Source organism: Pan paniscus, chromosome 23 (assembly GCF_029289425.2).
Source record: "Pan paniscus chromosome 23, NHGRI_mPanPan1-v2.0_pri, whole genome shotgun sequence".
In the NCBI taxonomy this organism is placed as follows: Eukaryota; Metazoa; Chordata; class Mammalia; order Primates; family Hominidae; genus Pan; species Pan paniscus.
The window spans coordinates 34,583,927-34,827,719 of record NC_085927.1 but is presented as its reverse complement, the minus strand read 5'-3'; the positions used below and the strand labels follow the sequence as shown (position 1 = coordinate 34,827,719).

Below are 243,793 nucleotides of genomic sequence, written 5' to 3'. Positions count from 1 at the left end.
GAGTGAGAACCAGCGATGTTGGGGGAAATGAACTCGTTGTCTTTGGGAGCATCAGAGGTGAGAAATGAGCTAGCTCAGCACTCGGGATTCAGGGAAGTGTTAATTTAGAGCTATGCTCTCATGTCAAATGGCTGACTGGGAACCCCTCTTGTGCACTGGACCTTTGAGAATGTGGTAGACTCTTCGCAAAAATGGCCTCAATTATCTCCCAGCCTGGGTCCATGCTCCTTTTCTTTTTTTGAGACAGGATTTTGCATTGTCACCCAGGCTGAGGCACAGTGGCATGACCACGTCTCACTGCAGCCTCTATCTCCTGGGCTCAAGCGATCCTCCCACTTCAGCCTCCTGAGTAGCTGGGACCACAGACACACGCTACCACATCCAGCTAATTTTAATTTTTTTTTTTTTTTTGGAGAGACAGAGTCTCATTATGTTGCCCAGGCTGATCTTGAACTCTTGGCCTCAAGTGATCCTCCTGCTTTGGCCTCCCAAAGTGCTGGGATTACAGGGGTAAGCCACTGTGCCTGGCCCATGCTCCTTTTCAGTGTCACTTTCCAAAGATTCTCATCAGGAAGTACAGTCTATTTCCCTACCCTATGAAGCTGGGCTGAGTCATGTGACTTACTCTGACCAACAGAATGTGGCAGAAATGACTTTATGCCACAGAAGCTGAGACCAAGAGACAGTGTGTGTTTCTGCTTACCTTCTGGGATCTGCTATCATAGCCATGTAAACAAGCCTAAGCTAGCCTGCTGGAGGATGCGAGATGCAGAACCCAGTTTCCCCCACTGCCCTAGTCAACAGCCAGAAAACCATCAGAAGCAGAGTTGCCTATCTGGACGTCAGCTGACCACAGACACATGAAGAAGTCTGAGAACAGAAGAACCTCCCAGCTGAACCTAGCCTGGGATGCTGACCCACAGAATTATGAGGTAAATACATGGCTGTTTTAAACCACTACTTTTTGGGTCATTTGTAATGCAGCACGACTTGTGGTAAGAGCCAGCTAATACAAGAGGTCAGAAGTGATTCACCTTTTCTGGGAAAAGGCCAGGCAGCTATTACAAAAATCTGACCCTATAGGGTCACTGGGGTGTGAGTGGGAGGACACAGTCCTCAGAAGCAAGCATTTTTTTCTTTCAAATTAAAAAAAAAAAGACAAAAAAACCAGATTCACATATTTCTCTGTTTATATATATTTTCTCTATATATAGACACAACTCTTCAGCAAACATTTACAAGATATGTGGGCCACACTGAAAAAAAGAGTGCACTCCGCGGACAGAACGAGTCCCACGCATCCAATTCCAGGACACAGAAACACACACAACATACAGAGATCTGAATAGGCAGAGTAAACCAAATAAATACGACTTATTCCAAATCACAACCACAGATGCTCTCTGGAACGTCACAAGAGAAGGCAGAGAAGAGATTTTGTGCTGTACTTTGAGACTAGTCTGTTAAAAAAATAAATAGGAATCAGAAGGTCTAGGACCTGGGTCTCACTAAAATAACATCCTCTGTAAAGAACAGCTGAACGGCAAAATACAGTTTTCTCCGGAGGGGCCTTTTGCACATTTCTTCCTGTCTTGGGAAGCTGGGGGACGTAGGGGAGGGAGACATAAGTCTAATGGCAGCCAGAACGTTGCCGTCTCCCGTTTCTGCTTTGGTGGGGTTAGGGTAGGAGCTGGGAGCCGGGAAGCTACTGTAGCCTCGAGTTTCCCACAGAGCTCTCTTCAGGAAGTAAGGGCTGGCTAGACCTCTATCCACCCTGCACCAGAGGCTGGGCAGAGGTTGGAGGTTCGGGTGCAGTTGAAGTTGCTATACCAAGGGAAAGAAGCCTTTACAAGCACACAAGGCAAGGATGCATCCCCGTCCTGGTGTGCTCAGGGTGGGAGGACTAATACACCCCTCCGCAAATGCTTCAATACGCTGCTTTACCTATCCTCTCCCCTCTCCAAAATCCCAGCTGCTATTCTCTGACCACCCTAGAGGCGGCAGGTCTCCCGGGAAGAGCCTTTCTCTCTGCTGCTTGCTGGGTTTCCCCCATTCCGGGTGCATTCTCAGAACAGAAGAGCAGGCAAGACTGCTCTATTGAAAGGACAGGTAGGCAGAGTAAACTAGTTCACTTTGGGTCTGTCTGTGGATTGGTGATACTCTGCGTGAAGACCTGGAGAGGATTGTTCCCAGACCTAGCACGGCCCTGGACCCAGTTCATCAGCAGATGTTTCCCAAGGAAAACACACATCACCCTCTACCCTGGCTAACCTCTGCCTTCCTTTTCCTCCTTTGTCCTGAGTGAGTAACTGCACTTAGAGAAAAGCTGCACCCCACCACCATTAAGTGGCTTTCACCAAACACACACCTTTCCAAGACCCAATACTTGGAAGGAGAGGTGGTTTTCCCTTGCAAGATGGCAGCAGGATACAGACTCTGCCCTACCTGGGGCACTCTGAGCAGGACCCCAAAGAGCTCTGACCATCTCATGCCTACACTTTTTGGGTCCACCGCCTATGTGGGGAGATACTTTTCTTGAAAAAAAGAAAACAAGTATCTTCTGGCATCAGACAGAGGAGAAAAAAGGAGAAAATACAACAGATGGAATCCCAGACTCCAAGAGAGATGTGTGAGGGACTCTTGTGTGCCTTTTCTTTTTTTTTCTGAGATGGAGTCTTGCACTGTCACCCGGGCTGGAGTGCAGTGGCGTGATCTCAACTCACTGCAACCTCCACCTCCCAGGTTCAAGTGATTCTCCTGCCTCAGCCTCCCAAGTAGCTGGGATTACAGGCGCCCGCCACCACACCCAGCTAATTTTTGTATTTTCAGTAGAGATGGGGTTTCACTATGTTGGCCAGGCTGGTCTCAAAACTCCTGACCTTGTGATCCACCCACCTTAGCCTCCCAAAGTGCTGGGATTACAGGTGTGAGCCACCATGCCCGGCCTCCTGTATGCCTTTTCTAAGTGAGGGGAGGCGCCAGGACCAGGGTGGCTTAGCATCCAAAGAATGGGGGAGGAAGTACATTTGTAGTCCCTTCTCCAAGCCAGTGGTTCTCAAATGGGGGCAATTTTGCCCTGCAGGGAACATTTCGCAATGTCTAGAGACATTTTTGGGGGCTGTCACAACCAGGGGTATGGTTGGGGGATGGCACTACTGGCATCTGGTGAGGCCCGGGATGCTGCTCAGCATCCTACAATGCAGGGGACAGTCCCCTCAAAAAGAATCACCTGGCCCCAAATGTCAGTAATGTCGAGGTGGAGGGTCAATCTCTAAGTCAATCTTTAACCATGTCCAGAACATCGCCAAAGGCCCCTTTCAGAGGAGCATAGAGGTAGCCCCACACACCACTTCTACACCAATTTCCAAAAAGAAGTTCCCTCCCCAGGTCTCATCTTACAAGACAGTTTGGGGGGATAGGGAAAGAAGAAGAGGAGACCATTCCGGGCACCAGCAAACAAAGATGGCTCCTCCTCCACCAACAACCTCCACCTCCTGCAAGGGAGGAACGCCAGACTTGGGCAATCTTTGGTCAAACAGGAAAATGTAAGGCTGAATTGAAGGGGTACTCCCTCCACCCCATCTGCCCAGAAGTAAAAGTCAGGGTAGTTTCTTTGCGCACTGAACTCCACGCTTGTGAACAGACACCAGGACCCCGCTCCCGGGGTGCCCATCCAGCCAGGAGGAAAAGTAAGCAGAGGAGCGGGGTGGGGGCAGCTTGACTGAGGCTGCCGGGGTGAGGTGCCCCTCACTTGTTCTCAATCAGAGTCTGCACCTTGTACACGAGGTCCCGCGCCAGCTTCAGGACTTGCTTGGTGTTGTGTCGCTCAGCCATTTCTGAAAGAGCAGAAAGAAAAATCTCATGAGCCTCCTTCTGTGTCCAGTCTTAGGGTACAATTCCAGCCCCTGGAGGCTTCTCTGGGGGCATCTCCATCACAGATTGACTCAGGAAGCAGAGGCCCTGGAGAAGGCCTCTACCTCTGGACCTCAGTTTCCTCATCTGTAAAATGGGGATTGGAACAGCAGCCACCTCACCAAGTTACTGTGCGGATTGAATGGGATAATGCTGGTTCACAGGATGTGCTATAAAAAGGTGAGGTCGGCCGGGCATGGTGGCTCATGGCTGTAATCCCAGCACCTTGGGAGGCCGAGGCAGGTGGATCACCTGAGGTCGGGAGTTTGAGACCAGCCTGACTAACATGGAGAAACCCTGTCTCTACTAAAAATACAAAATTAGTCGGGTGTGGTGGCGCATGCCTGTAATCCCAGCTACTCAGGAGGCTGAGGCAGAAGAATCGCTTGAACCCGGGAGGCAGAGCTTGTGGTGAGCAGAGATTGCACCACTGCACTCCAGCCTGGGCAACAAGAGCGAAACTCCGTCTCAAAAAAAATAAAAATAAAAATGAAAAGGTGAAGTCCTTCCACCCCTCTCCTATAAACAGAATGACTGAAAGCAGTGCTGGGCACACAGTAGACGCTGAAAGATATGAAAAGGAGGAAGCAACAGAGGGAGGAAAGATGGAGAAGAGGAGAGAGGGACAAAAAAAGCAAAGAAAAAAATAATTTTATCAAGAGCCACACAATGTGGTCAGACTTCTAAGCCAAATAATCCTAAACTTAGACATTTATCATAAATAAACCATTTAGTAGAAAGAAAAAAAAAAAAAAACAACACTAAAACTAAGACATGGTTCCCAAACTGGGTACCAAGGTACCCCAGCGTGTCATAGTGAACTTACAGGGGCACTGTGGAGTATTTGGGTATTTCGAGGGAAGCGTGGGAATACTCCATCTAAGTTGAGCACCATGTCAACTGTTAGCTGGAGTGAGTTCACAAATTTCACTACACTCCCATCAATAACTTTTTTTTTTTTTCTTTTGAGACAAGGTCTCACTCTGTTGCCCAGGGTGGAGTGTGGTGTGGTGTGATCTCGACTCACTATAACCTCCCAAGCTCAAGTGATTCTCATGCCTCCTGTAATCCCAGCCTCCTGAGTAGCTGGGATTACAGGTGTGCACCACCATGCTGGGCTAATTTTTGTATTTTTAGTAGAGACAAAGTTTTGCCATGTTGACCAGAATGGTCTGGAACTCCTGACCTCAAGTAATCCACCCGCCTTGGCCTCCCCAAGTGCTGAGATTATAGGCGTAAGCCATTGTACCCAGGGTCCCATCAATGACTTTGTCTTTGCAAAGCTAGGTTTTCAGCAGCTGCTGCAACAGAAAGTAAGTGCCATGGGCCAGGCCCGGTGGCTCACGCCTGTAATCCCAGAACTTTGGGAGGCCGAGGCTGGTGGATCATGAGGTCAGGAGATCGAGACCATCCTGGCTAACATGGTGAAACCCCGTCTCTACTAAAAATACAAAAAAATTAGCTGGGTGTGGTGGTGGGTGCCTGTAGTCCCAGCTACTCGGGAGGCTAAGGCAGGAGAATGGCATGAACCTGGGAGGCAGAGCTTGCAGTGAGTCGAGATCGCGCCACTGCACTCCAGCCTGGGTGACAGAGCAAGACTCCGTCTCAAAAAAAAAAAAAAAAAAAAAAAAAAAAGCCGGGCACGGTGGCTCATGCCTGTAATCCCAGGAGGCCGAGGTGGGCGGATCACGAGGTCAAGAGATCGAGACCATCCTGGCTAACACGGTGAAACCCCATCTCTACTAAAAATACAAAAAATTAGCCAGGTGTGGTGGCGGGTGCCTGCAGTTGCAGCTATTCAGGAGGCTGAGGCAGGAGAATGGCGTGAATCCCAGAGGCGGAGCTTGCAGTGAGCTGGATTGGCTACTGCACTCCAACGTGGGTGACAGAGCGAGACTCCATCACAAAAAAAAAAAAAAAAAGAAAGAAAGTAAGTGCCATGTGAAAATCAATATGGAATAGAAAACAAAAGAGGTGGTGTCCAATCTGATTCCAAGGCTTGAGAAGGTATGCAAAGCCCAGTGGGTGCACACACCCCATTAGCAATTGTGCTTATTCGGGAATGATGTAAAAATGTTATTTTCTTTAGATATATATGTATTATTGGCTAGGCACGGTGGTTCACACCTGTAATCCCAGTACTTTGGGAAGCTGAGGTGGGCAGATCACCTGAGGTTGGGAGTCTGAGACCAGCCTGACCAACATGGAGAAACCCTGTCTCTACTAAAAAAATACAAAATTAGTATTTTGTGGTTGTGCGTGCCTGTAATCCCAGCTACTCAGGAGGCTGAGGCAGGAGAATCACTTGAACCCAGGAGGCGGAGGTTGTAGTGAGCCGAGATCATGCCATTGTACTCCAGCCTGGGCAACAAGAGTGAAACTCCATCTCAAAAAAAAAAAAAAAGATACATATGTATTAGTTTTTCAATGGCTTCTAAATTGTTAGGATATAAATACTTATTAAGCGGTTTGGACTTAACTACTTACTAAATGAAACTTTTGGCCTGGGGTGCTGTTATAATTTTACAGAGACACTAGGGATGCATGAATTGAGAAAATTTGGGAATCTTTATGCTAACAGATGAATTGCTTTGGACTCTCAATCACACCTTCAAACTGAAAATAACCTACATGCTAATGATAAGAAATGGTTCAGTAAGTTATAGAATAGTCACTTGAGATATATTTTGTAGTTTTAAAAAATGACTGGCTGGGCACAGTGGCTCACACCTATAATCCCAGCACTTTGGGAGGCCAAGGCAGACGGATCGCCTGAGGTCAGGAGTTCTAGACTAGCCTGGCCAACATGGCAAAACTCTGTCTCTACTAAAAATACAAAAATTAGCTGGGCGTGGTGGTGCATGTCTGTAATCCCAGCTACTCAGGAGGCTGAGGCGGGAGAATCACTTGAACCTGGGAGGCGGAGGTTGCAGTGAGCTGAGATCGCGCCACTTCACTCCAGCGCGGGTAACAGAGTGAGACTCTGTCTCAAAAAAAAAAAAAAAAGATTATATGAAAGACAATAGTTGAAATATTAAGTGAAAAAAGGCATATACAAGTGGATTCTGATTATGTAAAAACATAAAAATAAACATGACTGTGGTTTCCTGGATTAGACCCTAGAACAGAAAAAGGATACTAGTGAAAAACCAGGTGAAATCCAAATAAAGCCTGTAGTTTAGTAGATGGTAATGTGCCAATAATGATAATTTCTTAGTTTTGGCAAATGTACCAGGGTTATGTAAATGCTAACAGTAGGCAAAGCGAGGCCAAGGTATCCTGCATTCTCTGTACATCTAAATCTAAAACAGTTCTCAATCTACAATTTTAGTAGACAACTAAAATGCAAAATTATTCCCCCAAAAAGTTTGCTTAAATTAAGAACCCTAATAATGTTTCAAAAGTGAGGTCACAGTTGGCTTTTTTCTTTTGTTTTTTTCCAGAACTTTCTTTCATTAAAAACATTTTAAAATAGTGATAACAGTGGCAATAGCTTTTGTTTATTGGGTCCCTCCTATGAGCCAGGTACCACGTGCTGGGATTTAACCATGTTGTCTCCTGTAATCCTCTGGACCTCCCTGTGAGGGAGGGAGTGTTAGTACCATTTTATCCCTGAAGAATCCGAGGCCTAGAAACATGAAGTCACTTGGACAAAGTCACACAGCTCCCAGGAGCCTGGATCAGAATTCGCATCTGTCTGATTTCAAAGGCTGTGTCTTTTTCGTGTTACTCAAATTGCTGCCCTGGGCCTGCTTTTCCTATGCATGTCAACCCTCCAAAGCAGACACTGCTAGCCCATTTCACAGATGAGGAAGTGGATGTTTAGAGAGAGGGGAAGTGACTTGACCATGGATGGGCACAGCTGGTCAGCGATAGAACCAGACTTTGCCCCTGAGCTGATTTCAACATCTGTGGTCCCCCTGCCAGATCCCTGAGAAAAATGCACCCTCAGCATTACAAGATGTGAACTCGTCCTTTTGGAAATAGCCAAAAGAAGTGTGCAGAGCCCTCTTTATCCCCTTCACCATGCATCCATCTCAGCCCATCTTCGTTCCTCCTGAGATGCCCAAAAGGGGCCTCCAGAAGCCTGCACCACTGTCATGAGGCCCCAGTCATGTGGGTACCATTAAAGAATTTGATGATGTCTGTGAAGTCCATGTTGTTCTCCAAAATGATGTCACGGTAGACTTCCACCAGAGCCAGCGCAATGAACAGGACGTAGTGCGCAGAGGAGACGTGTTTGGCTGCCCAGATGGTCTCCCAGACCAAGAAGACGTCATCATAGACGAGTTCTGCCGAGACACCAACACACATGGGGAGAGAATTGGTGACTGGGCTCACAGTGTTGCCCTGCCTTGGGAAGCCCCCCAAGGTGGGAAAATCCCGGGCAAGTTTTGCCTTATGCCTGTGCCCTGGTGCAGTGGGTAGAACTCAGGTCAGAAGGCAGGAGACCTGGGCTCTATCATTTGACCACCAGAAACCTCAGTTTTCCCCATCTGTAGGATGGGCTGTGTAAGTCAGGTGAGTTCTAAGTTCCTTCCAGCTCTGACATTCTGTAAGTGGCAGAACCAGGCACGTGCAGGTATGAATTACATGGATCTGTCCTTGCCCTGCCCTTTGACAAGCAACACCGGCTATCCCTGCACCTCCATCTCCATTAGCACCCATAGAGGCCTCTCTTCTTTCCCCCCACACACTGGCAGAGCCGGCTGTGGCCTCTGAGTCTAGTGAAGAGAAAGAATAGAGCAATGGTTCAAAGCAAGCCTTTGGCTGGGCGTGGTGGCTCACGACTGTAATCCCCGCACTTTGGGAGGCTGAGGCGGGTGGATCACGAGGTCAGGAGTTCAAGATCAGCCTGGCCAACATGGTGAAACCCCCATCTCGACTAAAAACACACAAAAAATTAGTCAGGCATGGTGGTGGGTGCCTGTAATCCCAGCTACTCAAGAGGCTGAGGCAGGGAATTGCTTGAACCCAGGAAGTGGAGGTTGCAGTAAGCCGAGATTGCACCACTGCACTCCAGCCTGGGTGACAGAGCCAGACTTCGTCTCAAAAAAAAAAAAAAAAAAAAAAAAAGGCCGGGTGTGGTGGCTCACACCTGTAATCCCAACACTTTGGGAGGCTGAGGTGGGTGGATCACCTGAGGTCAGGAGTTTGAGACCAGCCTGGCCAAATATGGTGAAACCTGCCTCTACTAAAAATATAAAATAATTAGCCAGGTATGGAGGCAGGTGCCTGTAATCCCAGCTCCCAGCTACTCGGGAGGCTGAGGCAGGAGAATCATTTGAACCTGGGAGGCGGAGGTTGCAGTGAGCCAAGATCGCGCCATTGCTCTCCAGCTTGGGCAAAAAGAGTAAGACTCCGTCTCCAAAAAAAAAAAAAAAAAAAAGCAAGCCTTCCTATGTCCGATAAACTTGGTATGAATCCTTCCTTCCTCCATCACTTGCTGGCAAGGGGAGCCTGGTAGTTACTTCTTCATGAGCCTGTCTCTTTCCTCATCTGTAAGTGGGCTGAAGCTGATAACAGAAAAAGACTAAAGAGATAATACATACAAATGACTCAGCACAGTGCGTGGCACTAAAACACTCCATACGTGTCAGATTTTTTTTTTTTTTTTTGAGATGGAGTCTTGCTCTGTCACCCAGGCTAGAGTGCAATGGTGTTATCTCGGCTCACTGCAACCTCCGCCTCCCAGGATTCAAGCGATTCTCCTGCCTCAGCCTCCTGAGTAGCTGAAACTATAGGCATGTGCCACCATGCCCGGCTAATTTTTTGTATTTTTAGTAGAGACAGGTTTTCACCATGTTAGGTCTCAATCTCCTGACCTCATGATCTGACCGCCTTGGCCTCCTAAAGTACTAGGATTACGGGCATGAGCCACTGCACCCGGCCCATGTCAGATATTATAATTATTAACATCACCCCAAATCTGAACAATAGCAACAAGGTACTGTGTTATACATCACTTTTATGTCATGTTGGAAACGTGCATGAAATAGTCCCTGCTTCATGGGTTTTAGAGTTCTTGGGCTCTGAAAAGCAGCACAGCAGAATGAAAGAGATGGGTTCAAGTCCTGGCTGTACTCACCCTAGCCCTGAAGTTAACTCTCCCTAGCTCTGAACTTAACCCTTCTCAGCCTCGGTTTCCTCACTGGTAAGATGAAGATCTTAACAGTACCTACTGCAGAGTGTCAGTGCAAGATAAGGCAGGTGAAACGGTAGTCTGGACTCCATAAACATGTGCTTCTCTCCTCTGCTGCCTCTGCTGCCAACCCCTCAACCTCACCTCCATGGGATCTTTTCCCCTGAAAGTTCTGCTACAAAGCGTCTGCACACAGGTCCCCAATTTAAAGTCTGTACCTCGCTTGAAATCCAGCAGGAACCAGCGGTAGCAGAAGTAGAAGTGAGTATAGTCCCCGTTCTGATGCATCAGCTCAAACAGCTCTGAGTCCAGGATCTGTCAAGGAAGGAAAGGCAGCATCAGCCTCCTGGGAAAAGGTTGGAGCAGAGGAAACAGCTGAATAAATGGTGGTACATCCACACACCAGACACCATACAGTCCTTAACAGCCAGTTACAGTTTAAAAAATGGGAAAAGATCTGAATAGACATTTGTCCAAAGAAGATTCACAAATGGCCAAGAGGCATATGAAAGATGCTCAGCATCCTTAATCCTTAGGAAAATGCAATTCAAAACCACAACAAGATACCAATTCACACGCACTAGGATAGTTAAAATTAAAAATGACAGACAATAACAAGTGTTGGCGAGGATGCAGAGAAACTGGAACCCCCATACACTGCTCCTGAGAATGTAAAATGGTGTGTGCTGTGGAAAACAGTGTGGTAGTTCCTCAAAAACTTAAATACATCATTTCCATATGATGCAGCAATTCCACTCTTAGGTATATACCCAAGAAGAATGAAAACATCTGTTGGTCAGGTGTGGTGGCTCAGCACTTTGCGAGGCCAAGGCAAGAGGATCACTTGAAGCCAGGAGTTTGAGACCAGCCTGGGCAACATAGCAAGACCCTGTCTCTAAAAAAAAAAAAAAAAAAAAAAGAATTTTTTATTAGCCTGGCATGGTGGCCTGGGCATGTAGTCCCAGCTACTCAGGAGGCTAAAGTGGGAGGATCACTTGAGCCCAGGAGTTCAAGGCTGCAATGAACTATGATTACACCACTGAACTCCAGCCTGGGTGACAGAGTGAGACCCTATCTAAAAAAACAAAATGAAAACAAAAACATATCCACATAAAAATCTGTACATGAATGAATGTATGTAATGTGTTATTCATAATAGCCAACAATGGGAAACAACTCAAATGTCCATCAAGACGTGAATGGATAAATAAAAAGTGGCCTATCCATACAATCTAATTTAATATTATCTGGTAATAAAAACAAATTTTTTTTTTTTTGAGACTGAGTCTCACTCTATTGCCCAGGCTGAAGTGCAGTGGTGCAATTTCAGCTCACTGCAACCTCTGCCTCCCAGGTTCAAGCGATTCTCATGCCTCAGCCTCCCAAGTAGCTGGGATTACAGGCGCCCGCCACCAGGCCTGGCTAATTTTTGTTATTTTTAATAGAGACGGACGGGGTTTCACCATGTTGGCCAGGCTGGTCTTGAACTCCTGGCTTCAGATGATCCACCCGCCTTGGCCTCCCAAAGTGCTGGGATTACAGGAGTGAGCCACCGTGCCTGGCCTCGAACTAAGTTTTGATACATGCTACAATGCATCATACATACATGATAAACCTTGACATCGTTATGCTAGGTAAAAGAAGCCAGTCACAAAAGGCCACATATTGTATGATTCCATTTACATAAAATGTTTAGAAAAGGCAAATCCACGGAAACAGAAAGTAGCTCCTTGGTTTTCAGGGGCTGGGGAGATGGAGGGGATGGGGAGTGGTTGTTAGTGAAGAATTTCTTTCTGGGGTGATGAAAATGTTCTGAAATTGGTGTTGTTGCATAACTCTGTGAATAAACAAAAAGCCACTGAATCGTACACTTCAAAAGGGTAAATTTTATGTATCTAAATTATATTTTAACAAAACTCTTATAAAAAAACAGATGGTGGACGAATACCTCCAGCTATTGGATATGCTATTCAGTGGGAAAAAAACATGTTTGAAAAATAATGTACAGAAAGAAAAGTATGTACAAAATGACTCTAATTATGGAAAACATGTACATAGAAAATGGGCAAAGCATATGAATAGGCACTTCACAATCCAAATGAACCAAAAACTAGAAGATATTCAATTTCACTGTCAATCAAGACAATGCAAACAAAATCACAATGAAAAAAACTGAATGAAGAGGACATACTATTTGATCGCACAGCAGGGTAACTATGGTCAATAATAATTTCACTGTACATTTAAAAATAACTAAAAGTGTATAATTGGATTGTTTGGAGCACAAAGGATAAATGCTTGAGGGACTGGAAACTATATTTTCCACAAACTCTATTTTCTTATTTCACATTGCATGCCTGTCTCAAAACAACTCATGTACTCCACATATATATACACCTATTATGTACCCACAAAAATTAAAAATAAAAAAAATTATAAATCACAATGGGATGCTCGATCATATCCAAGAGATTGGCAAAAATATATAAGTGTGACAATATCAAGTGAGGATGGTGTGTGCTGAAATCCTTACCATACTGCCCTGGAGCATTAAGAAACTAGTACAATCACTTTAAGAGTGATTCGGTTGTGCCTGATAAAACTGAGGATGTGCATTCTCTCTGCTCCAGCAATTGCACTCTGAGTAGATGCCCAAGCAAAGTTGTTGCGTGCATGCAGCAGGGATGCACACAAGAATTTCAGTGCAGCGCTGTTTGTTTATTTATTTATTTATTTATTTATTTTGAGACGGAGTCTCGCTCTGTCGCCCAGGCTGGAGTCCAGTGGCGCGATCTCGGCTCACTGCAAGCTCCGCCTCCCAGGTTCACACCATTCTCCTGTCTCAGCCTCCGGAGTAGCTAGGACTACAGGCGCCCGCCACCACGCCCAGCTAATTTCTTCGTATTTTTAGGAGAGACGGGGTTTCACCGTGTTAGCCATGATGGTCTCAATCTCCTGACCTCGTGATCCGCCCGCCTCAGCCTCCCAAAGTGCTGGGATTACAGGCGTGAGACACCGCGCCCGGCCGCAGCACTGTTTATAAAGGCCAAAAACAAAACCCCAAATTCCCCAAAGCAAAAGCAAAACCAAACCAAATAAAAACAACCTAAATGACCACCAACAGGAAAATGGATCCAAATCAAATGTGATAGAATGCGTTGTACTCCTAACACAAAAGACTGTATTCCGGGAAAGAGGAATCAACTGCCCCGTGGTTGACGAGCCTCTCAAACTCGTTACTGAGTATAAAGACGAGCTGCACAAGAGTTCATACCATTTGAAATATTTATGTAAAGTGGGGAGTAAAGAAACAGAGTTGTATGCTGTTTAGGAATATATGCATATATTGTAAAAGAATTTTAAAAAATGCATTATAATGGTGAACATAGGAATCTGCAAAGTGCTTACCACTGGGAGGACAGGAGTGATGGGGAAAAGCCATCAAGAAGGGGTACACGAATAATGAAAAATCTATGGTTAATTTTTTTTTGGGGGGGGACAGAGTCTCGTTCTGTCACCCAGGTTGGTGTGCAATGGGGTATCTCGGCTCATTGCAATCTCCACCTACCGGGTTCAAGCGATTCTCCTACCTCAGCCTCCTGAGTAGCTGTAGCTGGGATTATAGGTGTGCGCCACCACGGACCTGGCTAATTTTTGTATCTTTTTTTTTTTTTTTTTTTTTTTTTTTTGAGACGGAGTCTTGCTCTGTCGCCCAGGCTGGAGTGCAGTGGCGCCATCTCAGCTCACTGCAAGCTCTGCCTCCCGGGTTCACACCATTCTCCTGCCTCAGCCTCCTGAGTAGCTGGGACTTTAGGCACCCGCCACCACGCCTGGCTAATTTTTTTTATTTTTTTAGTAGAGACAGGGTTTCACCGTGTTAGCCTGACCTCGTGATCCGCCCGCCTCAGCCTCCCAAAGTGCTGAGATTACAGGCTTGAGTCACTGCACCCGGCCAATTTTTTGTATTTTTAGTAGAGATGGTGTTTCACCATGTTAACCAGGATGGTCTCGATCTCCTGACCTCGTGATCCACCCACCTCAGCCTCCCAAAGTGTTGGGATTACAGGCATAAGCCACCGCACCCGGCCAATTTTTGTATTTTTAGTTAGAGATGGGGTTTCACCATGTTGGCCAGGCTGGTCTCAAACTCCTGACCTCAAGTGATCCGCCCACCTCTGCCTCCCAAAGTGCTGGGATCACTGGCGTGAACCACCACCCCAGGCCTGTGGTTAATGTGTTATTTCTTGGGGAGGTGGGGGTGGAAACATGGGTGTTCATTCTATTACTCTTTTACCTTTCTTATGTCCAAAATACTTTGTAGTATTTTAAAGTTCCACTAAAGAAGAAATCAGAGCTAACTGTAGCCCCACTGCTAGTGTGTAGATAATAAAGCATCCCTAATATTTACTCAAGTTAACACATTTGCATTCCTTCTAATCAAAGGGTTGAGTGTCTTAATTCCTCTGGGGAGTAGATATACTAATCGCTATGAATGCCAAAGAGCTAGCATTTATTACAATACTTCTCAAAATCGAGCTTGCACCAGAATTACCTGGAGAGCTTCATATGGCACAGACTCCTGGGCCCAACTCAGAGATTTTTATTCGGTGGAGGAAAGGTGCCCAGTAATTTGCACTTCTTTTTTTTTTTTGAGATGGAGTCTTGCTCTGTCGCCCAGGCTGGAGTGCAGTGGCTCGATCTCGGCTCACTGCAAGCTCTGCCTCCCAGGTTCACGCCATTCTCCTGCCTCAGCCTCCAGAGTAGCTGGGACTACAGGCGCCCGCCACCATGCCCTGCTAATTGTTTTGTATTTTTAGTAGAGATGGGGTTTCACCGTGTTAGTAATTTGCACTTCTAACAAGTTGCCAGGTGAGGCTGATGTTGCCAGCCTGTGGACTATGCTCTGAGAGGCACTGACATGGACTGTGCTAAGCACTATAAAATCATTAGTTTACTTCATTTCCATGATAATTCTAATAATTATTGGGACTCATATAAGTGAGAAAACCTATTTCCCAGATGAGAAAACTGAGGCCCACAGAGATAAGAGTATATGCTGAGTTTGTATGGCAGAAATACAAACCTGGATTCCGATCCAGGTGGGCTCTAAATAGCTCACTCTGGAGCCACTAAGCTTTACTAACTGTTTCCCAAAAAAGTCCAAAGCAAGACTGGATGCTGGGTCATACCTGGATCAACGATCTCATGTTTGCAAAGTGCGTGTCCATGGCGCCTCCGTGGGGGAAGTTCTGGTTCATCCTCTTCATGAGCTCCGTGAAGCAGCTGAAGGCAAGGGCCTCTGAGAAAGCATCACAGAACAGTCAGATGCCCCGCTGCCCAAGTGATATGGTTCGGATGTTTGTCCTCTCCAAATCTCATGTTGAAATATGACCTCCAATGTTGGGGGTGGACCTTTTTCGTATTTTTAGTAGAGACGGGGTTTCACCGTGTTAGCCAGGATGGTCTCGATCTCCTGACCTCATGATCTGCCTGCCTTGGCCTCCCAAAGTACTGGGATTACAGGCCTGAGCCACTGCACCTGGCCAAAAGGCTTTATTTTTCAGAAAAGTTTTGATTTACAGAAAAACTGAGAAGACAGTAAAGACTTCTCATATACCCCACACGTGGTTTCCTCTATTATTAATATCTGGACATTAGCATGGTACATTTGTTGAACCAATACGGACACATTATGAATTAAAGTCCATATTGTATTCAGATTTCCTTAGTGTGTACTGAATGTCATTTTTCTGTTCCAAGCTCTCATCCAGAAAAGCACATTACATCAATCGGTCATGTTCCCTTAAGCTCCTCTTGGCCGTCGCAGTTTCTCAGGCTTTTCTTGTTTTTGATGACCTTGATAGTATTTTTTTTTTCCTTTTTTTAAGACAGAGTCTCACTCTGTCGCCCAGGCTGGAGTACAGTGGCGCAATCTTGGCTCACTGCAAGCTCCGCCTCCCAGGTTCATGCCATTCTCCTGCCTCAGCCTCCCAAGTAGCTGGGACTACAGGTGCCCGCCACCATGCCCGACTAATTTTTTTGTCTTTTTAGTAGAGATGGGGTTTCACTGTGTTAGCCAGAATGGCCTCGATCTCCTGACCTTGTGACCTGCCTGCCTCAGCCTCTCAAAGTGCTGGGATTACAGGCATGAGCCACCGTGCCCAGAGACCTTGATAGTTTTGAGGTGTACGGGTCAGGTATTTTTGCAGGATGCTGCACTATTAGTAATGGAATTTATCTGATGCCTTTCTCATGGTAAGACTGGGCTATGGGTTATCGAGAGGAAAACCACAGAGGTAAAGGGCCAGTTTAATCACATCATAAGGGTATATACTATCACCATGATTTATGACTGCTGATGTTGGCCATGGTCACCTGGCTGAGGTCGTGTTTGTCAGGTTTCTCATCCCATCACTGCCTTCCATACTGCACTTTTTGGAAACAAGTCGCTATGTGCAGTCCGTGTCTAAAGTGTAGGTAGTTGGCCAGGCATGGTAGTTCATGCCTGTAATCCCAGCTACTTGGGAGGCTGAGGGAGGAGAATTGCTTGAACCTGGGAGGCGGAGATTGCAGTGAGCTGAGATGGCACCATTGCACTCCAGCCTGGGCAACAAGAGTGAAACTCCGTCTCAAAAAAAAAAAAAAAAAAAGTGGGGAATTATGCTCCCCATTTATTATGTATTTATTTATTTAATTAATTTTTGAGACAGGGTCTCATTCTGCCACCCAGGCTGGAGTGCAGTGGCACAATCACGGCTCACTGCAGCCTCGACCTTGGCAGCCTCAAGTGATCCTCCTGCTTCAGCCTCCTGAGTAGCTGGGACCACAGGTGTCTGCCAACACACCTGGCTAATTTTTCTATTTTTTGTAGAGGTGACGTTTCACCATGTTGCCCAGGCTAGTCACAATCTGCCCACCTCGACCTCCCAAAGTGCTGAGGTTACAGGCTGAGCCACCACGCCTTGCCTATTTATTTTATTTTATTTATTTATTTTGAGACAGAGTCTTGCTGTGTCACCAAGGCTGGAGTGCAGTGGCACGATCTTGGCTCACTGCAACCTCTGTCTCCCGGGTTCAAGTGTTTCTCCTGCTGCAGCCTCCTGTGTAGCTGGAATTACAAGTCCCCACCACAATGCCTGGCTAACTTTTGTATTTTTAGTAGAAATGGGGTTTCAACATGTTGGCCAGGCTGGTTTCCAACTCCTGACCTCAAGTGATCCACCTGCCTCGGCCTTCCAAAGTGCTGGGATTACAGGTGTGAGCTACTGGGCCTGGACTTATTTATTACATTTTAGAGACAGAGTCTTGCTGTCCCCCAGGCTTGGAATGCAGTGGCATGATCATAGCTCACTGCAACCTCCAACTCCTGGGCTCAAGCAATCCTCTTGTCTTAGCCTCCTGAGTAGCTGGGACTGCAGGTGTGCACCACCACGTCCAGCTAATTTTTAAATTTTTATAGAGATGGAGTCTCACTATGTTGCTCAGGCTGGTCTCGAACTCCTGATCTCAAGCAATCCTCCTGCCTCGGCCTCCCAAAGTGCTAGGATTATAGGTGTGAGCCATTGCACCCAGCCCCTATTTTTTTTAACAGGTTTATTGAGATTCTCATATAAAATTCACCCTTTAAATGTACCATTTAGTGGTTTTAGTACATTCACAATGTTGTGCAATCACCACTATTAGTTCCAGAACATTTCTTCACCCCCGCAACCCCAAAATCCCTATATCAATGAAGCAGCAACTTCACATCTCTCTCTCCCCCAAGTCCCTGTCAACAACTAGTCTTTCAGTCTCTATGGATTTGTCTATTCTGGACATTTCATATAAATGGAATCACAACATTTGTGCTCTTTTGTGTCTGGCTTCTTTCACTTAGCATTATGTTTTCAAGGTTCATCCACATTGTAGTTTGCATCAGAACATCATCCTTTTTTTGCCAAATAATATTCCATTGTATGGATATACCACATTTTGTTTATGCATTCATAATTTGATGGACATTTGGACTGTTTCCACTTTTTTGGGTATTATGAATAATGCTATTATGAACATATATGTACAGGTATTTGTATGCACATATATTTTCAATTCTCTTAGGCATATATCTATGGATGAAATTGCTGGGTCATATAGATAACTCTATGTTTATTACTATGAGAAACTGCCAGACTGTTTTTTAAAGTGGCCAAACCAGCCGGGCATGGTCGCTCACGCCTGTAATCCCAGCACTTTGGGAGGCCAAGGTGGGTGGATCACCTGAGGTCAGGAGTTCGAGACCAGCATGGCCAGCATGGTGAAATCCCGTCTCTACTAAAAATACAAAAATTAGCCAGATGTGGTGGTGGGCGCCTGTAATCCCAGCTACTTGGGAGGCTGAGGCAGGAGAACTGCTTGAACCCAGGAGGTAGAGGTTGCAGTGAGCTGAGGTGGTGCCATTGCACTCCAGCCTGGGTGACAGGATGAGACTCCATCTGAAAATAATAATAATAATAATAATAAATAAATAAATAATAAAGTGGCCAAACCATTTTACAATTCCACCAGCAATGTCCAAAGCTTCCAATTTCTCCATATTCTTATCAACCCGTGATTTTCTATTGTTTTGATTCTAGCCATCCCAGTGCATATGAAGTGGTATCTCACTGTGGTTTTGATTTCCATTTTCCTAATGAGTAATGATGTAGAACAGCAGTCCTCAACTTTTTTGTTACCAGACACCAGTTTCCTGGAAGACAATTTTTCCATGGACAGGGAGTGGAGTCGGGGGGATGGTTTCTGGATGAAACTGTTCCACCTCAGATCATCAGGCATTAGATATTCAGAAGGAGTGCACAACCTAGACCCCTCACATGCACAATTCACAATAGGGTTCACGCTCCTATGAGAACTTAATGCCACCGCTGATATGACAGGAGGAGGGAGGTGGAGCTCAGGCTGTAATGCTCACTAGCCTACTGCTCACCTCCTGCTGTGCGGCAAGGTTCCTGTCTGTGGCACAGGGCTTGGGGACCCGATGTAGAGCATCCCTTAATGTGCTTATTGGCCATTTGCATATTGTCCATTTGCATATCTTCAATTCTATTGAGAAATGTCTATTCAAATCCCTCACCCACTTTAATCAGGTTGTCTTTCTTTTTTTTTTTTTTTTGAGATGGAGTCCCGCTCTGTCGCCCAGGCTGGAGTGCAGTGGCGCGATCTCGGCTCACTGCAAGCTCCGCCTCCTGGGTTCACGCCATTCTCCTGCCTCAGCCTCCCGAGTAGCTGGGACTACAGGCGCCCGCCACCACGCCCAGCTAATTTTTTGTATTTTTAGTAGAGACAGGGTTTCACCATGTTAGCCAGGATGGTCTCGATCTTCTGACCTCGTGATCTGCCCGCCTCGGCCTCCCAAAGTGCTGGGATTACAGGCGTCAGCCACTGCGCCTGGCCAGGTTGTCTTTTTATTGTTGAATTGTAAGAGTTGTTTATATATTTTGGTTACAAGTCCTTTATCATGCATATGACTTGCAAATATTTTCTTCTAGTCTTTGGGTTCTTTCACTTTCTTGATGGTGTTCTTTGAAGTACAAAAGTTTTTAATTTTGATGAAGTCTAATTTGCCTATTTTTTCTTTCTTTATGTTTTTGGTGTCATATCTAAAAAAAATTCCCTAGCCCAAGGTGACAAAGATTTACTCCTGTTTTAAATTTTACAGTTTTAGTTCTTACATTTAGGTCTATGATCCATTTTGAGTTAGTTTGTTGTATGTGGTGTGAGGTAAGGGTTCAACTTCAATCTTTTGCATACGTCTGTCCAGTAGTTCTTGCACCATAAGTTGAGAAGACTGTTTTTCCTCGCTGAGTTGAATTGTCTTAGTATCTCTGTCAAAATCAATTGACCATCAATGTAAGGGCTTACTTATGGGCTCTCAATTCTATTCCATTGATCTACATGTTGATCCTTACAGAAATATCACTATCTTAAGTATCTTTGTAGTAGGTTTTGAAATCAGGTACTGTGAGTCCTGCAACATCTTCTTTTTTTTTTTTTTTTTTTTTTTGAGATGGCGTCTTGCTCTGTCACCTAGGCTGGAGTGCAGTGGCGCAATCTCAGTTCATTGCAAGCTCCGCCTCCCGGGTTCATGCCATTCTCCTGCCTCAGCCTCCTGAGTAGCTGGAACTACAGGTTCCTGCCACTGCGCCCAGCTAATTTTTTGCATTTTTAGTAGAGATGGGGTTTCACCATGGTCTCGATCTCCTGACCTCGTGATCTGCCCACCTCAGCCTCCCAAAGTGCTGGGATTACAGGCGTGAGACACTGCGCCCGGCCAACATATCCTTTTAAAAATTGTTTTGGCTATTCTAAATCCCTTGAATTTCCATATCAATTTTAGGGTCAGCTTGTTAATTTTTGCAAAAAAAACAAAAAAACAAAAAAACAACAACAAAAAACAAAGGCAGCTGGGATTTTTGACAGAGATTGCACTGACTTTACAGATCATTGGAGAGCATTGCTACCTTAACAACACTAAGTCTTCCAATCCATGAATATGAGATATCTTTCCATTTATTTTGGTTTTTAAAATTTATTTCAACAATGCCTTGTAGTTTTCAATGTACAAATCTTGCATTTCTGTTAAGTTTACTCATAAGTATTGTATTCTTTTATTTATTTATTTATTTATTTATTTATTTATTTGAGATGGAGTTTTGCTCTTGTCACCCAGGCTGGAGTATAATGGCGCAATCTCAGCTCACTGCAACCTCCACCTCCCAGGTTCAAGCAATTCTCCTGCCCCAGCCTCCCAAGTAGCTGGGATTACAGGCACCCGCCACGATGCCGGGCTAATTTTTGTATTTTTAGTAGAGACGGGGTTTCACCATGTTGGCCAGGCTGGTCTCGGACTCCTGACCTCAGGTGATCCACCCACCGAGGCTCCCAAAGTGATGGGATTACAGGTGTGATCCACCATGCCCGGCCTATTTATTTATTTATTTATTTACTTTTTGAGATGGAGTCTCACTCTGTTGCCCAGGCTGGAGTGCAGTGGTGCAATCTCAGCTCACTGCAACCTCTGCCTCCCAGGTTCAAGCAATTCTCCTGCCTCAGCCTCCCAAGTAACTGGAATTAGAGGCATGCGCCACCACGCCTGGCTATTTTTGTTTACTTTTTTTTATGTTTTATTTTTAGTAGAGACTGGGTTTCACCTTGTTGGTCAGGCTGGTCTCAAACTCCTGACCTCTGGTGATCCACCTGCCTTGGCCTCCCGAAACGCTGGGAATACAGGCATGAGCCACTGCACCCAGCCAGTACTGTATTCTTCTAGATGCTATTGCAAATAAAATTGTTTTCCTAATTTCATTTTGGGATTGTTCATTTCAAGTGTATGGAAATACAAGAGACTCTTGTTGATTGATCTTATATCCTGCAACCTTGATACACTTATCAGTTCTAATTTTTTTATTCCTTAAGATCTTCTATACGCAAAATCACATCATCTGTGAACAAAGATAGTTTTACTTTCTTTCCAATCTGAATTACTTTTATTTCTTTTTCTTTCTTAATTGCCCTGGCTAGAACCTTTGGTGGCAAAAATAGACATACTTGTCCTGTTCCTGCTCTTAGGGAGGAAGTGTTCAGTTTTTCACCATTGAGTATGATGATATTTGTGAGGTTTCCATAAATGCCCTCTATCGTGTTTAGTTTCCTTCTATTCCTAGTTTGTTGAATGTTTTTATTATGAAAGGGTGTTGGATTTTGTTGTGTTTTTCTGTGTCAATTGATATGATTGTGTGGGTTTTTCCCTTTATTTTAGTAATGTAGTGAATTAAATTGATTGATTTTTGCATGTCAAACCATCCTTGCATTCTGGAGATAAGCCCTACTTGGTCATGGTGTATAAGCTTTTTTATATCTTGGTGAATTAAGTTTATTGGTGTTTTGTTGAGGATTTCTGCATTTGTATTATTGAAGGATATTGGCGTGTAGTTTTCTTGTTATGTCTTTGTCTGTTATTGGTATCTGGGTGCCAATGAGACACCCAGTCCTCATATGAGGTCTGGCTTTATTGAATGAGTTAAGAAGCATTCCTTCCTTTTCTACGTTTTTGAAGAGTTCACGAAGAATTGGCATTAATTCTTCTTTTCTTTTTTTTTTTTTTTTTTTGAGACAGAGTCTCGCTCTGTCTCCCAGGCTGGAGTACAGTGGTGTGATATCGGTTCACTGCAAGCTCCACCTCCCGGGTTCACGCCATTCTCCTGCCTCAGCCTCCTGAGTAGCTGGGACTACAGGTGCCTGCCACCACGCCTGGCTAATTTTTTTTTAATTTTTAGTAGAGACAGGGTTTCACTGTGTTCACCAGGATGGTCTCGATCTCCTGACCTTGTGATCCGCCCGCCTCAGCCTCCCAAAGTGCTGGGATTACAGGTGTGAGCCACTGTGCCCGGCTGGCATTAATTCTTCTTTAAATGTTTGATAGAACTCACCAGTGAAGCCGTCTGGGTTTGTTTTTTGTTTTGTTTGTCTGTTCTCATTCATATTCATATAATCAGTGGTTAGCAAAGGCCTGTCTGGGTGTTGAGTATGGGGCACCATGGAATATAAGGACTTTTTTATTTCACTAGGATCTTGATGTGTTCACCAGACAGGCCTTCAGAGCACCTGGCTGGAGCCACATTCTACAGAGTCACAAAGTGAGATTAAGCCTTCTGCCATGCAGTGGAAAGGAAATGCACCCTCAGCCCTAGGGCAGTAAAGACACACTCACCATCATCCAGAATGACCAGCAGTGGAGCCAGAAGATCACACATGCCCTGGACATAGCCGATCTCAATGTGCTGCCAGATGTAGCTAGAAGAGACACAAGGGGCCAATGATGGCAGCCGTGGCCTGCCTCTCCAACCCACTCCACCTTCTGTTCCTCCTGCTTCGGTCCCCAATCCCTCACCTGGACCCCTCCCTCAGCCTCCTGCCTGCATCTCCATCCCCGATCTCTCTCTTCAAACATCCTATATGCAGCCACCAGGATGACCTCCCTAAAGGCCAACTCAGGAGGCCTCTTCAGGCTCAAAACTTGCACAAGCACCCTGCTGTCTGATGGGATGTTATCCAAACTCCTTTACTGGGGGTACAAGGAGTAATGGCCTCCTCTCAACTCATCTTCACAGCCTCAAACATCGCTTCCCACTGTCTTCCTCTCCAGCAACATTGACGTATTCACTTTGCACAAAAAAATCACAAATTTATGTTTCTGTATCTTTGCCCTACGGCTCCCTTTGTCAGGAATTGCAATCTGTCCCTTACTAATAACAGCTTATATTTATTGAGCGCTTACTGTATACTCAACCCACTATTTTCTTTTTCTTTCTTTTTTTTTTTTTTGAGATGGAGTCTCACTGTTGCTCAGGCTGGAGTGCAGTGGCGTGATCTCTGCTCACTGCAGGCTCCGCCCCCTGGGTTCACGCCATTCTCCTGCCTCAGCCTCCCGAGTAGCTGGGACTACAGGTGCCCGCCACCTCGCCCAGCTAATTTTTTGTATTTTTAGTAGAGATGGGGTTTCACCATGTTAGCCAGGATGGTCTCGATCTCCTGACCTCATGACCCGCCCGTCTCAGTCTCCCAAAGTGCTGGGATTACAGGCATGAGACACCGCGCCCGGCCTCTCAACCCACTATTTTCAAAATAGTCATGTGAAACATGGACTATCCCATTTCACAGGCATAAGCCATTGCACCCAGCCTGAATGTACACATTTTTTAAATGTACATTTAAAAAATGTCCATGGATTATCCCATTTCACAGATGAGGGGACTGAAGCATAGACAGGTAAATGACATGTCCCAAATCATACACTTAATAATAAGTGGCAGAGGCAGTACTTGAACCTAGGAGGCCTTACTCAAGGATATATGATCTTAGCCTCTATGCTAAATGGTTTCTTTAGTTTTCTTTTTCTTTTTCCTTTTTTTTTTTTTTTTGTTGAGACAGAGTTTTGCTCTTGTTGCCCGTGCTGGAGTGCAATGGTGCAATCTTGGCTCACTGCAACCTCCACTTCCCCGGTTCAAGCAATTCCCCTGCCTCAGCCTCCTGAGTAGCTGGGATTACAGGTGTGTGCCACCACACCTGGCTAATTTTTGTATTTTTAGTAGAGACAGGGTTTCGCCATGTTGGCCAGGCTGGTCTCGAACTCCTGACCTCAGGTGATCTGGCCGCCTCGACCTCCCATGAGCCGCCGTGCCCAGCCTATGGTTTCTTTAGTTTTCTTAATGTTGTCAAAATCCATCTCAAAAGGTCATCACCACTGTGAAGTCTTCCATGATTTCTCCCTATGCCTTAACCAGGGAGGAGTCAGTTTATTTTCACTTCTTCCCAGAATTTTTTTCATTTTAATGTAACACTTATGAGACTATATCATAGTTTAAAACATTTAAAAAATATGTACATTCAGGCTGGGTGCGATGGCTCATGACTGTAATCCTAGCACTTGGGAGGCCAAGGCAGGTGGATTGCCTGAGCTCAGGAGTTCAAGACCAGCCTGGGCAACATGGTGAAACCCCATCTCTACTACAATACAAAAAATTAGCCGGGCCTGGCAGCGTGTGCCTACAGTCCCAGCTACTCGGGAGGCTGAGGTAGGAGAATTGCTTGAACCCAGGAGGCGGAGGTTGCAGTGAGCCGAGATCGCACCACTGTACTCCAGCCTGGGCAACAGAGCGAGACTCCATCTCCATTAAAAAAAAAAAAGTACATTCATATTATGTTATACAATATACAATCAATTAGATATTACTAAATTGTTAGTAGTCATTAATTCTGGGTGAGTGGCACTGCCGGGCAGAGATGAAGGGAGAAGTTTCTCTTTCTATCTTATGAACTTCTAATTTCTTTGATTTAGATTTTTGTTTTGTTTTGAGACAGGGTCTCATTCTGTTGCCTGGGCTGGAGTGCAGTTGTGTGATCACAGTTCATTGTTGCCTCAACCTCCCAGGTTCAAGCCATCCTGCTGCCTCAGCCTCCCAAAGTAGCTATGACTATAGGCGTATACAATCATGCCTGGCTAATTTATTAAAACTTTTGTAGAGATGGGGTCTTGTTATGTTGCCCAGACTGGGTCTTAAACTCTTGGCCTCAAGCAATCCTCCTGCCTTGGCCTCCCAAAGTGCTGGGATTAGAGTTGTCAGTGATTTAGATTTTTAACAAGCATGGGTTACTTTCATATTTTAAGAAATATCAATAATAATTTTTATTATTTTTATTACTTTTTAAGAGATGGGGTCTTACTCTGTCACCCAGGCTGGAGTACAATGGTGTAATCATAGCTCACTGCAACCCTCTAACCTCTAGGCTCAAGCTATCCTCCTGCCTCCACCTCCCAAGTATGCAGGACTACAAGTGCATGCCACTATGTCCAGCTAAATGTTGAGTTAAAAAAAATTATTTTGTAGTGATAGGGTCTCACTATGTTGCCAGGCCAGTCTCTACTTTTTTGAAGTCTGTGAAGAACTCAAGTGGCCTCAAGTGATCCTCCCATGTCAGCTTCCCAAAGTGCTGGGATTACAGGAATAATATCTTTTTAGTGAACAGTAATAACCAGTCTTAGATCTTGGCTTAAAGAAAAACAGAAAAAGGACAGATTCTACAGCCAGAGACATGGCTATGAGTTCCCGCTCAGCCACTGCCCGATGCCCACTCAGCAATGAGGCTCTTCCTGGAGCCTCCACATCGTCACCTATAAAAGGGGTTAATACCTCGTCGGGTTGAGGAATAAGTGAGCGATGATAGTACAGGCCTCAGGACAGTGGCTGGTATACAGTAAGTGCTTAATAAATGTTCTATATTATTGTTGTTAAATTTTCACTGTGGGCTAAGTAAGATTCCAGGTGAGTATGATGCCAGCTTCAGAAGCTGAAATAACTTCTAGGCGGGCCCCCTACATCCCCCATCCCACCCACCCGCCATCCCCATCCCCTAGATCCCCTCGCTGTCCCCAGCCACCTGCACATGATGTTACGCAGCTTCTCCAAGTTGGCGGGCGTGAAGTACCAGTAGTTGCGGTCGCACCTCTGCACATCCTTCTCGATGCGGTGCAGGTTCACCGTGTACAGATCCAGCAGCTCTGGCTATAGGCCATCGGGGCAGGGGGTAGGGGGAAGAAATGAAAAATTACATCTAAGTCCCCACTGGAAAGCAGCAATCCTATCTCCTCTTCCTAACCCTCTCCTGTTGTCACTGAAAATACATCTCCCACCTGGACCAGCCAGGTGTTTGATTTTGTTTGTTTGTTTTCTGGGAGGGTGTGGTTAATTTGCAGGATGAAAATTCTCCCTCAGAGAGTTACAACTATAGCTGGAAGTGAACCTCTCTCTGCTGAAAACTGGACAAGGAGAATGAAGAACTGCACAGAGGTCAAATTCTGGTAACGTACTGGCCTGGCTGCTTGAACAAGTACCTTAATTTCAAAATGGCTCAATGATATGGCAAGAAAATAAGAAATATTTAAGGACCAAAAACTAACCCAGAAAGGTGAGAAAACACCAAAGCTGGCCTTTGCCTTAAGGAAAGCTGCCAAAGTGGGAAAATTTAAGCTTAGATTTGATTGTTTTTTGCTCCCCTACTCAAGTTGAAGATCTAATAAGAGACTTTCCTACAGGAAGGTAGGGCCCTAAAGAGTCACACCCTCAGAAAGGGAAAACTAGAAAAACCCACTAATATCTTGGGATCTCAAAACAATTGCCTGCCCACAGTGACAGCAATATTTTTCATCCACAGTTCACCTCATGAATGTTGTCACTTTGGGTCTGAGTGAAACAGTTACAATACCTGACTGATTATACCTTGAACATAGTTATTAAATTAAATGTAAATGTTATCTCCCTGCATAATTAAGAGCCACAAATCAGGTTTGTAACTCATGCGGTTTATAACCCAAACTCCCATTACCTGGGTGGTCTGAAAGATCAGAGAATGTAGTTGTCATCTCATATTTGTTATTTCCCTGGCACTAGAAAGAAGCAGAAGAAAACCCCTCTCTTGAGGAATCTACCTTCCACCTGGGTCTTAAATAGTACAGCAGATAATATCCCAAGAAATATGAGCTCATGTTCAAAAATCATGAAACACTCAGAGAAAGAAGGTGCCAGGAGTGATGGTTGGCATAAATACAAGAAAACAGAATCAGAGCCATCAGGGCCTCAGTTGTTAGAAGTATCAGAAACAGATCATAAAATAAGTATGTTTACTGTATTTAAAGAAATAAGGCGGGGCACCGTGGCTCATGCCTGTAATCCCAGCACTTTGGGAGGCCGAGGCGGGCGGATCACTTGAGGTCGAGAGTTTGAGACCAGCCTGACCAACATGGAGAAAACCCATCTCTACTAAAAATACAAAATCAGCCGGGCATGGGTGCGTGCTTGTAATCCCAGCTACTCGGGAGGCTGAGGCAGGAGAATCGCTTGAACCCGGGAGGCGGAGGTTGCGGTGAGTCGAGATCACGCCATTGCATTCCAGCCTGGGCAACAAGAGCAAAACTCTATCTCAAATATAAATAAATAAATAAATAAATAAGAGGTTAACAATAAGAACAAAAGCTGGGGTGCACTGGTTCATGCCTGTCATTCCAACACTCTGGGAGGTCACAGCGGGTAGATCACTTGAGGCCAGTTCAAGACCAGCCTGAGCAACATGGCAAAACCCCATCTCTATAAAAAATACAAAAAATTAGCCAGGCATGGTGGTACAGCCCTGTAGTCCCAGCTACTCGTGGGGCTGAGGTGGCAGGAAGGATTGCTTGAGCCCAGGAGGTGAAGGCTGCAGTGATTGCACCACTGCCCTCCAAACCACGCACAGAAGGAGACTATTTCAAAAAAAAAAAAAAAAAAAGAGCAAGAGACTATAAAATAATCAAGTAAGTCATTTTATAGCATATTTGAAGAAAGGCCAAATAAAATGTTAAAAATATATTAAACACTAGAGATAGGTGACAGAAAATAAAACATTCTGGAAGAGAGAATTACTGAATTGAAAGGAGATCTGAAGAACGATCCAGAATTCAGCACAGAAGGACAAAGAAATGATAAAAAAGATAAGCAAGCTAGGTGCGGAGGCTCACACCTGTAATCCCAGCACTTTGGGAGGCCAAGGCGGGCAGATCACGAAGTCAGCAGATCGAGACCATCTGGCCAACCCGGTGAAACCCTATCTCTACTAAAAACACAAAAAATTAGCCGGGCGTGGTGGCGGGCGCCTGTAGTCCTGCTACTTGGGAGGCTGAGGCAAGAGAATGGCATGAATTCAGGGCGCAGAGGTTGCAGTGAGCCGAGATCACGCCACTGCGCTCCAGCCTAGGTGACAGAGCGAGACCCTGTCTCAATTAAAAAAAAAAAAAGAAAAGCAAAGCAAAAAATGTGGAAGCCACTGAGGTATGTGCTTCATCTAAATAAGAGAGTAGACTAAGAAAGAGGAAAACATGAGTGACACAAAAGGAAGCTCAAGATCAGGACAAGGAAGATCGTGAATGATAATGACACATCAGGTGCAGTGGAGTGGAGGGCGTCAGTAGGCTTTTGGGGAGAAGTCCTTGGACATACAGAACAAATGAAAAACATGATATGTCTAAATGTTTGAAAAGAGATTTAGGAAAGTGGCAAAGACTTCTGGGGGTGAACTGACTTTAAATATGCAGCAAACTAAGAAAAAGAAAACAGGAAAATGAAAACACATCTAGGAAAAACAAATTTTTTTTACAGGAAAGACAAAAATTAGGACAGTTTACTACATGGCTTACATATTACTCTTAAAATAATGCAAGCACTGACATTTACAGTAGATGCATAAAATATTATAACACTGTACACTTTTTTTTTTTTTTGAGACGGAGTCTTGCTCTGTTGTCCAGGCTGGAATGCAGTGGTGCGATCTCAGCTCACTGCAAGCTCTGCCTCCCGGGTTCACGCCATTCTCTTGCCTCAGCCTCCCAAGTAGCTGGTACTACAGGTGCCTGCCACCACGCCCGGCTAATTTTTTGTACTTTTAGTAGAGACAGGGTTTCACCATGTTAGCCAGGATGGTCTCGATCTTCTGACTTCGTGATCCACCCGCCTCAGCCTCCCAAAGTGCTGGGATTACAGGTGTGAGCCACAGTGCCCAGCCTCCCTTTTTAAATGCTACGTTATCTTCTTTCCCAAATGGGTTTCTACAGTGAATCCTCCATGACGGAAAAAATGCAACGAACCAGAGGTCTGACTCTGGGGTCATTCTGGCTAACAGGCTTGTAGTACATCCCACCCTCCTGCAGCTGGAAAGAAGGAAATGGAACGGAGGGTCCTGGTGACTTACAGAGTAGGTGACACCGCTGGAAGACACAGGGGACACCTCGTTGGTAGAAGTAGTCACAGCCAGAGAAGCCAGGGCAGGGAAGAGACTTTCCATCTCAGGCTCCTCCGAGAGGTTGTCCTCACTGTCCGCCTGGCCATGTTTCTCTGCCTCGCTGCTCCTCCAGCCCTCCATCACAACATCGTCCTTTTCAGGCAGGGCCATGTCCAGGCTGCCCGTGATGGACATGAACTCGTCCATGCTCTCGTTGGCCAGGAGGTCGCTCTCCAGGCTGTCCTGCACAGCCAGCTCCTCCCGGGGAGCCTCATCCTGAGATGTGGTGGCCTCGCTGCACTGCCTGTCATCCACGCTGCCATCCCTAGGTCGCAGCACCGGGGGGGTGTTCCGCTGGGCATCCAAGACACTGTCTTCTGTGCTCAGACTGGGCTCTGAGTGCTCTGAGAGGCCCGAGGAGAAGTTATGGGAGGAAGGATGACCCGAGTCTGGGGAACAAGTGCCGTTCACTAGGTTCCCATTGGGGATCTTGGGCTGTTTCTCCTCCAATCTGCCTTCAGCCTCCACCTGCTCCACCTCATCCACAGACTCAAACACCTGAGGACAAGGTGCACAAAAACAGATGGACCGGCATGTCGACTGCAGCATTACTTACATCAGCAACCTAAACATCCAACAACAGGTGATCGGCTTAAATATGGATCAAGCATGCAGTGGAATACCATACAGTCAGTGAAAAGAACGAGGCAAAACAAGGTGTAATATACGCTCCCATTTGTGACAAATAAGAAAGTGATCTAGGCTGGGCATGGTGGCTCACGCCTGCAATCCCAGAACTTTGGGAGGCCAAGGCAGGTGGACTGCTTGAACCCAAGAGTTTGACACCAGCCTGGGCAACATGGTGAAACCTGGTCTCTGCAAAAAATACAAAAAATTAGCCTGGTATGGTGGCACACACATGTGGTCTCAGCTACTTGGGGGGCTGAGGTGGGAGAATCACCCAAGCCTGGGGAGTCAAGGCTTCAGTGAGCTGTGACCATCATGCCACTGCACTCCAGCCTGGGTGATGGGAGTGAGACTCTGTCTCAAACAGCAATAAAAAAGTGATCTATGTGCTTGTGTATGCATAAAATAATCCACAAAGAGACAAAAAAGTACTGCAGTTGACTCTGTTTTGTCTTGTTTTCTGAGATGGAGTTTCTCTCTTGTTGCCCAGGCTGGAGTGCAGTGGCACAATCTTGGCTCACTGCAACCTCCACCTCCCGGGATCAAGTGATTCTCCTGCCTCAGCCTCCCGAGTAGCTGGGATTACAGGCACTCGCCACCACGCCTGGCTGATTTTTGCATTTTTATTAGAGATGGGGTTTCACCATGTTGGCCAGGCTGGTCTCGAACTCCTGACCTCAGGTGATCTGCCCACTTCGGCCTCCCAGAGTGCTGTGATTACAGGCGTGAGCCACCACGCCCCGCCTGCAGTTGACTCTGAGAAGGGGGTACTAGGGAATCAAAATAAGGGGAGACAATAACTTTTCATCATATAGACTTTTACCATGTGTACATAATTTTATTTTTATGTATGTATTTATTTATTTAAGATGGAGTCTCGCTCTGTTGCCCAGGCTGGAGTGAAGTGGCACGATCTTGGCTCACCGCAACCTCCGCCTCCCGGGTTCAAGCAATTTTCCTGCCCCAGCCTCCCAAGTAGCTTGGATTACAGGCATGTGCCACCATGCCCAGCTAGTTTTTGTATTTTTAGTAGAGTCAGGGTTTCACCATGCTGGCCAGGCTGGTCTCGAACTGCTGATCTCAGGTCATTCACCTGCCTCGGCCTCCCAAAGTGCTGGGATTACAGGCATGAGCCACCGTGCCCAGCCTCATGTATACATAATTTTTCTCATTCAAAAAATTAGTTAACACATGGAAAAGGCCAAAAAAAAAACCAAAAAACAAAAAATAAAAAACCCTATTACTTTTACACCCATGTGGTTGACTATTATGAATCAATTTTTCAAGTTAGATATACATGAAATACTATGAAAAAAACTCCAGAATACATTTTAGAGATTTTTTTGTGACTCTTTGTGTTCTTGGATCATATCAAGGGTACACAGTTAAAGATCATGTTCCAAAGTCACCTGAAATATTTCTTCCCTGTGTGGTTATGTCACCAACTTGATTTATGGTTAGTTTCATGTGTTTCTGTGTTTTCAAAAACTTCTTTTTGATTCAATTGATTTTAATTATGTAAAAAGTTTACCTAGCTTCAGAGTCAAAACCAGAGTTTTTTTTTTTTTTACTCCAAAATCAAAATTAGGAAGCAAGGCATATTCAAGGAAATGTAGCTTCTGTCTCTGCCCCCTCCTCTCTCGGTAATCATTCTGATTCGTTTCTGGTTTCTCCTCATACCATTCTCAAAAATGGAGGCAAATATATACAGATATTAATATTGCCTCTTCTTACACAAAAGGTGACAACACTCTATGCATGTTTTTGCACTTGGCTTTGTGTGTGCGTGTGTGAGACAGGGTTTCACTCTGTCACCCAGGCTGGAGTGCAGTGGCGTGATCATGGCTCACTGCAGCCTCAACCTCCTGGGCCCTGGTGATTCTCCCACCTTAGCCTCCGGAGTAGCTGGGACTACAGGCACGCACCACCATGCCCAACTGATTTTTTTTCGTATTTTTTGTAGAGACAGGGTTTTGCCATGTTGCCCAGACTGGGTTTAAGCTCCTGGGCTTAAGCTATCTGCCTACCTTGGCCTCCCAAAGTGCTGGGATTACAAGTGTGAACTACCATGACCAGCCAGCTTTTTTCTTTAAAAACGGAGTGAGATTGAGTTACCTCTTTTCACCGATTGAAATGGAAAGTTGTTGAACAACATATATTGTGGCATTTATGTACACATTTAAAAAACAACTACCAAACATTGCTATAGATTATATATTTCTGTGTATGCATATGCATACAGAAGGTTTTGAAAGGAACACAGCAAACTGATGATAGTGGTGTTATTTCAAGGGAGGGCAGGCAGAGATTAAGGACGATCAAAGCAGACTTTGACTTTCTCTACAATGTTTTAGTTTTTTGCAGGGGTGATAGATCCATATATTTCTTGCATTACTAAAAAAAAAAACAAAAAACAATGTTTAATGCTAATATAAAAAGCTAAAACAAATAAAGCAAAAAGTGACCTACAGATGACGGACACCCAACCCCCATGACCCCAGGCGGAAGGGAGAGGAGTGGGTGGGAGGGGGTGAGGCCTCCACAAGGTCACCTGTGTGCTGCTGCTGGAGTCGCTGTGCAGGCGGATGTTCTGGCGGCCCGAACTGCAGCTCTGGGAGGACTGAGAGAAGAAAGAGCAGGAGGGAGGGAGGGTGAGGCTGCACCCTGGCCCAGAGCAGGAAGGACTGCTGGGCTGGGAGCCAGGAAGTCTAGTTTCATCTCTATTCCTAACTTGCACAAGTCCTCTCTCAGAGCATCAGTTTCCTAGCTGTAAAATGAAAGGGGGGCACCACTCCCTGCTTCTTGGAGCCTGTTCAGAGACCGCTTTGACCTCTGGGTTCCCACCTCTGCAACTAGAGCACCCCACCTTTAACTGCTCTGTAATTGAGACTTCTGGCCAATATTTCAGTTCAACTCACAGAGTAACTGGTTCTATTAATGGCTCCCCTTTTTTTTTTTTCCATGATCCCTGTATACATGCTTCTGCCCTATAACCTCATAGTCCTTGCCTACTCTGACACTAGACTTGGCCATGTGGCTTGCTTTTGTCAATGGGATGTTAACAAACTTGACTCAGCAGAGGCTTAGAACACCCTTGTGCATTTCCGCTTTCTCTCTGTGGCATCTGCTTTCACCGTGAGAGCACGTCCAGGTTAACTTGCTGGGCAGTGAGGCACGTGGAGCACAGCTGAGTCACCCCAGACAAATACGAGAGCCCAACCAAGATAAACAAATGTTTTAGTTGACCAGTTACGGACAGCTGGTGCCAGAATAAGCCTCACCTAGCCCAGTTAAGAACAGAACTTCCCAGCTGACCCAGAGTTGTGAGCAAAAATAAACGGTGACTGTTGGAAGTCATTGATTTTTGGTGGTTGTTTGTTACACACTGTTATTGTGGCAATTGATGACTGATATCATCACTGCTGAAGAAAATTAACTTTTTTTTGAGAGGGAGTTTCGCTCTTGTTGCCCAGGCTGGAGTGCAGTGATGCAATCTTGGCTCGCTGCAACTTCCGCCTTCCGGGTTTAACTGATTCTCCTGCCTCGGCCTCCCAAGTAGCTGGGATTACAGGCGCTTGGCTAATTTTTGTATTTTTAGCAGAGATGGGGTTTCACCATGTTGGCCAAGGCTGGTCTTGAACTCCTGACCTCAGGTGATCCACCCCCCTTGGCCTCCCAAAGTACTGGGATTACAGGCGTGAGCCACCACCCTCAGTCAAGGGTGGTGAGATCCTACTTTTTACTGAGATCCTACTTTGGGCTATTAAACTGGAAGTTCTGGGAGGACAGACCAGTCTGTCCGGGTCACTGGAACATTCCTGATATCCCAGGATATTCCTGATCGTACCTGCACATAGTAGATACTCAATAAGCATTTGTTGAATCAATGAAAGTCAGGCAGTGTGCCAGGCACTTTATATACATTGTCTTGTTTGGACTGTACACAAACCTCCTCTACACCTGATTATTCCCATTTTACAGATGCAGAAAACTGAGGCCCAGAAGAAAAGGTACTGGTAGGGAACCCCAGAACTACTAAATGGTGGGACTAGAGTTTGAATTCAGGTCTGATTCCAAAGTCACCCCACACTCTTAAAGAAAAAACCAGGGGTGAGACTGTCACCAGGCCCCAGACACCCAGTCTTCACCACTCTTAGAACAGCCCAATGAAGCAGACCCTGACCTTCCCCAGCCCCCGTGCTCCCCGAGGCCAGCCGCCCATCACCTCATTGCTGATGGTTGAGTCCCTGTGCAACATCCGGTGCAGGTGGCTGTCCAAGCTGGCCCCGGATGAGCATTTGGCCAGGGCGGCCGCATGGGACTCCCGCTCCCTCTGCCGCACGATCGCCTCGCAGCCCAGCCACTCAGCCATGGTCTGTGTGTAGCAGGCATGAATCTGCTCGTCTACCTGCCAGGGCAGATGCAATGTCACCCGAGGTGTCAACAAAGGGGCGCCTGGGGAGGGCCAGACCAACGTGGAAGAGAGTGGCTCTGATCCATCCAACATTCATGCAGTTAACATCCAGCAGATATTAACTGAGCACCTACTATGCTATGCCTAGCACTGGTTAGGCTCTGAAGACACAAAGGGAGCAAGGCTACTTCTTTATTTCCCTCCTTCCTTTATTCATTCATGCATACATATATAAATTTCAACTATTCATTGAGTCCTTACTATGTGCTAGATAGTACACAGGCCCTGGGGATACAAAAGTGAGAAGACTGTTTCTATATTTCTTTCCCTCCCCCCCTCCCTCCCTCCCTCCCTCCCTCCCTTCCTTCCTTCCTTTCTTTCCTTCTTGACAGAGTATTGCTCTGTCACCAGGCTGGAGCGAGGTAGCACGATCTTGACTCACTGCAGCCTCCCAGGTTCAAGCGATTCTCCTGCCTCAGCCTCCTAAGTAGCTGGGACTACAGGCGTGCGCCACCATGCCCAGCTAATTTTTGTATTTTTTTTTTTTTTTTAGTAGAGATGGGGTTTCACCTTGTTGGCCAGGATGGTCTTGATCTCTTGACCTCGTGATCTGCCCGCCTCAGCCTGCCAAAGTGCTGGGATTACAGACGTGAGCCACTGCGCCCGGCCAAAAGTGAGAAGACTGCTGCTTTCTTTTTTACTACCTTCCCTCTCTCTTTCCTCATTCATTCATCCATTCATTCACTCACTCAATTTGATAAGTACCTATTACATACCAGGCACCAAACTAGCCATACGGAATACAAGATGAGCAAGATGCTGACCTTCCCCCACCCATCCACTCAATCAAAGCATGACCTGAGGGCCTCCCATGTACCCCACATGGGCTACAGGTGCTGAGGATACAATACAAATAAAACCAACCCGCTTCCTTTCCTTACAGCAATGGCCTTACAGAAGGGCCACATATTTCCAGCTTTTTCCTTGTGGGATTCAGCAAAGAGGTGGGGAGCTTCCATTGTCCCTGAGTAACACAGCCCAGGTAACAGGCTCTGCGTCTGCCAGACCTCTGGGCACCACGGGGATGGATTGGCTGATCTAGGTAAGGAGAGCCAGGATGGGAAAAGAAAGGGTGGGAAGCTCGACCCTCTCCTATGGCTACTCAGGACTTCGGGAGGGGGACCGAGGGTCCATCCTGCCCAAGGGCCTCGCCTGAGCCACTCCCTCCTGCTCACCTCCCTGAGACTCCTCCAAGCCCTGCCCACCTCCCAATTCCCACTGCCATCCTAGGCCAGGGTTACACCACTTTCACCTAGATGCATGGCCCCAGCAGCCTCCATCCAGGTCTCTGTTGCAGCCTGACCACCCCGCCCCCCGATCCACGCACCACTTAGCAGTCGTGATCCTTGTTTCCTCTCCAGCCTCCCCTCTCACTGCTGTCTCCACCGTCCTACTCCTTCATGTCTCAGCAACTCACACCCACCATGCCCTTCCTGCCCCTCCCTAAACCCATGCGGACACACACACCACACCACGCTGGTCTCCCCTCCAGACTTCTGCCTGTGCTGTCTTCTCTTCCCTTCTTCACCCTCTTGGCCTGAAAAGTAATTCCTTCTGAGAATTTAGGAACAACCAGCTCCTCCAGGAGTCTTCTCTGACTGCCTTCACCCCTGCCCATCTTAGGTGCTTCCCATATGCTCCTGCAGCCCTCGGGGTTGCCTCAATCCCACCAGTGACCACCACAACCCCCATGAAACTGGGAAGGACCTCACCTAATGTGCTTCTGTATCCCCAGCTCTGAACACGGGGCTCTGTACATCAGAGTTGTCAGTTACTGACTCCCCAGGAAGCCACCCGGCATGGGTGAAGTGTGGAGGGGCCTCACACTAGTACTGAGATGAACTTCAGACATTTCACTAGCATGGGTCCTTATAATACAGAACTACAGAAACTTTCTGCTTTCTCCTCTCCTTCAACTTTTCTGATTACCCCAGGGAGAAAGGGCCAGTCTGGTGCTCCTATGCTTCCCACACTTCTCGATACTTTGTCATCTCCCCTCCATCCTTTATATTTTTTTAGACAGGGTCTTACTTTGTCACCCAAGCTGAAATGCAGTGGCACAGTCATAGCTCGCTGCAGCCTCCAACTCTTGGGCTCAAGCAATCCTCCCATCTCAGCCTCCTGAGTAGCTAGGACTATAAGCACACGCTACCATGCCCAGCTAGTTTTTAAATTTTTTGTAGAGATGGGGGTCACGCTATGTTGCTCAGGCTGGTCTTGAACTCCTGGCCTCAAGCAATCCTCTTGCCTTGGCCTCCCAAACATAATCTCCCTTTTTAACAAAGAGACGGCAGGCCTTAGGCAGGCTATAACATCTAGTTAGAACAGAATTATACCATTTAATCTCACTCTATTTTTATAGTTTCCTTCTATTCACGACAAGTTATACTGGCTTCTCGTTTATGGCAGGGATATAAAATATCTTTTAAAATAAGTTGTATAAATCTTAAGTGAGTCAATTTAAATCAAATGTTAAATAAATAATAGTACAAGTGATATACGAATATAGAGTGTAAAATACCACCAGATTTTAGGCCGGAGGCAGTTGGCTCACGCCTGTAATCCCAGGACTTTGGGAGTCCGAGGCGGGCAGATCACAAAGTCAGGAGTTCAAGACCAGCCTGGCCAACCTAGTGAAACCCCGCCTCTATTAAAAACACACAAAAAATTAGCCGGACGTGGTGGCAGGTGCCTGTAGTCCCAGCTACTTGGGAGGCTGAGGCAGGAGAATCGCTTGAACCCAGGAGGCGGAGGTTGCAGTGAGCTGAGATCGCACCACTGCACTCCAGCCTGGGCAACAGAGCGAGACTCCATCTCAAAAAAATAATAAAAGAAAAAAACATACACAAGCAGATGCAAAATCTGGTGAAATCCTAGTTAAGGCCTGCAGTCTAGCTAGTTGTATTGTGTCAGTGTTAACGCTCTGGTTTTGACAGTGTACTTTAGTTACATAAACTGTTACCACTGGGGAAAGCTGGGTGATGGGTACCTGGGACCTCTTACTTTTGCAGCTTCTTGTGAACTTATAATTACAAATGCTTCTCGACTTATGATGGAGTTATGTCCCAATAAATGCATCATAAGTTGAAAATATCTTAAGTCAAAAATCCATTTAAGGCCGGGCGCGGTGGCTCATGCCTGTAATCCCAGCACTTTGGGAGGCTGAGGCGGGCAGATCACGAGGTCAGGAGATCGAGACCATCCTATCTAACACGGTAAAACCCTGTCTCTGCTAAAAATACAAAAAATTAGCCAGGCGTGGTGGCGGGCGCCTGCAGTCCCAGCTACTTGGGAGGTTGAGGCAGGGGAATGGAGTGAACCTGGCAGGCAGAGCTTGCAGTGAGCTGAGATCGCGCCACTGCACTCCAGCCTGGGCAACAGAGCAAGACTCCGTCTCAAAAAAAAAAAATCCATTTAAGGCCGGGCGTGGTGGCTCATGCCTGTAATCCCAGCACTTTGGGAGGCTGAGGCGGGCAGATCACGAGGTCAGGAGATCGAGACCATCCTATCTAACACGGTAAAACCCTGTCTCTGCTAAAAATACAAAAAATTAGCCAGGCGTGGTGGCGGGCGCCTGCAGTCCCAGCTACTTGGGAGGTTGAGGCAGGGGAATGGAGTGAACCTGGCAGGCAGAGCTTGCAGTGAGCTGAGATCGCGCCACTGCACTCCAGCCTGGGCAACAGAGCAAGACTCCGTCTCAAAAAAAAAAAATCAATTTAAGGCCAGGCCCGGTGGCTCACGCCTATAATCCCAGCACTTTGGGAGGCCAAAGTGGGTGGATCACTTGAGGTCAGGAGTTCAAGACCAGCCCGGCCAACATGGTGAAACCTCGTCTCTACTAAAAATACAAAAAATTAGCCAGGCATGGTGGCGGGCACCTGTAGTCCCAGCTATTTGGGAGGCTGAGGCAGGAGAATGGTGTGAACTCGGCAGGCAGAGCTTGCAGTGAGCCGAGATCGCGCCACTGCATTCCAGCCTGGGCGACACAGCAAGACTCTATCTCAAAAAAAAAAAAAATCAATTTAAGGCCAGGCCCGGTGGCTCACGCCTATAATCCAACATGGTGAAACCTCGTCTCTACTAAAAATACGAAAATTAGCCAGGTGTGGTGGCGCATGCCTATAATCCCAGCTACTTGGGAGGCCCAGGCAGGGTAATTGCTTGAGCCTGGGAGACGGAGGTTGCAGTGAGCCAAGATCACACCACTGCACTGCAGCCTGGGCAACAGAGTGAGACTCTGCCTCAAAAAAAAAAAAAAAGAAATACATTTAATAACATGATAAAGCCATCATGAAGTCAAAAAATTGTAAGACCAACCGTTGGAAGTTGGGGACCATTTATATTTCAAAATAAGAAGCTCAAAAATATGAATTGCATCTGTTTCTTTTTACTTTTAAAATGTGACTATGAGGGCCGGGCACGGTGGCGCACGCCTGTAATCCCAGCACTTTGGGAGGCCGAGGCGGGCGGATCACGAGGTCAGCAGTTTAGGACCAGCCTGGCCAACATGGTGAAACCCTGTCTCTACTAAAAATACAAAAAGTAGCTTGGCGTGGTGTCGGGCGCCTGTAGTCCCAGCTACTGGGGAGGCTGAGGCAGGAGAATCACTTGAACCTGGGAGGTGGAGGTTGTAGTAAGCCGAGATTGCACCACTGCACTCTAGCCTGGGCGACAGAGCAAGACTCTGACAGACAGACATTCTGTCTCAAAAAAAAAAAAAAAAAAAAAGGTGACTACGAAAACATTTAAAATTACACATGTGTTACAATAATCAAGACAGAGTGGTACTGGCAGAAGGACAGATTTATAGATCACCGGAACAGAAGAACCCAGAAACAGACCTACAAGTATGTTCCCAACTGTCTTTTTGTTGTTGTTTTGTTTTTTTGAGATGGAGTCTTGCTCTATTGCCCATGCTGGACTGCAGTGGCATGACTTCGGCTCACTGCAACCTCCACCTCCCAGGTTCAAGCGATTCTTCTGCCTCAGCCTCCTGAGTAGCTGGGACTACAGGCGCCCGCCACCATGCCCAGCTGATTTTTGTTTTTGTTTTGTATTTTTAGTAGAGATGGGGTTTTGCTATGTTGGTCAGGCTGGTCTTGAACTCCTGACCTCAGGTGATCCACCTGCCTCGGCCTCCCAAAGTGCTGGGATTATAGACGTGAGCCACCGTGCCCGGCCCCAGCTGTTTTTTAACAGTGCAAGAGCAATTCAATGGAGGAAGGACATCTTTTCAACAAATGATGCTGGAGCAATTGAACACCAAAAAACGAAAAATGAACTTTGACCTAAATGACACACTGTATATAAGAAAAAAAAACTCAAAAGATTTTACCTTAAATGTAAACTAGAAAATTTTTAGGATAAATCGTAGGAGAAGATCTTCAGGACCTAGGGCTAGGCAAAATTTTCTTAGACTTGACACCAAAAGCACAATTCATAAAAGGAAAAATTGATAAACTGAGTTTCATTAAAAATTTAAAAATTTGTTTTGCAGAAAACCCTGCTTACAAGATGAAAAGTTACAGACTTGGAGGAAATATTTGCCAATCACGTATCTGAACAAAGGACAGTTATCAGAGTATATAAAGGACTCTCCAACTCCACAGGAAAAAAAAACAAACAATCCAATTAGAAGGTGGACAAAAGACGTTAGCAGACATTTCACCAGAGAAGATACACAATGGCAAATAAACACATGAAAAGACCTTCAACTTCATTAGCTGTTTAGGAAATGCAAATTAAAACAAGGAAATATCAATTATCCATGTCAGGTGGCTGAAATAAAAAATAGTGACAAGACAAAACTCTGGTGAAGATGCAAATGTGGATCACTCATATTTTGCTGGTGGACACAGAAAATGATACAGTCACTGCAGAAGTGTGGTAGTTTATTTTCTCCCCTTAGAGACAGGGTCTCCCGATGTTGCCCAGGCTGCACCTGAACTCATGAGCTCAAGCGAACCTCTTGCTGAGACTAAAGGCATGTGCTACTGTGAAAGTTTGCCAGTTTCATATAAAACTGAACATGCGACTACTATATGACCCAGCAATTACATTCTTACTCATTTATCCCAGATAAATGACAAGTTATGCTCATACAAAAACTGTACACGAATGTTCATTACAGCTTGATTTGTAACAGCCAAAAAACCAGAAACAACTCAGCTGTCTAGCAACAGGTGCTACAGCCACATCATGGAATACTACTCAACCATCAAAAGGAATCAACTCTTGATACTCTCAACAACTTGGATGAGGTTTTATGCTGAGTGAAAAAAAGTCAATCCCAAAACATTACACACTGTATCATTCCATTTATATAACATTCTTGAAATGACAAAATTATAGAAATGAAGAACATATGATTAGTGGTTGCCAGGAATTAGGGCCAGGGTGTGGGTATGGGGGAGGTGAGTCTGGCTATAAAAGGACAACGTGGGGGTCCTTATAGCATTAAAAATGTACTGTATGTTGGCCGTGGTGATGGACACAGATCTACACATGTGAGAAAACTGCAGAGAAAACACACACACACACACACACACACACACACACAAATAAGTACAAGTAAAACTGGGAAAGTCTGATTAAGATGAGTATATTATACCATGTCAATCTTCTGGTTCCGATATTTTACTACCTTACAGTTTTGCAAGATATTACCATCAGAAAAAAACTGGGTAAAAGATGCACATAGTTCTCCACATTCATTTCTTACAACTGCATAATCTACACTTAGTCCAAAATTTAAAAACGTCAAAATTGCCTATGTGGCTTGCATTGTGTTTCTATCGGACAGCGCCGCCTTCGGGTTCCCATCTTCCCCGTTATCTCCCTCCCCTTCCTTGGTCCAGCGTGGAACCAGAGCTCCCCAGCCCCACAGTATCTGGCTCCTTTTGTTGTGTTTCTATCGGACAGCGCCGCCTTCAGGTTCCCATCTTCCCCGTATCTCCCTCCCCTTCCTTGGTCCAGCGTGGAACCAGAGCTCCCCAGCCCCACAGTATCTGGCTCCTTTTGTTGCCAAAGACCCCAGTGCCCATGGCAGGTAACCGACCTCTTTCCTTTCTGTTTCCGTCATCCCGAACTGGTAGTGGCCCAGGAGGAAGGGCCACACGGCCTTGCGGATCTCAGGCTGGATGCCTCCGTAGTAGATGAGGCGCAGCAGCTCCTGCTCCTCATAACTCTGTGGTGTGTGGGGAGGAGCAAAGAGTTTAGTCAACAGAAAACCAGGGGGTGGTTTTAGTAGGGATGGGGTTTCACCATGTTGGCCAGATTGGTCTTGAACTCCTGACCTCCAGTGATCTGCCCACTTTGGCCTCCCAAAGTGCTGGGATTACAGGCGTGAGCCACTGCACCCAGCCACCCTGAGCTATCTTCTTCTCTTTTTTTTGAGACAGAGTTGCTCTGTCACCCAGGCTGTAGTGCAGTGGTGTGATCTTGGCTCACTGCAACCTCCGCCTCCCAGTTTCAAGTGATTCTCCTGCCTCAGCCTCCCGAGTAGCTGGGATTACCAGTGCTTGCCACCACATCCAGCTAATTTTTGTATTTTTAGTAGAGACGGGGTTTCACCATGTTGGCCAGGCTGGTCTCGAACTCCTGACCCCAGGGTGGTCTCGGACTCCTGATCTCAGGTGATCCGCCCTCCTTGGCCTCCCAAAGTGCTGGGATTACAGGTGTGAGCCACTGCGCCTGGCCACCCTGAGCTATCTTCTCACCAATATTCCTCAATTTCTGTGCACCTATCCTTCTAGAATACTAATTGGCAACACCCTAACTGTATCATTATGATCTACTTCCATGATCTACTTGGAGGCATGATCTACTTCTATGATCTACTTCCGTGGTCCAGCAGTCCTGCTTCTTGGACCTAGCCCTCAGATATCCTGGCGTGAATAAGGAAAGTCACATGTACTTGGATATCTGTCGTGGCATCATATGAAAAAGCCAAACTCAGGTAACTCTCCAACTGCCCATCAATGAGTGAACATGCGTCCCTACACAGGTACGCAACACAGAGATGTAAAAGAGCGAGGGATACATCTATGGGGACCCACATAAAAAGGTGTTCAGCTGGGCGTGGTGGCTCACGCCTGTAATCCCAGCACTTTGGGAGACCGAGGCAGGCGGATCACGAGGTCAGGAGTTCCAGACCAGCCTGGCCAACATGGTGAAACCTCGTCTCTAAAAATACAAAAATTAGCTGGGCACAGTGGTGCCCAACTACTTGGGAGGCTGAAGCAGAAGAATCGCTTGAACCCGGGAAGCGGAGCTTGCAGTGAGCCGAGATTGTGCCACTGCACTCCAGCCCGGGTGACAGAGCGAGACTCCATCTCAAAAAAAAAAAAAAAAAAAAAAAAAGGTGCTCAATGTGTATCGCTAATCGAAAAAAAAAATAAGTTGTAAAACTATGTAGTATGAGTCAGTTTATGTAAAAAGAGAAAGGGCAGGCTATAATGAATTAATATTTTAATTAATTTTAAGCCCATTTTTGCCTTATGCTTATTTGAAAATATTATCTTGCAATTATTAATCTTGACTCAGCTCTAGGAAAATTTCTTGGCTGGGCGCAGCGGCTCACGCCTGTAATCCCAGCACTTTGGGAGGCTGAGGTGGGCAGACCACCTGAGGTCGGGAGTTTGAGACCAGCCTGACCAACATGGAGAAACCCCGTCTCTACTTAAAATACAAAATTGGCCAGGCATGGTGGCGCATGCCTGTAATCCCAGCTACTTGGAGGCTGAGGCAGGAGAATTGCCTGAACCCAGGAGGCGGAGGTTGCGGTGAGCCTAGATCATGCCATTGCACTCCAGCCTGGGCAACAAGAGCAAAACTCCATCTCAAAAAAAAAAAAAAATTATCTAAAGCAAATTAATCAAAAGCGAACAATTCTAGCTGCTACCTCATACACTAATATCTTTTGTGCACACTAGGATGACTTTAACAGGTATGTGATGTATGGTGGGGTTGAGTTTGTCTGTTTTCTTTTTAAAATTTCATTTTCAGGCAAAGGTTTTGCAGTTACAATTAGTCAAGCTGTGGGGCCAGCAGGTCCTAACTGTACATGCGCTGTGGGAAGTGATGGTGTTGGAAGGCTGCCCTGAAGGGCCCTGGGGCCTCTTCCCCCTCACCTATTCACATTCTGATATTAAAAGCCTATTTCACTTTAGTCTTAGGTGTACTCAACCACAATGGCAAGCTAATTTTTCTATTTTTAGTAGAGATGGGGTTTCACCGTGTTTGCCAGGCTGGTCTTGAACTCCTGACCTCAAGTGATCCACCCTCCTCAGCCTCCCAAAGTGCTGGGATTACAGGCGTGAGCCACCGTGCCCATCCCAGCTGATGCTTAATAATAAATGCTACAGACTGATTTGTTCTTTACTCCTTCCAGGTGAGCATATGTTTTACCTCCCATTCAATCTCCACACTGATGGGCAGAAGTGAGCTGTAGGTCTTGGAACTCTCAAGGAGAAGGGGAACTCCAATTTGCATATGCAGAATCCAAGCACGTCAGCTCAAGTCCCCACAAGCAGGTGGGCTTATTTCTCAGATAATAAGATGACCCCCCTGCAGCCTCTGCATCACTGCAGACCAAGCCCGGCTAAGCCTTACTGTGCTGTTGTGAAGGTACTGCTCCCAGATCCTGGCTGTCAGCCCCTGTCCAGCATCGCAGGGCAAGTCTGGAGACACGATCATGTGATTGACCAGGGCTGATAGGTGAGTCCTCACGGTGGACAGGTGTCTGCAGTAGGCCAGCCCTGTTGAGGGAGGGAGGGAAAGTGTCATCATCCACCACTGAAGCCCCTCACTTTGTCTCATGGGACTTCCCAAGTGCTGTCCCACCTCAAATTTTTTAAAATTTTTGTTTTGAGACAGAGTCTTGCTCTATTATTTATTATTATCATGGCTCACTGCAGCCTCAACCTCCCAGGCTGATGCGATCCTCTCACCACAGCCTCTCGAGTACCTGGGACCAGAGGCACACGCCAGCATGTCTGGCTAATTTTTAATTTTTTGTAGAGACGAGGTTTCACCATCTTGCCCAGGCTGGCCTCGAATTCCTGGACTCAAGTGATCCTCCTGCTTCAGCCTCCCAAAGTGCTGGGATTACAAGCACAAACCACTGCACCTGGCCCACTCCTGATCTTACTAAACGCCATGACTCAGTGAATTCTTGTCAACTTCCCCTTTTCCAGACAAGGAAGACAGAGCTTTATGCACTTGCTGGCTGGACTGCTAAATAGCTCTATAACCCTAGGGAAGTCTTATCACCTTTCTCAGCCTCAGTCAGGGTGATGGCACCCTTCTCTGCTCTAAGCCAAAGCATTTAATTCATAGGCTAGAGGCAGAGAAGGGGGGAGAAAGGAAGGTGGCCAGTGACTCTGTGGGCTTGCTGTGCCTCTGTCTGCCTCTAATCCATACAGCAAGAAAGAGAATGTGAAACGTGGACAACTCCTGTTCAAATTGCAGCTGAATATTTATCCAAAAGAAAGGAAATCAAAGATATATCTGCACCCCCATGTTTACTGCAACACCATTCATGATAGCCAACATACAAAATCAACCTAAATGTCCATCAGTGAATGAATGGATAAAGAAACCGTGGTGGCCGGGCGCAATGGCTCATGCCTGTAATCCCAACACTTTGGGAGGCCGAGGCGGGCGGATCACGAGGTCAGGAGATTGAGAACATCCTGACTAACACGGTGAGACCCCGTCTCTACTAAAAAAAAAAAAATACAAAAAAATTAGCGCATGGTGGCCGGCACCTGTAGTCCCAGCTTCTCCGGAGGCTGAGGCAGGAGAATGGGGAGAACCCAGGAGGCGGAGCTTGCAGTGAGCTGAGATCGCGCCACTGCACTCCAGCCTGGGCGACAGAGTGAGACTCTGTCTCAAAAAAAAAGAAAGAAAGAAAGAAAAAAAAGAAACCGTGGTATACAAATGTGATGGAATATTATTCAGCCATAAAAAGAATGAAATCCTGTCATGCGCAGCAGCATGGATGGAGCTGGAGGTTATGTTAAGCAAAAAAACGCGAGGCACAGAAAGACAAATATCACGTGTTCTTACTTATAATGGGATCTAAAAAAGTAGTTTTCATGGAGGTGGAGAGTGGACTGGTGGTTACCAGGGGCTAGGAAGGGAAGGAGGTAGAAGGATGCAGAGACGTTGGTTAATGGTACAAAAATACAGTTAGATGGAATACGTTCTTGTATTGGATGGTATAGTAGGGAAATTATAGTTAATAATTTATTGTATATTTCAAAATAGCTATTATAGAAGAACCGTAACGTTCTCCAAATGAAGATAAATGTTTGAAGTGATGAATTTCACAATTACCTGGACTTGATCAATACACAATGGATACATCTATCAAAATATCCTATGTACCCCTAAAATATGTAGAACCACAATATATCTATCAAAAAATAAATAAAAAACAGGGCGGGGCACAGTGGCTCAAGCCTGTAGTCCCTGCACTTTGGGAAGCCTAGGTGGGCAGATCTGTTGAGCCCAGGAGTTCAAGACCAGCCTAGGCAACATAGTGAGACCACATCTCTACAAAAAAATACAAAAAATTAGCCAGGCATATTGGCACCTGCCTGTAGTTCCAGCTACTCATGCTTGTAGTTCCAGCTACTCAGGAGGCTGAGGTGGGAGAATCGCTTCAGCCAGGGAGGTAGAGGGTGCAGTGAACCATAATTGCGTCTAGCCGGGGTGACAAGGCGAGACCCTGTCTCAAAAAACTAAAATAAAAGTAGAAATTTTAAATTTAAATTAAAAAAAATACAAAAATTGAAGCTGGATTAAAAAGGCCCCCCCAAGTCAGTAACCAGGGAGATGCTGACAGGGCATCAAGTTTGCTTTCAAAGATGGCCCTGCCTTCTTAAAGCATATCCACCAACGTGCCACCCCTTATCTGGCCCACACTGGCACCTGGAGGGTGTTAGGTAAAGTGCCTCAGCAAATGGCAGCCTGTGCTGTTTGCTCTGGCTGTGCCCCTTCCTTCTGGCTCTCCAAGACTATTTCATCCTCAGTTCTCAGAGAGAACCCTGGACCTTCTGGAGACTGCAGACTAAACTTTAACAAAAGAGACAGTCATAGTGATGATGATGATGAGGAGGAGGATGATGATGATGACGATGATATAATAGCTAACACTTACACAACACACGCTGCATGGCAAGGAACTGTTCCCAGAGTTGCATAACTATTTTTGTTGTTGTTGCTGTTTTTTGTTTGTTTGTTTGTTTTTGAGACGGAGTCTCGCTCTGTCACCCAGGCTGGAGTGCAGTGGCGCGATCTCAGCTCACTGCAAGCTCCGCATCCCAGGTTCACGCCATTCTCCTGCCTCAGCCTCCCGAGTAGCTGGGACTACAGGCGCCCGCCACCACGCCTGACTAATTTTTTGTATTTTTAGTAGAGACGGGGTTTCACCATGTTAGCCAGGATGGTTTCAATCTCCTGACCTCGTGATCCGCCCACCTCGGCCTCCCAAAGTGCTGGGATTTCAGGCATGAGCCACCACGCCTGGCCCAGAGTTGCATAACTTAACTCATCCCATTCTCCCCACAACCCTAGGAATTAGTTACTATTATTATCTCCATGTTTTTTTTTTTTTTTTTTTTTTTTTGAGATGGAGTCTTGCTTTGTCACCCAGGCTGGAGTGCAATGGCGCGATCTTGGCTCACTGCAACCTCTGCCTCCTGGGTTGAAGCGATTCTCCTGCCTCAGCCTCCCAAGTAGCTGAGACTACAGGTGTGTGCCACCATGCCCGGCCAATTTTTTTTGTATTTTTAGTAGAGACGGGGTTTCACCATGTTGACCAGGCTGGTCTCGAACTCCTGACCTCAGGCAATCCACCCACCTTGGCCTCCCAAAGTGCTGGGATTATAGGCGCGAGCCACCGCGCCTGCCCATTATTTCCATCTTACAGATGGGGTAAACTGAGGTAAAAACCGGTTATGTCACTTGCCCAAGTCGCATCGCTGGGATCTGAAACCAGGTCACCCCGCTCCAGAACTCAGGTTCTCAGTCACCATTAGGGATGAGCCACATTGTCCAAAGACATTGCTCCAGACCCATCTCGACCCCCCCCACCCCTTCCTGCTTCCATTTGGGTCCAATAAATACTTGCCCAATGCCTGCTTCATGCCAGGTCCTGCATTAGGCACTGCGGATGGGTGGCAACAGAACAGATAAAACCCCTGTCCTAGTGAAGTTACACTCTCCCTGCCTCTCCAGGCACTCAGGATGTGAGCTCCACTGCTGTTTCACAGACCCATGCAGGTTGTATTAAGATGTTTCTAGAATTCCTGAAAATACACACACATTTTATCTTCCCCATCTAGGCTGTCAGGCTGGGGAAATAAAACTGAAAAATCAAGGTGGCAGAGACAGATGTGGTGGCTCATGCCTGTAATCCCAGCACTTTGGGAGCCTGAGGTGGGTGGATCACCGGAGGTCAGGAGTTCGAGACCAGCCTGGCCAACATGGTGAAACCCGTCTCTACTAAAAACAGAAAAATTAGCTGGGTGTGGTGGCGGGTGCCTGTAATCCCAGCTACTCAAGAGGCTCAGGCAGGAGAATGGCGTGAACCCAGGAGGTGGAGCTTGCAGTGAGCCGAGATCAAGCCACTGCACTCCAGCCTGGGTGACAGAGCGAGACTCTGTCTCAAAAAAAAAAGACAGCAGAGAGGAAAACACAAAGCTTTTGGAGTCAGACATGCCAGGGTTTGAGTCTCAGCTCTACTGCTTGTTAGCTGTGTGACCTTAGGCAAGTCATCTTGCCTCTCTGTGCCTTAGTGTCTTCATCTGTTAAACAGGAATAATCATAATACAAGTATTATGAATTTAATATTTAAGTTTTGGGGGAGGGATAAGGTCACCTTACTCTTTCTGCTGCTTCTGCCCACGAGAGAAGGAAACTGACATTTATTGAGCACCTACAGCATGCAATACTAGGTGCTGGGGCTTTCTACATGGTCCTCATTCAATCCTGAAAACAAATCCTCCACTGTAGCACCTGGGGATGCAGTGGTGATTAAACCAAATCTCTGTCCCCAGGGGACCCCACTGTCCACTGTCCTCTCTCAGGACCCAGGGGTAAAATTTATCCCGTCAGTAGACAAGAAAACTGAGGCTCAGAGAAGTTCATGTAACGTCACTGAAACCAGACATCTAGGGAATAGAGGAGGAGAGGTTCAAACTCCAGAGCCAGTATCTTTTGATATTGCTGGCATACAGCAGGCACCAATAGCTGCTCCACGGAGACACACTGGCAATGGAGCCCTATACGTACATCCATAGAAGGCTCTGGAGAGGATCTGGTACTTCATATTGTCACAGAGAAGTTTCAGGGGAGCCCTGCAGGTGGAGAAAGAGGGAGATGCTTAGAATAGATCCAAACACAGCCCAGATTTTCTGGAGAGGATAACCATGTGTTATCTCTAAAGGGCAGATTAAAATCAGCCAGTCAGAGAGACTGTAGGGAGGGCTGCTATTACCTCTACCTGTACAGCATCATTGCCTCTTCTGCTACCAGCCCCCTGATTTTCCCTTGAGAAATCACGCTCTCCACAACTGTCTGTGTGGTTTGTATGTGGATGACTCTGCCCACTACAGGACTCAGGTTGGAGTCACAGTGACTGGGGCAGAGATGGTCATGTGACCCAACCTGAGCCAATGAGAATTAGCCCTGGGACTTTTGTTGGAATTACTAGGTAACAGACACTTTTCTGAATGGGTTTCTAAGCCAGTGGGATATAGGGCAGTGGCTGCTGGGAGCCATCTTTGCCACTGCATAGGAAGCACCTGTCTGAGGATGGAACCATCATAGAGGCAAGCAGAGCCAAGAGCTGAAGAAACAGAGATTCCTATTTCGATCATCTGTATCCAGCCATGCCTGAAGCCACTGTGCCTCTAAGCTTCTCAGTTACACCAACAAATTTCCTTTTGTACTTGAACCAGTTTGAAGTGGGTTTCTATCACTTGCAGAAAGAGTTCTGATTTGTAAAGTGATCCAGCTGAACCAAGCTGAGCCAAAGTGGGATTCAGAGTCTGGCTGATTGCTAAGCAGGTGATGCCTCAAAGCTTCTCCTTGCATGGGAATTTTTGGGAACTTTTTCGGCTGAAAGAGGTGAGAGGAGTCAGATTCTAGCATTGTTGGAGAAATCCAGGACTGCTGAAAGGAGTGTTGTACACTCTCGTAGAGGATAGAATGGAAGAATATCTGCATATTTGTTCTCAGGACATCCCAGGAGACATCCAGAAAAACAGGTAGACTGGGGCAGGGCAGAAGGAGCATAGCTGAAGTCCTCCACTTAGGCACATTGAGACAGTTAGGAACATTAAACAGTAAAGAGTTCCCCTTTGTGCCCTCAGGTTGATGAGGCTCAGACTTGCTCACATTACATCAGAATAGGATCACATCAACAGCTTTCCCACTGTAGACTTCGCTTTCTGCAAGGTAGTGAGCTCTCCATCACTCCAGGTGTGTAAGCAGATGCTACAACAGGGGAGGGGGCAATGGGTTATAGCAGCCTTTCTCACTGGTCCACGGACCATCAGCCCAAGAGTTACTTGGAGTTTCTCCAACATGTGGATTCCTGGGTCCTGCACATACCTACTCAGTCAGGACCTCTAGGAAGTAGTCCAGGAACTGATATGTTTTGCCACCTAGCCCAGGTGATTCTAATGCATGATAAGAGAATCTCCAGGCGGGGCACGGTGGCTCATGCTTGTAATCCCAGCACTTTGGGAGGCCAAGGCGGGCGGATCACTTGAGGTCAGGGGTTCGAGAGCAGACTGGCCAACATAGTGAAACCCCATCTCTACTAAAAACACAAAAACTAGCCAGGAATGGTGGCCCATGCCTGTAGTCCCAGCTACTCGGGAGGCTGAGGCAGGAGAATTGCTTAAACCCGGGAGGCGGAGGTTGAAGTGAGCCGAGATCACGCCATTGCACTCCAGCCTGGGCGACAGAAAGAGACTCAGTCTCAAAAAAAAAAAAAAAAAAAAAAAGAATCTCCAGTAATATTAGCACTTCTCAAACTTTAAAGTATACGCATGGTCTTGAAACCATGTTAAATACAGGTTCTGATTCAGCAAGTTTGGGATGAGAGACTCAGAATTTGCCCAGGTGCTGATGCTGGTTCACGGACCACACCCTGAGGAACTAGGGGATTGGATGACTTCAAAAATTTGATGCCGGCCCCCATCCCTTATATCCTATGGCTGATGACTGGACCACCCACTAGGACAGAAGCCCCGCAAGGACAAAAGGGTTCTATTTTCTCAGGCCAGGCCAGGTTGCACCAGGGGAAAACAAAACCAGTCTCATGAGTTGGCTGAACAGTTTCAAAGAGACAAAGGATCTATGGGCAAACAGAAGATGAGCTTGAGATTTAACTTTATATAATAAAACAGTAAGTGTCATTTACTGAACAGTACCATGTGCAGGTGCCACATTCTGGCCACTTTAAACCATTACCTGAGCTGGTCCTTACCACAGCCATATAAAGTTAAGAACTGGAATTTCCACTGTGTGGAGGTGCAAACTGAGATGTGGTTGTCGTTAAATAATATTTCTGGGATTATTTTGCCTTCTAGGTGTATGGTAGGGCTGCACTTACTGTCCCCTTGTGGATGGGGCCAATGGGCTGTGAGTGGATATGACATGTGCTGCTTTTGGGCAGAGCCTTTTTATCGTAGGTTCCAACCTCTGCAGAGCTACCTTTCCCTGTCATTGTAACTGGCAACATTCAAGATGGTAGCTGCTCCATCACCCAGGCCCTTTAGTGTGGAAAAAACAGCCACCAGCTGACCCATGATAGAAACACAGCACGCATGATAAATAAACTTTTGTTGTAAAAAAGCCACTGAGGTTTTAGGACTGTTTGTTACTGCAGCATAACCTTGTTTATCCTGACTATTACATGTAACCTCTAACAGCTAGGATTTCATGGCCAGGATTTAACCTATATCTGCCTGAGTCCGCAGGTTATGCTCACTCTGAATTCAGTGCAGGGTAAGACATGGGCATCTACAGATCTCTGGTACATCCTTCAGCTCCCTCCATCTGCAGCTCAAGCCCCTCATACCTCTCATGGTTGCAGCCATTGGTCGAGCTACCATCAGCCGAGCCACTCTGTGAACAGGATGAACAGGAGGACTTCCGGGGACTGGGCTGCCACAGGGATGGGAGGTTGCTTACAGAGACGTCCATCAGATCCTGGGGCACTGTGGTGGATAGAAGGAGAGGCAGAAGAATCACCCTGGTTAAACCTATGTGGGTCACAGAAATCTCACCCTAGAGCAAGCAGCTCACCCGCCCCAGCCAGCACAGAGATAGGAAAAGACCCTGAAGATGACAGTAGGAAACAGCAGCCCTAATCATCCTTGAGTCTGCCTGATCCAATGAAAGCCACCACCAAAATCTGGGGCAGAGCTGATGACAGCCAAAGAGAAGAAGAGGACACAGAGAGCTAAGAGCCAAGAAACCAGGCCCAATCCCAGAACAGGAGGCCAAGCCTCGCCATGTTGTCACTTAGTCATGTTCACAGGATGCTGCAGGAGGGAAGGGGAGCCTGCTGGATGATTCTGGAGAAGAGACAGGCCTCATGGCTGAGATGGAAGGGAGCCTGACTCAATAGACGAGGCAGGGCACCCAAGTGCCAGAGACCCAGTGAAGCCCCTGCTGATGAAGAGGGCACCTGCGCTGTCCATGGTACTGAGGCTAAAGCTGCTCCAGCAAGTGGGTCTCAAACATATTAGCGACTCCCTAAAATCACGTGGGAAGCTTGTTAAAAAGCAATATGCCTGCCCCACACTCCTGGCCTACTCAACTAAATCCTAGAGACAGAGCTCTCAAATCTGTATTTCTAAAGCAATTTTGATACAGCAGGTACATTCGACAGACTCTGATTTCCTAACTTTTGGACACTGGTGATTCCTGACCAGCCACTCTCAGGATACAGCAACTCATAGCTTCCTTTATTTATTTTTCTTTCTCAGCTTCATAAGAACTGGAGAGTCTACAAAACCACGTAACAAACATACTGGGGACATATGCATTACCATTTCTATAGTCAACTTCCTGGCCTCTTGGTAGTCCTAGACAGGTGCAAAAGCTTTATTTTCTTTTTCTTTTTCTTTTTTCTTTCTTTCTTTCTTTTCTTTTTTTTTTTTTTTTGAGACGGAGTCTCGCTTTATTGCCCAGGCTGGAGTGCAGTGGCATGGTCTCAGCTCACTGCAAGCTCCGCCTCCTGGGTTCACGCCATTCTTTTATTTTCTTTAAAACAGGGATCCATAAAAACTTTTTCTGTAAAGGGACAGCTAGTAAATATTTTAGTGTTTGTAAGCCATTTGGCCTCTGTCATAAGCACCTGATTCTGTCGTTCTAGTGCAAAAGTAACCATAAACAAAATGTAAAAAAGGAAGCATGCACCTGTTCTAATAAAATAAACTTTATTTATAAATACTGAAATGTGAATGTCGTATCATTTTCATGTCACAAAATATTACTCTCCTTTTGGCTTTTTTGGATCATTTAAAAATTGAAAAAACATTCTTAGCCCATAGGCTGGTACAGAATGGGGGTGAATTCAGCCCATGAATCTTAGTTTTCTAATCCCTGCTGTAGGAAGTGAAGAGAGTTGCACACTTTTTTTCCCATATGTCATGGTCCCCACAGGACAACTGGTAATACCCCTCTTCCTTGGGCCCCAAGGTAAGGGAGAGTTGTGGAACTGGTCCTCTTGCCATCAGAGCTCCGTAGCTGACAAGGTCAGCCCCTACCCACTGACAGAAGAGGAAGCTGCCTATACGATGTAATTCTTGCAGCCACCAAATGTGGCTTGTTACACTATTCTTCCCCATGTAGACTCACCCATGAGCTAGCCAAGATCAGTAAGCCCCTGTAAAATGTTCTAGAAAAAAAGCCCCAGTTCTTAGCCAATCTCAGGGATGCACTGACCAGTTTAGCCCAAGCATGGCAACCATACCTTCCTCCATCTCAGCCTCTCACACCCACATCCATGCAGACATCACCAATTGATCCCTTCGCTACTGAACCTACAACACTGCAAGCTGCCTTCCATAGGGTGGAGGCTGGACAGCAGGAGGGCATCAATCCCTCTGCCTCCATCTCCCTTCCTGCCTCCATCTCCCTTGGGACCAGAACTCAAATGACAACATGGCAGAGGTGGCTGGCACCCAGCCCCTGGGGAAGGGGAGATCCCAGACATTACTGGGGGGCTGCTCCTTCGGGCTTGGCGTGGGGAGAGTAGTGTCCCATCTGGATGGCTCCCACTGACTCCCTCTGGCCACCACCAGCATGGACCGGCCTGCAGGAACCATCATCCAGGCAGGGCCCACAGAGACGGAGGAAGTGCTGCCCAAGAGGTCGGGGGCAACTTGAGACACAAAACAGAAAGAACCAGTGAGGTGGGGGTTCTGCGGTGGGCAGGACACTGAGACAGCTGGAAGAGCCCGTTTCTGGGGGCTCCAACCCTCCCCATTCCCGGCTCCACACAGCTCCCACATTCACTGTGTTCAATTAGAAGAAAGAATGCTGATTTTTATAAAGTGCCAACTATGCGCTGAGTGTCAGGCTAGGAAGTTTACGACCTGAGCAAACCTAAGGAAACCAGTTACTGTTCTTCGCGACCCTGTGAGGGATGCATCCTCCCTCTTCTATTTTGCAGAAGAAGAAACTGAGGCTCAGAATGATGGCATGACTTAATCACCCAAAGCCCTGCCAGGCAGTAACAGACGTATCTAGTCTTTTTGATTGAAGTCCCTCTCCTCTTTCCACTAACAACTGCTGTCCCTACTGAGTACAGTACTATCATTAACCCCTTTTACAGATTAGAAAACTGAGGCATGGAGAGTTTAAGCAACATGCCCAAAACCACCTAGCTAATGAGGAGAGGAGCCAAGATCCTAACCCAGGGGATTTGACTTTTTTTTTTTTTTTCTGAGGCAGGGTCTTGTTTTGTCATCCAGGCTGATGTACAGTGGCACAAACGTGGCTCACTGCAGCCCTGATCTCCCAGGCTCAAGTGATCCTCCATCCTCAGTCTCCTGAGTAGCTGGGACTACAGGCACGTGCCAGCATGGACAGCTAATGTTTTAAAATTTTTTGTAGAGTTGGGGTTTTACCATGTTGCCCAGGCTGATCTCGAATTCCTGGGCTCAAGCCATCCTCCCGCCTCAGCCTCCCAAAGTGCTGGGATTATAGGCATGAGCCACTGTGCCTGGCCTGAGGACTTGACTCTGAGCCTACTCTTTCTCCCTCAGCTGTTTCTCATAGGCACTTGTCTCTCCACACCATCTGTTCTCAAAACAGGGCAATCCTGTTGATGCTTGGAGACACTTTGGGTTTTCACGCCTTGGGGATTAATTAGGTGCTACTGTCATCTAGTAGCTGGAGGCCAGGGATGCTGCTCAACATCGTAGAATACACAAGGCAACCCCCACACAAGGAATTATTCAGCCCTAAATGTCAACAGTGCTGAGGCTGAGAAACCCCACGGTAGACCAGCATTATCCAATAGAAACACAATCAAGAGGCTGGGAGGTGGCTCACGCCTGCAATCCCAGGACTTTGGGAGCCCGAGGCGGATGAATTGCTTGAGCCCAGGAGTTCCAAGTCCAGCCTGGGCAACATGGCAAAACCCCATCTCTACAAAAAATCCAAAAAAAGTAGCCAGGTATGGTGGCTTGTGCCTGTGATTCCAGCTACCCAGGAGGCTGAGGTGGAAGGATCGACTGAGCCCAGGAGGTTGAGGCTGCAGTGAGCCATGATTGCACCACCGCACTCCAGCCTGGGCAACAGAGCAAGACCCTGCCAAAAAAAAAAAAAAATTACAATTGAGCCACATATGTAATTAAAAAAAATTTCTTTTTTTTTTGAGATGGAGTCTCGCTCTGTTGCCCAGGCTGGAGCGCAATGGCACAATCTCGGCTCACCAAAACCTCCGCCTCCTGGGTTCAAGCAATTCTCCTGACTCAGCCTCCCGAGTAGCTGGGACTACAGACATGTGCCACCACGCCCGGCTAGTTTTTTGTATTTTTAGTAGAGATGGGGTTTCACCGTGTTAGCCAGGATGGTCTCAAATCTCCTGACCTCGTGATCTGCCTGCCTCGGCCCCGCAAAGTGCTGGGATTACAGGCGTGGGCCACTGGGCCTGGCATAATTTAAAAATTTTTGTAGCCACATTAAAAGGTTAAAAGAACAGGTGAAATCAATTCCAACAATATATTTTGTCTAACCTAATCTATCCAAAATGTTACTATTTTAACATCTAATCAATATAAAATTATTGAGACTTTTTTTTTTAACAAAGTCTCAAAATCCAGTGTGTATCTTACACTTCCAGCACATCCCCATTTGCCCTGGAGACGTTTCAGGAGCCCAGTAGCCACATGTAGCCCATGGCTACCCTGCTAGACAGTACAGAGACAATCTCAGAAGCAGAGGGGTCTGAAAATGCCCTTATCTGATGTGAACCTGTCCACATATTTTGGAACTTGTCCTTGCCTCCCCAGAGCACAGGGGCAGGCAAAGAACCCAGTGGAGACAGGGCTGATGAGACACTGAGAGGCAGCTTAGAAACATCTGTGGTCACATCTCCCCTCCCACAGGGTGAAATCCTTTATATTTAAGGCATATATCTGCAAATTTCTTCTGTTAAGAGCCTGACAGTAAATACTTTCAACTTTGTGGGCCATATGACCTCTGTCACAACGATTCACCTCTGCTGCTGTGGCATGAAAACAGCCATAAATGATATATAAATGAATGGATGTGGCTGTGTTCCAATAAAACTTTATTTACAAAAACAGGTGAGTGGGCCGAAATTGGCCCATGAAAAGGGGTTTGTTGACTTCTGATTTAGGCATTCTTTCAGATAGAACTTCTTACCTCTTACAGATGGAAACCTCTCACAAATGGAAACCACAGGATGACTGTTTTTCTTAAGCCTGTGCGGCTCAAGCCCCAGAAAATCAACCAAGGATGCAGTTGCCATTTCCATGTGGGTTGAAGTTGACCTTGAGACTGAAGGGAGTGAAACCACAATGCCCTCTCCCTGCCAGTCAAAACGATGTGCATGGAGTGGTGGTTAGAGGCACAGGCTCTGGAGCCAGACCCCCAGCGTTCAAATCCCAGCCATGACAAGAATTAGTTGTGTGATCCTGGACTAGTTGCTTAACCCTTCTGTGCATCAGTTTCCCCTTGCAAAATGGGGGATGGTGATGACAACCTGGGAGGGCTAATGGTGAGGATGGAATGAGTTAAGATAGGGACAGTGGGACAGCAGACAGAAGTGGGCCTGGCACACAGTGGCACTCAAGACACCATACCTACTATTGCTTACTGAGCGTCTGCCAAGCATCAGGCCCCATGTCAGGTCACCAGGTGTTTTAGAAATGATCTTGCTGATTCCTCAGAATATGCTGCTGGTGGGGACTGCTGTTACCCCATTCTACAGAGAAGGAAGTGAGGCCTGCGGAGGACAGGTCACTTAACCACACCGCAGTGGCAGAGCTGAATACAGTGATGCCTTCTTTTCTCTAAACCAACGATTCTCAAGCAGAGACAATTTTGCCACCCTCCAGAGGACACCTGGCAATGTCTAGAGACATATCTGGTTGTCACAACTTAGAGCAAAGTAAGTTTGCTACTTGGCATCTAGTGGGTGCTCAACATCCCACAATGCACAGGACCACCTCCTACAACAAAGAATTATTCCATCCCAAATGACAGTAACGCTAAGGTTCAGATGTCCAATTCTAGGTAAACTGAATTAGTTGGGAGTTTCCTCAAGGGCAGACAAGGATCCAAGTACAAGTTCCAAAGGCACATCAGTAAGGGAGAGGCAAATTGAGACAAAGAAAAGGGGAGGGAGTAAAGGGTTAGTTGCCAAGCAAGTTACCAGTAGAGGTAACTGTGCTCAATCTCCCATGGAAGCTCTGGGAGACTGTGCAGAACATGTATGTCAGAGTTTGCCTCACAAAGGGAGAGGGAGCTGGGACATTGATACACTAACTCCTATCAGCCATGAGCTGAGGGCTGCTCCAGGGAGGCACTGGTTCCCCGATGCTTCCAATATGCCCCATCCCTGGCCAGAAGGGACTCTTGTGGCCAGAGAAAACCCTCAGGCAAAGAGATACTGAGGCAGGGAGCTGCAGCTGGTAGCTGAACAGCATGTACAGAATGGGAAATGCTGAGGATGTGGGTGAGCACAGCCAGTGTCCTCACTGTTCCACTGGCCTTCATCAAGCCACAGGAGGATGACATGGAGAATCTCCAAATAAATTAAACACCCAGCACTCTGCCTAGCTCCCAGCGGGAGTGTACACATTGCCTGTTGGATGAGAAGCTGTGGAGTTTCCTGGGAAGGCAACTATAGGGGATCTGGCCCTCTCTGACAACTGGCTCTCGAGTAGAACTCTTAATGAATGTTGGTCTTCACAGGGGTGGGAAGCCCAAGTTCAGGGGCAACAGAACAGACGCTGGCTCGGCATCCCAGGGGATTTCACCCTCATACATGGAGCCCTTTCAGCCCTGGGGCCCATAACAGCCTTGGTGTCCAGCCAGGATAGTGGGCGCCTGGTTCCATGGAGTGGCTGGGAGGCCCTGATCCAGGGCAGGAATAGACATGGTCATGAACACTTCAGGACACTGTAGCACTTAAGGGGTTCCAGCCTTGTCCAGGAGGACATCTGCTCTCAAAAGAGCCTCTCACTGCCCAGCACGTGGCTGCTTCAGCAAAGGGAGGCTCAGAGCCATTATCCTCGGATGGGAACATGAGGGCCGCTCCATGTTAAATAAAATGAAGTGAACAGAAAGAACCTACCACTCAATACTGATTTGTTTAACAGACACCCATACAATGCTTCATAAACACCGGGCCCTCTTCTAAGTACTTTGCGAATCTTAATTCACTGAATCCTCACCATAGCCCCACAATGGTGATGCGCTTACTAGTAAGAACTTCCATTTGCTGCGCGTCTGTGTCACGGCAGGCACCGTGCAACCTGCTTGAATTCAACCCCATCTCATGTGCCAGTGCCTGGTGCTCTGCTTCGCCTCTACAGGTGTAAAGTTTGACTACAACTTACTGAGGGCCTGCTGTGTGCAAGGCCTTACTCCATGGGCTCTACAATGAATATCTCATCATCTCATTGAATCTTTATAATAAGGGGAAGTAGAATATTAACAACAACAGCAACATTTGAGTGTTCTGTATGTGTGAAATGCCTTATCTCATTTAAAAAATATTTTAATTTGCATTTATTTTGAGACAGGCCTTCACTTTGTTGCCCAGGCTGGAGTGCAATGACACTATCACAGCTTACTGCAGCCTCGACCTCCCCAGGCTCAGGTGATCCTCCCACCTCAGCCTCCCAAATAGCTGGGACCACAGATGCATGCCACCACACCTGGCTAATTTTTGTATTTTTTGTAGAGACAGGGTTTCGCCATGTTGCCCAGGCTGGTCTTAAACTCCTGGGCTCAGGCAATCCAAAGTGCTCCCTCCCAAATTTCAGCCTCCCAAAGTGCCAGGATTACGGGTGTGAGCCACCATGCCCGGCCGCCTTACCTTGTTTAATCCCCAGAATGACTATGAAACTGGTGCTATGAACATGCCCATTTTACAGATGAGGAAACTGAGGCACAGAGGGCTGAGATGACTTGCCCAAGTTCAGCCAGGATTCCAGAGCCTATGCCATTGCCACTACCCCAGGCCACCTCTCCTAGTGGCAACTTTATTAGACAAGTAGAGGGTGGTTATTGTTCTTATTTGGGGGGAAACTGAGGCTGCCAAGAAACCGACTTTCTGTTTCCAGATCCTCCTGTTAGCCCCAGAATCCAGACCTGTCATCTTCTAGTTTCAAACACCTGGAGTCATTTTCAGGATCAGTTAGCAGGTGACTCCCCGGGGCCCGGGACAGGGCAGCTCACCGAATTCCGACTGCATGCCAGGGTAGATGATCCTGAACACATAATCCGTGGCCTCGTCATCATCTTTGTCTGAAGATGTGGACTCGGCAGAACCCTGAGGGCTTCGCTTGCGCAGTTTAGGAAACACTTTGCCCTGCAAAAACATGTCCCAAAATGAGGTCCTTGGGACACACCTGTCCCCACAACTTGCTTAGTCTGAGGGTATCAGTGGGGAGCGCATGAGGCCACATAGCCACATAAGGGCACACAGGCAAAAACAACCACCCTCTGTGACCAGCCTCCACCCCAGCCTCCCTGGGTCCCGATGATCACTCACCTTACCCCTCTGGGACCACAGTGGCGGGTCCAACTGCCCATGTGGGAGCAGCCCATTCTCCAGGCACGAGAGGAACTGCAGGAGGTGCCCGCCCTTGGGGAAGCGGAAGGGCGGCCTCTGGATCCCGTCCTGGCTGACCAATACCACTGTCCCGCCGCTGTCAACTGCCGCCACCACCAGCCAGAGAAGACCCAGTGGAAGTCACTATGAGGCACGGTGACAGCCCCTTCCTGCAAGCACATCCCCCAGGGGTGCCAAGCCAGACCCAGGGATCCTGCTCTGAGGCTCTGGGAAAGGCCTGGGCAAAGGTCAGGAGCAGTTTTTACCTCCCCTGAGTCTCTCTCATCTCATCCACCATCCACCTCTGACGGGACTACAGGACAAAGTCAAGAAGAACCGAGTTGACCTCCCTGACATTAACCACCAGAGGAAAAAGACGCCCCCTAGAACCCTACGCTCCTCAGGAATCCTTTACAAGTCTACCTGACCTATTTTTGTATGGAGGCCTTCAGACTTCCCCTGTCTCGGGGCAGTAGCTGACTCTGGCTAGCGTGTATTGAGCACTTACTAAATACAAGCACAGCATGTTAGAGGCACTGTCTTATTGAAATACTCACAATATCCCTAAGAGTCCTATCTATTATTGCCTATTTTACAAATAGTAAAACCAAAGCTCAGAGAGGTTAAGTAACTTCTCCAAGGTCACACAGCTGATCAATGGCAGAGTCTGGGTCTGAATCCAGGTCTGTCTCATGTAAAAGGCTTAAATCACCGTGTTTTGTTCCTTGGTGAGGCATGGACCATTTGCTTTCTAAAGCAGGATGGCCCTCTGCTTACTCTGACTGTACTTTCTTCTGGCTTTAAAGAAGTACTGCAGTTATTGATCCCAATCTTCAGAGCACTGACTTTAGAGTCACAGAAAGCTGGGTCCAGTCCCGGCTCTGGAGCTTCCAGACTGTGTGCCCTTATACTAAGCTGCTTCCTCTCCTCCAAAATGGAAATGATGTCACCCTGTCAGTGGGTGGCTGTGATGACTGAATAACGGGCATGTGAGTGCTCAGAACTGTGCTTAGCACATTATCACTGCTTGGTAAGTGTCAGCAGCTAACGCCATAGCCATAAGTGGATTTCATGCTGAGCCCTTAACATACATCACTTCATCTTCACAACTACCCCATGAGAGGGTCCTGTTATAATTCCCATGTTACAGATGGGGAAACTGAGGCACAGAGCGGTGAGGTCGCTTGCCTAAGGTCGCACAGGTAATATGGGGTGTCCACCATATCATTCGCTCATGATGCTAATGAATAGGCAGGGATGGAGACAGGCAGGGGATCCAAGAGGAATACGCAGACCCCTCCTGTCCCCACAGTCCCTACCTTGCTGGTGGCAGTGCAGGTAGACAATCTCCTCCAAGCGGATGGTCATGGCATAGTCCCAGTAGACGCTGGAAGCGGACGGAGGGTCAGGCTTGCAGGACTTCTGCCTACCCCACTGTGCGGAGGGGCTCAGAGGCCAGCAGACCACACCCAGGAGCTCCTCCACCCTTCCCATTAGGTCCCCAGCATCTGTGTCCCAGCCTGCCCAGACTCTATCTCCCCTTTTTCTGGTCTCAGAACCCCAATTTTCCGAGGTTACCATCCTCCCCACCCCCAGTCCATATGGGAGGTGAGGTCGACCCCACCCACTCTCCACCCTCGGACTCCAGGAATGGCCACCTGACCCAGGCCTGGCCAATCAACTTGTCCCACTGTTCCGGCCACAGTGTTCAGTGCAGGACTGACTCCTGACTCTGGCAGAACCAATGAGACTCAATTATTAGATTTCCATTTGAATGACTGGGAAAGAGATGCCCCATCCTGTCTGGAGAGTAGTGGTAAGGGCAGAAGTCTGAAGATGGAAGCGACTATGCCTGAGAATGGCATCAAAAGACAGGAAGACAGAGCAAAGAGATGGAAAGAATGCAGGTCCCTGTCATTCAAGTCCCTGGATCCATCCATGCCTGAAGCTACTGCCCCTGGAGTTTTCAGTTCATGTGGGCCAGTGCTTAAGTCAGCTTGAATTTCGTTTTCTCTAACTGGCATCTAGGAGTCTTGACTAACTCACATCCTAACTCCAGGCCGCTATGTGTCCACGCGCAGGAGTCAGGATAGCCTCTCAATAGCTTCACAGGTTCCCAGCAGTGTGACTCGAGGGTTTCTCTGAGCCTCAGTTTCCTCATCTATAAAATGGGGGCGAGAATAACACCCACCCCATTGTGTTGCTGTGAGAATTAAATAGAATCAAGTATTTGAAGGGCTCAACACAGAGCTGATACATTAAGAAGTGCGTACCTGGGAAGTGGTCCCTATGATTATTTAAGTGTTTCCATTTCCAGCTCAAAACCTTGCTGCTGTCCTGAAACAAATAGCTTTTCTCATCAGAACACACTGGGAGGTGGAGGCCACAGGAACTTGGGCTTTGTGGTGGCCATGGAAATGCACCACTCACATCTCCTTCAGAAGACCTTGCTGAGGGGAGCAGAGCGGATTAACTTCAGAGGCCACTCCCTGGATCTATCACCACATTTGCACCAAAGCCAGGCTTCCATTAGGCTGCTCCCAGCCAGGACCTAGCAGGCCGGGGTACTAGTGCCGCCCATTCCTGCGAGACAAGGAACTCTCTAACAGTCAACGGTCCACTGGAGACTTCCAACTGACCTGGCCAAATGTTCTTAGAGCCATGCTGTGTCTCAGACTCCTTCTGCCCAACCTTCCTTCCTTCCTTCTCTCCCTCCCCGCATGGCAGTCTGAAGGCTCTCCCTGTCTGCTCCTGCCCCTCCCTTAACCTGCACAGGTGTGTCCCCAATAAATCTCTGCTGGTTCAATCCTGTCTTGGTGTCTGCTTCTTGGAGGACTCAAACTAACATAGGCTTCAAGGTCAGGCAGCGTTCAAATCCCACTTCCACCAGAGACCTTAGCCAGTTCCTACCTCAGTTTCTGGCCCTCAGTTTCCCTAGCTGTGAAATGAGAAAAGTGGGATAGGCTCAGAGAAACCCTCAAGTCACACTGCTGGGGACCTTTTCTCTTTGAAAGCCCTTCCTGCCCTGGCCTGTACCAGAATCAGCCTCACCAGACTTCACGGAAGTAAATGTCCTTCGAGGACAGTCAAGAACACAAGGGCAGCAGCCTCTGTTGAGCCCCTCCCATACCCAGTCTAGCCAGGGTGTCTTCTCTGGGCTCCCACAGCCCTGTGTGCCCATCACGCTGGGTTGCAACCACCTGTCCTCTCCTCTGGTTCCTCAAAGGTGCTGAACACCTGCAGAACGGTTCTGCTTTGTTCACTTCTCTGTGATGCTCAGACAATGTTCACAGTGCATAGTGAATACTGAGCACTGGAATGCCCGGTGAACAAAGCTACCACCAGCCATCAGCAAGGAGGAGCTCTGTGGCCATAGTCTCTTTGGATCCATGAAAATGACACCAACAGCCCTCATGACTGAGAGCCCTGTCCAGGTGCCAGGCTCCCAGCTAAGGGTTTTCCATGCACTTCCGTTACATAAATTCTCCCTATATGCTTATTCAGTGGTTCCCTGACTACATTCCCATCTTACAGATAAATAATCTGAGGCTCAAGGAAGTGTAGTTGATTGTCTCAGGCCACAGAGCTAGGAAGGAGCAAGGGCTGTTTCTCATTTTCATTTGCGTGTTTTAGCAGCTTTACTGAGGTATAATTTACACACCATAGAATTTACTCATTGTAAGTGTACAGTTTGAAGAGTAAATGTACAGATTTGGGCAACCATCATCACAAGCCAGTTTTAGAACATTTTTACCACCCCCAAAAGATTCCTCTTGCCTGTTTGCGATCAGTCTTCCTTCCCACCCGCAGCCCTAGGCAACCAACAATAATCTGCTTTCTGACTCCACAGATGTGCCTTTTTCTGGACATTTCATCTAAATGGAATCCTACAACATGCACCCTTCGTGGCTGGCTTCTTTTGTGTGGTATAAGGCTTTTGAGGTTCATCCATGTTGTAATATCCACTGGTGATTTATCTCTTTTTATAGACAAGTAATATTCTGTTGCATGGATGGACCACAAATGTCTACATCCGTTCTTCAGTTGATGGGCATCTGGGTTGCTTCCGGTCTTGGAGTCTTGGGCTATTATGAATAATGCTGTTATAAGCATTTGTGTATAAGTTTTTGTGTGGGCTAAGTTTTCATTTCTCTTGGGTAGGACCCTATGAGCAGAATTGCTGGGTCACAAGGTAAGGGGATGTTACAAGAAACTGCCAAGTTGGTCTGTAAATTGGTTGTCCACCAGCAGGGTAGGAGGGTTCCACTGCTGCTCCACACAGTAGGGCTGAGATCGGAGGCAAGTCCAGCCTGACTTCAGAACCCCAATATCTAGCTTTTTCGTGACATTTTCTCTGTAACATTGGAATACCCAGCTAGTGAGTGAGGATCGTGGCTGTGCAAGAGTGAGGCTGGCTGTGAAAAGAAAAAAGAGCTCTGGCCAGGCACAGTGGCTCATGCCTGTAATCCCAACACTTTGAGAGGCTGAGGTGGATGGATCCCCTGAGGTCAGGAGTTTGAGACCAGCTTGACCAACATGGAGAAACCCCGTCTCTACTAAAAATACAAAATTAGTCAGGCGTGGTGGCACATGCCTGTAATCCCAGCTACTCGGGAGGCTGAGGCAGGAAAATCGCTTGAACCTGGGAGGTGGAGGTTGCAGTGAGCCGAGATCATGCCATTTCACTCCAGCCTGGACCACAAGAGCGAAACTCCATCTCAAAAAAAAAAAAAGAAAAAAAGAGCTCCTGCACAAGCTCAGACAAAAACCACCCCATTTCATTGCTTCTTGGTCCCCCAAGGGATGCTGGAGCTCCTGGGGCAAACCCCTTCCCCACATACCAACCCCCACATTTCTGACTCCTGCCATTTATCTTCCATTGAGCCTCAGGTTCTGGTGAGAATAACAACGATAGACAGGAGTTCATGGCCCAGGGCTAGAGATGCCCCAGCTCCTGGGCAGTGACCTTAGAAGTTCTGATTCAACCGAACTCAGTATCAAAGCGCCTACGATGGCCGGGCGCGGTGGCTCACGCCTGTAATCCCAGCACTTTGGGAGGCGGAGGCGGGTGGATCATGAGGTCAAGAGATCGAGACCATCCTGGCCAACATGGTGAAACCCCGTCTCTACTAAAAATAGAAAAGAATTAGCCAGGCGTAGTGGTGGGCGCCTGTAGTCCCAGCTACCCGGGAGGCTGAGGTAGGAGAATCACTTGAACCCAGGAGGCGGAGGTTGCAGTGAGCCGAGATTGTGCCACTGTACTCTAGTTTGGCGACAGAGCAAGACTCCATCTCAAGAAAACAAACAAACAAACAAACAAAAACAGTGCCTATGAGGTGCCTGTTCACCAACAGGGAAAGATGATGCAGAAACACGGGTCCCCAATTATCTGCGCTGGGGCGGGGCTTGGCAATCCTCGGATCCAATGCTTTTCCCAAAACATTAGCATCAGGTTTCTGGCCCACACAACCCTGGGCTCAAGTCCAAGCAACAAACAGGGTCCTCGCGCTGTTAAAGCTTTGACATTGGGTGCAAGACACTTCAGTGTTTGAGAAGCCCCTGCAGACCCCCTGGGAATGCCTTGAGTTCTAAGGAGACCATATCTCGTCCTACTTCCCCACTTGATAAAAAGGGAACCCTGAGGCTCATTGAGGTGGAGTGACATACCCCAGGTCACCCAGCAAGGTGACAGTGGAGCAAAGGCTTGGTTCCATAGCGTATGTCCATCCATCTCCTTGCTCGTTCATTGTCTTCCAGTAGAATGTAAGCTCTGAGAAGGTAAAGATTTTCCCCTCCTTTCCTTGCATCTGTCTCCCTTGCATCTAGCACAGTGGCTGGCACAGAGTAGGGGCTCAGTAAACATCCAGTGAATGAATCCAGGTCCTGACTTCCCTGCTTCATTTCACAAAGCTGATCTGAGCACCTACTATGTACTACAACCTGTGGCAGGTGCTGGGGATAAGAAGCGAACAAGACGGGACCCTTGCCTTTAAGGCACTGAGCTCTCGAGGGCAAGATGGTAGGTACACGGGCACAGATCGACTGTGTGACTACAATCTTCTAAATGCTACAATGGAGATTCAGGGCTTGTGTGATCTGGACTCAGCAGGAAGGTCAAAGAAGGCTTTAGACCAAGGTTTAAGATAAAGAGACCCAGAGCACCCCTGGGACCCCTCCCCTATTCTTCCATGATGGTCGCCTGATTAGAAACTCTAGACTCTGGGTGGCCGGGTGCGGTGGCTCACGCCTGTAATCCCAGCACTTTGGGAGGCCGAGACGGGTGGATCAGCTGAAGTTGGGAGTTCGAGACCAGCCTGACCAACATGGAGAAACCCTGTCTCTACTAAAAATACAAAAATTAGCATGGTGGCGCATGCCTGTAATCCCAGCTACTCGGGAGACTGAGGCAGGAGAATTGCTTGAACCTGGGAGGCGGAGGTTGTGGTGAGCCAAGATTGTGCCATTGCACTCCAGCCTGGGCAACAAGAGCAAAATTCTGTCTCAAAAAAAAAAAAAAAGAAAGAAAGAAACTCTAGACTCTGGGAAGCCAAGGTGGGAGACTCACTTGAAGCCAGAAGTTCAAGACCAGCCTGGGTGACAAAACGAGAAACCATCTCCATATAAAATAAAACAGAAATTAAAAAAAAATAAAAATAACCTTGAGAGGCGGCCGAGATGGGCAGATCATTTGAGGTCAGGAGTCGAGACCAGCCTGGCCAACACGATGAAACCCCGTATCTAACGAAAATACAAAAATTAGCTGGGTGTGGTGGCAAGTCCCTGTAATCCCAGCTACTCAGGAGGCTGAGGTGGGAGAATCGCTTGAACCCAGGAAGCAGAGGCTGCAGTGAGCTGAGTTCGCGCCACTGCATTCCAGCCTGGGTGACAGAGCGAGGCAGTGTCTCAAAAAAATGAATAAATAAATAAAATAAAATATAAATAAATAAAATTAAAATGTTTAAAAAGAGAGAGAGAGAGACTACAGGGTCTAGTTGGAGCTGAATTATTGTGCCCAGCACAGGACCAATTGTCCTGCCCACTGACCAGCTCTGAGGACAGATGGTGACTCCTGCACAGGAAGTAATCAGCTTAGAGAACACTTTTTTTTTTTTTTTTTGAGACAGAGTCTCGCTCTGTCATCCAGGCTGGAGTGCAGTGGCGCGATCTCGGCTCACTGCAACCTCTGCTCCCCAGGTTCAGGCAATTCTCTGCCTCAGCCTCCTGAGTAGCTGGGATTACAGGTGCCCGCCACCATGCCCAGCTAAGTTTTGTATTTTTAGTAGAGACAGGGTTTCACCATGTTGGCCAGGCTGGTCTTGAACTCCTGACCTCATGATCTACCCGCCTCAGCCTCCCAAAATGCTGGGATTACAGGCATGAGCCACCACGCCCAGCCTAGAGAACACTTTTCATCACTCCAAGGCCTGATGTTTCTTGAAAAGAGTCTTTATTTTTTTAGAGATACACATTAAAATATTTACAGATGAAATCATATCATGTCTGCATGTTGCTTCAGAATTATATATATATATATATATATATATATATATATATATATATATATATTTAAGACAGTCTCGCTCTGTCACCCAGGCTGGAGTGCAGCAGTATGATCTCAGCTCACTGCAACCTCTGCCTCCTGGGTACAAGCAATTCTCCTGCCTCACCCTCCCGAGTAGCTGGGACTACAGGTGTGTGCCACCATGCCCGGCAATTTTTGTATTTTTAGTAGAGATGGGGTTTCACCATGTTGGCCAGGCTGGTCTTGAACTCCTGACCTCATGATCCACCCGCCTCAGCCTCCCAAAGCACTGGGATTACAGGTGTGAGCCACCACACCCGGCCCAGAATAATATTATTGGGGAGAAGGGGATGGGTTCATGGCCACGAGGGCAGGGTGATGGGTACCTGAGTTCTGTCTATCTTTAGGTTAAAAATTCTTCATTGTAGAAAGTTTTTTAAGGAAAGCAATAAAATGTAAAATAAGATTCGATGTGGACTTGGAGCAGGAAAAACCACTGCTTCTCCTCCCCACCAGCAGCCAAGCCTCCTCAAGCTAAAATATTTGAACCAGCCACACCTCTGCACCATGGCTTTCTTTGTTCCTCCTAAAGTCTTCCCTAATTGGGCTGGAACCCAGGCATTGCAGCAGGAAATCCCCTGTCCCAGCATTTCTTTCAAGTGTGACTCAAAAGCCTTTGCTGGGTCTTATAAATCACAAGATTTCACGGCAGATGCAGCCCTGGACCAGATGCTCGCTAACACCTCCTGCCTTCCCTTTTTATTGAGTGATGGGAGAGGGAAGACAGAGACTGAAGAATATTTGCCATTTGCAGGCTTAGGAGATCTCTATAAAGATTTCTCCCTCTGGATGGTTTTGTCCAGGGCATTGCCAACTCCCATGCCCTAAGACTCTTCCAGTTGGTTTCCAGATCCTCTCGAGCCTTTGAGTTTCCTGGGAGGCCACAGCTGCAGGGAGGCTGAGCCAAGTGGCCCTAACAACCAGGCAGAGGAGGGGGCAGAAGCAGGGGCGGGATACAAACCTCCCCTCCCCTGGGGAGGAACTTCCTTGTGCCAAGGGGAGTGGAGGGACCCAAGGGATACGTATCAGACCCAGTGCCCTACCTCTTCTCATAGTCCAGGTCCCCCACAGACCCGTTCATCAGCTGGTTGGGTGTCCACTTCAAGGTCATGACGTCAGCTGTCTGGTGCAGGGACAGGTACCCTGGCACAGCCTCCATGTCGTCCCTCTGCAGAGAGAGGAGGACTCAGGTCTGGCCATGGTGCTGGAGTTGCTGTGGACATAGGTCCTGGCCCGTTTGATTCAAGAACACATAATCAGAACTAAGAGGTTGGGTTAATCCCTTCAAGGCCCTGGCCATGTGGAAGACTCTAAAGCCTCCTTCCAGATGGCCATGCTAAGCAAAGCCATTTGCAGCCAGCCTCCCAGATGGGTTCTACATCGTCCAGCTGTGAAAGCCTCCCACCCCCATCACTTTCACACTCTGACTTCCTCCTGAGCTCCAGGGTCCCTGACCCCAGGTTCCTTCAGAGCCAGGAAGGAGGCTCTGCCCCACTGAAAATCACGCTTTTCAAAACAGAAGGCATTTATCTTGGCTAGGCTTAAGGGAGAAAGAGATGGCAGTTGAGCTCTAGGGCCCTTCCTAGAGACAATACTCAGAGACCTCCTCCCAAAAACCCCCCCTACACTCCCTGTCCAGTAGCCGGTCCCTTTTCTCCCCTAGATTTACCTACAGGAATTCTCACCGGCTTTGTTTTATTCCAGGTGGGTGTGTGGGGAGGGTGATGTCACCACCCCTCCATCAAATTCACCCTAACATTTACTGAGCACCAAGTGTGTCCCAATCACGGCTCAGCCTTCACACGCACTGTCTTGATTTAACCACACGCACCTATAACCCCAAGGGAGGAGCAGTGCAGTATTTCATTGATCCAAAGACACACATCTTGATTGTTCACGTTTTTATGTACCTGAAATGGGGGCAGGTCTTCTAATCACAGCTGTGACGTGGCTGCCCTGCCTGGTCTCGCACAGACTCAGCCACAGCTGTTCAAAGCGTCGTCACTTCAATTAAGTTTTGGGCATGGTTGTTATTTCACATGTGAAATGTAGGTGCTATTTTACATGTCTTCAAAAAGATTTGACTGCGATTCAGCTTTGAATTGGAAACCTGCTGTGCACATAGGAAGGCTGGGAACAGAGCGGTAGAGTGCCTGTGAGATGCTGGCAAGGCAGGCACGTATTCATCCCTGCAGGGAAGCCCACGAGTCCAGATTGTCTTTCTTCTTCTTCTTTTTTTTTTTTTTTTTGAGATGGAGTCTCGCTCTGTTGCCAAGGCTGGAGGACAGTGGCGCGATCTCGGCTCACTGCAACGTCTGCTTCCGGGATTTAGGTGATTCTTCTGCCTCAACTTCCTGAGTAGTGGGGATTACAGGCACCTGCCACCATGCCTAGCTAATTTTTGTATTTTTTTTTAGTAAAGATAGGGTTTTAGTAGAGATAGGGTTTCGCCATGTTGGCCAGGCTAGTCTCAAACTCCTGATCTCAGGTAATCCACCCGCCTTGGCCTCCCAAAGTTCTAGGATTACAGGCATGAGCCACCGTGCCTGGCCAAGATTTTCTTGTAAAGCAACCAAATACTTTACAGGACTTAAGAACCATCACAGGCTGGGTGCAGTGGCTCACGCCTACAATCCCAGAGGTTTGGGAGGCTGAGGTGGGAGAATTACCTGAGCCCAGGAGTTTTAGATCAGCCTGGGCAACATAGCGAGACCCCATGTCAACAAAAAATAATTTAAAAATTAGCCAGGCATGGTGGTACACACCTGTAGTCCTAGCTACTCAGGAAGCTGAGGTGGGAGGATTGCTTGAGCCCAGGAGTTTGAGGCTGCAGTGAGCCATGATCACACCACTGCACTCCAGCCTGGGGACAGTGAGACCTTGTCTCCAAAAAAACAAAAAACAAAAAACATCCCCGAGATGAGAGTGGACATTCTTGCAAGAAATGCTGCACTTCCTGTGCTCCTGGATCAGGGACCACCAAAGATTTTGTGTAAAGGGACAAATAGGAAATATTGTTTGGTTTTGTAAGCTATACAAGCTCAGTTGCAACCACTCAACTCTGCCAGCAAGGCCTGAAAGCAGTCATAGGCTGTAGCTGTGTCCCAATAAAACTTTATTTGCAAAAACAAGTAGAGGCACAGATGATTGTTAACTCCTTCTCTTGATGGAACAGAAAACAATGTGTGGAAAAATGAGGGCACTGATGACTCTGAGTCAAAAAGTGATACAGAAGATGGAACTCTGAACTGGAAGAAGTTTGAAGAATATCTTAATTAATGTATTTCAATGATATTTTCCCTGTGTGTTACTTATAAAAGTGATATAGATTAAAAAACAAAACAAAACTACATCCACGTAAGTTTCAAAGACCTCTTTCAAAAAGCATAAGCTAAAATTTCTAAGTAGCAAATAAAACAAAACAAAACAAAACAAAAACACTGTATATAATCTAAATAGCTTTTTTTTTTTTTTTTTTTTTTTTTTTTTTTGAGACGGAGTCTTGCTCTGTTGCCTAGGCTGGAGTGCAGTGGTACGATCTCAGCTCACTGCAGCCTCCACCTCCTGGGTTCAAGCAGTTCTGCCTCAGCCTCCCGAGTAGCTGGGACTACAGGCACATGCCACCATGCCTGGCTATATATTTTTTTTTTTTGTATTTTTAGTAGAGACAGGGTTTCACCATATTGGCCAGGCTGGTCTTGGACTCCTGACCTTGTGATCCTCCTGCCTCAGCCTCCCAAAGTGCTGGGATTACAGGCATGAGCCACCACACTTGGTCCTCTAAATAACATTTTTTAATTTGTTTATATTACGTTAAGAAATGGTGTATCTTAGCTGGGCGCAGTGGCTCACGCCTATAATCCCAGCACTTTGGGAGGCCAAAGCGGGCAGATCACAAGGTCAGGAGATTGATACCATCCTGGCTAACATGGTGAAATCCCATCTCTACTAAAAATACAAAAAATTAGCTGGGCGTGGTGGTGGGCACCTGTAGTCCCAGTTACTTGGGAGGCTGAGGCAGGAGAATGGTGTGAACCTGGGAGGTGGAGCTTGCAGTGAGCTGAAATCGCACCCCTGCATGCCAGCCTGGGCAACAGAGCGAGACTCTGTCTCAGAAAAAAAAAAAAAAAAAAAGAAAAGAAACTGTATATCTTAAATTAATGGCTTCTTAGATTTGCGGCAATAGGGTTTTGTACCCATTGTGACGCAGATACGGAGGCTCAGAGGGAAAAGTGACTTGCTCAAAGTCAGTCAGTGATTAAAACTGTGATTGCAGAGATGGAGTGGCTGATGGTTTTCCCTTTGCTTCCTCCCGCTGAGGCCAAACACCACAATGACCATGCAACCAAATGGCCCTGGGGAGGGGACAGCGAAAGGAGACACTGCATGAAGGCAGGAACTGCATATGCCTCACCTACCACCCATCCCTGCAGCCTAGCCATGTGATGGGGCAGAGAAGGTGACTGAGTGATGGCACTGACTGTGGCACCAGCTGGCCTGAATTCAAATCGTAACTGTCTTTGCGCCTTACTTCACCTGTACAGCCCTCAGTATTACCATCTGATAATACTGAGGCCCGCAATAACAGTACCTGCCTCAAAGGGTCGTTGGGAGGTTTAAGAGTTAATACAGTTGAAAACATTTTGCACAGTGCCTGACACATAGGAAGCATCAAGAAATATTGGCCATGAGAATGAAGATCTTGCTACTATATGCACCTAGCACATAGCAGGTCCATGGAAATGTTTGCTGAATCAATGAGTGAGAACAAGAGCACACAGATGGATAGAAGCCTGGGTATGCAGGTGAGTGAAGAGATGGATGGGAAAATAAATGGACAAATGGATGGACGGATAGATGGAGGGATGGATGGATGGATGGATGGATAGATGTAAAGATGGGTGGATGCGTGAATGTAAAGATGGGTGGATGGGTGAATGTAAAGATGGTTGGATAGATGGATGTAAAGATGGGTGGATGGATGGATGGATGTGACAATGGGTGGATAGATGGATATAACAATGGGTGGATGGATGGATGTAAGGATGGGTGCGTGTAAATATAGATGGATGGATGAATGAGTGTTGGGCGGGTGGATGTGTGCATGGGTGAGTGCATAAATGGATGAATGGATTGGCAATCTGGAGCCAGAGAGACCTCTTCCTCTATAACCTGGAGTGAGACCCTCAGTGCAAGATCTAGGCCCAAGATAACCTCTCACCGGCTGAACAAGAACGTTGTTTTTGCCATAGAGAAGGGTGGCACGGGAGTTCTGATGCAGGGACTCCACGTAGTCGCGGGCAGAGAGGGATGGCCGGTCATCCATGCTGCCACTGGAATGCCTCTTCTGGATCTGGTAGAGAGTGAGGGGAGACAGAGGGATGAGGCCTGGGGTGATTTTCAGGGCTCCTACCCTGCTTCCTGCCCTCATGTAAGGTCCCTCCCACTGCCCCACTGTCCACCCCACTCACACAGAGGGCAGGACGCTTGGTGGGCGAGTCCTGCCGCACGTGGGAGCTGTGGATGCGGTGCCTCTGGACAAGTTCGTCAGCCGAGGGATCGGTCCAGAAGTGATCTGCAGTCTTCATCTTGGTGTACTCTAGGGCACAGGGCCCCACTGAGGGGCATGTGGGGGCTGGGAACCCACTGCCCCGGAAAGTCCTCCTGCATGTCTACCAGCAGATGGCCGCCCATCTCACTACCCTCCCCTCCAGCCAGCTAGAACAGTGCTGCATTTCCATGGGCAAGGCTGGACAGGGGTGAGAGAGTCCTGGAGAAGGTGCCCCTCAGACTCAAGACCACGGGTCTAGTTGAAACTCAGCACACAGGACAACTTACCCAACAAAGATGCAAGGATGGGGCCGTCCACAGGGTCCATCAGGAGAGCTTCCTTCTCATAGTATTTACTAGCAAGAGGAGAGAATATGCAGGTTTGGATGGAGACCAGCAGAGGACGCACAATCCACAGATGAGAGTTCAATCCCCAGTGTCACTCGGTTACCACCCAGAGCCTCAGCTGCCCCATCTGTAAAATGGGGATAATAATAATATAGCTCATAGGGCTGAAAAAAGGATTTCTTTTTTTTTTTTAAGATAAGGTCTTTCTCTGTCACACAGGCTGGAGTGCAGTGGCACAATCAAAGCGCACTGTAACCTCGAACTCCTGGGCTCAAGTGATCCTTCCACTTCAGCCTCCTAATTAGCTGGGGCTAGAGGCATGCGCCACCACTGGCTAATTTTCAAATTTTAAATTTTTGGTAGATACAGGGTCTCATTATGTTGCCTAGGCTGGTCTTGAATTCCTGGCCTCAAGTGATCCCACCACCTTGGCCTCCAAAGCACTGGGATTACAGGCATAAGCCACCTGTAAGCCCAGCCTGCTGGAAGGACTTTTGAAAGAACCAAAAATTAAAGGTATTTAGCGGAGTGCTCAGCATGTACCTCCTTAACACATGGTCATAATAGAGCCTTTATAATAGTAACAAGAATAATAATTAGCAGGTTGCGGAGGCCTGGCTGACTCTATCTGCCTCTACCACATCTCCCATTTGAGACAGCAAGTGACTTGGAGGCTCAGATGATGTCTGCCCTTCTATTACTGGGGCAACCAAATGCTGTTTAGCAGCAGTGCATACTGAAAGGCTGTGTAACAAGCTTTCCTGCCTTGATAACTAATATTGAGAGCACTGGCCTCAAATATGCTCAAAAATGCCCCCTGGGATCTGGCTCTGAAAAATAGCAAGTGATGCCATCTGACATGGTTTGGCTGTGTCCTCACCCAAATCCCAACTTGAATTGTATCTCCCAGAATTCCCACATATTTTGGGAGGGACCCAGGGGGAGGTAATTGAATCATGGGGGCTGGTATTTCCCATGCTATTCTTGTGATAGTGACTAAGTCTCACGAGATATGATGGGTTTATCAGGGGTTTCTGCTTTTGCATCTTCCTCATTTTTCTCTTGCCGCCGCCATGTAAGAAGTGCCTTTTGGCCAGGCGCAGTGGCTCACACCTGTAATCCTAGCACTTTGGGAGGCCGAGGCGGGCGGATCATGAGGTCAGGAGATCAAGACCATCCTGGCTAACACGGTGAAACCCCATACCTACTAAAAATACAAAAAAAAAAAAAAAAAAAAAAAAAAATTCACCAGGCGTGGTGGTGCCTGTAGTCCCAGCTACTCGGGAGGCTGAGGCAGGAGAATGGCGTGAACCTGGGAGGGGGAGCTTGCAGTGAGCCAAGATGGCGCCACTGCACTACAGCCCAGGCAACAGAGCAAGACTCCATCTCAAAACAAAAAAAGAAGTGCCTTTTGCCTCCTGCCATGATTCTGAGGCCTTCCCAGCCATGTGGAACTGTAAGTCCAATTAAACCTCTTTTTGTTCCCAGTTTTGGGTATATCTTTATCAGCAGCATGAAAACGAACTAATACACCATCAACACAATGTTTGTGCTGAATGTTTTTGGATTTGTTTGTTTGAGTTATTGTGTAGTGGTTTCTAATTCCTTGAAAACTCATACAGTCTAGAAACAATTTCAGGATTGAAAAGGACCTTGTTCTGACCTCCCAAGGGATCTCAGGCCCACAGAGGGTAAGTGATTTATTTGCTGGAGGCCACAGAGCAGGCCGATACAGGCTTGGGCTGAGCCCACATGGCTCAGCTCTTGCCAACATACAGAAGTAAGTAAAGGACACAGGATCTGGAGTGAGACAGAGTGGGTGGGAGCCCAGCTCTGCCTCTCCCTGCCTTGCTGTGTGTCACTGGGCAAGTGACACCCCTCTCTGAGCTTTGGTCCTCAGCTGTAAAATGGGAGGAAGTATAGAACTCAAATGCCTGGATTGTTGGAAGGATTAAATGACAACTTGCTTACATAGCACAGCACAGAGCCCAACATCAGGAAATTCTCACAAAATGGTGGCAACATCATCGTAATCTTACCCCCCAAGAATCTTCCATCAACTGGAATATTGTATGAGCCAGAATTGACATGCTCTGGACTTATTCAATATCAAGGCTGTACATTTTGGTGTCAAATATGAAGATAATACATCAAGACACTTTTCACTTTGCCATCACTCAGTTTCTAAAAATCAGCAGAATTATACGATCAAAAACCTTGAACATGCTGCCTCAAAAATTAGCAAGTAGGGGTCTCAAAATAAATAAAAAATGACCAGGCACAGTGGCTCATGCTTGTAATCCCAGCACTTTGGGAGGCCAAGGTGGGAGCATCACCTGAGGCCAGGAGTTCGAGACCAGTCTGCCCAATATGGTGAAACCCTGTTTCTACTAAAAATACTAAATTAGCCAGGAGTGGTAGTGCATGCCTGTAAAACCAGCTACTTGGGAGGCTGAGGCATGAGAATCGCCTGAACACGGGAGGCGGAGGTTGCAGTGAGTCAAGATTGCACCATTCTACTCCAACCTGGGCGACAGAGTGAGACTCCATCTCGAAAAATAAAAATAAATTTAAAAATTAGCAGGTAGAGTTGGAATTGAGGTGTGACTGTAAAAAGTAGCTGAAGGGAGTTTCTTTGGGGTGATGAGGTTTATTTTGGAATAATTCTGTATCCTGAGGGTGATGTGGGTTATATGAAACTACACATGCGTTAAAAGTTTCATAGAACTGTATAAAAAAATTCAGTAAATATACAAATTGATGAAATCCAAAAAAGTTTTGCAGTTAGTTAATAGTATTGTACCAACGTCAATTTCCTGGTTTTGATCATTGCACTATGGGTATGTAAAATGTTATCATTGGGGTTAGGCAATTAGTAATCTCTGTACTAATTCTGCAACTTCTATGTAAATGTAAATTAAAAATAAAAAGTTGAAATGGAAAAAAAGCAGGTTGACATTGCTTCTCAAATAAATTACTAATTCCCTTTGACCAACTTAATCAGCAGGTCACATGCTCAAGGTCATATGCCAAAGGCAATAATTAAAGAGGCCCAGAAACCTTCATGGGGCAGGAGGCAGAGACATGTTATTACTAGAAGGTAAATAGGGAACTGGAGATCCAGAGCTTGGATTTCTTGCAGTTTCTTTCCTGTCTCTAGGCCTCTGCACCTGCTATTCCCTCCACCAGAAACACTTTGTTCCCCATCCCATCACCTGGCTAATGCCTCCATGCTCTTCAAACAGAAGCTTAACTGTTGTGCCATCCAGGACACTTTCCCTGGCCACCGGGAGAAAATTATCAACACCACCACGCCCCCTTGGAACATCCATCAGGTATTATCAGCATGACTGTTGGCTGATTTTCCTTACAAGCATGTGAACTTCATGAGAAGGGGGACTTTTCTCTCCACTTTCATGCATATTTTCCTTGCAAAGGGGCAAAGAATGATAATAAAAACATCCACTGTGTGAAGATGTGGTTAAGCCAGCACTTACATATTCTGAAAGATGGAGAGATTCTGAGATATTTTTTTCTCTCTCTCTCTCTCCCTCTGTCTCTCTCTCTCCCTTCCTGCCACCTCTTGGGGGTTGGAGAGGCATGCTGGCCACAAGGAGTGTCAGATGATAAATTCTTCCATGGCTCCTCACTGCTCTTGCGATGATATACAAGCTCTGTGACATGAAAGGCATCACCACTGTATCCCTGACATCTAGGTTAATGCCAGTACACAGCAGGTCCTCATTTAAATATTTGCTGGATGAATGAATGCATGGATGAATGGTTACCCAAGAGGGCTCACACTATAAAACTTTCACATCAGATTAATCTAAGCTAGTGGAGAAAACGTTAAAAAGGCTCACCATGCATTTTCTTTTTTTTTTTTTTTTTGAGATGGAGTCTTGCTCTGTTGCCCAGACTGGAGTGCAGTGGCGCAATCTCGGCTCACTGCAAGCTCTACCTCCCGGGTTCACACCATTCTCCTGCCTCAGCCTCCTGAGTAGCTGGAGCTACAGACACCCGCCACCACGCCCGGCTAATTTTGTTTTTGTATTTTTAGTAGAGACGGGGTTTCACCGCATTAGTCAGGATGGTCTTGATCTCCTGACCTCGTGATCCACCTGCCTCGGCCTCCCAAAGTGCTGGGATTACAGGCGTGAGCCATTGTGCCCAGCCTCACCATGCATTTTCAAAATGCTGCATATTCACCAAATTCCCTTCTCACTTCTCTGGAGTATCGGGAATCCCCATGCCATTTACCAAAAGAGATAACGGGCACAGAGAGGCTAAGCGATTCTCTAGGGCCACACAGTTATTGAGTGGAGTAATCCACAGGAGAAGGAAGAAACCCAGGATCCCTATACTCCACCCTAAATCCGAAGACCTTGCACTGCCATTAAGCTCTTGAATCTACCCAAGTTTCCAAGCATTTAATCACTTTCAAATTTAGTGGCTGTCCAGGGGAAAAAGCAAGCAGCTTTGTGCCAGGGGGTGCAATTTCCACAACGGCCGGCAGGCGGGGGCAGAGCATGGCCAGGTGTCAGGTCTTTCCCTCTCACCTGCTGTTTTCCACAAGGTAATGCACAATTTTGTCCAGGACCTTCTCAAACAAGGCTGTGCGAATCCACAGATGCTTGATGGCAAGTGGGGACAAGTTGGGCAGCTTCGGCAGCTTCCGCACATTCTCCTGGAGGCCTTGGATCTGGTTTCTCCTTCAAGACCAATAAAAGAGGGGAATAGATACTCACAAGAGCAAATCTACACAGGACTAATTGGCAAATGGGAGAATGTTCAATCTCTCAGGAAAATGAAGGAATGGCAGCTAAACAAGAAGAGCCCATATTGCTGCTAGCAAGCTGGTCAGGAGTTGAAAAAATAGTAATACCCAGTGAGTGTGCAGATGTGGTTAAACAAGACACTTTCCTAGGGCAAGCCAGATTCTCATACTGATACCCCCCACCTCTCTCTCCTGGAAAGGAGTGCGGGCCAAGAAGAGCCTTGGAGTGTAGATCCTTCATTGGGTCCCCAGTGCCCTTGGGAAGCAAGCTCTTCAACAAGACCAGCAGAGAGCTCCAAGACCTTGTCCCACTCACCTCTCCAGCAATCTCCTTACCACTAACCCTTATGACTCCATGATCCAGCCAGACAGAGATACGTGCAGATGCCTGAGGCCACCAGAGTCTCATCTGAAGCCTTTCCCTGGGCTGCTGCTTCTTCCGGGTTCCCTCCCCACCCATTCCCAGGCTGATCCCTCTCACTCTGTAAGTCTCAGCGAGGGCATTGCCTCCTGCCTACAGGAAGCCCTCCTGGACCAACCAAAGCTGGTCTGTACTCTGTCAGCCTCTGGAGCTGAGCTCCCTGCTCACTTTTCTGTCTTCCCCTCCATGCTTTGATCTTGAGGATATGAAATCGGCAACTCATTTTTTTTGTTGTTTTTTTGAGATGGAGTTTCACTCTTGTTGCCCAGGCTGGAGTGCAATGGCACAATTCGGCTCACCACAACCTCTGCCTCCTGGGTTCAAGCGATTCTCCTGCCTCAGCCTCCCAAGTAGCTGGGATTACAGGCATGCACCACCACGCCCAGCTAATTTTGTATTTTTAGTAGAGACAGGGTTTCTCCATGTTGGTCAGGCTGGTCTTGAACTCCCGACCTCAGGTGATCTGCCCACCTTGGCCTCCCAAAGTGCTGGGACTACAGGCATGAGCCACCGCACCTGGCCGCAACTCATTTTTTTTTTTTTAATAAAATATTTACTGAGAGTCTACCATGTGGCAAGCATTGGCCCTCTTCATTTCTGTATCTCCAGGGCCCAGCACACTGGCTGACGTATAGAGGAGGCTTAGTAAATGTTTATGAATGAGTGATTGCATATATGAATAAATGCTTCTCCCTTACCACTTGCACAGGCATCTCTAACTCCTCCACTAGGAGGTCACTCCCAGTGTTGTGGAAGGCCCATGACAAATCTAATCCTTTAAGAAGTTATCTGCAAACACCTGGGAACTTAGCAGATGGACTGGAAGGTATACAAAGAACAGTTGGCTGAGAAGTCATTCCAAATGGGAGTTGACAGAGCCAAATCCTGAGCTCTGACCACCATACCGTTCTGGCCAGCAGCCCTGGGCAGGCAGGGCCTGAAATGCAAGGAAAGGGCCATTCTCATCCAGTGAAGTGGAGTGACCATCCACAGCAGAGACTGCAAACATAGGACATGCTTGTGTCTTCCCTGCCTTTGCCCTTGATAGACATGACCAATCAATCCATGTGCTTTTCCCCAGAACGCCCAATCACAGCTTCAGAATCACAGCACATTCCTCTGGGAAGCCACCAGCACCGAATTTGTTGCCAGGAGTTGAAACCAAATTGTCATTCCCTGACCAGGCTGTAGACTGGGGGTTTGGCTGTGCAGACAGGACCTCCCAGGGAGTGGCTCTGGCTGAAGGTGCTCACATGCACACATTCTGTCCATGAGCCTCCCCCAACACATACTACCAGTCACCAAGATGAGGGAGGGAAGCCACCTCCCCCATTCAAAGGTTACTTCAGTATGAGAGTTTTTTTTTAACTTCTAGTCAGTGTATTTGAATGTGTTATAATATGCCTATTGATATGAGGCCCTCGTGTCTGGTCCATGCAGACAGAGGCCATATTGGTTCTATCAAACTTTGGTTGCCTTGCATTTAGAACAGGCCGTGGGTCCTAGCAGGCACTCACTCAACAATTGTTTCTTGGGCATCTACCAGGTGCTAGACACTGGCCCGGATGCTTGAGACATAATGGGAGAAAACAGATCTAGTTGCCTGCTCTCATGAAGTTCTGCATCAAGTGAGATAGACAGACAACAAACAAACCTGACATGAATAACTATAGATGGCCAACCAATAACAACTGGGAGGGAAATAAACAGGGTGATATGGAAGAAAAGAGGGAGTGAGAGTTGGAATTTTCTGAGATAATGATAGGTCTGAATGATGACAAGCAAGCAGCTATGGACGATCAGATGGGTGAGTCTGGTGGAGGGTGAGGCACGTGCAAAGACCCTGGGGTGGGAAAGAGTCTGGTGGGTTTGAGAAGCAGGATGGAGACTGAAGAGAGTGCTAGGGGTTGCAGGCTCTCTTGGGACCCAGGGAGGACTGTGGACTATTCTCCGGGGAGCTGCTCCCACCTGTGCCCCATGCTTTGCACTCACGCGCTCTCGATCAGCTGCTCCAGGTCTTGCACCTTGCGGCTCAGATCCTCAGCCGGCGGGAAGTTCTTGCCCACTTTCATAAAGAGGGCTGCAATCTTATTGCTGCGTAGGAAGCCAGCCGCCCGCCGCCGAAGCCCGTGTAGAACGCAGGCCTCCACAGCCGCTGCAGGGACATGGCAGTCAGCAGACCCTGCCCTGCCCATGCACTCCAGCACCCAGCATGTCCCAGAGCTTCTGTCAGACACTGGAACCTTGGAGAGCCCTCTCAATCTTCTTACCTTCTGTCTTACCCCAGAGACAGGGAGCTCACACTTGTATAGGTGCATAATCAATGTTTATTGAAAAAGTGACTATATAAGAAGTACTCCTTATTAGGCATCTGCTGGGTGTCGGATAATTGTTAAGACTTACCTTTCCTAATTCTTGTGACAAAACTCATGAAGTAAGAGCTCTAAAGAGCAAACCAGCGCTCTCAGGGGGCATAGCTTGACCAAGGTTATGCTACGTGCAAGGAGAAATATTGAGAAGTTTTGGTCTCATCACCATGGTTTTTTGTTTGTTTTTGTTTTGTTTTGTTTTTTTGAGTTAGAAAACACTTTGTTTTGAATGAATGATCAAATATTGCCTAATCTCGGGCCAGGCGCAGCGGCTCACGTCTGTAATCCCAGCACTTTGGGAGGCCAAGGCGGGCAGATCTGGGACATGCTGGGTGCTGGAGAGCGAGGTCAGGAGATCGAGACCATCCTGGCTAACACAGTGAAACCCCGCCTCTACTAAAAATATAAGAAATTAGCCAGGCTTGGGGGCGGGCGCCTGTAGTCCCAGCTACTCGGGAGGCTGAGGCAGGAGAATGGCATGAACCTGGGAGGTGGAGCTTGCAGTGAGCTGAGATCGCGCCACTGCACTCCAGCCTGGGCGACAGAGCGAGACTCCGTCTCAAAAAAAAAAACCCCAAAAAACAAACAAACAAAAAAACAAATATTGCCTAATCTGCCCATAGATTTAAAATATTTGAGGAGATGATCTCTTAGATATCTTAATTTTAACTTACATATGCAGTACTTTTCATTTGCTTATGGCGATGTAAGTGAACTGACTATTCAGGCTTTGTAGACATAGTTTAATCCTTCCTGACAACAGCTTATAAGAAACAATGGACAAAAGAAACCTCGAGGAGATTCTTTAGGCTTCATTTACTGCCATCAAATTTCTCCCACCCAAATACTTTTGAGTAGAGCTACCGAATTATTATACTATTTTTATTACTTTTATTCCTCTAAGTTAATTGGTAGGTATGCTAGCAAGTCTTAAGATGGACATGCATATAATTTTATTTGGAAATAAAAATATTCAGGAACACATAAAAAACTGGGAATACATATATATGTATATATACACATACATATATGTATGTAATTATGTGCATGTGTGTATGTGTGTAGAGCTATATGTTTAAATAAACACATCCCACTTAAAAAAAAATAAGATCTTCATTTTGGGAAGCCAAGGAGAGAGGAATGCTTGAACCTAGGAATTCAAGACCAGCCCTGACAACATGGCAAGACTCCATCTTTACAGAAAAATTTAAAATTAGCCAGGTGTGGTGGCACATACTTGTGGTCCCAGCTACTCGGGAAGCTAAGGTGGGAGGTACGCTTGAACCCAGGAGGTTGAGGCTGCAGTGAGCTGTGATTGTGACACTGCACTCCAGCCTGGGTGACAGAGTGAGATCCTGCCTCAAAAAAAAAAAAAAAAAAAAAAAAAGAAAGAAAGAAAGAAAAGAAAAGAAAGATCTTGCCCAAAGTCAATTACAAGAAAGCGGCAGAGGTGGATCCAGGTCTGCCTGGCTGAAGAGAGGGTGAACTGAGGTCCTTGCCTCCCGGGTCACGGCGTGTGCTCAGCATGTTGTGGGCCCCGTGGGGTGGTGCCCCCAGCCATTTGGACGGCAGCTGATGGGCTGGCCAGCTCTCCCAGCTCAGGCCTCTCCACAGGACCAAGATCACGGGAGGGGAATTAGAACATGTCCTGCATTATGAGACACTCCAATTATTAAATTAAGACATTTTCAGGGAGACAGAAAGACTCCCACTTCTATGTACACACTGATTATCCTGACCTCAGAGACACTCAGACCCCATCTCTAGCCATTCTCAAAGTACAGCAAAAGCCTGGCCATGGGGTTATTTCCAGAAGCTTGTGAGCAGAGCTGGTTCAAGGAGACATGTCTGAGTCACGCTCTGAGCCCTTGGCCTGCCTTCTTTGCTGAGCCAGATGGACGCGATCCTTCAGGATGTGTCACGGGCTCTTAGTTCCCTTTTTTAAAAGTCCCCATCTACCCTCTCCCTTTACCTAGCAACAGCCACAGGCAGAGTGAGGGACAGGGAGCCCATTCCTCAGATGCAAGACTGTGTGTCACTTGGGGTGTGGTCGGTGTGAATGGTGCCTACAGGAAGACAATCAACCCCTCTGGTGTTAACCACACTGACCTCTTCATGGGGTACAGAAGTCATTTTTAATTGTTTCTCTACACTGTTCTGTATTTTCAAATTCTCCAATCGAGTCCCCCTCTGGAATCCAAAACTAACTTCAGAGTCATAAAGCAAAACAGTGGCTCCAAGACACCACTTCCCCGAGGCAGCCCACAGAGAAAGAAGCCACTTTCCCAGGTCACAGACTCACCACAGAAGGAGATGATGTGGCTGCTGTCTTCGTGGACAAACTTGCGTGTCACAGCCTCCTCCATGATCTGCTTCACCTGGAAGGCAAAGGTGACCGGAGGGGAAGAGGTCCAAGGTGACCAAGGTGACCTGGGTATAGGTGCCCCAAAAGGGCCGCATTGCTCCCCACAAGGCCTTTCAGGCTGTTTGGGATGTTTTGACACCTGCTTTCCTTCCCCCTCCTCGCCTTGTCTTTTGGAGGTCTGAGGCCTGTCACAGCTCCATGCTTCTCATTTTATCAATTATTTGTTCAGGTTCTTCACACAGCAGGCTGCTGCTTCTCTTAGGCATCTCACAAAACGTCATCTCCTTTCCTGACCACACTGTCTAAGGCAGACCCCTCCCCAGTCCCATCCCCTGTTTTAGTTCCTGTAGGGCACTCACCACTATTCTCATTCTTTTTTTTTTAGACGGAGTTTCGCTCTTGTTGCCCCGGCTGGAGTGCAATGGCACAATCTTGGCTCACCACAACCTCCGCCTCCCGGGTTCAAGCCATTCTCCTGCCTCTGCCTTCTGAGTAGCTGGGATTACAAGTGCCCACCACCACGTCTAGCTAACTTTTCTATTTTTAGTACAGACGGGGTTTCACTATGTTGTCTTGAACTCCTGACCTTAAGTGATCTGCCCGCCTCGGCCTCCAAAAGTGCTGGGATTACATGCGTGAGCCGCCGCGCCCGGTCTACCACTATTCCCATTCTATTTGTTGATTTGTTGACCGTCTATCTCTCTCTTCTAGAATTTAAGTTCCACAAGGGCAGAAACTTCATCTGCCTCATTCACTGCTGAATTTGCACAGCCTAGAACAGTGCCTGGCACAGGGCAGATGCTCAATCAACATTTTCTAAATGACTGGATGAATGAATGAATGAGTGTATGAATGAATGAATGAATGAATAAGATATATAAAGGAATCAAAAAAGTGCAGGGTAAAAAACCTGCCCTGGAATCAGGTAGACCTGAGTTCAAATCCCTGCTTGGAGACCTCCCAAGTGGGTTTCTGATCTTATTTTGGGAAATGGATGCTCAGCAAGATGAAAGCACTTACCCAGGGAGGCAGAGCTGGCTATCAGAGACAGGTTCCAGCTCGAGACAGACACCCAGGCTGTGTGCTCTTCCCAGCGCACTCCCTCGCTCAAGAATTCTCACCTGAGTGCCTCTAATGTGCCAGGCACAGGGACACAGTGCAAAAGGGCAGCTGTGCCTCTCTGCTCTTGGTGTTGATCCTCTGGCAGCCTGAATACCCTTCTGCTCCACTAGATTCTGGGCCTGATTCTGCCCAGAGTCATTGTGGGATTTAAGCAAAGTCCGTCTCCTCTCTGGACCTCAGTTACCCCACTTTGAGGTTGAGGAGGTTGGAAAACACAATCCAAAAGGCCTGTTCCAGCTCTATGTCACCCTGAGGATTCTGATGTTTGGGGTAAATAAAGCAAAGTTCTGAGTTACCCCCACCCAGTGGGTTCCCACAGCATTTCCCACTGTCCTGTGGCCCATCCAGACTCCACCAGGCCAGCACATCCATGCATCCATCTGAGAGCTGTCCCAGGCCCTCCCTGCCTGCTCTCCCTGCCTTCTGGTTACCTCCTGGAGATGAACACACAGTTCGGTGCATCCCTGTCCACCTTCTCTGCAGAAACACATGGCAGTGTCCCCCTAGAGCTGGCTCACCACCCCCACCCCACACAACCAAGTCAGCACCAGCGCTGTGAACAGCTCCTGATCTCAGTGCTCCACCAACTCCAAGCTGGGCATTGCCTGCAGCATTTCTAACCCTGAAAACTATCTAGGGAGGCCCATGAGAAGTTGGCTTCATTTTGCAGATGTCGAAACGGAGTCTCGTGGAGGCAAACTGGACCACTCAAGGTCACAGAGTAGGAAGGAGCAGAGTAGAAATTCAAACTTATCACTTTCTTTTTTTTTCTCCCATCATGGCTCCTGCTGCTGTACCCTGGCTCCTCCCACTATTAGCTGTGTTTCCTCAGGCAAATCATGTCACTTCTCTGAACCTTAGTTTTCTCCTTGGCTAAAAAGTTTATAGAAATAGCACCAGCTTCAAGGCACTTGGGAAGGCTGAACAAGATAATGATCATCATGTGCTGAGCACAGAACCTGGCACGCAATAAATGTCTGCAAAGTGTGCTGCAAATAAATGTCGGCTGCATGCAGGTCATCAGCTCTGCCTGAAACCTTACCTGGCCTCCCATCACCGTTGTTTTGGCCCTGGCTGGAATGTCGCTGGTTCAGGACATCAAATTCCCCTGCTTGGGTTCCTAGAGAAGCTGCTCTTGAAACACCCATCAGACGTGTAACATTTGGTCAGTACTTGTTTTCCCTGCCAGGCTCTGATCCCCATGAGGCCAACCATTCTGTGTTTCCTTGCTTTATGGCTATGGTGCCAACAACTACCTCGAGTTCCAGCACATGGTATGTGCTCAATAAAGTTCTCTTTGGAAAATGAATGGCTCAAAGAATCATGATTGACCTCAGGTTTTGGTAGAGTATTTTACTTGAAAAAATATATATATTTTCTTATAACCATAATTGTGGATAATAGAGCAGTAACATTATTATCCCTATTTGTCAGGGGAGGAAACAGAGGCCCAGAGAGGTGGAGTAATCTGTCTGGGGTCACACAGCTATGAGGACTGGATTTGGTGTCTGGACCCAGGTTTGTCTGACTCCAGGGGCTGAGCTCCTTCTGCAACATGTCATGAAGCCCAGGTGGTCTCAGAGCGTTTGCACACCTCTCTCCCCTCTGCAGGAATCTACCTCTTTCTTTCCTTTGCTCCTCTAAGGCAGGACACGGTGATGCTGAGAAACTGCTGGAAGGCAGTTGCCAAGCACCCAGACCCTGATGACATTTGGGAATGTAGCAACAGAGGGAGTGAGTCCAGGCTTAGTCGTAGATGGTAGAGGACTGTCAGGGAGACATTGGGGGTGGGGAGTCCAGGCAGCTGGGTCAGGAGCACTTTCATGAATGTACATGGTTAATTAAGAACTGAGAATTTGGGGACAGACAGACCTGGGTTCAAATCCTGGATGAGCCACTTATCACAACTTGGGCAAATTCCTTTACCCCCTTAGGACAACAGTACTTGGGAGGCAGAGGTTGCAGTAAGCCGAGATCGTGCCACTGCACTCCAGCCTGGCGATAGAGCGAGATTCCATCTCAAAAACAAAAAACAAACAAAAAACAGCACCAACTTCTAAAGATTCAGTCAAATATGTTGGTTGTACCTTCAAAATGTTCTCAGATTCCAACCGTTTCTCAGCCCCTCCACCACCACCTCCCAGTCCAAGTCACCATCACCTCTCCCCTGAATCAATGCTGTAGACTCTTACTGGTCTCCTTGCATCCACTTCTAAGAAGCTCATTTTAATACAGCCAGAAGGATCTCGTTAAAAGGTAAGTCAATAGAACAACCAGACAGAATATCAATAAGGAAACAGAGGCCTTGAGCTACACTATAAACCAACAACTGGACTTAACAGATATGTACAGAACACTCCACCTAATGATGGCAGGATGCCCACTTTTCTCAAGTGCACATGGAACATTCTCCAGGAGAGAGAATATCTTAGGATACAAAACTAGTCATCATACATTTTTTTAAAAAATGAGATCATACAAAGCATCTTTCTCATTCACAATGGAATGAAACAAGAAATCAACAGCAGAAGGAAAACTAGAAAACCCACAAATAAGAGTCATAAACAACGTACTCTTAAATAATAAATGTGCCAAAGAAGAAATCTCAAGGGAAATTAGAAAATATATTGAGATAAATAAAAACAAAAACACAGCAGGGCGCGGTGGCTCACGCCTGTAATACCAGCACTTTGGGAGGCCAAGGCGGGCGGATCACAAGGTCAGGAGATCGAGACCATCCTGGCTAACATGGTGAAACCCTGTCTCTACTAAAAATACAAAAAATTAGCCGGGCGTGGTGGTGGGCGCCTGTAGTCCCAGCTACTCGAGAGGCTGAGGCAAGAGAATGGTGTGAACCCGGGTGGCGGAGCTTGCAGTGAGCCGAGATAGCGCCACTGCAGTCCGGCCTGGGTGAAAGAGCGAGACTCCGTCTTAAAAAACAAAACAAAACAAAAACACAACATGGCCAATAAAAACAAAAACACAATATGGGCTGCTATAAAAGCAGTGCTAAGAAGGAACTTACAGCTGGAAATGCTTACATTAAAATAAGAAAGATCTCAAAGAAACAAGTTACCTGCACACCTTAAGGAACAAGAAAAAGAAGAACAAACTAAATCCAAAGCTAGCAGAAAGAAGGAAATAATAAAGATTAGGCTGGGCATGGTGGCTCACACCTGTAATCCCAGCACTTTGGGAGGCTGAGGTGGGCGGATTACCTGAGGTCAGGAGTTCAAGACCAGCCTGGCCAACATGGTGAAACCCTGTCTCTACTAAAATACAAAAATTAGCCGGACATGATGGTGGATGCCTGTAATCCCAGCTATTTGGGAGACTGAGGTGGGAGAATTGCTTGAACCCGGGAGGTGGAGGCTGCAGTGAGCCAAGAGCGCACTATTGCACTTCAGCTTGGGTGACAGAGTGAGACTCCCTCTCAAAATAAATACATAAAAATTAAAAATTAAAAAATTAAAAAATAAAGATTAGAGCAGCCATAAATGAAAGATAATTTAAAAACAGAGAAAACTAACAAAATCAAGACATGTTTTGCCCAGGCCGGGCGTGGTGGCTCACACCACTAATCCCAGCAATCTGGAAGGCTGACGCAGGCAGATCACGAGGTCAGGAGATCGAGACCATCCTGGCTAACACAGTGAAACCCTGTCTCTACTTAAAAAATACAAAAAATTAGCCGGGCGTAGTGGCGGGCACCTGTAGTCCCAGCTACTCGGGAGGCTGAGGCAGGAGAATGACGTGAACCCGGGAGGTGGAGCTTGCAGTGAGCTGAGATCGCGCCACTGCACTCCGGCACTCCAGCCTGGGTGACAGAGCAAGATATCATCTCAAAAAAAAAAAAAAAAGAGAGATGGTTTGTCCAAAAGATCAACAAAATTGACAAACCATTAGCAAGACTGACTAAGAAAAAAAAGAATTCTCAAAATTAAAATCAGAAATGAAAATGAGGACATTACAACTGATGCCACAGAAAAAACCATTATAAGAGAATACTATAAACAAATAAATGTATGCCAACAAATTGGATAACCTAGATAAGATGAATAAATTCTTAGAAACACACAATATACAAACTAAATCATGAAGAAATAGAAAATTTTAACAGATCTATCATAGCAGGGAGATGCTATCAGTAAGTTAAAACCTTCCAATAATGAGAAGCCCAGGACCACATGGCTTCACTGCTGAATTCTACCAAACATGAAAATGATTAAACTAATTCTTCTCAAATTCTTCCAAAAATATTAAAGAGGCAGGAACACTTCCAAACTCATTTTATAAGGTCAGGGCTACCTTGAAACCAAAGCCAGTCACAAAAAAACAACAGACCAATATCTATGATAAACATGCATACAAGAATCCTCAACAAAATACTAAAAACAGAATTCAACAGCATATTAAAAGAACATGGTCGGTCACTGTCCAGTGGCTCATGCCTATAATCCCAGCACTTTGGGAGGCTGAGGCAAAAGGATCACTTGGGCCTAGGAGTTTGAAACCAGTCTGGGCAACACAGTGAAACCCCACTTCTACAAAAAAATACAAAAATACAAAAACTAGCCAGGCATGGTGGCATGTGCCTGCAATCCAGCTACTTGAGAGGCTGAGGTGGGAGGATAGCTTGAGCCCAAGAGGTTGAGGCTGCAGGGAGCCATGATCACACCACTGTACTCCAGCTTGGACAAATGAACAAGACTCTATCTCAAAATAAAAACAAGACAAATAAATGGAAAAGCATCCTCTATTTATGGTTTCCAAGACTTCATACTCCTAAAATGTTGATATTACCAAAGTAATCGACAGATTTAATGAAATTTCTATCAAAATCCCAATGGTGCTTTTTTTTTTTTTTTTGCAGAAACATAAATATCTATCCTAAAATTAATATCAAGGAACATCTCATGGAACCCTGACTACCAAACAGTCTTGAAAAATATTCTTGAAAAATCTTCAACAAGAAGAATGAAGTTCGAGGTCTCATATTTCCTGATTTAAAAACTTATAACAAAACTACAGAAATCAAAACAATGTGGTACTGGCATTAAAAAAAAAAAAAAACACATTTAGACAAATGGAATAGAGAGCCCAGAACTAAAACCTCACATATATAATCAAATGATTTTTGTCAAGGGTGCCATGCCCATTCAAAGAAGAAAGTGAAACTGACCCAACTGACCCATAAACTGTCCTTTTTGATAAACATAGAAATTGACCCTTGTGGTCTTAAAAAGCTTGAAACTTGTATTTATCTGAGTTCCTTCCTCAGAGAAGGTCCTTCAGGCCTGTCAAAAAAAGTATCAAAGAACTGAAACTCACCAGATCACAGATGGGAGGGAACCCCCTCATTCACCATGATTGCTTCCTTGTCACTCCCTAGTTCTTGTTTTCTTACACATTGTTGCATTTCTTCCCGGCTATATAAACACCTAGTTTTAGTCAGTCAGGGAGATGGATTTGAGACTGAGCTCCCTTCTCTTCAGCTGCAGCACCTGATTAAAGCCTTCTTCCTTGGCAATACTTGTCATCTCAGTGATCGGCTTTCTGTTCAGTGAGCAGCAAGACCTAGACCTAACCCCTGGTGTTTTGGTAACAAAAGGATAGTCTTTAAAACAAATGGTGTTGGGAAAACTGGATAGCTACATACAAAAGAATAAAATTGGACCCTTACCTTATACCACATACAGAAATTAAAGTAAAATGGACCAAAGACTTCAACACAAGCTGAAACTATAAAAATCATATAAGAAAATGGGGAAAGCTTCATGACATTGTGTGGGCGGCAAGCCACCCAGGCACCGAGGCAAGAGACAGAGGACACGAGCTGTTCCAGTATAATAAAATATAAAACAAGAATAGTTATACCAGATATAGATCTTAGATATGATTATATATGAATATCATTAATCATTAGTTTGTAGCAGTTATTTTTTATTCCAATATTATGATAATCCTCGCTCTATAATCATAGCCTAGGAAAAACCAGGCCATACAGAGATAGGAGCTGAGGGGACATAGTGAGGTGTGACCAGAAGACAAGAGTGCAAGCCTTCTGTTATGCCCGGACAGGGCCACCAGAGGGCTCCTTGGTCTAGCGGTGACTCCAGCGTCTGGGAAGACGCCCGTTACCAGGTGGATCGTAGTCCAGCGGTAGCAAAAGGTGTCAAGGAACAACACCCACTACTTAGCAGACCGGGAAAGGGGGTGGTCTCCCTTTCCCCGGGGGAGTTTAGAGAAGACTCTGCTCCTCCACCTCTTGTGGAGGGCCTGACATCAGTCAGGCTCACCCGCAGTTATCCGGAGGCCTAACCGTCTCCCTGTGATACTGTGCTTCAGTGGTCACACTCCTAGTCTGCCTTCATGTTTCATCCTGTACACCTGGCTCTGCCTTCTAGATAGCAGTAGTAAATTAGTGAAAATATTAATAGTCCCTGATATGCAGAAATAATGGCATAAGCTATCTTTCTCTCTGTCTCCTCTCTCTCTCTGCCTCGGCTGCCAGGCAGGGAAGGGCCCCCTTTCCAGTGGACACGTGATCCACGTGACCTTACCTATCATTGGAGGTGACTCACATTCTTTACCCTGCCCCTTCTGCCTTGTATCCAATAAATAACAGCGCGGTCAGACATTCGGGGCCACTACTGGTCTCTGTGCATTGGTGGTAGTGGTCCCCTGGGCCCAGCTGCCTTTTCTCTTATCTCTTTGTCTTGTGTCTTTATTTCTACACTCTCTTGTTGCCACACACAGGGAGAGACCCACCGACCCTGTGGGGCTGGTCCCTACAACATTGGATTTGACAATGATTTCTTGGATATGACACCAAATGCATGAGCAACAAAATTAAAAATAGGTAAACTGGACAGCAAAGTTAAAACTTTTTGTGGATCAAAGGACAAAATAAACAGTGAAAATGGCAACCCGTGAAATAGAAGAAAATATCTGCAAATCATCTATGTGATAAAGGGTTAATGTCCAGAATATATGGAGAACTGCAACTCAACAACAAACAACTGAATTCAAAAATGGACAAAGGACTTGAATAGGCATTTCTCTGAAGAAGATATGCAAATGACGAACAAGCACATGGAAAGATGCTCAATGGGAAATGCAAATCAAAACCACAATGAGATACCACTCACACCTATTAGGATGGCTGCTATGAAAAAACAGAAAGTAAGTGTTGGTGGGGATGTGGAGAAACTGGAACCCTTGTGCAATGATCAGAAGGTAAAATGGTGCAGCTGCTATGGTAGACAGTATGGTGGTTCTTCAAAAGATTAACCATACAATTAGCATATCATCCAGTCATTCCACTTCTGGGCATACACCCAAAAGAACTGAAGGCAAAGTCTCAAAGTCATATTTGTATACCCATGTTCACATCACTATTATTCACAGTAGCCAAAAGGTGGAAACAACCCAAGTGTCCATCGATGGCTGAATGGATAGACAAAATGTGGTCTACACACACAATGGAATACTATCCAGCCTTAAAAAGGAAGGAAATTCTGACACATGCCAAAATACGAATGAACCTTGAGGACATTGTGCTAAGTGAAATAATCTAGACGCAAAATAACAAATGCTGCATGATTCCACTTATAAGAGGTACTTAGAGTAGTCAAATTTAAAGAGAAAGAAAGGAGAATGGTGGTTGCCAGGGGCTGGGGAGAGGAGAAATGGGGAGGTATTATTTAATGGGTATAGAGTTTATCTTTCGAAAAGAGATCTGGAGGTTGGCACACAAGAATGTAAATGTACTCAAGACTGAATTGTACACTTAAAAATGGTTAAGAAGGCACATTTTATATTATGTATATTTTACCATTTTAAAATGTGCATATGGTATATGTTCACATAGTATAAATAAATGAATATTTTTCAGTTAAAGAAAAGTTCTGTCAAACCACATCCCTCCTCTGCCCAGAACTCTTCCATGGCTCCCATCTCACCCAGAGTGACAACCCAAGTCCTCACCACCTCACACAAGGAGGCCCCTCTGCTGACCTCCCAAGCCCCTCTCCCCCATCCCGACACCTGCTCTACACACACAGGCCTCCTTGCTGCTTGCCCAGCTCCGTGGGCAGAGCCCATCTCATGTCCTTTGCAATTCCTGTTCCCTTTGCCTGGAATGCTGTTTTCCCAGCAATCTCAACTCTTTCTTCAAATGTCACCTCCCCTGATGATCCTATTTAAAATTGCAACTCCCCAACCTGCACCCCACTTGGTACCCAACATACCCCTTTTTCTGCCTTTTTTCTCTCCATAGTCCTTCACATGTCTGCCACGCTACATGATTTTCCTTATTTACCTTATTCCCTAACTCTCTGACGTAATGGCCTCTACGCTCTATGAGGTCAGGAATTCATCCTGCCATCTGGTGGTGCTCTACTCCCAAGACCCAGCAGAGGGCCTGGCACAGAGCATGCATTCAATATCTATCTGTTGAATGAATGGGGAGGTTTAGATGAGGCGACGCAGGTAAAGCATTTAGCATAGGGCTTGGTACACGGTGTGTGCTCAACAATCAGTAGCATTTGAATAATGATGACAGAGACACCCCTGCTGCCCTGGAACAAGTTACATCTCGTCTGTGCATCCCACCTCCCTGCATCAGGCATGTTTATGCAGGTAAAAATCAAGTTAAGAAGAAACAGCAAAATTAACTTTGCAGGGGGAAACATCATCACCAAGGGCAGTATGGAGCAGGTATGAAAAGAGTTTTGCCTAGGAGGAAAGGAGGGGGAGGAGGCAATAGGCAGGTTGAACGCAGAGAATAATGTATGCCTTGAGTGAGTCACAGTTTGCAAAGCTCTCTCCAGCCTACCTTGCCTCACAACATCAGGCAAATACAATCCCCGCTGGCAGAGGAGGCAATTGAGACTCAGAGGGCAGGGGACATTCCTCTAAATCTGCATAACCAGAAAGATCCAGGGCCAGGCCTGATATCTAAGACTTCAGACTCCAAAACAGAGGACCAGCCTGGGCAACAAGAGTGAAACTCGGTCTCAAAAAAAGAAAAGGAAATTTAGACGTATATACAAAGTGAAGATCATGTGAAGATCAGGGAGAAGATGGCCACCTATGAGCCAAGGAGGGAAACTTGGATCAGATCCTTCCCTCACGGAGTTCAGAAGGAAGTGGTCCTGTAGACACCTTGATCTTTGATTCCCATCTCCAGAGCTGTGAGAAAATCAGTTTATGTCGTTCAAACTGCCCATTCCATGTACCCGGCAAACTTTTTCTGTAAAGGTCTACAGAGTAAATAATTTCTGCTTTGTGGGTAATATGATCTCCATGTCAACTATTAAACTCTGCCCTTGTAGCATGAAAGCAGCCATAGATAATACATAAAAGAATGGGCATGGCTGTGTCCCAATAAAACTTTATTCACAAAAACCAGTGGAAGGCTGGATTTGGCCCGAGGGCCAACCCTGCACAAGAATGTTTGGCTCCAGCAGGCTGGTCTACTTCGCAGCTCCAGCCAAGGAAACTGCTCCTCTATCCTGAGTCATGGCCCAGACGGCCTACTTAGGTGGTCCGCAGTCGGGGACAGCTCTCAGGGTCAGTGCTGACGTGACTGACAACTCCCATACACAGTGGCTGGCCCTCTCTTAAGGTTGTAGCCATCCTGCCAACGTCCTGTTCCTTGGAGGCAACCATCTGCTGTCACCTCCAGAGAGGCTCTGATGCAGGAGCGCGGCCACCTGCCTGTGTCCTCCCTCATGGTGAGCAGAGGATACTAGGCCCCATCTGTTCTCTCCACAAAAGGAAGCCATGAGCTTGCTCAGGACATGTGGCAAACCCCTAGCTTTCTCCAGAGCACATGGTGAGAGGGTGGCAAGAGGAGCTGCCAACCTTGGAAAGTTCTAGCTCTGCCACCAACTAGCAGACGCCCTCAAGCAAGCACCACCCTTCAGGGTCTCCCCACTTATTCCTCTGGCCTCAAAGATGTGCCTACCTCCCACTGTCTAACATGCCTTCATCCTCCATTCCTTTCATCGTGCCTCTTCCACCCTCGGGAATCTCATCATGCAAAATGTCACCTCCCCCATTGCTATAGGCTTAACTGTGTTCCCTTCACCTCCATTTCATATGTGGAAATCTTTTTTTTTTTGAGACGGAGTCTCGCTCTGTCGCCAGGCTGGAGTGCAGTGGCACAATCTCAACTCACTGCAAGCTCCACCTCCCGGGTTCAAGTGATTCTCCTGCCTCAGCCTCCCAAGTAGCTGGGACTACAGGCACCCGCCACCACGCCCAGCTGATTTTTGTATTTTTAGTAGAGATGGGGTTTCACCATGTTGGCCAGGATGGTCTCGATCTCTTGACCTCTTGATCCACCTGCCTTAGCCTCCCAAAGTGCTGGGATTACAGGTGTGAGCCACCGCGCCTGGCCCACATGTGGAAATCTTAACCCTACTATCTCAGAATGTGCTGTCTTTGGAGATTGGATCTTGACAGAGATGACTAAGTTAAAATGAGGTCATTAGGGTGGGTCCTAATCCAATATGATTATAAGTGTCCTTATATGAAAAGGAAATTGGCCAGGCATGGTGGCTTACGTCTGTAATCCCAGCACTTTGGGAGGCCGAGGGGGGCAGATCACTTGAGGTCAGGAGTTCCAGACCAGCCTGGCCAACATGGTGAAACCCCGTCTCTATTAAAAATACAAAAATTAGCCGGGCGTAGTGGTGGATGCCTGTAATCCCAGCTACTCGGGAGGTTGAGGCAGGGGAATCGCTTGAACCCAGGAGGCGGAGGTTGCAGTGAGCCAAGATCGCGCCACTGGCTCCAGCCTGGGCAACAAGAATGAAACGCCGTCTGAAAAAAAAAAAAAAGAGGAAATTTAGACACAGCTACAAAGGGAAGATCATGTGAAGATCAGGGAGAAGATGGCCACCTATGAGCCAAGGAGGGAGGCTTGGATCTGATCCTTCCCTCACGGAGCTCAGAGGGAACTAGTCCTGCAGCCACCTTGATCTTGGATTTCCATCTCCAGAGCTGTGAGAAAATCAGTTTATATCATTCAAGCTGCCCATTCTGTGTACCGTTAGGGCAGCCCTAGTGAAGTAACAGATCCACTGATGGCACCACCATGACCATCATCTTCATCATCCTCATCATCTTCATCATCTCTCCCTCTGACCAAGCCCTTCTCGTGTGCCAGACTCAGCTAACAGATGGCATCTAGGTTTGATCTGTATTATTCGCTCATTATGCCCTCTCCACAGTGCTGTGAGGACAGTTTCTATTTCATACCTAGTTCTCAGATGATGAGACCGAGGGGCAGAAAGATTAAGGAAAGATTAAGTAACATGCCCAAGGTCATATAGTAAATAGTGGGCAGAAATGGAAGCTAAACCCATGCTCTTAACTGCACCTCTAGAAGCTTCAGCCAATGACTATCTCTGAAAATAACACTAACCCTCTTATCTATATGTGCCTGGCACTTGCCACACAGACATGGCGAGCGAACAGAATCCTCATAACATATGCCCCAGGGAGTTACTATCACTAAAGATCAGGAATGTTGGTTACTAGGTGCCCAAGATCATCAACAAATCTGAGGTTTAAACCCTGGTCAATCTGACTCTAAGGGAAGCCTCTTCCCACCACACACTGACCCAGATCTAGGGATCAGATGAACTAACTCATCAAATCTCCAAACCCCAGGACTGTGTTGGACAGCTGAGGGAGTGCCTGCCCCAAGACAGCCACGGGCTGAGCCAGGGAGCCAGGATTCCGGGGGGCCTCCCTGCAGACGGCTGCTGCCCTGACTCTCTGGGTGGGATGAATGATGCACCCAGCCAACCTAGGCCTCCTCTCCAGGACTCAGTGATACAACACAGAACAAACGGTCTCTTCCCCTTCCTCTTTCTAACCACTGCACCTGGAGGGTAACAACACTGATGTGTTGATTCTTCATTTCAGTGCACGCTAGGTTGGGGCGTTGGGGACTTTTACTTCTCTGTATTACAGGACGGCCTGGTTGAGAAAAATTAAGACGCACAGGCTGGCTGTTGGCAAAGCCATAGGCAGGTGTCTCCGCTGGGGGCCTGTGTGCTCAAAGGATATCAAGAGGGCTTTTTGTTTTGGAGTTGAGGAAGGAGTTGAGTTTGGGGTACAGGGGCCATGGGAACCAAGGATGGGAAGAAAGGGCAGAGGAGGGAGCGTGAGAAGGCCCTGACTGCCTCCAGGCTACTCGGCCAAATTTGGCTGATGAGGTAGTTGCTGCCTTGCACCACCCAGATCCCATCAGAACTGTCAAAGACCCTCAGCTGTCAGCCCCATGGGAGACAGGACATTGCCTTAGGTATCCAGAGAGCCTCCTCCAAGGTCTTGCTCCTTCCCGGGAGGTGCACATCCAATGACTGCTGCATGTGAGGTATAAACCTCCAGCCACTTTGCCCCAACTCAGGATAACTCAGACAGGCCATCCCAGCTCCCCTTGGAACTCCCCACAGGGCTGGCCGAGGCTTCCCCTGAGGCTGCATCGTGGCCCGACTTCTCCCTCTGCCTCTCCTGCTTGCTTCGCTCCACCTCCTGGTGTTGATCCTAAGAGCACCTCCTCCTAACCCGCCTGCGCTCCACCTCCTGGTGTTGATCCTAAGAGCACCTCCTCCTAACCCGCCTGCACGCTGACCTCCGTCTCCGTCAAGGACCACTAACCTGCAGCGTGAACCCGTCTGGGCCAAGTCAATAGAGACAAGCTGCAAATGGTGCAATGCCTGCAAATTCAGCCACACAGGATGCAGAAGCCTAGCCCCTCTAATCAGGGCTGTGATACTGGGTGCAAGGTGTGGAGAGCCTCAGGGAAGGAATCACAGCCCTGTCCGGGAGGGGCTTTTAGTGCAGTGAGCCAGAGGGTGAGATGAGATAAGAGGTTCAGAGAAAGTGCTATGAAGTAGGAGAGCTGCTCACTCATGGGCCAGCAGCATCAGCATCACCTAGGAACTGGCTGGAAATGCAAATGCTAATCCTAACCCCCTTCCCCAACTACTGGAGGCATTTACCAAGCCCTCCCGGTGATTCTCATGCACGCTCAAAGTTCATTAGAGTTCAAGCGAAAGGAAAAGCAGAGAGGGAGAGTGAAACAACAATGAAAAAAGGAAGATGGGAGTGGATATAAAACCAGCTACCTCAAGCTTCCTTAAGGAAGGAAGGGACTTGGCAGCCACAGCTCGTTTGGGGACCCTCTCCACACACTTAGCCCCCTTCGGGTAACCTCTCCCTCCCGCCTTTCAGACCCAGGGGTGGTGATGGTTCCTGGTTCCCAATGTTAACAGCCACAGGGCGCTACATCCTTCCTTGTGGACTCCCAGCATCCTTCCTCCCACCCACCTTAGTCAATAGCCCCTTTATTAAATTTGCCTTAACGTACTGGGTTTGGGGGAGCCATCTGTTTCCTGTTGCCCCCATGACAGTATTCACACACTGTCTCAAGTCCAAATGCTGCAGAGTGGAGAAGGTTGTCCACTTACAGCTGTGGATCTCAAAACTCAGAGAGGTTAAGCTCCTCTCCTGAGGTCACACAGCCAGGAAGCTGGCTGCAACCTTCTTACCCTGGGAATGGATCTGCACCTGGGTAAGGGTGCAGGTAGTTCTCAGCCTGAGGGACGGGCTCCAAGTGAAGACCTCTTCCACCTTTGCTACCCAGCTACTGGCTATATCTCCCAGGATAGTTTGATATCCCAGCTACAGGCTAGAATATCTTCCCGAGCTGACAGCCCGAGGCCAGGAGATGAAATTGAAAAGGCTGGTTAATTAGCAAGGAGGGTAACAGGTTATTACCCTTGAACACTGCAGAAGAGGGCATTGTCTCCATGCAGGAAGAAAGAGGAGGTCACACACTCCTCCGAACCCATCCCGGGGCACAGACCAGACTGTGGACAGGGGAAGAGGGCCAGGCAGCCCTGGAAGGAAGAGCTGGAATTCAGCTCACCCTCTCCCCATTCCAGGCTCTCAGACGTGGGCTTGGGCTTGATCCACTTTGAAGGCTGACAGATGCCAGGGAGTCTGGGGTGGTCCAGGGGTAGTGGTGGTCTGGGATCACTGTGGCCTGTGTGTTGGAACTTTATGGTGGTGAAGCTCATTATTCACTTTTTTTGGACACTCACTATGTTCCAGGAACTGTGTATAACCACAACAACCCAGATGATGTAAGTCCCCAAATTATTCCATTTTATAGATGGGGAAACTGAGGCACAGATTTTTTTCCCACATAATCTGTCCTAGGTTACTCAAAGGTGGCAGGAGTCAGATCCAGGGCCCTTGTTCTAGTGAATACCTTGTCTCACAGCAGAAGCTGGAGGCTATTTTGAACCAAATGATTAAGTAAGAGAATATTTACTTGAACATGTACTTTTAAAGAAAAAAACCCATTTTAAGTTCAAGGGTACATATACAGATGTCTTATATAGGTAAACTCATGTCACATGAGTTTGTTGTACAGATTATTTCATCATCCAGGTACTCAGTCTATTAGCCAAGTTATTTTTTCTGCTCCTCCCACCTTCCACCCTTCCATAGGCCTTGGTGTCTGTTGCTCCCCTCTTTGTGTCCATATGTTCTCATCATTTAGCTCTCATTTATAAGTGAAAACATGTGGTATTTGTTTTTCTGTTTTGCATTAGTTTGCTAAGGATAATGGCCTCCATCTCCACTCCTGTTCCTGCGAAGGATATGATCTCATTTTTTTTTTCTTTTGAGATGGAGCCTTGCTCTCTCGCCCAAGGTGGAGTGCAGTGGCACGATCTCGGCTCCCTGCAAGCTCCACCTCCCAGGTTCACACCATTCTCCTGCCTCAGCCTCCCGAGTAGCTAGGACTACAGGTGCCTGCCACCATGCCTGGCTAATTTTTTTGTATTTTTAATAGAGATGGGGTTTCACTGTGTTAGCCAGGATTGTCTCGATCTCCTAGCCTCATGTTCCACCTGCCTCAGCCTCCCAAAGTGCTGGGATTATAGGCGTGAGCCACTGTGCCCAACCAATCTCATTCTTTTTTGTGGCTGCATAATATTCTATGGTGCATATGTACCACATTTTCTTTATACAGTCTACCACTGATGGGCATTTAAGTTGATTCCATGCCTTTGCTATTGTGAATAGTGCTGCAGTGAACACTGGCGTGCATGTGTCTTCATAACAGAATGATTTATACTCCTTTGGTTATATAACCAGTAATGGGATTGCTGGATCGAATGCTATTTCTGTCTTTAGGTCTTTGAGGAATTGTTGCTGTCTTTCACAATGACTGAACTAATTTACACTCCCACCAAAAGTGTGTAAGCATTCCCTTTTCTCTGCAACCTTGGCCATTCTGACTGATGTGAGATGGTATCTCACTGTGGTTTGATTTGCATTTCTCTAATGATCAGTGATGTTGAGCTTTTTTTCATGTGCTTGTTGGCTGCATGTATGTCTTTTTTAGAGAAGTGTCTGTTCATGTCATTTGCCCACTTTTTAATGAGGTTTTTTTTTCTCTTGTAAAGTTCCTTACTTGAACATCCTCTACGTGCCACCAGGTGCTTTTATAGAATACTTATTTAATCCTCAAAAGAACATTATTATCCCCATTTTAAAGGTGCATAAACTGAGCCTCAGAAAGTTTATGCAATTTTTCCTCGGGGTCACACAGCCAGGAAAGGGCACTGCTGGAACTCGAACCTAGGTCTCTCTGGATGGCCTGCCTTAACGCCCTGCCTCCAGCCCCACCCAGTACTGGGTCATCTGAAAATCAAGGTGCTAGGAAACCCATGAGAAGGGATTCCTCAGCTTCTCCCAACTTGAGGACCAAAAGAAATACCACACTGGGAGTTAGGAGACCTGGGTTGCCTGCCAAGACTGCACCAATCACACCCAAAGGGGGCCTTTCAGGAGATAGGGGTCCACAAAGGTCCAGGTGGTCAGGAGGCTTTTATCCCTCCCCAGCATCCATTCTAAGGGGTCCTCCAACATCTGCTTGCATTCCTCCAATGATGGGGAGCTCATTCCTTTTGGAACCAGCAAATTAGCATAAAGGACAGGGCGTCAGGAGGCAGCTGAGAGAGAATAAGAGCCCAGAATGTGGAGTCACTGACTTGGAGTCGAATCCTCAGCTATTCACTCTATGTGTGATGTTGGGCAAGTTTCCAACATCATGTGGATATCTGTTAAGTGAGGTGGGTGGTAACCAGCACCCCTCCCTCTTAGGGGTAAGGTGAGGAGGCCTGAATGAGATCCTGGAGATGGTGCCTGACACACAGCAGGGATTCTTCAAATGACAGAGGTGCTTGAGATGACACGGACTACCCAGGAGGTGCTCATGGGCGTCAGGTGAACGGCCGGCTGCTGAGGCGTCCTTCAGCTCAGTGCCGCCTTCCCTGGGCTTCCTACCTGCTGGCTAGTTGGGACCTAGCTGGCCTCCAAGGCTGCAGCCCAGCCCTGTCCCTCCACGTCAGGCCTCTGAGCACCTGCCCCACCACGTCCAGCCACACCCTACAACCATTCAGAAACCAGCCCCACCCTCCCTCCCTCTCCCCACCTGCAAATATTTAAACAGCATAAAAAGAGAATTAATCTCAGGAGGGACTCAGGGCAAGTGAGTGCTAATTCCAGGCAGGGAAACCCAGGGCAATCCGTGAGGCAGGAAGGGGGATTCTGGGTCTCCTGGGCCTGCCCTGTCTTCTCCAGTCCTCTCACCTGCCACCTGCCCACACCCAGGCACCCTCCGCTGCCCACCTTGAGTCCTGCCAGGTTCCACATTAACTTGCTTCTCTTCCCTGCCTCCCCACACTGGGCTGGGTTTACTCCTCTGAAACCCAGATGAGACTCACATGCCCCAGGGTGCGGAACTGTCATAAAGATTGCAGAAAATAGAGGCAGAGAGCCTCAAACAGGACCCAGCACACAGCCGGTGCCAGATCAAGGGAGGCACTCTAAGGGAGTAAAAACATAAACAGGTCAGTCTCCAGCTCTGCCATTTGCTGGGTGACCTTGGGCCTCAGTTGCCTCATCTGTGTAACGGGGATGGTACCTGCATCACCTCATAGGGCTGCTGTGCGAGGATACCATGAGCAAAACATACACAGCACTTGAACAGGGCCGGGCACACCATGAGGGCTGGAGAAGGGGTAGCCCCCAGAAAGCCACGTCCTCACTCCATTCTGTGGTCAGCTCCAGTATCTTCCCCTCAGAGAGCCTCCCTGATCACCTTGTCTAAAACAGGGCCTCACACCTGCCATCGCTACCCTTTTCCTCTGCTGCGTACTCTTCCTTAGGACTCATGCACTTGACCTCTCTTTATACATCTCTGGGCTCATCTATTTAGCATCCATCTCTCCCATGAAGAGCTTGAGCCCCTAGGACAGTGCCTGGCCACACAGCAGGTGCTCGGTAAATGCTGACGATCAATCGGACTACATTAGTAACACTAACACCAGCAGCTAATGCTTACTGAGCTTGGTTCCAGGCAGTGTCCTAAGCCCCCTTGGCTCTAGATCCCATTGATACGTATTTAAAGCTGGGATCAGAAAACTTTTTCTCTAAAGGGCTGGGTAGCAAATGTTTTAGGGTTTGGGGTAGGACTGCCTGATCAATTACAGGGTGCCCAGTTAAATGTCAATTTCAGATAAACAAAGAATAATCTTTTGAGTATAGGTATGCTCCAAATATTACACGGATTATTGATTGATTCTCTGAAATTCAAATTTAAACAAGGCATTCTGAATTTTTATTTGCCAAATCTGGCAAATTATTTTTATTTGTTAAATTTCTATTTGCTAAAACTGGCAAACCTATTTTCAGGCACATACAATCTATCTCATAGTATCTTTTGCTTTTACAACCCTTAAAAAGTACAAATAGGTTGGATTTGGCCCACAGACACCCCTGGTTTAAAGCACCCAGCACAGTGCTTGTGACACACAGTAGGTCTAAATAAAAATCACCCGGGCCAGCTGTCCCCTGCTCCTCTGAGGCCTGCTGAATCAGAGCGCCCCACCTCTACTCCCCACCTGGGGTCTCTGGTGGTTGAGATGGAGTAAGTACCATGCAGGTGGTGTGAGGACCACTGAGCTAGCACTCAGTTATGACATGGGCTCCCTGACGCTTACCTCCGGAAGAAACTGGCAGTGGAGAGGATGGTTAAATTGGGATGCCTGGAGGGCCCTGCAGGGTGGCTTTAAAAATAACTCTCAGGCCCGCCACAGTGCCTCACGCCTGTAATCCCAGCACGTTGGGAGGCTGAGGCGGGTGGATCACCTGAGGTCAGGAGTTCGAGACCAGCCTGGCCAATACGGTAACACCCCGTCTCTACTAAAAATACAAAAATTAGCCAGGTGTGGAGGCACATGCCTGTAATCCCAGCTACTAGGGAGACTGAGACAGGAGAATCGTGTGAACCCAGGAGGCAGAGGTTGCAGTGAGCCGAGATCATGCCACTGCACTTCAGCCTGGGTGACAGAGTGAGACTCTGTCTCAAAAAATATAAAACATAAATAATAAAAATAACTTAGTATGTGAGCACAGTGGGGAGAAGACGGGGTGACTCAAGGGTCCCTCAACAACCACTGGAGCAACGGGAAGGAGCAGAGGGCAGGCTGTGTCACTCTGCTTCTCTGACAGGCACCTGGGACTCTCAGGATAAGTTGCATGGACCAACATCTCCAGCCCTACCTGGACCACTGACCCTCAGCCCTGGTCCCCAAAGGTGGCACTATGTGCTCACTTCCATACCATTGCTCACATGGTGCCTTCTGCCAGGTGCCCCTCTCCGAATGCTCCAGCTGGCTAGCTGCAACTCAGGCTTCAGCCAAGGTGTCACCTCCTCCTAGAAGCCTTCCTGGACTCCCCATCCCCTAAGCTGGGATAAGTGTGCCTCTTCCATGTCCCATTAACACCTCCTTCCCTGCACATATCACAGGAACCAAAACTGTCATTCATGCACTCAATATTTCTTGAGTGCTCCTGCGAGACAGGCACCGGGGAGCAAGCAGACATGGTCCCTGTCCTCGCCAGCCTTACAGTCCAGGGAGATGGAAAGATATAAATGGAATCACAAAATGGGTAAATCATTACAAAGTGAGACCAGTTCTTTGCACCTTGGTTCTAGGTGAATAACAAAGAAACCAAACCTGACAGGGTAGTGGGGAAGGTCAGGGAGGGCTTCCTGAAGGTGGTGATGGCTCAAGATCTGAAGAACAAATATAAGTTAACTCTCTGGATCTCAGTTTCTCCCACTGTAAAGGAGAGAACAAAATCGCCCCTGTGACTGCCCCCACATAGCCACCGTGGAGCTCAAAGGAAGGAACAGATGTAAGGACATTGTATCAGGGAGAAACAGCCTATGGAAAGAGCTGGCGGCTTTTAATTTTTAAATCTATTAGGGTGAGGCACACAGGAGGTGACAGTTGGGAGGGGTTGGAATGGGGCTGATGATGGTGATGGGGTGGGGACAGGAGTATTTTGGCACGCTCCAAAGCACAGACACCAACAGACTTGGGGTGTGGGGAAGGGGAGAGACGGTGCCACAGCCCTACAAGCTGTGCCTGGTTCTATGCTGTGGCCAATCCTTCCTTCCCTGCTAAATCCTGTCTCTTTCCCTTCCCACACCCTAGGCTCTGGTCACATGTGCCATTCCTTCTGTGTGACCCAGGTGACTCCCACCTCCTGGTCCTTGCCCATGCAGTCCCCTCCACTTGATATCCTCACCCATTCCTAGCTCTGTCTCCAGCTCTGGAAAAATCCCCCAGTCCTGCAGGGCCAAGTCACGTGCCCCTCTCCGCATTCCCTCCTGAACCCAGCACTCCATGCAGGTTGCCCATCTTCTGAGCTCCTAGAGTAACACCTGCTGCATCAGGCTCTGGAATCAGACTCCCAGAATCCCAATCTCAGCTTATCCATGCATGATCTTGGGTAAATCCTGTCCCTTCTCTGAACCTCAGCTTTCCCATCTGTGAAATGGGTGATATCAGCATCTGCCTCACTGGCGTAAGATAATACATTTATTTATTTAAATATATTTTTAGGGACAGAGTGTGTTGTTCAGGCTGGAGTACAGTGACGTGATCATGGCTCACGGCAGCCTCGAACTCCTGGGCTCAAACAATCCTCCTGCCTCAGCCTCCTGAGTAGCTGGGACTATAGGTACGCACCACCATGCCTAGTTAATTTTTTTTTTAATGTTGCCCAGGCTGGTCTTGAACTCCTGGCCTCAAGTGATCCACCCGCCTTGGCCTCCCAAAGTGCTGGGATTACAGGCATGAGCCACTGCGTCCAGCCAAGACAATACTTTTTTTAAATTTAATTTAATTTAATTTAATTTAATTTAATTTAATTTTATTTTATTTTATTTTTGAGACGGAGTCTCGCTCTGTTGCCCAGGCTGGAGTGCAGTGGCGCAATTTTGGCTCACTGCAAGCTCCGCCTCCCAGGTTCACGTCATTCTCCTGCCTCAGCCTCCTGAGTAGCTGGGACTACAGGCACCTGCCACCACGCCCAGCTAATTTTTTGTATTTTTATTAGAGACAGGGTTTCACCATGTTAGCCAGGATAGTCTCAACCTCCTGACCTCGTGATCTGCCCGCCTCAGCCTCCCAAAGTGCTGGGATTACAGGTGTGAGCCACCGCGCCTGGCAAAACAATACATTTAAAACATTTGGCACAGCAGCTGCTGCATGCTCAGTGCTTTATACATTTGTCTTAAGTCGTCATAGCCAGCATTTATTTATAAAATGTTGTTTACTGAGTGCCTGGCACCATGCCTTGGGGTATGATCTCATCTAATCTCCATAGTATTTCTGTGAAATGAGTACAATTACCCTCTTTACTTTACAGATGAGGAAACTGAGTTCCGGTCAGGTGAAATGACTTGCCCGAGAGCACAAGGCTTAGAAATGGCAGGGCAAGATTCAAATCCAGGACTGTCTTTCCTGCACTGAGCCTGGCACACAGTAGGTTTGTTCATTCATTCAAGAGACACCTATGGGTGTTTCTCTCAACTGGGTGCTTTACACACTTGAGCCCAAAGACTCACAACTACCATGCATTGTAGGTGTCATTGTTATTATTCCCATTTTCCCAATGAGGCAGCTGTCCTGGGAGAGGCAAACACCATCAGACCTGTGAGGAGGCTGGGACTTAAATCAAAGTCTCTTGCTCTGGAGCCCCATGTTGCAGTGGAGACCCCAGTGGCAGAGCGACCAATGCACCTGCTCCCTTAGCCCTCTGAAACCAAACATCACAGTCACAGCCAACTTGCTGCTCCCAGAGCCAGGGGACAGTGGCACCTGCCAGCTCCACCTCTGCCCTTGGCTATCATTTTTCACGGTACACCTCTCCCTGCATGCCCAGCACCACCTGGCTCCCTCTCTGCTCCACATCAGCTCCCCAAGAGGAATCGTGGTGATAAAAAGAAATGTCCTATCTTAAATGCCTTTTACTAAGTGAAAGAAGCCAATCTGAAAATGCAATTCCAACAATATGACATTCTGGAAGAGGCAAAACTATGCAGATGTGAAAAGATCAGGGGCTGCCAGGGGTTGGAAAGAAAAGAGAGATGAGACCAGGCGCGGTGGCTCACGCCTGTAATCCCAGAACTTTGGGAGGCCGAGGCGGGCAGATCAGGAGGTCAGGAGATCGAGACCATCCTGGCTAACTCAGTGAAACCCTGTCTCTACTAAAAATACAAAAAAAATTAGCCGGGCGTGGTGGCAGGCACCTGTAGTCCCAGCTACTCGGGAGGCTGAGGCAGGAGAATGGCGTGAACCTGGGAGGCGGAGGTTGCAGTGAGCCGAGATCATGCTACTGCACTCCAGCCCGGGCAACAGAGCGAGACTCTGTCTCAAAAAAAAAAAAAAAAAAAAAAAGAGAGAGATGAACAGGTAGAGCATGGGAGGTTTGCAGGGAAGTGGAAACACTCTCCTCATGATACTGTGATGGCGGATGCATGCCCTCAGACATTTGTCTAAGCCCACACAACGCACAGCACCAAGAGTGAACCCCGATGTCAACTGCAGACTCTGAGGGATAAGCGTCCATATGGGTTCATTAATCCTAACAAAGGTACCACTCTGGCCGAGGATGCTGACAGTGGGGGAGGCTGCACGTGTGGCGGGGTCGAGGATATGAGGGAAATCTCTGCACCTTCTGCTCAGCTTTTCTGAGAACCTATAACTGCTCTAATAAGACTTTAATAAGTCTTAAATACAGACTTTGGGGGGAAAAATAAAGCAATGTCCTTTCCTCACACTGTCAGTCATGGAAGATGTTAGCAGGGATCCCGACTTTCAGCAGACAGGCTAAGCGCCTCCTTCGCAATGGGATCCCCTGTGCCCGCAGCCCACCATGACTTGCAATGGACTTTGGAGCTTTTGTAGAGAAGGTGTCTGGTGGTGTCAGCTCAGAAACCTTCCCTGCCACCTCCCCAGGGGGACATTCAGGGGAACACTCTGTCCCTGGCCTGTCTCACATCTCTCTCCTCCTCACTTCCTGCTCCCTTGCCTTCCTCCAATGCTGCACGTTCCTCCCTGCCTCAGTGCTTTTGCTCCTGCCATTCCCTCTGCCATTCCTAGTTCTCTACACAGCCTCTTGTTTTCATCATCAAGATATCGGCTCAGGCTGGGCGCGATGGCTCACGCCTGTAATCCCAGCACTTTGGGAGGCCGAAGAGGGTGGATGACCTGAGGTCAGGATTTCGAGACCAGCCTGGCTAACATGGTCAAACCCCATCTCTACTAAAAATACAAAAATTAGCTGGGCATGATGGCGGGCGCCTGTAATCCTGGCTATTCGGGAGGCTGAGGCAGGAGAATCGCTTGAACCCAGGAGGTGGAGGTTGCAGTGAGTCGAGATCGCGCCATTGCGCTCCAGCCTGGGTGACAAGAGTGAAATTCCATCAAGAAAGGAAAAAGGAGAAAGCAAAAGAAAGGAAGAAAAAAAGATATGAGATCAAATGCCACCATCTCAGAGAGGCCTGCCATGACTGCCCAGGTAAGCTGCCACCTACCCAACTCATCCCAACCTCTCTCTCCCCACTGCATTGCTGTTTTCTCATCCATTTCTGAATTCATCGCATTTCTTCATCTGTTTGCACGGTCATTATCCACCTCTGCCCTCTAGGCTGAAGGCAGGTATCTCACCTGTTGTGCTCACTGTTGTCTCCGCCGTGCCCAGCACAGAGTCTGGCACACAGTAGGCGCTCAGCAAAGGCTGGTGAATGGATCAAAGTTTCCTGTCCTGGACTTCCTCCCACATGCAGTTTTAGGACAGACGTGCCTCCGCCACTCTTGCCCACACCCTTCCATCTTTCCTGTCACTTCCACACAGCGTAGGTAACAAAAACAAAGCCACACAGGCCATGGGATAGGTGGCAGTGGGGAGGGGGGAATGAAAAATGATAAGAGCCTGTGGACCTTTAGAGTATTAGAAAAATTCTTCCTTCAATTCCTCCCCGCATAACCTGCCCTAAACATGGTTACTGGGGCTTATGGGAGAAGCAAACACCGCTAACTTGGCTGCTGCCAGCCTGGCCCGAGTTAATCGTTCACTGGCTTGCTATAAATAGGCACCAGCACTGTCCTGTGACAGTGTGAGGGCCGGCCAACCTGCCATGACCTGGAAGGGGTGTTCTGGGGCTGGGGTTCCTACAAATGAGCCTCCCCTTATCACCCTGCCCAGGTTCCTCAGACACCCCTTGACCAGAAGGCTCCCCCGGGGCCTGATTCCAAGGCATTCTCTCGGGGACATTCTTGTATAAAGGTCCTTCAGGCTGCCACGCCCATGCACAGGAGAGGATGGAGCTGTGAAGATGCTCCCCAGCCTCCTTCCATCCCCAGAGAAGCCAGCCTGCACGTTTTCCATTCCCAGCCCACACCCTGGAGACTGGCCAGCCTCCTCCTGGGTGCCTGCCCACTGCTTGCGTCTGGCTTCCCTGGCAGCACCCCCATCTCCACAGACCCAGGGGCCTCATGGATGAGGAAGATACACGAAGACTTGGAGCCCACCCAAGATCCCTGGAAGACAGCCAAACTTGGGGGCGTGGAGGGGAAGGTGGTTTGGGCAGCTGCAGAAAACGGAAAAGGAAATTCCCAAATTATTGCTTACAACACACACAGGTACATCAGAAAGCACTTATCACCTTTCTAGATAAGGACTAACCACCTCCATCTGACCTTAGAAGAAGCAATCCAATAGTGTGTCTAACACTGGTTTCAAATCCTGTCTCCATCTCTTACCAGCTGTGTGACCTTGGGCAAGTCACTTCACTTCTCTGTGCTTCAATTTACAGTACTTATCTGTAAAATGGGATAATAAATAGAGGCAGAGGGCCTCAAACAGGACCCAGCACATAGCCGGTGCCAGATCAAGGGAGGCACTCTGGGTAAGTAAAAACATCAACAGGTCAATCTCCAGCTCTGCTATTTGCTGGGTGACCTCGGGCCTCAGTTTCCTCATCTATTCCCTCTGATGCTTCTTGGGTTTGCTTTCTTTTGACATTACATACACTAATGCATATAAAGTGCATAGCATACTGTCTGGAACAGGATAGGCTTTTTGAGAAATGCTCTATACCCGTGCTGTCCCATGTTATCATCAGCCATACGTGGCTACTGGGCACTTGAAATATGGCTAGTGTGACTGAGGAACTGCATTTTAAATTTAATTTAAGTTTAACTTGATTGAAATGCAGATATACACTTGTGACTTGCGGCTAACATAATGGGACAAGGCAGGCCTGGACAAAGTAGGTGCCCAATAAATACTAATTATAATTATTACTGGGGTTGTGATTATTGTTTTTTTTTTTTTTTTTGACAGAGTCTTGCTCTGTCGCCCAGGCTGGAGCGCTGTGGTGCAATCTCTGCTCACTGCAAGCTCTGCCTCCTGGGATCACGCCATTCTCCTGCCTCAGCCTCCCGAGTAGCTGGGACTACAGGCACACACCATCACGCCCAGCTAATTTTTTGTATTTTTAGTAGAGATGGGGTTTCATCATGTTAGCCAGGATTGTCTCGATCTCCTGACCTCATGATCCGCCCGCCTCGGCCTCCCAAAGTGCTGGGATTACAGGCATGAGCCACTACTCCCGGCCAATTATTGTTATTTTTATCGGAAAGCTATTATTATTGGAACTGGTTTAGAAACTAAGAGGTACCAGTTAATTTCTGGGCACACTGAGGACAGGAAACCGTATTGCAATCATCTCTGTATCACACCGTTCTGCAGGGAGTTACAGACCCAATGTTTTGGCATATCCCTCTAAAATTCATATTTTAACATCCTAATCCACGCCTGGGCGCGGTGGCTCACACCTGTAATCCCAGCACTCTGGGAGGCCGAGGCGGGTGGATCATCCGAGGTCAGAAGTTCAAGACCAGCCTGACCAACAAGGTGAAACCCCATCTCTACAAAAATACAAAAATTAGCCGGGTGTGGTGGCAGGCACCCGTAGTCCCAGCTACTCAGGAGGCTGAGGCAGGAGAATCGCTTGAACCCGGGAGGCAGAGGCTGCAGTGAGCCGAGATCGCACCACTGCACTCCAGCCTGGGCAATGGAGCAAGACTCTGTCTCTAAATAAATAAGTAAATAAATAGAATCCTAATCCCAAAGTGGTGGTATTAGGAGGAAGAGCTTCTGGGAGGTAATTAAGCCATGAGGATGACTCTTGGATGGGATTAGTACTGTTTTTTGTTTGTTTTTATTTTTATTTTTTTGAGACAGAGTCTTGCTCTGTTGCCCAGGCTGGAGTGCAGTGGCATGGTCTCAACTCACTGCTACCTCTGCCTCCCGGGTTCAAGCGATTCTCCTGCCTCAGCCTCCTGAGTAGCTGGGATTACAGGCGCCCACCACCACGCCCGGCTAATTTTTGTATTTTTAGTAGAGACAGGGTTTCATCATGTTGGCCAGGCTGGTATCGAACTCCTGACCTCAGGTGATCCACCCGCCTCGGCCTCCCAAAGTGCTGGGATTATAGGCGTGAGCCACTGCACCCGGTCGGGATTTGTGCTCTTATAAAAGAGACCCCAAAGACCTCTCACCCCCTTTCTGCCATGTGAGGACATGATTAAAAGTCTGCAGTGTGCAAAAAGGAAGAAGGCCCTCACCAGATCCCAACCATGCTGCCGCCCTGATCTCAGACTTCTAGTCACTAGAGAATTCCTGTTGTTTTGAAGCTACCCAGTCACGGTACTTTGTTACACCAGCCCCAAACAAGACACAGGGTGATGCTAAACCGTATTTGGGTATTTGGATTGTGGATTGCTTAGAGGTCCTGACGAAAGCTGAGGATACTCATGGTCGGGAGCGGTGGCTCACGCCTGTAATCCCAGCACTTGGGGAGGCTGAGGTGGGAAGATCACGAGGTCAGTAGTTCAAGACAAGCCTGACCAACATGGTGAAACCCAGTCTCTACTAAAAATACAAAAATTAGCCAGGCGTGGTGGCAGGCACCTGTAATCCCAGCTACTCAGGAGGCTGAGGCAGGAGAATCGCTTGAACCCAGGAGGCGGAGGTTGCAGGGAGCCGAGATGGCGCCACTGCACTCCAGCCTGGCGACAGAGTGAGACTCCGTCTCCAAAAAAAAAAGAAAAAAAAAAAGCTGAGGATCTGAGGATACTCTCTCCATACAGCAAGTACAAGGTGTTTCTACAACTTCAGGGATTTGCACACCCGTAGAATAGAAATCCTTGATCCAGTAATCACCTGGCACATAGTACATCCCCAGGCAGCACTCGGGACTGTAGGAAGGCACAGAGCACAGGAGCGTATACCTCCCGCATCACAGGCTGAGCTCCAAATGCAGGCGCCCTCAGCCCTTTGATGTGGACATCTGTGGTTTGTCTGCCTGCCTTCCATCTCCCTGTCTGGTGATTTCACTCTAACTCTCCTCTGGTGTCCCTTTCCTTACTCTCACAGGGCTAACTCCACCCCTCACCCCCCGTGACCAAGTGGAGCAATCCATCCCACTGTGACTGGCACAAAACAAGCAAGTGACCCACACTGGTCCAATGAGACCGAATCCCAAGACTTTGGCTAGAACCCTTAGGAAGGGGAGGTTTTCTTTTCTGCAGCAATGCCAAGCTGGCAGAATGTGCCTCTAGAGCTGCTGGGCAACACTCTACCTCCCCACAGAGAGGCTGAGCATAATGCCAAAACAGAAGAAGGCAATGCAGAGAGATGGCAAGAGACAGTGTCCTGATGACATCATTGGCGCCCCTGGATATAGGTGCACCTGAACTTCCCAAACACTTAAACCAAGAAATCAATTTTTCCCAGCACTTTGGGAGGCCAAGGCAGGCAGATCACAAGGTCAGGAGTTCGAGACCAGCCTGGCCAATATGGTGAAACCCTGTCAATACAAAAATTAGCCAGGCATGATGGTGCATGCCTGTATTCCCAGCTACTCAGGAGGCTGAGGCAGAAGAATCGCTTGAACCCAGGAGGCAGAGGTTGCAGTGAGCTGAGATCGTGCCATCTCAAAAAAAAAAAAAAAGAAAGAAAAAAAATCAATTTTTTAGCTTCACTTTCTCATTTTGTTTTTATGTTTATTATCATTCTAGCTAGTTTTATCAGGGTTTATCCGACTTGAAAAGGATGGAGGATGGAGCTGGCTAACAAACCCTGCTCTGCTGTTTCTCAGCTCTGTAGTCCTGGTTCAGTTTCTTAGCCTCTCTGAGTATGAATTTCCTTGTCAGTAAAAAGCAGTTGCTACTTGTACCTACTGTGTAGGAAGGTTGTTTTGTGGATTAAATGAGACAGCAAAGCACTTACAGCAATATTTGGTAAATGGTAGTTGCTACAATTCTAATTTACCAAGTAAGCATAATTTACCAAATAATAATAATTAAAAAGGAATTCATTCAATGCCCCAAGTATCACTGAAACTGGCCCAACTATCCCATAGAACTAATGTTTATGGTTTCTTTTGAATATACATAGAAACTGACCCTCCCAGTTTTAAAACTCCATAAAGTTACATTTGTCTTATCTGAGTTCCTTTCTCAGGAAACCAAACATCAGGCCTCCCCCAAGGAACTGAAACTTACCAGATCATTGCATCTGGACAGAGATGCAACACCCCTCACCCAGCATGACTGCCTAACCCACCACCTGCTTCCTGTTGACCAACTCCTTTTCCTTACCCCTCTCTAATTCCAGTTTGTTTGTTTTTTGAGACACAGTCTGGCTCTTTCACCCTCCAGTGGCGCCATCTCGTCTCACTGCCAAGCTCTGCTTCCCAGGTTCACACCATTCTCCTGCCTCAGCCTCCTGAGTAGCTGGGACTACAGGCGCCCGCCACCACGCCCGCCTAATTTTTTTGTATTTTTTTAGTAGAGACAGGGTTTCACCATGTTATCCAGGATGGTCCTGATCTCCTGAACTCGTGATCCGCCCGCCTCGGCCTCCCAAAGTGCTGGAATCACAGGCGTGAGCCACTGTGCCCAGCCCCTCTAATTCCAGTTTTCTTCCATGCACTTAAATTTTCTTCCTGCTATATAAACCTCTGAGTTTAGTTGGTCAGGAAGATAGATGTGAGCCTGATCTCCCATCTCTTCGGCTGCAGGACTCAACCAAAGACTTCTTCCCGGGCAATACTTATCTCAGTGATTGGCCTTCTGTGTGGCCAGCAGCAGGACCTACACCCACACCCTGGCATTTTGCTAACATCACCAAGTCTCTTGAACTCTCAGGGCCTCGGCTATCCATTTTCTCAATGAGGCCTTACTGCAAAAGGAACTGTTACCGTCCTTTGCAAATACCCACAATCTGAGTTCCTGCAAAATTGTGCAAAGAAAAAACATAGAAATCTATTTATCTCATCTTCTGTATCACTAAGTGAAAGAAAAATACACTGCCCCACATCTGAGTTTAGCATTCTTAGCCCCCTTGTCCAGGGGTGCACAGCAACCAAGTGCAGGGCCAGGAAAGTCACCAGGGACTCTGAGCTCCTTAGGCCGAGGGACTGTCTCCAGGAGCTGATGGGCAGCCAGCCTCAGAGGGAAGACCCAGCTGCCCTCCCCATGATGGCGATGCAGCCAGCCAAGACTCAGCCCATTAGAGGGCTTGTCCCTTTGGACCTCAAGAAATATCTCTTCTGACTCAATTCCACAGCACTGCCCTGGGGGCTGTAGCACCTCCAGGTCAGGGCTTACCTAGAGACAGCAAGATCCTGCGCTGAGGGCATCTTTAAGTTCAGATGTGACCAGAAAGGGCAGCAAAGTGTCCTTTTGGGACTGAGTCCATCTTACTCCCAAAAGGGTGAGCCACGCGGTGTGCCTGACCCCTCCATAAATACTGCCAACTGCCTGACAGTGATAGCATAGTGGTAATTGAGGCCCTTGCTGTTGTGGCCTTCTCCCTGACCCCACACTCTCGGTGGAGCTTGGAACCCTGTGTGGATTGCTGGCTTTAGCTCAAGAGTGATACAGAGGAGGATTGTGCAGCCAGACCCCTTGCTGTACCAACAACAATCTCTGAGACCTTAGGGCGAACTCCTTGCCATCTCTGTGCCTCGATTTCCTTATCCATAAAAGAGGGGATTTTATCTACTTCATGGGGGATCAATAATTAAATGAGGTCATCAATATGAAATGCCAGTATATGCTAGTTTTGTTTTTTTGTTTTGTTTTTTTTTTTTAATCTTTATCCCATTAGAATGACATTAGTTAAGCCCTGGTTTTCCTTGAGTGAACTGAAGGCACTCCAGAAGTCTTCCCAGCTACTTAGTTTTAATTAGTCTTAAATAAATACTTGGCAAATTCAGAGTGGAAAAAACAAAGACTTGGCTCTCAGAGAGTGACACTGGCCAAATTAGATGAGTTGAGGTTCTTGGAATCCTGGAGCTGTCCAACCTCGTCCACTTAGAAAGCAGGAAAGTGAGACCTCGAGAAGGGACCTGTTAGGAGCCACACGCATTGTTGGGGTCAGAACTGGAACAAGGACACAGGTCTCCTCACCTCCCATCCTGGGCTCTGCAGACAGCAACTGCGGGCCCTTAGGGGTGACCAAAATGCCCTTTCCTACCGGCCAGCCAGCAACAAATGCTACCACCAGCTCCTGGAGCACCTCATGAGGTGGCTGGGGGACACCCGGCCATATGGTACAAGAGACACAGCCAAGCAAGCCAGGGGCCCTCCTGCCAGCCTCGCCACATCGAACCAGGGTGCCTAAGCTGCCGCAGATGCTCATCACTAGCAAAAGCTCCCAGAAGCCAGGTTGCCAGAGACCTGAAAAAGCATCAAAACGCATCGGGTGGATATGGCTGCATTATTCATGAGGAGAGTTTCTGCCCTCTTAAGCCAGCAAACACGACACACGCAAGCTGATTTGAGTCAATCCTGCCAGCATCAGAGAGCCCCAAAATAGCCCACCTGGCATTCCTGCATTCATTCAAGCACATGCATTTTTGGAGTCTCTCCTTGGCACAGTGGGGCGAGTAGTGGGTGGGGGGCTGTGATTCCAGCCCAAGAATGGAAAAGCTTAGCAAAGGCAGACGTTTCCTGTCTTATCTGATGATCTGGTGTCTTTGCTTCCTCTCAACTTGTCCCCAAAACTTGCCTGTTCCTCCCCTGCTCAGAATACTCCCATGGCTCCTCTCTCACCCAGAGTCAAAGCCAAAGCCTTCGATGCCTTCGATGGACAAGGTCTTGAACAATCAGCCTCCCGCTCTCTCAAACCTCATCTCTACTCTTGTTTACTTCACTCCAGCCTCACTGGCCTCCCAGCTGGTCTGTTCCCAACTCACAGCCTCTGCATACGCTATTCCCTCTGCCAGGTACACACTTCCTGTAGATGTTGACACCACTCCCTTCCTTCCTTCAGGTCTCTGCTCAAACACCATCCCATCAGTGAGGCCATCGCTGACCACCTCCTCTGGCAAGCCTTTCCCATCTCTTCCAGCCGTTATTTTCCTTGGAGCTCTTGTTACCTTTAATACATATTTATCGTTTTCTCTATATGCCCTCCTGCCACTATACTGTACACTGAATGAGGACATATGAGCAAAGACATTGCTTTACTCACTTCTCAGTTTGCAGCTTGTAGAACAGGGCCTGGCACATAGTAGATGCTTGATAAATATTTGTGGGAGGAAGGAAGGAAGAATGGAAGTGGGGGAGAAAGAAAATAACAGAGGGAGGGAGAAAGTTTTCTTCTGAGTTGGCAGAAACTGTCTATCCTGGTCCCTGCTATTAGCTGAAACTTCCTGAAGTACAGCCCTAAGCAAAACCCTCCCTTGCTCATAAATCTTCTATAGCTCCCCATTATCCATGATGGGAAGTTCAAATGGCACAGCCTGGCACATACAGCCCTGCACAAGCTGGGACTAATGGACCTTTCCTGCCCCATTTCCTTCCCCTGCACATGCCTGAAGCCAAGTTGTGTTTCCAGGGACTTTTCTGAAGCTCATAGCTCCCCACTACTGCCCACTGTAAGCCAAGGTCATGAGGCCATCCCCCTAGATCTTGGCAACGTGAGGTTTGAATCCTGACTTCTCCACGGACTGACAGTGGGACCTTAAAGCGAGCTGCATAACATCTCTCTGCCTCCAGTTCCTCATCTATCATGGAAAGAGATGATGGTTCTCTCCCTTAGGGCTTTTATGAGGAGTGAAGGGGATAATGCTCAGAAAGTTCATGGCACAATGCCCAGCACAGAGGAAGCCAGAAGCCCCCAGCAAACACGTAGGAAATTAGGAATGCCTAATTTTTCTTTTCTTTTTTTTTTTTTTTTTGAGACGGAGTCTTGCTTTGTCACCCAGGCTGAAGTGTAGTGACGCCATCTCAGCTCCCTGCCACCTCCACCTCCCGGGTTCAAGCGATTCTCCTGCCTCAGCATCCCGAGTAGCTGGGATTACAGGCACATGCTACCACACCCGGCTAATTTTTGTATTTTTAGTAGAGATGAGGTTTCACCATGTTGGGCCAGGCTGGTCTTCAACTCCTGACTTCAAGTGATCCACTCAGCTTGGCCTCCCAAAGTGCTGTTACAGGCATGAGCCACCGTGCCTGGTTATAATTTTTTTTAATTTTTTTTTTGAGACAGGATCTCGCTCTGTTGCCTTGGCTGAAGTGCAGTGATGCAATCACAGCTCACTGCAGCCTCAACTTCCTGGGCTCAAGGGATCCTCCTGCCTCAGCCTCTCAAATAGCTGCGACTACAGGCATGCACCACAATGCCCGGCTATTTTTGTTTTCTGTAGAGATGGGGGTCTTGCTATGTTGCCCAGGCTGGTCCCAAACTCCAAGCCCGAAGTGATCATCCCCCCTTGGCCTCCCAAAGGGCTGGGATTACAGGCATGAGCCACAGTGCCCGGCCAGGAATTACTAATGTTATTACATAGTCCAATCTCTCTTCTATGGCCTAAGTCAATTTTACAGGTGAGAAACTGAGGCATTCTGCGGAAGTTTCCCCTAAATGACATGGCTAGGGAGCCAAGACTTTGTTCCCTGCTCCTGCCCACCCCCACCCCAGCTTTGGACTCCAAATATGCATTCAAGACAATCTAAAAGCAGTAAGAATGAGTTGTTCAAGAACAGTACATTTGTATCAGATTAGCCTAGAGAAGTGAAGGGCGCAGCAGGTGCAGGATGGGTAGGGTGAGCGGGGAGCAGATTTTCCTGCCTTAACAAGAGTTATTCTGGGCTGGCCACTTCTTTGTGCTCCTAGTGGTGGTGGGCTGAGGGGGTGTCTTGTGTATTGCAGGAATGTGAGCAGCATCCCTGGCCTCTTCCCACTAGACGCTGATAGCACCCCCAACTGTGACAACCAAAAATGTTTCCAGACATTGCCAAATGTCCCCTGGAGTAGGGTTGCCAGATTTAGCAACACATACTCATACTAAAAACTTACTCACTGTTTATCTGAAAGTCAAATTTAACTGGGCGACCTGGATGTTATCTGGCAACCAAACCTAGGGACGGGAGACAAAACTGCTCCCCTTCATTAAGAACCACTGGGTCACAGTAAAACTGCAGGGTCCCCATGGTAACGTCAATTGCTTCTCTCGTTTTTCTCCAACCTTCTTAGCAAGTCCTGCCTCCCTCTCCCATCTCATCACCCCTAACCCAGAGGCTGGGAGGCTCAGTTCTCCAAACAGGCTCTGTTCAGCAGCTATGATGATGGCTCCCCAATTACAGCCCTTCCACCAGCTCCGGTCTGCAGAGCTAAACGTAGCTTCCCCTCCAGGACCTGCCTCATCTCCCTGTCTCCTTCCTGGGGTCTCATCTGCCTCCCACCAGCCCCTGCATTCTCCCCTCCAATTAAGAGGCTTTCTAGGCCCAGCCCAGAGGCAGGAAAACAAGGCAGTTAGTCACTTTGCTTCCATTATCAACTGGCATCACATGGCTGGCTCCTTTAATGGCAGTTGTTATGGCAACGGGAAGCCAGTCCCTGCTCGCTCTGGGAACCAAAACAAAATTAAGGGTTGGCAGGGAGGGTAAAGGAAGCCAGGAAGGAGCCAAGATAGAGCTGGTCAGATTTAACTGGAGGAAATCACGCTGAGGCCACCTTGTTTCCAGCTTTCTCTTGGTGGTACCGAGGACAGAGGGAAAAAAAAAGGATGCTTGCCCTGGAGGAGCTCAGGCTAACGTAGTGGGTGTTCTCGCAGGGTTTATCTTGCCAGCTGAATCATTTTCATCCCCATTATGAATAAACGGAAACCCACACACTGATAAAGGTAAAGACAGATCTTGTCTAAGATTGTGCAGTGAACAGGCCAGCAATTTCAGCTCCATCACCTTCTTTCCCTGTTCTCGATGTCCTCCCCATTCCTTTCCCTTGCTTTCGGGATAAGACCACATGTTCTGCATCTGCACCTTTCTCCACATCTCCGCATCTGCACCTTTCTCCTTTGTCTCTGCTCCGGTCACTTCGGTTCCTTCAAATTCACAGTGTTCCCTCCAGCCACAAAGCTTCTGCATGTACAAAACCTTCTGCCAGGAATGGTTTTTCTTAGTGTCTCTCAACCCCTTTATCTTCACCTTAAAGTCCTACTCATCTTGCACCTGTCTTCTGAAACGTCATATCCTGGGCCCCTGCACATGGTCAGTTGTCCCTGTTTTGGGTTCTTGCAGCCCCGGGTGCCTCTCCTTCACATCTCTGTTCACAGCCTGTAATTATCCTTGTATTTGTGATAAAGTATCTGTTGGGAGTGTGTTTCCTCCGCTGCAAGGTCAGCCCCAGGAGGACAGGGACAGGGCCCGTCTACAAGGGGCCTGTCCCTGCTGTATCCACAGAACCTAGCCCAGGGTCTGACACACAGCCCTCAGTAAATAAACACATCTGGGGTTGGAATCCAGCTCTAGTTGAGCCCAAAGTTCCTTCTTGACCTGCCTCATGGATGCTGTGTCCAGCTGGCTCCCCAGGCCAGCACTGGACAGTTTCCAGCTCCCAGCCTCTGTTGGCCCCTTCGTGGCTGCAGTGGCTCTGGCAAACCTTGCAGAGCTGCCCAGCCTATCTAGAGATGTCGATTGTTAAGGCACTCCTTCTAGAAAGAAGGCTGGGAAAACAGATGTACACACAGAAGACAGATATACACACAGACACATGTAGATATGTGTACACACAATGCAGTCTCTGGGTGAGGCTGTAACAGGCAGAGATGTGGCTCCTTTGAACCCAGAGAGTGGGGAGGAGGGAGATCTGATGTGACTCTCAGATTTCTAGGTAAAGAGCTTTCCCTTCTATTCCACTAGAGACTGGCTCTCTGACACTGAGAGAGATGCTCCCCAAAGAGGTAAGCAAAGGAAGGAAAGGACAGGGGAGACATGCTTTGGGGGGCACTGAGTTGTTGCCATGTTCTTAGGGTACCTATGTTGAATAGGAACTCAAAAGACAGAAGACCGGAACCTGTTCCCCCGCACTGGTTCTGTGCCCTTGAAATGTCACTTATTGTCTCTGGGCCACAGTGTTCTCATCTGTACAGTAGAAACTGTACTGCCCACACATTCTGTCCAAGGTGTGGCACCGTGTAGATTTGGATGAGCACGTTTGTGGGATGGGAGGGTCAGAGTGTGGCTCTGACATCAAAAAGACCTGGGGGGTAAGTCCCAACTCTGTCCCATCTTGGCTGTGTGCTCTTGGGCAAGTTATTCCCCCTCTTTGAGCCCAAGACCCAAACTAGACTGACACGGGTCGGACCTTAAAGGACACTGATACTAATGCATCCTTCTGCAGATGGAGAAACTGACTCCTAGAGAGAAGAAGGAACCTGCGCAGGAAACTGAGGAAGATGGTAGCTGAGCTGGGACCTGGGCCTCAGCCAGAGCCTTCCCCAGATGTCTTACTGGTGTTCTCTTCTGCCTGCAGCCCCCTCCCCAATTCAACCAACCATTGCCTTAAAAACAAAGCTACCCCAGGCAAAAACATCTCGGGGGCACATATTACACGTAGGTCTGGTTAAACCACGAAGAAAAAGACAGCAGGTGCTTTGTAAGGTACATGCCCCTCCCCTGAAAGTGACAAGGATGTTGTTGGTCTGTGAGTTCTATTGAAAAGAGGTTCTAGGCTGGGAGCAGTGGCTCACACCTATAATTCCAGCACTTTGGGAGGCCGAGGCAGGCGATCACGAGGTCAGGAGATCGAGACCATCCTGGCTAACGTGGTGAAACCCCGTCTCTACTAAAAATAAAAAAATAAAAAATTAGCCAGACATGGTGGCTCCTGTAGTCTCAGCTACTTGGGAGGCTGAGGCAGGAGAATGGCGTGAACCCGGGAGGCGGAGTTTTTAGTGAGTGGAGACTGTGCCACTGTACTCTATCCTGGGCAACAGAGCGAGACTCCGTCTCAAAAAAAAAAACAAAAAAAACACCAAGAAAAAAAAAGATAAGAGGTTCTAGATGGATCTCCCTTGGAATACCCACAGGAGTCTATACAAGGGCTGAGCTGAAAACTTCTGGGCCTTTCTGAGGGATCCAATGTATTTTGCATGTCTCATTCGAAAATGCTAGAATGTGCAAGCAGCCCTGGAGCTCATTCTTTAAACAAAATAGGACATGCCACACACAGAGACACACACACACACACACACACACACGCAGACACATACTCATGCTCCCGGAGGACGGAGGAGCAGCAACAGGTCCAAGCCTCGAGGCTGCCCTTGGTGGCTGTCTGCCACTGTGCAGGGAAGGAGGGGTCATCAGTGATGCTTGATGCTGCCACCTCAGCCGACACCCCCAACACATACACACACATGCACGCGTGCACACACACACACACTGAAAGCCAGGCCCAGAAACCAGGCCAGCCCACAGTGTCTGCTGCCATGCAAGGCCTTGGGCTAAGCTCTGATAAGGTTCAAAAGTGATGAAGACACAGCAGCAATGGGGTCTGAGGCTGAAGAATGGGGAGGGCAACACACAAGACACACGCACACAGACGGAGTCACAGCCCTAGTTATTCACGCAGACTTATGCATCACATGCCACACACCTACTCAAGATACACACACACAGTCACAGCATCACTCATTCACAGACTCATGCACCACACAATATACACACACAGACCCACCCTCACAAAAACAGATACACAGACACACATAGATACGTGTACACACAGTGCAAAGAGATACACTTAGGTATCTCCAGACAGATGCAGAGACATTCTCATACGCACATACTCACAGCCACAGGTCCTCACCCATGCAGGCATACACACCAGAGCACGCAGTCCAGGCATCGAGATGCTACCCCAGGCCCAAGGACTATAAATTCTGTCTATGGGGTTCTGGGAGGTCATTGGCCATGAGCCCTAAAGACTAGACTGCCCCCCTCTCCCCGCGCTGACCCCAGGGAGAGTGGAGGAGCAGAGGAATGGCAGAACCTCTCTGATTCTCACCCTCTGAATGTGGGGTGGGAGTGGGGCCGGGGGAGTGAAGGGACCCCTACTGCCAGGGGAGCAGCTCACTGACCCGTGACTCTCAGGGAGGGAGTCCCCTGGCTCTTGGAGGTGGCTCTAAGGACTGAGAATTCGGGGGCTGGGAAGGGAGGTTTTATTTTCCCTCTGCCTTTTCCTGAAGCGTGCCCCACCTTCGGCAGCCCCATTCAGAGCCCCTCCTCCAGCACACCCTGTGGGGGGCGTCCCCCCAGCAGCTTCTCTCTCTTGGAAGGTCCCCTTCCTGAGCCGCGCCCACCTGCTCCTCCACAAGAGGAGGTCCTATCGGGATACATCCAGGTGTGCCCCACACCTGGAGGGCTCTCACGCTGCATCCGCCCCCGCACAAAGCCTCAAATGGGCCAAAGCCTCCCCACACCTACGCCCACCTCCGAACTCCCTCGCTGCGCCTCCTGCCCTGCGGGAGGTCAATGCCCACCCAGGTGAGCCCCACACCTGGTCTGGCCGCCCCCCCGCCGCCAGAGGCCACCCTTCCACGAAGACTCTTTTCCCGTTTGGCCGCTGCTGCCGGGGGAGTCCTGCCCAGTGCCCCCACCCCGGCACCCACCTCCTTCTTGACGGTGCGTAGCAGCCTCTGTCGGGTCTCCGCCTCTGTGGGACAAGAAACGAGAGCCGCGGGTCAGCCGAGAGAGGGTGCGGGGGCCGGGCGCTGCCCTCCCGCCGCCCTCGTGTCCTGCGGCCTCTTACCCGCGGGGGCCGAGGCCATGGCTCCGAGCGCTGCGTTCCGAGTCCCAGGAGGCGGTGGCGGTGGCGGTGGCGGTGGCGGCGGCGGCGGCGGCGGCGGCGGTGGCGGCGGTAGCTCCTCCGGCCTCGGCGCTGCTGCTGCAGCCGCGGCGGGGCGGGGCCGAGCGCTGAGTGACGGCCGGAGGGCGCCCGACGTCAGGACCCGAGGCGGCCGCCCCACCCCTCCGGAAAGCCACCGCTCGGCGGGGCAGCCGGGTCGCCTGCGCCAGGAGCCTTCGCGCCAAGCACGCACGCTCCCTCCCGCGCACCCAGCGCCCGAGCCTCTCAGGCTTCCCCAACCTCCACGCCAGCGCCCGCGTCCCTCCCTCTTCCCTAGGGCGGGGAAGGAAAGCGTCCGTCCTGAACCCTCCTCTGTGGGCCAGGCTCCAGGAAGTCACAGGAAATGGTGGGGCTACTACCGATATTCTCCAAGCCTCAGTTTTCTCATCTTTAAAATGGGTATAATGTGGTATAAAATGGGCATAATGGGTCTCAGAACGATCTGAGCCTTAAGTGAGATATTGGATGTGAAGCGCTTAATACAGACCCAGGGGAAAAGGCCAGCGAGCATAAATGCTTGCCACTGTTACTGTTATTATTATTAATTATTATTATTGAGGGTCTTCCAGCCGGGCGCGGTGGCTCACGCCTGTAATCCCAACACTTTGGGAGGCCGAGGCGGGCAGATCACTTGAGGTCAGGAGTTCGAGACCAGCCTGGCCAACACAGTGAAACCCCGTCTCTACAAAAATACAAAAATTAGCCGGACATGATGGCGAGGTGCCTGTAATCCCAGCTACTGGGGAGGCTAAGGCAGGAGAATCTCTTGAACCCGGGAAGCGGAGGTTACAGTGATCCAACATGGCGCCATTGCACTCCAGCCTGAGCGACAGAGTGAGACTCCGTCTCAAAAAATAAAAAAATACAAATACAAAAATTAGCCAGGCATGGTGGCGTGCTCCTGTAATCCCAGCTACTCAGGAGGCTGAGGCACGAGAATTGCTTGAACCCTGGAGGCAGAGGTGGCAGTGAGCCAAGATTGTGCCACCACACTCCAGCCTGGGCAACAAGAGTGAAACTCCATCTCAAAAAAAAAAAAAAAAAAAAAAAAAAAAAGAGTCTTCCAAGATACACTGGTTATCCATTCAGGAGAGACCAGGACTTAAGTGGCTCCCTCCCCGACATGCAGGTCACTGGAGGAGTGGGGTTTTCCCAGGAGTCTGGCCCCAAAAGGAGGCACTTGTCAGCCAGGATCTCTGGGGCTGAGCAAGCAGTGGGCTCTGTGGGAAAAGCCTCGTTCCATCAAGAGCCCCTGGTCACCCCAAGTCCCTAACTGTATCCACCCAGAATGCAACTCAGGTCAATATTTATTGAGCACCTACTCTGTGCCAAATGACTGTGCTAGAGATTTCTAAGTGAGCAAGACAGACAATGAAGTCTGCCCTCATGGAGTTTAGGAGGCCGACAACAAAATACGTAAGAAAAGGACAGACCATGCTGGAAAGTTCTGGAGAAAAATTAAGTAGGCAAGGGGGACAGGGAGGGCCCAGACCCCTGGGGATCGTATTCTGAAGTAGGGTGGTTGAGGGAGGCCCCTCTGAGCAGGTAACATTTAAGCAAAGAGGAAAAGGAGTAGGCCATGGGGATTTCTGGAGGAAGAGCAGTTGAGTCAAGGGAACAGCAAATGCAAAGGCCCTGAGGAGGGAGTGTGTCCAGTCAAACAGTGACAAATAGCACAGATGCCTGTGGGGCTGGAGTGGTGTGAACAATGGGGACAGTGGTGGGATGTTGGCCAGAGAGGTGCAGGGCCAAAACCCTGTATGACTTTGATGGTGATGTTAAGGATTTGCAATGCCTTTTAGGGTCCCCCAGTATTCAGGCCTTCCTTCAGAAGGACTAGGGGGCAGCTTAGAGTGCCTCTCCCTGCAGCAGTGGATCCAGAGCCCCCTTTTTTCCATTGGTCAGTGTCAGGGGTCTCTGGCCGTAAGCCACAGAAGCTGACTTTGGCTTCCTCAGGCAAAAGGAAATAAACTGGGAAGATAATATGTGATCCCAGAGCCCATGGGAGCCTGGAGAACTGGGAAATGGGATGAAATCAAGGTGGCTCTGGAAGGCCAGAAAGGGGAATCTTGGGAATATTTGCCTGGCAAGGACAGTGTGGTTAGGGCACTGCTGCTCTGGTAAAGAGAATGCCATTCGTTTAAGGTTTTCATCCTATGGAGGGAGTGCCTGATTGTCCTGACCTGGGACACAAGCCTGCCCATTGGCTTGGGGAGAGGTGTCTCAATCACAAACCCCTGCTCCACAATCTCCAGCAAGTCCCCCAGGAGAATGGGAAATGGTTGCTTGGCAGCAAAAATAATCATATATTGCGCACCTACTATGTGGCAGGCACTGCGCTAAGGGCTTTGGGTTTTGCTCACATGATCTTATTGACCCTCCTTCCACCCCACGCTAACCCTATGAGCCTTATGTCATTGACAAAGCCAAGCCTGGAGGGGGTTTCATCCCTGTTTGTTTAACAAGTGTGTGGCCGCCAGGATTCTGACCTGAGGACCAAAGTGATTGATCCATTAGTTCCTCTCCTTGGCTTCACCCCTAAGTTAACTGGGGTACTTTAGGAAGGTGGTAGGGTGCCTAAGCCTCACTCTAGGGAATCATTTTTCAAAACCCACATTTTTCCTTTTCCTGCCAAGCACAAAGCCTGGGAAGTTGACCTGTGCTGGTCCTTGAAAACCTGGAGCTTTTCCTCCAAGATAAAGGACTCCATGGTGTTTGGTGCAGTTGCAACTGGCAGGAGGGCATGGTTGACCTGCATGCAACTCAGGTCAACAGATATTTATGAACACCTACTGTGTGCCAGGTGACTGTGCTAGATACTTCTAAGTGAACGAGACAGGCAAAAAGCTCTGCCCTCGTGGAGCTTAGGAAGCAGACAATAAAATAAGCAAATAATAAATAGAGTATGTTGGAAAGTTCTGGAGGAAAACAAAGTAGGCAGGGGAGACAGGGAGGGCCCAGACAGGTGGAGATTTTATTATGAAACAGAGTGGTTGAGGGAGGCCCCACTGAGCAGGTGACATTGGAGCTCTGAATTCCATGGGACCAGGGATTGCGCCCTGCTGCAGTTGGAACACTCACCACTAGGGGCACCATCACCTAAGATCAGTTTGGGAAGAATTGCACTCTCCCTGTGGCCAGAATAGGAAAATTTACCTGGGTCCCAAAGCGTTCCCCAGTGTCTGAGAATCCCATTACCTGGCCCATGACACCTCACACCCTTAGCGCTGACCAGTGGTGCAGCAGCTGGAACCAGTTAAGAGAAGCCTCTTTCTCCAGCAATGTTTCTTCAGCGCCCTCAGCTGGGAAAGCTCAGCTCTGTGATCAGTGTAAATGAAAAATGCTGAGAAAGTCCAGGCTAGGCCGGACGCGGTGGCTCACGCCTGTAATCCCAGCACTTTGGGAGGCCGAGGCGGGTGGATCGCCTGAGGTCAGGAGTTCGAGACCATCCTGGCCAACATGGTGAAACCCCATCTCTACTAAAAATACAAAAATTAGCTGGGCGTGGTGGCAGGCGCCTGTAATCCCAGCTACTCGGGAGGCTGAGGCAGGAGAATTACTTGAACCTGGGAGGCAGAGGTTGCAGTGAGCTGAGATCGTGCCATTGCACTCCAGCCTGGGTGACAAGAGCAAAACTTCGTCTCAAAAAAAAAAGATGTCCAGTCCTTTTGTGGAGGAGCAAACATTTAAGAATGAATTTGGAGCTGAGAAGCAATGAATACATTGATAGCTGGCACAATGCATAACGTCACAGTTCATAAAGAAATGATCATGATGATAACAGCTACAATGTGTTGAGCACTTAATGTGTCTGACACTGTGCTGTGAACTTCACACATATTATCTCATTAAATTCACCCTCAACCCATGAAGTAGGTTCCTCCCATTATCTGCATTTTGTGTTTTGTTTGTTTGTTTTTTGAGACAGAGTCTCGCTCTGTTGCCCAGGCTGGAGTGCAGTGGCACGATCTTGGCTCACTGCAACCTCTGCCTTCTGGATTCAAGTGATTCTCCAACTCAGCCTCCCAAGTAGCTGGGATCACAGGTGCCCCCCCCACCACCACACCTGACTAATTTTTGTATTTTTAGTAGAGACACGGTTTCACCATGTTGGCCAGGCTGGTCTCGAACTCCTGACCTCTGGTGATCTGTCTACCTCGGCCTCCCAAAGTGCTGGGATTACAGGCATGCACAACTGCGCCCGGCTCACTTTCTGCATTTTATAGTGGAGGCTTAGAGAAGTTAAACAGCTTAACCGGCCAGGCATGGTGGTTCACACCTGTAATCCCAGCACTTTGGGAGGCTGAGGCAGGCGGATCATGAGGTCAGGAGTTCGAGACCAGTCTGGCCAACATAGTGAAACCCTGTCTCTACTAAAAATACAAAAAAAAATTAGCCGGGCCTGGTGGTATGTGCCTGTAATCCCAGCTACTCGAGAGGCTGAGGCAGGAGAATTGCATGAACCCGGGAGGCAGAGGTTGCAGTGAGCCGAGCTTGCACCACTGCACTCCAGTCTGGGTAAAAGAACGAGACTCCGTCTCAAAAAAAAAAAAAAAGAGAGAGAAAAAAAACAAAAACAGCTTAACCAAGACATGCAGCTGGAAAGTAAGAGAGGCTAGATTCAGGCCGAGGCTCTCTTGAGCCTCTTACTATACAGAGAAATCTTGATTAATGTTGTGTTGCATGCCCTATGCAGCAGATACTCCTTGTTGCTGCGATGGTGAATTTTATCTGTCAACTTGTTTGGACCAGGGGTGCTCAAACATTTGCTCAAAGGTTATTCTGGGTGTGACTGTGAGGGTGTTTGTAGATAAGATTAATGTTTGAATCCATCGACTGAGTAAAGCAGATTGCTGTCTCTGATGTGGGTAAGCCTCGTTCAATCAATTGAAGATCTGAATGGAACAAAAAGGCAGAACAAGAGGAAACTCCTCCTGCCTGCCTGTTTGAGCTGGGACATCTTTTCCCACCTTCTGACTCAAATTGAAACCTCAGCTCTTCCTGGGCCTCGGGCCTTCGGACTCAGACTAAAACTGCACTATCAGCCCTCCTGGGCCTCCAGTTTGCTGACTGCAAATCCTGGGACTTCTCAGCTTGCATAATTGTATAAGCCAAGTTCTTATAATAAATCTCCTTATATATGTATAGATGCATACATATATAAGTGTGCATATATTTATATGTGTGTATATATGTACATATATGTACATCTTGTTGGTTCTGTTTCTCTGGAGAACACTGACTAATACAGTTGTCACCTCAATATTCATTTGCCTCCCCCTCTTTTTAATGAAACTGAATTTGCCCAGGTATCCACCTCTACACATTGGCCACTGCCTTGGAAGACCTTGTTCTTCCCATCTAGGTAGGTCCTGATTGGACTAAGTCAATCATGGTGCTCCTGCAATTCGCAGTTGCAAAAATATGGAACCAGCCCAAATGTCCTTCAATCAATGAGTGGATAAAGAAAATATAATATATATACCACAGAATACTACTCAGCCATAAAAAGGAATGAAATAATGGCATTGCAGCAACCTGGATGGAGTTGGAGACCATTATTCTAAGAGAAGTAACTCAGGAATGGGAAAGTAAACTTTTTTTTTTTTTTTTTTGAGATGGAGTCACACTCTGTCACCCAGGCTGGAGTGCAGTGGCGCAATCTCAGCTCACCGCAAACTCCGCCTCCCAGGTTCAAGTGATTCTCCTGTCTCAGCCTCCGGAGTACCTATATTTTTTTTTGTATTTTTAGTAGAGACAGGGTTTCACCGTGTTGGCCAGGCTGGTCTTGAACTTCTGACCTCAGGTGATCCACCTGCCTTGGCCTCCCAAAATGCTGGGATTACAGACGTGAGCCACCACACCCAGTCTTTTTTTCTTTTCTTTTTTTTTTTTTTTTGTGATAGAGTCTCACTCTGTCACCAGGCTGGAGTGCAGTGGCACAATCTTGGCTCACTGCAACCTCCACCTCCCGGGTTCAAGTGATTCCCCTGCCTCAGCCTCCCTAGTAGCTGTGACTGCAGGTGCACACCACCACACCCAGTTAATTTTTGTATTTTTAGTAGAGATGGGGTTTCACCATTTTGGCCAGGATGGTCTCGATCTCTTGACCTCATGATCCGCCCGCCTCAGCCTCCTAAAGTGCTGGGATTACAGGCGTGAGCCACCGCACCCAGTCGGGAAACTAAACATTCTGTGTTCTCACTTGTAAGTGGGAGCTAAGCTATAAGGACACAAAGGTATAAAAATGATGCAATGGGCCGGGTGCGATGGCTCATGTCTGTAATCCCAGTAGTTTGAGAGGCTGAGGTGGGTGGATCACCTGTGGTTGGGAGTTTGAGACCAGCCTGACCAACATGGAGAAACCTCGTCTCTACTAAAAATACAAAATCAGCTGGGCGTGGTGGTGCATGCCTGTAATCCCAGCTACTCGGGAGGCTGAGGCAGGAGACTTGCTTGAATCTGCAAGGCAGAGGTTGCAGTGAGCCGAGATCCCGCCATTACACTCCAGCCTGGGCAACAAGAGCAAAACTCTATCTCACAAAAAAAAAAAAAAAAAAAAAGATACAATGGACTTTGGGGACTTTGGGGACTCTAGGGGAAGCATGGAGTGGGGAGGGATAAAAGACTACACATTGGGTACAGTGTACACTGCTCGGGTGGTGAGTGCACCTAAATCTCAGAAATCACCACTAAAGAACTTATTCATGTAACCAAACACCACCTGTTCCCCCAAAAACTATTGAAATAAAAAAATTAAAAATAAGTAAATAAATAAAAATCATGATGCTCCTGTTTCCTTTGTCAGTGGTCAGTTTAGATGTGAGCAAGTGACACAGTTCTGGCCAATGAGACACAGGAGAAGTCAGCTAGGTGCCTTCTGGGAATGATTTCTCCACTCTTGAAAGCTCCACATCTGGGCACTAGCACTTTATGTGCCGCCATTGCCTGATAGCCTGAGGGCACAGCCAATACAGGGAGGTGGGCAGAGCCAAGAGGATTACGAGAAGTGGGGCCAGAGCACCCCCAACGATTCGGAATTTCTTGTTATTTTGGAAAATACATTTCCTCATTGTGAAGTCATTGAGTTAGGGTTTCCTCTTACTTGCAGTTGAAATCACCTTACTGATAAAATTATTCTGTGTAATGTACTCATCTATGTTCATGAACGTGAATAAGAAAAATAGGCCAGGTGTGGTGGCTCACTCCTGTAATCCCAGCACTTTGGGAGGCCGAGGCGGTCAGATCACGAGGTCGAGATCGAGACCAGCCTGGCCAACATGGTGAAACCTCGTCTCTACTAAAAATATGAAAAATTAGCTAGGCATGGTGGTGTGCGCCTGTAGTCCTAGCTACTTGGGAGGTTGAGGCAGGAGAATCGCTTGAACCAGGGAGGCAGAGGTTGCAGTGAGCCAAGATCGCACCACTGCACAAAGGCCTGGGCGACAGAACAAGATTTCATCTCACAAAAAAAAAAGAAAAAAAAGAAAGAAAAATATTGACCTATTTTTTCACTTAAAAATGAACATTTGGCCGGGCGCGGTGGCTCACGCCTGTAATTTCAGCACTTTGGGAGGTCGAGGCGGGCAGATCACAAGGTCAGGAGATCAAGACCATCCTGGCTAACACGGTGCTAAACATACAAAAAAATTAGCCTGGCGTGGTGGCGGGCGCCTGTAGTCCCAGCTACTCGGGAGGCTGAGGCAGGAGAATGGTGTGAACTCGGGAGGTGCACACAGTGAGACTCCGTCTCAAAAAAAAAAAAAAAAAAAATGAGCATTTATGTCAGCCGGTCGGCCGGGGGCGGTGGCTTATGCCTGTAATCCCAGCACTTTGGGAGGCTGAGGCGGGTGGATCACCTGAGGTCAGGAATTTGAGACCAGCCTGGCCAACATGGTGAAACCTCGTCTCTACTAAAAATACAAAAATTAGACAGGTGTGGTGGCAGGTGCCTGTAATCCCAGCTACTTGGGAGGCTGAGGCAGGAGAATCACTTGAACCTGGGAGGCAGAGGTTGCAGTGAGCTGAGATCGCGCCACTGCATTCCAGCCTGGGCGGCAGAGTGAGGCTTTGTCTAAAAAAAAAAAAAAAAAAAAAAAAGAAGAAAAGAACATTTATGTCAATAAATATAGATCTAAATCATTCATTTTCATATCTGAAAAAGGATGTCATAAGTATGGATGCTTCATAAATTATATTGTCTTCCATTATTGAGCATTTTGATTGATTACACTTTTGCTATCATGAACACTTTTGTAATTGAAGAGAACCCTTAATTACTTCCATAGGATATAATTTCAAAAGTTGAAACTGTTTAAAACTATAACAGGTAGAGTAAATGGCGATGCAGTGAAGTATGTTATTTGTTTGTTTGGGGCTCAGACATCACTGCAAATGTGAATAGAGATGCCTCATTTTGAAATTGCACGCCGCTATCTACTAACATCCATGGACATGGCTGGGAAAGAATGGAGGGGCGCTGATGGTGAGGGCCTGAAGGAGGGCAGGTGTACCCACCTCCCTGTATTGGCTGTGCCCTCAGGCTGTTTATCCTTCTGATTTCCAAAGATACTAAAACATTTTCATGGGCCCTTGAAATTACTGTGGGCCCCAGGCATACTGTGTCTAATGAATAAGTCACCCCATGAATTGATTCGCTGGCTGATTGAGAGCATCACCGACCCAGGCTCTTTGTATTTTAACTCCATCATTCTTGGTTTGTGGCTTCATACCTCATGGCCTCAAAATGGCTACCGCAAGTTCAGATCTCATACCCAATATCGGTGCAGAAAGAAAAGGATGGTATTACTTGCATCTGTTTCTTTTTCTTTTTTTTTTTTTTTTTTTTTTTGAGACAGAGTCTCGCTTTGTCACCCAGGCTGGAGTGCAGTAGTGCGATCTCAGCTCACGGAAAGCTCCATCTCTCGGGTTCACGCCATTCTCCTGCCTCAGCCTCCTGAGTAGCTGGGACTACAGGTGCCCACCACCACGCCCAGCTAATTTTTTGTATTTTTAGTAGAGACGAGGTTTCACCGTGTTAGCCAGGATGGTCTCGATCTCCTGACCTTGTGATCCGCCCACCTCGGCCTCCCAAAGTGCTGGGATTACAGGCATGAGCCACCCCGCCCAACCGGCCTTGATCACTTTTATTGCAAGGGATGCTGGATAATTGAGCATCTGCTAAAGAAACAAGATGACCCTGATTAGATTTAACCAGTCGTGGTTGAGCAGGTGGGGTGGGCCACCTCTACATAAAGCACAGAAATGGAAGTTTAGGGAGTATTCCAGGCCAGAACTTCATCCATTAGCACTGGCTCTCATGGGGCTCTTGCTGGTGATGTATGAGCATCAGACTTCGCCTGGGTCCCTGGTGGGAGCCAGCACAGAAAAAAGTCAACATTGCAGATGGTGAGTGGTGAGTGACACCACAGTAGGTTTATGAATTTCTTTTTCAGGGCCTCCTAGGTATGGAGCAAGGAGCATTTTACAGGATGGGATGATGATGCTGTGTGAGCATGTGAAGGAAAGAACTCACTGGTAGGTGAATGATGTGAATGTGATTTCACAGAGTATGGGAACCCTGGACCCAGGGAATGAAGGCGGGAGGCTCCAGGGGAATTTTTAGAGAAAGACTGGTGGCTCCTTTTAATGAGCAGCCCTGGTGAGCAGCAGGTTGATGAATGAAGTGATTTCACTGTAACAGATTTCCAAGTCTAAAATCGAGGATGTAAAGGAACCCTGCTTCTCCCCATAAATAGACAATCTCAACTTTTCTCTTCTTGATTTTCACTTAAGGCTGGATTTTTTTTTCTACTTTCTCCCAGATGAGTTTCATTCATTCATTCATTCATTCATTCATTCATTCTTTTTTTCAGTGTTTTGTTTGAGAGCCCACAATGTGCCCAGCATGAGGGACAGAGTATGAATAAGTCACATGATATTGTTTCCTGCATGGAGCTCACATTTGAGCCAGGGGGAAGAGAGAGGCAATAATAAAGTGATCACATCAGCAAAATACCAGATTGTGGTCAATGGGATCAATAAAGCATGTGAGCTGGGTGGTGTGATAGTGAGTGTCCACGGGGTGAGGTGGCCTGAGACGTGACAGATGGGAAGAAGCCAGTCAGGCTTGTGGTACTATTTGGGGAGGTGAGAGCATGACTGAGTTATGAATGGAGAGGGCAGCAGCAAGGCTGAGAGTTGGAGGAAGATCATTTTAGGTGCATGCAAGGGAGAACAGGTACAAAGTCCCCAAGGTGGGGATGAGCATGCCTAGACAAAGAAGAGAAAGGGTGGAGTTATATATATATAAATATATAATATATATATATATTTTTTTTTGAGATGAAGTCTCGCTCTGTCGCCAGGCTGGAGTGCAGTGGCACGATCTCGGCTCACTGCAACCTCCGTCTCCAGGGTTCAAGCAATTTTTCTGCCTCAGCCCCCCGAGTAGCTGGGATTACAGGCGTGCACCACCACGCCCGGTTAATTTTTATATTTTTAGTGAGACGGGGCTTCACCATGTTGGCCAGGCTGGTCTCGAACTCCTGACCTCAGGTGATCCACCCGCCACGGCTTCCCAAAGTGCTGGGATTACAGGTGTGAGCCACAGTGCCCGGCAAGTGTGCAGTTATGACCGGAGTGCAGTGAGCACTTAAGGCCCCTTCAGCCCTTAACTCTGTAAAGGTAACCAGAAGAGTCTTGATTTCCTTCCTACACTCTTAGCCCAAATCTATCCATCAGCAACCCTTTTTAATTTATTATAGCAATATTCATATAAAATTCACCATTTTAAGCATTTTAAAGTGGACAAATCAGTGACATTCAGTACATTCAAGTATTGTGCAACTATCACCACTACATAGATCCACAATACTTTCGTTACTCCAGAAGGAAACCTCATACCCACTAAACAGTCACTCTCATTGCCCCCGACTGCCATTAATCTGCTTTCTGTCTCTATGAGTTTACCTAGTCTGGACTTTCCATATAAGGGGAACCATACAAAACAACCTTTTGGATCTGGCTTCTTTCACTTAGCATAATGTCTTTGAAGTTCATACATGTTGTACCATTTATCAGTACTTCACTCCTTTTTTTTTTTTTTTTTTGAGACGGAGTCTTGCACTGTTGCCCAGACTGGAGTGCAATGGTGCAATCACAGCTCACTGCAAGCTCTGCCTCCCAGGTTCACACCATTCTCCTGCCTCAGCCTCCCGAGTAGCTGGGACTACAGCCGCCAGCCACCACACCAGGCTAATTTTTTGTATTTTTAATAGAGATGGCGTTTCACCGTGTTAGCCAGGATGGTCTCAATCTCCTGACCACGTGATCTGCCCACCTCGGCCTCCCAAAGTGCTGGGATTACAGGCGTGAGCCACCGCGCCCGGCAGTACTTCACTCCTTTTTATGGCTGAATAATATTCCATTGTATGGCTAGACCACATTTTCTTTCTTTCTTTTTTTTTTTTTTTTGAGACAGAGTCTCGCTTTGTCGCCCAGGCTGGAGTGCAGTAGTGTGATCTCAGCTCACTGAAAGCTCCATCTCTCTGGTTCATGCCATTCTCCTGCCTCAGCCTCCCAAGTAGCTGGGACTGCAGGTGCCTGCCACCATGCCCGGCTAATTTTTTGTATTTTTAGTAGAGACGGGGTTTCACCGTATTAGCCAGGATGGTCTTGTCTCCTGACCTTGTGATCCGCCCGCCTCAGCCTTCTAAAGTTCTGGGATTACAGGCGTGAGCCACCGCGCCTGGCCTAGACCACATTTTCTTTATCCATTCCTCAGCTCATGGACGTTTGGAGAGTTTCCACCTTTTGCCTAATGTGAATGGTGCAGCCATGAATATTTGTGTACCGGTTTTTGTGTCTACAAATATTTTCATTTTCATTCTCATGGGTATATAACTAGAAGTAGAATTGCTGGGTAATATGGTAAATTTATTTATTTATTTATTTATTTATTGAGACGGAGTCTCGCTCTTGCCCAGGCTGCAGTGTAGTGGCATGATCTCGGCTCACTGCAACTTTCACTTCCTGGCTTCAAGTGATTCTCATGCCTCAGCCTCCCGAGTAGCTGGGATTACAGGTGCCCGCCACCACACCCAGCTAATTTTGTATTTTTAGTGGAGATAGGGTTTCACCATGTTGACCAGGCTGGTCTCGAACTCCTGACCTCAGGTGATCCACCCACCTTGGCCTCCCAAAGTGCTGGGATTACAGGTGTGGGCCACCGCGCCCAGCCTGTAATTTTTTTGTTTGTTTGTTTGAGACAGAGTCTCGCTCTGTCACCCAGACTGGAGTACAGTGGCGCAATCTCGGCTCACTGCAAGCTCCACCTCCCCAGTTCACGCCATTCTCCTGCCTCAGCCTCCCAAGTAGCTGGGACTACAGGTGCCTGCTACCACACCTGGCTAATTTTTTGTATTTTTTAGTAGAGATGGGGTTTCATCGTGTTAGCCAGGATGGTCCCGATCTCCTGACCTCGTGATCCGCCCACCTCAGCCTCCCAAAGTGCTGGGATTACAGGTGTGAGCCACTGCGCCTGGCCCCAGCCTGTAATTTTATGTTTAACATTTTAGGAACCTTCACACTCCCATAGTGACTACACCATTTTGTACTCCTAGCAGCAATGTATGGGGATTTCAATTTTTCCACATCTTTGCCAAAACTTTTAAAATGTATTATTATTATAGTCATCCTAGTGGGTGTGAAGTGATACCTCATTGTCATTTTGGTTTGCATTTCCCTATGAGTAATGTGTTGAACATCTTTTCATATGCTGTGAGCCATTTTTGTATCTTCTTTGGAGAAACATCTACGTAAGTGCTTTGCCCATTTTTTAATTGGGTTGTTTGTCTTTTTGTCATTGAGTTGTACAAATTCCCTATGTGTTCTGGATACTAGACCCTTATTACGTATGTAATTCATAAATATTATTTTCTTTCATTATTATTATTATTATTATTATTTTTGAGACAGAGTCTCGCTCTGTGGCCCAGGCTGGAGTGCAGTGGCGCCATCTCGGCTCACTGCAAGCTCTGCCTCCTGGGTTCACGCCATTCTCCTGCCTCAGCCTCCCAAGTAGCTGGGACTACAGGTGCCCGCCACCACACCTGGCTAATTTTTTTGTATTTTTAGTAGAGACGGGGTTTCACCATGTGAGCCAAGATGGTCTCCATCTCCTGACCTCGTGATCTGCCTGCCTCAGCCTCCCAAAGTGCTGGGATTACGGGCGTGAGCCACCGCAACTGGCCTGTGCTGTGGATTCCTTAAGATTTTTTATATTTAAGGTTGTATTTCAGGCCGGGTGCTGTGGCTCATGCCTGTAATCCCAGCACTTTGGGAGGCTGAGGTGGGTGGATCACCTGAGGTCAGGAGTTCAAGACCAGCCTGGCCAACATAGTCTCTACTAAAAATACAAAAATTAGCCGGGCGTGGTGGTGGGTGCCTGTAATCCCAGCTAGTCTGGAGGCTGAGGCTGGAGAATTACTTGAACCCAGGAGGCTGAGGTTGCAGTGAGCTGAGATTACACCACTGCACTCCAGCCTGGGCAACAGAGCGAGACTCCATCTCAAAACAAAACAAAACAAAACAACAACAACAACAAAAATAAGGTTGTATTTCTATATATGTGAATGTATATAGTTTTACTTCTTTCTTTCCAATTTGGATGCCTTTTGCTTCTTTTTAATATGATACAATGTTGCCTGATTGGCATGCCTAAAACTTCCAGGACAACGTTGAATGGAAGTGGTGAAAGAGAGCATTCTTGTTTGGTTCCTGCTCTTAGGAGACAGCGTTGAATTTTCCACCGTTGAGTATGATTGATTCAGCCAGGCTTTGGGCCTTGAATCTGTCTACTTTCCTCTATTCCCACTCCCACTTGCCAGCCCATATCACTGCCTCTTCCCTGGGCGACTGCCACAGCCTTGTAAAGTGGATCGCCACTCTTCCCCCTGTTCTGAACCCCTCCTGTCAGTTCTTACACACGTCAATCTCTTTCTTCCCTCTGGGGTTCAGAGGATCCAGGTCCCTGCAGGCTTCCCCTTCGCATTTTGCTTCTTTCATAGCGTTTATCATGATTTTATTCAATTTTTTTTTTTTTTTGAGACGGAGTCTTGCTCTGTCGCCCAGGCTGGAGTGCAGTGGCACGATCTTGGCTGACTGCAAGCTCCGCCTCACAGGTTCATGCCACTCTCCTGCCTCAGCCTCCCGAGTAGCTGGGACTACAGGCACTCACCACCACGTCCAGCTAATTTGTTTTTGTTTTTAGTAGAGACAGGGTTTCACCGTGTTAGCCAGGATGGTCTTGATCTCTTGACCTTGTGATCCGCCCGGCTTGGCCTCCCAAAGTGCTGGGATTACAGGCGTGAGCCACCGCGCCCAGCCATTTTATTCTAGGTTTTAAATTTGTATTTTGTATAAAGCTCATTTCTATCAGTAGAATGTAAAACAATTCTGCATCTAGCAGTTCAATAGAGCAACTGTTTCTGTCTCTTAGGGTGTCTTCCTGTGTTGGCACCCCCAGGCAGTCATTGTTTTGTACTGTGTTACTTGATGTTGGCACAGAACTTTAAAGTGTATAAAGTGTTTTCACAGCCATCACTTGACCCTCACATTGATCTTGTGAGGTAAATGTCACAACCAGTTACAACGGATGTTTTCCATGCTGCACACACAGCAGTTGGAGTCAATGAGACTAGTAACTTGCACAAAGACTGGTAGTAAGTGGCAGATCCAGGATGGCATGAAGGGCTCAGAGGTGACAACCAGTGCAATACATTTGGGGAATTGCACATTGTTTAGTAAGGAGTTAATTATTGGAGTGCAGAATATTGGGGTGGGTGAGGGAGAGCTGGTCCCACTAAGGGAGGCAGAATCAAATACTGGTGCCTCTGGTCAGACATACAAGAGATTCAGTTTCATCTTTTGTACTTACTAGCTGTGCAACCTTGACCATGACCCTTAACTTTATAGAATTGCAATTTTCTTATCAGTAAAACAAGGGCACCCATTAAATCTAAGTTTGCTATGGGAATAAAACAACATAATAAAAATTTAAAAACATTTTATTAAAACAAATTCACAAAATTTTAAATTTTATTTTAAATTAATGTAATAGATTACATTTGATAATTTAATTTATTGATTTAGCATCTTAAATTATAAAATTAAAGGTAAAATAAAAGGCATTTTACATAATAAAGTGAATGCCCAGTGTTCTGTGCTATTCCTGGCACGTAGGAAATGCTTATGAAATAATAGTTCCTTATCTCCAAAATTCAAAATCTGATTGGATTAGCCCAGCCAGTGGGTTGCTTTTATCCCAGGTCAGGTGGCCCTCTCTGCTACAATCATTGCAGCTAGAGGGCTGAAGTTATTCAATGTGAACATTATTATTGAAGAGATGGGAGAAGGCGATCAGAATGAAGAGTATAGACCTCAGGGCATGTGCCTGTGGGTGAGTCCAAGAGAAAGTGGAAGAGGAAAGTGTTCCTTCCAGATGATCCGTGAAAGCTCCAGGATGTCCCTGCTAAAGTTATCTTGGTTCCTGTTGCATAGCCATGGTACTCTGAATAGCATTCTTTGTCCTCTAAGCCTCAGTTTTCCCATCTGTAAAATGGGATGGGTGCTAATTCTGCCTGCCTATCTATCTTCCAGTGCAGTCATGAGGATAAGAATGAAATGATATCGTGTTTACGGAGACTCATGGTGTAAATCCCATATAAGTACATAGGATTGTTAATTTACTGAAGATGTGATAAAACAATTTTTTTTTTTTTTGAGACGGAGTCTTGCTCTGTAGCCCAGGCTAGAGTGCAGTGGCACGATCTCAGCTCACTGCAACCTCCATCTCCCGGGTCCTGGTTCAAGCAATTCCCCTGCCTCAACCTCCTGAGTAGCTGGGATTACAGGCACGTGCCACCATGCCCAGCTAAATTTTTTTTTTTTTAATGGAGTCTCGCTCTGTCACCCAGGCTGGATTGCAGTGGCGCGATCTCGGCTCACTGCAAGCTCCGCCTCCCAGGTTCACGCCATTCTCCTGCCTCAGCCTCCTGAGTAGCTGGGACTACAGGCGCCAGCCACCATGCCCAGCTAAATTTTTGTATTTTTAGTAGAGACGGGTTTTCACTGTGTTAGCCAGGATGGTCTTGATCTCCTGACCTCGTGATCTGCCCGCCTCGGCCTCTCAAAGTGCTGGGATTACAGGCGTGAGCTACTGCACCTGGCCATGATAAAACAATTTTAACAAGCTGCTGAAGCAGATCTTAGTGAAAGCTCTTGGAATAGAAAAGACACCTGCTCTGAGTCACTTAATGAGTATCTACTTGCTCAATTTAAGTTGATAAAAAGACAGGGGAAATTCGGGCCAGGCACGGTGGCTCATGCCTGTAATCCCAGCACTTTGGGAGGCTGAGGAGGGCGGATTGCCTGAGGTCAGGAGTTCGAGACCAGCCTGGCTAACATGGTGAAACACTGTCTCTGTTAAAAATAGAATAATTAGCCAGGCATGGTGGCGGGAACCTGTAATCCCAGCTACTTGGGAGCTACTCAGGAGGCTGAGGGAGGAGAATCGCTTAAAGACTCTGTCTCAAAAAAAAGAAGAGATATAGGGGAAATTTGATAGAAAAAAAAGAGGCAGGCCAGACAGCATCCTGCAGCTTCTCCCTCTGGGCTGTGCAACGGGTATCAACTTCCTTTACCAACGTATGGGAGGAAGAATTGCCTTCAACTGGGCACCCTCTTCAACAGTTGCTTGCTTTCTTTTTTTTTTTAGACAGAGTCTCTCTCTGTCACCCAGGCTGGAGTGCAATGGCACGATCTTGGCTCACTGCAATCTCTGCCTCCCGGATTCAAGCCATTCTCCTGCCTCAGCCTCCCAAATAGCTGGGATTACAGGCGCCCACCACCATGCCTGGCTAATTTTTTGTATATTTAGTAGAGACGGGGTTTCACTGTTGGCCAGGCTATTCTGAAACTCCTGACCTCGTGATCCACCTGCCTCAGCCTCCCAAAGTGCTGGGATTACAGACGTGAGCCACCACACCTGGCCTTTCATTTTTATTATTAAAAACATGTGTTACCTTTTCACAAAATATGAAATAATAAATAGTAAGAAAAACTATAGGGCAGAGTCTCAGCAGGTGTCAGAAGTGCTGGCCTGTTTTGTGAATCTTCCTCCCAGTTGCCCCCTGATCAGCCAGACATTATGAGACAAGGAACTGCTGGGGTTGTTGTCTTCTGCGGAGCCTAATTCTCCTTGCATATCATTTTTGTATCTTCCATATCATTTTTGTCTATACCTATAGAATTTTTATTTCAATAGTGTGCGATAAAGGATCAACCTTACTCAAAGGGAAGTCTGACCTTTGCCCTTGGCTCCTGGGGTGTGATCTCTAAGCTCTTAGAATGTTCTGCCTGATAAGAGTGTCTTTGTTTACCTGGGGGCCTTGGGTCACAGCAGAGAGTTCATGCTAACAGTGGATGTATGGTAGGGGCTTTGAGCCACATGGTATTATTCACCCTCTCCAGGCACCAAGGTCAGCCATGTAGATGGTCAACGACATCTATGTGAATAAGCATCAGATAAAGTCTCGACACCACAGCTCAGGTGAGCTTCTCTGATTGGCAATACTCTGTGTGTACTGTCACACACTATTGCTGGGAAGATCGGCTCTGTCTACGACTTCAGGGAGTGGACAACTGGAAGCTCCATCCTTGGAACAATCCTGAATTCTGCCCCATGCACCTCCTGTGGGGGTTGGCTGTCATTTGTATCCTTTCCCTGCTGTAAAGGTAACTGGGCATATAACAGCTTTCAGTGACTTTAGTGGGTCGTTACACTGAAATGTGAAACCTGAGGGTGGTCTTGGGAACTTCCAAATTCTGTAAATAGCAAGAAGTTGAGCTTTTGACAATCCACACAACCCAATACATCTTGTGGGGTGAAAAGTTATCCTAACATAATATATATGTGAATAGTTGTTGACTAGATCACAGTAGGAGGAAGATCACAGAGTAAGTGCCATTTGTTCATATCATGTCAAGGGTACACGCATGGTTTGTTTTTTTTTTTTTTTTTTGAGACGGAGTCTCGCTCTGTCGCCCAGGCTGGAGTGCAGTGGCGTGATCTCGGCTCACTGCAAGCTCCACCTCCCGGGTTCACGCCATTCTCCTGCCTCAGCCTTCCAAGTAGCCGGGACTACAGGTGCCCGCCACCACGCCTGGCTAATTTTTTGTGTTTTTAGTAGAGACGGGGTTTCATCGTGTTAGCCAGGATGGTCTGGATCTCCTGACCTCGTGATCCGCCCACCTCAGCCTCCCAAAGTGCTCGGATTACGAGCGTGAGCCACCGCACCCGGCCACGCATGGTTTATCACTGTGGATATTGACTTTGGTCACCTGTCTTGAGGCAGTGTTTGTCAGGTTTCTCCACTGTAAAGTTTCTCTTTTCCTTCACCCCTCCATACTGTAGTCTAATGAAGGAAGTCACTACATGCAGCCTGCACTTACTGAGTGGGGGCTCCACGTAATTAAGGGTGAAGTATCTACTTAAGTCACTCAAAATTATTCTGCATGGTAGATTTGTCTCTTCTCTATTGTTTGTTAATTTATTCAATATATATATTTTTTGAGATGGAGTTTCACTCTTGTTGCCCAGGCTGGAACGCAATGGCACGATCGCAACTCACTGCAACCTCCACTTCCTGGGTTCAAGCAATTCTTCTGCCTCCGCCTCCTGAGTAGCTGGGATTACAGGTGCCCGCCACCATGCCTGGCTAATTTTTTGTATTTTTAGTAGAGATGGGATTTCACCATGTTGGCCAGGCAGCTCTCAAACTCCTTGCTCAGGTGATCCACCCGCCTCAGCCTCCCAAAGTGCTGGGATTACAGGCGTGAGCCACTGTGCCCGGCCTCAATATATTTTTTACATCAGCCTGCACTCATGGATATTTGTTTTATACTTTGGGTTATAATCAAATACTACTTTATTTTGTGGCTCAAATTGTTTTAGCTTTGACTATTGGGCTCTCTTAGTTGGCTGCAGGGTCCCTTTGATACCCTGTCATTGTGGGTACTCTCTCTTTGTACTTCCTGACTTTCTGGTACTATATATAATGCTCCAGGTTTATCTTGTGTATTTGCTGCACTTGTCATAGGATCAACTAGTTCTCCATGGTGCCTTGGTTTCTTAATTTGGAGACCGGTGTTAGAAACCAAAATCTGGCCAGGTGGGGTGGCTCATGTCTGTAATCCCAGCACTTTGGGAGGCCGAGGCAGGTAGATCATGAGGTCAGGAGTTCAAGACCAGCCTGGTCAACACAGTGAAACCCCATCTCTACTAAAAATACAAAACCAAAAAAAAATAGCTGGGTTTGGTGCCAGGCACCTGTAATTCCAGCTATTGGGAAGGCTGAGGCAGGAGAATCGCTTGAACTCAGGAGGTGGACATTGCAATGAGCCAAGATTGTGACACTGCACTCCAGCCTGGGCTACAGAGCAAGACTCCGTCTCAGGAAGAAAGAAAGAAAGAGAGAGGAGAAGAGAAGAGAGAAGGGAGGGGAGGGGAGGGAAGGGGAGGGGAGGGGAGGGGAGGGAAGGGGAGGGGAGGGGAGGGAGGGGAGGGGAGGGAAGGGGAGGGGAGGGGAGGGGAGGGGAGGGAAAGAAACCAAGATCTGGGTGCTGGGTGTGGTTGTTGCTACTGGGATGTTGTTGCTTCCAGGTTGTGTCAGCTGATAGAGCCAGGAAATAACTATGGCTGCATGCAGTGGCTCATGCACAAAACCCCAGCTCTTTGGGAGGCTGAAGTGGGAGGATCATTTGAAGCCAGAAGTTTGAGACCAGCCTGAGCAGCAAAGTGAGTCCCTGTCTCTACAAAAACATTTAAAAAAAGAAATAGCTGCATGGGTATGGGGTGTACGACTGTAATCCTAGTCACTCAGGAGGTTAGAGCAGGAGGATCGCTTGAGCCCAGGAGTTGGAGGCTGCAGTGAGCTATGATCACACCACTGCACTCCAGTCTGGATGACAGTGAGATCAGGTTTTACATAAATAAATACATTAATTAAAAATGTAAAAATCGTGTATGTGAACCTGCATATATACTGTATATATATCTATAAATATTGGTATATGTAACCACCTGTATCTTTATGAAGCTAACCATGAGTTTACACTGATGTCCCCGACTCTAATCCATTACCAGACGGATCATTCCATCCTCCCGTTACTCCAACACCGAGAAACCTGTCTCCGTCCATCTGCCATACATTTACTTAACATAAGTCAATATTTCTCCATACTTGATTTACAGAGCAAAGATGCATTGCAATTATATAAATAAACAATGACAAGGCTTTATTTAGAAAATACATTGAAGAAGAAAGGGTTGTAGGAGAAAAAGTTTGCAGGTTGCAGGGAAGGTAGTGGGAATGGAATGGGTATCTCTGGAGAGAGTTGACATACTTGGTGGGGCAGGGTCCATAGGAGCAGTGCCCTGGTCTCCCTCAGGAGCTGTTCCCTAGGGCTAGGCTGGATCCGTGGGCATCCAACCTAGTGCTCATCCATGAGGAATATGCACCAACGCCTGGGGAAACAGGCCCTGGGGGCCAGTTGAAGGGAACCTCTTTTTTTTTTTTTTTTTTTTTGAAACAGAGTCTCGCTCTATTGCGCAGGCTGGAATGCAGTGGCACAATCTCGGCTCACTGCAAGCTCCACCTCCTGGGTTTACACCATTCTCCTGCCTCAGCCTCCCGAGTAGCTGGGACTACAGGCACCTGCCACCACACCCAGCTAATTTTTATATTTTTAGTAGAGACGGGGTTTCACCTTGTTAGTCAGGATGGTCTCGATCTCCTGACCTCGTGATCCACCCGCCTCAGCCTCCCAAAGTGAGGAACCTCTTCTTACAGCTAGGACAAGCAAGGTAGAAGTTTAGGGAGACTCATGGCCCCTTTCAATGATGTAAGGAAGAGAATACTATGCCCTCTACTCTCCAGCCAGGTCAACTTCCAGTGAAAACCAGGAAGGGATGCTCTCACTGGGATCCCCCAGGATATAGGAGCAGGAGCAGGAGCAGGACAGACCAGGTTGACAATACAAACACATCGGTCTCCTGGCTCCACAGTGGAACTCTCACTGCAAAAGGGAGACTTTTTCTGGTCTCATTCTGCTTCCTTCCCCTCAGAGCTCCTTAGAGGTCTTGGCTCTCTGGTTTACTAGAGGAATGCAGAGATCAGAGATGAATTTGTGTTAGAAACCCAGACAGAGCAGAAACAAGGTCCAGGATGAGGGGAACATAACACTGGCTACACCCCAAGCAAGCTGTTCTTTCTGGTCAACTTTTGCTTCCTAGACCCCATGATTGTGCATCCTGAACAAGAGAAGAACGAGCTGGTTGGTGGCCCAACACTTCTGTGCCCAACAAAGCCCTGGGCAGGCAATGAGGGAGGCCTGAAGGCAAAGCTGCTCCTTGCTCTGTCCACACCAGAGGCAGGGTTGCTAGAAGTAAAGGGAAGAATGTGCATGCATCTAAGCATTGCTTTGCTTTTAGTGGTGTTGGGCCTCCCACTTGCAATAAGGGGATGCTGTCAAAGCTCCTGGGGCTTTGGCTGAAAGTAGGGTCCCTAGGCTGGGTGAGGTGGCTCACTCCTGTAATCCCAGCACTTTGGGAGGCTGAGGCGGGCAGATCACGAGGTCAAGAGATCGAGACCGGCCTGGCCAACATGGTGAAACTCTGTCTCTACTATACAAAAATTGGCTGGGCATGGTAGCTCACTCCTGTAATCCCAGCACTTTGGGAGGCCAAGGCGGGCGGATCACCTGAGGTTGGGAGTTCGAGACCACCCTGACCAACATGGAGAAACCCTGTCTCTACTAAAAATACAAAAAAATTAGCTGGGCCAGGCGCGGTGGCTCACGCCTGTAATCCAGCATTTTGGGAGGCCAAGGCCAGCAGATCGCAAGGTCAGGAGATTAAGACCATCCTGGCTAACATGGTGAAACCCCGTCTCTACTAAAAATACGAAAAATTAGCCGGGTGCGGTGGCAGTTGCCTGTAGTCCCAGCTACTTGGGAGGCTGAGGCAGGAGAATGGTGTGACCCCGGGAGGCAGAGCTTGCAGTGAGCCGAGATCGTGCCATTGCACTCCAGTCTAGGCGACAGGGCAAGACCGTCTCAGAAAAAAAAAAAAAAAAAAAAAAAAGCCAGGCGTGGTGGCTCATGCCTGTAATCCTAGCACTTTGGGAGGCTGAGATGGGCGGATCACCTGAGGTTAGGAGTTCGAGACCAGCCTGACCAACATGGAGAAACCCCGTCTCTACTAAAAATACAAAAATTAGCCGGGCATGGTGGCGCATGCCTGTAATCCCATCTACTCAGGAGGCTGAGGCAGGAGAATTGCTTGAACCTGGGAGGCGGAGGTTGCAGTGAGCTGAGATCGCGCCATTGCACTCCAGCCTGGGCAACAAGAGAGAAATGCTGTCTCAAAAAAAAAAAAAAGGAAAAAATAGAAAGTGAGCACCCATGTCTTAGTCTTGATTTTAGGGGAAAGCTTTCAGTCTTTTACCATTGTTGATGTTTTCAAAGTATCAGCTTTTGGTTTTGTTTTCTTTATTGTTTTTCTATTTTGAAATTTTCTTTGTCTTCACTCTAATTGTTACTAATTCCTTCATTCTGCTAGCTTTAGGCTTAGTTTGCTCTACCTTTCCTAGTTCCTTAAGGTCTAATGTAAAATTATTGATTTTAGATTTTTTAAAAAGATTTTTCTTCTTTTTCAAGGGGGACATTTACAACTATAACTTTCACTCTAAGCACAACTTTCATGAATCCCTTAAGTTTAGAGAAGTTATGTTTTTGCTGTTATTTATCACAAAGTATTTTCTGGTTTTTCCTGTGATTTATTCTTTGATCTATTGGTGGTTTAAGGTATGGTGTTTAATTTCAACATATTTTTTAAATTTTCAGTTTTCCTTCTGTCCTTAATTTCTAATTTCATTCCATTCTGGGCATAGAAGATAGTTTGTATGATTTCAGTCTTTTAAATGTACCAAGACTTGTTATGTTGCCTAACATATGGTCCATCCTGGAGAATATTTCATGTGCAATTGACAAGAATGTATGTTTTGTTGCTCTTGGGTGGTATCTTCTTTGGATGTCCCTTAGGTCTAGTTGGCTTATACTGTTGTTCACGTTCCCTTTTTTTTAAAATTGATGTTTATTTTTCTGGTTATTATATGTATTATGGAAAATGTGGCATTGAATTTTTCAACTCTAATTGTTTAATGGTGTGTTCCTCTCTGCAATTGTGTCATTTTCTTCACGTATTTGAAGCTCTGCTGTTGGGTACATATTTGTTTACGATTGTTATATATTCTCAATAAATTGACTCTTGTAACAATATATAATGTCCTTCTTTGTCTTGTAATAATTTTTGACTTGAAAAATTGTTCAATTGTGGCTGGGTGTGGTGGCTCACGCCCGTAATCCCAGCATTTGGGAGGCCGAGGTGGGCGGACCACAAGGTCAGGAGATCGAGACCATCCTAGCTAACACGGTGAAACCCCGTCTCTACTAAAAATACAAAAAATTAGCCTGGCGTGGTGGCGGGCGCCTGTAGTCCCAGCTACTTGGGAGGCTGAGGCAGGAGAATGGCGTGAACCCGGGAGGTGGAGGTTGCAGTGAGCCGAGATTGTGCCACTGCACTCCAGCCTGGGCGACAAAGCAAGACTCTGTCTCAAAAAAAAAAAAAAGAAAAATTGTTCAGTTGTTCAAGGGAGAGTGGATGGATAACAAAACATGATCCAACTACATGTTGTCTCCAAGGGATTCAGTTTAGATACAAAGACACAAATAGACTGAAAGTGAAAAGATAGAAGAAATACTCCAACTCCACACCTAATATCTTTTGTGTGGATTATCTTTTTGGATTGTTCACTATTAGTGGACAGAAATAACTTATTCTGAATATTAATCATGTACCCAACAACTTTGATGATTTATTATCTCTAATAATTTTTGTGGATTCTTTAGGATTTTCCATATGTAAGATCATATCATCCAAGGATAAAGATAGTTTGGCTGGGTGCGGTGGCTCACACCTGTAATCCCAGCACTTCAGGAGGCCGAGGCGGGTGGATCATCTGAGGTCAGGAATTTGAGACCAACCTGGCCAACATGACAAAACCCTGTCTCTACTAAAAATATAAAAATTAGCCGTGCATGGTGGCAGACATCTGCAGTCCCAGCTACTCGGGAGGCTAAGGTGGGAGAATTGCTTGAACCTAGGAGGCGGAGGTTGCAGTGAGCCGAGATTGTGCCATTGCACTCCAGCCTGGGCGACAAAAATAAAAATAAAAAAAGAATAAAGATAGTTTTACTTATTCTTTTCCAATTTAGATTTTTCTTTTTTTCTTTTTTCCTTTTTTTTTTTTTTTTTTGAGATGGAGTTTTGCTCTTGTTGCCCAGGCTGGAGTGTAATGGCATGATCTCAGCTCACCGCAACCTCCGCCTCCCAGGTTCAAGCAATTCTCCTGCCTCAGCCTTCCTAGTAGCTGGGATTACAGGCATGTGCCACCGTACCTGGCTAATTTTGTATTTTTAGTAAATCCAGTGTTTCTCTATGTTGGTCAGGCTGCTCGAACTCCCTACCTCAGGTGATCCGCCTGCCTCGGCCTCCCAAAGTGCTGGGATTACCGGCGTGAGTCACCGTGCCCAGTCTAGATTTTTCTTTTTGAAACAGACTTTCAATCTTATTGCCCAGGCTAGAGTGCAGTGGTGCGATCTCGGCTCACTGCAACCTCCGCCTCCCAGGTTCAAACAATTCTCCTGCCTCAGCCTCTTGAGTAGCTGGGATTATAGCATCTGCCACCACGCTGGGCTAATTTTTTGTATTTTTAGTAGAGACAGGGTTTCACCATGTTGGCCAGGCTGGTCTCAAACTCCTGACCTCAGGTGATCCACCCGCCTTGGCCTCCCAAAGTGCTGGGATTACAGGTTAGGGCTACCATGCCTGGCCCAGATGGTTTTTATTTCTTTTTGTTGCATAATTGCAGACTAGAGCTTGTGATGCAATGTTGATAATCTCTTTTGTGTGGAGTATCTTTTCCATCTTTTCACTTTCAGTCTATTTGTGTTTTTGTATATAAACTGAATCCCTTGGAGACAGCATGTAGGTAGATAATGTTTTGTTATCCACTCTCTCAATCTCTGCCTTTTAATTGGAAATTTTATTCTATTTACATTTAGAGTAATTACTCATACTTCTACCTTTCTCTATTTGTTTCTGATATATCGTATGTCTTTTTTATTTATCATTGTCTCCATTATTGCCTCTCTTTGCTTTTTTTTTTTTTGAGACGGAGTCTCATTCTGTCTCCCAGCCTGGAGTGCAGTGGCGTGATCTCGGCTCACTGCAAGCTCCGCCTCCCGGGTTCGTGCCATTCTCCTGCCTCAGCCTCCTGAGTAGCTGGGACTACAGGCACCTGCCACCACACCCGGCTAATTTTTTTTTTGTATATTTTTAATAGAGATAGGGTTTCACCATGTTAGCCAGGATGGTCTCGATCTCCTGACCTTGTGATTCACCAGTCTTGGCCTCCCAAAGTGCTGGGATTACAGGCATGAGCCACCGCACCCGGCCGCCTCCCTTTGCATTTAATTGATTTTTTGTCGTGTGCAATTTTAGCTCCCTTCTCATTTCTTTTTTTGTGTATTTTTATTTTTTAGTGGCTACCCTGGGGATTACAATTAAAATTTTAAATGTATAACAATTTAGTTTAAATTTATGCCAAGTAGAGTCTGATCCTTGTTTTGCAGAACTGAGCTCTGAGTGTTTTCTTTTTGCTGCCAACCTGGAAAAATTAAAAACACATACTATTTGAGATGTTTCTGTGATGCATCTTTGGAACATGCGAGCAAGGACTGGGTGTGTACGCACAGAATTCATGAGGAATAGGTACATACATGTAACGAAAGCACCAATAACTGTGACATGCACAAAGGACATGCAAACAAATGGCATGAGCAGGGCCAGGTGTAGTGGCTCATGCCTGTAATCCCAGCACTTGGGGATGCCAAGGTGGGCAGATCACAAGGTCAAGAGTTTGAGACCAGCCTGGCCAACATGGTGAAACCCCATCTCTACTAAGAATACAAAAATTAGCCAGGCATGGTGGCGTGTGCCTGTAATCCCAGCTACTCAGGAGGCTGAGGCAGGAGAATCACTTGAAACTGGGAGGCAGAGGTTGCAGTGAGCCAAGATCACGCCACTTCACTCCAGTCTGCGTGACAGAGCAAGACTCCATCTGGAAAAAAAAAAAAAAAGGAAAATAAATGGCATGATCAAAGCCCATAGCTCAGCTCTGTGCATTATTTGGTACCTCTGAATCTCCTGCTGAGAGTTGAAGGTGTTTCCATGAGGGTTGAGAGGTTATTGTCAGGCACAGTAGCCCTTTTCTGCACTGGACATACCCCTGAGGTGTCAGGGTACCATGCAGGATGGGGATTCCCCCAAGTCAGTAGAGGTGCAGTTGCTCAGGAGCTGGGCTTCAGGCTCTGCAGCTCCTGAAAAATATGGCAACTTTTTTTTTTTTTTTTTTTTTTTAAGACGGAGTCTTGTTCTGTTGCCCAGGCTGGAGTGCAGTGGCGCGATCTTGGCTCACTGCAAGCTCCGCCTCCCGGGTTCACGCCATTCTCCTGCCTCAGCCTCCGGAGTAGCTGGAACTACAGGTGCCCGCCACCACGCCCGGCCAATTTTTTTTGTATTTTTAGTAGAGACGGGGTTTCACCGCGGTCTCGATCTCCTGACCTCATCATCCACCCGCCTCGGCCTCCCAAAGTGCTGGGATTACAGGCGTGAGCCACCACGCCTGGCCAAAATATGGCAACTTTGAAGTGAGCCATCTGTGTATCCATCTGGTTTTTCCCCCAAGAATACCAGAGGGGAGAGCCTCTAAGAACAGAAGTGCAGGTGCTAACCCAATCCTGTGGAGGCAGGTTGGGAGAGATGTATTTACTGTATGACCCAGCAATTTCACTTCAAGGTACTTAAGCAAGAGAAATCAAACTTATTTTCACACAAAAACCTGTATGTGAATATTTTAGCTGCTTTATTCATATCTCCTGGATATAGAACTATTGAGGTTCCATAATTTTGGGGGGTGAGTTTGTAATTGTATTTAGTTGTTACGGGAATAACAGTATATTTACCAAACCTTTCACCTTCTAATTAGAGTTAATAATTTACCAATTCAAGTAAAATGTAGTCACCTAATGGCCACATAGATGCTGACACCCTTCACTCTTTGTTACAGTTGTCCTATGTGCCACATCTGCATATTTGAACCCTGCCCTCTGAGATGGTACTATAATTTTTGTTGTCACAAGTCTTACTTATAGTCAAGAATTTAAGGCCGGGCATGCAGGCTCATGCCTGTAATCTCAACACTTTGGGAGTCTGAGGCGGGCGGATCACTTGAGGTCAGGAGTTCGAGACTAGCCTGGCCAACATAGTGAAACCTCGTCTCTACCAAAAAAAAAAAAAAAAGCTACAAAGATTAGTTAGGTGTGGTGGCAGGCGCCTGTAATCCCAGCTACTCAGGAGGCTGAGGCAGGAGAATTGCTTGAACCCGGGAGGTGGAGGTTGCAGTGAGCTGAGATTGTGCCACTTCACTCAGCCTCTCAAAGTGCTGGGATTACAGGCGTGAGCCACCGCGCCCGGCCAAGGGGGTTTTTAAAGGGAGGATTTGGAAGGTAAAAGAAGCAGGGGGACTGGGAGGTGTCAGGTGGTGTGACCCCCTCCAGTGGCTTGTCCTGAATTATTTTTCCATTTGTGGAAGTGGCCGGCGTCATCATGGCTGGAGGAGGTGCATGGTTCGTATCAGGATCTGACTACTGAAGCTTCTAAGGAAATATGTGACCAGATAAGTGAGTATGGTGTGTGCTTACCAAACAACTAGGTAAATAAATGTGCATAAGGCATGGGGGCATAGAACAGGAAAAGAAAGGGGGTGGAGGTTCACAGCACATTCCAAGGCTGGATTTCAAGAGGAGAGGAAACACGTCTATACTTTGTCAAAGTTACATCTTCAGATTAGCAGGAGAGAGGAAAGGGGAAAGGAAAAAAAGTTTTAAAATGCGGTTTGAGGTTAGGCTGCTAAGCTGCTGGGTTACAGGTTCAGCTTATATTTGAGCATGTGGAGTATGTATATTTATTTTAAAAATCTAGAGTATCTTGGTCAGACACAGTGGCTCATGCCTGTAATCCTAGCACTTCGGGAGGCCGAGGCGGCTGGACCATGAGGTCAGCAGTTCAAGACCAGCCTGGCCAAGATGGTGAAACCCCGTCTCTACAAAAAATACCAAAATTAACTGGGCGCAGTCGTGGGTGCCTGTAGTCCCAGCTACTTGGGAGGCTGAGGCAGGAGGATTGCTTGAACCCGGGAGGTGGAGGTTGCAGTGAGCCACGATCGCACCACTGTACTCCAGCCTGGGCAACAGAGTGAGTGAGACTCCATCTCAAAAAAAAAAAAAAAATCTAGAGTGTCTTGTACATATCCTTTAATAACCTACTTTTAAAAACTTAATATATTTTAGATACATATGTATATGTGTACCTACTTACATCCTTAAAACTGACGTGATGATAAATAAAACCATGGAATTTCTATCAATATGTAAATGCTCTTCTCAGAAAAGGTGGGCTCTTTGCTCCTGTGGTTGATGGGGATGATGCAGATGGTGGCAGAGGCTTCCATTTTTTGAGCATTCGTTGTGGGACCTGCCAGTGCTTCAAGCTCAATACACCTTCTCCCATTTAACCCTCACAGCTCATGAGGGGGTCCTGCCGGGACCTCCACTGCAGACAGGAAAAGAGGAGAAAGTTGGTATCTTCTGAATTCTTTTGGCAAAAGGAGAAGGGAAGAGGGTTCCTGTGCAGGGCACGCAGGAAGGCAGGAGTATGGAGAAGGGGGAAGGGACAGTGTGTAATGCCCTCGCTACTGAGCCACATGGTTGGAATGGAGCATCACAGCAGAGATGGCAGAGCCAGAAACCCTAGGATCCGGTGTCAGAGGGACACAGGGCCCAGCTGCCAATGTGTGGCCCAGAGCAGTGGAGGACACCTTGGTTATGCCCTGGCACAGAGCTTTCTACTGTCCTGGCATCTAAGCCCTGGGGACTGGGGCAGTGGGGTCAGTGCCCTCAGCTGGACACAGACACGTGGAGCAGAACTTGAAAAAGATGGGCCCCTGAGCCCATAGGACCCAGAGACCCAGCACCCAGGGAGGCCTGGGGAGGGAGAAGGACGCCCTCAGCTAGCACATGGGGGCTTGAGGTCCAGGTAACTGTTAAGGTACCTCATCTGATCTCCCCACAGGGGACACCCGGCACATGCAGGCCTCCTTCCTGACTTCTCTGCCAACCTTTTCCCCAGCCTTAAAACTTTCTCTTCCCGATGTCATTGTGACACTTCTTCAGTTCTCCTTCTAGTCCACTAGATGCTGCTGTGCACCCACCTAAGCACCACCATTTCTAATTCCTGGGATCCTAGTTTGGGAAAGACAGGGTAGCTGGTCAGCCGTTCGGATTTCCCAGTGGGTAGAATGGAGACTGCAGCCTTTGCCAGGGCTCTTCTCCACTGTGGTAGTGATTTTAACTCCAGTAGCTGTAACTTGCTGAGCACTCAGCACCTGCTGAGCTCTTTGCACAGATTGGCTCCTGTAACCCCCACAGGCCCCTGTGACATAAGTTTTCAATACTCAACATACTAGGAAACAGGTCTCAGAGAGATGATGTCACCTGCTCAGGGTCACACAGCACATACCTGGACAGGCTATGATTCCACAAAGGTTTTTGTCTAAGTCCAAATGCCAGGGACATAATATTGTCCTGTTGCTCATAGAAGTTGCTATTTAATGAGCTCCTATTATGCAGACTTTATTCCTTTAATATAAGATTTACTTACATTGTGAAATATACAACTACTTAGTACTTAATACTTATATTGATAAGATTTACTTCTCTTTATTAATATGATTATCAAATCTAAGGGTTTAATCTTTCTGTTTAAAATTTAACACTGCTTCTTCTGTAATTGCTGCTTTTGATATGATAATAATTCTTACTGTTTGGTGCATTTACGATATACACTGTGTTATCGAATGTATTCCAGTAAGAGTAGGCTACCAACACAGTTCTGTTGGCCAACTGAGCACTATAGCTTGTTCATTAAGAGAAATAGGCCAGGCACAGTGACTCACGCCTGTAATCCCAGCACTTTGGGAGGCCGAGGCAGGTGGATCACGAGGTCAGGAGTAAGAGACCAGCCTGGCCAACATGGTGAAACCCCGTCTCTACTAAAGATACAAAAATTAGCCGGGCATGAGGCGGAGAATTGCTTGAACCGGGGAGGTGGGGGTTGCAGTGAGCCAAAATCATGCCATTGCACTCCCGCCTGGGCGACAGGGCAAGACTCTGTCTCCAAAAAAAAAAAAGAGGGCAAGAGAGAGAAACAGTCTTCAATCCTGAATCTTTTGGTCCTGAAAATTGGAAATAAAAAATTATAGAATAGCAACTTTTGAAATGTTGGTTATGAAGGACAAGAAAACCTCACACATCCACTGTCTCCATTATTTTCTAAAAGAAAGGCCATCTTAATGTAACTGAACACAATTCTGGCTGCTCACCAGTCAGTAGCCAAAATGCAAGAAGTGAATTGTGCTGAAAGGAAAGTAACTTTCTTTTTTTTTTTGAGATGGAGTCTTGGACTGTCGCCCAGGCTGGAGTGCAGTGGTGTGATCTTGGCTCACAAAAGCTCCGCCTCCCAGGTTCACGCCATTCTCCTGCCTCAGCCTCCCAAGTAGCTGGGACTACAGGCGCCCGCCACCATGTCCGGCTAATTTTCTTTTTCTTTCTTTTTTCTTTGTATTTTTAGTAGAGACGGGGTTTCACCATGTTAGCCAGGATGGTCTCGATCTCCTGACCTCGTGATTCACTCGCCTCAGCCTCCCAAAGTGTTGGGATTACAGGCATCAGCCACCGCGCCCGGCCGGAAAGTAACTTTCTTTAAATGTTAGCAGCTAGGAAATGACCAGGCTCATGCCTCCAAGAGACCATTTTAAGTTTTAGGGCTGAGTGAAAGGGTTTAAAAAGGGAAACTTGGCATGGGGAGCACGCAGGGGTGGTGAAGGGTACAGGGTCTATGTGTCTTCTCCCGGTGGCTATTTTGAGTTATTGTCCCCCTGGAGCACAGGTGGGTGCCATCATGTCTGGCTGAGGTGTAGCTTATCCTCCTCGAGACCATCCCCCTAGGTAGGGGAGAGTTCTGTAGCTGGGTCTTCATGCTTGGTTTATTTTTCTTTCTTTCTTTCTTTTTATTTATTTATTATTATTATTTTTTTGAGATGGAGTCTCTGTCCATCGCCCAAGCTGGAATGCAGTGGTGCGATCTTGGCTCACTGCAACCTCCACCCCTTGGGTTCAAGCAATTCTCCTGCCTCAGCCTCCCTAGTAGTTGGTATTACAGGTGCCCGCCACCATGCCCGGCTAATTTTTGTATTTTTTTTTTTTTTCAGTAGAGACGGGGTTTCACCATGTCGGCCAGGCTGGTCTCGAACTCCTGACCTCAGGTGATCCACCCGCCTCAGCTTCCCAAAGTGCTGAGATTACAGGCATGAGCCACTGCGCCTGGCCATGCTTGGTTTATTTTCAAATTAGCCTCCCCTGGAATTTCTAAAAAGGCACATAATTAGATAAGCTACCATGGTACAAGGAGTGTCTGGGGGGAAGAGAGTGATAAAAAGGGTTTCAAATACATTTCGAGGCTAAGCTAGAAAAATAAAAATAAAAATAGTTAAAAATGTATTTTGAAGCTGAGCTACTCAGTCATATCACCGCCTAAAGAGTAAGAAGGACATACTTCAGAAAAACCTACGGCTCTGTCCAGGCAGGGACAGTTGATGTCATCACACTGACACTTTTACTATGGAAAACTGATGGGTTTGAATCTTGCCTTCAATACTTGCTAACTGTGTGACCTTGGGTAAGCGGGTTCATCCCTCTGTGCTTCACTGCCCCCTTCACAAAGCTGTTACGATGAAATGCTTTGATCTACATAAAGCGCTTAGCAGGGTGGCTCAACAAGCTGCAGCAGTTAGTATACAGTTGGTTCTCTGTATCCATGGGTTCTGCATCTGTGGATTCAAACAACCAACTGAACATATACAAACACTTTTTTTTGTCATTATCCTTTAAACCAAGCTTGTCCAACCCACGGCCCCACAGGTCTCATGTGGCCCAGGACAGCTTAGAATGTGGCTTTGAATTTCGTAAACTTTCTTAAAACCTTATGAGATATTTTGGGGATTTTTTTTTCTTTTAGCTCATCAGCTAGCATTAGTATTGGTGTATTTATTATTATTATTATTATTTTTGAGACAGAGTTTTGCTGTTGTTGCCCAGGCCAGAGTGTGGTGGCACAATCTCGACTCACTGCAACCTCTCTCTCCAGGATTCAAGCGATTCTTCTGCCTCAGCCTCCCAAGTAGCTGGGATTACAGGTGTGTGCTACCATGCCCAGCTAATTTTGTTTTTTGTTTGTTTGTTTGTTTTTGTTTTTCAGACGGAGTCTCGCTCTGTCTCCCAGGCTGGAGTGCAATGGCGCGATCTCGGCTCACTGCAAGCTCTGCCTCCCAGGTCCACGCCATTCTCCTGCCTCAGCCTCCCAAGTAGCTGGGACTACAGGTGCCCGCCACCACACCTGGCTAATTTTTTATATTTTTAGTAGAGACGGGGTTTCACCATGTTAGCTAGGATGGTCTCGATCTCCTGACCTCGTGATCCACCCGCCTCGGCCTCCCAAGCTGCTGGGATTATAGGCATGAACTATGGCGCCTGGCCGTGTTAGTGTATTTTATGTGTAGCCCAAAACAATTCTTCCAATGTGGCCTGGGGAAGTCAAAAGATTGGACGTTCCTGCTTTAAACAACACAACATAACAACTACTTACAAAGTATTTACGTGGTATTAGGTATCATAAATAATCTAGTGATGATTTAAAGGTATACAGGAGGATGTGCATAGGATGTATACAAATACAACACCATTTTGTATCAGGGACTTGAGCATCCACAGATTCTGGTATCAGCGGGAGACTGTGGAACCAATCCCTGTGGATACCCAAGGAGGACTGTATATTTGGCCTCGTTTTTATTAACCACCTCGCGGCTCTTTGTCCCAGGCACAGACAAGCTGAGCCCGTGGAACAAAAATGAGCCTTCCACAGATGGCGAAGGGGAAACCTTGTCTCATAGCCAAGGCTGAGGCTGGAGCAGGGAGAAAAACCATATTTGTTCACATAAACATTCCAGGCTCAGACATGCTCATCTCCTTGAGAATAAAGTTTGTTTCTGAGAAACTACTGTCCAAGCTGTCAGCCCCTAGAAGAGGAACAGAAAATGAAATCTCTCTCCTTGGGCCTCCTCCACCTGCAGAGTTGTGTTCTTGGGGCAGAGAATGCTGTCTGTTCACAGTGGCTGGCAGGACAGTGAGGCTTTGGCCTTGTCACCCATAGAGGTAAGGGCTGAGGGAGACATTGCTGTCAGCCACAGACCTTCCTGCTTCTTGTTTTCCTTTGATGTCTGCAGAATGAAAAAGGGAAAACAGGCCAGGCGTGGGGGCTCACGCCTGTAATCCCAGCATTTTGGGATGCTGAGGCGGGTGGATCACGAGGTCAGGAGTTCAAGACCATCCTGGCCAAGATGGTGAAACCCTGTCCCTACTAAAAATACAAAAATTAGCCGGGCATGGTGGTGTCCTCTGTAATCCCAGCTACTTGGGAGGCTGAGGCAGGAGAATCACTTGAACTTGGGAGGTGGAGGTTGCAGTGAGCCGAGATTGTGCCACTGCACTCACTCCAGCCTGGGCAACAGAGCAAGACTCCATCTCAAAAAAAAAAAAAAAACCACGAAAAACAAACAACAACAACAAAAAACAACAACAAAAAAAGAAAAAGGGAAAACAAAATATAGGATTCTTTTTGTGATGGTCACAAAACAGTGGCAAATGTCAGCTCTGTGCAGTCCCCAATAAGAGTTTTGCACTGATGAAGCCATCAGCCATTGGAAACAGCAATTTGTCCTCAGAAAAGTAGTTGCAGGAGAGTCTATCAGACCTGAAAGTGAATGTGAGCACTCTTTTTACCTTCCTTCCCCAGAGTGAGAAATGATGGACAGGAATTTTTCTTTCCTGACTCAGTTTGCAGGCTTTTGGCCTGTGAGCTTGGGGATGAACCCAGGTGAGGGGCAAAGGAGGTTGGCTCTGGGGATAGGTAGGCTTGCCTTCTAATCCCACTTCTGTCACTTGCTGACTGTGTGACCTTGGGCAAGTCACTGTCCTTTCAGTTTGAATATTATGCCTAGAGTATAATTTTTGGTATTTATCTTGCTTAGTGTTCTATGAACTTCCTGGATCTGTGATTTAATTCTGTTCTTAATTTTGGAAAATTTTCGGTCATTATTATTTCAAATACTTCTCCTGTTCCTTTCTCTCTTTCTTTCCTTATGATATTCCCATTATGCATGTTACACCTTTTATAGTTATCCCAGTTCTTGGGACGTATTCTGCTTTGTCTTTTTATTCCTTTTTCTCTTTGCACTTTTTTTTTTTGAGACAGAGTTTCGCCTTTGTTGCCCAGGTTGGAGTGCAATGGCTCGATCTCAGCTCACTGCAACCTCCACCTGCCAGGTTCAAGCAATTCTCCTGCCTCAGTCTCCCAAGTAGCTGGGATTACAGGCACACATCACCACACCTGGCTAATTTATTTATTTATTTATTTATTTATTTATTTATTTATTTATTTATTTTAGTAGAGATGGGGTTTCACCATGTTGTCTAGGCTGGTCTCGAACTCCTGACCTCAGGTTATCCGCCCACCTCAGCCTCCCAAAGTGCTGGGATTGCAGGCCTGAGTCACCCCGCCTAGCTGGCCAGGAATTTTCAAGTGCTTAGCAGGTTCAGGCTTTTCAAATCTTTAGGATATTTTCAAGATGTAGTAAACAAATAGTTACTGCTGCACCATAGACAGTGCAGAATTTTTTGAGACAGAGTCTCACTCTGTCACCCAGGCTGGAGTGCAGTGCTATGATCATAGTCCACTGCAGCCTTGAACTCCCAGGCTCAAGCGATCCTCCTGTCCTCCTGCCTCAACCTCCCAAGCACCACGGACTACAGGTGTGCACCACCATCCTAGTTAATTTTTTAATTTTTTTTTTTTAGAGACGGTGTCTTGATGTTGCCCCGGCTAGTCTTGAACTACTGGGCTCAAGCAATCCTCCTGCCTCAGCCTCCCACAGTGCTGGGATTACAGGCATGAAACTCTGTGCCTGGCCAACAGTGCACAACTGAGTCTGGAATTCAAGCTGAGAACGCATGCAGATTTCTATAGGATAATGGTGCAATTTCAAAGCAGTAAGACAAAGATTAGTTAAGAAACCGTGCCAGATAACTAACTATTTCTCTCATAATTGACAGGTATTCAATGTGTACATCAAGGATCTGGATGTAACTGTGATAAAATATTAAAGAATTGGTGATTTTTAAAAAATATCTAGGCTAGGCCGGGCGCGGTGGCTCACGCCTGTAATCCCAGCACTTTGGAAGGCTGAGGCAGGCGGATCACAAGGTCAGGAGATCGAGACCATCCTGGCTAACATGGCGAAACCCCGTCTCTACTAAAAAAAATACAAAAAAATTAGCCAGGCCTGGTGGCGGGCGCCTGTACTTCCAGCTACTCGGGAGGCTGAGGCAGGAGAATGGCGTGAACCCAGCAGACAGAGCTTGTAGTGAGCTGAGATCACGTCACTGCACTCCAGCCTGGGCAACAGAGCCAGACTCCATCTCAAAAAAAAAAAAAAAAAAAAAAAAAAAACCCTAGGCTAGGCATGGTGGCTCACACCTGTAATCCCAGAAATTCGGGAGGCTGAGGTGGGATGATCGCTTGAGCTCAGGAGCTCAAGACCAGCCCAGGCAACATGGTGAAACCCCATCTCCACAAAAAATACTAAAAAATTAGCCAGGGGTAGTGGCAGCACCTGCAGTTCCAGCTACTCTGGAGGCCGAAGTGGGAGGATTTCTTGAACCCAGGAGGCTGAGGTGGGAGGGTTTCTTTTTTTTTTTTTCCATTAAGTTGAAGGAATTTATTTTAAATAACCTACAGTTGACTAAAAGGGAATTCATGATAAAAATAGAGGATACTTGAGGAAAGATGTGGGAAATGGACTCTGCACACACACTAAACTAACAATGCCTCTAAAACTAATAATTATAGCAAAAAAGTCTTCACATTAAAATTCTGTTTTTTTTCCATTTTTTACACAACTACAAAAGAAAAAATAAAAGCCCTAAAATCTTGATTATTTTTCCTTTTTTTTTTGGACCAAATACTCATTTTCCTCTAAATTTATTGACCTGTGAAACTTTTCATACAATAAAATCTTTCAAGTGAAAGATTAGGGTTAAAAAGAAAAAGATGGATATCTTAAAGTACAGCGAATGCTCAGAACAAAGGATGATGGGAAAATGGTTTCAGTCACTGATTATTTCATTATCCGTAGACTCACTCGCCCTTCATCCTTCCCCAACCCCAATCTACACGATCTTTAAGATCAAGAAAAAGGTTTAAATATTTTAAAGTAATTAAAAAGAAATACAAATTCACATTTAAAAAGGAAGACTCAAGTCGGGAAATATTTTCCCATCATGCTTTTCTGTGAACAGGTGTCTGAACCAAAACACTGCCAAAGCCACGACTGCTTCAAGTTTAATGAAAATTGATCCCCATGACAATAGAGTGACGACTCTAGCAGATGCGCTGGTTTTTTTGTTCTACTTAATTTTAAATTCCTGAAATGGGGGAGAGGGGAGGGAGTTTAGGAATTTATTTATATTAAAATACAGAAGTTATTGCAAAACCCCAACTGTAAGAACACACCAATATAATCGGACTTTTCATACAGTAGCTAAGAGAATCCAAACATTTCAGTGAAACAGTGAATTTGCCTGGTAGAACGCTGACAAATTCCCATCCATTTGCCCTCTTGAAAATAAAAACAAAATTCAAAACAAATCATACAGCTAGAATTTTGATATCTGAAATATTTTTAAATAAGTTGTCCACAGGACAACTGGCTCAGCTCTCCCTTATGTTATTATCTCCAGGTTTATCTTTTCTCAAAGATGTTGGTTTGTTAAGACTTGTTGCCTCTCTCCCCCAGGCACGAGGGCAAGCGAGGCTCAGTTTATCCATTTCTCCCAAACCACACTGTTCCTTTTCACAGAACCCTGCCCCTTGAGACTGGCTAAAACTTCTAGTCTTCATCAGCCATGCCAATGGCAGGCAAACTTTTCCCGCTGGGTTTTGTTGTAAATCTTCTCTATTAGGACGCCCGGAAGTGGGAGGATTTCTTGAGCCCGGGAGGTTGAGGTTGCAGTGAGTGGAGATTGCATTGTTGCACTCCAGCCTGGGCAAAAGAGAGAGATCCTGTCTCAAAACACACACACACACACACACCACACACACCACACACCACACACACACACACACACACACGGCAAGGTCAAAAAGAATGACAGAAACCTGGAATAAATAGATGAAAAAGCAGATACAAGAGATAAGGTTTTTTATTTTATTTTTATTTAAGAACTACTGGAAAGTTTACCCATGACAGCGGATCCACTTCTAGAGATCAGTGCTTACGAGATGAGTAAGGGTGCTTCTAGGTAAGGGTGCTTCTAGGTTTGAATCCAAGGACGGTCATAGCAGCTGCATTTAGTTACACCGGCCCCAGCAGGGAGTTGGTTAAAGCTACTAAGTGGTAATGGCTGCATCCTGGGGCTCCAAGTGCACATCGTTTTGTAAGGGCACCTGGCAGGTAAATCCAGGAATGGTTAATGGGTGAGACATGGTGAGGCAAGAAGGCAGGGCGAGCCAGCCCCACTCCCATATCTGGGAGACTTCGCGGCATCTCTTGAGTCCGCCACGTGCAGCTCATCGTGGCCTCTTTCGGCCGGACGGAGGCGGCGCCAGAAGAGGCCGGGACCCCAGGGTTGAAATTGAATTGGGGCGGGGGCGACGCCTGCCTTCCTGAGTGTGCGGCACGTCTTGCGGGAGGCTGGGCTGGTCCGTGTATTTCCCCGGGCCATTTTGGTGACCGGTGCGGGGCGTGGGGCTGTGTGCCCAGAAAGGCAAGAGGATCTCCCTCTTGGAAAAGGGGCTTTGCGCCTCTGACCCCGCGGAGATCAGCGCCGGGACGCTGCGGTGTTGGGACCAGGAACCTGAGGCCACAGAGCGCCGGTCCATAGCGCACAGATCAGCCTAATTCTTGTGGAAGGAGGGCAGGTGAGCTGTGGGAGCGGAGCCCAAAGGGCCGAGGCAGGAGATGGTGGGCGGAGGTCCCACTCGGGATGCGGGAGCTGAGGTTTAAGTGTGGGGTGGGAGGGTCTGGGGGCACCTGGGCTCCTTGCTGTGCTTGTGGGGATGCCTGGGAGGTGAGAAGAACCCAGTACTCAACTGACTCATACAGACAAGCGTAGTAACCCCTAGTGTCTTGTGAGTCTCTGTGTGGAAGATAACCATAGTTTCCTTAAATTTCTAGAGAAGTTTGGCCGAGCACGGTGGTTCACGCCCGTAATCTCAGCACTTTGGGAGGCTGAGGCGGGTGGATCACCTGAGGTCAGGAGTTCGCGACCAGCCTGGCCAACATGGTGAAACCCGTCTCTACTAAAAATACAAAAATTAGCCAGGCGTGGTGGCACGAGCCTGTAATCCCAGCTACTCAGGAGGCTGAGGCAGGAGAATCGCTGGAGCCCGGGAGGCGGAGGTTGCAGTGAGCCGAGATTTCCCCGCTGCACTCCAACCTGGGCAACAGAGTGAGACTGTCTCAAAATAAAAAACAAACAAACAAAACTAGCTGGGTGTGGTGGTGTGTGCCTCAGGAGGCTGAGGCAGGAGAATTGCTTGAGCCCGGGAGGCAGAGGTTGCAGTGAGCTGAGATTGCGCCACTGCACTCCAGCCTGGGTGACAGAGCAAGACTCCCTCTCAAAAAAAAAAAAAAAGAAAAAAAGTTTTACCAGGTCTCCTGTCTTTTATTATAGGATGCTTCTCTGCTGACTCGGGGGGCAGTCAGTCTTTTTGGTGTGATAGGAGAATGTGTGTCGTTAGTAACCAGATGCTTTATTGGAAGTAATAGTAACGGGAAAAAAACATTACCGGGTGCTATGGTTTGGATATGGCTTGTCCCCACCAAAACTGAGGCTGAAATTTGATCCCCAATGTGGCAGCATTGGGAAGTGGGGCCTACTGGGAGGTGTTTGGGCCCTGGGGGTGGAATCCTTATGAATAGGTTAATTCCCTGCCTTGGAGGTGAGTGAGTTTGGATTAGCACCTGCCTGAGCTGGTTGTTAGAGTCCGGCCTCCTCAGTTTCTCGTTTCCCTTCTTGCCATGTGGTCTTTGTCCACATCTCTCCCCCACTTTTGCTTTTTCTACCAGGAGTTGAAGCAGCATGAGACCCTCACCAGATGGGCTGCCCAGTCTTGGACCTTCCAGCCATCAGAATGATGAGCCAAACACACCTCTTCCTTTATAAATTACCCAGCCTCAGATATTCTGTTGTAGCAACACTAAAGAGAGTAAGACACCAGGCAACTCCACAGAGATGTCTAATATAACTGTGTTCTTCAAGGTCATCACCTTCAGGACCACAATGCCTGGTAGGGCAAGGACTCGCGCCCGAGGCAGAGCCCGCCGCAGGGAGAGCTACCAACAAGAGGCACCTGGGGGACCCAGAGCACCTGGATCAGCTACAGTGAGCCCTGTAACGTTGTTTCCTTTCTGCAAGAGATACGTGCCTGTACTGAAAAGAACATAGAGTTGGTTGTTGAGCGAAGCTAGTTCAGGTATAGTGCTAAGTGAGGACTAATAAAAGTTCATAAGAAAGTCAGGCTGTATAGATGGCAGCATGGGGAGGCTTTATCTACTCGGATGTACTCTCCACTGCTTCCTTCTCACATTTTCACATGTGCAAGCAGACTGACTTTCAGCCCAAAGTGGATGCAAAGGTTTCTAGATTTCTTGGCTTCAGCCAATGACTCCTCTTTGTAAGTGACCCAAAATGAGCAACTTCCTGAAGGTACTGGCATAGCCTGAGTCAGATAAGAGTTTCCAGCCTTGTTGAAAACTTGTTATGCCTGCCCTGTTTTGTCTTCTCTTACTGCATATCCACTTTACATTCACACAGCAGGATCCACAGTGGCACTGCGGGGCCCCATCTGACAACCTCCAGGGGGACCATATACTGCATGGAAGTAGCACGATGCCTTCCAGGTCCACTTATTCTGCTGTGTGACTGTTGCTCCTCTCCTTCTCCTAAGCCCTCCAACCTCAATTCCTCCTCCTGGTCCTAATTCTCAGTTTTCAACATAGACTTCTGTGCCACTGAGACAGACAAAGCATCCAATGAGAGTGTCAGTGGCTCCCTCTCTTGTCTCCTCACTCATGAGCATCTGAACCCATAGTCCAGCCCCTCACCGGAGATCCTAGGGCACCGTCTTTGTTCCTACCTAAAGCAAATATCTCTACTTAGCCCCTTAGCCAGTCCTCTGTCTAGGGCATGTCTCCTGCAGCTTGCCTTTCTGTCTCCCAAGTCAGCAGGTGTGTGTTCTCCTAAATCATTCCCGTCTGTCTACAGACTCACTGAGTTCACTCCCATTCATCAAGAAACCTTCCCTGGGCCCTTCCACTCTGCCAGATTCACAGGGCAGCTCTCCTCAGACTTGCCCCTTCACTTTTAGTTGGCACGGTTGAGACCTCTTTTCTCCTGATCAACTCCCTCCGTTTGGTGTTTAGGTTACCTCCTTCATCACTGACCACTCCCACTTGCTCTCCTTTGTGGAGTTCTCCTCTATGGCCTCTTGATATTGCCAAGACCCAGCCCTTGAGCCTCATCTTTTTTCTCCATATTCTCACTCCCTTGGTGAAGTTATCCAGTGTCAAAATGCTTTCTGGTGTGTGGACAGGTCCCCATATTTATCTCCTTGGCCAGAACCTCTCCTGCACCACCTAACACCCCCACGAGTGTCCACGGACAACTCACACTCCCAACCTGCCTTCCCCAACATGCCATACCCACCTCATCAGAAGGACTTCCATTCTTCCATTTGCTCAGACCAAAAGTCTGTGCTTTCATCCTATCTCCATGACCTCAAGCCCTTCTCAAAAACAACCATGGGATTGTTTTCTCAAAAACTATCCAATATCAGACAATTTCTCACCACCCCTATCCTGGCCTCTGGCCCAAACAGCTCATATCCCTTGCTATTTCCTTGTCTCTCAGCCTGTTCCCAACACGGAACCTGACAAATTAGTTCATGTCGTTCCTCTGCCTGGTATCCTGTCACAGCTTTTTTTTTTTTTTTTTTTTTTGAGACAGAGTTTCACTCTTGTTGCCCAGGCTGGAGTGCAATGGCGTGATCTTGGCTCACCGCAACCTCTGCTTCCTGGGTTCAAGCGATTCTGCTGCCTCAGCCTCCTGAGTAGCTGGGATTATAGGCATGCGCCACCATGCCCAGCTAAGTTTTGTATTTTTAGTAGAGACGGGGGTTTCTCCATGTTGGTCTTGAACTCCCATCTCAGGTGATCTGGCTGCCTCGGCCTCCCAAAGTGCTGGGATTACAGGCGTGAGCCACTGCACCTGGCCTCTGTCACAGCTCTCATTGTATCAGTCAGAAGCAATTTCCTTAAAATGACCTCCTTCCCTTCATCTCACTGACATCTCTCACCCTCTTCTTCCAGCCACACTGGCTGCTTCATTCTTCCTTGAACGTTCCCAACTGCAGAACTCTGCTCTTTTTCTTCCACTGCTGGCTTGGGTAACTTTGCTAATTCACTCAGTACCTCCAAGTCTTGGGTTCTGTGTCACTTTCTCACTGAGGCCCTCCTTTGCCCCCATCAGCTAGTGAAACCTGCCCCTTCACACCCCACCTTCCCAATAATTCCTGATTCTCCTCGGTTTGTTTTGTCCTTTTTTTGTTTTTTTCCTTAGCAATTACCACACAAGGTGCTATGTATGTTGCTTATTACAACTTAGTTTATGTCACTGGAATGTGAGCTTTGCAGAGGAAGCTCCTTTGCCTTGTGCCCTGCGAGTGCCATTTGGAGGGAGAATGAATGCAGTGGGGCACTGCTCATTATTTCTATTTCCAAAAACATGCAGACCCAGGAGCCCGCTCAGTTGCAGTCGACACCCCGGCCGCTGCAGGAGGAAGTCCCAGTGGTTAGACCTCTGCAGCCAAGAGCAGCAAGAGGAGGAGCACAGTCTCAAGGTGAAAGGAAGCAAGAAGGACATGAGGGGCAGGGGATGCTTCATGTGTGAAGGGCTACCACAGAGGTAGAAGGTTCTAGATAGCCTCAGGACTCCCGTGAGGTTTGGTGGGATGGGAAGTGTATGCAGCTTGCAACTGTCTCTCTTTGTGCAGTGAATTATCTGATGGTGTTTTCTTCACCTTGTGTCTTAACTTGTGGAAAGGAGATGGAGGTCACTGTTTATTGGCCAGTTCAACATAATTGCTTTTCAAATTTAGATGACACATCTGCAGATGATAACTCTAAGTTAACTTAATGGAATTCTAAGAACACCATTTTCTTGCCTCTTTAAATTGTGGCATTAACAGGTTGAACCTGTTACCTACATTGCAGGCTGACAGGTTATCCTCGTTTATACAGCACTCATGCACACAGGCTCAGATATTGTCATTTGCTAAGGTTTCGGCTAATGTGATCCAACTTCAGTCTGGATTCTCCTCTTTGCTCTCTATAGCAAAATAGCTTGTGATGAGTCAAAACTTGAAACACTAAAAAATTGTATTATAGATAAATATTAACAAATGGATACAAAATCCAGAACCTATAAAATGAGCTTATACATTTGAATAAATTAAAACACATTTTTAATAATCAGATCCTATCTGAAGGGTTGTTATTAAATAGTATGTGTAAATTACATGCACTGGGCGCAGTGGCTCACATCAGCACTTTGGGAGGCCCGGGTGGGTGGATCACTTGAGGCCAGAAGTTCAAGACCAGATTGGCCAACATGGCAAAATCCCATCTTTACCAAAAATATACAAATTAGCTGGGCATGGTGGTATGCGCCTGTAGTCCCAGCTACTAGGGAGGCTGAGGCAGGAGAATCACTTGAACCCAGGAGGCAGAGGTTCCAGTGAGCTGAGACAGTGCCACTGCACTGCAGCCTGGGTGACAGTTAGACTCTGTCTCAAAAGATAAAAGTACGTGGTTTGTAGCGAGTGCCAAGGTGCCAAGCTAGGATACCTGTTTTCTTTTGCTGACATTTTAATATGATGAATTTGATTGCTGGATGTGTCAGGAACTAGTTGGGAGTTTGATAAAATTGTTCAAATTTTATGTGTAAAATGTAGTTAGTCTGTCACAGAAATGGAGACACTTACTTTGTAAGATCATCATAAACTAAAAACTAGACTCCAGAAGTAAAATTTTGAGGCAAACCATTATTGTAACCCAAGGCACTGACGTCTTGGCCATTTAGGTGTACGGGATTTACAATAACGTGTGCGTATTCCTTCAGGATGCCTCTCGTCACTGAAAGACCGCATTGTGCTGTCATTTAAATGTTAACTTTGTAGAATAGCTACATCGATATGAAACTTAGAATGTAAGTTAAAATAGTGAGTGTGATCCTTTCCTAGTTGCTCTTAATAGAAAGGATAGATCAGTTTTGTATTAAAAGCCAGTTTTATAGATTTTTTAAATGATTGGCTTATTTGGCATTTTATGATGCCCACTAGGGGGCAGCATAGCGCCAGGAGATAGGCTTAAAGACAGAACCAAGGTTTCTAGAATCTTGTACCATGAACAAATACCCAAAGAAATGGGGCACATATGTAGCAGGAATGAATAAAGTGCCAAGGCAACCACGGATGTGAACTGGGGACTCCTTGGGAAAGGTTTCTGGGTAAGGTTACGCTTTTGCGGCAACATATCACGGAAATGTGTTTTGGAACCTTGGGTGGCATCTTTTCTACCTCCAACAAACTTATGCTGGGTGTTAATGCTGTCTTTTCTATTCTTCCCTTTTTATTGTTTAAACTTCTGGCATTTACATTTATGCAGGGGTGAAGGAACCTGGACCTGAGGCTGGGTTGCATACAGCGCCCTTGCAGGAGAGAAGGATTGGTGGAGTTTTTCAAGACCTGGTGGTGAACACCAGGCAAGATATGAAGCATGTTAAAGACTCAAAAACAGGTATGTTGGTCTAGAACTCAATGTTTATGGAGCTGTTCATTTTTAACTTTTTTTTTTTTTTCATTGAGAGACAAGGTCCTGCTCTGTCACCCAGGCTGGAGTACAGTGATGCTCACTTTAGCCTCAAACTCCTGGGCTCAGCTGATCCTGAGCTGATCCCAGCTCAAGTAGCTGGGACTACAGGTGGGCACCACCATGCCCGAATGTGTGTGTGTGTGTGTGTATAATATATACATATTATATATATGTGTGTGTGTGTATATATATATATGTAAATTTTGTAGACACGGTCTTGCTGGTCTGGAACTGGCCCAAGCCATCCTTACACCTGGGCCTTCCAAACTGCTGAGATTACAGGAATGAGCTACTACACCTGGCCCATTTTAAACTTTTGATAAAAACTTTAATAGATTCTGGAAAGCTTCTGTCATCACTGTAAGTAGAGGTGCCTCCCACCTTGCCCAAAGCTGGTCTGGAACTCCTGGCCCAAACCATCCTCCCACCTGGGCCTCCCAAAGGGCTGGGATTATAGGTGTGAGCCACTGTGCCCTGGCCTGCATTGAGACTTTTTTAAAAATTAAATATTATTACATAGGGTGGCACTTTCTCTCCTTTTGGAAACCACAAAGGTTCTAATTTTCAATCTATTCAGTATCTTAAACTTCCTAAATGTATGCTTGCATAAGGGCTCATTGAATTGATAGGCATTCTGGACATCAGGTGCATTACAAATGTCATTTATCTCCTTGTCTGACCTAACTTTGGCTTTTCTTTTTTTTTTTGAGACGGAGTTTAGCTCTTGTTATCCAGGCTGGAGGGCAATGGTATGATCTCAGCTCACTGCAACCTCTGCCTCCTGGGTTCAAGTGATTGTCCTGTCTCAGCCTCCCGAGTAGCTGGGATTATAGGCACCTGCCACTGTGCCCAGCTAACTTTTTGTATTTTTAGTAGATATGGGGTCACCATGTTGGCCAGGCAGGTCTGGAACTCCTGATGTCAGGTGATCCACCTGCCTTGGCCTCCCAGAGTGCTGGGATTAGAGGCGTGAGCCACCGTGCCCAGCCCTAACTTTGGCTTTTAATATTGTAGTGTCCAAACTGTTTGTTTTGGGCCCAATCAGTCTGTTTCTTTATTGTCATGTGGCTCCATTTTTCAGGTTCAGAGGGTACAGTGGTACAGCTACTCGCCAACCACTTCCGAGTGATATCTCGTCCTCAGTGGGTTGCATATAAATATAACGTTGACTACAAACCAGACATAGAAGATGGAAATCTCCGTACAATTTTACTTGATCAACATAGAAGGAAGTTTGGAGAGCGCCATATATTTGATGGAAACTCTTTATTATTATCTCGGCCACTAAAAGAGCGGGTTAAGTAATGTTGTTTCACATTTTCCTGTGTTCTTTCTCTTGTTTTCACTTTATTATAATAAAACACCTATTGTTTTTGCGCAGTTGTTTGTTGAGACATCCCAAGGCTCTCTTGCCCATATGACTTGTTGTGAAACCTATGTGCCATGTTCGGTTATCACTGATATTCAATAATGCCTCTGATTTTAATGCTTAAATGAAATTTAATAGCACAATGTGGCTCAAAAATGCTGACAAAGTTTGGATACTTTATTTTTTTATTCTATTTGTTTACTTTGAAACTTCAGCCCCCCACTCCTAGCAGAAAACAAGTTAGAGAACTTATTTTCTTCTTTAAATTTTTATATTAACTGAACAATTAAATTGCTTTCAGGAGCTTAAGTAAAATATTTCGACTTAAATATTTAATTCCAACTCTTCACTCTTGTGAATCATGTTTTCCACACGCACGTACTTTTGTGGGAAAGACTGCTCCATCACGATGGTGTGTTGGATAGCCAAGTGACATGGTGATTTGCCGTGCAATGAAGTTTAGTTTTTTGGAAGAATATCTGGACATTTTTTTTGTTTTTTTTAATCTCAGAGAGTGGAATGGTTGAGCACAACCAAAGACAAAAACATCGTGAAGATTACAGTTGAGTTTTCCAAAGAACTCACGCCCACGTCGCCAGATTGCCTACGCTATTACAACATTCTCTTTAGAAGGTATGTTACCGGGGTTGAGTTTCTTTGATACTCATTCGGTTGTTTTACTGTGTAGTGGTGTGGAATACAGCCATTTGCTTCTAGCACTTAGTGTTCTTCATAGTCCTCATGTATTCAGAGAGTGAAGGGTCTTGGAGATGAAATGATACTTGAGGCTCAACTAGAATATGCAAGTTCAGTGGCTTATCCTCAATGTTCTTCTCCTGGCCGATGCCCGCTCTTTGGCTCATACCTGCCTAGAAAGACATCAGCTATACACATCTGTGTATGTCTCTGTAGCAAATGCATTTTTTATTCTATGGTCACTACAATGACAAAATATTGAAAGTTAAAATTTGAAAGGCAGAGTTTGAGGCCGGGCGTGGTGGCTCACGCCTGTAATCCCAGCACTTTGGGAGGCTGAGGCGGGTGGATCATTTGAGGTTAGGAGTTCCAGACCAGCCTGGCCAACATGGTGAAACCCCTCCTCTACTAAAAATACAAAAATTAGCCAGGCGTGGTGGCAGGTGCCTGTGGTTTCAGCTACTTGAAAGGCTGAGGCAGGAGAATCACTTGGTCCCAGGAGGTGGAGGTTTCAGTGAGCAGAGATTGTGCCACCACACTCCAGCCTGGGCGACAGAGCGAGACTCTGTCTCCAAAAAAAGACACAGTTTGAAAAAGAGACCTTAGTTCAGTTTTGAGAATGAAGAACATTTTGGTAACCTTTCTACAATATTATGTTTATAAGGAGATGGAACAAATGAGGTTAAATGAACCTTAATATCCACCTCATAATGTAACTTAGTTAACAAGTACTTTGTGTTCATTGATAATATAAACAGTCATTGACAGATTTTTTTTTTCTTATGTGTCTTACCAAATGCTTAATAATGTACCCTGTACTTTCAACAAAATCTATTCTTTCCATTTCCAGAACTTTCAAGCTGCTGGATTTTGAACAAGTTGGTCGCAACTATTATACCAAAAAGAAGGCCATTCAGTTATACCGTCATGGGTTTGTATAAAGTAGAAAATTTCACACTCTGCACAGACTTAAACGTAGGATTTTTTGAGAAAGTTATTCATTTCATATTTGAAGTGGTATGCCTTAAAAGTGATGGCCTTTTAAATGGTATCCACTGACCATGAACAATTCAGTGTAATGTCAACTCAGCAAGAGTTACTTTAAAAATCTTAGCATGACAAATATAAACCTTTGAGATATTCAGTTGTTGCATACACATTAAGAAGCCTAAACAATCATCCAAAATGTGTAATTTGTCTTTGAAAATATCTTCAATCATAGCAACTATATATATTACTCACTGGTATATGTGTATATTAAACATAAGTTATGTTACAGATAAATATGGATATGACACTTTAAGCCTGTGGGTGACAAAACATAGTTGAACAAAAATGGTATAAATAGCACATCGGATAAATGTTTATCTGAAGGTCCTTCAAAAGACGAAGAACAAATACTTAAAACTGACTCCTAAGTACCAATTTTTAGACCCAGAGCTTAGGCTTGGAAACCCTTGGCTTTATGTGAAGAGATCGGACTTAATACTCTCATGTAATTTATTCTAGTACCAGTTTGGAAATCTGGCTTGGTTATGTTACTTCTATTCTTCAATACGAAAACAGCATTACCCTCTGTGCCGATGTGAGCCACAAACTGCTCCGAATAGAAACTGCTTATGATTTCATAAAGAGAACATCTGCCCAGGCCCAGACAGGAAACATCCGAGAGGAAGTAACTAATAAATTAATTGGATCAATTGTTCTGACAAAGTAAGTCTGTCTTTTAAAAACCTATCCAATCACTTTAACTCCCCCTTCCCCCACCCCAAGAGATGGTCCTATAGTTTTCTAATCACTAAATGTTGAAGTTGAGGAGTAGAAATTGCAAGAACAACTGAACACGTCTCTCCTCTGGTTATACAACTTGGGAGAAGAATGTGTCAATTGTAGACTTCACTCTTCTTGAAATCCCTAATGCCAGTCCATTTGTTCTGAACCCTACCTTGCACATAACACTAAGCTTTTTCTGAATTTCTTTCCTTTTGCTCTTTTGTGGGCATTTAGCTAGTTTAAAAATCAGTGCTTAGTTATAACCCATCAGCAATTTCCCATTTGAAGGAAGTTTTAAAATCTTTCTACAGCAGAAATCTTAAATTGGTAAGAGAATGGATTTAAAAACCAGTTACTTAGCCAATACAACCTTACAGGGACACAATTTGAGGACTCACACTTCTCAATTTTAAAACTTACCAGAAAGTTCTGGTAATCAAGACAGTGTGATGTCAGTCTAAAGACAGACAGAGACCAGTGAAATAGAGTACAGAAGGTTAACCCTCCACTTAGTTGACTTCTGACAAGTGTGTCAAGGCAATTCAATAGGGGAAAGAATAGTCTTTTCAATAATGTTGCTGGGACAACTGAACATCCACCTGCTTCTTCCTCATGCAATTCACACAATTCCAGTTTAACTCAAAAACCAACTCAATAGACCTAGATGTAACAACTAAAAGCATAACATTCTTAGAAAATATAGGACTGAATCTTTTTGACTTTGAGCTAGGGAAATCTTAGATAAGCCACTCAAAGCAGAAGTGATAACAAAAGAAACATAGATACATTGGGCTTCACCAAATTAAAAACTTATTCAAACTATACTATCAAAATTGTGAAAACACAACTGGAAAAACTGGGGAAAATGTTTGCAAATCACATAAGTAACCTGTATCTAGAATATACAAACAATACTTGAGAGACAACATAATTTTTAAAATGGACAAAAGATCTGATTAGATACTTCTCCAGATATATTTCTTAAAATGTACAAATGACCAATAGATGCGTGAAAACGTTTAACATCAGTAGCCATCATGGAAATGCAAGTGAAAACCACAATGAGATATCATTTCACACCCACTAGGATGGTTAAAATTAGATATTGACAAGTGTTGGCAAGGATGTGGAAAGATCAGAAGCAACTCTCTCGTATGCTGCTTGTAGGAATATTAAATGGTATGGCTTCTTTGTAAAACAGTCTGGCACTTTCTTAAAATGCTAACGATATGCATTACTGAAGTGGCGTCGTTTGAGGAAATACATGAGGTTTTGTCTCACACTAAGGAAAACAAAGACATAGACCCACAAGGTGTGGGTTTAGGAGCAGAAAGCTGAATAGGTGAAAGAAGAGAAAAGCGCCCCCTTGCAGGGGGAGGGGCATTCCGAATGAATCTCCTGCTTTGCAGAGGGATGCAGTTGGTTTTATAGAGGGGCTTGAGGAGGTGGTGTCTGATTTACGTAGGGCCCAGAGGATTGGTTGGACCAGGTGTGCCATTTACATAGCCTGCGAAGAGGCTGGCCATCCCACCCTAATCTTTCATTATGCAGATGTGATCTCCATCTAGTGGGTGGGCACCATAACACCTGCACACATGGCAGGGACAAGGAGAAGGGAAGAGAACCTCCATGTTGGATATACTGGCTTCTGGCATAACTGCCAGCATCCAACTATGTAAGCTTCCAGCTTGCTTATCTATGTTTGCAGCTTGATTTTTTCAGGCTGCTTTTTGTTAGAAAAATGATTTGGAGGCTGCTTTTTAAGAGAAAATTCCACCGAGAACTTTTACCCTTACTAACCACCTAAATTCCGTTTTAACTCCTATATCATCACCATATGAACCAGAAATTTTACTCCTACTTAAATACACAAGAGAAATGAGAACATATTTATTAAAATCGGCACATAAATGTTCATAACCTTATTCATGGTAACCAAAAGTATATACAACCATAATGTCCAGCTGGTGAATGGATAAACAAAAGGTGGGATATCATACAATAGAATATTATTTGGAAATGAAAAGAAGTGCCAAGACTTACTACAGCATGGATGAACCTTAAACATGATGCTAAGTGAAAGAAGCCAGTCGGGAAAGAACACACGTTGCATGACTCAGTTTACGTGAAATGAATGAGCAAATGTGTTGAGACAGGAAGTAGGCTAGTGGCTGCCTGAAGGCTGGTGGATTAGGCTAAAATGGGAAGTGACTGCCTATGGTTATGCTGCTTCTTTGTCTTGATGATTGCACAACTCTGTGGCTGTAGTAAAAACCAGGTGATCGTATGCTCAGATGGGTGAGTTGTACAGTATGTGAATTACATCTTAAGTAAATCTAATATATTCTGCAATTCCTTGCAGGATTAAAAATGTCTTTATTTTCTGTGTGGATGGTTCCATGTGATGAATAAGTCAAATAATACCATATTGTAATTATTCCACAGATACAACAACAAAACCTACAGAGTAGATGATATTGATTGGAAGCAGAATCCTGAAGACACATTTAACAAATCAGATGGCAGCAAAATCACCTATATAGACTACTACAGGCAGGTATGAAACTGTATTTCTTTAAATATATTTAAATTGTAAACCTTCATGTATTTCAGTTTGTGTTATTTAGCTACTTGAACATATTTGTCATATAAACATACATATTTTCCTTTTAGGGAATTATAGCTTGACTTATTTATTATCCATGCATCCACGTGCCTTGTATATAGGGTAATGTCACATAACTAGAATGGCGCCAGTGTGACCCCTTCTTTCCTTTCTTTCAGTCTTAAAAGTGGCTACTATCATACTTTTTTTTTTTGAGTTGGAGTCTCGTTCCGTCTCCCAGGCTGGAATGCAGTGGCATGATCTCCACTCACTGCAACCTCTACCTTTCAGGTTCAAGCAATTTTCCTGCCTCAGCCTCCCAAGTAGCTGGGACTACAGGCACCTGCCACCACGCCTGGCTAATTTTTGTATTTTTAGTAGAGACGGGGTTTCACCGTATTGGTCAGGCTGGCCTCGAGCTTCCGACCTCAGGTGATCCGCCTGCCTTGGCCTCCCGAAGTGCTGGGATTACAGGCATGAGCCACTGCATCCAGCCTACTACCATAGTTTTTTAAATGTGGTTGGATTGTTTGGTAGATAATCAAATATGGGCCGGGCGCAGTGGCTCACACCTGTAATCCCAGCACTTTGGGAGGCCAAGGAGGGCGGATCACCTGAGGTCAGGAGTTCGAGACCAGCCTGACCAAAACGGAGAAACCCTGTCTCTACTAAAAATACAAAATTAGCCAGGCATGGTGGCACGTGCCTGTAATCCCAGCTACTCAGGAGGCTGAAGCAGGAGAATTGCTTGGACCCGGGTGGCGGGGGTTGCAGTGAGCCAAGATCGCGCCATTGCACTCCAGCCTGGGCAACAGGAGCGAAACTCCATCTCAAAAAAAAAAAAAAAAAAAAAAAAAACAATCAAATGTGGTAAGACTTCAGATAAGAAAATGTTACTTATCTAGAAATCTCAGCCCTGTAGAACTCAGTCCAAAAAGAATAAAAATGATTAACATGTAAAATGATGTCAGTTATGTGCTAATCTTGTAAGATATGGATTCCTCAATCTGAGTGTTCACTGTGAAGAAGCAGCCACTTTTGGCCAGCCAGGGCAGATGGAAAAAGGGCCTAACGGGTGAACCTATCCTGAATGTGAAACTATCCTGCTGATTCCTCAGTTGTGCTACATGACAGGTACTGGTGGCTTACAGCCCCTCTTTAAACTGTCCTCTTGACAGTTTTCAGTATGCTTTGGGAGTTTTAAAGGCAAGACTGTGGTGAGAACCTCAGATACTGTCTCACCCATTCTCATATACAATGTTAGAGTAGCTTGACGACTCCAGCGTCATGTTTGGTGGGAGTCCTGTATTTGGCCAAGTATGCTCACAAGAAAAGATCCGTGGCATATCAAAGGTAAGAGAATTTGAGAGTATTCATAGTACACTATTAAACTTGGGGAACCTAATATCACCAGCATGCCTGTGGCCCTTCATCTGTAGTCCCACACATGCACTTTTGAACCTCTGTGTGTGATGTTTCTAAGGTTTCACTGATGGTCATGCTGGTCTCTTGTTTGTTGAGCAGCAACATAAAGAAATTGTCACAGTGAAGAAACAGCCACTTTTGGTCAGCCAGGGCAGATGGAAAAAGGGCCTAACGGGTACACAACGTGAACCTATCCTGCTGATTCCTCAGCTGTGCCACATGACAGGTACTGATGGATTACAGCCCCTCTTTAAAGTCAGGTATAATTACCACTTAACGCAGGCTTTTCAGGGAATTCGAAGTGTGTCTCCTTGGTAGTAGGTTCCTCCAGCTGTTATAATTTAGTCCTCACTCAAATTCATGCTTGTTCAGCTGTATCTTTTGGATTTTTTTAAAGGTCTAACAGATGAAATACGTAAAGATTATAGCATTATGAAAGAATTGGCTAAACATACAAGATTGAGTCCAAGAAGAAGGCATCATACATTAAAAGAATTCATCAATACTCTACAAGAGTAAGTGCTGCTTTTCTGGCTGAGTGTGTGTGTGTGTACATGTGCATGGTGTCCCAGAGAAGCTGATGGCATCTCAGCCCTGGCATGTCAGATTCTTCTACAAGCAAGTGACAATGGGAAAAATTTTGATGTTGGGGGACAACTCCAGTTTTTCTGTCATTGCAAGATTAGGAGGCCGGGGGGGAAGAATGAAATCAAAAGGCTATAAGTACCTATATGAACATGAAAGCAAAAACAAGATTTCAGAGTTTCACGGAAGGTACTGCCGCATCTCAATGCTGCAGACAAGTGATGGTGAACCTTGGAATAGAAGGAAATTGCCTTGCACAAATGGCTAGCTGCTTTTACTTATCTTATTTGGTTTGATCATGTTGGCAATATTTTAATTTTCAGTAATAAAAAAGTACGAGAGTTACTTCAACTCTGGGATCTGAAATTTGATACCAATTTTTTATCCGTCCCGGGAAGAGTTTTGAAAAACGCAAACATCGTGCAAGGCAGAAGAATGGTAAGACAGTTTCAAAATCATCATGTCATGGTGGGGTCAAATGAAGAGTAAAGCAAAAAGGAACTAACTGAGTCTCAGTAATGACTATGACTGCTGTTCTCTTTTCAGACTGCTCATTCGTTCTATATTGAGACAATAAGAAACACTAAGAATGCATGTAAGGTGCTTGGCACATAGTAAGCTCTGTATTTATCTAATTAATATTCTGGACAATTGCTCATGGCATTTGGAAGATCCATTTTTTCAAATATATCCTTAAGAGTCAAGTACCTAGAGTCAAAGTAATTCACTAACCCATGTAAAAAAAAAAAAGAATTTTATTTAAATTTTGTTATCTTTAGTTTTTGTGGGTACATAGTAGGTATGTATATTTATGGGTTACATGTGGTATTTTGATACAGGCATGCAGTGCGTAATCACATCAGCTTAAGTGGGGTATCTATCCCCTCAAGCATTTGTCCTTCGTGTTACAAACCAATTATATTCTTTTCGTTATTTTAAAATACACAAATTATTTTTGACTTTAGTCACCCTTTTGTACTAGCAGATGCTAGGTCTTACTCATTTCTTCTATTTTTTGTACCCATTAACCATCATCCCCACATTCTCCTCCAACCTCCCACTACCCTTCCCAGACTTTGTAACCATCCTACTCTATCTCCATGAGTTAAATTGTTTTCATCTTTTAGATCCCACAAATAAGTGAGAACATGTAAAGCTCATTTTTCTGTGCCTGGCTAATTTCATTTAACACAGTGACCTTCAGTTCCAGCCTTGTTGCAAATGACAGGGTCTCATTGTTTTTTTACGGCTGAATAGTACTCCATTGTGTATATGTATCACATTTTCTTTATCCATTTATCTGTTGGACATTTACATTGCTTCCAAATCTGGGTTATTGTGAACAGTGCTGCAATAAACATGGAAGTACAGATATCTCTTCAATATCCTAATTTCCTTTATTTTGGCCATATGCCTAGGAGTGGGATTGCTGGAACATATGTTAGCTCTATTTTTAGTGTTTTGAGGAACCTCCAAACTGTTCTCCATAGTGGTTATAGTAATTGACATTCCCACCAACTGCGTATGAGGGCTCCCTTTTCTCCACATCCTTACCAACATTTGTTATTGCCTGTCTTGCATAAAAGCCATTTAACTGGGATGAGATGATATCTCATTGTAGTTTTGATTTGCATTTCTCTGATCATTGATATCAGCACTTTTTCATATGCCTGTTTGCTATTTGTATGTCTTCAGAAATGTCTGTTCAAGTGTTTTGTCCCTTCTTAATTGGATTATTTTTCCCCTATAAAGTTGTTTGCTTTCCTTAGATTTTGGTTATTAATCCCTTGTCAGACAGGTAGTTTGCAAATATTTTCTCCCATTCTGTGAGTTGTTGCTCTACTTTGTTTCCTTTGCTACATAGAAGCTTTTTAACTTGATGTGATCCTACATATCCATTTTTGCTTTAGTTGCCTGTGCTTGTGGGGTATTGCTCAAGAAATCTTTGCTCACTCTAATGTCCTGGAGAGTTTCCCCAATGTTTTCTTGTAGTGGTTTCATAGTTTGAGGTCTTGGATTTATGTCTTCAAGCCATCTTAATTTTTTTTAATATATGGTGAGAGATAGGGATCTAGTTTCATTCTTCCGCATATGGATATACAGAAGAGACTGTCCTTTCCCCAATGTATATTCTTGGCTCCTTTGTCAAAAATGAGTTCACAGTAGATATGGATTTATTTTTGGGTTCTCTATTTCTGATCCACTGGTCTATATGTCTGTTTTTATGCCAGTACCATGCCATTTTGGTTACTATAGCTCTGTAGTATAATTTGAAGTCAGGTAATATGATTCTTCCAGTTTTGTTCTTTTTGCTTAGGATAGCTTATGGAATTCTGGGTCTTTTGGTTTTAAAATAAGTTTTAGGATAGTTTTTTCTGTTTCTATAAAGAATACCCTTGGTATTTTGATAGGGATTGCTTTGGATAATATGGACATTTTAATGTATTGATTCTTCTAATTCATGAACATGGAATATCTTCATTTTTGTGTGTGGCCTCTTAAATTTCTTGGATCAGTGTTTTATAGTTTTCATTGTAGAGATCTTCCACTAATTTGGTTAGGTTAATTCCTAGGTATTTTATTTTTATCTATTGTAAATGGGATTCATTTTCAGATTGTTCACTGTTAGCATATAGAAATGCTACTGATTTTTTGTTTTTTTGTATCCTGCAACTTTATTAAATTTATCAGTTCTATGGTTTTTTTTTTTTTGGAATCGTTAGATTTTTCGAAATATCAGATCCTATCTTTGCAATTTGGATTACCTTAATCTTTTGTATGATGACTCTAGCTAGGACTTCTAGTACTATGTTGAATAACAATGGTGACAGGGAGCATCCTTGTTGTATTCTAGATCTTGGAGAAAAGGCTTTCAGTTTTTTCCCATTCAGTATGATACTAGCTGTGGGTCTGAAGTATATGGCTTTTATTAGGTTGAAATATGTTCATTCTATACCCAGTTTTTGAGGGTTTTTAATTATGAAGGGATATTGAATTTTAATAAATGCTGCTCAGCATCAGTTGAAATGATCATATGAGTTTGTCCTTCATTCTGTGGATGTATCATGTTGATTTGCCTACATAGAACCATCCTTGAATCCCTGGGACAAATCCCACTTGGTGATGAACTTTTTTTACTGTGTTAGTAAATTGTTTGCTAGTATTTTGTTGAGGACTTTTTATATCAGTGTTCATTGGAGATATTGGCCTGTAGTTTTCTTTTCTTGATGTGTCTTTGGTTTTAGTAATACTTCATGAAATGACTTGGAAGTATTCCCTCCTCTATTTTTCGGAATAGGAGTAGGATTGGTATTAATTCTTCTTTAAATGTTTGGCAAAATTTAGCAGTGAAGTGATCAGGTCCTGGGCTTTTCTTTGGGAGACTTTTTATTACATCTCTGATCTTATTACTTGTTATTGGTCTGTTCTGGTTTTGGATTTCTTCATGGTTTGATCTTGGTAGGTTGTATATGTTTAGTAATTTTTCCATTTCTTCTAGATTTTCCAATTTACTGGCATATAGTTGCTCATAGTAGCCAGGAATGAACCTTTACATTTCTGCAATATTGGTTGTCCTCTCCATTTTCATCTCTGGTTTTATTTATTTGGAACTTCTTTTTTTTTTTTTTTCTTAGTCTGACTAAAGATTTGTCCGTTTTGTTTATCTTTTCAAAAAACTTTTTGTTTCATTGATCTTTTATATTTTCTTCATTTTAATTTCATTTTTCTTGGCTCTATGATCTTCATTCTTTTAGGCTTGGTTTGCTCTTGCTTTTGTTTGTTTGTTTATTTATTTAGAGACAGAGTCTCACTCTGTTGCCCAGGCTGGAGTGTAGTGGGGTGATTCTGGCTCACTGCAACCTCCACCTCCCTGGTTCAAGCAATTCTTGTGCCTCAGTCTCCCGAGTCCCAGCACCTGGGATTTTGCCATCTTGGCCAGGTTGGTCTTGAACTCCTGACCTCAAGTGATCTGCCCATCTTGGCCTCCCAAAGTGCTGGGATTACAGGTGTGAGGCACCACATCTGGCTTTGTATTTCTAATTCTTTAAGATGCGTCATTAGGTGGTTTGAGGTTTTGCTCTTTTGATGTAGGCACTTATAGCTATAAAATTCCCTCTTATTACTGCTTTTGCTGTATCCCATAGGTTTTGGTATGTCATGGTTTCATTATCATTTGTTTCAAGAAAAGTCTCAATTTCCTTAATTTAACCCATGAACAGTGGTCATTCAGGAGCATATTGTTTAGTTTCCATGTGTTTGTATAGTTTCCAAAATTCCTCGTTTTTGATTTCTAGTTTTGTTTCATGTGATCAGAGAAGATGCTTTGTCTTTTGAATGTTTTAAGACTTCTTTTGTAACCTAATATATGGTCTATCCTTGAATGATCCATGTACTGAGGAAAAGAATGTTCATCGTGCAGCTATTGGCTGAAATCTTCTGTAACTACGATGTCCCTCTGGTGTATAGTGCAGGTTAAGGCCAACGTTTCCTTTTTTTGTCTGAAAGATCTGTCCAGTGCTGAAAGTGGGATGTTAAAGTCTCCAGCTATTATCGTATTGGGGACTATCTCTCCTTAGTTCTAATAATACTTGTTTTATATATCTGGGTTACTCCAGTGTTGAGTGTATATATATTTACAATTGTCATATCCTCTTGCTGAATTGACCACTTTATTGTTGCATAGTGACCTTCTTTGTCTCATAGTTTTTGTCTTGAAATCTATTTTGTCTAAGTATAGCTATTCCTGTTTTTTTTTTGTTTTTGTTTTTGAGACAGAGTCTTGCTCTGTCGCCCAGGCTGGAGTGCAGTGGCATGATCTTGGCTCACTGCAATGTCCTCCTCCCGGGTTCAAGCGATTCTCCTGCCTCAGCCTCCCGAGTAGCTGGGATTACAGGTGTGTGCCACCACGCCCAGCTAATTTGTTTTGTATTTTTAGTAGAGACAGGTTTCACCATGTTGGTCAGGCTGGTCTCGAACTCCTGACCTCGTGATTCACCTGCCTCGGCTTCCCAAAGTGCTGGGATTACAGGCATGAGCCACCGCACCTGGCCTTTTTTGTGTTTTTTCATGCCTTTATTTTCAGTCTATGTGAGTCTTTATAGGTCAAGTGTTTTTTTCAGGCAGCAGATCTTTTTTTTTTTTTTAATTCATTCGGTCACTCTTTCATTTAGAGTTTAGTCCATTTACATTCAGTGTTATTATTGAGAAGTAAGGATTTACTCCCGCCATTTTGTTATGTGTTTTCCGGTCTTATAGTCTCTTCTTCCTCCTTTCTTTCCTGCCTTCCTTTTAGTGAAGGTGATTTTCTCTAGTATGCTATAACTTGTTTGTTTTGTGTATCCATTGCATATTTTTGAAGTTACCATAAGGCTTGCAAATACTGTCTTATAACCCCTTCTTTTAAGGTGCCGACAACACTGCTTGCAAACAAACAAGCAAAAAGAAAATGAATAAACTCTATTTTAAATTTGTCGTTTGCTTTTTAAAACATTTTTCTTTTGTTTTTTTTTTTAATTTTATTTCAATAGGTTTTTGTGGAACAGGTAGTTACGTGGATAAGTTCTAGTGGTGATATTTGTACTTTTGGTGCATCCATCACCTGAGCAGTGTACACTGTACTGAACATGTAGTATTTGATCCATCACCCCCTCCCATCCTTCCCCACAGTCCCCAAAGTCCATTGCATCATTCTTATGCCTTTGCATCCTCATAGTTTAGCTCCCACTTATGAGTGAGAAGATAACAGTGTTTGGTTTTCCATTCCTGAGTTACTTCATTTAGAATAATGGTCTCCAACTCCAGGTTGCTGCAAACCCTTTTTATGGCTGAGTAGTATTCCATGGTATGAATATACACATTTTCTTTATCTACTCATTGACTGAACATTTGGGATGGTTCTGTATTTTTGTGATCGCAAACTGTGCTGCTATAAACTTGCATGTGCAAGTATCTTATTCATATAACGACTTTTCCTCTGGGCAGATACCTAGTAGTGGGATTGCTAGTTCAAATGGTAGATCTTTTAGTCCTTTAAGAAATCTCTACACTGTTTTCCAGAGTGGTTGTACTAGTTTACATTCCCACCAGCTGTATAAAAGTGTTCCCTTCTTGCCACATCCATGTCAACATCTGTCTTCTGATTTTTTTTTTAATTGCCATTGTTGCAGGAGTAAGGCGGTATTGCATTTTCCTGGTCATTAGAACATGTTTTCATGTTGGCCATTTGTAGATCCTTTGAGAATTGTCTATTCATGTCCTTTGCCCACTTTTTGATGGGATTGTTTTCTTTCTTGCTGATTTGAGTTCCTTGTAGATTCTGGATATCAGTCCTTCATCATATGCATAGTTTGGGAATATTTTCTCCCATTCTGTGAGTTGTCTGTTTGCTGATTATTTCTTTTGCTGTGCATAAGTTTTTTAGTTTAATTAAGTCCCATCGATTTATCTTTGTGTTGCATTTGCTTTTGGGTTCTTGGTCATGAAGTCTTTGCCTAAGCCAATGTCTAGAAGGGTTTTTCTGATGTTATCTTCTACAATTCTTATGGCTTCAGGTCTTAGATTTAAGTCTTTGATCCATCTTGAGTTGATGTTTGTATAAGGTGAGAGATGAGATCCAGTTTCTTTGTGCTACATGTGGCTTGCCAATTATACCAGCATCATTTGTTGAATTGGTTATCCTTTCCCCACTTTGTTTTTGTTTGCTTTGTCAAAGACCAGTTAGCTACAAGTATTTGGCTTTATTTCTGGGTTCTCTATTCTGTTCCGTTGGTCTATGTGCCTATTTTTTATACCAGTACCATGTTGTTTGGATGATTATAGCCTTGTAGCATAGTTTGAAATCAAATAATATGATGCCTCCAGATTTGTTGTTGCTTAGTCTTCCTTTGGCTGTGCAGGCTCTTTTTTGGTTCCATATGAATCTAGGATTTTTTTGATTTTTTTTTCTAGTTCTATGAAGAATGATGATGGTATTTTGATGGGAATTGCACTGAATTTATAGATTGCTTTTGGCAGTATAGTCATTTTCACAATATTGATTCTACCCATCCATGAGCATGGGATGTGTTTTCATTTGTGTCACCTATGATTTCTTTCAGCAGTCTGTTGTAGTTTTCCTTATAGAGGTCTTTTACCTCCTTGGTTAGGTTAGGTATATTCCTTTTTTTTTTTTGCAGCTATTGTAAAAGGGGTTGAGTTCTTGATTTGATTCTTAGCTTGGTTGCTGTTGATGTATAGCAGTGCTACTGATTTGTGTACATTAATTTCATATCCTGAAATTTCATTGAATTCTCAGATCTAGGAGCTCTGTTGGATGAGTCTTTAGGGTTTTCTAGGTATGCGATCATATCATCAGCAAACAGTGACAGTGTGACTTCCTCTTTGCCAATTTGGATGTCCTTTATTTCTTTCTCCTGTCTGATTGCTCTGGCTAGGACTTATAGTACTATGTTTCATAGAAGTGGTGAAAGGGGGCATATGTCTTGTTGCAGTTCTTGGCGGGGAATGCTTTCAAATTTTCACCGTTAACCTGCTCCTGAATGATCATTGGGTTATCTAATTTCCATGTATTTGCATGATTTTGGGTGTTCCTTTTGGAGCTGATTTCCAGTTTTACTCCACTGTGGTCTGAGAGAGTACTTGATATAATTTGATTTTCTTCAATTTGAGACTTGTGTCCTTTGCTTTTTAACTTATGTTTCTATTTATATCCTATGGCTTTTATTACCTTAAGGTATGTCCCTTCTATGCCGATTTTGCTGAGGTGGTTTGTTTTTTGTGGGTGGTTGGTTTTTTTGTTTGTTTGTTTTTGTTTTTTTGAAACAAATTCTCACTCTGTCACCTAGGCTGGAGTGCAGTGGCACAACCTTGGTTCACTACAACCTCTGCCTGTTGGGTTCAAGTGATTCTCCTACCTCAGCCTCCCAAATAGCTGGGACTATGGTGCATGCCACCAGGCCCGGCTAATTTTTAGTAGAGACAGGGTTTCACCATGTTAGCCAGGATGGTCTTGATCTCCTGACTTTGTGATTGGCCCACCTCTGCCTCCCAAAGTGCTGGGATTACAGGCGTGAGCCACCGCGCCTGGCCATGAGGTTTTTAATCATAAAGCGATGCTGGATTTTATCAAATGCTTTTTCTGCATCTATTGAGATAACCATGTGATTTTTGTTTTTAATCCTGTTTGTGTGGTGTAGCATGTTTATTGACTTGCATATTTTAAACCATCCCTGTATCCCTGGTACAAAGCCCACTTGATCATGGTGGATTATCTTTTTGATATGGTGATGCATTCGTTTAGCTAGTATTTTGTTGAGAATTTTTACATCTATGTTCACCAGGAAGATTGATCTATATAGTTTTCTTTTGTTTTCTTCTTTCTTGGTTTTGGTATTAGGGTGATACTGGCTTCATAGAATGATTTAGGAGGATTCCTTCTTTGTCTTTTGGAATAGTTTCAGTAGGATTGGCACCAATTCTTCTTTGAGTGTCTGACAGAATTCAGCTGTGAATCCATCTGGTCCTGGACTTTTTTTGGTGGCATCTTATATTACCATTTCAATCTCACCGCTTGTTATTGGCCTGTTCAGAGTTTGTTTCTTCCTGGTTTAATCTAGGAGGGTTGTATATTTCCGGTTCCAGGAATTTATCCATCTCCTCTAGGTTTTTTAGTTTGTGTGTGTAAAGGTGTTCATAGTGGCCTTGAATGATCTATTGTATTTCTGTGGTATCAGTTGTAATATCTCCAGTTTCTTTTTTTTTTTTGAGATGGAATCTTGCTCTGTTGCCCAGGATGGAGTGCAGTGGCATGATCTCAGCTCACTGCAAACTCTGCCTCCCGGGTTCATGCCATTCTCCTGCCTCAGCCTCCCAAGCAACGGGGACTACAGGCACCTGCCACCACGTCTGGCTAATTTTTTGTGTTTTTAGTAGAGACGGGGTTTCACCATGTTAGCCAGGATGGTCTCGATCTCCTGACCTTGTGATCCACCTGCCTCGGGCTCCCAAAGTGCTGGGATTACAGGAGTGGGCCATCGTGCCCAGCCTCCCATTTCATTTGTAACTGAGCTTTTAGAAATTTTTTTTTTTTTTGAGACAGTCTCCCTCTGTTGCCCAGGTTGGAGTGCAGTGGTGGCACGATCTTGGCTTGCTGCAAACTCCACCTCCTGGGTTCAAGCAGTTCTCTGCCTCAGCCTCCTGAGTAGCTGGGATTACAGGCACCCGCCACCACGCCCAGCTAATTTTTTTTTTTTTTTTTTTTTTTTTGAGACCGAGTCTCGCTTTGTCCCCCAGGCTGGGGTGCAGTGGGCGCAATCTTGGCTCAGTGCAAGCTCCGCCTACCAGGTTCACACCATTCTCCTGCCTCAGCCTCCTGAGTAGCTGGGACTACAGGTGCCTGTCACCATGCCCGGCTAATTTTTTTGTATTTTTAGTAGAGATGGGGTTTCACTGTGTTAGCCAGGATGGTCTCGATCTCCTGACCGCATGATCCTCCCGCCTCGGCCTCTCAAAGTGCTGGGATTACAGGCATGAGCCACCGCCCCCGGCCCTATTACCAGTAAGTTTTGTACCTTCAGATGAATTCCTATTGCTCCTCAACATCCCTCTTTTTCTGATTGAAGTACCCCTTTTAGCATTTCTTTGTAGGGCAGATCTGGTGTTGATGAAATCCCTCGGCTTTTGTTTGTCTGGAAAAGTCTTTCTCCTTCATGTTTGAAGGATATTTTTACTGGGTATATTATTCTGGGGTAATTTTTTTTTCCTTCAGCACTTTAAAGATGTTATGCTACTCTCTTCTGATCTGTATGGCTTCCACTGAAAAGTCTGCTGCCAGATGTATTGGAGCTCCATTCTATGTTATTTTTCTCTTGCTGCTATTAGGATCCTTTCTTTATCCTTGACCTTTGAAAGTTTGATTATCAAATGCCTTGAAGTAGTCGTCTCTGGGTGAAATCTACTGTAACCACTTTATACTTAGATATTGATATATTTCTTTAGGTTTGGGAAGTTCTGCTATCTCTTTGAGTGAACTTTGTACCATTATCTCTTTGTTTACCTTGTCTATAAGGACAGTAACTCTTTGATTTTCCCTTTTGAGGCTACTTTCTAGATTTTGTAGGCATGCTTCTGTGTTTTCTTTTGTCTCCTCTGACTATGTGTTTTCAAACAGCCTGCCTTTGAGCTCAGTAATTCTTTCTTCTGCTTGATTTAATTCTGCTCTTAAGAGACTCTGATGTATTCAATATGTCAATTGCATGTTTTAACTCCAGAATTTCTACTTGAATCTTCTTAATTATTTCAATCTCTTTGTAGAATTTATCTACTAGAATTCTCAATTCTTTCTGTTATCTTGAATTTCTTTGAGTTTCCTCTTAAATAGCTATTTTGAGTTGTCCGAAAGGTCACATATCTATTTCTCCAGGACTGGTGCCTGGTGCCTTATTTGGTTCATTTTCTGAGGTCCGTGTTTTCCTGGATGGTCTTGATGCTTGGGGAAGTTGATGAGTGTTTGGGCATTGAAAGTTAGGTTTTCATTGTTCTCTTCGCCATCCAGGCTAGTTTGTATTCATCTTCCTTGGGAAGGCTGTCCAGGTATTCAGAAGGACTTGGGTATTGTGATCTAAGTCATATCTGCATCAGGGGATATTCCAAGCACAGTAATGCTATGGTTCTCACAGATTCATGGTGATATCACCTTGATGATCTTGATTTGATCCAGAAGACTTCTGGATTACCAGGCAGAGAGTCTTGTTTGCTTACTTTCTGTGTCTCTGTGCTGAACCGCCTGGAGCTGGGTTTGGGGTGACACAGGCATCCCTGCGGTGACCACCAATGGGACTGCACGGGGTCAACCTGAAGCCAGCACAGCACTGGGTCTTGCCCAAGACCCACTGTGACCACCACCAGGCTACCACCTATGTTGGCTCAAGGCCCTAGGGCTCTGCAATCAAGTGGTAAAGCAGCCAGACTTATGTCCTTCCCTTCAAGGGCAGTAAGTTCCCCCAGGCCCTGGGCAGGTACAGAAATGCCATTCAGGAGTCAGGGACTGGAGTCAAAAATCATAGAAACCCACCTGGTATTCTTTTGCACTGTGGCTGAGCTGGCACTCAAACCACATGATACAGACCTTCTCACTCTTCCCTTCCTTCTTTTTCTTTTTCTTTCTTTTTTTGAGACAGTCTTGCTCTGTCGCCTAGGCTGGAGTGCAGTGGTGCAATCTTGGCTCACTGCAACCTCCACTTACTGGGTTCAAGCGATTCTCATGCCTCAGCCTCCCAAGTAGCTGGGATTACAGGCGCCCACCACCACAGCCAGCTAATTTTTATATTTTTAGTAGAAGACGGGGTTTCATCAGGTTGGCCAGACCTCCTGACCTCAAGTGATCCACCTGCCTTGGCCTCCCAAAGTCCTGGGATTCCAGGCGTGAGCCACCGCACCCGGCCCCCTTCTCTTTCTACACATAGAGGAGCCTCACCCCATGGCCACCACCACCACAGGCCTATAGGGAGTACTGCTAGGCTACTGCCAGTGTTCCCTTAAGGTCCATGGGCTCTTCAGCCAGCTTGCGGTGAATGCTGCCAAGCCTAGGACTTACCCTTCAGGGCAGCGTGCTCCACTTTGGCCCCAGGCAGGTCCAGAAATGCCATCCACGAGCCAAGGCCTGGGATTGGGGACCCCAAAAGCCTGCTTGGTGCTCTACCCCACTGTGGCTGAGATGGCACCTAAGGTGCAAGACAAAGTCCCCTTTACTCTTTCACTTTTCCCTCTACTTTTCTCAAGCAGGAGTCTCTCCCCATAGCCACAACAGCTGGGAATATGCTGGTTCTCACCTGAAGCCAGCATGTCTGAGTCCACCCAAGGCCCTCACATTCTACCTGGGTATTATTGCTGGTTCTTCAGGGTCCAAGGGCTCTTTAGTCAGTAGGTGATGAATCCTGCCTGGGCTGGGTCCTTCCCTTCAAAGCAACAGGTTTCCCTTCTGGCCCAGGGTATGTCTAGAAATGTCATCTAAGAGCTAGGGTCCAGAATGGGAGCCTCACAACCCTGACTGTTGTCCTGTCCTACTGTAGCTGAGCTGGTATCCAAGATACAAGACAAAGTCTTCACTCTTCCTTCTTTTCTCCTGAAGCAGAAAGAAGGGGTCTCTTTTGGAGCTTTGAGCTGTGCTGCCGTTGAGTTGGGGGAGGGATGATGCAAGCACTCTCTTAGCTACCCTGGCTGGTGCCTCAGTAGATCATGCCCCCTACCCCTCCACCCCTAGTTTACGAGCTCTGAGCTCAGATCAGCATTAGGACTTGCCTAGGGATTGCAGTCTTTGTGGCCTAAACTGTTTCTCAGGTTCACTCAGGGCCACAGAGCACTCCAGCCCATGGTGGTGAGGCTTTCCAGAACTCGAGCTCTGACCACTGGGCTGGGAAATTCCCCTTTGGCTAGAGCCAGAATCAAATGTTCCCCCTATGGGTGGCCATCAGCTGAGGACAGCTCAGTTCTGCTTTCTGCTGTGACAGGGCAGTGCTGATTTTAATGCAAAGCCTCACAGTTGCTGTGCTCTCCCTCTCCCAACTGCACAGATTCTTGGCACCATGCAGGGGTGGGAGAAGGGTGACATCAGCAATTCAAGACTGTTTTTCCTACCTTCAGTGCCTCTTTCAGCAATATAAAGTAAAAACCAGACACTGAGTGCTCACCTGATGTTTGGTTCCTATGAAGGTGCTCCCTTTGTACAGATAGTTGTCAAACTTAGTGTTCCTCTTGTAGGGATGATCAGTGGAGCCCTCTATTTGGCCATCTTACTCCATCCTTGGTTAAATGTCTCAAGTGTCATTCCTTGGAATAAAGTTCCCACTAAAAGACTAAATGTTTAGGGAGCACATGCTGTGATAGAACAGTATGAGGAGGCAGTCTGAGTCTAACAGCACTGAAAAGCTCCAAAAGAAACTTCAAATAAAATTAAGTTTATTTGCACTAAGACTGATTCACCAATTGTGCAGCATTCAATCAGAAGGGGTTCAGAGAGTTCTGCTGCAGCAGTGTGAGCAGTGAGCTGTTATAGGCCAATGCAAAATAGGACAAAATCCATTTGCTCTATTAGAGTGGAAGGACCCTAGTTGGTAGTTGGTAGTTTCTGATTGGTAAAGTCTCTGGCTTTGCTTTACTGTTTATACTGGAGTTTGCTTTGCCTACATAGGAACCTAAAGCTCTGGAGCCATCTCCCCTGCAGTGGCCTCTCAATTAAAATTTTTAACACCTAGGATAGAATTCCAGTCCTATTAACCTATATCTTAATGAAAAAAATACCTACATTGGCCATTCAAGTTTATAATTGTAACATTTCAATAGGAGATAGCACGGATTTACAGCGTACAGGATCTCAGATAAGTTGATCTTTAAAATAAAGTTTTATGCCATGTCTTATAATTCTTTTCCAGGTTAAAGCCAATTCACAAGGAGACTGGTCAAGAGAAATAAGAGAATTACCCTTACTTAATGCAATGCCACTACATAGTTGGCTCATACTCTATAGCAGGAGCAGTCACAGAGAAGCCATGACCTTAAAGGGTCATCTACAGAGTGTCACAGCCCCCATGGGCATAACTATGAAACCAGCAGAAATGTAAGTAGAGCAGAAATTCCCATTTGAAAATTGGTTGTTAGCAATCTTGAAGTATAATAACTAAAATATTAAATTGTAGGAATTGGTCACTGTATCAAAACCTTAAAAGTTTGTAAAGTCTAATCTCTCTAGTCAAAAAATATTAAAACAGACTTTGTGATATATGGTTTACGGCTATTAAGATACATGTTGTAGAAGGTATGAGAATTAAGAACTTGATGTGAATGGATGGGAGAATATTAAGAATTCTCACGCATGTTTCCAAAAACTGAACTGAAAAAACTTTCTAGAGCAGTTTTATGTTTACAGCAAAAGTAAGAGGAGGTTAGAGACTTCTCATATATATCCTGCCCCCAATAATGCATAGCCTCCCCCATCAACATCCCCTACCAGTGTGGTACATTTGTTGCAGCTGATGAGCCTACATTGAAATATCATAATCACCCAAAGTCCATAGTTTACAGTAGGGTTCACTGTTGGAGTTGTACATTCTACTGGTTTGGACAAATGTATATGACATGTATCCACCATTGGTTTCATGCACAGTATTTTTCACTGCCCTAAAAGTCTTCTGTGCTTCACCTAATTATCCCTTCCTACCACCACCTACCCCTTGCACCACAACCTCTGAGGACCACTAATTTATTTATTTATTTATTTATTTATTTATTTATTTATTTATTTTTTTACCGTCTCCATGGTTTTGCCTTTTTAGAATGTCATCTAGTTAGACTCATACAGTATGTAGTCTTCTCAGCCTCGGCTTCTTTTTCTTAGTACTTGGATGATAAAATCTGTACAACAAACCCTCAGGGCACAAGTTTACCTATATAACAAACCTGAATGTGTACCCCTGAACCTAAACGTTTGTTTTTTTTTTTTTTTTCTAAAAAAAAAAAAAAAAAAAAAAAAAGGTTATGTTGTGGTTAACTAGCTTCTCCTGAGGGCAGGGCCTGTTAGGAACACAGGGCCCTGGTGTATTTCAAAATAGTTTCTTTTCCCCTCCCCCTGCTGGAAGCACTAAACAATTTTCCTCTAGTATTTACTGTGAGAACCTGGTCAAGCTCCTAGAGGTAAAAATCTCAAAATTGTGGGGACCCTCCTGTGACTGGGTATACCTGGAATTTTTAACCCTCACAGTTGTCCATGCTGAGTCTGCAGTAATTCATCAGTTACAGTTCAGGTGGTCTGACCCAGCAACTGTTTCCCTGGGAAGTTTCCAGAGTCTTTGCTCCAGCTAGCCAGGACTCCTTGTTTTTGCTTATTTGTCTCTTCAGTATTGGAGGCAGTGATTTGCTCTGTGTCCTCACTTCCCTTGAAAATCCTAGGAGAGCTGTTCATTGTTTTCAGTCTGTTTAGCTTTTGACTTGCTGTTAGGGCAGAGTAGTGACTTCAAAGCTCCTTAAAAGTAGAATCGGAAACTGAAAGTCTACTGTCTTTTTTCTTTTAAACATACTTTCTACTGAAATGCATATCTTGGTATTTTATCATGTCTTACTTTGTATTTAATTTGCTGGGTGAAACGTTTGTTTCACTGGTTGGTATCTTTTGGATATGGATGCTATATTTATTTTTTAGGATTGAAGTAGATGGTGATGCTAACTCCTATATAGACACATTACGGAAATATACTAGACCAACACTGCAGATGGTAAGTGTCTAGTTGATACATGTACAGTCTTTTAGTTATTGTTCTAAACCATTTTGATAAGTATTTTAGAATTCAAAATGTTGTTGTTGGTTTCCTGAACTTGCCAACGAAAGCAGATTAACCTGCTATTAGCTGAATACAAACTTTCATGGTTTTAGCTATTCCTGAGTATCACAATCGTATGCTAATTTTCTCAGACTTGGAGACTTGTAATTACTTTTAAAATCTCCTAACTTGAAAAAATACACCATACAAATGTAAAGTAGTGTGGGTATTAATAATCACCACATTCATTACTTTTACCCCCAGATGTAACCTGCCAAGTCTGTGATCACGATCTTCTAGCCTGTGTTATTCTTCTTGCCTGTTTTTTTTTGTTAGTTTGTTTTGTTTTGTTTTGTTTTGTTTTGAGATGGAGTCTTGCTCCATGGCCCAGGCTGGAGTGCAGTGACATGATCTCGGCCCACTGTAACCTCTACCCCCCGGTTCAAGCAATTCTCCTGCCTCAGCCTCCCAAGTAGCTGGGATTACAGGCACCTACCACCATGCCCAGCTAATTTTTATATTTTTAATAGAGATGAGGTTGGCCAGACTGGTCGCGAACTCCTGACCTCCAGTGATCTGCCCACCTCAGCCTCCCAAAGTGCTGGGACTACAGGCATGAGCCACTGTGCCAGGCAATACTTGCCTGGTATTTTTCTAGGAGTCTGTTCTTTCCTTTCTTCCATTTGGTGTCTTAGACCAAGTTGTCATTATGTTGTATCTGAATTACTACAGCAAATTCTTGTTCTTTCTTGGGCTCTTTACACTAGTTCATCTTCTTTCTTCCCCCAGGATGATCTTGAGGGGTAGAGGTGGGAAGATGTCTTTGTTTCTTGACCATGAAACCAGAATGTTTTCCTATTGTGTTTTACATGAAGCCTAGACTTTCTTCTTTTAATTGCCCCTAGGGAACCCTTGTAGGATACCCTGAAGAATACCTTGTGTGAGCCGTACGCATTCTGAAATGTAATGTCTGCATTTTGAAATCCTGTTGGACTTAAGTTTTATGTGTTGCTTCCTGTTACTTGAGTATTGTTTTATTCTTTCCTGGCCCCCTCTCGGTAAGAGAAGCCCCCATTGGGAACCAGCAAAGCTTCCTGTTCTAGGATTAGAATCAGAGTAAAAGGGGCTTTGGCAGCTGTTTGAATTCCAGCTTATTCTCATAACAGGAATCTCTTTGATCATTTGGTATCTGCCTGAAAAGCTCAAGATTACCTTTTTTTTTTTTTTTTTTTGAGACGGAGTCTCACTCGTCACCCAGGCTGGACTGCAGTGGCGTGATCTCAGCTCAAGCTCTGCCTCCCAGGTTCCAGCAATTCTCCTGCCCCAGCCTCCCAAGTAGCTGGGACTACAGGCACCTGCCACCACACCTGGCTAGTTTTTTGTATTTTTAGTAGAGATGGGGTTTCACTGTGTTAGCCAGGATGGTCTCGATCTCCTGACCTCGTGATCCACCCGCCTCGGCCTCCCAAAGTGCTGGGATTACAGGTGTGAGCCACCGCGCCCAGCCTCAAGATTACCTTTTTAATGTGGGGCTTTCTTTAAAGAACTTCTGCCTCTTGAAGAAGAACTTGTCCTACTTTTACTCGTTTACTCATTTATTCATCCTAGATTTGCCTTTTGGAACAATTTCTTAAGGTATCCCCTTAAATATTTTAAGGCATTATGTCAGATGGCATGGGGGAAGCGTGTCCACAATCTTATGTACCCCAAATAGTTGGAAACGATCCATAAAATAGGGACTAAAAATCACTTATAAAACTGTTCCAGTACAGATGGAAATCTCCATAGACCAGCAATAGAAGGGGATTCATGTATGTAACTAGGAATCAAGCCATGTGGCATGAGGTAAGGGTAGAACAAGGCTGTGTAAGAAAATACGTTGATGTAATAAAAAGATAGCAGGCCACATATTTATGTTGTACCTAAAATAAAATGTGAACTTCACAAATGTGACTGGTAATGACACGACCAGGCATTCACAAGTACTTGATGTTTGGGGATGTGTTGGTTTTCTTTATGGCAGGTACAGACAGCTTGCAGATCACTATTTTAAATGAGTCACGATAAGGAAACACGTGTATGTGAATAATAAAGAATTAAAATCCTATAAATGCGAGTTGGGATACATAAGGCAGAAATAGAGGAAATGAAAGTGTTCCCGGAGCAAATTGAGGGGCCGGGCTGCTGTTTCTCACTGCCCAATAACGAGATGCAGACTGGGGTGGAAGAAAGTTTTTATTTCTGTAATGAGTTAACAGGGAGAAGGCCTGGAAATTATCTCCAGACCAACTCAAAATTACAAAGGTTTTCAGAGCTTATATATCTTCTAAGCTATATGTCTATGTCTAAGTGTGCATTTATCTAAAGACATAAGTGATTAACTTTTTTTTTTTTTTTGGACGGAGTCTCACTCTGTCGCCCAGGCTGGAGTGCAGTGGCACGATCTCGGCTCACTGCAACCTCCGCCTCCCGGGTTCATGCCATTCTCCTGCCTCAGCCTCCCAAGTAGCTGGGACTACAGGCGTCCGCCACCATGCCCGGCTAATTTTTTATATTTTAATAGAGACAGGGTTTCACTGTGTTAGCCGGGATGGTCTCAATCTCCTGACCTTGTGATCTGCCCACCTCGGCCTCCCAAAGTGCTGGGATAACAGGCGTGAGCCACCATGCCCGGCCATAAGTGATTAACTTTTCATCTATAACTAAGGTCTGAGTCCTGAAGACCTTCTTCTGGGGACTCAGTAAATTTACTTAATCTAAATGGGTCTAGGGGCTATGGTGATTACCCTTATCTTGTCTGCTGCTAAATCATGGAGGTTTGGGGCATTCCTTCAGACCTCCAATAAACTTGTTTGTGGAGGCCTGGGGATTTTCTTCAGACCCCCCAGTAAAACCTGTTTAATCCTAAATGGGTCCTGCTAAGAATTCCTTCGTTATTTTGTCATGCTGTGAGGCCCAGGAAAGGCCTAGGCAAAACTCTTGGTGGGCTTTTGTTACATTGCAGCCTTTGTATAAGGGCACTGACTTTTTTAGCTGTTAATATTTAACTTAACCACTCAGTACTGAAAGAGTTGTGATGGAGGCCTACATTAGTAAAAACTGGCCTGCCACAAACGTATCTTCAGGTTACAGCTTTCTTTACAGGAAGTGAAGCAAATCTAGTATTAAGGCTACAAGAATAAAAAAAGTCACTTTGCATTTAATATTAATAACTCATTCCTGAAAATCAGACAATTGTAGTAAAAATGCCAGTAGGGAACATAGTCCTCATTTTAAACACAAAATTTTACAAATATTCTATTTAAAATTATGCATTAATCCGATCTAAACCTTTCATTTTTTTTAGATATTTGGAAACTTTATTCCTTTTAATCTTATATTTTAGTGTAATTTCAGACTTACAGGAAGAATTGGAAAAATAATACAAATACCCCCTCTATACCCATCATCCAGATTACCCAAACATTTGACCACAGTTGTATAATTATTCTTTTTCTCCTTCACCATATGCATATGATTATAATTCATGGCAGTTATTGTGTGTGTGTGTATGATATGCTGCTCCATTAACCTCTAAACACATCAGTGGGTATTTTGAAAACAAAGGAACATACTCTTACTTAAACACATGTTACCCAATTAAGAAAATTAATATTGAAGTAATGCTTTTTTTTTTTTTTTTTTTGGAGACTGAGTCTCACTCTGTCACCCAGGCTGGAGTGTAGTGATGCGATCTCGGCTCACTACAACCTCTGCCTCCCAGTTCAAGCTATTCTCCTGCCTTAGCCTCCCAAGTACCTGGGACTACACGTGCCCGCCACCATGCCTGGCTAATTTTTGTATTTTTAGTAGAGACGGGGTTTCACCATATTGGCCACGCTGGTCTCGAACTCCTGACCTTGTGATCTGCCCACTTTGGCATCCCAAAATACTGGGATTACAGGCGTAAGCCTCTGCACCCAGCCGGTGATGCTGTTTTCTAATCTGTACACATAATTCTAATTTCACCACTCATCTCTGCACAAAAACCAAAAAACTTAAAGCTGGTCCTTTTGAAAATATCAAAATTTAATACTGTCAAGACTGAAGAAGACTAAAGCTAAAAAAAAAAAAAAAGTAGAATCCATCAGTATAGATTCACCAGAGATTAATAAAATATGAAACACCAAAAGCTACTATATGCCAGTCATTTGAAAATTTGAAATAAGTCACCTTCAGAAAAAAATGCAAATGATTAACTGTTTAGTCTGAACTATTGGACAAATACTTGTCAATGCAGACGATGCATTTGAAATTCTACACCCTTTCACGTGAAAGGAAGAAAAACAGTATAGAATAAGAAGAGAATTTCCTTAATCTGATAAAAGATGTCCACCAAAAACTTCCTATAAACATCATCGTGTTAAAAATAACTTAATAATTATTTTCCCAAGAAAGTCAGGAACAGGCCAATTAGTAACCAGTCTGCCTAACTGCTTAGTTTCCCACTGGAAATCCAACCCAATATTTGAAAATTTGGAAAATCAGGCAGTTTCCATAACTCCTAAGTTTGCTTACTCAGCAGTAAAATGGGGATACTACTACTTATTTCAGTGGGTTGCTGAAAGTATTAACTTTGCCAAGTGAACCCCTCGGCAAGTGCCCTATACATACATCATGAGGAAGCTGTCTAGAGTCAATGAAACCGTCTCGTTGTCTGCGGTGTTATCCGAGCTCTTTGTTTCATGGCCAAGAAAATTTAGGAGTGTGGACCAAGAGTAAGGTTGGAGCAAAAGACGAAAGCTCTCTGCAGCAGAGAGGGGGCCCGAGAGGGTTGCCATTTTAAAGTTAAACGCAAAAGCTTTTCTAAGAAATTTCCCTTATCTGTGTAGCTGTCTGTGTAACTGTCCTCATCTGTGCAGCTGCAGGCCTGTCTCAGCCAAGCCTCCCCCTTATGCAACTGCCCATGGAGTCCGCACTGTGTACTTATCTGTAGAAGCAGAGGAAACTTTCCTGGGAGCCTGCTGATTACACAAAGAACAAAAGCATTTCTGCATTAGGCCTTGCTCCCTTATCTGTGCAGCTGCAGCTTGATTTTTCAGGCTGTTTAAAAGAATTTTAGTATAGACCTGCCTTAACTGTTTTTTGTTTTTTTTCCTTTCTCCTCTCTCAGTGATAGTCCTGTAAATGGTGACTGTCCTGATCATTGTATCCTTCAGCCTGATTTTAACCCATCCTTGTCAACATGGTGATAAGTTCCTGGAACCTGAATAACTAGGATGGAAATGATATTGCAGGCTTAAGCAATTGATGTATATTGCCAAATTGCATCTTGCAGCAATTGCTGTAATTTATAATTATAATTTATAACAATGTTAACTATAATTTACAACACTATAATTTAAACACTTCTAACAATTTAATGTTAATTATAGTTTATAATGTTAATTATAATTTGTTTCTTCCACACATTCACCCTTCCAATTAATAACTAATGTAATAATTTTCTGATAAATACATATGTTATAAGTTGATATAATTATGTTATAATTAATAACATGGCTCTAGACCCTTCGCCCTCTTGGGCTCATATATTTTCTTAATAAATTGACTCTAGCTTGTTAGTCTTCCACCTAAGTTGCCTGCTCCAGATGGTTTTTCTTTCCTGTATCACTGTTGTTGTATCTTAGGGAATGTCATGTTTGCTGGTTTTCAAGGTGATTTGTATCCTGCCCAATGATGACAAACGTAGATATGACAGCATAAAAAGATACCTATGTACCAAATGCCCAATTCCAAGCCAGTGTGTGGTGAAAAAGACCTTAGAAAAAGTCCAGGCAAGGACCATCGTCACCAAGATTGCCCAGCAGATGAATTGCAAGATGGGAGGAGCCCTCTGGAAGGTGGAGACAGACGTATGTTGTATTTCATTGACTTCGTTTAACTTACTTCTAATAAAACTTAAGATTCTCTTAATTGTTAATGCTTAAATTTTGCTCACGTTCTAACTCCATTACCTTTTCAAAAACAAACTTAAGGTACAAAGAACAATGTTCGTTGGCATTGATTGTTTCCACGATATCGTAAATCGACAGAAATCAATAGCAGGATTTGTTGCAAGTACCAATGCTGAATTAACAAAGTAAGTAAGCTCTGGTAGACATGTTTAGTTAGTAGCTGACTGTGGACCAAATAGAAAAGATGAACCTAATTAATATTTGTTAACTCAAGAGGTTGGGAATTTGACAGATGAGTTATTCTTAATCATGTAGTCTCCTGATTTTTCTGGCAAAGTTATGTTCCCAGAACATTTTGCATGGTTGGCTGGCTCTACATCATTTTCCATTGCTGCCTAAAATACCACAGACATGGCAGTTTATGACAATGCCCGTCTCTATCTGCACGGTTCTTCTGATCAGACACCTGGTAGTTCACTCTCTCAGGACCTTACAAGGCATAAATTAAGGTGTCAGCTAAGCCACATTATCATCTGGAGGCTTGATAGCACTCCCCTTCCAAGCTCATGTCATTGTGGCTGAATCCATTTCCTTGTGGTTAGATGACAGAGGTCCCTGGTTTTTGTTGTTGTTGTTGTTTGTTGTTGTTGTTGTTGACCGTCAGCTGCAGGCCAGTCTTGATCACTCTCATGTAGCAAACCCCTCTCCATCTTTCAACCAGCCATAGCACATTGAGCCCTTGTTCTGTTTTGAATCTGACCTCCTCTTTGGCCATCAGCCAGAAAAAACATCCCTGCTTTTAAAGGAGCTCATGCAATTACAAATGACTCATTTGGAAAACTTTTATCATAAAGTCAACAGAGCCATATAGCATAACATAATCACAGGGGTGGTATCCTGCCATAATCACAGGCTCTAGGGATTAGAACAGGTAGAATTCTGCCTACCATAGGCTCTGATCAGTAAATGTCTTAAATGGAGATCATTAACACATAGTGAAATAGTTCAGATGTGCATGGGTAAAGAGACATGGAAACATAATTAGTGGCCAGAGATCTGTAAGTACAGGATCTTGTCTTCCTATACCTGCAAGTGATGTACTTCCAAAAGGAGATTTGTGTCTATATCCTATGCTCTCCTTTTCTCCCAGGGCCCTTTTATTTTCTGTTCTCAGAGTAGAAACCACACTGCACCTTGAAATACGTTTGCAGTCTTAAGTTTGCAGTCCTCTTTGCACATTACTTGATGTATGTCCATTGCAAATTACCTCTGTTTAATAATGATTGTGGCCCACTAGGTATAATTCAGGAATATCTTTAAAGGAAGATCCATCTTTATTTCCATAGATGATGACTTTTTGCCAGTCATATTCTGCTTCAATATGATAACATTGTTTTGCTCTACTTTTTGTTTGAAAGTAGCGTTGCAATCATAGGAAAAAATTATACTTTCAATTATTCAACAGATGCTTTTTTCAAATAATACTTATTTTAATCGTATAAAATCTGCTTTCCAATCAAAGAAAAACTTCGAAAAAATTATGAAAATAGCCAAATACCGCCGGGTGCGGTAGCTCACGCCTATAATCCCAGCACTTTGGGAGGCTGAGGCGGGCAGATCACAAGGTCAGGAGATCGAGACCATACTGGCTAACATGGTGAAACCCCGTCTCTACTAAAACAAAATACAAAATTTAGCCAGGCATGGTGGCGGGCGCCTGTAGTCCCACCTACTTGGGAGGCTGAGGTAGGAGAATGATGTGAACCCGGGAGGTGGAGCTTGCAGTGAGCCAAGATCACACCACTGCACTCCTGCCTGGGTGACAGAGCGAGACTCCGTTTCAAAAAAAAAAAAAAAGAAAATAGCCACTACCTTGAACAAAGAGAAACACACATAGCTAAGTAAATATTACAATTACATACTCCAAACCCAAGAAAGCAGAGACCATCATGAGCCAAATCATTCTTGGAGCTGTCAACAGATTTTTCTGAGTGGCTACCATGTTCAGCTGCTGACACTGGCAGTGAAAATGTGGAGCCGAGACGCCTGGTCATGCTCTATGGATTAAATCCTAGTAGAAGAGGCAGACAGACAGATACATCACAATGTCAGGTGGTCAGATGGGGTTACTGTGAAGTAAATAAGAATGCGGTAAGGGGACAGAAACTTGAGACAGCATACCATTTTACTAGATATGTTGAAGTTGTGACAACAGCTGCCACCATTCCAAAGCAAACCCCTTCCTCAGTGAGGGGGGGAACATGGAGGAGCCACTGTCGAGGGCATTGCTCCCAAAGCAGGAACCAGGGGGAGCACAGGGATTTCATTTTATTGCATTCCCCCATAGGCGAAACTGCAGTCGTCTTGTACAATAAAGCATGATTCATTTGTAGTAATGTGAATAAATGCTTCCATTCTACTTGACTATTTGTATGCACTCAACATTTTCTAAAATGCCTAAGATATCAAGAGACCAATGCTTTGATCTCCGTAGAGATATGAATTGATGCTGAAATGTCCTTAACTACTGATAGTAATATTTTTTGCCCATAGATTAATACAGACTCAAATGAGATTTTAAGATTCTTGTTTTCCAAACTGGTGGTTTTTCTGTGAACAGGTGGTACTCTCAATGTGTCATCCAGAAAACAGGAGAAGAGCTTGTCAAAGAGCTGGAGATCTGCTTGAAAGGTCAGTGTCTTGTAGCGGTCGGGGAGCCCGACACTATACAAGTAGTTCTCCACCAATGGACATACTGCCTCCAGGGGACACTTGGTAATGACTGAACCTTTAGTTTTTGGTGTCACAACTGGGGTGGAGGTGCTGCTGGCATTGAGTCTAGTGGGTAGAGGACAAAGATGCTGCTAAACATCCTACCATGCATAGGTTGACCCCACCTCCACCACCTCCACCACAGATTCTCTGGATCAAAACTTCCATAGTGCTGTTGTTGAGGAACCCCAGAATAGACAGGACTTAAGCAGTAAAACTGCCCTGAAAGCTGCAGTGTTGAAAGATGGACCTAGAATTTGTCAAAAGCAGCAAAGGCTAGTTTGTTCCAAGTAACGGTTTATTTACTTTTTCTGATTTCCTCTCAGCTGCCCTGGATGTCTGGTGTAAAAACGAATCATCGATGCCACATTCTGTTATTGTGTATCGCGATGGAGTGGGAGATGGTCAGCTTCAAGCATTGCTTGACCATGAAGCGAAAAAGATGTCGACCTACTTAAAAACCATCTCTCCTAACAAGTAGGTTGTATTAACTTTAGTGTGTAGTGACTCATGCCTGTAATCCCAGCACTTTGGGAGGTTAAGGTGGGCAGATCACTTGAGCCCAGGAGTTCAAGACCAGCTTGGGCAACATAGTGAGATCCAATCTCTACAAAAAATGAAAAAATTGGCCAGGTGCGGTGGCTCACGCCTGTAATCCCAGCACTTTGGGAGGCCGAGGAGGGTGGATCACCTGAGGTTAGGAGTTTGAGACCAGGCTGACCAACACGGAGAAACCCCGTCTCTACTAAAAATACACAAAAATTAGCCAGGCGTGGTGGTGCATGCTTGTAATCCCAGCTACTCGGGAGGCTGAGGCAGGAGAAACATTTGAACTCGGGAGGCAGAGGTTGCAGTGAGCCGAGATCGCGCCATTGCATTCCAGCCTGGGCAACAAGAGTGAAACGCCGTCTCAAAAAAAAAAAAAAAAAAAGAAAGAAAAAATTAGCTGAGCATGGTGGTGTGTGCCTGCAGTCCCAGCTACTCAGAAAGCTGAGGTGGGCAGGTCACTTGAGCCTAGGAGCACTGCACTCATACCTGGGTGACACAGTGAGACCTTGTCTCAAAAAAAAATGGTACTGTGCAGATTTTAGCTCTACATTTTAGTCTTTGAAAAAAAAAATCTGATGTTTTTTAGGGGAAAACACCAATACAATGTGTGATGAGAGTAGGAGCTTGATACAAATAGTGGCTTTTGTGGATGGGTGGGGGAGCGCCGGGAAGACCCTTCTGCTTTGATTTTGCGTTCCACACCCAAGTCAGAATGCAAAGCAGAATTGGACCTGGCAGTAGCAGACCGCTTCCACCACAAAGTTCCAGTGAATCTTCCTACTTTGTTTCAAGTCTTGCTGTGGGAGGGCTTGTTAAATTCAGATACTCATAGAAATCCAGGAATGGCCTGGCGTGGTGGCTCACGCCTGCAATCCCAGCACTTTGGGAGGCCGAGGCAGGCAGATCACTTGAGGTCAGGAGTTTAAGACCAGCCTGGCCAACATAGCGAAACTCCATCTCTGCTAATAAAAATACAAAAATTAGCCAGGCGTGGTGGCGCACACCTGTAATACCAGCTACTTGGGAGGCTGAGCCATGAGAATCACTTGAACCTGGGAGAGGGAGGTTGCAGTGAGCCGAGATCACACCACTGCACTCCAGCCTAGGGGACAGAGTGAGACTCCATCTCAAAAAAAGAAGAAATCCATGAACGTAGTCTGCCAATAGTTCACACTTATCCTTCTTTTATCCTAGGCTTTTGTGTGTTTCCAGGCTGGAGGAGCCAGCTGGTGGGGATCTCCAGCCCTAAGACTTACAAAACCTACAAAACTCCACTTTTGTAAAACTCCTGTTGAGAGCCCGCTGCTCAACAGGGATTGTAGGAATAATCCTAAAGTTGTGAGGAAGGGACCCTTCCCCTGGGATGTGGGTGGCTATGAATAAATACCTCCTCATTTACTGCTTCAGTCGGGCACATGGAGCTTAGACGGTAAAATTAGGGTGTAAGGAGGGCTGCTGTCCATTCTTCTTAATGGGTCCTAAATGTAAAGCAGATGTTTCAATACACTGTGTACTTCTGAGGTAAGACTGAGTAAATATAGTGACACTTACCCTGATTTTTTTAAGTTTCACTCTAGCTTTCATTGTGGTGAAGAAACGAATAAACACTAGATTTTTTCTTAAACATGGAAGCAATTTTCAAAATCCACCTCCAGGAACAGTTATTGACATAGAGTTGACTAGGAATGAATGGTAAGCCACCTGTATTTTTTGCACATGGTTCTATAATTTTCTCAATTTCCTTCAGTTCAGCACAATCACTTAATTCCAATAACTTTACCTTAAAGCATTGCTGATTCTTTAGAACTAATTTGGTCTGTTTTTTTACTATTGGGCAGAGATTCCTCATTTAAATCTAGAAATCGCGATGAGTCTTCTGGTTGTCGAAGTTTCTTCATCAAACTTTTGTAAATGTCTGTGACCACGTAAGAGTTAACTTCAGTGTGGCCCTAAAACCCTTTTAATTATGAATACAAAAGATAGCAAGTGATGTTTATATTGACAATTTGGAGTCATCACAAATCAAATTATATTGACTGTATCACTACCATCAAAATGTTTATGCAGTAGCCTGAGAGGTAGGTAGGTATCTATTTATTTGATGGAGTCTTGCTCTGTTGCCCAGGCTGGAGTGCAGTGGTGCAATCTTGGCACAGGCACACTGCCACCTCTGCCTCCCAGGTTCAAGCAATTCTCCTGCCTCAGCCTGCCAAGTAGCTGGGCTTACAGGTGCCTACCACCATGTCAGCTAATTTTTTGTATTTTTAGTAGAGACGGGGTTTCACCGTGTTGGCCAGGCTGGTCTCGAACTCCTGACCTCAAGTGGTCCACCCACCTTGGTGGCCCAAAGTGCTGGGATTACAGGTGTGAGCCACCATGTCCAGCCAGAGGTTTCTATTTTTAAAATGTCTTTCTGCTTTAAAACAGCAGTGTGGGGCTGGGCATGGTGGCTCACACCTGTAATCCCAGCACTTTGGGAGGCCAAAGCGGGCAGATCATGAGGTCCAGAGATTGAGACCATCCTGGCTAACACGGTGAAACCTCGTCTCCACTAAAAATACAAAAAATTAGCCGGGCATGGCGGCGGGCACCTGTAGTCCCAGCTAGGCAGGAGGCTGAGGCAGGGAAATGGTGTGTACCAGGGAGGCGGAGCGTGCAGTGAGCGGAGATCGTGCCACTGCACTCCAGCCTGGGTGACAGAGTGAGACTCCTTCTCAAAACAAAAACAGAAACAAAACAGCAGTGTGAAAAAAGAGACCAGTTACTTTTATGTGAAACATTTTGTATGACACTTATCCTAAGAACCTGAACAAAGAAATGATGTGTTCAGAAAGTAATACTGAATATGCTACAAAATAGTTTCATATAGTCAGCTCTGTTGTTCATGGACACAAGGAAGTAATTCCAAACAGTAATTTAGAAGTCTTTTCTTGTTATGAGGATGCAAGTCATTATGAACTAGAGCCAGCCTTTAAGACATTAAGATTAGATACAACTTCCAGAAGGTGAAATGGTTAGAGACATTCTATATAAAAATGTATTGAAATAAGAAAAGATATAAAAAGGAATAAAGGCCGTAAGAATATCTAATGAAAAGGTCAATTTGTATTTGAATATCTAACAAACATGAATATAGTCAAAATGAAGAAAAATCAGTGGAAGGGTTAAAGAGAAGGTTAGACATAAAAGAAAACAAATTGTTAACTGGAACATATGTTCACAAAATTCCCATAATGCAGTGGGGAGCCATAAAGATGTGGAAGATATGAAAAAATGTTTAGAAAAATGTAAGGCAAAATAAGATTTGCTCTATACCAAATAGAAGTTTCAGTAGTAGATAAGATATGATGGGGGTGTGGTGGGGTGGAGCAATAGTCAAAGAGAAAGTCTGAGATTCTGAATCCTAAGATTGAAGAATAACAAGATTTGAGCAAAAATCAATAAAAGTTCACACTTAGAAATGTTATAGTGAAACTTCAGCAGGCATAAGAAAATTTAAAAGCAACCACAGGAATAATATATTTACAAACAATAAAAATCACATTCAGCAAGAGTAGAAACCAGAATACTATGAAATATCTTTAAAATGCTTAAAAATAACCATCAAGCTAGAATTTGATACCCGGCTAACTTATCAAGGGTGACAGTGAAATACAAACATGCTCAGTTAGTGCCCATACAGTATATACATTAACAGATCCACCAGATACTCACTGAAGAGAGCTACCCAAAAAGACTGTATTTTAGGAAGAAGGAAATCGAACAGTTAAAAGAGAATGAAATGCAAGAAGCAATGCTGATCAGTTACGATGGAGTATAAAAAAGCCTTGATTTCATACATGACAATTTATAGGGTATATTAAAACAAGACCTAAAATACTGGATATAGCACTTACATAGAAAAAGAATTATGAGGTCAAAGTATACACTAAGATTCTCTAGTTACCAGGGAAAATGATAAAGCTGCTGCTGCTGTATACTTGTCAATTATACAAATGAAAGACTTACTTGAAACCACAGTGGAATTAATGATATTCATACCAAGAGTTGAGGAGAAATGAAGTAAAATGAAGGAAAGGCAGAAACATTTGATCAATCTAACATAAGGCAGGAAAGGATTAAAGGATGGAGCAAATAAAAAGTATCATAAAGTACAACATAAGATTGTACACATAAAAATAAATTCAATATTTATAACACATAGATCAATCTTACCGGTTGTATTGTTTAAGAAGTTTAAGGCCAGGCGCAGTGGCTCATGCCTGTAATCCCAGCACTTTGGGAGGCCAAGGCAGGCAGATCATGAGGTCAGGAGATTGAGACCATCCTGGCTAACACGGTGAAACCCCATCTCTACTAAAAATATAAAAAATTAGCCGGGTGTGGTGGTGGGTGCCTGTAGTCCCAGCTACTCGGGAGGCTGAGGCAGGAGAACGGCGTGAACCCAGGAGGCAGAGCTTGCAGTGAGCTGAGATTGTGCCACTGCACTCCAGCCTGGGCGACAGAGCCAGACTCCGTCTAAAAAAAAAAAAAAAAAGTTTAAATATAGTCCAGTGATTCTCAGCGAGGCAGCAGGCCTTCATCCGAGAATCTCCGAATAGAATTATCTATGGCCATATCAGATCAAATGTGCCAATCTTGTTTCTTCCTCTAGGTTTCAGTGCATGTACTTGAAGGCAAAATCCCATGAGAGTTACTGTGTCAGTGATTTAATTGCCTTCTATAGATTTAATTTCTCAAATCGTTGTTTATCAGTTAGGTTTCTAAACGTAAAGGAAACTTAATCTATAGAATAGATTTTTGTAAGCAATTATACTAAATGTTTTCATTTCAGACATTAGGTTTACTATATACCCTCTTTCTAAAATGAGCTGATACCCACATGTCCTATATTTCCAGGTATGACTTTTTTATTGTGAGTCAGTCTGTGCAAGATGGGACTGTTACCCCCACTCATTATAACGTCATCTATGACACGATTGGCTTGAGCCCAGATACAGTACAGCGTTTAACATATTGTCTATGCCACATGTATTATAATTTGCCAGTAAGTACTTTTTGTTACTTTTTTCTTCAGATTTTTTAAATGTACTATTCAACATTGAACAATGTTGGACCTCTGAACTGGCTTCTATGAATTTAAATTTAGGGAAAGTAGATGTAAAGTGAAAAAAATTTAGTTGTGTATTTTCTTTTCCTACTAAAGGGCATCATCCGAGTTCCAGCGCCTTGCCACTATGCCCACAAGCTGGCTTACCTCGTGGGGCAGTCCATTCACCAGGAACCGAATCGTTCCTTGTCAACTCGTCTCTTTTACCTTTGACCTGCAGAAGAAGACCTGATGTGATAATGAAACCACAACGTGTAAGCCTGTCTTCCTTTTGAAGCAGGATGTCTGAAATATTTTCCTAGGTCCATAGCATTAAATTCTCATCGTTTTTGATTGGACACAGGAGAGATTCAGAGTGATATGTTCTACTCTCAATACTACCACAGACTGATTTTTCCGGAGAGGAGAACTGACAGGGTTTGGCTTGCAGTTTCCCTTTCAAATATGTGACAGAGATCTCACAGCTGAACGTGACTGAACATTTTCCACCCCAAGCAGGGCCACTCTAAGAATTGAAAAGATGGGGCATTCGTCACAGAGAGAGTACATCTGTGAACAAGTAAACTCTACTTGGAAAACTACGTTTACTTTATTTTTGAAACATTTTTTTGTTAAAGGACAGGAAAGGAAGACATAAAAGTAACAACACTGAATTTCTGTTTAATATTTTGTATTTAGAATTAACCTATTACTGATGAGCTATATAGGAAGCATTGTGTTATTCCTTGTGCTGGGGTGGGAATTTGGATAGATTTTTGGTGGAAAGGTCATAAGGAAAGCTGGATTACGCCTGTAATCCCAGCACTTTTAGAAGCCTGAGGTGAGCGGATCACCTGAGGTCATGAGCTTCAGACTAGCCTGGCCAATATGGTGAAACCCCGTCTCTACTAAAAATATAAAAATTAGCCAGGTGAGGTGGCGGGTGCCTGTAATCCCAGCTACTCAGGAGGCTGAGGCAGAAGAATCGCTTGAACCCAGGAGGCAGAGGTTGCAGCGAGCTGAGATCGTGCCACAGCACTCCAGCCTGGGCGACAGAGTGAGACTCTGTCTCAAAAACAAAACAAAACAAAAGATTGGCAGCTTAGGAACACAAACATTTGATTACTCTTTCCACAAAGAAGGAAAACTAAGCTTTCTTAATGAATTTGTTTAATTCATTCTATTGCACAGTCCCAGTGTATTATGTTAGCTGTATCATAATCAGAAGTCTTCAGTAAGTTAAAGTGAAGCTATGATGTTTTTCTTGAAAGCAAACTTTTTCCTTTCCACCTAAAACTATCCTTAATTAGACTCAGGAAACAATGGGTTTTTGTTGTTGTTTTTGTTGTTGATGATGTTTTTTTATATGCAGTCTTGCTCTGTCACCCAGGCTGGGGTGCAATGTTGTGATCTCGATTCACTGCAACCTCCGCCTCCCAGGTTCAAGCGATTCTCCTGCCTTAGCCTCCCAAGTATCTGAACTACAGGCATGTGCCACCAAGCCTGGCTAACTTTTGTATTGTTGGCCAGGCTGGTCTCAAACTCCTGACCTCAAATGATCCACCCGCCTCAGAATCCCAAAGTGCTGGGATTACAAGTGTGAGCCACCGCGCCTGGCCTTGTTTTGTTTTCTTATACTCAATAGAGTGTTATTGTGGGGGTGGGTGTAGGGGTGGGGATTAACTTCAAATATACAAGAAAAGGTATATTTGGAAACATAATCGCTTGATTATATATTAGGTTTACAATTTGAACTGGTCTTATAAGAAATAAAATGGAAAGACTTTAGAAAACACATTGTAACCTAGGTAATGTCCTCCTGAGCAGTTACTGCCAACAGCAATAAACATTGAGTTGGGTCTGTAATTTAAGAAATGCTAAGATAACATGTTCTTAAGTTAGAATATGATTTATAATGATCAATTTCTAGAAGTCTAAAAAAGATCTCTTAGAACAAACTGAAAGTAGGCATTAAAACTTTCTGAATGTTCATAAATACATCATTTATTCCTAACACTGTTAAATTTAAGATGATGTGATTCAATAAAGTTATTTGTGTTAAAATCAATGATTTTAACATGAATTAAACATGATTCGCTCTTGTTATTTTAAAAATGTTTTTAGCCTTCCTAATATACTAATTTGTTGCTTTTCTAAGATAACTAGAAATACTGCTGTGACCAGGGAAATATCCAATTAGCCTATTAGTTCTTTATAAATTGGGTGAAGGAAGCTGGGTATTCAATATTTCCAAGACGAGTCTCATTTCAGAGGCTTACAGATAAAAATGTCTGTCATGTATCACAACACCTAAGTTTCACATTGTTGAGCCAGGGTTGGGAGTGCTAATTAAAGGTCTGTCAGGGCTGGGTGTGGTGGCTCACGCCTGTAATCCCAACACTCTGGGAGGCTGAAGTGAGTGGATCACTTGAGATCAGGAGCTCAAGACCAGCCTGGCCAACATGGTGAAACCCTGTCTCTACTAAAAATACAAAAATTAGCTGGGCATGCTGGCACATACCTGTAATCCCAGCTACTTGGTAGGCTGAGGCAGGAGAATCCCTTGAACCTGGGAGGCAGAGGTTGAAGTGAGGCAAAATTGCACCGCTGCACTCCAGCCTGGGTGACAGAGTAAGACTCCCGTCTCAAAAAAAAAAAAAAAAAAAAAAAAAAAAAAAAAAAATCCATAAGAAATCCATTTGGTCTATGATGTAGCAATACAATAATTCAAAAAATGAACTTGACTCTGGCAATAACAAATAAACAACATATTGATCTTTGCACTGAGTACAGCTCAAAGCTGAAGAAAATATTAGAAAGTTGAACAGCATCAAAGTGTTAGAAACAAAATGCTTGTTCCCTGGTGCTGCAAAGGAATAGCACTCAAACATTAATTTTCTCGGCAAGGCAGTTTTTATTTTCTGCAGAAACAGTGCTCATTGCAGATGGAACAATGGTGAGAGCACACCTGGATGGGGGAAGAGAAGGAGTTCTTATTCCTCATGCATGTGGCCCCTACTGCTGTGTCATTCCCTTATTGGTTACGGTTGGACCACACAGTCTAAGCTAATTCCGATTGGCTGTTTTTTAAAAAGAGCAGGAGTACAAGCTGGAGTGGTGGGGTGAGTAGTTTGGCAGAAAGGAAGGTTAGGAACAGGTAACTAAAGGCGATTGAGGTCAGAGCAAGTGACCAGGGGTGAGTCAGGATGGAGCAGGTGACCAGGGGAACAGATGCGAACTACTGATTAAGACTGGTGTGAAAGTTGTTTACCAAAACTAGAAGCAAGTGGGCAAAGGGAACCAGGAAGTTAAACTTTAAAATGGAGAATCTAAGAGAGCTGCACACAGTGACATACTGATTCTTTGAAGAGAAACTTGGGGTTCACTATATTTAACAAAAGGGATGGGAAAGCAGAGAAAACAGTGCCAATATCTGGCAGAAGGAAATCAGGAATATGACCCTGGTATTTGGGACTGCTTCTTATGCCACAGATTCTGGAAGGAGCCATTGAGTGAGAAGTCAGGTTTGTTTTGACATATTTGTGAGTCTGTTTGAAAAAAATACTGAAGTCCAGTAGCAGCATGGAGGGTTGTAGGTAACTTGCACACTCTGGTTTGAGACCCTCAGGGATACAGTGTAGTAAGGAGCTTGACAAAGATAAGACTTCCCAGTACAGAACCCACCTTTAAACCACCTGGATTGTTAATACCCCACAGTCATCAGCCAGAAGCAAACAGTCTCTCTGCAGGATACTAACATCTTTGTCATCAATCTAATATTTCCATGCAATATATGGTACTTGTTCAACAGCAACCAATATAAGAGGACAATAAGACAAAGCCGAGGAAACAAGACAACAGAAATAGAACCATAGGTGCTCAAGTCATGTGAGTTATCAACAGTATTCCAAGAGGTAAAATTTAAATGTTGAGCAAACTGTAGAAAAGAACCAATTTGGAGATTCCAAAACTGAAAAACATAACAAATAACTCAGGATGGGTATAGCAGCATGTTTGACACCGCTTAAGGAGAGAATGAAACAGAAGGTAGGTCATGGGAGAGGTTTCTTGGCCCGGGCTGTGATTATATGGGTGGTTATTTGGTGATTAACTGATGCATTCACGTATTGGTACGTTCTTCTGTTGCAGTGTAGCATGCTTCACAATAACTATACTGATAAACAAGAAAACTGAGCTCTGTGCCTGCTTTGACACAAATTTATGATGTAAACTCATATTTATGTAAATATGTACCTAGATATCCTGGTACACAAGAGGGTGGGGTAGTGGCTTCCAAAAGATTGTTTTGATCTCAGAGTGCATTCGACAATGTATGGACATATTTTTGGTTCACAACTTGGGTGGGGAGATGCTAGTGGTGTCTAGTGGGTAGAGGCCAGGGATGCAGCTCACCATCCTGCCATGCATAGAACAGCCCTCCCACCACAAAGAATTCTACAGCTCAAAATGTCAGTAGTGCCAGGAAACCCTAAATTAGAGAAATTCTCATCTATAAGAAGGAAGTTGAAGGGATGTTCACCACCACCGTATTTTCATTCAATTTTTAAAGTTACATACAGTGAAATTCAATATTTTAGATGTATAGGTCTATGAGTTTTGACAAATGCATACAGTCATGTATCCACCACCACAGTTAAGGTGCAGGACAGTTCCATCAACTCTTGAGTTCCCTCGTGCTGCTCCTTTGTAGTGCTTGGGAGTTGGAAGCAACCTAGGTGTCCATGATTACAGGAGTATGTGAGCAGCAGCCAGACGTCATGAATTGGGTGTGCACATAGAAACGAAGAGTTTTGGACAGGAGCGGTGGCTTATGCCTGTAATCCAAGCACTTTGGGAGGCCGAGGTGGGTGGATCACCTGAGGTCAGGAGTTCAAGACCAGCCTGGCCAACATGGTGAAACCCCATCTCTACTAAAAATACAAAAATTAGCCAGGCGTGGTGGTGGGCACCTGTAATCCCAGCTACTCGGGAGGTTGAGGCAGGAGAATCGCTTGAACCAAGGAGGCGGAGGTTGCAGTGAGCTGAGACCAACCACTGCACTCCAGCCTGGACAATAAGAGTGAGACTCCATCTCAAAAAGAAATTAAGAGCTTTAAAAAATAGAGCCAAACGGAGTTTGCAGTGAGCTGAGATCGCGCCACTGCACTCCAGCCTAGGCGACCGAGCGAGACTCTGTCTCCAAAAAAAAAAAAAAACAGAGCCAAAATGGGTGAGGGGGAAGATTAAAGACTAAGTGCCATGGCATTTATGTAAATTTTATACACATGCATATGCATAAAACATCACCATATATTCCCCAGGAGCCATATGTATTTAATGATGTGTTGGGGAAGGAAGGAGGAATGGGATGGGAAAAGTAGATAACATAAGAGACGGTCTTGGGCAGTCTGCAGATGGCAGAACACCATGAACTAAGGAGTGTGATTAACTCCGCTTCATGGAACCGAAGTCTTTGAGAGAGAAAGAAAAGCAACTGAGAAACTTCCAGAATTAAGAAAAATATAAGGCCGGGTGCAGTGGCTTACGCCTGTAACCCCAGCACTTTGGAAGGCCAAGGCGGGCGAATCACAAGGTCAGGAGTTCGAGACCACCCTGGCTGATATGGTGAAACCCCACCTCTACTAAAAATACAAAAACTAGCCAGGCGTTGTGGCAGACACCTGTAGTCCCAGCTACTTGGGAGGCTGAGGCAGGAGAACTGCTTGAACCTGGGAGGCAGAAGTTGTAGTAAGCCGAGATTGCACCACTGCACTCCAGCCTGGGCAACAGAGCAAGATTCCATCTCAAAAAAAAAAAAGAAAAACATGTAAGACTTTGGATGCAAGGGTCCACTGGGTGAAGTCCCAACCCTCCACTTGCTTGGCTCATCAAGTTCTCGTCCATTCCTCCAGCCCCATCTCTGTGGGCAACCTCCACTCCAGGTCCCGGTCCCTGTGCTTCAGCCGCACTGAATGTCTCCATGTGCCTGCAGGGCCTGCGCTCTCTCAGTCTGGCCTCTGCACATGTTTTTTTCTCCTCAGGCATCTTTCTCATCTGTCTGTGCCTGGCTGACCCCTGCCAATTCCCCAAGTCTCCACTCAGGTGGCTCTTCCTCAGGGATGCTTCCTGAAGTGCCCAGACTGGATGTCGGGTTCTTTGACCACTGCCTGGGGTCATTTAGCACAGTACTTTCACAGGAGATGCCCAGTGCTTGTGTGCCCCCTTCCTGGTGATGAGCCCATGGCATCTCATTCACAGAGGCATCCCTGACACCACACCCAGTGACCGGTACAGGGCAGGTGCTCAAACCGTGTTCCTGAAGAGAAGGATTCCCACATGGGTAACTCCAGCCCAGATCTCTTTTTTTTTTTTTTTTTTTTTTGGAGACAGTCTTGCTCTGTCACCCAGGCAGGAGTGCAGTGGCACAATCTCAGCTCACTGCAACCTCCACCTCCCAGGTACAAGTGATTCTCCTGGCTCAGCCTCCTGAGTAGCTGGGATTACAGGCACCCGTCACCACACCTCACTAAATTTTGTATTTTTAGTAAAGACGGGGTTTCACCACGTTGGCCTGGCTGGTTTTGAACTCCTGACCTCAAGTGATCCGCCCGCCGTGGCCTCCCAAAGTGCTAGGATTGCCTGGCCCAGATTTCACTCCTGACCAGTCTGCACATCCCACTCTCCCACTGCCTGTTAGACATCTCGACATAGAGTCCTGAATGCACCAAAGACATCCCACTCCAAAGTGAACTCCTGGTTCTCCCTGTTGCCCACATCATCTGGTCCTGCTCTAAATTTCCCTCCATCAATCCTGGCCTCATGCACTCAGGCTCTGGGGCTTGAAGTCTTAGGGTTGCTCTTAATGCTTGCCTCTCCGCAGGCTTCACCTCTAATCTTCCCTCAAACCTTTCATCTCCACCCAGAAACACCACCTCTGTCTCTCAATCTCCTTCCTAGAGCCCCATAAGGTCTCCTGTGAATTTTATCTTTCACTAGATCTCCTACTCAAGTCTATTCTCCACTCAGCTGTTTGTGTGGAGCTTTTTTTTTTTTCTCCCAAGTGTTCAGGTTTATTGACAGCATTAGGGGCTACAAGGGAGCCCTGGGCATCTGGGGGCGAGGCCTGGCATTTGCCTGGACAGTGGCCCAGGAAGCGGCCAAGAATGGAGTCTCCCCCACCCAAGTTTACTTGAAAGTGTGGCTCTCGGGTCCACCCCGCCCAAAGCCTTTAGTAGGCCCAAACATGGCGGCATAGCAGGTGTGGTTGCCGTAGGGTTTGCCTTCATGCTCAGCGTGGCCCCCGGAAGTCAGCGTCTTCCCACATTTCTCACACTTCAGGCAGGGCCGATGCCAGTCCTTGCCTAGAGAGGTCACCCTCTCGGCGAGGTACACCTTGTCGCACGCGGGGCACTTGGGCATGGCGGCTCTGGGTCCGGTGCAGGCCGCAGCGGCTGGGGTGGGACAGGCTGCAGGCGCGAGACTGTGTGGAGGTTTCTAAAGCAGGAGTCCAATCACGATTCACCACTGCCTGCAATTTACTAATGGGTTAAGAAGTTGACTGCTCGGCCGGGCGCGGTGGCTCACGCCTGTAATCCCAGCACTTTGGGAGGCTGAGGCGGGCAGATCACGAGGTCAGGAGATCGAGACCATCCTGGCTAACACAGTGAAACCCAGTCTCTACTAAAAAAAAAAAAAACCCAAAAAACGAAAAAATTAGCCGGGTGTGGTGGTGGGCGCCTGTAGTCCCAGCTACTCGGGAGTATGAAGCAGGAGAATGGTGTGAACCCGGGAGGCGGAGCTTGCAGTGAGCCAAGATAGCACCATTGAACTCCAGCCTGGGCGACAGAGCGAGACACCATCTCAAAAAAAAAAAAAAAAAAAACAGTCGACTGCTCATGTCCAGGAGGATAAAGGGCACATACTTTAGTCCAGGACACACACAAAGCCTTCACAATCAAATCCTACTTACACCCAAACACCCACCTCCATCTCCCACTGCTCTTCCCCCATTTTAACCTTTTTTTTTTTTTTTTTTTTTTTGAGACGGAGCCTTGCTCTGTTGCCCAGGCTGGAGTGCAGTGGCGTGATCTTGGCTCACTGCAACCTCCAACTCCCGGGTTCAAGCGATTCTCCTGTGTCAGCCTCCCGGGTAGTTAGGATTACAGGCGCCCACCACCACACCCGGCTAATTTTTGTATTTTTAGTAGAGATGGGGTTTCACCATATTGGCCAGGCTGGTCTCGAACTCCTGACCTCGTGATCCACCCACCTCTCCCTCCCAAAGTGCTGGGATTACAGGAGTGAGCCACCACACCCAGCCTTTAACCATATTTTAACCATAATTTTACCTGACCCTCAAACATTCTCAGTCCTTTCATAATTTGCAGTTTCCAGATGTAGTTTGTCTCTGATAAAGTATTTTATCCCATTCTGTGTATTGTCTTTTAACTCACTTAGTAAAGTCCTTTTATACACAAAAGGTTTAAATTTTGATGAAGTCCAATTTATTTTTTCTTTTGTTGCCTGTGCTTTTAGTGCCACAGTCAAGAAATTATTGCCAAATCCAATGTCATGAAACTTGTCCCCCATCTTTTCTTCTAAGAGTTGTAGAGTTTTTAGCTCTTACACTTAGATCTCTGATCCATTTTGAGTTATGGTTATATGGTGTTAGGCAATGTACCATCTTCATTCTTTTCCATGTGGATATCCTGTTTACCCAGCACCGTTTGCTGAAAAAGACTATTCTTTCTGTCTTGAATGGCCTTGGCATCCTGTGGAAAATCATTTGACCATGTATGTTAGGGTTTATCTCTAGGTTCTCTGTTCTATTACATTGGTCTATATTTCTTTCCTTACAAAAGTCCCATATTGTCTTGATTACTGCAGTTTTGAAGAAATTAGGAAGTATAAATCTTTGGTGGTCTTTTTAAAGATTGTTTTGTCTATTCGGGGTCCCTGGTGACTGTATATTAGTTTTTGGATGGGTTTTTCTATTTCTGCAGAAAGCACTGTTGGGATTTGGATGGGCATTGCATTGAATCTAGAGATCACTTTAGGTAGTACAGCACTGTCGTTTTAACAATAGTCAGTCTTCCAAACCATAAACGTGTTGCCTTTCCATTTATTTACGTCCTCTTTCATTTCCTTCAGCAATGTTTGTAGTTTTCAGTTTATACACGTTTCATCTCCTTGGTTAAGCTAATTCCTAAGTATTTTCTTCTTTTTGATGTTAATGTAAACATAATTTTTCTTAATTTCCTTTTGAATTGTTCACTGCTTGTTTATAGAACAAGCTGATTTTTGTGTATTGAATTTGTACACAACGATTTTGATGAATTCCTTTATTAGCGCTGTGTTTTTTTGGTGGAAATTAAAAATTTCAATATATAAGATTATGTTATCTTGAATACAGATTTTTTTTTTTTGAGATGGAGTTTCGCTCTTGTGGCCCAGGCTGAAGTGCAATGGTGTGATCTAAGCTCACTGCAACCTCTGCCTCCTGGGTTCAAGTGATTCTCCTGCCTCAGCCTCCCAAGTAGCTGGGCTTACAGGCTTGCACCACCAAGCCTAGCTAATTTTTTTTTTTTTTTTTACTAGAGATGGAGTTTCACCATGTTGATCAGGCTAGTCTCAAACTCCTGATCTTAAGTGATCCACCCACCTTGGCCTCCCAAAGTGCTGAGATTACAGGCGTGAGTCACCACGCCCGGCCGCGCCTGGCTAATTTTTGGTATTTTTAGTAGAGACAGGGTTTCACCGTGGTCCCGATCTCCTGACCTCGTGATCCGCCCGCCTCGGCCTCCCAAAGTGCTGGGATTACAGGCGTGAGCCACCGCGCCCGGCCGAATTATTTCTATTTCTTACCTAATTACTCTGGCTGGGACTTCCAATACTATACTAAATAGAAAAAGTGGGGTTAATTTCCAACATATATAAGAAACTCCTACAAATCAATAGAAAAATAAACCAACAAACCAATTAAAAATGAGCTGAAGACTTCTTCAAAAACGGCATACAAATAGCCAACAGGTATATGAAAAATGCTCAACATTCACTAATTATCAGGAAAATGCAAACAAAACCCCACAATGAAATATCACCCCACAACTGTCAGGATTGCCTTTTTTAAAAAAAACAAAAGATAACAAGTGCTGGCAAATATATGGAGAAATTGAACCCTTTTATGCTGCTGGTGAGGATGCAAAATGGTACAGCTGCTATGTAAACAGTATGGAGCTTCTTTAAAAAGTTAAAAATAGAACTACAAAATGATCTAGCAATTCTATTTCTGGGTATTTATCCAAAATTGAAATCAGCATCTCAGATACCTGCACTTCCATGTTCATAAGTTCTATTCACAATAGTTAAGATACAGAAAATACCTAATGTTCTCAGTGGATGCATGGATAAAGACAACATGGTATACACATCCAACAGAATATTATTCAGCCTTTTAAAATCAAGAAATTCTGCAATATGCGACAATGTGGATGAACCTTGAGGACATTACCCTAGGTGAAGTAAGCCAGTTACAGAAGGACAAATACTGCATAATTCCAATTATATTAGGTATCTAAGGTGATCAAATACATAGAATCAATGAGTGGATTGGTGGTTGCCAGGGACTGGGGGAAAGGGAAAATATCTAATAAGCAGGCATGAAGTTTCAGTTAAGCAAGATGAATTAAGTGCCAGAGATCTGCTGTATACCAACGTACCTATAATTAACAGTACTATTCTCTACACTTAAAAAAAAAAAAGAGTAGGCTGGGCACAGTGGCTCACTCCTGTAATCCCAACACTTTGGGAGGCCGAGGTGGGCGGATTACCTCAGGTCAGGAGTTTCAGACCAGCCTGGCCAACATGGTGAAACCCTGTCTCTACTAAAAATACAAAAATTAGCCAGGCATGCTGGCTGGCGCTTGCAATCCCAGCTACTCAGGAGGCTGAGGCAGGAGAATTGCTTGAACCTGAAGGCAGAGGTTGTGGTGAACCGATATCGCACCACTGCACTCCAGCCTGGGCAACACAGCGAGATTCTGTCTCAAAACAAAAAACAAAAAAAACCCAAAAAACAAAAAATACCCCCACGAAAACAAAAAGTAGTTAAGAGGGTATGTCTCATGGGTTTTCTTACCACAATAATTTATTAAGGTCATGAAAGCCAATATCATTGTCTAGTTCATAGCCTTAGGGGAAAAGCTTTGAGTTTTTCAGCATTGAGTATGGTGTTAGCTGTGGGTTTGTCAGCTATGTCTTTTTTATGTTAAGGGAGTTTTCGGCCATTCCTTGTTTTTATCAAAAATGAGTTGAGTTTTGTCAAAGCTTTTTCTCTACCATGTGCTTTTTTCTCCTTCATTCTATTAATGTGGTGTATTACTTTGACTGATTTTCCTATGTTGAACGATCCTTCCATTCTGAGAAAAAATTCCATGTGCTCCTGGTATATAATCCATTCATTATGGTATAAATAAGGTTTGCTAGTATTTCATTGATTTTTGCATTAATATTGATAAAGGATACTGTAGTTTTATGTTCTCGTAGCGTCTTTGTCTCTTTTTGGCATCAGGGTAAGGAGGGCCTTATATAATGAGTTAGGAAGTGTTTTCTCCTCTTTTGATTTTTTTTTCCTTTTTTTAAAAAAAACTAGAGATGGGTTTTGCCGTGTTGCCCAGGCTGGTCTCCAACTCCTGGGCTCAGGCGATCTGCCCGCCTCAGCCTCCCAAAGTGCTGGGATTACAGGCGCCAGCCACCATGCCTGGCTTAATTTTTGTATTTTTAGAAGGGTCGGGGTTTCACCATGTTCACCAGGCTGGTCTCAAACACCTGACCTCAGGTGATCCACCTGCCTCAGCCTCCCAAAGTGCTGGGATTACAGGCATGAGCCACTGCGCCCGTCTGGGATTTCTTTACATATTCTGGATATTAACCCCTTATCAGATATATGGTTTGCAAATATTTTCTCCCATTCCATAGGTTGCCTTTTCACTCTGTTAAGAATGTCCTTTTTGTTATCTAATTTATCTATTTTTATTGGTTTTCGATTCTGTTTATCTCTGCTTTAAGCTTTATCATTGCCTTCATTCTGCTAGCTTCAGTTTAGTTTGCTCTCCTTTTTCTAGTTATGTAAGGTATAAAGTTAAGTTGTTGATTTGAAATGTGTCTTCATTTTTAATGTCAGCAATTATCACTATGCGTCTACCTCTTAGTACTGCTTTGGCTGCCTGCCGGAAGTTTGGGTATGTTGTGTTTCCATTTTCATTTTTCTCAGGACATTTTCTAATTTCCCTTGGGATTTCATCTTTGACTTATTGGGCTTTTAACAGTGTGTTGTTTAATTTCCACATATCTATGAATTTTCTGGTCCTTCCATGACTGACTTTTAAAATACTTATACTATTTGATTCCTTTCTCATTTCATCTATATTCTTTACATATTTTCTTTGTGATTTTCATGGAGATTACATATAACATCCTGAAGTTATCACAGTCTAATTTGAATTAATATCAACTTAACTTCAATCACATACTAAAACTTCACTCTTATGCAGCTTTGTGCCTGTCCATTTTACGTTACTCATATCACAAATTACAACTTTACATGTTGTGTATCCACCAAAATAGATTTATAATTATTTTAAATGAATTTAGTCTAGTCCTGCAGAAAAGGAAAAGTGGAGTCACAAATAAAAATTATGATAATTCTGATTTTTTTGTTTGTTTTTGAGACGGAGTCTCGCTCTGTCGTCAGGCTGTAGTGTAGTGGCGTGATCTTGGCTCACTGCAACCTCCACCTCCCAGGTTCAAGCAATTCTCCTGCCTCAGCCTCCTGAGTAGCTGGGACTACAGGCATGCACCACCATGCCCAGCTGATTTTTGTATTTTCAGTAGAGACAGGGTTTCACCATGTTGGCCAGGATGGTCTTGATCTCTTGACCTTGTGATTTGCCTGCCTCAGCCTCCCAAAGTGCTGGCATTACAGGCATGAGCCACCATGCCCAGCCCAAATTTTTTTTAGTTAAGCTTCATTTTAATTGTAGCATCTGTTTCATTTACCCAGGTTTGAATGTACTATTTGATCCTCATCTTTGTTCAGGCAAAAATAGGAAATGAGTAATTTTGAGTTTGAAATCTCTCCCAGAAGACAAACCACCTCAGAGGGTAAAAGCTTTGACATTTTATGTTTTATTCATAAAGGGGGTTAATTATTTGCTACAAAGAAGCACGGTCTATTTTCATCTTCGATTTGAAAATATCTGTAACTCCTATAGACCTTATAGGCAGAGAACTTTCTAACTTTTTCCCATTGCTCTCAAGTGACTACATGTTTTCTATGCCACTCACTGGAGAAAGAAGTGAGCTTATCTTTTTTTTTTTTTTTTTTTTTCTGAGATGGAGTCTGGCTCTTGTCGCCCAGGCTGTAGTGCAGTAGTGAGATCTCAGCTCACCACAACTTCCGCCTCCAGGCTTCAAGAGATTCTCCTGCCTCAGCCTCCCAGGTAGCTGGGATTACAGGTGCCTGCCATCATGCCCAGCTAATTTTTGTAGAGACGGGGTTTCACCGTGTTGGCCAGGCTGGTCTTGAGCTCCTGACCTCAGGTGATTCGCCCACCTTGACCTCCCAAAGTGCTGAGATTACAGGCATAAGCCACTGTGCCTGGCCCTTATCTCTTGTTTTAAAAGTTTTGCCTGTCGATTTACCATTCCTTTTCGGGTCTCAAGATTTATGAAACAATAAATGTCATTTAATGCTGTGTGCTTATTTTGAATTCCTCATCAGGTGTTAGAAGTGGGGTAAAAATACTTAAGATGCTGATCAAACTTGAAATTATACTGAGTGGCATAGAAATGTACACATTTCAGTGTAATAAATGCTTTCTGATTTTTTGCAAAAAACAAACAGTGTTGGCAATAATGTGGGGAAATTGAGACCTTCCTACATTGCTTGTACAAATATAAAAGATTTGGCAGTTCCTCAGACAGTTATGCACAGGTTTACAATATGGCCTAGCAATTCCACTCCTAGGTATACACCCAGGAGAAATAAAAGATATGTTCACACAAAAACTTGAACATGAATATTTCAAGTGGCACTATTCATAGTAGCCAAGAAATGGAAATAACCCATCTGTCCATCAACTGATAAATGAAAAATGAGTTATATTCACACAATGGATGTTACTCAGCCATAAACAGGTGAGGTACGGATACATGTCACAACACGAAGGCACATGAATACATTCTGCTTACTGAAAGAAGACACAAAAGGCAGCCTATTGTATGATTCTATGTGTATGAAATGTCCAGGATAAAACAATCCAGAGAAGGCTGGGCGTGGTGGCTCACCCCTGTAATCCCAGCACTTTGGGAGGCCGAGGCATGCAGATCACGAGGTCAGGAGATCGAGACCACCCTGGCTAACACAGTGAAACCCCGTCTCTACTAAAAATACAAAAATTAGCTGGGCGTGGTGGCGCATGCCTGTAATTCCAGCTACTTGAGAGGCTGAGACAGGAGAATCTCTTGAACCCGGGAGGCGGAGGTTGTCGTGAGCCGAGATCACGCCACTGCACTCCAGCCTGGGCAACAAGAGCGAAACTCTGCCTCAAAAAAAAAAAAAAAAAAAAAAAATCCAGAGAAAGCAGATTAGAGGTTCCCAGGGCATGGCGGGTGGAGAGAATGGGGTTGGCTGGTATGAGCAGGGGGTTTCTTTTCAGGATGATGAAAATGAACTGAAATTAGGTAGTGGGGATGATGGCAAGACCAAAATATACTAAAAACCATGGAATTTTATCCTTCAAAAAGGTAATTTATGGGATGTGAATTATATTTTGATACAGAGGAATACGACCTAAAACTTATCTATTGTCTCTAAACATGGTGCACTGAATAACCTGCAATCATTACTGATGAATCAACTCCATGATTCAATTCCCACAGTGATTTTAATGGAGTGGGGTGTGTGCGATGCTATTTGAGGCTTAACCTTGTTCTTTGCCCAGAGCCTATTTTGAAGCATTGAACAGCTGGGGACCAGGGGCTACATTTTCTTCTCCAAGGATCCATCCCCCTGTACATTTTTTATTTGAATCTATTATATTTTTCTGTTTGTCCAAATGCATGTATAAGAGAGAAAAGGGTATTGCAAATTTTGCATCTCCTTGTCATTAGCTGTGTAGTGGAGCCACCTGAATGAAAGTGGGCATAGGAACTGGGATCCAGCAGTTTGGGGTGCATAAAATACCCTACAGATGGATTGTGTGGGAACAGTGGCTTTCTTCAGATGATACAATGTGGACAGTCAGCACAACACAGTGACTGGAGCGTGGGTGCTGGTGTCTGACGGCCTGAAATCAAAGCCACGTGTGCCTGGGAATGTCACTCAGCCCCTCTGTCCTCAGCTCCCTGTTCTGGGATGTGAACACGTTACTAGGGCCTGCTTATTACTATCATGCTATGAGGCTAAAGATCAATACACAGCCCGAAGAAAAATGATGGGCACTTCCTAAGGCTGCCCACATAAGTTCAATGACTACACATCTGGAAGAATAAAGACGCACAGCATCAGGACAGGTCCATGAGAGGTGACATGGAAGGCTGGGGAGGATAGGGCCCCACTTTTCCACATGGCATGGGCATAATGCTTTACAGCTCATGGAAAAAAATCTTTTATAAGTAAGTGATGTGGGCTGGGCAGAGTAGGGGTTGAGACTTTTATGATTCAGGGCACTGAAATTTAGAGAGATTCAGGGACTTGCTCAGAGTAGTAACAACACTGAGGAGTAACGAAGCTAAGGCAGGGAATTTAGTTGGTTCCCTGGAGATGGAGATTCCTGAGCGCCTGAGACCAGGAGTCCATGCCCTGGACTCCAAAGCACGGACCCTCCTCACTCCTTTCCCAAATCCTCCCACCCCTGCACCTGCTGCAGGGAGACATTGATACCTGGAGAAGTTGCTTGGCCCAAGAGAAGGGCCCAAATCTTGATTCAACTCCCAGCTTTACATTTCAACCCCTGACCCAAAATGCAATGACTTTCCCCAGAAGAAGCCCTGCTGAAGGCCCAGGGGTCCAAATTTATGTCTATTTGCCCTAGCACTTGACTCTGTAGCTGCCTTGTGGGGAGGCTTCCCTGTGGTCAGGTGACCGCCCCGAATGACCAGTAGCCTTCTTGACTTTCAACTGACTCAGAACCCAGGACATTCCAAACCAAGTGCCCATGTGACAGTTGCCCTTAGAATTAGATTCACCTCCCAACTGACCAAACCGGGCTGCTGGGCAGTTAATAGGATTCATTAGCTGAAAAAGTGGCCTGCGGGGCTGGGGCTTGGACGGCTCAAGGAGTGAAGTCTGCAAGCTCCCAGGGTCTCACTGCCTATTGATCAGAGCAGCCTGGCCTCACGCCTGGCTGAGAAGGGATGGTGGCTGCACCAGCTCTGAGTGGGTGCGTCACTGCTCCCACCCTTCCTCACCAAAACTCAGGTCCTGCTGTACAAACTACAGCAACTACTCCAATCTCTTTAACGGCTTCAGGTCTGCAGTGCCTTCAGTGCAGTAAAAATTGGTCCCTGCATTATCCCAAATTCAAAAATGATTTGACTCACACTCTTCATATAAAATGAAAAAATATAGAGATTCCAGAAAAATACGAAATAACATCTTTATATCCTAAATAACATATATATGATATAAATATATAGTGTGTGAATATGTGTGTGTGTGTGTAGTTGTTTCAGGACACAAAAATATTAATCTTGAGAAAAAAACATTGGTCTACATAAATATTGAAACTTGCTGGCATAGCAAAAGTCCCCTTTAAGAAAATGACTTACAAAGCACAGAATGACAGAAAATGCTCACAGCACGTACATGTGAAGATTGTGTAGTGTTGGCCCCGGCTGTCAACACTGCCAATGTTGCTGCTGTCCTCACTGCAGACAACTGTGGCTTTTGTTCAGAACCCTCGGATGCTGAAGGTGGCTGAGCTGGCCGTGCCTGGGCCACAGACCCTAAACAGGACAGAGGGGAGGGACTGTGGGTCAGAATCACAGCCCACTGAGGAGAGGGGGTGTATGGAGCAGAGCCAAGTGTGGATCCCCTGTCCCCAGGTGAAGTCTCCCCTCCCCTGTGCAGTGAGTGAGGAGGGTCAGGACAGGAGCCCAGGGTATGGTTCAGATGTGACTCTGCTTCCTGATGCTCTGCTGTGGAGCCTGGGCTCCCCGAAGCGGCCTTACATCTCCCAAAACTTTCACGGGGGCAGAGCCACTGCATTCAAATAAGAGCTTGCGACCTGTCTGCTCCTTGGCTTCTCTACCCTAGGTTCTCGCAGCTGACCCAGTGGGTGGGAGGTGTGTCCTGGCAGATCAGCATTGCCACCCAACCTACCCAGTGGGCACCGTGATGGCCGAACTCCCATGGAGGCTCTGAGTCATTTCCCAGCTGGAAGAGGCCATCTCAGGAGTGTCCGCTACTGTCCCACACTGTCCTCAGACCCCAAAGCCTTCCTGCCTCTCTGACACACCTGGGCATCTCGGGTGGAGGCCTGTGACTGTCCTGATCCTGCTTTCTAAAGCTGCTTATGATGTTAGAGAGGTAACAGGGCTGCTGGGAATCCTAAACACCAGGGGTGTGGGTTGAAGGGAGGTGTCCCTCTGGCTGCAAGAGGCTGTAGCCGCTTGCCTTCCAGCCATGTCAGCAGAGCACTTGTGGCATTTTCTGTCGGTGTTTCCTAGGACCCAGAAGCACAGAGTTTACTCACACTTATTAACAGTCATCATTAGCCACCTAAAGGCCTCTCTTTTATATTTTTTTCTTTATAACCATTTCAGATCATGTTTCCCTCCATCTCTGAGTCACCAACTCAAGTGTAAATAATGTGGTTTCACTCTGACTTTCAAATCATCTCTACAGATACTTAAAGAATTCATAGTGTGTTTGCATCTTTTAAGTAAATAATTTTTCCTCTTTAGGCCTCATCTGGTTTATTTTTTATTTTTTGTCAGGCTTAAACATTTAATTTTATCCATGTGTGCATATGAACCTCTTCCATTACTTCCAACAGGTCAGCATTGTTTAAACTACACTGTCGTTAATAAACCCTGGTGCTGAGCAGCCTGGTTGCTGCGGATACAATGTTACCAATGAGGACTTCCTCCTACGCATTTCCTTCCATCTCAGCGAGAGTGGACTTGCTGCGTGGGGGGTGTACACTTAATGTTCTATGTGCTTAGGGACTTCCCTCCGGATGGCTGACCTTGTTAATATCCCATTTGTGAGTGAGCCCTTCTGAGGCTCCACAGCCTAATTGAAAATTTATTTTTAAGTTTTTAAAATTGCAACATTAGTTGTCAGCTCAGCACTCACTGCTTTCATGCCTCACTCAGAAGTAACTGCCCAATTCTAGGGCATCCACAGGAACCTACAGGTTTTGTCTGCCCCTGTCCCTGGCTGGCTGATCTCTAAACCCTCTCCCTGGCTCCATACACCCCCTCTCTTCAGCGGGCTGTGATTCTGACCCACAGTCCCTACCCCCTCTGTCCCGTTTAGGGCCAGTGGCCCAGGCAGGGCCAGCTCAGCCACCCTCAGCATCCGAGGGTTCTGAACAAAAGCCACAGTTGTCTGCACAAGGACAGCAGCAACATTGGCATTGTTGACAGCCGGGGCCAACATTAGACATTCTGTGCTTTGTAAGTCATTTTCTTAAAGGGGACTTGGGCTATGCCAGCTAGTTTCAATATTTATGTAGACCAATTTTTTTCCTCAAGATTAGTATTTTTATGTCCTAAAACAACCATACACACACACACACACTATATATATACACACACACACACATATATATAAAAGATATATATATGTTATTTAGGATATAAAGATGTTATATTTTTCTAGAATCTTTATACTTTTTCATCTTATATGAAGAGTGTGATTCAAATCATTTTTGCATTTGGGATAAGACAGGGACCAATTTTCATTATTTTCATAAGTAGTCCTGTGATACTGGAGTGCAGTGGCGTGATCTCGGCTCACTGCAACCTCCGCCTCCTGGGTTTAAGCGATTCTCCTGCCTCAGCCTCCTGAGTAGCTGGGACTACAGATGCTCGCCAACACTCCCAGCTAATTTTTGTATTTTTTTAGAAGAGACAGGGTTTCACCATGTCGGCCAGGCTGGTCTCAAACTCCTGATCTCAGGTGATCCGCCTGCCTTGGCTTCCGAAAGTGCTGGGATTACAGGTGGGAGCCACAACACCCAGCCTCTATCTCATATTTTAAATAGAAATAATTTCAATTTTTTATGGCAGGAACACACTCACACTCCTCTCTTTTAACTGGGAAAATCATGATAGCAAATTGTGTAAAAGACATGTCAAGAAACCTGAATTAAAAGCCAAACTCAGGGCCAGGCTCGGTGGCTCACGTCTGTAATCCCAGCACATTGGGAGGCCGAGGCGGGCGGATCACGAGGTCAGGAGATCGAGACCATCCTGGCTAACACGGTGAAACCCCGTCTCTACAAAAAAAAAAAAAAAAAAAAAATTAGCCAGGCGTGGTGGCGGGCACCTGTTGTCTCAGCTACTCGGGAGCCTGAGGCAAGAGAATGGCGTGAACCCAGGAGGCAGAGCTTGCAGTGAGCAGAGATTGCACCACTGCACTCCAGCCTGGGCGACAGAGTAAGACTCTGTCTCAAAAAAAAAAAAAAAAAAAAAAGCCAAACTCTTCTGAATACTGTCGCCAAAATCCAACACAATACATTAGCAATCTTAATTCCCAGGTTGTTTTTTTTTTTTAATTTTACTTTAAGTTCTGGGATACATGTGTAGAATGTGTGGGTTTGTGACACAGGTATACATGTGCCATGGTGGTTTGCTACACCTATCAACCTGTCATCTAGGTTTTAAGCCCCGCATGCATTAGGTATTTGTCCTAATGCTCTCCCTCCCCTTGCCCCCTACCCCGACAGACTCCGGTGTGTGATGTTGCCCTCCCTGTGTTCCTGTGTTCTCATTGTTCAACTCCCACTTATGAGTGAGAACATGTGGTGGTTGATTTTCTGTTCCTCAGTTAGTTTGCTGAGGATGATGGCTTCCAGCTTCATCCATGTCCCTGCAAAGGACATGAACTCACCATTTTTCATGGCTGCACAGTCTTCCATGGTGTATATGTGCCACATTTTTGTTTTTCAAAGGAAAGGCTGGGGTTTTTGATGTGGATATAAATGCGATGGGATGAGGACAGGACCCCTACTGTTTAGGGTGCTGCTAGGGAGAGTGATGAGAAGGGACAGGCCCGTCAGATTAGTGGAATGAACATTTGGTGAAAGAGGGGAGGAGGACTTGGGTGGTCCTCAGGGACATTCCTGGGGAGGGGTCTCCAGGCTGTAGCTATGGAGGGGTCCCTCTAAGAGGAGAAAGGACTTGACTCTGTGCATTGTCCCTGCAGGTCCTAGGGATGAAATAGGAGTCTGAAGACACTGATCTTTGGTTTGGAAGAAATGAACAGGGATCTGTCCACTCTGTGCTGGCACAGCCACTGCCCATCCTCAGCCAGGCCTTAGTCCAGCTGCACAGACAATGGCTCAGATCAATATTGAGTGAGGCGGGAAGCTTTATAAACTGAGTGCATTGAGCCACCACTCCAGCCCAGGTGCCACTTATCAATTAAAGGGCGTTAACTGCTCACCCAGCGTTGGTCAAGTGGAGGGAAGCTAAGCGGTCATGTGACAGTTTGGAATGTTGCTCTGTAATACAGTTGGGTATTAGAAAGTCTAGTACAATTAGGTGTCAGTTGGCTGCAGGGGTCCATTACAGACAACTGATCATTGGGAACATGTAGGCCATGGCAGCTGACTGTGAGCCTGCTAAGAAAGGATCGCCCTGTTTTGAATCACCCTCGTCCTTCAAAGGGGCTTCATTTGAGGTAAACCGCATCCTGTTTTAGGTCTGGGATGGAAAGGAAGAGACAGAGGCTGGGTCATGTGTCCAAGCTCTTTTCCGGGCTCAGGCACCTATTCCAGGGCATCGGCCCTCCCTGAAACCTTGGGTCAGGACGTCTTGAGAGAGTCAGGGGAGTTCACATTTTGGGGGGTCCAGAGCACGATCTGGAGGTCTCAAGGGTAAAGACATCTCTGGCTCCAAGGCCTCAGGTGCATCACACACCAGTGCAGTGACTGGAAAGTTGCCTGACCCCCTTAAAGAGAATGCCTTCAACTGTAAAGTGCAGGCCACAGCTCCTGCTCTGCCTGCCCACAGGGCTGACATGGGGATCACGGGAGACGATGGCACAGATTGTCCATGAGCTATAAAGCCTCCCACACAGGCAAACGAAGAAAAGCCAGCCTCCATCCTCCCCTGCCCTGGAACATCCATGTCCCCTCTCTGGTCACCTGCTAGCAAGTGTGTAGTTTCTTCTCTCAGGCATTTAATGATGGAGAGATCGTGGAGCATTGAAGAATCAGCCAGATTTTCTAAAGCTTTAACTCTGTTCAATGATGTTCAGCCTCATCATGCTAACAAGTCGACCCTAGTAAAGTGTTTAGACAGCAATGCAGAGAACCAGGGGCTGAGGGGTTGCAGGACCTTCCCTGGTCCACGTGGCTCTAAGTGGGATTGAGCCCAGGCCCTCATGCCCCAGCCCCCATGCTCAGTCACTCTGCTCAGCTGCCTTTCTGGACCGTCTCATCTACATAAAGGCATTTTCCACACAATCTTTCTCTTGGGTGTTTTTAGTGCACATGGAAACCCAAGATCTTCCGGAAGCCCAGCGTTGACTCAGAGGCTCTGGCGGGGAGTCAGTGAACAATAGGATCCACCATTTGAGCTCTGCATAAATTATCGTCCATTTTCTCTGGTCTTCTGCCAACAAGATGTCAGCAGCTCTCTTTGCTGTGAGTGCATTTCCCAGGATCTTAGCTGATGAATTTGAGGAGAAAAGCATTTTCCTCCTTCAAGAATCTGTACAGCCCGAGTCCAGCAGCAAATCAACAAAGGGCCCCTGACCAAGCACAGGTGCACCTGCAGATGGTGAGCTGACGGCACTGTGGATACTCAATGCTTATGTTGATTCAAGAGTAATGATTGCAGGTTTGTTCCAAAGTTGCATATTTAAAATAAATAAAAATGCTGAGCCATATTGTTATTCATGTAAGAAAATTTTAATTTACTATTCAATCAGTAGTGCTTCAACCACGTAAAGATACATTCACAGCTCAACTTCAATTCACATTTAATAGCAAAATGCATCTGAAGCTCGTGTTTAGACATTAACTGATGATTAAACATTTGCTGAAATAGATCTCCCCTAAAATAGTGTTGCCAAATGACTCCTTAATAGACATTGTTATTTGGATAAGTTTTACATTAGCAAAAATATAGAGCAGATACTGAAGTTAGCACGTGCCCCTTTCCTCCATTTCCCCCATCATTGACATCTTATATTAGTATGGTGCTTTTGTTATGGTTAATGAACCAATATTTACAAATTATTAACTACATTTCTTTTTTTTTTTTTTTTTTGAGACAAAGTCTCACTCTGTTGCCCAGGCTAGAGCGCATTGGCACGATCTTGGCCCACTGCAACATCTGCCTCCTGGGTACAAGCAATTCTCCTGCCTCAGCCTCCCGATTAACTGGGACTACAGGTGCCTGCCACCATGCCCAGCTAATTTTTTGTATTTTCAGTAGAGACGGGGTTTTACCGTGTTAGCCAGGATGTTCTCGATCTCCTAACCTCATGATCCGCCCACCTCAGCCTCCCAAGGTGCTGGGATTACAGTCATGAGCCACCGCGCCTGGCCTATTAACTAAATTTGTTAATTGGTATTATGGATTATTATGCATTTTCAATTTTTTTTTTTTTAATTTGCGATGTCTTGCTCCACCTTGCATGCACTCATGGGGAATCATTCTGCTGCTGACAACTCCTGTGCTCTACCTGTTACTCCTTCTCCCTTTTCCTGCTGTTTTTTTTTGTTTGTTTGTTTTTGTTTCTGTTTTTGTTTGAGACCAGTCTCACTCTGTCACCCAGGCTGGAGTGCAGTGGTGCGATCTCGGCTCACTGCAACCTCTGCCTCCCATGTCCAAGTGATTCTCATGCTTCAGCCTCCCAAGTAGCTGGGATTACAGGTTCCTGCCACCACATCTGGCTAATTTTTGTATTTTTAGTAGAGACGGGGTTTCACCGTGTTGGCCAGGCTGGTCTCAAACTCCTGACCTCAAGTGATCCACCTACCTCGGCCTCCCAAAGTGCTGGGATTATAGGTGTGAGCCACTGCACCCTACTGGAAACAGCTGATTTTTTAAATTGTCTCTAGAGTTTGCCTTTTTACAAAATGACGCATGGTTTGAATCATAGAGTATGTAGCTTCTTCAATAGACATTAAAGATCATGCCATGTTGGTCCATGGTGCCAGCACCTTGCTCGTGAACATCCTAGCCTCCAGAACTGTGAGAAAGAAAAATCTGCTGTTTAAACTACTCCGCCCATGGTATTGGGTTTTTGTTTTTGTTTTCTGGAGACAGGGTCTCACTGTGTTGCCTAGGCTGGAGTGCAGTGGTGCGATCTGAGTCCATTGCAGCCTTGACCTTCTGGGCTCAAGGGATCCTCCCATCTCAGCTGGGACCACAGGCACACACCACCACACTGGGCTAATTTTCTTTCTATTTTTGTAGAGATGGGGGGCTCACCATGTTGTCTAGGCAGGTCTTGATCTCCTGGCCTCAAGCAATCCACCTGCCTCAGCCTCCCAAACTGCTGGGATAAGAGCCAGGAGCCACCACGCCCAGCCAGTATTGTTCTAGCAGCCTGCACTGACTCTGGCCGACTCTTGCAGAAGACACTGGTTAGAGAGGACAGTCAGGAGGGGCAACATCAGGCTTCAAGCTGTGGGAAAGGGGAAGTTTTGCTCAGCAGCAAGTTCTCTCTGGATTAAGAGTTTTGTGATTGGCAGCCACAGTGAACTAGAGAGCCGCGTCTGCCAGGTGAAGCCTGCACCTCCCCCAAGGTGTTGTCTATGCTGGCTTCTGGGGCCTTTGACCACTGCTTTCCATCTGGGATTCTGTGTTCACAGGGGGAACAAAAGGCCTGAGAAACACCACGTACGTGACTTGGTCTTCATGGTCTCTTCTCTCCTGTAATTGTAGGTGGCCTCAGGAAAGGAGTCTGTATTCTGCAATCACTGACTTGCTGCTGAAAAATCCAGATGAAAAGAAAGGCGGGGCTTTCCTGCTGGCTTCAGTCTGGAGATCTGACTCCAGCTTCCTGCTGGCCACCAGGCAGGGGTGGTGGAAGGAGCGGTTTTTGCAGGTAAAGAACCGTGGCCTCATCGTATAGTCCCTGGAGCAGCCATGTCCCTCTAGGTGGGTGGGTTTTTGTGCATGGGGCTCTGGGGGGTCTGCGTGGGTGTCGTGTGGTGTGACTGTGAATGTGTGTGGGAGTGTGTCTCCTCAGGGGATGTGTCCCACCTACACAGCACAGGTGCCTCATCTACATTCTCCAAGGGAACCCCAATGCCGCTGTGGGCTTTCCACACATTGACGCGTTCATGGCTCACCACAGCCTTGCCCAGGGGCTTTCCAGCCCCACGCCTTGGAAAATGAGGTACAGAGAATGACCCAGGCTCCTGAGCTTCTCTGTGAAAGAGCTGCAGGGTGAGTGGTGGGGGGCGGGGCATGTGGAAGCTCAAGACTACTGGGTGGCATTCATCACTCAGCAGCAGGCTCACTGGTCGCAGTGCAGGGGTGACCCACCCCCATGTATATGCCTGGAAGTACCTGGGCATACAGAGTTCCAAGACACCACTCATGGTTAAAAGGCAGCCCCCGTGCTCACATAGCTGATGTCATCTCTCTGTGTACATACCACAGATTTTCGCCCAGCCATTAGCCTAAAATGTCCAAGTCATGGAAACAGAGTAGAAGGGTGGTGTCGGAGAGTGAAAAAAATGGGGAAGACGGTGAAAGGGCACAAAGTTTCAGTGATGCGATGAGTACGTTCTGGAGACCTGGCACGCAGCATGGTGACCGTAGTTCATAGTGATTAATTGCACACTCGAGATCTATGAGAAACTGCACCTCGAATATCCTCACCACACACACAAATGGCAACAATGTGAAGCGATGGGTGCGTTCATTAGCTTGATGGTGGTCATTTCACAGTTTGCATATATCAAAACTTCACATTGTACACTTTATACATACACATTTTAAAATTTTTCAATTATGCCTCAATAAAGCCAGGAAAAAAATCCTCAGAAAGACTCAAATTCTGTGAGCTACCCATGGACACTGATGAATTAGAACCAGCGGGACCCCTGGTGGTCAGTGAGGCCCGTCAGCCTCGTTGAGGCTCCCTGGTGCCGCAGAGTTAGAGCATCAGCTCCCGGCCCACACCTCCCTCTATGAGGAGCCGCCCTTCCTGCCTGTGTGAGCAGGAGCGCCTCTGACCAAGGAACACAGACATGGGATAGAAACGCAAGCCTGCTAGCAGACCTACCGCATGGGAAACAGCGGGTATTTTTAAGTGACCTGACGTTGTATTTTCAAAATATCTGTAACTGATTATCTTTAATAGGCTTAGTGAATAAATATAATACAATATTTTGTATAGACCCAGGCCCCCAAAGTAAGATTGCTTTTCGTCAATCACAAAACCTTATGTGACAAAGGAGAAATGCACCGGCGGCATACGTAGGTCCCTGGAGGCTGAGGTGGTCTAGGGAGTGGTCAGGGAGATAGTGGCAATTCAGCGGCAAGTTCAATGTGGCGGGAGAGGTGAGGGACGCTCTTGTTGCATCACAGTGTAGAGTTGGGCACAGGGGAGACTGAGCATTTCCTGTCGATTTTTTTTTTTTTTTGAGGCGGAGTCTCGCTCTGTCGCCCAGGCTGGAGTGCAGTGGCGCAATCTCAGCTCACTGCAAGCTTCGCCTCCCGGGTTCACACCATTCTCCTGCCTCAGCCTCCCTAGTACCTGGGACTACAGGCACCCGCCACCACGCCCGGCTAATTTTTTGTATTTTTAGTAGAGATGGGGTTTCACCGTGTTAGCCAGGATGGTCTCGATCTCCTGACCTCGTGATCTGCCTGCCTCGGTCTCCCAAAGTGCTGGGATTACAGGCTTGAGTCACCATGCCTGGCCCATTTCCTGTTGGTTTAGGTGGCCTCTAGCTCCACAGCTGAGGACTCTGAACCTCATCCCAGTCCTGCTCCTCTTTTCCAAGCCTCTCCCACCCAGGAGGATGGCCCAGCAGCAGCTGAGCCCATGCAGCAAACCTACCACACCTGTGCACGCCAGTGCTGCGTCCATCTCAAGCTAGGGCCCCGAGTCATCCATAAGCAACACTGCCAATACACTGCCAGCCAGACACTCTGTCCTCCTGGCCTCCCTGAGAGGCTGCTGGAGGAAGAGTCCCACCTCACAGTAAGGAAAGATTGCCTCTTTTTGTCCAAAATAGACATGATGCTTTGTTGTTTTATTTCATTTCAAATTGGTTCATGTATGAAAATCTGGCAATATACGTAACATGATACATACCGTTTCCGGACAAGACAGTGTCAAACATGAATGGCAGCCTCAGCTTATAAACAAACTGTCTGGGAGAGGGCCTGTCCTCAGCACCTGTACTTCTTTCTCCTGGGGCTAAGAATTTTTCAATTGCCAGCTGGGCGTGGTGGCTCACGCCTGCAATCCCAGCACTTTGGGAGGCTGAGGCGGGCGGATCATGAGGTCAGAAGATCGAGACCATCCTGGCTAACACGGTGAAACCCCGTCTCTACTAAAAATACAAAAAATTAGTCGGGTGTGGTGGCGGGCGCCTGTAGTCCCAGCACTTTGGGAGGCCGAGGCGGGCGGATCATGAGGTCAGAAGATCGAGACCATCCTGGCTAACACGGTGAAACCCCGTCTCTACTAAAAATACAAAAAATTAGTCGGGTGTGGTGGCGGGCGCCTGTAGTCCCAGCACTTTGGGAGGCCGAGGCGGGCGGATCATGAGGTCAGGAGATTGAGACCATCCTGGCTAACACGGTGAAACCCTGTCTCTACTAAAAATACAAAAAATTAGCCAGGCGTGGTGGCAGGTGCCTGTAGTCCCAGCTACTCGGGAGGCTGAGGCAGGAGAATGGCGTGAACCCAGGAGGCGGAGCTTGCAGTGAGCCGAGATCACGCCATTGCACTCCAGCGTGGGCAAGAGAGTGAGACTCCATCTCAAAAACAAACAAACAAAACAAAACAAAACACTGGGATGGCAATCATGTGCCAGAATGTTCACAGTGATTATTCTTTGCTGATGGAATTAAGGTGGCTTTATGTATTCACACGAGTTTGCATTTTCCACATTTCATACAATGACTATGTATGACTTTAATAACTAGAAAAAAATGTAGAGGCTGGGTGCGGTGGCTCATGCCCGTAATCCCAACACTTTGGGAGGCCGATGCAGGTGGATCACGAGGTCAGGAGTTCGAGAACAGCCTGGCTAACATGGTGAAACCCCTGTCTCTACCAAAAATACAAAAATTAGCTGGGCGTGGTGGTGGGTGCCTGTAGTCCCAGCTACTTGGAAGGCTGACGCAGGAGAGTTGCTTGAACCCAGGAGGTGGAGGTTGCAGTGAGCTGAGATCATGCCACTGCACTCCAGCCTGGGCAACAGCGTGACACTCTGAAAAGAAAAGAAAAAATAAAAAAAATAAGGACTCCAGATAATTCATAGATCAGCTTCATTCTGCCCAAAGTGCACTGGCATTAATGTACTATAAAGTACAAAGCAGGCCGGGCACGGTGGCTCATGCCTGTAATCCCAGCACTTTGAGAGGCTGAGGTGGGTGGATCACTTGAAGTCAGGAGTTTGAGACTAGCCTGGCCAACATGGTGAAACCCCATCTCTACTAAAAATACAAAAATTAGCCAGTTGTGGTGGCGGGCACCCGTAGTCCCAGCTACCCAGGGGGCTGAGGTGGGAGAATCACTTGAACCCTGGAGACAGAGGTTGCAGTGAGCCGAGATTGTGCCACTGCACTCTAGCCTGGGCAACAGAGTAAGACTGTGTTATATATATATATATATATATATATATATATATAATATATAGTTACTTTATGCAGCCTCATTATAGCAAACTAATCTTAAAAAAAAAAGTCATATATCAGAAAGCAGTAACTTTTAATCTCCATTAAGAATGGCAGGGTGGAACTCTTGGTCCTGCCTCTGATAACTGGGCAGTTGTGTGGATGGCTCAGCCAGAGCCTACTCCATTTCTCTGTCTCCCTCTGCCCATCCCTATCTCTGTCTCTCTCTGTATCACTCTGTCTCTCTGAGTCTCTCTCTGCCTGTACACATGTGTGCCTATGGGTCTCTCACACATGCTCACCTGCTCAAGCTCCTCATCTTCAAATGCTCCATCACAAAGGCGGCCACACCTCTCGGCAAATCGATGACCTTCATGGGCCTCGGCGCCTGCACCAGGCCCATGCTCTGGAGGGCCTCCAGGCTCGCCACCTCCCCCTCAAACATCTGCTGGGCCTGCATCCAGAACACAGCCATGAGCCTTGTCAGCCTTGTTGACTCAGCCAGGGCCTCTGCCCACCGGGCCCTTCACGGAAGCTACCACGTGGAAATCACAAGGACCTTCAGTCACTGATAGCCTCTGGGAACTGGCGTCCACCCGCAGAGGGCAGGGTGCAAGAGATATGCCCTTTATTGGGTGTGAACTCATCATAAAGTTCACCCACTGGAAAAGTATACAATTTGATGCTTTATTAGATTGATACTGTGTGCAAGTTCTCTCTTGCCCACTGGCAGTTAATCCCCCCTCCCATCTCTAGCCCTAAGCAACACTGCTATGATATTCCATCTCCATAAATTTCCTCCTTCTTTAATAGAAATGAACACATATATATATTTGGAATCTGACTTCCTTCATTTAGCATACTATGTTTGAAGTTAATCAACACTTTAGCACATGCCGGTCATGTGTTTTCCTTCATAGTCTGCTGTGTTTATTCATACAGAGAGTGTTTATTCATTTATCAGTTAATGGACGGTTAATTATTTTTTTCTATGATAAGTAATGTAGCTTTGAGCATTCATACACAGTCATGTAATGCATAATGACATTTGGTCATTATTATTATTATTATTTTTGAGACCCAGTCTGGAGTGCAGTGGCACAATCTCGGCTCACTGGAACCTCCGCCTCCTAGGTTTAAGCAATTCTCGTGCCTCAACCTTCCGAGTAGCTGGGACAACAGGCACACACCACCACACCCGGATAATTTTTGTATTTTTAGTAGAGACAGGGTTTTGCTGTGTTGGCCAGGCTAATCTCAAATTCCTAGGTTTGGGTGATTCACCCACCTCTGCCTCCCAAAGTGCTGGGATTATAGGTGTGAGCCACTGTTCCAAGTCTAATTTTTTTTTTTTTTTTGAGACGGAGTCTTGCTCATTGCCCAGGCCGGAGTGCAGTGGCGCGATCTTGGCTCACTGCAAGCTCCGCCTCCTGGGTTCACGCCATTCTCCTGCCTCAGCCTCCCGAGTAGCTGGGACTACAGGCGCCCGCCACTGTGCCTGGCTAATTTTTTGTATTTTTAGTAGAGATGGGGGTTTCACCGTGTTAGCCAGGATGGTCTCGATCTCCTGACCTCGTGATCCGCCCGCCTCAGCCTCCCAAAGTGCTGGGATTACAGGCGTGAGCCACCGTGCCCGGCCACCCGGTCTAATTTTTTTTAAGAAATAAGAGAACTATTTTCTAAATTTCCTTTGCCAATTTATATTCCAACCATGATGCATAGCACTAATTTCACTGTACAACGTATGGTAGGCCCCAACATGTAAGAAATGATGAAAGTAACATGTAAAGATTACCATAAAACAAATAAGATTATCATTGTTCCTATCATCTTTGTCAAACTGTCAAAACAATCTAAAAGTATATTTTTATGTAAATGTGCTTGGCAGCATAGCTAAAAAAAGCATTAGTTACATACTTTTATCAGTAACAAAGTCAGAAATTTTAAGGGGAAAAACACTTGTACTCTCAACACAATATCAGAATTAGCATAAAAATTCTGCTGGTCACGTTGGACTATTTAGTTGTCTGGGGCAGTGTTTTGTAGACAAATGAGCATCTGTGGAGCACCTGAAGTAGGAGATCAACAGAACTTGGGTTTCAAAAGTTATCTGGGTTTACAGTGTGAAACTTTGTTGGAGGACACACACCTTGTGTGAGCGAGGTGCCTCGGTGTGTGTGGATGTGTTGGAGGTAGAGCATAATGGTGCCTTCCTCCAGAAAGGGACATTTGGGGTGGATTCATTCCATCTGGACAACACAGCCTGATGTGGCACGGACATGAATGGAGGTGAAATGGACAGTAGCTGAGAGGATCAGTCCTGACAAGAGCCAAGGTGAAAAGCCTGGGAACCCCTTAAGGTGCAAAGTCTTCAGCTGAAAAAGAAGGTGGTCACAGGAAATACTGAGATGGATCAGCAACGCACGGGAGGGAGAGTTCTTGGCCCTGTGGAGTGAGTAGTGTGGATTCTCAAGTTTTCTCCTCTTTCCATTAATTTCTCTTCCAAGGCAGACGACTTCGATCATAAACTACCAAGATACCTGGAGCGATCAGATGAGCCTCGGCCTACTCTTGAAGCTAAAGGAAGGCTGCTAGCAAGACTGGCATCTGGGCTTGGCTGTGCGTGTTTTCCATTGTGGGAAAATATACATAACACAATATTTGTGATTTGAACCTTTTAACCAAAGTGTGCACGCAGTGGCATTCAATATATTCACTTACACTTAAGGCACAATGACAAGGCAGCAAAGGGCCGTTAGGTGATTAGTTCACACTTGTTGCAACTGTTTGTACTGCAGAGTTAAAACATACCAGCATTCAACCCATGTCTCCTCTCTTGAAATAAACTGTCCCCTTTGCAAGGGATCTAAATCTCCATTTACAGAACTCATTGACTATTTGCCTCTTGCAGCGGAAGTCCCTGGATGTCAGCCTTCTGGTGGGAATTATAAGAAGTATGAGCCCCAGGGCTCCTTTAATCTCTCCCCAGCCAGAGTCCACATATTTTCCCCCATGTTTTTTGGGTGAAAAGGCCTTTCAGAACCCTAAATCCGTCTGGTTTATACTTGTTGCTGGGCTGCTTCATTCTAGTCAGAATCTGGGAGGATGCCACCATACATAGAGAAGGCCATGAGAGTTTCACCTCTAACATTCTGTAGATATGGCCTGTTTATATTGTCTAATGTGAGCACCTGATTCTGAGTAGAAAGAACAGTGCCATTGGGTTAGTGGAATGCACATTTGGTGACAGAGGGAAGGAGGCCCTGGGTGGTCCTCAGGAAGGATCCTGGGCTGGGGGTCTCCAGGCTGCAGCTATCGACATACCATGTAAGAGGAGATGGACTCTGCCCCTGTCTTTTCAGAAGTCTAGGGGAGGGAGGAGGAGTTTGTAGAGACTGATTCTTGGTAAGGAAGGATGTGAGCAGGAAGGTGCAGGCTCTGTGCTGGAGCAGTCACTGCCCCTTCTCAGCCAGGCCTGAGCCCAGGCTGCTCGGACAGCTGCTCAGCTCTTCAGTCCATGAGACCCTGGGAGCTTGTGGGCTTCACTCACCAAACCCCCCGAGCATCAGCCCAGCAGGCATCCTCCCTAGTTAATTTGCCTGCCCTGCTCATAACAGTTTGTGAGTTTTGGTGAAACTAATGTTTTGTGATGCTGTCTTAAGGTTGTGGCTGGCTTGCAGCCACATCTGTCTTTAAGAAAGAAACCAGTTCCTCCACTTGTCGTGAGCTCTGAGGCAGTTGGGAGTCAAGCAGTCACTAATTATTCAGGGTGGTCGCTGGAGCACTGGACACCTCACCTTGAGGCAGCTCACTGTGTGACGGTGCTGGGGGAGGAGTGACACAGACTGGACACCCTGATCCTTCAAGGGGCCTTTGGTTGGGATCAGCTGCATCATATTTTGGGTCAGGGATTAAAATGCAGTGGCGGAAGTCTGGGTCAGGCACCTCCCACAGGACATCACCTCTTCCCAAAGCAATCCTGGAACAAGAGGATTTGGGAAATGGAGTGAGGGAAGCCCTGGTTCAGGGGCCCAGGGCGAGACCTAGAGGGCCTCTGCTTCAGGGATCTCCAGCTCCAGGGAACCAACTACATTGCTAGCTCCAGCCCATCCCTCCTCAGTGTTGTGGCTTTGGGAAAGTCACTCAGCCCCTCTAAATTTCAGTTTTCAATTGTAAAATGTGGGTCACAGCTCTGCTCCGCCCACTCCACAGGGCTCATGTGAAGGTCACAGGAGATGACAGCAGATCCCCTTGAGGAGCTATAAGGCATCCTGCCCATATAAAGGCTGCAAAGAGACCTTCCACCTTCCGCGTCTTGTAGCCAACCAAGTTTCCTCTCTAGAGGCAACCACTGCTATGCGTCTGCCTTAATCCTGAAGATGCTTTACATTTGAACACTTTTAAAGCACTTATGAAGTGCCAGTCATTTTTCTTCAGGCTTAATATGGATCTGCTTAGACTAAGCTTCAGAACATAGTGCTAATAGGCAGGCCCCACTGACATCTCCAATGTCAGGGGGTGACGTCGGGGCTAAACCTGCTGTCTGTCCAGGTGCCGACTGGGATGCCTCTGGGAATGGGCAGGAGATTTCCTTGACCCTAGATCACTTTTCTGGCATATCCCGTATTTAAACCTTCATGATCTTGTTGTATCTTTGAACCATAATCTTAAGAAAATATATTCAAGGACTGGCATGGTGGCTCATGCCTGTAATCCCAGCACTTTAGGAGGCTCAGGCAGGTGGATCACCTGAGGTCAGGAGTTCAAGACCAGCCTGGCAAATATGGTGAAACCTCATCTCTACTAAAAATACAAAAATTAGCCAGGTGTGGTGGCGGGGCACCTGTAATCCCAGCTACTCAGGAGGCTGAGGCAGGAGAATTGCTGGAACCCAGGAGGCAGAGGTTGCAGTGAGCTGAAATCATGCCACTGCATTCCAGTCTGGGTAAAAAAAGTGAAACTCAAAAAAAAAAAAAAAAAAAAAGAGAGAGAGAGAAAAGAGAAAAAGAAAAAGATTGAGAGAGAGAAAGGAGGGAAAGAGGGAGGAAGGGGAAAAAGGGAGGGAGGGAAGGAAGGAGGGAGGGAGGCAGGAAAGGAGGGAGAGAGGAAAGGAAAGGAAAAAGGAACGGAAAAAGGAAAGGGGAAAGGAAAAAGGAAAGGAAAGGAAAGGAAAGGCCAAAATAGAGACCACTCTTGACATGTTGATGGCAGGAGACCATGAACAAGTGTTAACAATCTTCCCAGGCCACACTTCGATTCACCAGCTGCCTAGCGGAGCAACTGAGTCAAAGTTGGGCTTAGGACGGAGGGGTCTGCGGTGTGGTGAGCACTTAAAATACACAACAGGCTGATTGTGTCAGGACGTTACTCCAATGAGAGAAGACAATTCAGGAGGACAGCTGAGCTCAGTGACTGAGAGAAGGGACAGGTGCTTGATGGCCTGGGCTCAGATCCTACCTAGAAGCTGTGTGACCCTGGGAAAGTGACAAAGTGACTAACCCCTCTGTGCTCAGTGTTTGATTTCCTTCAAACATTTTTTTTTTTTTAAGTAGGGTTTTGCTCTGTTGCCCAGGCTGGAGTGCAGTGGTGCCATGGTTCACTGCAGCGTCAACCTTCCGGGCTCAAGTGATCCTCCCATCTCAGCCTCCTAAGTAGCTGGGACCACAGGCACGCACCACTATACCTGGCTAATTTTCAAGTTTTTTTGTAAAGATGGGATCTCCCTATGTCTCTCTATGTATTTGGGTCCCCTGCACCCTGACAGCAGCTGGGCCTGACCCACGTGATGCTTGGGACAGTCCTTCTGTGGAGCTTGCCAGGCCTTGGTGTTTGCTCTGCCCCTCCCCAGGTGGCTGGGGGAAGGAAAAGGCAGTCACATGAGAAAGGGGAAGGAAAGGCAGTCACATGAGGCCTCCAGCTCCGGGAAAGAAATGTTCATGCCTTGTCTCAGCATGCCAGCTGCCAGCTGCCAGCTGCCAGCTGCCAGCTGCCCGGGGAGGGATGGCCAGGGGAGCCCAGCCCCTGCCTTGCGATTGGCTGTTTTGAAGGTGGGGTGCTCCAGCCCCAGCACCCCCGTGTTCCCAGCGGGCCCTGTGGGCCTCACAGCCACCTGGGCCCTTGGCTGCAGCCTTTCCTGAGCTGCCAGTTGAATAACCAATGGCCTGTGTGTCCTCAGAAGGGGTTTGGGTGGGGACTTGGTTTCACAATGGGGCTTTCCTCTCAGGTGCCTCTGGTATGAAAAAAATTCCTTTCCCAAAGTGGTCTTGGGCACCTGTGTCCTTAGGAGCCTGAGTCCCTTGCCCTGCAAAGGCTGCACCTCTCTCAACTGCTGGCGGCTGCTGTCTGCAGGGGTCCTGCTCCAGCTCTGGGAAGTAAGCAGGGTTCCCTCCTGTCATCACAGGGGTGTGTAATGAAGACGCCCACCCAGCTCTGCTGCTCTGTGCCTTCAGAGGGGCCTGAGCCAGGAGGATAGAGCTGGGCTTGCAAGCCCCGGTCTGATGTCCACGCTGCAGAATGGCCTGCCTGGCTGGGAGTGACCAGTCACGCAGACTCTAGTGCAGGGAACTGCTTAGAGATCTGCCTTCCTAACTTACCTTCCTGTCACAAGGGCCATGGGCTCTACTCTGGGGAGAGACGCTGAGGCCACCACCCCAAATGAAGGCCATGGGGAGTGGTGCTGGCCTAACCGTGAGAGGCCCAGGGAGGACAGAGGCGTCTGAGTGCATGGCGAAGCGAGTCCCAGCAGTGCTCCCGAGAACGGAGGAGGTGGGAGCCTGGAGGAGGCCTGGTCCCCACTGCCTGCTGTTCCTTGCCATGAGGGTTTCTGCCCTGGGCAGGGCCCTGGCTGCTGCCCCTGCCTTAGCATAGAGAGTGGGTCCCCCTTGGGGATGGCTTTTGCCTGGCTGTAGCCGAGCCTCGGCATGAAGGTCCTGGGGCTGACTTCATGACTGCTCTTCATATGCCCAAGCCAGAGGCCCAGGAGCTCCCTGTCCCAGGCAGGGGGTCACGTGCTGCCCGCCTGTTCCCTAGTCACACAATGATATCCCAACCTCCTCCGTCACATCTCTGTGTCAGCACAAGGTGGCCAGAGCATATCTGCCTGCCAGCTCCTATACCTAGGCCTCAGGGGCCCTGGCAGCACGTGTGGAGTCCCTGGCCCATGTGGGGCTGCCCAGGAGTGGGTGGGAGGGAAGGCCTCCTGGCAGGGGCTCCTGGCCCAGGGCTTGCTCCTTGAGCCGCCAAGTGGAAAGAGGGCAGCTGAGGCCCCTTGATGTGGAGGCCTCTGGGATGCGGCTCACTGACCACTGCTCTGCCTTTCCCCTTCCCGGGACCTGAGGGGACCCTGTCCTTTCCTGTGAGTCAGGCTTCAAAGAGCTGCCCCTGAGAGTCTGAGCACCTCTGGGAAGCCCCAAGGAGGCTCTGGATGTTGTTGGCCATGAAGCCGAGCTCTCTCCATGGTCACTGACTTAATCAGGCTTTGAATATGAAGTCAGGAATGACCCACAAAGCTGCTGCCAGGACCAGGGAGACCATGGTGACTTTATCACAGTAGACTTAACAGCTGCAGCAACTCTTGCTACTCTAAATGACACGGCACTGAAACCAAATGCCAGAATGCAGCGGGGGGGGGGGGGGGGGGAGGGGGGGAGGGGGAAGAGGGGGAGGAGGGAGAGAAGGGGGTGGAGGAGGAGAAAGGGGTGGGGGAGGAGGAGGAGGAATGGGAAGGAGGAGGAAGAGGAGGAGGAGGGTGTTAGTAGTGGCTCTGGCAGGGCTGCAAAGCTGGTTGGGGAGGGGAGTCAGGCACCCCAGAGGGAGAGAGGGGCCCGTGGGCACGGGGGTGCTGGCCAGGCAGGGACGGACTGGCACCTGCAGGAAGGACAGGGGCTTGGCTGAGCAGAGCATGGCCAGCCTAGCCGAGGGCAGCCAGCATCCTACACTCACTGGTCTCAAGGTGCCCAAGCCAGGGGCCCAGGACTTTGGGCATTACTGGGAAATGATGGGAACCCAGGGTGGGGTGGCGTTAAACAAGATGAGATGGTAAGATTTGCTTTCACTTTAAAGGAATATTTCTGGTTGTTGCTTGGAAAAGAAATGTCAGGGGCAAGAATGGTGCAGGAGGGGCGGCCTGGAGGACGGGGTGGGACTGCAGGGCGAGGGCAGGAGCCTGCGCCGGGTCAGGAGCCTGCGCTTACATCGGAGGTGGCTGGGAGACCCTGGCTGTGGGGCAGAGGCCTGAGTAAGGGGGCCTTGCTGGGGATCTGGGGGCCTCTGCGTGCTGGTGCCTTCCCGCCTCCATTCCTCTCAGCCCTGATTAGCTCTGTCTTGGAACGGGGTAACTACCTTTATTCGAGAACTTGGGGCAAGCCCTGGGCGATTCTGAAAACTCAGGCATATCGTTTTGATTTCTCCACCCACAAGGAGCCCCAGGCTTCCTGAGACCTTGGGACACAGCAACGCCATGCAGCCTCAGTGGGAACTTGCCTGTCACCTGCGGCCCAGGTGGTGTGACAATGATTTTTTTTTGGTAACATTTTAAAACAGTCAAATTTTACTCTACTTCCAGTTTTCAAATCCAAACAAACAAACAAACAAAAAAAAAACTAATGAAAATTACCCAACTAGCAACAAGTCCGGTATTCCAATGTTATTTTTAAACCAATTATAACCTACTGCTAGTAATTATTTGTAAGTACCTGCTTGTTTTTATTAAGCACTGGTCAGCTATATAAAAGAATAATATGCAAGAATGATACTTGGCAATGGGTTACCTTAATGCTTCTGGAATAAACAGAAGCATTAACAAAACACCAGATCTTAAGCACTTTTAAATCTGTAATTTGAATTACCAAAAGGGTTTTTAAATGTTACTTTTCCATTGATAGATTGTAGGGAGTCTAGTCCCAGCTAACATAGTTGATTTTAAAAAACAAATAAATCCCTATGCCACATAGTAATGGAATACTACACTTGTGCTTTTTATATCATATGGAAACAGCTCCAGGCAGAGCACAAATAGAAGAAAACCTGCCAAATCAAAGTACTGTAAATAAAGTTCCTCTACGTACTCCAGTGAGAAAACCTCAAAAATAAAAATCAGAAGACCACCCACTGTTACCCCCCCACCCCAACAAAAACCACCCAAAACACTTTAGTTCTGAACCTAACATTTCCCTAAGATGTTCACAGGAGAAGCTTTAAGGTACTTAAAGCTACAGTTGAAAGTGCCATACTACAGAGGAAATGCCCTAAAGTGTTCAGCAGCTGCCCACCCATCCCAAACCACCCCCCATCCCAGTAATATGTAAAAGCTCCTGTTAAAGTCTTTTCATTATGCTAATAAAGGCATACCACCTAGCGTTCTAGAGACTGCAACTAGCGGCATTAGAGCAGCAAAGTGAAAACAGGAAGCCTACAGGAATGATCTAAATGCCTACTTAGAAGAAACAAAGCAGCAGACAGGACCCTTAGCCCGCTTGTCTATGTAGGGAAGCAGTTGAACTAAATTCAGATTTACCCACATTAACAAAAATTTAACAAAGCTTCCTCAAGACACCAGAATAAAACTTGACCTTTCCAGTCAAAAGGCACACAGAGGCCTCTTCCATGTCCTGGCGTTGAATGAGTTCAAAAGATTGGCAATAAAGGAAAAAAGAAAGCATTATGGGTGTGATGGGAACAAGGTTTGGAGTTTATCGAACAGTCACACCAAGTTTCTCTAGCACACGGACACCCTTTTCTTGGTACTCTTGTCGGGTCATCCAAAAGTTGTCTTTGTCTTTCATGGTATCTGCTAGAACTGCACCACCCATGTGCTTTCTGCGGGGTAGGTCTTCAATGCGGATCTTGAATTTAAAAAGTTTTTCCACATCACCCTTTAAAACTCGTTCTAAGTAAAGCTGTTTAAGTTCTCGTTCCAACCGTGATGACAGGCCAGGATACATAGTAGACCCTCCAGAAAGCACAATGTGTTTGTAGGATTCAGATCAGGTATCAATGTCAGCTGCCTGAATTGTGTTCAAAAGCAATTCAGCAACACCAACTCCTTCAACATTGATCAAGTGAGGCTGAAATAAAACTTCTGGTGCTTCAAATCTCTCCCCTCCAACTTTGATGATATGTCCATCTGAGAATGTATAAGATTCAACTAATACTTTGGTTTCTAAGGCCAGTTTCTGCTCTTGCTCAATATTATATCCCACGTAACAGTTTTTCTTTAATCATGCAAACCATTTCAAAATCAGCAGGGTGGTTGAAGGCGTATCCTCGCAATAGAAGCAACCTGGTATCTAGTTATATCCCTCTCAGCAATATCCAGTCTCCTGGTAAGATGAGGGAGAGAAAAGCCTTCACATACTGGGCAAATATGACTCACACTATCTCCAGAGTCTACCGCTACACCAGTCAATAAACCTTGAGCGTACAAAGTCAGAACCGTCTGGATGGCCACGTATACACCGGAAAACTGCTAAGTTTCAAACATTACCTCTACAGTCTTCTCTGTGTTTTTGGTTGGGTTCATAGGAGGTTCTGTGAGTAAGATTTTACAATTTCTGGTATCTACATTAAGTTTCTCTGGTCCAAACGTGTAGTCCCACAGGTGTTTCACGTCATCCCAATTTCTTACTATGCCATTTTCCATAGGGTAATTAACTTCCAACATTGATCGTAATTCACCTGCCTCATCACCAACCATAAGATCCTTGTTCAATGTTTCCCACTTTGGTGGTTGATCTGATAATAGGTCTTCCAACCAAAGCTGGGAAGATGTGTTCTGGCAGTTAGAGCCTGCATATATCCACACTTCACAAGCCCGGTGCTGTTGTCGCACACCACCACCTTCCTGTCCTGGCTGTCCATCGTCCGCCGCGGGGGAGAGCCGCTACCGCTGCACAACCTACAGCCGCCGCCGCCGCCGCCCGGCCGTTTTCTCTTCTTCCTCCTCCCTCTCCATCTTTCTTTTCAAATAAGTGGTCTTAATTTTTCTTCTTATAGAAAAAGTTTAAATCAGTTTATTATAAATATATCTAAACCATTAATTTTTGCAGCTTTCAGGTAAAGTCCAGCACTTCATTTATACAAAGTCTATGAGGTTAGAAGAGATCATGTAATCTAAAGTCGT

General features: G+C 46.0%; 3 protein-coding genes, 1 non-coding gene and 2 pseudogenes across 6 annotated transcripts; 2 read left to right on the top strand and 4 right to left on the bottom strand.

The window, feature by feature from the left end:
- Window positions 1-1,172: 1,172 nt before the first annotated feature.
- Window positions 1,173-122,155, bottom strand: SGSM1 (small G protein signaling modulator 1). Of its 2 annotated transcripts, XM_034949039.3 has the most exons (26): window positions 122,011-122,155; window positions 121,871-121,914; window positions 83,254-83,329; window positions 80,575-80,737; window positions 77,944-78,096; window positions 73,325-73,392; window positions 72,958-73,103; window positions 72,708-72,839; window positions 68,530-68,654; window positions 61,224-61,291; window positions 59,845-60,008; window positions 59,529-59,661; window positions 53,806-53,970; window positions 51,658-51,796; window positions 48,858-48,922; window positions 44,169-44,314; window positions 41,614-41,742; window positions 34,308-34,490; window positions 32,634-32,702; window positions 29,366-29,953; window positions 26,027-26,151; window positions 22,800-22,882; window positions 15,244-15,353; window positions 10,273-10,369; window positions 8,037-8,204; window positions 1,173-3,836 (listed from the first exon to the last, which is right to left on the bottom strand). In XM_034949039.3, the coding sequence occupies exons 1-26, from the start codon at window positions 122,027-122,029 to the stop codon at window positions 3,748-3,750; spliced, it is 3,447 nt and encodes a 1,148-aa protein (XP_034804930.3). In that variant the 5' UTR covers window positions 122,030-122,155; the 3' UTR covers window positions 1,173-3,747. The 2 variants fall into 2 exon arrangements, with proteins under 2 accessions (XP_034804930.3, XP_034804929.3); XM_034949038.3 differs by lacking the exon at window positions 53,806-53,970.
- Window positions 26,770-26,837, top strand: LOC112438191 (small nucleolar RNA SNORD56). Its single transcript, XR_003026668.1, has one exon. It is a non-coding gene; the product is annotated as a small nucleolar RNA SNORD56 (small nucleolar RNA).
- An 86-nt stretch (window positions 122,156-122,241) lies between the features above and the next one.
- On the top strand, window positions 122,242-205,133 carry PIWIL3 (piwi like RNA-mediated gene silencing 3). 2 transcript variants are annotated; one of them, XM_055105974.2, is made up of 24 exons: window positions 122,242-122,452; window positions 131,562-131,643; window positions 139,639-139,717; window positions 141,830-141,964; window positions 161,842-161,964; window positions 164,371-164,479; window positions 166,305-166,436; window positions 167,593-167,807; window positions 168,392-168,513; window positions 169,427-169,507; window positions 170,086-170,289; window positions 172,795-172,906; window positions 174,479-174,605; window positions 174,777-174,894; window positions 175,288-175,402; window positions 188,392-188,576; window positions 190,155-190,227; window positions 195,969-196,166; window positions 196,290-196,393; window positions 198,829-198,899; window positions 199,307-199,457; window positions 201,096-201,221; window positions 204,429-204,576; window positions 204,736-205,133. In XM_055105974.2, exons 5-24 carry the CDS (start codon window positions 161,863-161,865, stop codon window positions 204,850-204,852), a joined length of 2,610 nt encoding a protein of 869 aa, XP_054961949.1. In that variant the 5' UTR covers window positions 122,242-122,452; window positions 131,562-131,643; window positions 139,639-139,717; window positions 141,830-141,964; window positions 161,842-161,862; the 3' UTR covers window positions 204,853-205,133. The 2 variants fall into 2 exon arrangements, with proteins under 2 accessions (XP_054961949.1, XP_003814321.3); XM_003814273.5 differs by lacking the exons at window positions 122,242-122,452; window positions 131,562-131,643; window positions 139,639-139,717; window positions 141,830-141,964 and having other exon boundaries at window positions 160,650-161,964.
- A 4,218-nt stretch (window positions 205,134-209,351) lies between these two features.
- Window positions 209,352-212,931, bottom strand: LOC100980849 (cysteine-rich protein 1). Its single transcript, XM_055105973.2, has one exon. The coding sequence runs from the start codon at window positions 212,035-212,037 to the stop codon at window positions 211,804-211,806; it is 234 nt and encodes a 77-aa protein (XP_054961948.1). The 5' UTR covers window positions 212,038-212,931; the 3' UTR covers window positions 209,352-211,803.
- A 29,140-nt stretch (window positions 212,932-242,071) lies between these two features.
- Window positions 242,072-243,531, bottom strand: LOC100981522 (actin-related protein 2-like; annotated as a pseudogene).
- Window positions 243,532-243,783: 252 nt separating this feature from the next.
- The window catches only part of LOC100981852 (ADP-ribosylation factor-like protein 5A), a 525-nt pseudogene continuing 515 nt past the window's right edge, over window positions 243,784-243,793 (bottom strand).

What these genes read in the sequence shown, in the direction of transcription:
- SGSM1 (XM_034949039.3), bottom strand. An exon ending in GAGCAGCTGATCGAGAGCGC is followed by an intron (nt 78,097 to 80,574) that starts GTGAGTGCAAAG and finishes TTGGTCTTGAAG; the next exon opens with GAGAAACCAGATCCAAGGCC. An exon ending in AGTACCTTCACAACAGCACA is followed by an intron (nt 41,743 to 44,168) that starts GTAAGGCTTAGC and finishes CACACACCACAG; the next exon opens with AGTTATGAGGAGCAGGAGCT.
- LOC100980849 (XM_055105973.2), bottom strand. Translation starts at nt 212,037, where the DNA reads ATGCCCAAGTGCCCCGCGTGCGACAAGGTGTACCTCGCCGAGAGGGTG.
- PIWIL3 (XM_003814273.5), top strand. Translation starts at nt 161,815, where the DNA reads ATGTCTAATATAACTGTGTTCTTCAAGGTCATCACCTTCAGGACCACA. An exon ending in TCGTGCAAGGCAGAAGAATG is followed by an intron (nt 175,403 to 188,391) that starts GTAAGACAGTTT and finishes ATTCTTTTCCAG; the next exon opens with GTTAAAGCCAATTCACAAGG. An exon ending in CTAGACCAACACTGCAGATG is followed by an intron (nt 190,228 to 195,968) that starts GTAAGTGTCTAG and finishes CTGGTTTTCAAG; the next exon opens with GTGATTTGTATCCTGCCCAA.